Source organism: Aphelocoma coerulescens, chromosome 4, assembly GCF_041296385.1.
Source record: "Aphelocoma coerulescens isolate FSJ_1873_10779 chromosome 4, UR_Acoe_1.0, whole genome shotgun sequence".
NCBI lineage: Eukaryota > Metazoa > Chordata > Aves > Passeriformes > Corvidae > Aphelocoma > Aphelocoma coerulescens.
This window is the reverse complement of record NC_091017.1, coordinates 49182011-49462475: the sequence shown is the minus strand read 5'-3', so window position 1 is coordinate 49462475 and position 280465 is coordinate 49182011. Positions and strand designations below refer to the sequence as shown.

Below are 280465 nucleotides of genomic sequence, written 5' to 3'. Positions count from 1 at the left end.
CTTTCTGCACCTTGATCAGGCTGACTTGCGATCTTATAAGTATCCCAGTGAAATTAAATAAGTAAACTTCACATGGAAATATATGTATACGAGGTCTTTCTTTGTCCAAAACACAGTGAGAATAACTTTAAATATTATTAAAATCTTTTTACAAGATTTTATTTATCAGCCAAAATCAATTATTCAGTCATTTGTAGCTCATACACAATTAATATAAGTATTCCAGGAAATTGGCTGTGTAACATTTTTCCTCTTTACTCATATGTTAGAATCTAAATCACAAGAGAAGCATATACAACTGTTACTCCGGGTAGCTCAACCTAAGCTCAAGTAGCACAGGAGCTGTAAATCTCCAGGAAACAGGCTTGCTTGAATACAGACAGAGAGAAAGCACACTGAATGTAAAAGATTCTGAGCAAATTACTCCCTGGCTGAAGTCAGCCAGCAGCAGCAGCCGCTCTAAACTTAGCCCATTTCTGGGGCTTGGTTCAATGCTCAACGGGAAAGCAAAGGCTAACACAAAATCCTCAGGGGGTTTCCATAAGAACTCTGCATTTTCCTTTCCTTCTGTAAGGACATGTTTGTACCCCAAGTATTTTAACAAGCCTTCTGGGCAAAAGTCAGCAAAACATAACTCCATTTTCTTTATTTTTTTAGGATTTCAGTCAAGGTGGAGTTTTCAAAACAGCAGGTTTTACCAGAAGGAATCAGAAAATGCAGCATATCTTCTTGAGAACAAGAAGAGTTATCTGAGGGCATCACATAGTTGGATTTAAACCTTTATTTTCTCCATCCATATGAACAACATTATTTTTCCTTCCTATGTGATTTATAGCAGTCTCTTCATGGTCTTCATGGATCATTAGAAAGTGCAATAGCATTTGGTGGATGTTTTGTTACAAAAAGTAATATCTCAAACAGTCCAACCATTCTTAGGATACCAAAATAAAAAGTCTTAGGCAGGTGTTAAGTTTTTTAAAGATAATTTTAAAAAATCAGTCAATTTCAGGTGAGCAGTAAGTTAAAATTTTACATTATGTTTACTGCAATGATATACCTTAAAAAATAATCTTAATACTAAAATAGAGTAGAACCATTTACTTTAGAAATTTCAAAAATATCTTCTTTTCATGACAAATTATCCATTCCCAGATTTCCAGTCATTATGCCTTTCCTTAAGCATGTTAAATCATTTGGGCTTTACATTGTAGACCTTCTCTGGTTACATTTAACAGTAAATATGAGCGTTGTATCTACCCTTTGCTTAATTAAAAGGAAAAGAAGAAATAAAATCACAGTGGGTAAGCTCTTCTCAAAGATGGGGGGGTGGAAGAAAAAAGCCATATTTGAGCATTTACAATTACATATCTGATTGTTTTGGAAAGTGTATTGGAAGATACCCACATATACGAGAAATCTGCTGGAGAAAAGAATTCTAAATGAACAGCATCTGAATCTCTTTGTGTTTGTTGACCCACTCTCCAAAATGCAGTCCAAAAAGTTAGCAGCTATTAAAATATAAAGATGTGCATTATTAGTGTACTTACTGATCAATATGTAGAAGGTATATTGATATGACGTATAGTATAAGTGCTATATACCATGATGCAAAATTCTTTTTCTTCCTGAAAAACTAGATCAACCAACAGCAGTGGTCTTATAAGCAAAAGTGTGCATGGATTATGTAGAAAAAAATAGTGATTTGAAGAAAATTAGTTCTTTCATCAAAGCTCAGCCATTCCAGTATAAGAGATGCATCTCCAGCTCATGAATCAATCCTGTGAAAATTTTCAGTCTATGATATTGAATTCTGCACTGGTTCTAAAAAACAACAATTAAAAAAATAAAGTCAATAAGAATAGAGTGGAAATTAATCTTGATTTATCGGTAAACCTTTTAGTGTTCTTAAGGGAGCTCCTTAATGTTATGTAGAGTCTGAAAGTCAGAAAATAGATTTATCTTCCATTTAATTTGTCATCAGAATTCCAGGAAGTTACTTATTAAATTTGTAAAAATATGGAAAATTGAAGGTTGATTAAGAACCCAACAGTCTCTGCATCAGAAGAAACTGCAATTTTTTATGCTTATCACTGTTAACCATAATAGAAGAAATGAAAAATTCAACTATGCTGTGACTATAAATTTTTTAAAAAATAAAATTTGAAGATAACAAACATATGACCCTTACAAATGTAAGAAAACGTACAATAAAATTTTTTCAAAGGTGGCCTACAGAGTGTCACACATTTCAAAGAATTCACATAAGCTTGGGCTGTAAGGATGGGGAGGCAAACCTTGAGGGATACACTAGACACTATGGAAAATACTGCTGAGGAACATACCAATATATCTGAAAACATAAGGCATTAACTGGCTTTGATCTTAAAAGAAAGCAGGGGAAGTAATAAATGCATCCTACAAGGAAATGTGATGGAGTAAATCACTGACAAGTTTTTGCACTTTAAGCTCTTTAAAAAAAAATAACAACATGACAGTCAAGTAATTAATTCAGCCCTTCCAGTGCATCAATTCTTCCTCACTCATGATTCTTTCCAGTCATAGTGATCTAATATGTGTAAACAGGTCTGTGGCATTTGACTTGGTGTTAACCTTCCCTAGGTTTTAGTACTTCAAAGAAACAGAGGGAGTTTTGGAAGGTTCTTGTATTACCTACCAATCAAGGGGCTTGGAAGAGCAAAGATCACCCATGGCACAGCTTTAGCAATAGGGTGTGTGACTGAGCAATGAGACTGAGATAAAGACAATTCTAGAGGAAGCTGGGAAAAGGACTGAAGATCCCCTACAGGGATAACTGGGGTTGAAACTGTTGCTGGAGGAAAAAAAAAAAAACAAACAGAACCAACCAACCAATCAACCAAAAAAACTTAAAAAAAAACAAAAACAGAGTAAAGCAAGGCTGTGTGCCTTCTGGCAGAAGAGATGAAATTAAGAATGTAGGAAAGGCAGGACCAGCTCCAGCTAAAAGCTGGTAAGCAGTCTTGTACTCAGGAAACCTAATGCATGAGAGCAAGGACTTAGACTGAAAGAGAAGAATTTACAAAATCCACTCCTCCTGGAAGGAAACAAATGAAGGGTCCATGCTCCCCACAGTTCATTCCATTCCCAAACTTGGAGAGAATTCCAAATACCTGAACTTCACTATTTCTCTGTGGATATAGTATATTTCTCCACCTATCCAGCATGCATTTTTGTAGCAACTGACAAAACAGTTCTGAGGATCTATCCTAGTGTAATTGTAGTTCAGCAGTAACTCAGTAGATTATACAGAACCAAGACACTAAAGAGACACTTTGCTGCAAAATTGGAATACACCAATGCACCTGAATTTTTTCGTTCTGCCTACACTCATAGGACAGACCACAAGAATTAAGGTGCATCACTTGCACGATTACATATTGTCCTACTTCAGTGAATATGCAAGTGAAATCAGCAGCAAGTTACTGTACTTTGTGCCTGTGGGTTCAACATATTGTTCCATGCATTCCCTGCTCTGAATCACAGTAATTCATTTTTCTTGTCTTTTTTTTTTCAAAATTATCATTATTATTGCACCTGATCTTCTCACAGATCTTAAATATTAAAATACTGATGAGACCTAAATAAGTGAATATATTGCTATTTTACAAATCAGAAACTGAGGCTATCAGAGCCAAAACCATCCACAAAACCATCACCTTTAACACAGAACTAGAGTTCATATTCATCATCCTCTTTGGGGGAAACACCAAACACCACTCAATTATAGAAGGAAGAAAAAATCCCATACAGTGCATTTTTATCAATTTTTAGGCAGAGTAGAACAAAGTTTTTCAGTTTCTCTCAGTCTCTACATTTAAGTGCTTGAATGTGAAGATTATGTCACAGAGGTAATGGTGGAAGATACAGCAAAGAGCAAGGTGCCACATTTGGAATGTCAAGGTACACTCCAAAAACAGGATTTGATTGCTTTATGAGACAGGATTGGGGGGGGGGGAGGGGGAGGAGAGAAGAGAAAGAGAAATAGACAGCAAATATGTTTCAGCAGTTTTTAACCTTGGCAGCAGCAAATATGTTTCGGGTGAAGATTTGTACACAACAGAACAAAATTCCATTACTTCTCTCTCCAGCAGGATTTGGAACTGAACAGGAGTCCATCTCCATAGTTTGTAAAAAGTATGCCAGCTTCCAGGGAATTGAAGATGCACCACAAAAGAAATTTGCTTCAAGTAAAATCAAAACCATAGGAAGCAACCCTGCAAAACTTTAATTCAGTGTAAATCAAATTGAAAAGAAACATTAAAAAAATTGAGACAAACTTCCATTTATTTCAGCAAGCTTTGAATTTAGATCTTTTAAACCTAGACATTTCAAACTGAACAAATTAAGTAAAAATTGAGGAACTAGATTCTCAAGCTAGAAGGCAAACCTGTGACTATTCTAACTTTGACCTTAGGCTGAGCTATTTTTCATGATGTGCGAGATCTTAATTTATCTGAGTATCTACTACATTTTGTCACTGTCTGTACAAAGAGTATAGTCATTGATTACCTTGGCAGAAGAGTCAAGATAATGAAAATTAAAATTCTCATATAACAGACCTATTCAAATTAACCTCCTCGATGAGAAGCAACATCAAGATTGTGGTTTGCAAAAGCCAGAAACTTCCCTTGAAGTGGCTTAGAATAAATAGTTGTACAGTATACCATCTGTGGTCTGAGGTAAAGACAGTAGTAAAAGACAACAGACATCTCTTGAATTCACTAGAGTCAAGAGCAAGCTCTTAAAAAGTAATGCTATATCCTTTGAGGCAAGAGAGGATGGCTCCTATTTTTGTACATAAGGTTAGTGTTTCTCTCCCAGGTTCCAAATAAAGTCAAAAATCTTCAAAGAAAAATTTCTCCTCAGTAATCAACTCAGCATAAAACTGAACTGTCAAAGAAAGATTATGATATTTCGGGCTTAAGAGAACATGTAAAAAGTACCTCACTGTTTTCCTTTCCTATGCATGTATCCCTGAATCCAGCAATGGGATAATGGTCAGGCAGAATCAGAAACATAGACAAAGAAGTTTAATTCACAGAGGAACAGAAGAAATATATGCAAAAAAAAAAAAAAATCAAAAGCAAACAAAAAACCACAAACAAACAACAAAAAAAACCAACTCCACAGTCATGGAGCAAAATTATGTAAAGGACAAAATAAGCCATCATGAGAAAGCAGTGTGAATCCCAAGCAACAGATGTTTTTTCCTGTAGCCAAACAATTGGGGAATTGTGTACCAAGCGTGCACTCTTGTGGGATTCTTTTTTTCCTCTCTTAATGCAGCTACTGGTTCAAGTACCAGATAAATTTCAACCGAAGTATCTCTGTTAAGACTATCAATATTGCATAGAGACTATATTTACATAGCCCATAATTTTGCTTATTAACATGATAGGCCAACTCTTTGAATCAAAGTCACATTTATGCCTCATTGAATAAAGCCTTAAATACTGCCAGATACTAAACTCTATTAACATGTACCTGAGATGTATCTGGTGCATAATTAGATTTATTAAGATGAGCTCACTCAAAATTTTGCATTTATATTTTTATATTTGTTTATCAAGGGCTGAAAAGTAGAAATTAATATATTCCCATATATCTTTTATTATTAATCCAAAAATTATAAACACCCATGTGAATTAGATCAGGTCTGTAGCAGCAGAGACTTTCAGGGCCATTCAACACTTCACTTACAAACTGTACTGATAAAAGAGACAAGAGTCACTTCTTCATCGTAACTCAGTCTGGCAAAACAAAGCCAGGGCAAAATGAAAATGAGATATTGCCGGGAACACAACATAGATGACCACAATGGCAGTAGCCATCAATGTTCACGTATCTTAAAAGCATGGGTCTGAATCTTTTACAGCCACAAGTTTTCTGTACATCCACACTCACCATGTCAGCAAGTAACAAAAAGTTATGAATTACAAAAAGCAACATAAAAGTTATGAATTGTCTTAAAAGCAACAATGCTTCTTCACAATTATCACTTCATTATTGTGCAGGTACTGCTTTATCATCTGCATAGCTATATAAGTAGACATTTGTGGTGACACAATGTTTTTCAGTATCAGTGACTACTCTGGTATGTGATTACACCACCTTAACATGTAACAGTGTAGAATGAAGACAACCTATTCAGGTTTGGAAGCATGTCTGATGCTTGAAATTACAATTAAGGCCTTCCAGCTGCCATGAGTTTAACACTAAAAAGCAAAAAATAAACTTCATTATTTCCTTTCCTCAGTTGAAAAAAATTCAATACTAGTTTGCTCATACCATCTGAGGCACATCTAAATATTTAAGGATATTTGGTGAATAAGAAATGTGAGTCATTCTAAATTTTGCATTAGATGCAAAATCATGTCTAGGAAAGAGTATAAAATTTAGAATGAATAGTTCACATCTGTCACTACTTACAAGACTATTGATACTTGTTGGCAACTTGAACTTATATAAAGTATTATCCAGATCATTTATTCTAAGAGAGAGATTTTAACTGCAATATCTGTTGTCTAAGTGTAAATTCATTTAGTCAGATCTGTAATTAATAAACCTATAAACAAGTACCCATTCAGGCTGACTTAAATATCACAAAAACAGTTGAAAAGGAAGACTAATGAACGGAATGTAGATGTTTATCCAAGCCATGTATGCATCACAGACACTCTGAATTCAAATATATGTATCTATCTAGTATCAGATACAGACACAACTCATTTACAAGTGGGTGTAATGACCCTTTGCATAAAAACATTGTGAATACAAGTCTACACAAGTCAAGAGCAAATATGTCACCAGTCCAGAGGAATTTGTTCCTCTGATGAATAGTACCATACTGCACTACTAGCAGCTCATTTCTAAGCTACTATACACTTCAGCAAAAGCTGCAGAATAGAGGAAGAAAAACTAATCTAGAAAGTAAGGCAGGAAATCAGTAATCTGCCAGGGAACATAGTTTTCCTGATCATTAACCTTTCCATTTATTAGGGCTTCTATTTCAGAAAAGCAGTACATACATGCTTCGAAAAGTATCATCATCAAATTCTGAAAGGCTGTATTGGTTATGTCTCTATACATGAAAACATCTACTGTGTGCATGTGGAGAGTCACACAGGCACACTATTTGAGCTATTTGCTGTAGTACTACGTTTGGGAGTTTTCCCTTTCAATGTTACCAATCTTTTCAATGTACCCGCAGCAACACAGTGAAAGGCCTCCTATTTAAATGCAAGCAGCAGACTAGGTTTCATCCCATATCAGAAGTAAATTGATCTTTTAGAAACTCTGGGGAGGTCTTCTCTGGGTTTTACACTAAGGCAATCAAAAGTAAGCAGTCAAACATCAAAGGATGTGTCAGTTCATTCTCTTCATGAATTTACTCCCAATTCAAATCTACCTTTTTATATGAACTTTGATTTTGAGTCACTGTATTGTCACTGAGGTTATTTTGTTTGACTGCTAAGGAGATGGCCTACACTGAAGTTCAGCTATCTTTAACTCCAGAAACCTCCCCTGGGATTAGCCCTGAACAAGCCCCTATACTTCAAATGTTATTCAGTAGAATTGCTAGCCATCAGTCAAGGCAACATGGAGTATCCTGCCTGGCAGCTGCTTGTTTTCATAATGCCAAAACCAATATGTAGCTTGTCACTGGATCTAAAATAAGGGAAATTTGTTGCTGCTTTCAAGCTTAAACAGTTCTAAAACTATTAAACAAATAGTTAAAATCTCTGGGCAACATTGCCTTTTTTGCAGAGCTAGTGAGTGTTCTTCTCTCCAGAAGACTGACACCAACAGGCAGGGTGGAATTCAGAGTGACAAATCAAACACGTGGATAAAGAAATACCCAGAGTTGCTTCCTGACTGTAGAAAGTCAAAGTACATACATAGAAAGCATTATAGCACAACAGTAAACATAAGGGTAAAGTCCACTTTCTAAAAGGATATTCAGAAACTGGAAAAGAAATTACGGAATGCAGCTGAAACCAAAGTCCGTTGAAGCTACTATTAAAATAAATTCCTCTAGTGCTTCCATAATCACTTCAATAGATGTCTTTTTAAGTCTCCATTAAACACACTGTGAGATAATTTTGATGTTTAATCTTACCATTGGCTAAACATTCCTCATCTCCATTTTAAAAGTAACCAGAGAAGTAGAAAATGGAAAGGGGATTAAATAGTTCAAAGACATTTAGGTCCAGGCTTTTGAACATTTGGGACCTCTAACAGCAGAGAAAAATGCCAAGTGTCCCTGAAATCTGTGGGAGAATAGATTACTGCCTATATTTCAGTTTGCAAGCTCAAGAATTTGTCAAACAGAATGCAAGATGTCAATTTCATACATTTCACCTGAGCTACCCACAGCACCTCTGCATCAGCACATTGTCTCTGTACACCCTCATTTTTTATTAATTAAGTACTGACTTGTGTACCATCCCATTAACCAGATTCAGACTCCACGTCATCACATGGAGACACTGATTCAGTATTGGCACAGAGGGACACATTTCCAACTACCAAATCACCAAAGATCTATTTGCTTTGAAAAGACTAAAGAGTGATGGAGAGAATTGTTAGCAAAAAGAGAAGATATAAGCTGTTAATGTGGTCGATCATTCAGTCTTCTGAAAACGATGTAGGAAATAGAAGAAAAATAAGAAAAAATAAATCAGAGGATAAAAATAAAAAGTCAAATTAAATATTACTAAAAATATAATTTTCTTTGATGGAAATGTAAAAATCTTTTTTTTTCTTCCACTAGAAGTAGTGTCTTGCTACTGTATGCATTTAATATACACATTGTAGCATTGTAGCAGTAACATTACAATGATTTGTACAGAAAGAGATAAGTATTTTGCCACAACTCTCATTTTTGTACTCTAGAAAGTGTCACTCCTTAAATTATATTTTTTCTATACCAGTTTAAAAAATTAATATGGACTCCTCTACATAAGCATTAAGACTCTGAGGTCACATAGCTTATAAAGCAGCCAAGATTTAGCTTATAGCTCTTGAAGCATCATTATGCCACCATTTAGTCATTAAAGTTTGGTTTGGCTTTTCTTTTGATCATAGATGTGTTCACACAATTTCATCACTACCCTATCTCGAATGGTATTGCTGTTTTCTCAGTAGCCTGGATATCTTCCTTGAAGACATAAGTGTCACAAGTCCTCTAACTGAAGCAGTTGTTGGCGCTTTTAGAGTTCACAGTAGCACTGTTTTCTTTACATGTAGCTTCCTGCTTCTGTTTTGAAATAAAAGATGCCTATGTTAAAAAAAAAAAAAAATCTGTGGCTTTTTTCTGTGCAGAGTACTTGGCCTTCACTTTCCCATCACCTTTACTTTCTCCCATCACCTCTGGTAGATACTTCCAGATGTCCAATAAACTCCTGTCTGTCCGCCTATGCCTCCCACCTGCTGCCAGACCCTCTGTCTTCACGTTTCCTTCCTACCTCTGGTCACAACTTCTGCTAAGATCAGCCTCTTCTGGCCCCTTTTTCTATTTTGTTATTAAAAAAATCACACAAACAATGGCAGAAGTCATGCTGAAAGCGAAGATGAAAAAGCATCTGATAGCTGGCAGCAAGGTCACCAGGAACTGCTCTTCTAACGTCCCAACTGGGTCCTCCCTTAGGAGGCAGAAATCTTCAGTCCTTATCAACTCAGCAAACAACAGAATTCTAAGAAAACATTTTTGTGGATTTATCTGGGAGATATTTTAGTTCTATGAATTACATTTCTGGCTTCTCAATCTACACTTTCTATCTCTTACAGTAAAACACCCTGCATTGGAAACTAGCGACAGAGTTAGCTGTCAAGTTTGTTTTTGGATTAAGTCAGTTCTTTTCCACTCTTCCTCAGTTATAATTGTGTTCTCTGCACTACATTTTAAAAGTCCTTCCAAGACAAAAGACACAAGTGTAAGCTCTTGAATAAACTGTAAACTAGTAGATATTCATATATTCCTACAATTTCTTGTAAAGATAAAATCTGATCTAACACAGACACTCTCTGTACCCCCCAAGAATTCAGTGTGAATTTTGAAAGTAATTTCCTGTTGATTTCCATGCACAATTCATTTCACTTCTTTTGAGTACAGTATACAAATATGCTTTTTTTCTATAGTCACATAAGCTATATGTTAGGTTGGTTTGAGTAAAAAAATCACCTTTTTCATTTACATTTTCATATAATTACAAAAAGGATATTCTAGTTGGGAATTTTGCCATGCATCTTTCACATAAAAGGAATATCTATGCTTTCACTTTATCCTCTGGTAAATGGAGTACATAAAATCCACTGCTATCATTAGTTTTTCAATATGTTGTTTTTATTCTACTGTATTAAGCCACCACTATTATGATATCTAAACAAAAACTAGTGCAGTTATTGGAACATGAAAATAAAATAACAACCCAAAACATAGGTATTCTTTTTCAGTTACAGTATGGATGTCACGTGAGCTACACGAACACACAGTTGCTAAAGAGCTATAAAACAGAGAAGCCACTAAAGAATTTACTTCAAACTTTGGCCCATTATCTCAGCCCCATATCCCAGTTTTCCCCATAAGACAGAGTCAGCTAATTAAATCATTGCCTGGTATAATGCTACTGTATTGATATTCTCTGTTTTTCTTTGAGGATAACTTTGAGGATATAAGCATAGGCAGGGTCACTTCCTATTTTGTCTGAAAATACATGCACTCAGGGGGCAGGTGGAACAAAAGACTTTGATTTTTTATGTCATTTTTAGTTTTGGGAACTGATGCTGCCTGAAGGCTATGGGGCCCTGAGTGCTACTGTTGCTGTATTTAGAGAGCTTGACAGAACCACCCATTCTTAAGGCTTGATGTTGCTGATGTGGAATTCTTCTGCTCCATTTGAACATTTGCAACTGTGGTCCTAAAGCATTTTATTAAATTCGGAATTTATCTGAAGATTATTTTATTATGTCACATCACTGAAGCTTTGCAATACCTTTTTTGTCTCTTAGAAATGTTCTGAAGTCTTCATTGGCACCACTGGGTATCTGTCACTTTAGCCTTTCACATTCCAAGAACAGATTTCCTCAGTACCTCCTACAGCTATTTTAGCTCCAGCTGAACTAAAAACGGTAACATTTTGTCCTTGAATGAGCCTGTTATGGATACTGTCGGTAGACGTTCCCAAAGTAGAAATTGCATAGCTTAGGTCAAACCTAAGCCTTCTCTGGTCCTTTCAGCCTCAAGTACAGGGACCACAGCTATGTGGAGACACTGTCTACAACCATTACAAAGAGGTATTGTTGTTACTTTGCTGTTTCCCTGACAGTGCCATAGAAACCACTATACTCAGCATTAATTTGTTCTGACCACCTGTTCTGCCAGTAGAAAAATGATAACTTAATTTCCTTTCACCTGAGAAATAACTACATTCCATTTTTATTCTCATTTGTTTTTTCTCCTTATCTTGTCCCTAACAAAAGAAAAAAAAACAGAAAAAGAAAAAGCAAGGGAGTATCTTTGTATTTCTTCGTATTTGACAAAGATGAAAGACTCTCCCAAAAAAACAGCACTTTCCTTTCAAAGGCATAATTATCTCCTTCTTTTGTTACTCAATCCCACTTGATAAAATCAAACTTTGCTCCCCAAAGACATCTTTACCCCTCAAATATCTTTCAAAATTCAGAAAAAAACCAACACAATGTACACTGCAATGGTTTCCTAGTTCTGTAATGGTTTCCCAGTTCACAAAACAGTGAAAGATCTTTTACTATTTGGAACAAAAGGAAAAAGCTTGAAGTTATACAAAAGTGCTGATTTTGCCACTGTTCTTTTCCATGACTTCAGATTTCTAAAAGGTGAATATCTTTAGTGAAAGCTAAGTTTTACCACCCCTCTTAAGATTCACCACCATCACAGTGATTTAAAATGTACTTTTTTAAAATGATGATTTTTTTTCCAACTAGCTAAGCAAATCAGCCCCATAGGAATGTTGCTTTTCTGTAGAATATTTTGAACTGATCAAGTGATATAGCCAGAGCTGGCTAAATACAAAAGCTGGCAGAAGAAAGAACTTTTATAGTAGTTGCCACTCAACTCTTCACTGTGCTGACTCTTTCGAAAAGTGACACTTGTGCAAGGAGTCTCCTGATCAGTCTTTGAACTGTTTGACTTTTCTGTGCAAGGACTATGCTTTTCATGCAACAGCCAATAATGTACAGAGGAGAACAAAAACAACTCTGTGCTCTAGCACAAATCAGCAGAAGTCAGTCTTCCTCTCACACACACTGAAATGTTAAACTCTAAGCATCAGTGATCTGACCACTACTCTGAACAGAGATTTCAGAAGCAGAGCTACAGAGTTCAGCATATCTTAATGTAAGAAATAACTTGAAGGTGCTTTGGGAGAAATTGAAACCTTCAGAAGCTAGAGCAAGGATTCCCCCTACTGGAGAAAATGTAGACTTTCCACAGATTCCCATTTTGGTTTTAAATCAGGGAATGTTAGTGATATTTTTAAGGTATGAGGAGTAGGTGCAGTCTTACTAGCATTGTTAAGGGCTGCTGAAAATAGCCGTTACTAAACTTGAAGAGAAATGACTGCAGACAAAAAAATCAAATCAGGAACAAAAAGTAGCATGTTTGGTCATAAAGACAGAAAGATTATAAGATATGGTGACTAAATTAAGAACTGGCCATAGCAAAGAATTAAACCTGCTCTCCTGGCCTCATATTACTGATTATTACAGTCAGCAGTGAACTTCTTAAAGACCCACTGGAGATAATTTCGATTTCATAATGCTGCACTAAGGTGAGGCTATCTCATTCCCACAGCATGTTCTGCCACAAAGGTTGGTCCATTTGCTACCATCACTCTGCTATCTGATAAGATGGTTCCAACTAGCAAACTAGAATGCAGAAAAGATCTCCAGATTTTAAATTGCATCTATTACCAAATATGAAACTACTCATTTTTGTTCTTAGGTTTCATACTCTATTTACTTGTGGCTGTTTTTTTTTAAGCTGTCCTCTTAATATTATTATTGAAAATTCAAAGCGGAGCCACTGATTGCTTTGAGTTTAAAAAAAAATTTACACAACTTTGGAAAGCTATTTGCTGAGGTGCTCATATAAAATATTTTGTAGATTTTACATGCAAGTTTTTCACTATGTAGATTTTCTGGGAACCAGCTATTCCTACAGAATAATTACCCTTAGTAATATCAGGTTATCATGTGTCCCTGGGTAAGGTCAAGCCAGACCTCAGAAGAACTGCATCTGTTAGGGTTTTAAAACTATGTCCAGAATGAAAGTTTTCCAGACTTACTTCCATAAATGAAACTGCAAATTTTCAACACTGTTCATCTTGTTCTTTCACCTAAAACAACCACAGTACAAGATAGCAAAAATATTTTTATGAAGAAAAATATATTTCCAGAGACAAAAATAACCTTATTACTTCAGTAAATAAGGCATTCTTTGTTTTTTGGGAAACAGCATTTACTAACCATAGCTACATTTTTTTTGACATTTGTGTCTGTATAGGAAAAAAAAGTATGTCTTCATTAAAAACAGCTACTTGAGGGTTTTTTTTTTCTTCTTATGAATGAGAAACCTGATTCCTTTGAATAAAAGCATAAGGGCAATGGGAAGCTAATTGATATAGTGGCCACATGACACCCTGTCAGATTCATATTTTCTTCCAAAACATGCAAAAGCAACAAAAAAAGCTAAGCTTTAGTGACCTAAACTTAAAATCTATAGCTTTAATATCCAATAACACTGCAAATAACAGGCTTACTCCTGAAACTATGATGACTTGTGGATCTGCCATTTTCTCCCTAGCCATTCTATCTTAAAATATAAAATAAATGTGAGCAAAAATTTCTGAGGTTATCGAATACTTTTCAGGAAAAGGCTTCTGTGTCTTTCCCAGAATACTAAAGACATTTCAAAGGAGTGCATGTAAACCAGGGAAACGCTTCAGTCTGCATAACTATAGAAGGACCTGTTTGGTCAGATATACTAAGTCTTTGGAGGTACAAATTTACTTGCCTTATTCCCCAAGAACTTGTCCTTGATACCAAACCTGGCTGGAAACAGCATCTATTGGACCCCCTAACAGTTCTTTATTAACCGCTTCTGAATAAAATTGTATTTTGAGTCGGCTTCTTCCCAGATCAGTGTAAGCTGCAAAGAAAAACACATCTAGTTGCAGCCACTCAGAAAAATCACAGCTAAAGGGATAGTCTGATGGACTCCACAGGTTTACATTTCACGTGTGAAACCCAAACAATGCCTGCAGGCAGGGATGTGGAAGTGTATAAATACAGGTCCAGGGAAAAGATAAGTTACTATGAGATAGACTGATTTCAAAATCTTTAAGTCAAACACATGTGTAATCTAAAGAATATTTACATTTGGATTCTGATTCACAGCATGAGCCCAGTAATGATCCTACTTTCTTCACAGTTTTGGGGTTTTTTTTGTTAATGGAAGGAACTTCATCCTTTACTCTTTTCTCTCAGGGCAGAAAGTAAGAATTTGCAAAGCTGTATGCTGAGAAATCTACAAGATCATCAGAAAAAAATTCCTGTAGTCCATGAACTTTCTGGAAGTGGAGGAAGGTGGTTTATTTTTCTCTTTCCCAGTTTTTGATTTTTGCACTGATTCAGAGTCAAAGATTTTTCTGAAAAAAAACCTAACTTATCAAAAGCATAAAGGAGAAATTATAGTAAGTATTTATGAAATCAAAAACAGCACTAAAGACATACAGGAAAAATCAAAGGAAAATCAAAGCAATTATTATGCTATGTTGTTTTGCCCTGACATAAAAGAAAAAAATTACTTAATAAATGTAATGGAGATGATCATAGCATTCACATTTGAATTCTCCTTAAACCTTGTTATTTTGCAGATTTTAAAAAAAGGTTGAAAGATTAGAATATTGGAAAGTCAGCTTTCTCTGTAGACATGAATTCATTATCCAGTATGATGCTATGGATTATTATTCAATTGGATTATTTCAAGGCTAAAGTGAATAATGGTTTTCATTATTACATCCTGCATAACTTTTTTATGGGGAACTAATTTGCCTGAAATTTAGTCATTTAATTGGAGGCAAAGCTAAAGAGGTGAGACCCCTCCATTGGCTTTTGAAGTTCACGTTCATGGCACAAGACTGAAGGGACATCCCACCTAGTGTGGTTAGACAGCCAGGAAAATGATGCATGCTTCAACAGCTGCTGATGCTCAAATTCAGTTATCAATGAGGTCTTCAGTGTTGGTCCTCTTCTGCTGATCTCACCTCTCAGTCTTTGAGGTGCTTTTTAATCCTTTCAGATCACCACGATCTGTGGCTTTTTGTACTTTCTCACTCTGTCCAGGCTGACTGTTCATCGTTCCCAGTGAGTCAGTTCCAAAACAGACCCAGGGATGACTGCTCACTTAGCGCTTGCTCTGCAGCTGTCTTAACTGCAGTGTTGTCACATTATTTACCTTATGGCCCCTTATGGCCTGTAAATGTTAAATCAGCAATTTGCTAAATATGCTTATGCTAAATCCATATACCCATAAGGCAGTAATCAAATAGTTGATTTAGCAATTCAGCTAGTCTCCATCTTGCCACTAGAAATGCTAAATAGATCTGTGCAAGACTGGTAATTCATCTCCGCTCAAGAGTCACCTCTCCTTTGCATTGGTCCATGACCTCTTCCTGCTTTCAGATCTGTTTTGCCATACAAATGCAGACCTTTGCAGATATAAAGAATCTGAATAGGCAGTTACCTGCACATGGTGCAAGTTTCAAGTGCCTTCTTACTTTTGAGGGGTTTAACCCAAATCATGCTAGGTAAAAATTCAAATAAAGAAGCCAAAATACTGCTGAAGGCAATCAAGTTTCTGTTGGACTGAAATGTTTATAGCTTTCACACCCATGATATACAAGTTCACATGCTACATGTGAATGCGGTAATTTTAATTCTCCTGAAGACAAACACAAAAGAAACAGGAAGCAGGCAGAAAGAGCAGGAGCATTGATGGAAAGATGTGCAGAAAGAACAGCAGCAACAAAAGCAACAAAGAAGGAGAAGGAAATGGGATGAGAAGGGACTTTGATTTCTCAGAGAAGGGTGAGTGTGCAGATAAGGTTCCTAAGAGGCCACTTAGGAGTGTGTCTGAGGAAAATTGAGGATAGCATGTCCATTCAAGTTTTAACCCACTAATAACCACAGTCATTTTCCATAGTTCATTGTGGGGATGAGGGCAGGACGGAAGGGGAAGAGTCAAATTCAGATTAGTACAGAACTGTTTTGTCTGGAAGTGAGTCAGTGAGAAGACAAGAACTGTTTCAAATTATTTTGGCCATCACCAAATTTCAAAATACTGTTTTCATAATTTAATTAGGATTATTTTATAATACTTCCAGAATCTCATCTGAATCTTAGCTTTCTAATAAGTCTGTATTTCTTTTGCTTGCAGGAAAATGGACTGCGAAGGTACAAATTGTACAAGTTCGAAATAGTCAAAATATGCTTGCTTCCTATAATTAATATAATTATAATTAATATATTTAAAATAACTGAACTGCTATGCAAGGCAATTTCTCAAGATGTTTTCATATATCAGATAGCACTACAAATTACTAGATCTGAGAAGTTATTTCTCTATAAAAGCACAGAAAAATACTGCAGTGGTATGGTTTATTAATAGTACATGAAATCTTATTCCTTCTTTTCCACTCTGAAAATAAAGTGTCTGTATGGGAAATCCTGGGCAAGGAGTCTGCTGGGCATATCTAGCAGTGTTTAGCCAGCAGGATGCTGCTGCCAGGTGCCCTGTATGGGAGGAGGCCATGACAGGACCAGCACTGGTCTCACTTCTCCAGACAGCTCTGAAATAGGTGGAAACCACTCAAGGTTCACCAAAACTTACACCAGTTGGGGAGCACACGGTGCCTTTGCTCAAACATATTAATGAAAGTGATGGCCACAAGGGTCAGGAGACATAAGAGTAGAAAGAGAGGACAAATATAAGAAGATAAATGATGAAAAGGGCTTAGAGAACTGCGAGGCTGAAAACAGAGGCAGAGAAACAAGAGAGACAGCTGGAAGAAGGTATTTTGAAGGATGCACCTGGAGACACGCTCTTGGAAGGAGCTGCTCCATGCAAGAGGACAGAAGTCTGAGAAATTACAGCCCATGGGCCATACATACCAGAGCAGAGACACCCCCCAGGGACTGCTGCACAGAGGCAACCCATGCCAGAGCAGATGAAAATGTTTAAGAAGCAAGAAGCTGTGGAGGAAAACAAGAAGCAAGGAGTAGCAGAAAGAAATTCTTATACACTGACCTCAGGCTGCCTCAGTCTGTCCCCTCACCAAACAAACGGGGACACACTGAGTGTCAAGTGCAGCAAAAACTAGCAAAGTTGAGGCTATGAGGGTAAAGGAGTTTGAAGCTGAATCTGGTAAAGGAGAAGGAAAGGTGATAACTTAAGTGTTTATAAAAACTTTTTTCTTCAATACCCAACTCAATAATTAAATTTTCCATTAATTACTAATAACTAAAAACAGTGAAACTTCCCAACAAACAAGGGTTTACCTGCAACAAGACATCAAAAAATTTTTGTTGGGAACACTTGATCTTCAGAAGAAAGGGACAATGTTAAAAACACTGAGAAATTCTGATCATTTAGCTGGCTCCTGCTTTATGAAGGAGACCGTCCTGCCAGAATAGCTGCATCAGCTGATTTTCTTGAACAATTCCGTCTGTGTTTTTCCATTTGTATGTGTTTCCCTTCCTGTTCCCTTTGGTCTCAGGTTCTACTGGGGCACTTGAACAGCTTCAGAAGGTTTAAGTTTCCAGTACTATCAGTTGCTTAAAGCTCCACCTGCCTTTACATTCTCCCTGAAGTACATAATTGATATATCAATTGCAGCAACTGGCCCACTAGGTTTTATTTAGCTAATGAAAAATGATTTATTATTTATCATCTTTTATGTACTCTTTACATCTTTAGTAAAATTCTCTAAAACTTGTTACGCATTTCAAGAACTGCTTTTTGTACCTCTTGAAAGGCAAAGCACAGAGACAAAAAAAGATTAGAGCCAAATATCATTTTATTATTCATCTTGGTATAAAGGCAGAATTGGTTTGTCATATTTGTTATTCCATGAGTAAACTTACAATTTAAATTCCAACAAAATATATCCATCATCCCCTTCCATGAAACACTAGTTCCGAGAATACCTGCCATAACTTCCAGTGCAGAAAAAAAAGCTAACACATGGAAACAGAATTTAAACATAAAACCAGTAAAGGAGGTTTGGGTGTCTCACTCCAAGGCTCGATTCTCAGTCCCTTTCTGGAAGTGAAAATTTTCCACACCTCCTTGCAGCAGCCTATTTTTTGGTTGCACTTTTTAAGCTGTTGCACCTGTTTTACTCCTCAGTGAAATCACTAGTAATGCTTCTGCCTTCCTAGTAAAATGTCCTTTGCTCTATGAAACTGTAGTCTATTCCTTGCTGAGTGAGTATCAACTGAATTCAGCTGGAGCTAAGTCTAGTATTCACAAGCTAGTCTAGTATTCACAAACACCAAGCAAAAACTGGATGCTTATTGGCAGTCATATTTCTAGATGTTTGATAAAACATGTCCCTACATCACTTGCGTAACAACTTTTCCTTCACTCCCCACATTCCTCAGAGTTTAAATTTATTAATTATAAAAAAACAAAACAAAAAAAACCACACACACAAAAAATCGCAAACCAACAAACCAACCAAAAAAAAAAAAAACCAGCCAAACAAACAGCCAAACAAACAAAAATAAAAGACCACCAACAGACTTTAAATGTGGGAAAAAACTAACCAGACCGGCAAAGCAGTGACATATTTGCTTTATGTTTTGTGCCCCTTTTGGAAACAAGCATTCTGTTTCATCTGATGATGTGTATTTCAGGCAGCAGAGGGAGTCTTTTATTCAGTGGAGCCACATACAGTTCCACTCATTTACTCTTGAGCCTGATGTTTTGGGGGATAATTGATTTAAAGGTCAAGGCCAGCAAACCAAAAAAAGATTATCAAGCAGAATGTTTGCTCTTTCTTCTTATTCAGGAGGGAAGGAGAACTAAGATCTTTTGCCATCTAATTGTCACTAATGTTTTCTTCCAAAAAGAAGAAAAATGTTAATCCATGCTTATCTTTCCTCATCTCAGCATTGGTTTGCAAAGGCCTTGAATGTTTTCAACAAGAGGTAGTAAAGATTTGGCTGCAGAAGACAGGATTTCTTTTTTTTTTTCCAGGACATGAAACAGCAAGTCTTGCAAATAATGGCTATTTACCCCCAGCTCTTTGCACTGCTGCCTCCATCTATGTACTGTTGCCATTAGTATTGAGAGAGCCATTGTTCATTGTAAGAAAATATAAAAGAACATCATTATAAGTTCAGATTTCTACAGTGGCTTTCTGGATGGGTTTTGATCAATGCAAAAGGACTGCCTGAAAAGAGAAACATTCTCCAAGAGAGTGTATTACACAGAAAGAGAATGCCCTGACACTGAAAGGAACCAGGGAACAAAACCATACCTACCAGTAGGCCTAGACAAAGGGCACAGGTCGAGTCCTTTCCTTTGAAAGCACTGATTAATGTGAGGTCTTGTTACCTGCTATAATCATTGTTTTGTTCTGAGTGAAAGCTTTCCTACATTCCTAATTTGTCTTAGGGATGGTAAAAGAGAAAAAAACTGTCTACCTCAGTCCAAGGGTGAGACAGTTTAATTTTGCCTTCAGTTCAAAGTGATGGATACAAAGCATGCAGGTTGTCATACAAATGTTAACCGAGAGATTCCCCTGACAAGCAGCCCCTGTGGCTCACATCACTCAATTATTTACTATTTAGCTTGATAAGAAGGGGCATTTATGTTGTTTCTAAAAAAGACGTTGTTATGGCAAAGTTAGCAAGAATGGTTACATTCTATTAGAGAAAACTCTCCATTTATATGCACATGTATAATTTCATATTAAGGAGAAACTGGATAGATATTTGCACAAATTAAGTCTCTGTACTTGATTTTTCACTGTGAAATACAAAAAATGCTTGCAATCCCTGATTTATTAAAATTAGTAAACTAGGTATGCTGGGGTCCTGATGCTGTTGTCATGAAAGCCCATTTCCACTTGATTAAAATGGAATTTACAGACATTTCGGGCATGAGGGAAGCTCAACACCTTTGCTAGTGATAGAATAGCAAAAGGGAACCCAGAATAGACAGACTTCTAGGACTCAGTCAAGGGCCTAATCTAATACAGAATGAATACATGTTAAGAGCCACAGGATACAGAAAGTAAAGTACAGCAAAAATTCCAGTAGCTGTGCTTGTAGACAGAATAAAGTCAGCACTCAGATTTTGTCTACATCCAGAGCAAAAAGGAACAGTTTAACTATTTTGGATACAAGGAGTCACTGACACTACGGATGTGTCCTACCTAGGGTGGGAAACTTTAGAGCTAGCACCACCAACAATATCATGACTTTCTTCATTATCAGCAGATATTTTGCCCAAAACTTTAATTAGACAATAAAAGTATGAGGTACCATGCCACTCAACCTCCTACTTTCTTCAGACTCGGCCCAAAAATGGGAGCCCTGCCTTTTTTATTCTGTCGGAATATTCTGGCATCCAACTAAATGCTGGAATTTGGAGATGGCACGGAGTAATTTACTTGTGTCAACTTGCTCTGAAGCATGGAAGTTATATTGCTCACAGAGCATGTACAACATCTGCCACCTGATATAATCATACAACAAAATAACTAGTTTTCTAAAAAATATTTTAGTTTAACAGTACAGGAAGAGGCAAGAAGAAGTACTCTCTTGGATATAGCTCACAGGCTGTGAGACCAAAAATCCCTGAAACAGGTATTGCCAGGGCTAAAGAGAAAATGTGAAAGTCCCTTCATGAATACATGGAAGATGAATAACAGAAGTTTTCATCCCTGCTGTTACTTCTCCTAGGAAAAGCCATGAAAATCTTCATAAACTGGAAAGGAATATAACATTTTGACTGTGAACAAGCTGGCAAGGCAGAATTCAAGAGTTAGGGGACTTGAAAAAATAAACAGAATCCAGCATGCTTTGTCATTAGATTCAGCTTCACCTGCACTCCTTGAGCAGGGGTTTTCTAGCCATTCTGTGCTTCTGATGGTAAGCACTACTAATCAAACAATAAACAAGCTCTTTAGTTAATAGTAGTGGTTAAATACCAAAACTCAGCAACCCCAGTACGAAGGACAACGCAATTTGTATTCTGAAGAAAATCCCTGCTCGTCTAACATCTCAAGCTACTGATTAAAGTAAAATTACTGACCATTTATTGATCTGATAAATCAGGTGACGTATTGTTGGTGCTTTATGCAATACTTCAACTTTTATGAATGGCCTTTTTAACCTAATTTATAGAGTGTAGGCAGACATTCTTGAGCAGGAAATAGCTTTTGAACCAAAATGGGATTTAAAAAATATAAAAAGCTGCCTTATACAGCCCAGTGTTTGGCCACCATTTGATGCTTTGGACATTCCCCAATTTATGGCAAACAGTGACATGTAGTAACGTTTAATAACATTTGTCATTTTACATTCCTTCAAACATTTGAGAAAATGCCCCCTGTTCAGGTTATGTACTTTTGAAAAGCTTCACCTTTATCAGTTAAAGCCAACCAATCATGATAACATAACAATGTTTTTCTCTTTCCCCTCTCTCTCCACACACACATACATATATTTAAAATCAATTACATATCTTTCTCATACTTTAAACTCTGTGTTTCTCACACAGATGACATTTTGTTCAGATATTCTATCACCTATGAACTTCATCACAAATATCACAACTTGCATGGAAGCCCCTCTAATGCCATACAAATCTCTCTAGTCATCTCGATGAAAGTTCACCCATGCTTTGCCCACTTAGAAGATCAGAGGAATCATTTGGACCATCCACAACACACACTTGGTAACATTTAGCTGCTACAGGCAGCACCAGAAAGCTATGCAAGAGAGCTAAATAAACCAGCTTATATACAACAAAGTAGCATCAAATCAGATAAGTATCCCAGTCTTGCTGAAATGACTACGAAATAGAGACAAACAAAAAATGAGACCAAGGAAGTGAAACAGATTTCTACTCTGTACTGAACAAGGTAAAAGTCCTGATACAAGTTACCCCACATTCTCAGTAGGAAATGTAGATTTTGGGTTGTTTTATTCTGCATTTCACATTTGTGATCTCATGTCAGAATATTGCAATTCAAACACTCTTTTTAAAATCAATTACATGCTTAGACAGGGCTGCACTGTGTTAGAAAAAGATTGCGTGTACAAACTGACATTACTTACACAACATAGAAAACATGAGACTTTATTCAATGCATCCTGCAAGTTATATAATTTTTTGTTGATTTTAAGTTTGTGCAATTAAACTATTTTCTAATAAGACCACGTGCTACCTTTAGGTAAACTGATTTAATTTACTGATTTGCAATGAGGTATACCATAAAACAGATATAATCCCATGGACATAGTAGGTCTGTTGTGTCCTTGACTAGCCCTGATGCAAGACATTTCCTCATGATGTGTAGACAGGTCCAGACTTTTAAGGGGAAGACACCCTTCAACAAGGCCAGATCGAGTCACAAGAATGTGACTACAGCTATCTGCAAACCTAAATGCCATTTTCTATCCTTTCATTTTCACTGAAGCTTTGAAGTAAATACGAAAAGAGCCAGAACTGAGCAAATTACCTGAGGACTGAAACATTTTTGACATAAGTCTCAAATGCAGTTCAAGCCTTTTATACTTGCTCTTCGTTGTTCTAGTTTTGTTTCATCTCAGAATGTGAGTGATGGCAGTGATGATGGAAAGATTGGACAGCTGGCCTCAATTCCCCATGTTGGATACAGATAGAAACACAGTGAGGTGCCCTCTTTCAGGAGCCTCAGAGCCTGTGCAGCAGAAACATTTAACTATTTCTTTCTGAAGGAATTGTGCAACAGGAAGGATCCATTTCACATCCACTACTTCAGCAGGTTCTGTATGCTAAAAGATTTCCTCTCTAAGTGAAAAGGCTGTAATTTCAAACCCAGCTTCAAGTAATGTGCCAAATTTGCTGTGCCAACATGAAAAATTCTCAAATCCTCTTACTGCCATAAGTCCCAGCAAGGAGTTGCTGAGCAATCTCTACTTTGACCCATTCACAAAACATGGGAAGAAGGTTGTATTTTAAAAATTGTGCACTAAGTCTAGGACAACAAAATTTGCAATGAAATCTGACTTAGAAGTCAAAGCAATCTCTTATTCCAAGTATCATCCTCTAGAAAACAGTTTCTAATGAATTCTGCCCATCTCTACCCCCATGACAGTTGCCCCTATTAGACTACTTTACCAGTCTGTGTTTTGCCTCAATTGCCATCCACCATAAGTCCTACGGCATAAGAATAAGGACTCCATCACAATAAAAGAGGATGGACCAAAGACTGGATTCTCATATTTTCTGCCTCAGCACCTTTAAAATATGTAGAGTAAGGTAACTGGTCTAAGAAACTAATTTATGTCTCCCCATTACCATCAGGTCAGTTCTCAGGGAGGTAACTGTAGGCTTCATCTGCATCACTTACAGGTTGAAGCAAGAAAGAGAGCCTATCCACACTCCTGCTGGCACAGGAAAAATAGGGGAATATACTGAAAATTTATGATAATTTTTTTATAAAGCCTTAACTTGTAGCCAAACCATCACAGTTTAGGGCTTTTAATATCATCTATAACATGTGAGTGAATATGTAACACTTGATGGATGAGGGAGTGTTTTTTCAACACTCCTTCTTGGTAATTATGCATTCTGGAATAAAAAGATACAATTATTAGTTACATTTTTGTATGCCATGCTAGATAGAGCAAGAATGGAGCTGTTCCACGAGATAAGGTCACTGAGGAAAGCAGGACAGTGCCCTCACTATCAGGACACAGTCCCAGGAACTGAGTAGGGCATGGGTTTTAATCATCAAATACAGGCAAGGTGACAAGTCAGGCTAAGATCAGACCAGAAAAACCATTCAGGACCAGCAGGGACACAGGAAAAGACACAGCTCTGCCCATGGCTTTGCTCACGTAATGGCTGAAGCCCAAGCCCATAGCCCATGAGTCCAGGTTGGGGCTGGGCAGTGCAGTTTAGGTCTGTCCCCCTAAAGCATCAATGATATCAATTAGAGCACTGTTTGCACTAATACTTAATCCCCCATCAAAGGCCAAAATATTTCACAGGTGAAAATAAGACAGGTAACAGAGATGTTAAGTATTCTTAAAAAACAAAAATACCAGCAAAATCATCTTCTCCTTTTCTTATTCAAGTAATACTGGATAACAGGAATTCTCAAAAATATGCAGCAACTATTCAGATAGTAATATTAGTAAGTTATTGTGACACCTTTCTCTCCTGCCTCCTATTTTTAATGTGACTTCTGTAACCAAAAAGGCAGGTGCATTATAATCAGCCTCAGTGGGTTAGCAAACAACATCCAGAGCATGAGAACAGATACTACATAAGGCAGCACTGACAAAGACAGAAACTTTAAAGGAAACAGGATAAAAATCATGACTACACACAGAGGCCTCTTGCACAGTTGGCATTTAAGAGCCAGACTCAAACTTTGATAAAGAATGCAGTTCAAATTCTTTCATTTCACTGTGATGCCAACACATGACATGGCAGGCTTTCAGAGATTGTGAACAGGTCTTTTATTCTTGCAGCACGTTAATCTTACTTCAGAAAAGGTGTGAATTTTTGGGTTTTTTGAAAATTTATGTCAACTATTTAATACTTAACATTTTATCAACAAAACATGGTAACTTCCTGTGGGAAAAAATCTGTGTGCATAGTGTTCTTGTTCCTTTTGAATTACCATCACATCTGTGAGTTCTTAGATACCCTATAGGGTGTATAGGAGTAATAATACACAAGAAGACTACATCAATTTAAAAAAAAAAAAGAAAGCTCTTCAGCCCTTCACCAAGGAATTTAGTATCTATATAAATGTAGGGACAGCAGATGGGTAAAGTGCCAGATTAGAGGACTACACTGCCCCAGGAAATGAAGGAACTTTATCACTTGAAGAAGCAGAATAAGGAACTTTATCACTTGAAGAAGCAGAATAAGAGATTTAAAGGCAGAAGAGGTGATTTACTGCTTGCGCCAGATTCCCTGTGATATCCAACTTGAATTTCATTTTACTGGTATAAATCATAATATTAGCTACATTATAATCTCTTCATAGTCTGTTGTTTCTAACTGGGTCTTCCACTGAAAAATACGAAAGCAGGCTGCTCTATTATTAATTTTTTAACATTTGCATTTAAGGCTCCATAATACGTCAGAGAGCTTTACCAAATTAAGTTTAGGTTACCTGTAATATATGAAGCATATACATGTTAAATCATAGAGTCACAGGATGGTTTGGGTTGGAAGGTACCTTTAAAGGTCATTTAGTGCAAACCCCTTGCAATGATCAGTGACATCTTCAACTTGATCAGGTTGTTCAGAACCTAATCCAAGCTGACGTTGAATCTTTCCAAGTATACAGCATCATCTCTGGACAACCTGTTCCACTGCTTCACCACTCTCATTATAGAAATCTTCTTCCTTATGTCTAGTCTTGTCATCCCTCTTTTAGTTTAAAATCATCACCCCTTGTCCTGTTGCAACAGGTCATCATTTCTTATGAGCTCCTGTAAGTGCTAGAAGGCCCAAAGCCTTCTCTTCTCCAGACTGAACAACCCCAGCTCTCTCAGCCTGACTTCATGGGAGATGTGCTCCAGCCCTTTGATCATCTTCATTGCCCTCCTCTGGGCCCACATCAACAGGACTCCAGAGCCAGACATGGTATTCCAGGAATACTGCAGAGTAGAGAGGGAGAATCCCCTCCCAACCTGCTGCCCATGCTTTTCATGCAGCCCAGGGTACCCTTCACTCCCTAGGTTGTGAGTGCACACAACCAGCTCATGTCCAGTTTTTCATCTACCAGCACCCCAAGTGTTTCTCCACAGGATTCCTCCGAATACTAATTTTCTGAGTGCTATACAGTGGAAATTAGAAACCAAATTTCCCAATTTTTGATCTTGGGATCTCAGTTCAAAAGAAGGCAATTCTAAACAGGCAGGATTTGAAAAAAATGAATAGGACAAATAATGCAACATTTGCTTGAAATTTGGACTGAGATCATTGTTCAGCTGACAATATTCAATGCTCTTTTCTCCATTCTACTCATAAAGAACCATGGCTAGATTAACAGAATTTAGTTACTTACATACCAAGAAAAGGTCTTTAGGTTATAATTTATCATATTTCCTATAGCAAATTGTGGCATATCTTCTAGAGAACTGTGGATGTCTTCATTTACCAGACATTGCATCTCCTGTTTATGTTAAAGTTTCAGCATGAGAGAAAAGGCAGCACACTTACATTGGATCCAATTGCCTAGAGCAAAATGGACTTTCAAATACTGCATGGAAAAATAATCACACAAAATCCACTTCTAGAGATGTGGGAGTCTCAGCAACTGGGGGCCACTTTTCAAAAATACGTTACCACTCAAAACCAGGTAAGTAGAATTTATCTTATGAGAAGCCATACTATTAGTGACAGTGAAGCATATGGTAAATCACTCCAAAAAAAAAAAAAAGGAAAGAAAGGAAATAAAAGGATGGAAACTTACTGATACCACGTTGTGGGAAACCGAAATACATTGATGATTTCAGAAAAGCAGGTGGCCATCCGTTCCGATGAAGAGTTGGCTAAGTCTGTTTTTTTAACTCAAGAACATTGCTTTGTCATGTCCAGTCTCTGGCAGGGATTGAGTTAATTTTCTTTCTAGTAGCTGGAAAAGGGCTGTGTTTTAGGTTTAGGATGAGAAAAAAATTGATAACACATTGATGTTTCAGTTGTTGCCAAGTAGTGCTTATACAAGTCAAGGAGTTTTAAGTGTCTCATGCTCTGAAGAGGTGCACAAGAAGCCATGAAGTAGCATAACCAGGACAGCTGATCCAAATTACCCATCAGGGGTATTCCAAAGAGCTGAACAGAATGGATAGGGACTCCCAGATGAGGGATATTTGTCACTGCTCAGGATGAAGAACAAATAAATAACTTAAAAGGGTATAAACACAGAACTTGCTCTTTCCTTCACCTCTTCCAATGGCTCTGTGCCTTCTGTCAAATCTAAACACATCTACCAGAGGCAGAAACCACCAGGAACAAGTGATCCCTCATGTCTTTGCCACACCTCCTCCATGACAATGCCTAGACCCAGAAGAAAGTGACATGGAGAACACAACCCAAGCACAAAGGCAGAAAGAGAACAAAAAAATATCTACATGCTATGGCAGATTAGGGCAGATATCTAAAACTTTCATAACAAACTGAAAGATAAGCTAAACATTGTCATAGCAGCTCCTTTTCATCAATGAAACAAAGCAGTTAATTTATGCCATGAGTTCTAGCTGAATTTTGATTTACTGAATTGGCAGCACAATAGGTCCACTAATTCCTGGCATGCCACTTATTTAATGTACTTAGAGAGCAGGACAAAGAAAAGTACCAGCTTATCATTCAGTTTATAGAAAAACAGAGCAAAACCAGCTCCAAAACATTTCTCCATATTGAATGGTCTTAAATCTTTTATTTTAAAACCGTCAAATTTTAAGTTCAAATGCATTTTTGAAGAGGTCGTGTGGAATATAAAAACTAATGAAGAATACTATAGGTGATCTTATGAATTGTGGATCTACTCTAGACAGCTGTAACTGCTCTTAGTCCAGAGATATTTTGTGTGAAATATTTCACTTAGAGATGACCTCTTCTTAAAAGTTTGTAACAATAGACAGCTCTGTAATATTAAATCCAGATACTTTTCTATCCACTTTTAATGCTACATGAACACTGCAAATAGCTGTTAACAGGCATCTCAGGCTAATTTATGTTCCTCTGATTTTGACATCCACATTTCTTTCAGCTAATATTTTAGCAAAGACTAATCACTGACAACCTTGTACTTCCCCTTTCAGTTCAAACTTTTAAGGCAATAAAATCAACCTCTTCACTTCTTTTTCCTTGCTTCCTTATTGTGCACAAGTCCTCATGCCCTCCAGCATTAAGTTGTCTTAGCTACCTGCTTTTGATAACTTGATTTCACTTTCTAAATTTATTTTTTGCCACACCAGATTATTCCTAACATTCAGTGCTGCTTGTTGTGATACATCTAGTAACAAAATATTTAGCTAAAACAGACTGAGAAATGCTGAGAAATTCCTGACCTTTTAATTTTGCATATTATCAAAATGCTTACTGATGGCTTGCAGCAGAGGAATATAGAAAATGCTATCTATATAGCATATATACATATAGCAATATAGTGATCTTCCTTCACTCGTGAGCAGCACTTAGCATTTCTTATGGAAGTTGTACTACAAAAATCAGATTTGCATTTTATCAGTTAAGGCTCATCTGTTTCATACTTTCCATGCCACATGCTGCCAAGTATTCATCAAGTACTAAAGATGGCCAAAATGGCTAATCATAACTGCTAGCACAGACAAAAAAGAAATTAAGCACATAATTTGTTGTGACCAGAGTGAAGAGTTCAGGTTTTTTTCCAAATTCTCCATGCATTCTCTCTTTTCTGGTCATGCCATAAGACTTTTGTTTGTCTAGTCTGCCAGACTGTAAAAGCTAAAATGCTGAAGTGGATAGCATGATAAAGTTGAATTGCCACCTATAGTCTTTTTCCCAATTACTTGAAAGATGATGTTTATAAAATAGATTTACACTTGGTAAATTATATATTTTATAGCATGTGCCATAAAACAGATGGGTCTGACTGGCACAGTTACAATTAGTAACAGTGAAGCATATGGTAAGTCACTCCAACAGTGGCAACTCAAAACAGTCAGTTCAATTAACCAGGGCCCTGTTAAACCTTTTCAGACTCAAATTAGTATTGCTAGCATTGCCATTAGCATTTGTAGCTAAACACCAGATCTGCTGTTACATTTTCATGCCCTTGAAAATAAAACTACATCTATGGCCAAAGCTCCAAATGTAAATTTAAACATTCAAGGATTTGCTCAATTAGTAGTTCTAAGTGGATAAGTATTTCTCCTTCAAGCTCTCTCCTGAACTTAGAGAGCTCCAGCTGTAAGTTCCCAATAAACTGATTCTACATGTTTAAAACACAGGCTTGGCAATCGCCGTTGTTTTAATGGATATCCTTTGTTTGAAACCTGATGTTTACTGAATAAGAATTTACTTTGAACAGCTCAGTGCATTTATCAAGCAAAGTCATGCAAATACTTCTGCTGTTACTTCTCATTCAGCTTTGGCAGTCTTGTCTCCGTCTGTGACCAAAGGGTACAGAGCGCCTTCTGCAATGGCTGTGGGCACATATCTCTGCTGCTCTCATTGTGACATTACATAAACAACCAGGCAACAAACATGTCAGGTCACCTCGCTGATTCAGATGAAAATTAACCTGTCAAAAACAATAACAGACAAAAAGGTTTCAGACATCTTCTAACTGCAAATAGGTTGATGGGCACGTGCAGCTTAAAGTAGGGAGAAGAGCAGGACGATTCATTTCAATGGCAGACTGAAACGTGCCAGCCAAAGCCACATCTCAATAGGTAGATGTCTATGTAAGATTTTAACACCAGCTCTGATTTAAGTTCTGACCTCTGAAATTCATTTCCATCCTATCATTTTATACCTATGTCCTATTGCTCATAGAAACACACTTAGTAATCATTGTTAAAATTTACTTAGACCATAGCTATCAAAAATTAACAAGTGATTTCCTCAAAAGTGCAATCTGAAATGATAACTTAAAAATAATTTCTAAAAATGTTATGCTTATATTTGAAACATACAGAAATAAATCAAAAATACAAGACATCTGAGGACTCCTAAAGATAAAAATCCAGTTGACTAAATTAGCATGCATCATTCTAATTTTGTCAGGATTTCAGCAACACAGAAAATAAATAAAATATATTTCTTTATACATTATCTTATTTCATTAAACTGACCTCATTCTCCTGTCCTTAATGCACACTGTCATTGCTGCTGGCTTTATATATATTTGAAACAAGTAGATCATCTACTACCACCTCCCTTTTACTTTCACACTTACTAGAAAAGTAAGGTACCAGCTCTCATTCTTCATGCAACACACCAACTCAAAATTTAGACTACTCTAACAATTTGATTCCCCTCTAAAGCAGAGGAATTACTGTTCATTAGTTTTTGCAGGTGGAAAAGCCAAAGTCTCTGATTCCCTGTTGCCCTTGTCTTGCCATGTAGGGTGTAGAAGTTGCTACAATAGCATCTTGGATTACCTGGTCAGTAAAGAGCACAATGTAATAGGCACAAGGATGAAAGGGTTCAAAATCTCAATAGAAGATAACTAGAATATATATTAGTATCAGCATTATTGAGAATTTTTTAATGTTATCTTTCCCTTTGCTTCATTAAAAGTCCAAGACAAGAATCTAGTTCAGAGAACAGCTGCTTCTTGTGCAAACAGAACAAAACCATCCAAAACTCAAGATATGCATACTCTCTAAAGGTATGTAAATATCATCAAAAATATATTAGGAGAGATATAAAAACTGTGCTATCTCTCTTAGAAGAGATGTTTATCACTGTAGGACTCCACAATGTGAAACAAGCACCAGTATAATTGCACCACAGGAGAGTATAATTATGCCACCACACTTGAGGAATTGTGGCTCACACAAGGAATAATACGAATTTAACCATTGACTGAATAAGTATTGTCATCTCAGAAGAATTTCAAATATAACCTGGAAGGTCTGTGGGCTTTTCAGAATTCTAGCTGGACTTCCAAAGAAAAATAAGCAGCAGAAGCTTTGATATTGTATTAAAATGGAGTCATATGATGAAAAGTACTGCTTCATATTACAGGGTGAGCATTATATTGAAAACTGAATTCCTTCTTTATTAAATAAATATAATTTAACTCTAGTTTCAAATAGACAAAAGAAACCATGTACACCGTAAGCTGAAGTTCAGATATTGTTTTTCTGAACAGAAACTAGCAGAAAAAAAGTTCAGGAAATGAGTCAAGCATCAGAAAACCAATCATATGCAGAAAGTTGGAAACTAAGGCCCACAAACCAAAGCTTTTTTAATTCTGCACCTACAAAATTTGCATCAACAAGCAAAAAGAATAATAAACATGAGCCTGGTAAACATAGATGCACGTTCACTGCATATACAAAGAGTATGACAAAAAGAATTTGGAAAGCTGTGAATTGCTTCATTCATCTAATATGATAACTCTGAAACCTATCTGTGGTAATCTAAAGATACCATCTTTAGATGGAACTGATACCTTATACCAAGCTTAGTATCATTAACTCTCCTTCCAAGTTCCCAAACACAAAAATTATTAACTATTATCTTAACAGAAAGATAAGTTTAATTTATTTTAAAATCCTAAATTCTAGTCAGAAATCACCCTTTTATCCCCCCTTTTTCCCCCCAGACTTTCAAAGCCTTAACTTGACTTTTTTTGTCAAATAAAATCTGACAGTTCAGAATGAAACTTATAAGGTAAAATAAACAGACATCAAACTAAGTAATGTAAGGGCTACTCCAAAGATGTTCTATTTCATGTTTCATTTCAAAACCTCTGTTTTCTTCTATTTTTCCTGAAATTGATGTAAAATTTCCAAATTTGTTAAAATATGTATTTACAGTTAAATCTGTGAGCCTAGTTGTGGTACTGAATCCAAACACAGAGAACACACATGCCTTTTACCACCCACCAACACTATCTATACAACACTAACATCAATAGTAATTTCTATTCTTTGACTTACAAGGTATGATAACTCTGTAAAAATAAGAAGGATACTGGCAACTGTGTACTGCTTCATCACAGACAATGAAAAATATTGCAAAAAGGCAAGTTTACCATAAAGCTCTGGCTTTAAATCTTTGAGACAATTACTTTGTCTTTAAGAGCATTGCAACAAATCAGCATTTTGTTCACTTTAAAATTAAATTTACCATTACAGGTAAGCATTAACAGCTAAGAAAGGGTTGAATATAGCTAATAGGTTTGTTAAATTTGAAGCTTGAGGCTTGCTATTTAAAAAAAAAAAAAAAAAAATTGAAAAAGCAACGTCCTGAGAAGGAAACTTTGCCAGTAACTGGTCAAACAACATTACCTGGCATGACAGGAAATCAGCATGTGGCAACAAGCCAACTTCTAAAGCTTTCGTCAGCTGTTTTAATCACCAAAGATTATTATTCCAACTTTAAGAAGCTTATGTGATTTATCTTCATGGTTCTGACAAAAGAAAGTCAGCAGTCATTCCAAGAGAGGCACTACTATTGTGCTCTGTGATATTCTAGACTGTCAGGAAGTAGTACAATGTACATGATACACTCTGTGTAATCCTTACATTCCTGCTTGTATAAGCCTCAAGAGAAAAGCTCTATGTGATGATGATCACATACTTAAGTGGGGAATTGAACATCATGCAGGACCAGTGTTGTTCTTATTTCTTCAGTGAAATAATTACACATTATGGAAATACAGAAGAATCTATGACTGAAGGAAGAAGGTTCATTCTTCCTCTTAGAAAGGTTACCAGAGTCATGTTTTCTTAGTAGACTTTTTATTCCTGTTCTGAAAGGGCTACTGTAAAGAAGTAGTTTTTTAAGAAGCTTGTAACAGAAATAACTGATGGACTTCCAATAAAAACCAAATTAGACTATGCAAAATACATCTATCATGACAAGAATCACAAGAACCAATACTACACAGATTTGAAAATACAGGATGATCACAATTCCCTAAGCAACTGGCTCCAACCCTGCCCTGAGGGGCATTCCTATTTCCATCCCCCAGGGTTCCCAGAGGAATGATTTAGCCTTCTCCTGAGACAACAAGGCTCCTCCTTGCCCCAGTGAAGCGGTACAAACAAAGGTGATAAAGCCACTGACTGACAGGACATGACCATAGCCTTCAATTGCTATCACTCCTATTCTCACGACAAGCCATGATCTATCTACTCTACTAGATATTAAAGTTCCCAAGATATTAGAGCATAGTCCAATGGAGGCTTCAGAGAAGCACTCTGAAGATGAATAGGATCATTTCAAGCTTCAGTATAGCAAAAAAAATTGGGAAATTTATTAAGACAGACTATAACCAGGTTGGAAGGAGCTCTGTGTGACCTGGTCTAGTGAAAGGTGTCCATGTTCACAGCAGAGGGTTGGCACCACTAGGTCTTCAAGGCCCCTTCCAAGCCAGGCCATTCTAGGATTCTCATGGAATGCTAAATATTAGAACAAAGATAATGCTGAGGGATTTGTTAGTTTGGGGTTTGGTTTCTTTTCTTTCTAAGTGTGGAATATTTAATATCATCTGGTATCTGGTTTGACCTAAAATTTGGAATCAAAGGATTAGCATCCAAGGTGACCCAAAATCTTGAAGGAAATGGAAAGTGGATAAAATAAGCACTTTTGTTCAAGATGATAGATGCTTTAGCCTTCTGTATCTACCTCCTTAAGTCAAAAGCTTATTTGCTATTTTACACCATTAGAGACCAAGAATGGTCTTTGCCTTTCTTCCTTAAAAGGTCCATCACCTACAGCATTTAGCACATAGAAAGCTGTCAAGAGGATGCCTTCTCATGCTATTCACTTATTATTAATAGAAGATGGAGCAGGCATTTTTGACACCTTCCAGTAGGTATGATAAGGCTACAAACACAGGTCACAAAAGAAGTACCAGTGAGTTTCTAGTCCTTTTTGTCCCTGCATGTGAAACATTGCTGGTAACCAGTGATAGAAAATTTAAAGCTTTATTAATAATTAGCATAATTAGGAAATGGCTGAAATTACCTTAAAAGGCCTCTCTCTTCAGACTCCTTCTCCCTCTTAATTTCATATAACATTGCATTTTTCTCATAGCTATTTTATGGTGTCATTTTTCATAAAGTTATGAGTTTTGCACGTAAAAGAAAAAGTTACCACAGTCCAGTTCTATGAAGCCTTAAATTTTATGCAAGCACATTATTTCTCTTTCACTAGACCACAACTGTATTTCTTGTCTGGGTCTAAAAATAGAAGACAATGATAATTTTTAGCTCAGAACAAGACTTACAGCTTCTAACAAGATAGTTAAGGATTTAACAAAAAAAGGTTAAAGTCTGAAGAACCACTGTACCACACAGTAATGCTGCTATGAAAACACATCTAGAAGAAAGTCAGTCAGCTTTCACTCCTTCCCCTATTTTCATAGAAACCACAGACACAACTTTCAAGTACCTTGTAAATGCTGTAATTCAGTGACCGTGCAAAACCTCTGGCCATTACTATGAACTTCCTACACTTCTACTAACAGAATACTGACTTTGATAGCAATGTCCTTTAAGGTGTAGGTCTACCAACACCTTCACAACATAGAAAATAGGCAACTCTTGCATCATACCTTGTCAGATCAAATAGCCGACTGAACGACAAAGCAAAGGGACCGCACACAAAGAGCTGCCTGTCGACACCTCTTCCCTTTTAAGCTGACATGTCTGCAGATAAAACTCCTCTGTCACTCATAACTGAGAAAACAGCATAAAGTAAAAACAAAAATCATGTCAGACCACTGAGACTCAGTCTGTTTAATAAAGTAGCAGCATGAACAGGAACAGTTTAACTGAGACTACATGACAGTCAGAGCACTATCTGCATTTTCAACCAAATTATTTGGCCTTTCCCCCTTTAATAGCCTCTTTTCAAATTCATGCCACACTTTTTCATCCTTGTTTGCCCTACTCTGTTTACCTCTATCCCACATTCATTTTATTTCATTATAACTCTTACTCCCCACAAAAAAGCCTCCAGGCTGATGTTTCCTACCATCATACTTTTCCATCTGTTCACCCATTATTATTCTTTCTACATCAGTCTACATCTTTCTTCCATCAGAAATTATAGTACAGTGAGAGGAAGTGAGAGGAACCACCTGAGACGTGGTTGTACTCGGGTGGGGGTTGGTCTCTTTTTCCAGGCAGCACCTTGACAGAGCAAGAGGACACAGTCCCAAGCTGCGCCAAGGGAAATTTAGGTTGGATGTTAGGGAAAAGTTTTTTACTGAAAGAGTGATAAAGTACTGGAATCATCTGCCTGGAGAGGTGGTGGAGTCACCACTGGATGGGGCACTCAGTGCCATGGTTTAGTTGAGGTCGTGTTAGGGCATGGGCTGGACTCAGTGATCTTGAATGTCTCTTCCAACCTGATGATTCTGTGAGGTGGGAACAGCATGTGTTTAGATGTTTTGCATTTGAAAAACACTGCTGCAATTCATATCTATTGTACAGATTTACCTGTCTTTGGGACTGCTGAAAGATTTCTTCTCCTCTGTCCATTCCCTCTTTCACTTGTGGTTTAATCCCCTTTCATAAGGTGTTGGGACACTGCTCATACACAAGAAGCTCAGCTCCATGACAACAGCTGCAAAACTGATAGCTCTCTCATTTTCCACCTGTTTTATACACATGAATACAACTGCCTTTGCAGCAATTGCAGTCTAAAGTGAAAGTGTATATAAAAATGTGCCCACATCAACAGGCAGAAACTGAGAAGGTGACTAAAACAGGTCATCTCAACTTCTTTTGATTTGTTTGGCAGGGATATTGTGAACACTGTAGTCACCTATCACAAAAATCTCTGCATGTACACCTTAGAAAACATGAAAAAGAGGAATGCAAATTTGTGGACCCAATTTCTAAATCTCTTTAGTAAAGAGATTAACAGTAAAGAAAAGAGCTTTTAATGAGAAAGCACAACCTATTCATAGTTAAATCTGTGTAAATCTAACAGAATCGCTACCTTAACATAAATTGTTAAGAATTTACAGAATCTGGCATAATCAGTTGCTGTGCATTTTCCTGAAATTGTTCCAACAGGTTCGAACTTCAGCTTCAAATTACAAAAAGTAAACTACTGGGGGAAAAAAATTATAAGACTGAGCAGGAATAGCCCTCACTATTTTTCTTACCATCGTTACAGTTTTCCCATGTTTGCATGTCTCATGGGCATGGGAAAAGTAAAACAATGGCAAACCTGACTACACCTGTGGTGAATGGCAAATGCAATGTCAGACCCTCAACTTTGAACGCTCCTAGTATTTGCAATTTAGCATCTAGATGGCATTCACCATCCCTTTATGTCACTTTCTTCCACTACAACAGTGAGGGGGCCTGAAACAGAACTACAGCTTAATTACATATTTCTGTTTTAAAAAAAAAAAATTACTGGCTTCTATTTAACATGAGAGTAAATAAGTAATGTTTATCCTAAGTCTTATTTTTAAATTATATAAGGTCTACAACTATGGAATTAAGATGTGCTGGCATATTGTTAATATCCTTTGTTTCATAGAATTTACTTGAGATAATCTGAGTAAGATGTGCTGGCATATTGTTAATATCCTTTGTTTCATAGAATTTACTTGAGATAATCTGAGTTGAAAAAGCACAAATTCACATATAAAAGGAATTATAATTTATATTTTTAAGATAATAGAACTTCAAAATTTCTTATATACACCAATGTATGACACATTGTTTTCTCTGCATTTGTATCAGATTTCTCAGAACCAAAATCATCTAGGATTACCATTAAACATGTACATGTTTTTAAAGGAGGCTAATCTTACTTCAGTTTGAAGTAGATACGGTTAGACATTAAAGTCTGCATGAATAGTCCGTTTCCTATTAGGACTCATGCAAGCTACCTGTCCTCTGAGGCTCCGATTTTGCAGCTGTCACCTTTCTCAGCATTTGGGCAATGAAGGAATCTTTTGTTCTACTGAAAAGTGGTGCATTGTTCCCTGCTCAGGTGCCCAGAATAAAACATATAAGGCAATACAATGAGCTTCTCTCCAGACTGGCTTGAGGTTGGTTTTTTTCTTTCCCTTATGGAAGATTTTTCACTGAATGAAACTTCCCTTTCTCAGGTGAAGAAAAATTGCAGCTTCTCATTTAAGGTCTTGAAATAAACAATAAAGACTTCAAAATATTTTTAAATGGCATTAAGTGTGTAAACATAACAGTAAATTGAATGGTTTTATTTTGCTTTGTGTATTTCAACAAAAATATCCAGGTAATTTCCAAAACACTACTCATCTGCTTTTCTTTTTTCTAGTACCTAATGAGAAATCCCAACCCTGCCCATTTCCTTTGGCTTGGTCTCCCTTAACTGCTGCAGGAAAGGCCTTCACAATTACTCTTGCCTGTTTCAAATACTATTTTGATCTATCCCATTACAAGAAGGGGCTGTCTCATCACCTCTAATTCACATGGGCTGTGGAAGAAATTCCCTGTGAAACACATTCTCTTATTAATTATATAAATATATATTCTCGGATATGTGTTTCACTCTTTACAAGATTTCACAAGGCAGGCAGAACCCTCTAGAAAGAGACAAAAATTTTTCTACTCTGAAGAGCAACTGTCTTCACTCTCAAAGGAAAGAAAACATCAAGCCATATGTATAAAAAGTGAATAAATGAGATCTCAAGGAGATGAGAATCTATAATTCACAGACAGTAAGCCTGCACTGGCATATTTGCATATTGATTTTCATTATTAATGCCCTTTCAATGCAAATCTCCTAATTTTCCTCAGTTAATATGCTTTTATTCACACCAGAGTTGCCTCAGGCCACATAAAATGGATCACTTTGAATTAACTAGGATATGTGCATCTTGCTAATGCCAACATAAACTTGGGTCAGGGAGTTCCAACCACTAATTGGCATAGAGACATGGGGACCAGACTAGGCACAGCCTGAAATAAAACATCCAAAACATGCACAACATAGACTGTGGTTGCTCAGAAACTATTGGTGTTCTTTCCAGAACTCTTTCCTCTTTGCTGCTCAATTTGTACAGACAAAGTGTGAGAGAAGCAGACAATAAACAGGCCTTACTAAATCAAGTGTATTTGCTGGGCAGCAAAAGGTGTTGCACATCATTTGATGGAACTATAAATGTCACACAACTGACTGAAGCAGAAACCCATTACTTTTCAAAAATACAGTTATCAGGAAGAGAGTTAAGGATAAGCCACCTTTGTTTCTGGTCTATCTGGGTGTCCCTTTCTACTGAAAGACTCAGTTATTCTTGTTCTCATGTTAATTAAAACTGGCATTTCTAAAGAAAATTCAGAGGCTTTTAAAACCAGGAACTTACTATAAAGCAAGGATCTGTGTGCACCCATCTCAGTCTTACCTGACCACAGGACTCATCAGACAAGCACTGCCATGGGATTACTGTATCAACCTGAAAATACCCCTCAAAAGTCTAGGGACAGCTCTTACACTGCAGAAAGAAATCAGAAGGAATACAAAGCATACAAATGAGTGGTACACACAGTATAAAGCTCTTTATCTAATTTACACCCTTCTGAGCTCCACCCATACAGGTGTGCATGCTCTGAATAAAAGGGCACAGCATGCAAAGGCACTTGTGATGTAAGTTCTGGTTAAATATAAACTATCAGTTGGGTTCCTAAATACTAAACAGAATTAAATATATCATGCTTAATGCAATATATTCTGAATATAATATTAACATCTTTCTGTGTCAGGAGAACGTGGTGAGGTGTTCTTAAAGGTTATTGCATGCATTTTTTAGCTTCAGGTGAACATAAGTTCCTGCTCATCACTGCTTTGCCTGTTTTGTAGCAGCGGATGGTACAATTCAGGGTGTGTAATGCTATTAGCTCAGAACAGTAGTCTGCTCATCTTGACCTCAGTCACATGAGAAACAGAAGGTAGATACACTTCATTAGATAGTTAAGTCTAGAGCTTGCTGCTAGCAATATTTGGTATTTGATTATGTTCATCCTGACAAGCTAGACAGGCTATAAAATGTGGTTATCATGAATGCACTTTGGAAAGATGCTTTCTGAATTTATGATAATTAGCTTTATTTACCAGAAAATAGAGATACAATTTATAAAACTTTCACAGTTCTGTGAAGCGATAAATAGCTCCTGCATCTGTTATATTAATTAAAGTCCTTAGGATAGCAGTAGTTACTCAAACTCTGCTACAGAGCCCTCTGTGGTACATTTCAATAACAAACAGTCTCAGTGAAGAACCTTCCTGTGTTACCCTACAGTGATCATGTAGGTAGAGGTACAATGGTTTTGCTGGCAGGATATCTATTTCCCATCGTCTTCCAGTTGTTTTCCAAAAAACTGATTACCCATGCAAACTGCAAACTATTTTTCCTGCTTGGCTGGGGTCATTTTGTCCCAGCTTGCAAACTGCTTATTGTTGGATTTACTTACTTCTGATGTCTGGCCTACATGTGCTCAGAAGGTTTTCTGTATCAATTAGTGGATTTATCTTTTAACTCATTTAATACTAACACTGACTAATCCTTCTTGTCACATTGCCACATTGCATATTTCAGATCATGAATTTTGTAAAGTCCATTAAAATACTGGAAATACAAAGCTGGCAAGATCAGCCACAATCATGAATGAGAGTGGTAGGTGGAAGAAAAGTTGTCCTTCAGCTGTACAGAAAGCTAATCATCTGCTAACAGAATTTAGGAGAAAACTTCCAGTAAACACAGGCTTTCAGTAATCCTGCCTGATAGTGTCTCTTTTGTAATCTACCATCTGAATGGATGAAACAGCTCCTAATGGAGCCTCTCCTCTTGGCATTTGACTGTCATTTATCTACAGAGTGAAAAACAGACTAATTAGACTGCTGTCACCTCTGGCATACCCTATTTTCACTCCAAATCTAGTGAATGTAATGTAGAGAAATGAATTTGTCTTCTGCTGATTAGGAGCAGCAAGTCTGTGATGTGAGGTATGAGAGAAGCAATCTTTCTTCTTGCAGTTTTGGCTGTCAGAGAGGGCAAATTCAGACTAGGTGAAGGCCAATCTCATGGCCACCAAAAGGGACATTGCTACTCCTCATTTCTGTCTCCACGTGAGTGCTCCGGCCCATTCCTTTACACCAGTGACTGTGTGGCTTCAGGATGTCTCAGCTCAACTGATAGAAATCAACTGATAAATTTCATAAACTGATAAATCAACAACTGGAACAAACAACTGAGAAAATTGACTTTCTGTCAGCAAGCTAAACTAATTCATCCTCTGAACAGGACTCCAATAAACTGATTTGTATTGATACTGACAGCAAACATCAAAGATGTGCCCTTTTGAAACTGCTGTAAAGACTGAGGTGCAAGCACATTGCTAGCAATAAGAAAAAGGCACCTGTTTGGAGAAATAGCAAATTATTTAACTAATTGGCATTTGAAGACACTTCAGAGTGGTTTTAGTGAAAAGTTACCAGTACCATGAACTTACATTCACAGTTTGCAAGGAAATGCAAATAAAACATTTATTATCTTTCTATGTGTGCTTAGATACAGAATTTCAGATTAAAATTTCAAGATAATATGAAAAAATGTTTTTAAAATTGTTTGTACTTAAACTGGTGATGGCTACAAGTGTTACTCCTGTAATTTCCTAGAGTGCTTCTAACATCTTTGAATTAGTACAGCACTGTTAACTGTAATGGTTGAAAGAAAGCTCTGTGCATCTAACCCATTAATTATTCCAAGAAATTTAGTAAGTGCTAAGTATACACAGAAAAGTAGCTGCTGTAAAGTTCAGGAAATTACCTCAGTTCATTAATACAGAGACTGACGATGTGTATCTCTTTATTTTTCATTAATATTTTGCATCTTGTCTTTCAACATTTGAATTCTCCAAAAGAGATACAACACTTTGCACTTGTAAAACAGACACATTTCCAAACAAATTATCAGCTTGCTTTTTATCTCTTGATATGTTGAAGTTATTTTTCTGCACCGTATATTACTTATTAGTTATTTCTTTATTATTTTGGAGGGAGGATTGGGACATAGTTTTAAATTTAGCTTGTAATCAGAGAATATACTGTTTGCATGAACAGCACCAAAATAGTTTGGCACTTGTTCTGCAAAGGCGTGATTTATCAAGAAGTGACTAACTTTGTCCAAATAAACACAAATATCAGCTCTCAATATAAAATAAACTACAACATGAATGAGAAGTACATAACTTACACCAAATCTGTAGTTGAATTAGTTCTTTTGCAAGCATCTGCCCATATTTGCCACTAAAATATTGATGAAACACAGTCTTCCAAGGACAGTCAGTATTCTTCAAGAGCACTGTTTGACAAAAGGACCAGAACTAGGGTATCTACTAGACTAATTTTCATACTTTTTAATACTTTTTAATCTTACTGATTTCCCACATAAATTTAATTTTTTCTACTAGCTGCTGGAGTCAACCCAGTTCTGGCATTTAGGAGCAATTAAAGGACAGTGATGTCTCTGCAAACATTCAGCTTTTTAGCTTTTTCCCTGCAGTAGCTAAATATGCTGAAAAAGTTACTTCTATGACAAGCTATGCATCTGCATGACTCAGGTTTGTATTTCTTTTAAAAAGCAAATAGCAAGAAATGCAAACAGATTAAATGGATTCTCTCTACAACAGACAATATGCCATGAATCAGGAAGCAAGTCAGCCATAAAATTTGCTCCATTACACGCACCACCTAAGCACATTTCCATTATGTCCTGTGATTATTGTTTCACCCTTCACACTGAAACTCAATTTGATGTGATGGAGATTTTAAGTACTCTGAAAGTCTGTCTATATTACCAGCCATTTCAACACAGGATTTAGACAGACAAAATTTTAATAGTGTTACTGTTACCTCTATTCACCATCACTTTTAACTCACAACTTCTGTGCTTTACAAGCACACCTCCAAGTGACAGTCTTTCATGATTCATCCTTGTCGCCTAACATGGCATTGAACAACATTTGACAAGATGGTCATCGAGTATTCAAAGGTCAAGACAAAGTACTTCAGGATATTAATTTCCACTAGAAAGTATGAATATTTTTAAAATCAAAGTATAGGGTTTTTTCAGCTATTGTTTCTTTCTACTGAGAAAAAATATTTTAAAATACTTTTTTTATTTATTAAAAACCATAAACCCTAATTTCTAGAACATCTGCCCTCATAGGAATATAATCCTATTAATAATTCGCCTGGAAAGACAGTGACAATTTCAGCCTGCAATATTTGTGATTCTTTTCTACGAAATTAAAGCCAAGGAAAACAGGGACATTGGAATGCAGGAATGTCACTTCAGTTAGACTGTTCTTACATCCTTAGAAGCTTTCAGTTATAATAAAATAAGGAAATAGTATTACTTCATTTTACAGAAAAAAAAATGTCACGTTTCAGCCCAAGAAAAAAATAAAAAGGAGAGAAATGTTGGCTTCTGGCTAATTGTATCCTGGCCACATTTTCTAGTTTTATCTCTAAATATGTCATTTGAAAATATTCCTGATTAGACCCATGGGCAAAAGCATATTTCTTTCATCTCTTGCACAGCCACATGAACATCATTCTGTATTTTGCAATCTTCAGGTGATACACTTTGTTCTTCTAGGATAAAAAGCTCAAAAATATCCAGAACTGTGTGCATCAATATCTGTACCTTGACCTATAGGAGAAAGTCTTTGTAGGAAAACCTACATTCATGTGCTCAATGCAAAGAAGAAATAACATATGCTGACTGACCACTTTGTTTCTTTCATTCATTTTACTATCAAACTGGGCTTTTAACTCACATACCATCTTCTGGACTAAACATTCACCTTATTTGCTTCTTCAGCTTGTATGTTCAATCACTTTTCTATGAAAAGTGGCTTACAAGAAAAGAAATACTGCTGGAATGCTAATCATTTGGCTAAGCTCTAACGTTTTACACCCCATTCCTTTAAAGAGAAATATATGTATATCTACTGGAGTGAAAGAGTTTTGAGCTTAATAAGTTTTTTTGCAACCCTCTCAACTTGCAGTTCACCTCCATTTCAAATGTTGGCAGGTAAATTTTGTGCATCTCAACAGTTTTGCACTGCCAGGGCTTTAGCTTAAGCTCCTGTATTTTCTAACAGGTTAACCATCCTTCTTTGATCTCTGTGAGGCCCTGTCAGGTGGAAGTTCTTTTAAATCCCTGAGCATATTTGGGCTCTGTTTGGCTTCACAGCAACTTCACCAGTAAGTGTACATGAGCACCCCGTACTGTTTGGGTTTTTTGCACAGAAATACTTGCAGAGTCAAAGGTAAAAGGTAGAAAGAAAAACATATAGCTTACCTCTCCTATGTAAAGTAACACCTGCCATAAAGAAAATGTTAATCCTTCTTGCAAAAATGTAAAAATTGCCTTCACTCACATACACTCAAGAAGATAACATTACCTTTATTATTGTAGTAATAACATAAAGAAAGAAATCTTGCTTTGTTTATTTTTCTAAGCTCCAGAAAGTCTACCAGAGAAACCAACTATGCTGATTTGGAGACTTTTCAGGTTAGGATCTCGTACTCTTTTTTGTGCGATAATTTTGGAAATGCAAGTCAGCATTAAAGAGTTTATGTATTAATCCTAGGACTACAGTTTACAATCTACTGTATTTCTACTCTATTATTGCCATTGGAAACTAATTTTTCCCTCAGGTTGTAACAGTATTTCTCATTCTCTCTGTATTCTGGAGATACTTTTATATATGCTACTATCACGTGAATAAACACTTTTAGCCAGGATTCAACAGTATATTTCTGCTTATCTGCTTTCACTTTGTAGTGCCAATGTGCTCATATGTTTTCTCACTTTTCCATTATCCTTCTTCAAGTTTTCACAATTCATTGAACAACAATAAGAAGAAACAGATTCATACAGAACAGAAGAGTGTGTAATCTCCAGACAGATTCATACAGGACAGACAGAATGTAATCTCCAATTCATTTGAAGATTCTTTTCCACATTTCTGCCTTTAAAAGATATGGCCACACTAAATCAAACCAGAGGAACTATCTAATCCACTTTCCTCTCTAACACTCACCACTAACAGCGGCTTAACAAGAATGTAAAGGTGTGGATACGTATAGAACAACTTGTGCAGAGAAAATCTCCACAGCATGCTCATGAATATGTATTAAATCCACCTGGAGAAGTTTCTGGATAACAAATTACAGAATACTTCAGATTTACAGTAACAGACAAACCTTTTTCCAGCACCTGAGAGATTTGCCTTCATTTGAAATAATGGTTCTGTCACTAAACTCAAATATAAAATAAAATTACTGTCTGACACATAATTTGTGATCGGTCAAGATACAAGAGTATCTAATTAAGCCAAAATCACCTGTTACTTCAAATTCTACATTTCATTCTCAGCTTCCACTCTACAAATACAAAACCAGCCATGGATTTGAAATAATTCTCCAGAGATATATGAACAATCCAAGTATTTTTCCTCTCTTTCAAAAGGACATGACTATGAGAGGTATTTAGTGGTTGTTTAGCAGCTATCTAATTATGCGAGACAATATTTATGTGGAAAATTGAGCCCTTCTATGGTTGAATTTTTTCATGAGACTTGGCTAGGGAGTGTACTGGGTCTGGCTAGGATGAAGTTAATTTTCTTCATAGTAGGCCATATGGTGCTGTGTTTGTACTGATTATTGCCTACTGCACAGGATACGCTCTGATCATTCTGATTCTATCAGTTTTAGTTTGAAGGCTGAGGTTTATAAAACAGTATTTACAACGAAGACATCATCATGGGAGTAGTTACAAATATACTTCTACACAAGCAGTGTTCATCACTGAGCAGAGTCCAAATAACTTATTCTGACTTCTGATTTAGATGCTACATAAAAGGCAGTGGAGGGTAATGCTGCTGTCCTTGTGAGCCTGAGCTTTTAATACATTGGCAAAGAATATTGGAATATGGTCAAATGTCCTAAAGAGATTGCAAAATTTATGCTGCAATAAAAAGAAAAGCTGTCTTTTCTTTTAGCAGCTAATGGTATTTCTATGGATTTTACATTACAACTTTGTTTTCCTGTCCCAGAGAAATATTCATGAACATAAACATACCAGAAGCTCCTAAGTTAATTGTCTACAATCAGAGATGAAGTCTAAATCTCATTTAAACAAATTTATTCTACATTTTCTCTGTTCCTAAACCTTATGGTCACTTTTACTAATGTTCTCTGCCTAGTTCTGTTCAAAACACTGGTTTCTATGTGTAATATTTAACTTCCCTTTAATTTCCTTTGGCTTGCTAATTTGTACATATAATTTTTAAAAACCATGCCACTCTCTTTCTCTTACTAAAATCCATGGGAGCTTTTGCAGAAAAAGAAAGTGAATTGGTATTATTCCATTTCCTAGGCAGCTCTTTCATTTCACCAGGAAATGACTAGGGCTTATACAGCAAAAGCCAGGTAAGAACTGTTATTCCATTTCAGAAGGAATGTCATTTGTACATCGTGAACCAAGTCAAAAGGTTTAGATTCATTTTCTTTGTTAGTAAAATGATTCATGCTACTCTGTTATTCTACTGGTATTCACATACCATTTTCACACCCTTAAATGACTATCATCTCTCTAGTCACTGCAGATTAGAAAATTAAAACTCATAGCCATTTTCCACCCTTCCAACAAAGAGGCACACTCCGTGCAGCTGTATCACTGATAAGATGTAATAAACAACTAAGTCCCAACAAGAATCCTCGATCTCCTGTGTCTCAATTCAAACTCTGAGTAAAAGAACTTGAGATGTAAAGAAAAAGAAGAAAAAGTGATAAAAACCTACATTGAAGAGTTGTCAGATACATCAGTTTGTTTGATAGTTGCTGAAGGGCAGCAAGTAGCATTAAATCAGGGACATACCATTCAGTTTTAAAAATGGAAAATGTTTCAGCTTAGTAAATACTCTGCGTAACAGTACAATAAAATAGACATATACATAGTTTCTCTTCAATCAAGTATCATTTCTACTGTCTCTGTCTCATAACATGTTTCACCCAGTTTCCTTTCACCAGAGGCTGAGTAGAATCCTCAAAAGTTCTTTTTCTTTTGGAGGAGAGTTTCATGGCTGCAGTTAATATTTTTATTAAATAAATAGGTTAAAATATATATAAATAGTTTAATAATTACGAAGATATCATTAACTCAAGAGAAGCTCTAGAATTTACTGAGAGATTTTTCCACAAGGTGTCAGCTACTTCATTAAAAAGAATTGCAATTTTCGGTATGTCCTCCAGGTGTAGCATTTTCACAGTTCATGAGCAGCATCTAGCTCTCACCACTGATAACTACGCAAAAAACTACTCAGAGTTTTAACTTGCATCCAAACAATCTCAATGACTTCAAAATATTTGAACAGGGTTTGTATCAAGACGGAATGTGGCCCTATATTTATAAACAAACTACTAATTTCCAAGCATTTGACTAGAGATGAGTTTAACCCATTTTGGGTCTCTTTATAACTTCAGAAAAATTATCTGTCAAAGCAACACCATCAAAGTACATTCATGCAATTTATACTTCTCTTGTGAATATATTACTGGTTCTTAATTTTGAAAGTAATACTATATTTCCTTTAGCAATAATTTATTTAATGCCCGTTTGAAAATATATAGCATATTTTATCTGAGATCCTCAAAATTTTTTCCTGATGTTTCCAATTTTCATTATACAATAACTTATGAGACTGAGGAACAAAATACCCCAGTTTTAAAGGGAGAGGAAATGAAACAAGTAGGTTAAGGAAAATACTTATGTTTCAGGAGTCCTCTAATTCCATACGACAGGGTGTTTGGAAACTCAAATGAGACTGCTGCATAATCTTCTGTTCCAGTAATTTGATACACAGGGTACTTTGTTACATCACACCTAATAGTCCTAACATACTCATTTTAATATGCATTGCTTCCACTTTGTGGGAGAGGGGAGCAGGAAGGCAGATGTGTAACACTCTTGCTTTTCCATTGAAACACTAGAAGAAAAATATAAGCTGAGAGATGTAAGGTTATTTTTCCTAATTAACTTCATGAATACTTGTGGTGCAGATGCAGCAGTTTAAAAACTGTAGAGTAACAAAAATTCAAGCAGTATGTGTAGCTTTCTGATGACTAATAACAGCTTTAAGGTCTTTGTCAGTTATTAGTGATGGCAACATTAAGAACAAGGGGGTTGTTACTTGGCTTGCTTGATTTTTGATCAGAGAAGTTAATAAGATGTTTTAAAATTCCCTAATATGCTGGGTGTTCATTGAAAGATACTTAGGAATACCTTAGTCTTAGCCAATGCATACGGTGAACCAGAGAGAGAATACTTCTGTGATGTTTTATGGTGAAATACAGTTTCACAGGTGAGGTGACTTCTTGCCTGTATGCTAGCATTCAGAGTTCTCAGTTTCCCTGTTGAGTTGGATCCTTCATCAACTCAAACCAACATTCGTTGTTTGTAGAGTAAAATGAGTCCTTAATCACATGAAAATGCCTGTCTAATTTTTATATTTGTTCATGAATATAACAAGGTACTCCTAATACTAATATTATCATCATACAGATGGAGAAAAGCAGGATCATAACTGAACTGTTAAAATACCCTTCGTGAAATTCTTTTTAAATGACATTCAGATACATATTAGAGACAAACCAGAGCCTGCCTATGGATTTCCCCATGTGGGTCTACAGAGTGCTATGTGGGCATATCTATTCACCCTTCTACACATCTTTGACTGATCACACCAAAGAAAATCATAATTTTATTCACAAGAAAGATAGATAGGCTTGGATTTCAGATCAGTTTATCTGATTAAGAAAAGAGAGGACACGTTAAGAGTCAGAAGGGCATTCCCCATCCAGGAACAGCAAGTTCCTTAAAAAGATACAGCCAGTTCTGCAGTTTGACCCTAAAATAGCAGGGAACCAGAGGGGTGTTTCAAGGGTCCTGATAGTATTATTGATTTTTGGAGGTTGTTATTTTGTATTTTCTTCGTAGCAGTTTCTGTGATATATAATAAACAACCAGGTAGCTCAAGAGAACTGAAGCTGACAGTTGCAATATAAAATACAGTTCTGATAACTCATCAAAATAGAAAAGCCAAAACACATGATAAGAGGAGCATAGATCTGTCTGGGCTGGGAATGTATTGAGCACTGAGGTAAGCTAAATTTCAGAACAAACACACAGATCCACATTCTTCTTCCAAGCTGAATATTTTCTTACATGCTGGGGCATGCTTTCATTTATCCTGGAGCTATGTTTCTCCAAATGTCCAGGTCAGGCATAGTTTAGGGTATTCTGCAGCTCCTGTTAGGAGCATAATTGTGGTTTCATTCATGAAATTCAGAAGGCAGTGTGGTGTATCCATCTCATCTGATGTTAAGGAGTGAACACACATCACATAAAAAAATAATGCACTGAGTTCTCAAAATTTGCAACATATTATTTCTAGAAGAAGATACTTCACAACTGTAGCTATTATGTATAATAAATAATTTCATTGCCTACTTCTCAGAGTTGAGCATGAAAACAAAACAAAACAAAAAATCCACTATTTTCTCCAGTTTTCAGTTCCCTTTATAGCCCAATATGCAAATAGTTTCACTGAAGGAGGGTGTGCCAAAAATATTAGTTGAATTAATATATTTTAATTTTTTATATAAAAAAATTAAGTGTTTTAGTGTTTAAAGTGTTTTTGAGTTTTAGGAGCATTCACACTAGATTGTACAACATTTATGGAAGTTCTAGGCAACCAATCTTACTTTGATTTTAGTGACCATTTATTTTCATAACACAAATATTTGTGCTTTCAATGAATCAGTTTCATACCTGAAAAGCAACACTGGCTTGATTATAGTATGATAATGTAAATATCAAGTGGAATATGACAGAAATAAAAAGTAACAGTGACCAGGGCAAGAAAGTAGTTAAATGATGGCTCTGAATGGTAATAGTGTCTAAACAGGTTTGTCATACTCTAACTAGAATACCAAAACCAGTTTTACTTAACCTGATACAGCTTCTGTTTAGGGACAGGTTTTAATGTTTTTACTTAATGATTTCAGGCTTAATAAGCTGTCTTTTTCTTAATGACCTTAGGAAAGCCAACCAAGAACCAGCAGTTCCACATTATAACACCTCTGGTTTACTTAAAGCCTAAACACTGTGCAGATAGCTGCAGTAATGGCTATCACAGCTGACCTACCAGTAACCCCTGTTTTGACCTGTAGGAATAACCCTCTCTCTAGAGGGCAAGAAGTTATTTCAATTATGGGGCCTACTGATTCTTCTGTTTCAGTGGAAAAGTTTTAAGTAGAAAGCATTTCCAAGGCTTTCCTGGCTTTTTACATGCTTAGTTTCTCTGAAGTTTTCATTATGACATTCCAAACAAGCTTGATTATCCTTCCCTCAGAAAAAAAATTGGAAAAATAATGCAACAATTCAAGACCTCAAACTTGAAAATTTATTTTTTCAGTTGTCAGAAGTAGAAGGGAAAACAACTGCAATATTTGCCATACTTGGCCCCAGAGCCCTGCTAGGTGACCAGTTCAGGAAATCCTGTATCCTGCCATTTGCACTGCTGTTTGCAGCAGTGATTGTCACTATATATCAAAGACCATGTAAACATCTTCTTACAAAAGGCAGAAGACTCCTTACTGTGTCAAGAACATTCCCATTTGCTGCAGTGTCTTTTTAATTAAAACAAATCAACAGCCAACCAAGATCAACAATGTTATTAAGGTAAGTATAACATATAAATACACCTCAACAGGTAAAGGTATCAAAGGTACCAAAAAGTTATTACATCATTTACTTCTACTGTTTCCAAGGGCAGTTATATTCCTAAGTACATTCATATATCTGACACAGTTCCTTTTCCAGAATGATGGCAACGTTTGCCCAAAAACTGATACATTTACACAATTCCTGATTAATACTCAAGAGATCATTGTGGGGCAAGAATGGAGAGGGAACTTTTTTCAAAGACAAATTTGGATGTGCATCTGACCCCTAAGAATTTGACTTGTATGGCTCAAAGGGGAAATATATTTACTAAACATGTAGTTTAATAGACAGTAGTATTTTTTCAGAGCATACCGTAGAACATCTTACAATAAAATCTTTTTTGGAAAATGTGTTTCACAAGGAAGAAATCATATTCACATACATATAGTATGCTAATCCCTGTTTTGGGGGTATATATGCCTGCTCTTGGAACTATAAAACAAGAAGTAGGTGTCCTTTGAAAAGACACATTTTTAAGAAATAAATTACGGCTCATCTGTAGTTACTAGCATTATGATTTTACCTTGCCAAAACACTATTCCTCTTTCATTTTCCTTTCATGACGTTATACTTTGTACAACAGGAAAGAAGAAGGAGTTGAACACGAGGTATGTCAGCACTTAGTGCAAAAGCTTTGTGTTTAACTGGTAGTTTCTACTTCTCAGTTCCTTAAGCTACAACTTCATTTGAAATTTATTTCATTTTTACTGACTAAAACCATCAGAACCTAGTCCTATTAACAGCTCTAAATTAAGTCTGAAGAAAGAGTTTATATGCAATTTCTATTTTTTTTACTATTGAATGTGTTTAAAGAATGAAATATTAAACAGGGTATATAGGGAATCAAACAAAAAAATATTAATTTTAGATCAGAATTTCTTTCTTCTGGATAAACTCTTTCAGTAAGGTTGCTCTGTGGAGGGATGGGAAGAAGGTGCCAAATACAAATTGGAATTTTTTGCATGGGTATAAGAAAAAGCATCGGAAAAATTATTAGTGCTTATCCACCTCAGAGTAGAGTGCAATTTTTCCTGTTGTTTTCTTTTTTTCCCTAAATATTAAATAACTACATGCAATACAGTGTTTTATAGTCTTTTATGAAATTTCATTTATGCTGTGGAGCGTATCCTGTATATCAAGGTTAAGGCACTTTTACATTTAATCATCAGCATATAATGCTTATACAGCCTATTAACAGCTCTGAGTGTCTTCCTACTCACAGTGAGAGTAATACCAGAGATTATCTCTGATCCCCATGGAATTATTCTGGTATTATAACCGATAAAACCTTAAGCACTCGGCTGTGTGCGCTACTTGTTGCCTGCTCTCTTTAGCATACCTTGAGGAGAGGGCAGGAGGCAGAAATAAGGGTACTGCACAGGAGGGAAGGTGAGGCACAGGCTCTAAACCTACCAGCTTCTTGCAGTAGTTCTGTGCCTGTGCCACAACAGCTGCATTTTAGAGTATCCTTGGACCCTGAGGAGTTTCAGTACCAGGCGCAAGCTGCTCATGCTTCTTTGTTTCAAGGATCTGCAAACTCATCCTTCAAAATAATACTTTATTTACTCTTAAGCACAGTGGTATTTCCTATTCATGTAGCAAACACTTCTAAAATGTGACAAAAACTGCTCGTTTCATTAAACTCCTGCTTCTACTAAAGATTGCTATGGGCCAGACTGTTACCTAACATGTACTTTTGACAGTAATTCCTTTATTTTGGTGATAATTCCTTTCGCACCAAAAACATGCTGGGTGACAAAAAGAAGGACAATTAGTTGGCCTCTTCCTTACCACAGAAACATAGAAGTAGCACAATGCCAAATGAATGGCTTGTCTTTTCTGTAGCAAACTAAGCACATATTCTTCCTTTTATTAATAGAACCTGACATGATAACACTTTTTTCTCTTGATTTCTTCATGATAATTAATTATCCTAATACAGAAAGCATTTTATACATGAATACAATAGGTTTAACTTTTAGTTATAAATCAAGCCTGCGATTCAATTTTTCTCCTTTTCTGGTATTCCGAGGTATTTAGGGGACATTTCTATTGCTTCAAATTGAATAGATCATCACTAAAGTGATCATGACTGATGTCTTTCTTGCCCTTACCTTGACTCATTATTTATGTGATGAAATTCCCCATGCTTCCCACTATGTGGCATCAACTTTTTTAGTGCCTCAAACAATATGTGTAATAAACCTTTTTGAAAGCATTTAATAAAAAACACATTTTGGGAAAATCAAATCTTTAAACCTGTCTTTTCTTCCTCAAATTTCTGGAAAACCTAGTAAGTGGGAGATCAGACGAAATTTCAAATACTCTTTAGGGAGTATCATTCTATGTTCATTTGTTCTCAATTCAGCAATGATAGCATGGTTTTCTTCTGTCTCCAGGGAGTTTTCTCGGAAATTTCATTCCTTTGGTATCTGTGCTTCTGGTCCTGTTTTCAGCTGGGACATGGGCGTAGACCTGAGCTCAGGTTCTGTTTTGTAGGAGGTGGTTGTCTACCACTGCCACATCGCTCTATCAAGCCAACAAGAAATTGGTCCCAGGTTGTTACAGCACTAGCGAGTCCCTGTATCCCACTGCAAATCACATCAATATTCATAAAATTCTTAGGTAGCATTTAATTACTTAATTGAAGAAGAGCACTTTCACCATGCCAACCTGATACATCAACAAAACATGAAATTATTCAGGTGTCTTCTTACCTGTGTAGCCCACAGTAATAGAATTTTGAAAGTAGCTTGCCTAGTAAAACAAATTATTGTTTTGATTAAAAAATAGTTTGTGGCTTAATTTTTTTTAATAGAAAAGTTTTGTGTTCTCTCTTCTAATAGTTCAACTGCCACAGCAGGTTATTTGGCCTTACTTGGATAGGAATTCTTTTGCTAACAGAACATGTCCTACCATTTGTGATTTGAATAGAAAATCAAAGCCAATACACGTGGTATTTCATCCAGTAAACATGACATTCCAGAATGTGAATAGGAGCAATATGGGCAAATTCCTGCTTTGAAGTCAGTGGTAATCTCTGATAGACCTAAGCACAGGCCACATTTCACTTGATGAGTTCTACAATCTGTCTCTAAATATGGCCGTAAAATCTGAAAGTAAATAATTGACAAGCCAGGTTAAGATGGAATGACTTGACAAGTGTGAAAAGAATTAGAAATTCATAGATCTGTCTCAATGTTTGCAGTGAATTTGTGTTTCATGATTGATAGACATTTAAAACGAATTAAAATAAATGTGAGCTCAACCATTATGAGAAAGCAGACAGGCCACATGGAGAGCATATCCCACTTCATGGTCTGAAAAAAGAATATTTGTGCCTTTTTACACAGTAGAGAATCCAGTCCTCAGTCAAAATTACTAGATTTTTTGGTGTCTAGTAAGTTAATTCTCAAGAAAATAAGATGTTCAGAGCCTCTCTTACTTTTTCATTTGCTTCCTACTTTTCTCTCTCCCTCCTCAACTCTGTCCCTCATTTCCACTTCCAATATGACTTTTTTAATATCTAGGAATGTTATAGATTACATTTTCTTTTTCTGTAGGAAGGGAATTTTTATAGCCTCTGTCTTCTGCCTAGTAACCTGCTTTTGTGAAAATTCATAGATCTTTTACACCTCTAACCCAGATTCAAAATAGTTTGAAAGATACTAGGGTCTTTCAGTACACTCAATAGTATTTACTCACAAACGCATACCTATATTAAGTTTGCAATCATTTATGCAGCAATGAAGGCTTCCAAACATATTGGAGGATATTTTATTTTTTTATGTTATCATTTTCCATGGATATGTAAATCTCATTGAAGTGCCAAAAAGAAATAGCAAGGATTTTCAGCATGTATTACAAAATAGCTACCAAGAATAATTTGAAGTGATCAACCATAAAAACCATTAGTTAGAAACAACAGAAAGTTAAATACATTAGGCCTCTACCTTCAGAATTTACATTACAAAACTATAGATGCTTACTCTGTGTGGGCTGAAAAACTAGCAATGAAAACTTAACTGTAATGAGTCCTATGTATCTCACTGATTGATAATCCAAATAACTGTGTTTCCCACTTCTCATAGATTTTTCCTCTATGTTTTCCTTCAGATCTTTGAGTGCTTATAATCTACCAGCAGAGATTCTTCAGAAAATTAAAAGCTTTGAGGGTTACTGTTAAAACTGAAAACTGGAGGCAGAGACCTGTAACACAGAAATAAACAGAAAAATATTGGTTTCATTTGGGTCAAAACTTTACCTACTTTAGAGGAAGTTGCATTTTTAAGGATATAAAGAGTATCTATTGGACTGAAATGCATCAAGTTTAAAAGGTGTGAGAACCAGAAACTTTTATTATTCTGATAAGCACAAATTAAAAAAAAATATTTCAAAGTTATCTGAATTCTGTCATCTTGGCTGTTCTGGAAGTTTATTTAAAAGTTTAGGACAAAGTGAAAAATTCTACAGATCTGGTGTCTATTTAGCTGCTTGCTGGAGACTTATTTTAGGGCAAATACACTCCAGGTGCTTCTGTTCTGCTCTGTGTCTACCCTCTGTTCCCAGAATGTGACTGAAGTGAGTAGCAGCATTTAAAGTCTTTAACCTTTAGACAGTCCTAAAAGCATTCCACATCCTGCTGAACATCTCATAAGCCAATGTGGTGTTATATGCACTGGACCTATAGCCACATCTGATTCCCAACATGCAAACCCTTACTTGGAGGCTTTGATAGACTGTTAGAAATTACAAGGAAAACAATATAAATGCTGCACATAGATTAGCAGATCATTATTAGCCCTTTCCACACTAAAAGCTGAAACCTCCTTGATCCTAGACTATAAAAAGCCTTCTGAAGCATTTTGAGTTTCTCTTTGATTCTTGGCCCAAGCTTTAATTTTCTCACAGTGCTGCAGCTCTGGGTTTCATTAGGGATATCATCTCAAATTCCTTTGTGCCTCTACTTGTTTGGAAGTGTTACTTGCACCCTCATCTTGGCATGCTTCCCCACCTATATAAAAAGTTAACTGATGATATCAAGATGGTTTAAACCATGCCTGCTAATAAGCATTGTTTATTTTTTGCATCAAATTTGGTCTTATCATTAACCTGTAATACAAAAAAAAGCTTATTAGCTATCTCAAAAAATGCATTTTTTTATCATATTATTATAAAATTCTTTAAAAGTATTTATATTTTTGCTGCATTTTCAGATAGTTTATTTCTTTATGGAAGTTTATTTTCAACTAAATGTTATTTTTATTTATTTTGAATGTGAACTGCTTTTGCACAATAAAATCAGGAAGACTTATGCCTTCCAAATGTGTACCAATCACTCCAAAATACAATGCATTATAATTTTAGCCCCTGTAAATCAGTGTGAATAAATACTTGAACAGAAAGTCTCACTTGCAAATTATTATTTACCAGTTTCTTATAGCCACATGGTAAGCATATAATAACACTATTGTATACTGAGGGGTCAAAAGTGGCCAAAAACCAGATATCTCTCCAGGTTCTACAAAGACTCAGACAGGGAGGGAAAGAAAAACTCAAGAACACCAAGTCAATATCAATTGCAAGGAGATGGAAAGGGTCTTTTGATGCCAAACTGGATCTTGAATGTGAAAGCCTGACAGAAGAGAAAAATTTATAATGATCAGTACAAGGGGATGAGAAAAAAAAGTTCATTGTAATGATAATAATAATAATAATGAAATTATTGCTTGTTTGACATAACAGTATTATGGATCCAAGATGTTATGTCAATGAAATGTAGCCTTAGAAACATTTTTTTACTTTATTCTACAAAAGTTTCTTGAATTCTTTGACTGTGAAGTTCCATAACTGCTTAACATATTGGCTGCTATGAGCAGGACTGAGTATATGTAATGGGAAAAAAGATTATTTTTATAGTCTACTAGTCTCATCAAACTGTCATCTGAGGTATTGTTCACTGTTAGGTTGGGATTTGAAGCTACTTTATATCTCTTGTCAGACTTTCATTTGTCTTTCTTAGGATGAACTGTTTGGAGAAGATTTCAGTTGTAACAGCACAGCCTTTTCTGAGAATGATGTTTTGGCACTTAAAAAAATCTTCCACTGAAAATCTCCATGCTTGTATCATCAAGAGCAGAAATCTAAAAGTTGTCTAGGCAGTGTCCACAGTGTGACACGCACTATTTTCTGTCTCTGAAAAATTGCCTTTATTGTGGTTGGATTATAAGCCTTTCAAAGACTGATGTTTACACCTGGTAAGCCAAGCTTTCCATGATTCCACCTGCACTGAGCACATTGTTGCCAAGAGATGCAAGGCTGTAATAGGACTTCTGCATGCTTATTCCAGCTGATAGCTAAATTCTGTGACACAGGACCCTGGAGCTGAAAGCAAAATGTCCATTTCTCCTATCCTCAAGTACCTTTCATCTGGCTCCCACACAATGCAAGAGAAGACGACACTACCTATTTTGAATGCAGAAGAGTGGCAAGCGTGGAGATACAGCATGCAAGTCAGCAGAGAGAGAAAAGAGAGGAAGGAGCTGCAGAGTTAGGGAAATATGGGAACCATAGAAGAGGCTCCAGAAAATACAAATATCTTGAGTTCAGAAAGATGCAAAAGAGCCAGGATTCTGGGAAAGACACATACAGAGAAGGAACACAGGGAAAACCTAATTTCTTTCAGAAATTATAGGAAAGTATGAATTAAAAGAGAAGAGATTTCAGGAAAAGGAAGAGCACTAATTAAGTTGAATCCACTAAGGTTATACATGATGCAATTAGACACCCAATGAAAAATCCCAGTGACACCTGGTATTTGTGATAAGTTGCAAACAAAGTTAGCGAGCACTGCAATTATGTACATATTGTTTTCAAAAACTCAGATATTCTTAAAAGAATGATTCTTCATGTCTCATTTTTGGCAAACAAAAATGGACACAGTAAACTTGGCTTTAATCTCTTTGTGCTTCAATTCCATAGTTGCAAAAATGGGACACTGATAATACATTTTCAAAGGGAAAATAAAGATAGGTTTAGGAGCAGCCATTAAGCAATTAGCTGATGTGATAAGAGAACCGAAGAAATTCCCAGGAAAAGAAATTAATAATTCTGCAGTCAGTCAAGATTTTGGATGATGTAGCATAAATAAGGCCTGAGGCTAAACCACATACTGAACAAGATAAAAAGAAATGTTGGATAACTATTACTCACTCTCTATAAGCCAGAGGTCTCCTGGGAGAAAAACTGTGTGTGACTGTGTAATTAAAGATTATATCATAACGCATATGCACAAGGGGATGAAATAAGGCTGAGAGGGAAATGTTCATTCCTGTCTGTCCTTCTTTCCTGACTTTTAAAATTTTAGATCTACTATTTCAAATGTCATGCTAGAATAAAGCATTTGTGATTTTTTATAAGGAGAGCAATACTTTTTTTTAAGTATTGAAATAAATATTAGCATTGTAAGCAAAAACTGTTTACTTATGCATTTAAAACGACAAAATAATATTATTCCACAAAAAACCTGGTTCAGAACAGTCATGTATAGCTGAAGTTGTCTGCTACTGCTTCATTCATATTGAAATTACATGTTGCATGTGCTTCTTTTCTCCGTGATATGTGACGAAGGGGTTGCAAAAGACATCAGACCATAAGATACTGAGAAACCTGCTGTGCACCAGCATTCTTAGATAGCTGAAACTCTATCAAATCCTCTTTACCCTCTGTTCTCTTACCATTTGCTCTTTGATCTTCTCAGTCCAATGGAATCCAGATAAACTTTCTGAGCATTTTCTTGGCTTTCAAATGCTTTGCTACTATCATCGTTATAATGAATGACAGAATACAGACAGGAAAATCTGCAGAAAACTTTTCAATCCATCTGAACCACTTGTTTACTGGCATTGAAGTAGCTCTTGGACCAAGACAAATACAATACAAACCACATACTGAAAATCCAAGCACAGCTATTTGAACAATGTCAAGACAACACCTCGCTCTCCAAAAACCTAATTATTTCTCTACATTCTTCATAGTTAATCAAAATTGGATTCCCTCTGAATATAAAGTTAAGCTTCATTCATGATTAAAATAAGAAAAAACAGAGTATCTATTCTCTAATGAGAACTAGCTTTCCTGTGTCAATAACATGACTGATGCACTGCTACTTAAAGGGGATAAACTCTTCTTCTTAAAAAATCACAGAATCATAGAATGGCCCGGGTTGGAAGGACCTTGAAGATCATTTATTTCCAACCCCCTGCTGTGGGCAGGGACACCTTCCACTGGACCAGGTTGTTCAGAGCCCCATCCAACCTTGCCTTGAACACTTTCAGGGATAGGAATTCACAACTTCTCTGGGCAATCTCAGTTCCAGTGCCTCACCACTCTCACCATGAAGAATTTTTCCCTAAGCCAGTTATCCTCCTTTTTTCCTGAGGCACCTGTTGATTCAGACAACCCAACAGCTGTTTTAATGTTGGAGTTCAGTGCAAATGTGAGTCCAGGTTTAGGATTCCATCAACTGAATCAGAAATGTTGCTACCCTGTGACACAGACAGTTGAAGCATTTAAGTTCCTTCTGTCAGACTGATTCCTTAGAAAGTGTGAATGGGTGTATTTCTCCTAAGAGACTTTATTATGGACCAGGTGTCACGTGCCTGTGTGCGTCTAACTGTAAGTCCAGTTGGATATTTGTTATGCTGCAGCAAATGTCAAATACCTAAACCCTAATTTATTTGCATGCTCTGGCCAATTAGACAAAATGGAATGATATTTCTACATTTGAACTAAGTAAAACTTGGCTTAAGCAGATGATCTAATAGGTTGCAGATTTGATATCAATTGATGCCTTAGGTTTTAACTTTCATATTTTTCAAAACCCGTACTGCCTAGTGTGTAACTCTGAAGTTTTTTGTAGCCTGTTAATTTCTGCTCTCTCATGCTAGGTAGACATAACAAAGCCTCTCCAGGCCTGCTCTTCAAGGACACTCAGACTGTCCCAGGCCCAAAATGTATAAACCAAAAGCCTCTAAAGGGGGGGCAATCTTGGGGAAATGACATCATTAACTGAAGTTTTAATTGGAGAATTAACCCTGATATGCAAATGAACCAAACTTATAAAAGTGTGAAGAACTCGTGACCTGTTGTCCATCTTGGGGTCCATTCTGGCAGTAGCCTCTGGCTCCCCAGACTGTACCTTTGAAGGCCTTTCAAATAAATACCTACTTTTATTCCCTTATTCTTGTCTAGTCTCTGGTTTTAGGTGTCCACTTCAGGCATCATAATGTCCACAAAAACAGTACTTTCTCAGGAGGGCAGAAAATTCATTCTCATCCTTGGCTTTGGAAAAACCAGGTACATTCTTCCTTTAGCAAGCTGAATCAAAATAATTTGTTTGGGGGAATTTTAAAACAAATCCTATTTGCTGCTTTCTCTTCATTAAACCTTTAGTTACTGTGTAGCTTTCCTCTATGTCTTAATTCTTTCCTTCTTTTAATTAATTAGCTCCTCTTGTATGATTGGTAGCCATATCTCATTTGTAGCGGATTGATGCTGCCTGGATGGCAGGCACCTACCAAAGCCTCTCTATCACTCACTTCCTCAGCTCTACAGAGGATCGAAAACATAACAAAGGGTTCATGAGTTGAGATGAACTCATGAGGAGAACTCATTCACCAAATAACATCATGGGCAAAACAAGTTAGAATTAGAGATATTAGTTGAATTTGTTACTAACAAAATCAGAGCAGGCTAATGAGAAGTAAAGTAAAACCTTCCCAACACCTTACCCCCACCCCTTCCTCCTTCCCAGCTCTATCCCCTCCCCTAGAAGTGCAGGGAGAGAGGGAATGGGGGTTGTGGTCAGTTCCTCACACATTTTCTTACACTCTCAGGGAGAGGAGTCCTTCCCCTGCTCCAGCATGGGGTCCCTCCATGAACTTCTCCAGCATGAGTCCATCCCACGGGCAACAGTCCTCCCAAAACTGCTGCAGCGTGGGTCACTTTTCCATGGGGCGCAGTCCTTCAAGGACAGGCTGCTCCAGTGTGGGGTCCTCTCTCCACAGGTCTCCCACGGCATCACAGCCTCCTCACAGGCACCAGCCTGCTCTGGTCTGGTGTGGGTCTCCTCCACAGGCTGCAGGTGGATCTCTGCATCCCCGTGGACCTCCATGGGCTGCAGGAGGCAGCTGCTTCATCATGGTTTGCACCGTGGGCTTCAGGGGAATCTCAGCTCTGGCACCTCCTCTCCCTCTTTCGCCACTGACCTTAGTGTTTGCAGAGCTGTTCCTCTCACGTTATCACCCCACTTTTGTCTGGCCACAATTACAACTGCACAAAACATTATTTTTTTCTTCTTCTTAAATATGTTATCACAAAGGTGTTGCCACCATTTCCAATTGGCCCAGCCTTGACCAGTGCCCAGGGATCGGCTCTGCTGGACATGGAGGAAGCTGACACCAGCTTCTCGCAGAAGCCACCCCTGCAGCACCCGCACTACCAAAACTGGGCCACGCAAACCCAGTGACTTTCATAGCACCATGGCAGCTGTAAAAAAAGGCATACTGACCATCTTTTGCAAAGTAAAAAAACAGGTTTCCCATTTAATACACACATATAAAGGCAAACACTTTTTACATATGTTCTCACTATTAGATCTGTTAAAAAGAAACTGCTTTCAGTTCAATTTTATTATCTTTCTTCTAGGCAATCTATAACGTGGAAAAACACTTGGCCATGTCAAGTGCCCCTTTATTAGCTTATGTTCAATACAATACTCATCAAAACCAGATTAACCACCTTTGATGGCATATCAAAAAACAGAAGCTAGATTACAATCTACCTGATCACACAACATATTGAAGATGTGAGGATGGACAATATGTATCTGCAAAGAAGAGGAGGGAAGGGTAGAGGGTGAGATGGTCTCATTTGTAGTTACTCACAGCTGGTTTATGCACCATCTTGTGTACTTGTACAAACAGTATTATATTCCCTGTTTTTTGAAAACATATATGTTTTACAGGCATCTTGAGAACAAACTGCAGCAGCCACTTTCTCTTTTAGGCACAGTAACTAAAACTAATCTGCTTTTCTTTAATATTTTTTCTTCAGCACTTGTGATATGAATTGATATGAATTTTGAATAAAGTTGTTTTAGAGGAAATGACTGATTTTAGGATATTGCTGGGAGAAGTGGAAAGGAAGAAAATAGATTCTGAGAATTAGGGTATGACAACCATACATTTGAATACCTCTGACAGTCTTTGTAAGTGAAATGTTTCCATTCTTTGAGATTTGCTTTTTGAAGAAATGTTTTAAAATTATTATTGTTGTACCTTAATATTTTTCTTCCTACGTGGATAAGCAAGGATTGAATTAGCAACCCTCAGACCACTTTAGAAACTACACAAGTTTTACTTTCTGCTATTCTTCAATCCTGAATTTCCTTTTATTTTCAAATACTGAATTTTCTCCAGTCTTTAAATCCACAATCTCTTTCTTCTTAGCTGTTTCTCAACTTCAGCAATTCAGAAAGTATTCCTAAATGTTCAAGATCAAAAGTAGTCAAGATATTTTTAGAATTTTTTTTAGCAAATTAACAGTCTAATAAAATAGAAATATTTATGTCTGTCAATGCAAAAACCAGTTCTATTCTAACAATAAAGAGTACACCCCTTTTGGCACCTGAACTCAGTCTTAAATTTTTTTCTAATGCACTTCACTGAAAGTTAATGAAGTCATTCTGTGTCAGTCATGTTCAGACATGAAAGTGATTCAAAACACAGCATTTGCAACTTTCAGTTTAGTTTTCACAGGGCAATAAATGACTTTGCTAATATAGAACAATTGTTCAACTTGCCTGATTACCTGAGGAGAGGGATGATTCCCAAATGGACTCCTATGTCAGACATTAAACTGACGGCTGGTTACCATTACCAAAATGAATAATGAAGTAGCACTGACATCTGGATGGGTTCTAGGCAGGCGCTGATGTATCAAGATAATTTCTTTGTTTTAAAGAGTGATCCTTTCAGTGTCACTGATATGATAAAATGCATCTTAATTTAAGCTGTGAAGTGTGTTATGGAAACACAGAATTACAGTAACTGCTAAAAAGACTTAAGGGAACTGAATCATAAATAAAATTTCCTCTCTCCATGTCCAAGCAAAGTATTGGCATGATGAGATAATGCAGTAAACATCCCAATAAAATGACAGAAAGTCAAGTTTAACCCCTCTAAGTGCTTTGACATTATGACACAGTTGATAAAATCTTCCACATATGAAGTAACTTTTGGTGTGATGATTTGTCAAGACTATATAATTAATTTTCAAGGTGCAAATGCACTGCTTTATAGATTTCCTGTAAGATGTATGACATAATTTTCAATTTGGTTCAGTGACACAGAGAGGAAATTATAGAATGTGACTTCACATAAGAATATTTTTTTTGTGTTTTGCAGTAATAGCTTAGAAACACACTGGCACCATGAATTTCTTGTCTATTATTGTGAAAAGGATCCGTACATTATCTTTGCATACATTAGAAACAGCATTTGATGGGTTAAAAAGAAGTCAAAACCAGTTGTGTGAACTAGCTCCCAAAACCTTGTTCTGTATTACTACAAGCATTATTTGAGGTTTAAGAAGGGGAATGTATCTGGGTGTTTACAAATAGAATTAATGGCAGCAAAATATCACTCTTTTCTTCCTCCTGCTAAAATACAGATGTGTGTATGTAATACAATTTTTTATATATACATATATACACTGTGTATATATAGGTGTAAATACTGCTTAACACTTTGAAAGGTTTTGATGTATGTCTAAGTTCAAAATTCATCAGCTATCTGGAAATCACTCAGAAAAAGAGGAATCCTTGATTTTCATGGAGGCAGATTGACATCTTTACTCCTAGTGTCTGAGAAAAAGTGAACCAGTTCCTCTCTTTTCATACTGCTATGTCATCCAGGAATGCAAGAATGCTGTCCTGAAAACCATTTCCACAGCAAGCCAATAATTGCAACACAAATTGGAAAATTTTTGTAGAACTCTGGGAACAAGTGGAAGGTTGTAGTTTCTTTTTAACAATTTTAATTATCAGACTAGTTTAAGCAATTTCCAGGAAAGTAAACACGTCTTAAACTTACTCTAAGTTTCTATTCTGAATGATCTCCATGCAAAACAAAGTCAGTCATGAACAACAACCGCATGAGAAATCAGCTATTCAAAATTAGTTTCACACTCTTAAGAGGAAGGGACTAAGCCAGTTGCTGATTAAGTATAAGTATTCAGTTACAAGTTTTATAATTATACTTTGTTCACCACTTTACAGAAGCTAGAACAGTGGTAGGTTTTGTATGACTTAAGAGTTACTTGGATGGGAAAAAGAAATTACTGTGCAGATTCTATTGACATTGGAGGCACTTAGATCTGCATATGAAGACACATAAAAAGTCTTTTGCACATGTAACAGATTTTAAAGTTACATGAGCTTTTTACATCTTTCATTATTTATTCTTTAACATCACACACATAATTCAATTAGAAGTGAATTTTTATCATAAAGCCAAAATGTTCTTCATTTTTCCAGCACATCTGTCAGATTTATAAGCTAATACATGATGTAGACATTAAATGAATGCATTTTTTGACACATTTTTTCTGCTTACTTATCAGTAATTGCAGATTTCATTAATTGTCAGCTTGCTGTTCTTTACCTCTTAGTGGCTGTTGTATAGGGAGTGATCTACAATAACATAAACTATCAAGTTAAAAAAACCCTCCACTTCTTAGATTGACAGACATAGCTGTGCTAGTCTTTTTAAACTTAAGACCAGTGAGAAATAAATTCTGTTTTATCCTATTCAGACAAAACAACAAAGCAATGGGGGGTTTTCCTACAGATTTAATGTAAAAGTCCCCAGATGACAAACACAAAAGCCTAGATATCAAACAGGTTGAAAATGCTGATGTTCAACACCTGCACTGTGTGAGGGCCAAGAAGTAAGCTAAAGCTTTTGCTAACCAACACACCTGCTTGATAGTTTTTAACCCTTTCCTTTTCATTTGCAAATTACTTGCTTAAAATAGGAGAGGATTGTAATAGAATGATGCAATCAGAGATGTTAAAGCACAGTTTTAAAATAGAAACCACATTCTGCCTTCCTGTCAAAATATATCAAATTACTATTTTATTTGTATTGAAGACCCGTCTAGCCTGACAGATTAATAATACTGAAAAGGATTATTTATGGCTACAAACTTATGGAAAAAAAATTACACAGGCTTTGTGGAACTGTTTTCTGTGTCTAGCAAATGTTTGTATAATCACATGGTTATATCTGACCAGGTATATGCTGCAAAAAAAACATGAGCGGTCTAATCATTCTCCCCGCTTTTCAGAGGCTGCAGATATGGTTAAAGACCATCCAGCCAAAGCTGAGCCCAGGTATCTACTGGGTCTTCTTTGGCTGTCCATAAGCTCTGATTGTACAAGCTGAAGTGCAGAGGGCTTATGCTTAATGTCGCAAAGGAATGAACAAGGGCCCATGTTGCAGCAGTTCTTACATTCCAGTATTCTCTAGTCCTTCAAAAAGAAGAATATTTGACAGTTTTTCTCCTATTGTAATTAATACTAAAATTGAGGTTCATAATATTAGGTCCTCGGCCACCTTTAAGATAATCCACACAGGCTAATTGCCATTGTCAATAGAAGCTGTTTGCTCATCTGTGAAAACTTGTGCAGCAAGTGCAGCTAATATATCGTTTTAAGTTGATGTCACTTTCTGCTTCCTTCACTATTCCATGTAGAAAACACTTTCTAGTGTCTTCCTTTACTGCTTGGAAAGTCCCAAATTAATTCAAAACCTATCACTGTACTGGAATAACATGGGATATTGCATATGGGAGATAGCTCTACTTCTTACAGCAGTAAGCAAGGTTGAGGCAGAAAGGGCGGACTCAACTAAGTACAACTGCAGCTGTGCAAACTGTGCCTTTCCCCACACCTAAATTATACTAAAGAATGATCACACCAATGAAGCAGCAGCAGGAGCTGTGATTTTGTTGGAAGCATTGGTAGAAATTCTTCGTGTTTAAAAATAGGAGATCCCATCTAATACCAGGAACTCTACTTGGCTTGAATGTGAAGGTTATTTGTATTTTTTTCATCTTTCCCTCCATGTGAAAAAAAATTATCTACAAAACTATTCAGTGAGAGCTCTTCAACTCTTACTAATTCATATGACACTTCAATTAGATGAAGTGCTGGCTATCATTTAAGGTAACACAATTCTCAAATCCAAACCCCAGAAGGGAATAAATTAAGAAATTAATACCCTAATGATGAATTTTCCTCACTTCATATGGGTCAGGAAGCAATTCACAGAAAGCCCTAAATACAGAGGGTTTCTCAATAGCAATTTGAGAAAGGCTGACTGTTCCATAAAAGAAGCCATTTGAACGAAGAGCAGAGGAGGACAGTCTCTAAACAGGACTTTAAGAGTGTTCAAAAGTGATGAGGAATCTAAGGCTGAACACCCATGTAGTTGTTATTATGTGATCTAGATTTGTATATTCTTGTGCTAGATACAGCAAAACAGCCAACTTCAGCTTCGTGTCTTTTCTCCGTAAAATCACAGTCTGCACAACATTGGGCAGATGGAAAACGGTCCTTACTTAAAGGAGCTACAATACAAGATCTTACTCCTTTGAAAGGGTAGCAGAGCAAAACCATCTGCTTATAAGACCTGTCACTGTGATCAAGGAACTTCAAGTTCAGAGTTAAAACCCACAGAAAGGTAACTCCAGAGCATGGAGTCTGACACTTTCAGACACAAAGCAGGAATCCTAGTTAGAGTCCCCGTCAAACGAGACGAGTTTACCAGGGCACTAGAATCCATTATCAAGCAAAACATGGGCAAATATGGAGTTTAGGAAATCTGAGAGACTGCTATTAAGATGGTGAGTTGACCTCTCCTTTCTTCCTGAGTGTATTTGGTATTTATTCGATAGAAAATCCTGAAATGTTTTCAACAGCAATATAGCAACAGTTGTTTCATGCTCCAACATCTCAGAGGCAAGGAAGTGCAGCATTTTACTATTTATTACCTCACCAAAGATATTTTGGTGTGCTTCACGAGAACATTCATTTCTCCCTTGCTAAACAAAATTATATCAAAAAATTTGACAATACCTGTGTGGAAACAAAGAAAAGGCAACCCAAAATTTCTTTTGACTTGGCACCTCCTTTAGCCCATCCTTTTAACCTCCATTTGAACTTTGGCAGTAGTTAAATTGTAGACTGATGCTTTAAATAGAGCTTAAAAGTGCTGACAGTGTTGGAATAAAGGTTTGAACACACTAATAGGTTTTAGTGTCTGAAAGTTTTGATAATCTGGCCCTGAGTGTCATGGGTCTCTCTGAGTGGATTCCATCTGTCCCATAAACTTATGTATTGAAACGTAATGCAGCCCTTTGATCTTCCTTGTGTGAAGATCCTCATGTTCCATAAAATCAACAAGATGGTCTCATTCACTGAAAAGCCAGATCTCAGACTTGGTGATTGGTGAGACTATACTACCTGCTAGTGTATGTGCCCCTTCCCCTTTTGTTTATGTCAAGTTTCAGCTGCAGGATGACCTCACAAACACTATTGAAGTATCAACTGTCTTTATTATTATGACATAGTCACGTTACCATAAAATATTACGCCATATGACCATATTATGACCTGGCTATGTTAGCATATTATCAACTGAGACTGTAAAATCAATACTAATGGTGGTACTCTGCAGTAAAACACACCATGGTGAATTAATAGACACATCAGCAATGTTGTTTATCTGTCTGTAGTGTTTTGATATCTCTAGGTGTTCTTCTGCGGAGTTTGTTAAACAAACATGACAATTAACAAGCTTGTTTCCAATTAGCATTGCCACTGCTGGAAGTGGAGCAAGAAAAGCATTCTTTTTAACCGAGTTCATAACTAGAAATTAAACTGAGACTGAAAGCCCTCTTGCCATAAGTCCACAGCACAGTGCAGAGAGGATTCACGTGTGGTCTTTTCCATGCTAAGACACTCAGCCCTACACCCAGAGCTGACACCAAGCTACTTAGAAGATTTCTAAGATCCCCAGAATTGCCACTACAGGGGAAATCCAAACAGGGCTGGACCCCAGCTGGCCTCCAACAGTCCCAGAAAATGAAGCACTGTGAACCCTCAGGGGATCCCCTTATCCTGCTTCAGCATCCACAAAGCAGTGCTGCTGTGTTTGAGTCATTTTATGCAGAGAGATGTAAGGCAGGATTTTCCCTTAGTGACTTTTCAAGTTCATTCCAGAACTACACTGCATATCTGCAAACACAGCTCAGGTGACTCTACTCCCTGTATCTTCATCCCCAAAATTCATTTAGGAACTTATGTGAATTAGTTGCTAAAAACAACCCGTGGCACTGTAAATACCATGTTTAGGATTACATATCACCCAGAAAATAAATCTATTCTGACATGTGAAGTTAAGTTTCACTTAATTTGGGGTTTTTACTTCCTATCTTCAGAGCAATCTTTATTCATTGTATTTATTTATTTCACAGTTTTATTTAAATATCATCTGTATGATGAGAGGTTTTTTCCAGCTCCTTGCCATATAATCAGTTAATTCTAATTTTAAAATATTATGAAATTTATTGATATTAATTATTAATATTAATAACCATTATTGGTTTTGTTTTATTAATATATAACTCATTTATAAAGGTACTATTCTCTTATTATTATAGATGCTATTAATAATGAAGTTGTATCCTGTATTATACCTCCAAAAACAGGTGACAAAACCATGAAATCCTTTCATGTAATTTACAGTTATTTCATTAGATGGCAGTGTTACATTCAAAACAAGTGTTTTATTCTTTTATACATATGTTTTTTATATTCACCAAGAAAAGCAGTTGATCTTATGTTACATGATAAACTGTACATGTATGTATACATATTGGAATGTGCAAATCTTACATCTGGAAGTGTATCCTAAAATTAAATGCTAAGTGTTGGTAACTGAATCAAGACATTATTCTTCTTGCCAAAAAGTTATACGTTTAATAAACAAAAATATTATTTACTGTCATCTTTAAATCCTGGGATCTTTTCAAGAAATCTGTGTTTCAAAAATCAGTGTAATCAGAGGAATTATGATTTTAAACAACCTTTATATTTTCTTGATCGTTAGGACAGCTAAGAATCAAGTCAGCTCAAAACAAAAGTTTGAAACTGCTTTGATAAGTTGCTGTAAAGAGCCTTTACAATGCCAAGAATGATGAGTTATTCCTCTTGTATCACAGATATCTATGCTGCCCCTTTACTACATTAAAATCTGAATCCATAGAGCAAAGGCTTGCTATCTTACTTTTCAGAAAATCTTATTTTTCTAGAACAGAAAGCATATCGGAGAATTTATTTTCTTTCCTAATTTCTTTATACTCCCTTCCTCCCTTGATATGTCTATCAAGGAGGAAGAAGGAGTATTAAAAGAGAAAATAAAATTTCTGTGTTAAGAGACGCTAAATCTAAGAAAGGTAACAACAAAATATTTGGTATGAACAATAGTGCAGTAGAGCAAGAAGTTGGAGGATGAAAGAGTTGTACTGGGAAAATGTCATTATATGCTTGTCCTGGTCCCATCTTCTGTCCTGCACATCTAGCATTGGACTATGTAGGATATCGAGATTGATGGACAGACCCTCTCATGCAACCTGGTAGCATTGTTCATAGGGAAAACCAGGAACAAAAAATTTTCATGCTATGTGTATGCTTCTCTTCAGGTTATAATTGTTATAATTGTTCTCAAGTGCCCCATGCTGCAAATGCTGCCTTTTCTTTTTTTTTCTTTTTTTTTTTTTTTTTTTGGTCTGGGAATAAATTCTACTACCAAAACACACAAATTCAATTTCCACCTACAAAGTCTGTTCAGCATTTTAGTCACTCCATCCATGCCGATCTATACTTTTTTACTTTCTGCCCATACAGTTTCAGTCTTGCTGGAGGAAAATGGAAGTAAAGAACTACCCTAGCTCTTCTTCAGAATTTCTTTATCAGCAGTTGTGCTGATAGCAGCAGCACTTTTACTGGAAAAAATAAATTCCATTTAAAAAATGGTGTTTATTGCTCTCTTGCTCTCTTTGCAGTATACATGATACCAACATGGTTACTGATGTACTGTTCCTTTTGATTGTACTTTTCAAGGTTACAGGACTAATACTGCAGCTGCCTGATAAGAGAAAACACCCTCCTTACTGTTGTACTGTCCTTCCATGTACAGAAGTCCCAGGCAGTGCGCTAAAGTGGACTGCTTTTGTCTCACAATATTCCTTGAGGGACTTCTATTTTTCAAATAATGTCTGATGTGACAAGCATTTTAAGAATCTCTGGTTATTTAGAATTCCATCTATTCCTCTGGAAAGGCATGCTATCAAAATGCCATGTCCTTTACTGGCATTTACCCTGAAGGCTGGGAAAGCATTTCTGTGAAAGGTGGAGTTCTGAGCAGTACAGAATTACAGCAGATGTGTTACAAAGCCCTGCCTCAGGCTACTTGTTATTTTTGCACCCTGTCTGAGCTGATTGGTTTTTCCCATCTGTGTGAAATCAGCATGTTTTCCTTTTTTTTTAATTACTAGTGTTGTCCATCAGTATAAGCATATCACAGATTTCCCCACAAGTTTGTGTCTCTGACAGAAATATCTCTTTTGTGCCCTCTCTTGGTCTTTTGCTGTATTTAAAACGGCATGACTTTTTGCCCATCACTTTTCTTTTCAGACTTCATCAAAAATATAGGATCCTCTTAATTTAATTTTCTGCTTCACTTTATTTGCAAGGTACTCAATTCCAGGAAATTAGAAAGCAGCCAGTTGACATTATTATTGGCCCTTTGGGAGCAGTAAGACTGCGAATAATGTGATGAGATGATGCAAGTGCACCAAACATAGAAAGAAAGCACACAGGTAAAGAAAGAAAATAATTATCTTAGTAATTATAGTATATGAAAAAAAATTGTTTTTTCTAATCTTTTCCTGTTTATTCTGATCTATGTGGCTAGGAACTCTACTTTTTCTACCATGTCAGCTTTAATCCAGCAAGCAGAAATTTAACTTTTAAACTGAGGTCTTCAAAAAGATGAAAGCTAGGATGACGATGATGACGATGACGATGATGATTAAAGGAAAAAGACATTGCAGATCATGTTTTTTGAGTTTGCTATGAGGCATCATAGGTGGCTAAAGTTCCCAGTGAAGCTGAAGCTCTTGCTAATGGCTCTGCAGTGTGTGTCTTTTCATGCCTTCCTGGTGAAATACCTTCCAACAAAGTTTGTCTTCTCATTGGACACAATCAGATAACAACTCAGAGATGAAACACAATATTCTCACATTCGTGTTTACTAATATATTCATGCTTCAAACTAAAATAATAATTTATGGAAACTTTTTTTTTAATATTAGAAAAACTTTAATGCACTACAGAGACATCAAAGGGATTTAGGAAATTTTAAGTGTAAATTGTGGACATGAAAAACTACAGAGATTAATAACGCTGATAGTTTGTTTTATCTATGAGTGAATATAGCAGACCAGAACTGAATGTACAGTCCAGAGTCTTAATGTTTCTGTATAATCAGACATTGATGACAAAAGAACTCCATTAGTATAAAATTATAGTTTGATCAACATTCCCTATCAAATAGACTTGTGTTCCCATATAGTTTGTAGAGTATGAGAAAAACACCACTATGTTTGCCAGTAATCACCTTTTTCACTATTTAGTTGGCAAATAAAATACAGGACTATGAAAACCTGTACCACAAGAGGCCTTGGGTGCTGTAGCTCAGAGAATATGGAAAGTGAACATTCTACTGAACGCTCTTCAAAGAAAAAAAATTCATCTGCCTTTTAAGGATAGACAGCCAATGAGATCTGTGTCGGACCAGACAGTTTCTGATCCTGCTTCCCAGCTATATAACCCAGGGCTAAATGCTAGGGAAGCAGTTTTATCTCCAGCTGCCTTTGCCTCCTCTCCCTGCATGCACAGCTCTGCTGCCCTCACCTCCTCAGCACACGCCTTGTGCTCAGGCACTCTGCGTGTCCCTGCCTCGCTCCTTCACCTGCCTCAGCTGCATCTCCTCGCACAGGAACAGCGTTAGCGCTGCAGGCAAAGGTAGCCACACTGGGTGAGGGATTTGGCATGCCTTGAGAGGCAAGGCAATACCTTCCTTTGGAGTAGGAAGAGGTAAAAGCAGGGGGGACAGTGGTTCAAAATCCAGAGCTGGCTCTGACAGTAAACACTAAACAATACAAGCAACAGGAGCATAACCTTCATCAGAAAAGTCCAGGCCTCTCCAACGAAACAGGAGATGCTGGTTGAACAAGGAATTAAGGCTAAATTTTCTAAAAAGATGTAAAAAATGGGTAATTAGGAAGACCTGATTTGCTCATGAAGGTGAATGTGCTTATGAAAGGAAACAGGAGGTTATGTATACAGAATAAAAATTGATGATTGACAGATTAACCTTTGGAGGGATTCAACTGCTTGGAGAGCATAGTTTCTGCAAATAGTAGGGACATGGGACTGGGAATAGTTCACAATATGTTAACCCCATCCTGTCATTCTTAGTACTTTAAAACACTGTCTATTTCTGTCTTAGGAAAAGAGAAGCAAAAATGTTAGCCAGCTATGATCTGATTAGATGAGTATTCCCATATATTTCCAACAAACTTAAAAGAGATTAATTTCCTGCAAAACTCTATTTACTTTCTAATAGCATGAAAAAATAAATCTTATACCTCATAAGTCAGTAGCAAAATAAATTCATTTTAATATCATTTAACAGTTATGAATTTTGTATAGAAAAGCAGAACACAAGCCAATTTCCTTCACCTTTTTCCAGCCATGTGAAGGAAAACCTTAACAAAAAAAAAAAAGTTCAAATAAGCCCAAAGACCAAAAATACATTTCTTTTGATTATTTTTACCTTACTATCAGATTTCTTCTGCTGATTTGAATAAGTTACCTAGGAGAAACAATATATAAAAGTCTGTCTTCAGATCTCTGATAGGAAATCCCCACTACAGCAATAAATAATGTATCTATGGCAGGCAATTGGCAAGCTACCTTAATCATGATAGTCCCTGGCTGACAATCACACAAAAGTGAGACCAGAAAGTATATCTTAAATGTTTCAGCACTTGGATTTTCCTAACTACTCCTTTCAAGTTCTTTATGAACAACTTGTATATAGATCAAAACATGCTAATTTCATCATCACTGGCCAGCATCATAAAAGAATCATACAAAAACATATGGGCACACTCACCAACTTTTTAAGCAATCAAATCTTTCATAGAGCTATTGAAGTTTCTTCATGAGATAAAAGTGTTTTGCTGTTTTGAAACAATAGTACTTTCTTTTTAGTATGAAAACATATGAGAGTGCTGTGTGTCATTCATCATCCACCACCTTTTCATTTGAAACACTGTCAAGGGGCTGCCTAAATATGCAAAGGTAGCAAGGGCTACTACACTGCACAGCCAAGAAGGGTTTTGGGTTTGATACTGAATGCACCAATAGCCCAAGGCAGCAAGAAAAAATATCAAAAATACATACACAGTACCTGGATATGAGATGCACCTTACTTTTGCTCACTTGAGACAGTCTTTGAAAAAGCATTGCTGAGCTGCAAGAGATCTGTTCTCAGAGATGCTCAGGGATAGGGAATTCATCCTAAAGAGTGACCTAAAGAAGGTGAGAGCAAATAGAACAGGTTAAGGCAAACACTGCTAATAACCTAGAATTAAATAACTTGAGCTTTTTAAGGTGTATATGCCATGAAGAAAAACTACATCAAGTTCTACATATTCCTTACTGTAGCTGTTGGCCCAGCCCCATGACAGAATGGAGAGCCCTTTACATAGTTAAGATTAGCAGACATATTCCTAGATAAAAGAATTTAATTCCTCATTACAGTCAACTTGAGAAGTTAACTAAGGTTATAAGCCACAAAACCACAACCACCATGCGAATGTGGATATCTTGAGCACAATTCTTCATAATAAATCAAATATAATGTGGTGCTTGCAATGGTACTTGAATACAGCCATGAAAAATGTCTATCAGATGAGAACTTCATACCATATGAGACAACTTCATACTGCACATTACAGTGTTTAGCATTCACAAGCACAAAACTCACCTCAGGAGACATTATGATTTTGGAAAAGATACCCATGGCACCATGAACTAAAAGAAAAATTGTGAGGAACTAGGTACTATGCCACACAGAGTTCAGTGTTTGCAGTTTCTACGTTATACATAAAGATAATAGCATAAAATTAAGAGCATTTACCAACCATTTGGTGACTGTTAAGTACTGGATTCTAGATCGCTGAGGAAAGTTTAGGCAATGCAAACTTCTCATGGCAAAAATCTACTCCTTCTTTGTACGAAGAGGTATAAGTTTATATAGCAAGAGTAGGGATTCCTTTTGGATTAATTGTAAAGAGACCAATAAGAAAAAATCCAGATATCCAGATCACTACACTGAATTACAGAGGGTAAGAATTTGAGACCCATGTTCATGTCTATTGCACTTTATAGGAATTTATAGGAATTAGAGATGGATGGAAGATCTTACAGGAATAATAAAGAAACAAACATGTCCCCCACTCTGTCAGTCACTGAGAACAACGGAAACACTTGTAACTAATTTGAAAAGCATAGTTCATAAATATATGATAGAGTAGATATATATATTTAAAAGTTTATATTTGGGAGTCAAATGTGACTTATCTAATGTGATTTAAATGGGTTCTATTTGTAAATCAGGTAACAATCCTGACTTGAAGATACCCATGAAAGTAATAAATAGTTTGTGATATTTTAAGTGAGAATAAAATATGATTCAATTTTTCTGTAATTAGACAAAATATATAAACCAGGACCTTACCACAGGAAGAGTTTTACTGAACTCACTGTCAAAAGACTGCCTTTCTAACACTTTTACTCCTTTGCCCATAAATTGCATGTACGAGAGACTTGGCATAATAAGAGAACAACAGCAATAGCATTTTTGGATGTGTTCAAAATACAGATAGCTATTGTCACCACTGCTTTAATTCAGTATTTTCTCCTTTTCCTGCACTTCCAGAATGGTTCTAGTGTCTGATCATGTTGCAGATTAAACAGCTATTTTGGCAAGCTGCCAACCAATTTCTGTTTGAAACTTAATCTCTCTCCAACCGGCAACAGAAGTAACTGTTTGACCTCTTCCCTGTTTGGGTACTTTTTTTCTTCCTGTTTGTGCACAACTTTTGATAAAGATGTCATGGTTAAGTATGCCCCACCTGAGGAGCTTTTACAACTTTCTGGTTTTCTGCCCATTAATTTCTGAATGTTAAGAAATCAAAAAGGATTGTCAAAACTTATGCAAAGCTTTGTATCAAAAACTGACTTAAAATTAATGCTATAAACCAAATTTCCCAGATTAGCATTGTCTCAGTACATGGCAATAAATTCTGGAGTTGTTATATGCCATTACACTAACAGCAACAATTCCACTACAGTTGCTGAACATACTACTGCAAAGGAAATTGTTTTAAGAGAAATGTCTGATAAAGTGTATGTTTATGCAGATGTCCAGGAAGTGAAGAATTCCACCATCATATTTTTCAACATTTTGAAATGTTTATTCCTCTTTTCTTCCTCATAAAAGGAAATAGCCCAAAGGAGAATTGATAGAGGAGAATCCCTAGAATGTATATCTATCTTATTCTCCTCACAGAGAAGTGGTCTCTCCCAATGTGGTAGCGTCTTATCTCATGCAGCTGTTGTTATGTTCATATAACTTGAGTCTTCAAATGGATCCACTATTAAAAAACCTACCAATTAATTGCAGAGATTGGAATAGTGGTGAATTCAGTAGTTTTTCTCACATTAAAAGTGAAAGGAGAAAATGCAGTAAAGATCTCCAAAAGGTCGCCTTACTAATAGCATCTCCATGCAGTATGGAGCAATATGAGCAAAACTTAAGCATCCTGCCACCGTGTTCTCAGTATCTGACTCAGGCTTGGCCCAGTACATTAAGGCAATAGCAAAGATGCATTTATGGTTTATAAAATTGCCTTATCTCTGTTTACTTCTTTGCTGTATGGAAAAAGTAGTAAGACAAACCTAATGATTTGCGATATAACTAGAGCTGTGGCACAGTGGTACTACTAAGATCACATAAGCAGAGAATAACTAAATTACACCCATTGCTCTTAGAGCTGCTGGTAAAGGCCTAATTAAACTTCACAGGGTTACTGAAGCTAGAACAGATGCCTATGAAAAAAAGAGCAAAAAAAGCACATCAAGAAATGAAGGTAGCTGGAAATGAAAGCTATGATGAAAGTGTGTACTTGTTAAATGACTCTCCCGTGTCATTGTCAGAAAGTAAAATCTGCCCAACCCTGAAGTGCTACCAGAGAGCGTGGCCATACCAGAGATTTCAATTTTCAGACAGAAGCAGTAGAGCTGTCTGTCAGACCTGAGTATGAAAGATAACATCAATAAGCTAATGATAGAAAACTTGGAGATATGGACAGGACCAAACTGCTTCATGCAAACACAAATGGCTCAGACCAATGAAAGGACTGTGTACCTTATAGACTAGCTGTCCACTTTTTCTGACTACATCAGCTTGTTTATTAAAATATACCCATTTCCAGAGGAATTTGTGTTCTCCTATATCTGGTATTATGGCTGAAAAGCTTCCACAGAAGACTGTTAAGAATTCTACTTCCTGTATTCTGATCAAGTGCACAAAGATTAATGAAAGTAACAATTTCACTTCAAATATGCTCAGAAGTCAGGGTTCCTCCTGGATTTCAGAAAATCTTTTTTATGGCCAGTATGCTATTTCCAGCACAACTTGGAAAACAGCAGCAAAAACCAAAATATGTGAAGGAATACAGAACTGGGATGGAGCACTCAGTTTCCAGCCAGCTCTGAGATCAACAGGCCAAATTTTACAGCTACTGGGAGAATCCATGGGAAGCAGAAAGTGGAGCTGCAACTGCTACACAAACTGAATTAACTGTCTTGAATGGTTCTTCCCTGGGAAAAAAAATAAATGAGGAAAGGCAGAAATATGGCAGTCAATCACACAGGAATTTATTTCAAGATGTGGTATTTTCTCTGCCTTCAGAGATTTCCTCTGAACTTTGAACATTGTCACTTCCTTCAGATTACTCCCTTCACAGTATTAGAGCAGCCCACACCTTTCAGATTTATACAGTTATGAAAATATAATGAGCTAAACTACATCATCTATTCTACTTGTTAAACAGAACAAACCTCTCTTTCTATCCTGTTGGGCTTTTTGAAGCGGGAGTGCAAACCACACACAAAAAACCCCCCAACTTCTGACAACTAAAGCTATTAGTTTAAGAACATATAAAAATTGCTCTTTTGAGGGGCTGCTTTTGTATCCACTATTCTCAAACTAGGAGAAGATAAACTGCACCTGAAAATCATGATGGACAGGATGTAACAGAGAGCAAATAAATGCTGCAATCAAAACAAAATAAGGAACCTAGATATCTTTCTTCAACGTATTGCAAAATGGCAATACACCAGAAATAAAAAGGAGTCTGTGACAGTTTTTCAGGGCTCTGGAGGTTTTGTACAGTCATTCAGCACCACTGTACCTGTTCCATTACATTTTGTTCAAGGTTTATTTGCATATATCTAAAATGGAAATGGGGCAAGCACATATCACTCTTCTTCTTCTTCACTTAGATGTCGGGTATGTGTTTGGATCCAGAAGTTTCAGATGATTATTCACCATTTAGGGATACCCTCAGTTACTGTTACTGACTGCATCACACCTATGAAAAAAAAATGCACAATGATAATAGCAGGATTGATTACAGCCCTTGACATCTTTAACGGACTTTTGAAGATGAACAGTAAACTGGTAATCCAAAGAGAGAGAATTCTTCCTGCTGTGGTTTAAACACTGAGTGTGTTTGCCAGAAATGCATGGGAATTATATCCTAAGCAGCAGGTACTTCTTTTTACACAATTTGTATGGAATAAACAACTTTTTAAGATGTAGAGGAAGAATTTTTCTATTTAAAGCATATACTTTTGTCTTCAGCTATTGATCTATCAGTAATGGGACTCAGTGTCACCCATAAAATCATTATTTTATGGTAAACTGGAGTGCATTACAATGTTATTTTACTAAGATGTTTTCAGTGCACTGTAGATCTTCCACTCCTCATTTTTCAGCAAATTTAAATGAAACCTTTTATCTCAGTAAGTTACATATTGGTAGCCACAAAGTGCTGAAACATGCTTTTGTGTATCTGTATTTCATTTCTATTTGGCAGAAAGTAAAATGATTTTGTCAACAGTCCATCAGTAACCTATGCTCATCCACTTCACTATAGCTTGCAAGAAGTTCTGATGCAGCGAAGCCTCTAGCACGCGTGCTATATACTGGGAAACGCTCTTCATTGATACCTTGATTTTATATAAATGATGCCTGTGCAGTACTTGAACCATATACAATTGCATAAAACTGAATGCAAATGAGTTATCTTGAGCTGGAGCCTACTGGGAGCATTGGCATCTGAAACATGAGAACACCTCTGGTACACCTCTGGGTGCCCTCTCCTGAACTGCCTTCCCCTGCAGTTTTCCTAGGGCAGCATTGTCCATGCAGGTGGCAATCATGTGACAGCAAGCTTCAGCAGGTTTAGGTCTAAATTATAAATCTGTCATTAACACTTCTTATTCTTGCAGAGCAGACTGCCCCATCAGTTAATATTCAGATGAGTTTGTGCTTCATAACTGACAGTTCTGAATTAAATTAGCATGATCTACCTGTTTTGTGGCTGTAACTAGCACAGAGACAGCTCATCTTTGTTCTGACAGTTTTCAAAGAACATCTTATGCTGAAAATACTGCCTAAATGAGGAACTAAGGTAAGAAAGGCATCATCTTGGGCTTCTCTGTACCCAGTGGAGAAACAACCCTTGCTCACAGAAGCTTTTCATTCAGCAGTATCTGAAACCTTGTACTCTGAACTTGTTTCCCCTTAACCATATTGATAGGGAATATAATTAAAACATCTTACATAGTGATGAGACTACTACATGAAAATTTTACAGAGAATAGATATTTGTGTGTTAGTAAAGACAGTAGGAATCCTTTGGCCAAAAACCATCAAGCATGTTGTGATTTGAATCAAGATTGATATTACTTTCTCTTTCAAGGTAACTGCAATACATTCTTCACAATTGTTGCAGGTTTGAAATGTTGCACATAGTGTGCTAAGAGACTCTCAGTTTAAAAATAACAGTAAACCAAAGAAAGTGAAGTTATTTTTAATTCCCTTTTTAAATGTGCATTTAAATTTAATACAATCTGCAAGGCACTCTCATAAGTAAAAAAAAAATTAAACATTCTTTTCCAAATAAGGACAGTTACAAGGCAATGGTATGCACACAAAATATAAAATCTGTAACTGATAAACAATGAAACATGAATGTTCAGGTTTTGGATGCATTGCAAGGTAATGTCATTTTTGTATCATGACACTACTCAGGGTAAATATTGGCACTGTAAATGATTTCTCATTGGGGTTAGGAACTTGTATTCTCTTCATATTCCAGTAAAAAATAAACTCTTTAATAAATAAATATATAAAATAAATATATGCTATCTGGAGATGTATAAATAGGTCCATCCTGAAGAAAAGTTCCAGCTTTGACTACGATGTATCAACATCTAACGTCCATCACTAAAGTGGAGCCAGTAAAACTTCACATACAGTTCTCAGGATTTATTACTATTTTACAGTCCATTTCTTTCAATTTCTTCCAGCCATTGTCTCATCCATATGATGTAGATGGTTCCTTGCTAATCTACAGGCCACAGGTAATCCAGACAGAATTGCCAGGAGTTCATTATGCTTTAAGAAGTCCCACTTCCCCCTGGTGATTGGCTACCAAACCATTCAGCAAGTCTTGAGGAGGCTGGTCCATGCTCAGCTTTAAGGCTTTGTCTCCTAAATCCAGCGGTTAGAAAACAGAGGCTTGCCTGTCACCAAGTAGGTTCTTCACATCCAGCATCCTGACCTCTGCGGGTTCCTCATGCTGGCATCGCCATGAAAGCATGGCCAACAGCTCCAGTTTGCTTTTTTACCAAAGCTGCCTCTTTCCTCAGCTGTATCCTAACACATCTTTGTACAGTTCTGGAACTCTTTCAGGATCCACAGGCCGGGGCAAGAAATGTGTGAATTTCTGGTGTCTTTTGGATCTTGCCCCATCTCTGGGAGTACCGTCTTTGTTAAGTGCTACAAAGTACCTCCGCCCTGAATCTCCATGTTTGTACACATTGGATGAGTAAGTGTTGTACCAGTTTTCCTCAAATTGTTCCCTGAAGATGCACTCAGAAGTTAGTTTCTCCTACAGAAGGAAAGAGAAAAGAAAAATGAGTTGTCACTAGATATTTGAAGACATATGATATGATATGAATAAACAAAATACTTTAGGCTTTATGTAGCCTTACTGTTCATTTAAATGTCAACAAACCAAACCCAAGAAGAGTATGTAGACCTGACATACAGGAGTATATTCTGTAATTCTGACTTACAGGAATTATATTATGTAGAGTTCTGTCTTGGGGTATCTACTGTTCTAGAAATGAGAGTTGGTAGAGGGACTCTACCAACATCAGATGCAACATAACAGAGCAGGAAGGTATTTCCATATCTCACATTTTAAACTGGAATGACCACAACTGTATTCACATGACCACAACAACAACGTGGAGAAACAGAATATTTTATCTCAAGATGTTTCAAAGCTTGAAAGAAGAGTAGGGCTGGTATTACCCTAACAGCATTGTAAAAATCAATTCTATTTTGTTGAAGTATCTAAGGCTGTACTGTGTACTTAAAAAATATATCACATATTTCAACAGGAAAAGATGTTAGTGTTTTGAAAGCTGAGATGAACTTCTTGAAGGTTTTGCATAGTGTTAGGAAGCAAATCAAAACCCAAAGATGTACGAGCTGATATGAAAGTGGTACTTACAGAGCCATAGAGTTCTCCTTTCTCATTCATTCCAAGGTAAAGGCCACTGTCCACACCTCTAATACTGACCAGTCCCACTGCCACACTGATGAATTCAAGGATACCTGAAAAAAACAAATATTGCTTTAATTAATTTTGTAACCATACAACACATAGCATCCAAAAACTCAGTTGAAAACAAGTAGAAAATGTACATATTATAGTAAATGTGGCCTAGTTTCTCTGAAATGTCAAATACTATGTGAAAATGTACACAATGTTCACAGGAAAGCAGTCTGAGAAGCCTCGTAGGAACATGAATCCTGCATCATTTAACAGACTTTTTTTTTAAATGTTGAACGTGAAAGGATTTTATTCAGCACTGAGGCTAAAGCCACCACTACTCTGCTGTTGCAGTCTTTAATGATTGTACACTATTTGCTAAACTGCCTACTCAAATATTGGAAGATATGTTTGAATTACCTGAAAATATACTTTACTACTTCTACAGAGTTATCTTAAAAAAGCACATCCATTATTAGGTCATTTGAATGGAAATCAAAGTACAGATGGGAATTTTATATAACAGAATCTACCCACAGAAAAAGAAAAGTATTTGCCAGACATCTTATCTAGCCCACACCTCTTGACACAACTTGCTGTCTTTACTGCAGGCTTTTAAAGTGCATGAAATACGCTGCTTTTTTTTGCTACTGTTTGGATTATAACATTATTTATATTACATTTGCCCAAAAATGTAATATATATTAATAAAGTATTTGAGAGATGAGGTACCATTTGAAGAGTGAATTTGGCAAAGCTAAGCCAACGTACTTAACCAATTGATATGCACAGATTACAGCACACACAAAACATGAAAGAAAGGGAACGTGTGAACTGGCTTTTTGGAAGTTGTTAACAATGTAAACAAAGCCTCAAAAAGAAGTGCCAGAATCATATCTAAGATATTGCTGTTCAGCAGCAAAACCACAAAACATTAAAAAAACCCCTGAATCTAAGGTAAGTAGTTTTAAATAGTGCAGCTGATTATGACTTTTTGTCTGCTTACTATTTATGATTTCAGGACAATTTTCACTCTCAGACAGATGGACTGTATGGACTATACAATAATTTAGAACGTTTTCAATTTTAATTGAGATTTGGCAGGTTTCTTAGTTGTCGTAACAAACAGCAAAGAAAATAAATCCTTTACAAAGAGTAAGCATTAAAAACTGTATTACACATAAATCATCCTAGTTTTCCAGTTCATAAAGCACAGAGTCCCATAAAAGAGTTGGAGGTATTTTGTCTTTCTGATATCATTTTCAAAGCCACCCTTTTCCAAAAGCATAATAAGCAGGTGATACAACCCACGAAGAAACCACATCAGACAAACCTGCCAAGAGCTGGGGTAGAGTAAAGGTAGAACAATTCTAAAAAGCCCAGTAAATGTTAGATCTACAGTTAACTTGATTTTCCTCTTAAAGCAAGGATTTATTTCATGTTTACATGCTGTAGGAAATCTTCCTTCTGAGAAGAACTGTCTGACTACTGCTCTTCTACTTCTTAAAACATCCATATGTTATAAAAGCAATTAAGAGCCATTCCAGCAGAATGTTTTGACTATGGGGAGGATGATAGGAAGCTCTTTAACCACCTTTTTACAACTGCTAAATCAATACACACCAAAACTCACATGTAGTTGACAACAGCAGGTTTGTTCGGATCTCCAGCTTCTAAACTACTATCTAAGATTTACTCTCATATCACAGGAAACATTTACATTTTGGGGCTGTCTGCACCTCCTTTGGGTTTATTGACAGAGAAAGCTGGCTGTGAAGCATTTTAAGCATTTGATCATTGATGATAAAAGAGGCATTTTAGGCTCCTCTGGTCCAGCTTTATATCCTGTGAAGCAAAGCAGTCTAACGCAGCCTAAGGATCAGCATGCCCAAGTTTCTGACCCTTAGTGTTTCACAGAGACTCAAGAAGCTCCGATACCAATAGTGAATACAAAAAGAATCAGTCTGACTCTCGACCATTCCCACTAAACCTATCAGTGTATGCATGTGCTTATAGACCCCCAGGACAGGCTGAGCAACGCCTATCTCCTGACTCACCTGGGATGCACAGCCCTCCCTCACTACCCTGCCCTGATGCAGACCCCAAGGTCTAACGCCGGAGGGTGAAGCCTTTCGGTTCTGAGGGCTCATTCACCCCCCTCAGAATCACCAGCATCCCACCTCCCTCCCAAAGAGCACGACTGCTCCCGCCCAGGTACACAGAGAAGCGCTTACACACACAAACCCCCACACCCGCACACGCGTTTGGGAGCGCGCACACACGGGGGCCGTGCCGCAGCCGCCTACCGAAGAGGCTGTGGTCCTGGCGGGTGCCGCGCACGCTGCCGTCGGGCAGGATCTGCAGGTGGAAGCCGGTGCGGCAGTACAGCTGCCGCCGCCGCAGGATGCCCTGCAAGTGCGCCAGGTCCGCCGCTGCCGCCGCCGCCGGGGCGCGGCGGTCCCCCCGCTCCGCCGGGGCGCGGCGGTCCCCGAGCAGCGCCGGGCGCTCCCCGGCGGGCGGCAGCAAGAAGTGGGTACCCACGGGCTGCCCCAGGCCGTCCAGGCCGCCCAGGAAGCCGCCCACCTCGGCCAGCGGAGCCATGCGGGCGCGGGGCGAGCGGGCTAGGGCGCGGCGGCGGCGGCGGAGAGCGGCTGCCGGCCTCTCCCGGTGGGCATGTGGGGGTGCGCGGCGGAGCCCCAAGCATAGGGAGCCGGCAGGGCCGAGCGGAGCGGAACCGAGCCGAGCCGTGCTGTGCTGATCCGAGCCGGTGTGAGCCAGGCGGCGAGGTGCTGTTCATCAGCCCCGCGTGTGTGTATATATATACGGCGGTCCCCTGACATATGCTAATGAAGCCGCTGCGGGGAGGCCGCGTTTGAAATTGTAAACCGGCTCCCCCCTCTGCTCGCACCTTCCTCTGATCTGCGGTGACGGCGGGGAGGGGGCTCCGGGCGCGCCCCCCGCGCGCAGCCGGGCACAGCCGGGCGCGCACACGCGCGGCGGGGGCGGGGGCGCGGGCGCGGCCCCTGCGCGGAGGGGAGCGGAGCGGAGCGGGCAGCGGGGGACGGGCGGGAGCTGCCGGAGCATTACATGGACAGGTGCAAGGAGAGGCAGGAGGGAAGAAGGAGAAAGGGCGTTACCTGAGGGTTAGACCTGCCCAGACACACATGAAAGAAAGAACCCAAAGATCTGACAGTTTTACTCCCTGTTTCTAAAACGCTAATAAAATGTACATGCATTACGCTTCGCTTTTATCGCTTCAACTACAAGGAGGGGAATTTCTAAAGAAATTGGCATAGTCAGGGAGGTGCTTTCCCCTCTGCAAATTCTCCCTCGCATTTAATTTATCATTAATGTGACACGAAACTGATCTATAGTATTTGAGTATTGACAGGAGGTCTTATAAACATAATTGGGCAGCCCCATCATTTGAGGTAAATATTTTCAAAACTTGCAAAGAAGAAAGAAAGATTGAGAGTTGGCTCATCTAATCCATCTTCTTTGGGGTTTTTCATTGGGCTCGTAGCCAAGGTCTGTAAGCATCATAAATTAGCAATATCATCTACTGAAAGATCCCTGCTATATTTCTACAGTGTTTTGAATCAGTTTGGGACTTTGTTGTCCTGTTCCAGATGAGCATATGCACTTTCTTCATTCCCAGAGTAGAATGGTTCACACATGAAAATATATTTTGGTAGAACATATATTCAGTCATTATCACAAATGGTAAAACAACTCTACGTTAAATCTAAGAGCTTGACTTTTGCCATCTTTCCTGCATTTTCTGTAAAGTCTAATGAATTTTAGGGCTTAGATGGCATGACCTATCTTAGCATCTAAGATATGCAATTCTTTGCCAATGTTAAAACATGGTATTAGAGTATAATATGTAAAGATCTTTCATAGTTAATTCTTTCAAAAGTTCAAGAGAATCAGTTGGTGGTTTAAGATTTCATTTAAACAAAAAAGGTGCAGAGAATCATGAGAGATTAGTTCTCCTGTCTTGCTTCATGGTCTTTTCAGTCACAGGCTAAATCTGAGAGATCAAATGGATTTGACTGCTTACCTTTATTTGCTATGGAGAGTATAGGGCTAATTAATTGGCAGGTGCTTTAAAGCAGGTAATGTGACACCTTTTCATCATTGCAGTCCTAAGTACTGCCCCTGTGTGCACCTGAATTATAAAAAGGCTGCTTTAAAGCAAGTGATTTACTGTGGAGGGATTTAAAACTGAAAAAATTAATGCTAAATACAATGATCAGATAAATCACCTCAGAGGCGAGCACAAGCAGACCTGTTCTGAAGGTAGTTACAGATAGATGTTATATTATTTTACCTTTCAGATAACAGGAGCCTGTCATGTGGTGGGACCCAAAAATCCACCATAATCGAGATTTCAAAGCACATCTGTGTAAACATTATCACATCAGTGTAAAACATCAACCAATGAGCTTTCTCTTTGAAGCAAATCTACTTAATTGTAGTGCTAAATCAAAGAAATAGATCAAAGTTAAATAATCTATATGGCACCTATTTCTCAAATAGCCTGTTCACTGATTACTCAAATACACCAAAAACGTTTGAAACAAACATCAAGTATTTTTATTGACATGACTGGCAGGTCAAGATCAAACTGTTCATCACAGCTGTTAAGTTGCAGGACATGCACCAGGATGGTACAGTTAAATGGAGGAGGTATATTTTTCTAAGCCTAAAGGTGCTCCCATACAGATACTGTTCCTGGGTTCAAGCAGTACCCTCGAGTCCTAGCAATGGTAGAGGGGTCTTCGGTTCAGATAACATCACTGTCTCCTGTGGAGAAGGGTTGGGGTTATTTTGAAGAAAAAAAAATCTTCAGCCATCACACACTGAAAGACCCTTATGGCTAAATCTTTCCTGTTATATACTGGAAACATTTAAAGTAGAGTGGACTATATAACACCGATCTTTTCCGAGTGGAGTCTTTAATGTCTGGGAACTAAACCGGTTATGCTGTTTTATAAAGTACCAGAAAAGAAGCAAAAAGATAAGATTTTTTGTGTATGTTTGCACTAGTCATGTGACAGGAAAAGATAACACTAAAGATTTTTTTGCACCTTCTGAAACTATACCATGGGAAGTTAAATAATTTTGAAGAGTGTTTTTACAAGAGTACATAATTCAACTTAAAGCATACAGTACAATCTAATCAATTCTACATATACTTCCTAGAGACAGCACTTTCAGTGTCATTGAACAAATATATATGTGGTCAAGTTTTTATTTCCATAGCAAGTAGTTAGGACTTCTGTACACAATATAATTACTGTATATTTCCTAAGAATAGCATGTTGTCATAAGCAAAACATAGTGGCTACCAAGGGAGTAGAGAATGTAATGGACCGCAATCTTTCATAAGTAGTCTGTATATATATGGAGAGACAGATCATTCTATATATCTATAAAACTCCTGTTAGCTATAAAACTTTAGGCCCTGCAATTTATTGCACCTTTGTTAACTTTAGAACTCCCTTACAACAGTTCTGTGCCAGCCATAAAATTTTAATTATATAATAAAATATTGGGAAGGATGGTTCATGAATACATGAGAAAGCAAACATTTAGTGGAACAAAAACCACTGACTAGCACCTGAAGGGTTATGTCCACCTGGAGATACCTGTGTGTCCTGGCCAGTTCCAGATTCTTCCTAGATTTGGACACAAAAATATGGTTTGTTGCTTTTAGGAAGACAAGAGGAACATGCACAAGTTACGAGTGCCTTTTTGAGCGCTGCAAGTCTGAGTGAAAAATGGTGTATTCTTGTGCAGAATTTACTAGAAAGAAAAGTATGTACAAATAGCCATGTACAAATTAGGCTATAATCTGATGATGTAAAGCCTTTACAATGCATTACATGCAGATTTTAAAAACATTGACAGCTTTCCTCTTCTGAACAGATACAGTAGCAGGCATGTATGCATGTATACATGTATACATACATGTATATTTATATTTAACTATTTAAGAATACTCAGATGAGGGAAGAGCAGTGATGAATTTTTTTTCTGTGGGAAGGAGGTTCTACATTTCTTATACCTTCATGCTTTGTTTTATTTCTTTAATTGAAGACAGAAATTCACAGGGCTTTTTAAGATTCATGATTTTATTGTCCATGTTTTTGTGGACACGCATGAATAAACCCCTATATTTGGAGAATGGGACAGAGAAGCTATTGCAGTGAGCACACATTTACATGGCCACATCCAGTGAGAATAGACCATTTCCATATATCAATATTCAAATACATCATTTGGCAGCTTTTTTATCAGTCCTGTAAGTGAATCATTGCATTAAAACAACCTTTATTTATTTAAATTACATGCTTTCTGAATCTGTGCATACAAGATGTTCAGACAGCTAATGGTTTTTGACTTGCTGCACAAATAAATTTTGCTCTTGGTCCTAAGCAAACACCTCACCAGGGGAGTTCTGCCTAAAATTAGCTGGGTGTAAGTAGTTGCAGAGGAGAATTGGATTTTTGAAGTGAAAGAAATTTTAGCCTAAAAGTGTTATTGAAAAGTCAGTAAAACGTGGCTAACTAATTTCAGGAAAACAGTGTGAACAGGGAGATAACTCATGGCTCATGACTACAGTTCAGGTGACTGATGAGCTCTTAACATGTTTATTTTGGGACACCACCCTGACCAAAAGTAGTTTTTCTTCCAGTCAAACCGAAAAGGTAGACTATTTGAAAAAGGTAATTGTATTGGTGAATGATGTCTCCTAATGAAGCAGCTAGAACTGATAAGATCCAAGAGCCACATTCTACAAAATTTTCCAGACTGGATGCTTAGTCATGTACTTGCAAGTACTCGTGTTTCAGTCATGCTAAGCATCAGAAACTATTATTGCCTTGACTCCTAAATACTGGTCTCCATATTGGCCTTTAGTCACTCAGTACAGAGATGTAACTCAGATTTGCAGACAAGGATTTTGCCTGGGAGTCATACATGTAATGTATTTATAAAATAAAGCAGTAGATATAAAAAAATAACAAAAATAGTTTTTGACAGATGGGAGTAATGAAGTCAAGGGGATTACCTGAGAAATGAATTGGCTTACAGTATTCTAAAATATTGAAAGAAATGCAGGAAATCTATCATTCAGCCCAGATACCTGCCTTTCCGCAATAGCTCTGAGGCAGCTCAACCTTGGCCACGTTTGCAGTTGCATGATCTGACAGACTGTCAATTGACAAACATAGCCACACTTCTTTCTTGACACATATCATAACCACTGAAATGTTTCTTAGGAACTGAAAATGCATGAGAATGTCTTAAAAGGCATTAAAACAAGTTATCATTTGTGTATTTTCTGAAATCTTGTTCATTGTAATATAAAAAGTCATTAGAGATTTGGGGGGGTGTGGGGACGGCAGTGATAACTGGCTGAAACTTAGGGAAAATGTATTCATGTAAAGAAGACTGAGACTGTACCACTGCACAAAATGCCCTAAGGTGTGCTGTGTCCGGAAATGTTTATATGCAGTTTATGTAAAGTTTCAAGGTAATGTAGATGGTGATTCAGGTTATACCATGCAAGAATGCCCTAACATGAAATGCCTGACACGATGTATTGCCCATCAGCACCAAGCAGGGACAAAAGACCATGCTCATCTTTCACAACTGGTCTTTTAACTAGTTCTTGGCTATGCTAAGGAGGCTACCTGTCGCCAAGAATATTTATCAGAGGAGAGGCTGCTGACACGGCAAGGACATCACAGCATCGTGCGGCACACACCCCCGGGAGCAAGGTCCTGGACTGACAGGGTGAGGCTCTGGAGCACGATGCTGAACACACGCGGCACCCTCCGTGCGCGCAGAACTGCAGCGAGGCCCACGCACAGCTCTGCTCCGCTCACGGCAGTTCTCACGCATCACCCTGCCAGGCACTTTGGCTTAAACTGCGCGGACCCAGGTCCGTGCCGGTTCCTCGTGTTTGGTCTGGCCACCTCGTATCTCCGCTACGTTGGCCGCGCCCCGCCGCTGGCACAGCACGGCCCGCTGCCTGCCGCTGCCTGTCCCGAGAGCCGGGAGCGGTGCCCGCGGGCGGGCCGGCGGCGGCGCGGGGCGGGGCGGCGACTGCAGGGCCCGCTCGGTTCCCCACCCCTTCCCCGCTTCTCGCGAGGCTTCTGCCGGCACCGGGGGCTCGGTGCGCCGGGCGCTGGGGCGGAGCGGGGCCATGGCCGCCCTGCGCTCCCTCCTGCGGTGGCGCCGCCGCCTGGGGCCCGCGCCCGGCGCTCCGCCGGCCCGGCGGCTGTGGGGCGGCGGCGGCGGCGGGGCCGGGGCGGCGGGGCCGCGGCGGTGGCGGCGGGAGCTGGGCTGGGCGGCGGCGGGGGCGGCTCTCGCCGGGTTCGCGGGGTACCGGCTGTCCGAGCGGCGGCGGGAGCCCTCCCGGGAGCCGGCAGCCGCCGAGCCGGGCGGGGCCAGGGCGCTGCTCCCCATCCCCGTGGCGGCCGCTGCCAAGGAGACGGTGACGGTAGGTGTGTGCGCGCCCCTTCGCAGGGAACCGGCTCTGCCAGGGGCGGCTCTCCGGGAGGGCGCAGAGGTGACCCTGCGTGGAGCCAGCTCCGGGCCGGGAGGCGAGGCAGGGCCGCAGCGGGAGCTGTCACCCGTCGGGAGAGACGGGCTGTCCCCGGAGCGCGGCCGCGGGCACGGGCGCGCCTTGGCTGCGCCTCGCAGTGTGAACTCTGCGTTTCGCCTGTGGTGCTGTCCTAGTCGAATCTTTCTTTAATAGAAGACGGTGGTTTGCAAATGGAACAGCTCCGGGCAGCGCAAACCCTGAGTTTCGGTTTATACTCAGGACAGTTATCTTTCTTATATGAAATTTCATGTAGAGTGAAAGGTTTACACTGAACTTCGTAAGAAGTGACAGTATTGAGACAAATAACGGTTCAGTTGGACTAATTCAGCGAAAACACCGGTTGAGCAACCAGGGGTAGCAAGAAACAGTTGACGTTAACCTGGAAAATGAAGTTTGCTGTGATAGGGATGAACTCCTGCACCACAGCATATGTAACATATGGTAATGATAGCACTGGGGTTTTTTTCATTTAAAAATGTCGAGAGCTGTGATTAGGCAGTTTGTCAGAGTGGCATCTGCTAAGACTGGAAATCAGTGGTGCAAATGGCCTGCTTTGTCTATACCGAGTTTATTTTATACTGTCTTTGAGAACAGGGTCAACATTTTTGTAGTGGAGGCCTAGTGCTTAAGTATGAATGTTGTTAGCCCTTTTGCCCTGCATCATTAGCTGAAGGGCAGATTCTGTTGGCAGCATCCTTTGTGAAGGCAAATTGAATCTAGTATTTTTGATTATTCATGGTCTTGTGTCTGGAATGTGTTACTGTGGCACAGAGGACTGAAGACAAACTATTTCAGTTTTTCAGTGTTTTGATTTGACAAAAATTTACACTGTTTTACTTATCCAGTCTTAATTGTCAGTTTTCTTGAAAGGGAAGTATTGCTGCTGCACCTTTGAAAAGTCAATGAATTTACTTGGATGTACGATTATGAATTTTCACACGCATCACTATAAAAGCATTGAGGTTGAAAATTAAGGCCTAAGTTTAAATTAATGTAAAACTAAAAACAATTATAAAATGTAATACCTGTCTATAACTATTTTTTGAAGACAAACACTGTCTTGAAGCCAAACAACTTTCTTCTGTGTGGAAAAGGGCTCTAATTTGGTTTTCTATTTGCATAGCAGAAAATTTGAAAGATTAACTTGAAATAAATATGTCTGTTCAGATTGTGTGGACCAAATCCAGACTGACATCTGAGAATATTAGTTTTATGTTCCAGGTTTTTATTTTTGAATGATTGATGTAACTGATTTGAAATTGCATGTGTGTATGCTCAGGATTCCTGAGAAAATATCCTTTCAGTTGAAGCCCCCTAAAAATGAGGATCAAATAGCTGTGGAATTTTTGGTCTGAGGTAGAGGGTTCATGTGCTTTTTCTATTATTGACTCTTGTCCTGCCCAATGGCTTGTGGGGAAAGATCGTAGTTCGAAACCAGAGCTAGATGGGGAACCAGCAAGAATAGTTTGACCATGAGCTCTATCTGTGATCCATTTGTAATTGCTCTCTAGACCTGTGATGAGCACCAACTCTTTCACTACAGATTTCTAAAACATTTCCAGAGATGGAAAAAAAGGTGCAAATATTATGTTCAAATTGCATTGAATGGTATTCATGGTATTCTGCAATGGTATTGTATTGTAACATCCTTTGTTAGAAGGCTGAATTAGTGTTGCCTGAGTGGCAGTAACTTTTTTAATTCCTAATTTTGAGTGCTGAGTTTTCAACTCTAATAGATTTTAACAGTTTAAAATGTCTGATTACTTTGAAAGTAGAAAATTCTGTCACGAAAAGTCATAAAGATGCCAGTCTTACTAGGATCAAGGTTGGAGCTCTTGGATCTACTGCAGAGTGTGTTTAGAGTAATCATTGGAGAATCATAACCTGCAGCTTCTGTATAGATGAGTTTGATGGAACTGTGATGCATGTTTTTCTAGGATATTTTTACAGTTTTATCAGGTACTGACCAGCAAAGAATGATGAGGCTCAAGTATCTTGGGATCCTCTCCAGCTACTTTTGGTTGTTTCTTTATTCCTGATGCACAAAGTCTGGCACTGTTTTCTGGGGTTTTCTAGGTTTACCCTTACCCCACTTTCCTATTTCCCTAATTCCTCATTTCATTTCCAGTGACAGGCTGCTTTTCATTCCACCAAAGCAAATAATGCATTTTCTTTTTCCTCCCTCCATCCAAGCCACAGTCTTTTACTTCATCTGAATATTTTAATTTGTGTGCTTCTTCCTTAGCCTTTCCTCCAGCAGCATGTTTTCCCAAATGCTATTTACTGAGATCATTGGAAGCAGGAAATGGTGTCTCTGCTGTCAGTATCTTGGTAAAGAGATCTACAGCAGCTGGTAGGAGCAATTACACTGAATGTTTCTTGCATCATCCCTGGGGGACAGAATAACCACTAAAAAAGACCCCAGTACTGACAGTAAAGGCACCAGCCCTTGCAAAACCTGAAATCCTTTCCTTTAAAATGTAGACAGCTGTAATGTATGGACTTGTATAAACATAGACTTGACAGAGAGTCTTAAATTTTTTGTAGATGTTGTGGGGGGGAAATCTATTTCCTCCCATAGTTTTTGTGTTAATTAAAAAAAAAAATCCATTCTGAAACATTGATGATGGATAATTTCATTTTTAAAGGTTAAGACATAGTGTGTTTATAACTGAAAACAGTATCAGAGTGTAAAGTATTCAGATATTCAGAGATTTCAGGAGTATTCAGGGTAGTTATGGCTGTCTCACCTGTAGCATTGTGGTTAACCTTGGCCAGCAGGCACCACACTTGTACCATACAGCCACTCCCTCATCTTCCGGCAGTGGGATGGCAAAGAGACTTGGAAGTGCAAAAAAACTTGTGGGTTGAAATAGAGACAGTTTAACAAGCAGAGCAAACGCCACACAAGCAAAGGAAAATAAGTCATGCAAATAAAGCAAAACAAGGAATTGATTAACTGCTTCCTGTGGGCAGGCAGGTGTTCAGCCATTCCCAAAGCTCCATTACATGTAACGGTGACTTGGGAAGGCAAGTACACTGAATGTGTGTGTCCATTTCCTCTTTCTTCCCCAAAGCTTTTATTACCAAGCACAATTATTGTGTGGTATGGAATCTTCCTTTGGTAAGTTGGGGTCAGCTGTCCCAGCTGCGTTCCCTCCCAGCTTCTTGTGCACCTCCAGATGACTCACTGATGGGACAATGTGAGAAGCAGGATGAGCCATGACGCTGTGCCAGCACTGCTCAGCAATAGCTGAAACATCTCTGTGTTATCAACACTTTTGGTCACAAATCCAAAGCATAGCACCATACCAGCTGCTGTGAAGAAAGTTAACTATGCTAGCCAAAATCAGTACAATACCTAGTACTAGCCATACGTCCTTCTTACTTCTTTAGAGGAATTTTTGTAAATGTGTAATAAGTGAAGTGGCCTTGTTTCATCCAGGCAGCTCCAGTGGACCGTAGAAGAGTTTTCTGATACCCCCAAGCACTGAAAAAGAGGGGTTAACCTAGTTTACCTTTTGACTATCAAAGAACAGGGTTTTTTTCTGGCAGGTCACCTGCTTCCAGATAATGTTCATATGGCCTATGAGAGTATTTTGAGGATTGTGCTAGTCCCAGTTAATATCCCTACAGCTGATTTCAGATTCTGTCACTGAGTTGAAATAATGCTTGGCAGTAGTGAGAGTATATTTAAGTATATAAAGTTCTCATATATATCTTGATAGTTGGTTGCTTTGTCCTGATTTGTCCTACTACTTTGTCTTCTAGGTTTTATGAGCCAAGAAATTTTAAGTGGGCTTTTAGATTCCAGGACTAATAGTGATGATGACACAGGTGTTGATGGGACACCTTTTTGACCGGTTCAGAAATGAGGCACATCATTTGAGAGTAACTGGGAAAAAAAAGTATTTGAGACTTGTAGAGAAACAGTGTGTCAAAATGGTCTGCCTGTCTGTCTCCATGTTCTATGAAATCGTTACAGTATGAAACCTGATGAGGAACAGATTTGTGAGTTTATGTACAGATGAGTAAGAAAATGCTCTTTGGTAAAAGTCAAGTAAGCTCTGAAATGTGTCACCAGCATGGGGTGTGTGGTGTGGCAGACTATCTGATCAAAGATCATGTGATCAGTGCAAAAGTACACTTGCTTAACCAAGCATAACATTTGAGGTGTTCTGATGGAGAGTAAGATTTTTTGCAGAAGCAGCATGAAGATAAGCTCCTTACAGGATTACCTTTTCCCAGATGCTTTCTGAGAATAGCTCTAGACCCGAGGGCTTTATAATGATTACTTGGAGTGAAATCTTGGACACTATAATAAACCAGCAGTTTTAATTCCAGGGGTGCTGCCACAGAACATATCAGAACCAAAGTAAAATTCTGCACTCAGAGCTTCTAGTTTTGTGTCTGAAGATTTTGGTGAAGACTGGGGCAGCTCCACTAGCAGACAGCTCCTTTAAACTCTAGGAGATGGTTGTGCAGAGAAGGAATCTCTTTGAAAGAACTGTTATTTTGACAGAGTGACAGAGTTCCTCAGAGGAGATAATACTTGTCTTCGAGTTCCTTACTTCCAGAAGTTCAGTGTCATTAGTAAAACTTACTAAAATGGTCTTGGAAATACCAATGATGCCTCTTTGTACTCCTAAGAGATCTTTTATGTAATGATGTTGTCATTATGTAAAGGTAGTGAACTCCAGACCACTATTTAATTTTTTGGGATAGTCTCTGAGAATCACTTCCTTCAGAGATGATTTAGGAATTTAAAGAGGGGCAGGGAGAGACAGACACAGAATGTGTACTTTATCACATTTCTTGAAGGCACATTTCATTTCCAGGAGGAGGAAGCTACATACCTCAGATGTTTCCAAAGGGTCTTTTCCTAGTACCTCAGCAGTACTGTCAAACTCCCACTTTGTGAAAATACTCAATGGTTCAAGTGTTTTTGTTGCAGCACATTTCTAAGTGCATTATGTCATGTATTTCCATCTCTGTGAAATGAAGAACATGACTTTACCTCCAAAAAGTAAGGGAAGCTCCCCTCGGGAGGAGACTCTCCTGCCTGCTCAAAGAGGATGCTGCTCCAAAAGATGCATAAGCATCACTTTTCCAAAAGCCACTTGCAGCAAATGCTATTTCATAAGTATTGTGCATTTCATGTCGTAGGTCAGTTGCCAAATGTAGGAAGATGGTTTGCTCTTTGGCTGGTCATATGTGAAGTTCCTTACCAGTGTAATCCTGGGAAGGATACTGCTTGCCAGCCAGGTGTAGTGAGAGCCATGCTGAAGGAAAAGGAAGGTTTATCTTTCGTCATTAATTCTGTGTTCTTCATAATGTTAAAAAAGGATGGCACATGTTTGGGACGGACAGATCAGCTACTAGTGTGTTTTAGGGTTGCATGCAGTGAAGCATATGAACATCTGGAGCTGGATATACATCCTGACTAAAGCTTCTTGAAGAACTGCTATAGGCGAAGTGGCTCTTGTGTGAAACTAATGCAAGGACTGATACATTAGTTACCCCAAGGATTTCCTGTAACAGAGTTATACCTGAATGTGGCCCTCTTTACAGCATTTTAAACACATTCCAGCTTCCTATGCTTGTAAATACTTTAATATAATAATGTCCTTATCTCAGTGAAGTGGGATCAACTAACAGAATTGTTAGCTGTGCTACATCTAAGTAGTCTGCTAGAAATATAACTTCAGTAAGCATCAAAACAATTTTGTCTACTTTGGGATTTTCCCACACTGGGAACCTGACGGTTAACCTTTTGGCCACCCAGCATGAAAATAGAATTGTGCTACTTTTATCTACATGGGAGCGTATTAAATAAGCCTGAAGTCAAATATAAACGAAGGAAGTTAGGAACAGCATTGCTTTGAAAACCTTTGTATTTTAATAATTTGCACAGATTCTCATTGATGGAAGACAGATTACTTTGCAAGCAAAAATTCAAAGAAAGTTACTCACTTGAAATAAATTAAAGATTAAACTACTGTAGCAAACATATTTTTGACTGCAAGCAAAATGTACCTTTAGTAGTAAACGTTGGCTTCTTTAACTAAAATAGACTCCTTTATCTCAGTTGGGAAAAGCAAGAGCACACTGATTTGACTTGGAACACAGCAAAGCTGTGAGATTTTATGTGATAGTGCTGGAGCTTTTTGCCTCACATGGACACACAGAATGTATATTTTAAACTATTTGTTCTGTAAAACATTTTCCATTTTTTGTGGATATTCTCAGAATCTGGGAGTTGGAGTATTATTCTGGGTTTTGATAATGGATTCTTCTAGATTACTTCTGCAGAGCTTTATGAGCTTGTAGGCATCACATTTTTAATTTCCAAAAATCCTGTATCTGGCATTTAAGCTTATCTCTGTGGGAAAACTAGATATTTTGTCACAGAATAAAACTTACTAATTACTGACCTAATGTTACACAAGACTCACACTTGACAAAGAACATTTCTTTTGTGTTTTTTAATAAAAAGGCTTGACAAAGAACATTTCTTTTGTGTTTTTTAATAAAAAGAGTAATGAGGTACTGTTTTATCTTCTGCACTTTACTCCCAGTGAATTTGAGCCATATCTTTGCCATTTTTTGATATTTGCAGATAGTTCAGGGTCATAACTACGGCAAAATTTTAGCTATTTTGATGTCACTGTGAGCTTGTGCCCTGTGTTAGGCTGTGCATTGTGTTATGACAATGTAAAGTTATTGCATTGGTTTCACTGGAAGGACATACAGGTTAATTTATGTTATACCAAATTTTGAAAGGAAATATTTCTGAGGTAAGACAGCCAGTAAGATGAACATGGAACATGAGACCAGAAATGGAGATTAGCCTGTACTTCAAGGAACTTCAAGGAGTACATGGAGACCTTTGATGAGAATGATACCTAGGAAATCCTAAGGCATCCAGAAAAACAGATTTTCAGGACATTTTGACTTCTCTCTATTGATAGACACGGTACATGAAAGATGAACCCAAAATGGGAATGGGTTTTTAACTCTGAATTTGCTTGATAAAAAGCCTAGATTTTCTTCACTCAAGTTTTTGCTGTGAATAGAGAGAGAAAATACTGAGCGGTGTCACTCTGAAGAGGTTCTGCAAGGAATGCTTTCAAAGTTGATTGACTTAAAAATGTCGATTGTCTGTAACAAAAACCTTCATCTGAAGGAGTACTGTTTTGTGGCACATGTGGTGGTATTATTACAAGTAGGGCTTTAGGTGGCCCTCTTTAAATACAATACTTGCAGAAAAGAGTTTTTAGTAATTATATTAAGTCATTGAAACATGTTAGTGAGAAAGCGTTATCATCATATTTTCATTTGGGTAATAAATTCGAAGCTTCTGAGGCCTTTCCCAGATATTTTAGGCTATTGTAATGTGTTTGTAGCATAGATTGACAACGACAGCACAGATGATTGAAGAATGGTACTCTCCCTTCAGTGAAGTACCCTGCCAAATTACTATTTGGTCTTCAATTTAATTTTTACTTACCTTGTTTCAATAAAAAATGTTTCCATCTGTTTCCTTTGCCTGATTGTGGTATGTGTATAAGTGTTTAATCTATTTAATCCATTTTAGAAAGAGCTTTGAAATGTCCTCCATGGGAGAATTAGGTATGTGTGTATGCAGTTCTGCGTTAGGGAACAGCAGGAAAATAGGCCAAGATAATTTTTTCTCTTCAGCTGATTTAAACACCTGGAAAAGGTGCTGTGTGCTCTCTGCAGTCCTTCTGCAAGAGTATGGTGCAGGAGGATGTGGTGAAATATGGAGCAATAAGGTACCTACCAGAGTTTGAGGGAGGAAGGGCAGAAGCATGATAACCATAAGTTGTTTGATTATAACTGTTAACACTTAAAATTTTTTGAGAATAGGGAAAAGATAATACATTGTTTGTGAATTCTTGCAAGCTTCAGTCTTGCATCTTTTTATTTACTTCTTGAGTTGTGAAGTTGGAAGGATGGAAAGTTTATCTACCAGCTAGATTCTTGGTTTCAGCTTTGGACTTTTTTCCCCTGTATTTCTACTAATAAAGCAGGTCAGTGTGTGTGTGCAGGTAAACCAGAGATAAGCAGCTATGCCTAAAATTAAGGTATTACTGTTCTTGGGAGATTTTTGACTTTCTGTGTGAAGGAAATGGCCGTGTCTGTTTTTTAAAAGACAGAGAATTCTAATGTGATGCAAGATCACACTAATTAGTAGGCATGATTGCTAAGAGGATTAGTAAACATGTAGCATAAAAAAATCTACCTTCATTTGTTTGTCAGAAAGATGTACTTTCATGAAAGTTTTTGAAAATTGTCAGTAATCACAGAGAGATTTAGTCTGGATAAGCTCTTGAAACTTCAAATTGAAATTGGAAACCTAGTGAATCCTGTTCACTTCTTCACCAACAGTACCTTCCCTGAGGTACTAAACATCTATTTTCTGTCTCTTGTTCAAAGAATCATAGAATGGTTTGGTTTGGAAGGGACCTTGAAGATCATCTAGTTCCCAACCCCCCTGCCATGAACAGGGACACCTTCCACTAGACCAGGTTGCTCAAAGCCCCATCCAACCTGGCCTGGAACACTTCCAGGGCATCCACAGCTTCTCTGGGAAACGTGTGCCAGGGTCTGACCACCATTCTTTTCTTTATAGTAAAGAATTTCTTCCTAGCATCTAGTCTTACTCTACCCTCTTTCAGTTTAAAGCCATTCCCCTTGTCCCATCTCTACATGCCCATGTAAAAAGTTCCTCTCCAGCTCTCTTGAAGGCCCCTTGTAGGTCCTGGAAGGATGCTCTAAGGTCTCCCTGGAGTCTTCTCCAGGCTGAACAATTCCAACTCTCTCAGCCTTTTGTCACTGGAGATGTGCCCATTGATACAGTAAGATTGCCCAAGATGGGCATAAATATGAAATAATCAAGAGCAATTGGTGTTATCTCTTAAGATTTTCACACCTGCCTCACTGCATTATCATTTGCAAATGTTGGGGAAAACAGAAGGTGTTTCATTGTTATGTGTTGAGGTGAATTTCTTAAATGAATGCCTGAGGTGCAAATGGAGGTAATATTTTAGAATGTCCTGGTTTTAGATTAGAATATTTGTTAGTTCCCAGTAATTGCAGTTTTTATACAAGAGAAGATGTCCATATGTTGCATAAATTATTAGGCATAATAGAAGCAGTAAAACTCTGACAAGAAATTTGGACAAAAAAATAATGTTATTTCCAAAGATGGTTTTATTTGTCAGTTTGCTGATTGTGTGCCTGGAGTCTTCTGCAGCCAAACTTTGCTTTTACTTGGACGTTTAGTAGTAGTGATCAAATACATGTTAAGCCTTGGTTACATGTATTTAAATTCATATTGGATCAATAGCAGAAATAAGTTGTTTTAATCATTTCAGATAAAACCACCAAGTTCAAAACAAAGTGATGTTTTACTCCTTGGAATAAAATTATGCTTAAGCTCACAGTTTTCCCTCACTTGAAGTAGGTGGAGCTTACTGCTGGAGCAGGTGGTATTTTCTTCTCCATAATCTGTAAGTTCCTGTGGCCTAGATTTTGAAACAAATAACTGGTTTTTTTGAGTGTAGATCCAGGCATCTATCTGACTTAAAAATAACCCAACCAAAAGAAAAGTTCTCAGTCAGACTGGTTCCCCTATCCAGTTTGATTCTTGGAAAAGTGAACATAAAGCACCAGAGCAAGGGCATGCAGGTATTGGGCCTTTAGGGAGGTACTCCTCTTTATGGGGGCAGGCTGTGTTCCTGTCAGGTTACAATGATTTTGAGCCACAGCATGAAATACTGACATTGCTATATAGTCAGAGGAAAACTAGATTGAAAAATTAGGCAGAAATTAAGGCTTTGCAGACCTGAGTACTGACATGCATCAATTTTAAGCATGTCTTTAAAATTCCATGTTTGCAGTATGTTATTTTATACTTGTAGTAGCATAGAGTCCTTAAGGTGTTGAAATATGTGTCTGAGAATTTAGCAAATGCTTTTCTGAGTGTCTCAAGCAAAATATTAAGCAGTAGTACCTGAGACAGTGAGAATTCCTTGAGAGAGCAAAGAATCTCAACATGCTCTCTAAATACTGACAGTGATCAAAATTAAAATGATATTTGAGAGATACATTATCTAGAGATTTCCATGATTGTGTATGATTGATTTTGACTGATTACAATTGATTATACATACGGTGTGTGTAATATGGCCTTGAAGCTGTTTCTTTTTTGAAAATTGACTTTGCAGAAATATTGCTTTATTACTTGTGTTTACCACCTGAATGTATTCACGAGCATGTTTGTAGTAGTGATAAAATAACATATGTATCAAAAAAAAGATAGATTATAAAACTTCAAATACAGGGATAATCAGTTGTGTCACTACAAGCTCTGTCAAAACAACTGAGTTGTGTACTTCCCACATGAAGGCATAGCTTGAATGCCACTGGACTGCAGAAGGATCAGTAAGACCAAAATATTCAAACAGTGAGATAGGATGGAAATATTTTGGCTTGCATGTGAGTATGTTAGAAAAGAATTCAGCTTCTGTCATTTTAAGATGACTTTGCAGGTCTGGCTGTTGGACTTTATTTTTTTCTCCCCATATTTAATTTGGTAATCATTTGAAGATTATAAAAAACATGAAGCCATGGTTTAGAGCTGCTTCTCAGGCAGAAGTGCAGAATATTTGTAGAGCAGTCTACTGAAAACTAAATTATTGTATAAGCCTTTCTCTTAATCTTTCTATGAGGTTCATCTGTTGAAACATTTTCACACATATACACATGGAGCAATGATTTTGAAAGTACTAGAGACGGTCCAGAAAGAGAAATACACAGTCAATAGTGTTTTGTCCTTATAGAAGGCTGGCTAAAATGTCCTAGATAAGGTATTAAGTAGTAAGACTCCCCTGTAAAACATCATCATTTTTTTTCCACATAGAAAGTGTTTTACCTCTTCTAGGCACATTCATTTTTGATGTTTCTATAAGACAAATCTAATTTAATCTCCTAGTTACAACTGAGGCCATAAAAATTTTCTTTGCCTGCATCAGTCTCACCAATGTTTTTTTTAAGGATGTTTGAAAAGCTGAAGAAAAGTGAGCCCAGATCTTTGACTGCTCAATATAAATTTGCTTCTAATTGCTGAAATTTGTAATCTATTCTTAGAAGGGTTTTGGAAAACCAGTTTCTGTTTGTATTTAAGGACAGTTGTCTCAGTGGACAGCCACTGCAGACATCTTACAACTTATGTTTGGGTTTAGATGCCTCTGAAAAAGTGCATTTGTCTTGTTTTCTTAGTTATTAAAAGAAAACATAGTATTAGCTGACTTATGTGTTCCTTAGATAGATGAAGAATTTTAGGAATACTGTATGAAATGACAGGAATACTGAGCAAGTTGGGATATTTCATTGATAAGATGCTGCATTCCTATTTTAACGTAATGGGAGAAGTTACCTATATGATTGCTCTTCCTTCTGGGAAACAGTTGGGGTTTGGTTTTTTTGTCTCTGAAAAAATGTTGAAGTTTTCTTCAAGATAATGATTCCACAGAGGAGCTTGCCTCATTATGGGCTAAAAAGAGTTTTCAGATAGCAGTAGCATATTTTCTGTTAAAGGTTTGGCGGTGTAACAGAAAGATGTGAGAATTTAGAACATTTACAGTTTTGTATTACCAAGTTTATGTGTAAATCAGCTGGATGGGAAACATACCAGGAACTCCTGACATAAACTCTCATGGTATGTGAACTTAATGCCATATTATACTTTTGTAACTCTGGGGAATTACAGTTATGCTCTTCTCTTCTTTATTTCCCTCAAATATGGTAGCTTTATACTGGAGTATATTATGAAGGTCTCTTGCCTATTACTATCAACAGCTGCACTCTGTATTAAGAAGCAATATAGAAAAAGTATTACTCTGTTTTCTTCTGGAAATATCAGAACAATGAAATAGTTTTCGCAGAGTTGTTTGAAGTCTGCCTGCTGAAGTTATGAAGACTTCCTTGAGTTAAAGTTGCCCCTTCTATGATTCAGGAGCTGAAGTTCTCTTAATTTTTTTTTTCCTGAGGTTGGGTAGTACTACCAAGTTCAATGCACAAAGATTTGTTGCTAAAGTTGTAGAAGACTGAAAATGGTAGAAGTGAAATCCCAATTGTAGTTTCAGCTCTTACCACACAAAAATATTAGGATGTGTTTGACTTATGAATTAGCACTTTTATAGCTAGTTCCTTTATGGCAATAGTAAATCAGAACCTTTTTCATAGATTAAAACATGTCCTTTTGTCTTTGTAGGTTACAGAAAACAGATCAGACCTTGAAGATTTACACCTTTACGCAACTCCGCGGGAGCAGCGGTTTCGTAGGTTTGCCAGTCTAGAATATGAAGGACAGCTATACATGACTCCGTATGACTTCATTCAGGCTGTTACAAGTGATGAACCCAAACGTAAGCAGGAATTTTATAATGCTAAAACTGCTAGGGAAAACGTCTGTGGTGCATGTTATTTTCCCATTTGCTTTTGATTCCTACTTCTGTTTCTGATTGTAGTAAAAAGCATCTTCCAGAATTTTATTTTAAATTGTGTTCAAATGCATACCATCAGTATCCTGATTGTTCCTAGATGGTAAACATCTGTATGCTAGTTCAACATTCTTGTCTTAAAGATGCAAACAGCTCAACAGTCATGAAAGATGACAAGTTAATTTATGCCATTGCATTGACACAGTTTCTTTCTGAGCAGGCCTGTATTGCTGTAAAACTCTTGCTTCCTCTTCTGTATAGTTTCTCTGTAAGCAGGCAACATATGCATTCTCTAAAAGACTTAAGATAACATATATAACTGTATCATGGCTTTCTAAAAACATGCTTTGAGTAAGAGTTTCAGTCCCCCAAGGGATCAGCTTTCTACACTTAAACATTGCCAGTATTAGTACTATGTGTTAATTAATAAAAAAAAAATAACTATCAACTTTTATTAGGTCATTTATTGTAAAATCTTTGCTTTAAGCGTCAAAGAGTGACTAAACAGCAAGGTGATCCCTTTCTGCTCTAGTTTGATTTCCTGGCCCTCATGTTTGCAGTTCATTGGTACACGACTTCTGGGGAATAGGAGTATCTTTGCTCTGGTGTTACATGTATAATCACTCACCTTAGGTTTTCCTTTCTTAAGTCTACATCACAAAGTTACTATAGAGAGCAGTCAAAAGCAGTGCTAAAGCAGGCAGAAGAAGCTTAAAGTTCAGTGCAGATGTTGGATTTTTTCCCCTTTGTTCTCGTAACAGTAATGAAACAAGAGGAAAGAATTCAGCCATGGCACATCAGTGATCAAAACTGTAACATTTGAATAAAGATATAATCTCACTGTAACAGTGAAGATAGAAGATAGAGCTTAGATGGTGAAAACTTGCAAAACTTTCAGAAAGCAAATCTCTTTTTTTTTTTTTTTGCTTTGCAGTTAAAAGAGAGGAAGCAGATTGCTCATCACACAAGTTAATACAAATACATATCAGTGCTTTATATCTGCTCAGACCTTCAATTCTTCCCTTTTTTGTATCTTTGGAGTTGGGTTTCACTGTGTATGGTCGTGAAGCATTTGTGCTATATATACTGGACATCATTAAAACATTTTGGTTTAACTCCATTTTATGACAGTTTGATTGGCTAGACCACACTATATGTGTGGTTTGCTGTTAAAATTTTTCCGTGCGAATGAAATTTCTGCTTCCTCCTCTCACAAAGCAAGTATTCAGATTTTAAAAACAAGCTCATAAGTACATTTTGTTTATCTCATGGCAAAGGAGATCTGGAGTTGAACAGTCAAGCACCCTTCTGAGTTCAGTGTAGCAAACCTTGTTTCTATCAAAATCTTTTCTGTTCATCCAGTTCGCCTCTGAGACCAAAAGCGAAACTAACCTGGATGTCTTTTAGGTTTTTAGACTGGTATCAGAGATTACATGGGTGACATAATTATTTTAAAGGATTATAATTAAGTGGATGACTTCATTCTAGTGCAGGTCTTACTGACTGGGACATTGGGACAGAAGGCTGATAAATAGGAAGTAATAGCTGAAATAGTAACAGCACAGATTACAACTTCCAGCTTCCCATCTCTGACTATGGTTATTTTAAACTTTGTACTGCATCATTGCAAGTACCGCTTTGTCTCCTTGGGCAAGTCAATTTTCTGTCTTGCTCTGTTGAAGGTAGTATATTTAAGGAAGAAATTTTTCTATTAATACATTTTAAACATTTAATTTTTTATTTTTGAGGTCATTTTATAAATAACTTGCAAGTTGTATATAATCAGGTCCATTCAGGCTGACATATTAGACCACCTATATTTTGCATAATAAAAAAAGAACATATACCTGGGGTTTTTATGAATGAAGACTAGAAAGGTCTTGAGTTTGTCAAAAAGCAAAAATATCTTTTGAAGCATAATAATAGAAGCTCTTTATGTCTGCTTTATAGAAAAGCTAATAATACTAGACCTGAATGAGATTTGTGATGGAATGAATGCGTCTATTGTGATTGATTTACTTTGGAAATCATGTAAACCCTACAAAAGTCAAGAGGGTGTTCACTTCCTTTTTTGATTAAACACTAACTAATATGGTAAGGGTATGTTTTCTTTTATAAAATATAACTTTTTACTCCAGGCAGTTATTACCAAAAAATATAAAATAAATGCTATAATTAACTTGCTTCTGCCTTTATGGTGCAGGCTTTCATTTGAGAACATATATTATTTTTAAGAGTCATTCTTGATACATTTTATAATCTGAGTATGTGTTTATATGTTTAGAAAGCAAAGTAAGAGAAGAGGAAATATGTTTTGTTCCCCTCAGTGCTAACTATAGTTAATTTAGCCTAATACTGAGCTGTAAGAAGTGTATATATATGCGCATCAATCTTCACTGACTTGTCTAGAAAGAAAATACATATATAATATATGAGACTGGGAAATTATCTGATTGGAAAATTAGATATATTTGTTCTCCAAGTTCTTTATGGTAGGCCTAAATATATATCAATTTATGTGGCAAATGAGGTTGTTTTAGAGGACTTTATTTAAAAAATTAAACTGAAAAGCTTATGAAAATCCATTAGCTTATGTTATGACATTGATATAACTCCACCATAATTAGAGTGGGATCTGTCAACTGTCTTGGTGCGAAATTTACCAAGATGTAGAATGAAAATTTCAGTCGTTTTCTAACCATGAATTAATAAAAGACCATAGTGAGTAGCTTCAGTATTGTTTTAATTATTTAAGGGAGCATGGAGTTCATTATGAGAAAAGGATTTCTGATTACACAGTGTGTTTTGCTCTATAAGAAGAAGCCTTTACCCACAAAAAGTTATGGATTTGACCACATAAAATGCTACTGTCTGGACCTTTGTGAATTCTGATATTCACAGTGCCTTATCTTAATATTGAATCTATACAAATATTTGTCTTGAGAGGGTGGTCACAAACCTCAAGTTTTGAATTCTTGAATGATTATGAACTCTTGTTCAGTTATAACTAACAAAGAATTGAGCCTGACAGAGGCTGGAAAAGGAAGCACGAATCTGAGTTAGTAGGAAGGGATGAAGGGTGTCTTAGCACTTGGTGTAGTTTCAAGAGCTTTTTTTCTGTATTTGCTTTAAAAAGTATGAGTAGTCAGTGAAGCAAGGGTCATAATCCAGGTCTCCTTACAATCTCCATTTTAATACTACTGCTACTAAATAATAAATTCAGAATATTGATACCATGGGTTAGCATGAATGCCCTCTATTTCCTGTTAAATGTTCTAAGGATGTATTTTGGAGGTTGAAAGTCTTTTCCTGCATTGAAGCAGAGTTAGATTAAAAACTATACATCTGAATTGGTTCTTTAAAGTTAGGACTTCAGGTATGTATTAAGTTAATTTTTTTTTTAATAATATAAAGACAATTACAATCATGAACTGAGGCAAATAATTCTTTGTCTAGAAAACACAGTATAGCTGCAGTCCAATTTTTATGACACCACATTGGCATAACTAAATTCTGTGCATTCATAACTTCTTCTTTTGTTGCAGATGCTAAAAAGTGGCGATCCCTTTCAAAGCAGGTGGGCGGTAATTCCTGTGTGGTCTTATAACCATACATTTTGTTAATTGATTTCATTTGTGATTCAAATGTAGAGGTGCAGGAGAGTTTAGTTCCTTTATTTTTGTCACTTCAGACTCAGCTGAATCCAGAATCTTAGATACTTTAGCAGCTGTGCCTGTTTTGTTGGATTTACTGACTTTCTCAAGCATCTGTCAGTTTCTCCCTCAGTCCATATCTGACTGCATTTCTTAGTGTCAAGGTGTTTCAAAAACTGCCTGAAGTACTTATGCCACTCTCTCCCTTTTGTGGTGTTTAAGTGCCTCTTACTTTTTTTTTTTTTACATTTGTATAACTGCAAAAGAACTCTGTTTTTTTCCCTGTATTTTAAGTACATTCATATTCATGGATGAAGTTTGCTTTAGTTCAGGTCAAGTGTTTTAAAAGAGCAGTTGCTTGAATTTTGTATGAAAACCTTACTGAAATCCAGGGGGACTGATCCTTGGCTTCAGTCAATATGAGCACCAGTGATTTATTTCAGCCACAAATACATTGCTGTCTCTCTCCAGCTCAGCAACCACTTAGTATTCATTCAGATGAGTAATTCTTGCAATAATCATGTGTGCAAAAATTTATGGAGTGCTCGAGTACTTCCAAAATCATTGTGGTAACTGAAGTTAAATTAACTGGTAGATTTGCATGCGGTTCCTTGTCTTTTATATTGATACCTTAGAATTTAATCATAATCTGTTAACTACTTCATTAAATACTGAAATATATGCTTTTACATTTTTTAAACCTTATTTTTTAGGAACTGAATCAGATCCTTATGGAGACACCACCAGTTTGGAAAGGATCATCCAAACTTTTCCGTAATCTTAATGAGAAAGGTGATTGAGGAGAATTTATTTTCCTGAATCAAATTATCACTCTATTAACATTTTTGTGATGATGTACTTTAATCTGAGTCACATTTTCAAAAATAAAAAAAGGGCTTGCTGTTGCTTTCTGCATTTTACAGCATGGAAAAGTTCCATGTAGTGTCTACAGTGTTTTAATTATGCCATCTTACAACTAGCCTCTGTAAGTGACTGGGGATTCTTGAGTTTGTTAAGCTGATGTTTGAATATTTCAGGTTCAGTTTGTTGCCATGAATGATCTCTGGACTATAAACAGAATATTCCAGTAAAGAAACAATATCTCTTTACTTCTTTCCAATAGGTTTAATAATGTGATTATTTCTAAATACAGTAGTGGTATCTTTGATCACTGAATAAGCATTTTGTACACAACACAAGGAGAGTTTCAGAAATGTTATATATATTCCTTGAAACTCTGCAGATGAGGGCTTTGAAAGCATTTAAAACTCACACTGTTGGTAAGTGGAGAATCACTCCTGGTCTCGTCTGTTGTATTTTTTTCTTTCTTAATAAGCTCTATTGCTTCAAAACAAAAAAATATAGGGAAATAAAACAAGGATGGCTTTACAGACATTTAAAAGCTACTTATAATAAATAATCTGCATATTTTTTTGCTTATATTCAAAATGGCAAAGGTCCGGTGGTGGCACATTTGAAGTATTTTTAAAAGCAGGCACAAGTACTTGTGATAAAAGAAAGATGCTTTATGGATGTTTAAAATAAGCATGCAGGCAACAGAATTCCAATCAAATGTGTGCATGTAATTGATTAATATAATTCAAATGCAGCTCAAATTTTTTAAAGGAGTAAGTAGTATGGACCTACTCTCAAAGGAGGCTCTCTAGTGCATGGAGGCACTCTCTATTTTTTTCCGAGTCTGCAGCCAGAACTCCAGAGAGGCAGAAATTGCCACATCTTTGCATTGTATTTCAATGTACTTATTTTCTCTAGGCTAGTTTCTATATAGGCAGAAGAGTTGACTTTTGAAATATTAACTGCATAAAAATTCAGCTTCAGAATCTGTTAAATCCATACATTATCAGATTAAAAAAATGTATCTAGGTGTTGCTTATTAAGTCTGTAATAAAATGTCTGCAAAATGCGCAGTCTTGATTCAACAGTATCTTACTCCAGTTTTCTGCCAGTGAGTTCTACAGAAGTTGATGGAATTGGTAGGACCTAAACTGTCCTAAAATAAGATGGTAAAATTAGTAATTGACTTTAGCACTTGGATGTCTTTTCAGCATGTTTTATGAAAAAGTGAGTTCTGTTGTCCAGTTTTATAGATAATACAAGTAAATATGATGGGTCTTATGACTGATTACTTAAACTGGTGAAAGAAATGGAAATAGAATTCAGGTCTCCTTAGTTATAATTTAGTCTTTATTTTTTTGTTTCTTACTCATTTTTTTAAAACATGCACATATGAAGCAAGTAGAAAAAGCCTATGTCCATTTATTTTGCCATGGATTTATGTAATTCAGCTGAGGCAGTCAGATTTATCCCGTTGACCTTAAGTTTTTATTATGTTTTACCCTTGAGTGCCCTCCTGCTCTTCTTTCTGATTTTAGTGTAAGTTTTTCTTTCCCTTCAATCATCGTTTCAGAGCCTCTCTCCCATAACACTCAGAGCAATCAACCAGAACTATCTGTCTGCAACTACAATATGCCAGTACAAACAAAAGGAGAGCAGGCTTTCAAGGCCGTTTATATTGCGTTCTTCATACCTGTGATGGACTACTTGACAACTGCACTTTCTTCCTGTTTTACAACAAAGAAGGTGCCATCAAGAAACCAAAAATATATATTTACCTTTATTGACTGGCTATTAAAGAATGTTTTCCATCACTGAATGAGAACCTTTGAGGTATCTGATTTCTTGATAGATGCTTGTCCAAACAGATTCAAGCAGGCCTTTGAAAACTTAATTTCTGCAAGCTGCTGTATAAAATCAAGAAGATAAAGCATAGAGCATGTGTTACTTAAATGCCTGTATTTAATCATTGCTAATCTTCAGTAATGTGTAAATTGAGGAAAAGAGTAGGTGGTATTGAAAAATTCTTAGTAACTTTCCTAAGTAGATCTACTAGCAGTAATAAAATCCTGGTTCTGAAGATTTAAATTTGCTCTTGGATCAAAAGATGGGCTATGGAAGTAAAATCCACATGAATGATACAATGTTTTGAGTTTTAATTGTACAGGTTTCTCAGTGCAAAAAAAATCAGATGACTGTTTACATAGTTTGTCACATATTCAGTTAAGTGAGATTTTAAAAGATATTTAAACATCCAAAGATGTGGCTGTTTTTGGAAAAACTTTTGCACCTGACTTGGACTGAAATCAAGGAGACAGCCAGCAACTTTTGAAAATCCCAGCTGATAGACATCTTTACTCTCAGGCATCTAAATACTTTTTTTTTTTCACGCTTTTGAAATAATCTAATATTGTGGACTGACTTAACACTCCTTGTTTTGGAGGACAGACAAAACAAATTTGTTAGAAATCAGGAACAAGTTTTCCTAGTTGAGCCTCAAAGATTGTTGGAGCTAAATGCTTTTGGGAGAGCTGCAAGCCATTGTTTTCAGTTTTTACTGAACTGTGAGACACTTCTCTTCATTGCTGCTCTGGACATTCTGCAAGGTTGTCTCTTTACCCCTTGCTCCAGAGCTAGAAAGGCACAAGTACAACTTATGGTACCAGACATACTATTTGGGTACTGACTTCAGCTCCAATTTAAATTTTGCCTTAATAATTTCTGAAGAGAAAAGGCAGTCCCGTTCCACACTGTGGTTCTCTTTTGTAATCTTGCAAAAAACATGAGGTAAAGTTTTAAGGTAATAAAACACATGCATTTACAAAGCACATATTAAAGTCAAGAACTGTGTTCAAATGGTGTGTATCAGGAGGAAGCCTTATTAATGTTCTCATAGTAAATGTTTTCATACTGTTAAAGAGTATTATCATGAATTACTGGTGGGGTTTTTGGAAAGAAAATTGAATAAATCATTTATATTAGCTTTTAAGAGTCTAGCCAGTTTTTGTTTAATGAGCCATGCTCCACTGACTGTTGTTTTATTTGCCATGTTTAATGTACTCCTTCCCTGAAATACTAAAATAAAAACCACCCAAAAAAGCCCCAAACCATAGATTAATATTGTAGACAAATAACTTATTGACCAGGTTGAATAGTTACATGCATACAAGTATTAATATGTGTATGCACATGTACAAAAATTCTCCTTATATATAGATTTAATGTTTTCAAGTTTAGGATGTGAAGACAGGGTGAAACTAACATGGCATAACTTTTTTTTTTTTTTGTCTTCAGGTGTGATATCTTACACAGAATATTTATTTCTCTTATGTATTTTAACAAGTAAGTATTTTTGGAGAAAATGTCTAAAAGATTCTTTAGAGTTTCAAAGCTCTGAATGTGTTGTGTGTTAAATTACACTTCACCTCCCTGCATATAGAAAACTACACCATCCATCTAAACCACTTTTGCCCTTCTGGAATCTTGTGTAAATAAATGCTTTAATAAATGCTTTAAATAAAGGCTTTATTTAAATTCATTATTATCTAGAATACCTTTTAGTGACTGTTGAGGAAGCTGTGCCATACGGTCCAGGTAAACCCCAGTCAAGAGCTTAAATTTATTTTCTTGTTTGAAATTCCTACAAAATTTTTAGCTAAATTTGCTGAAGTTCATAAGGGACAATGGATATAGGGAGAAGAGAAATATACACATTGTTACTGGTTTGTTTCACCAATTAGTGGATAATGGGTAACATCAAAGAGTCAATGGTAAAATATAAAGTATTTATGTCAGAAAACACTAACAAAATTGAATAATTATTCTTCTATCACCCATAAAACTGAAGTAGAATAACTCAAGAGTAAAATAAGCCTGATGCAGACTTTTCTTTTATATTTTAAGAGGAGCTTTCTGGGAAGAAGCAAAGGATTTTACTTGTCTTTCACTTGTATGTAATGAAACAATTTCTATTGGTTTCATTAATGGGGGTTTTTTTTGGACATGAACTGGATTCCTTTTATGAATTAGAGCTGGAACTTGACTCTGAACACTTAGTACCTTCCGCTGTGGGATCAGTGGATATTTCTCCATTATTTCTTTGTTATCTGAATGAACTTTTGGCCATAATTCATTCATACTGCAAACCACTGGGTATCCCCAAAATGTTGCCTAAAGGCTTTTCTTAAAGTTACCTTCAAAGTTGCCATGTTTCAGAAATAATTTAAAATTTTAATCTGATCTCAAATTTCAATGGCTCTGAGGATGTAAACAAGAAAATGCTGGGTGTCTTTCAGCATAACATTTATTTTGACCAGAAGTTGCATTCTCTGCCTTTTTTCAAAATCTTTTAAAGTATCTTTTAGAACACTGCGTTTTCTTAGAAAATTTCTTTTCTACATATCTGTGTTTGTAACATAAAATGGACTCTACTATTAACTAACACTCTTTTATGAGATATTATTATTGGATATTTCATGTTCTATTTCTACTTTTGTGAGCATGCCTTCTGTTTGAATAACATGGGTTATACTGTTTTACAGATGTTATGATTTGCATTTACTGTGTACACAAATACCCTGACTTAAATTAGTTGGGGGGTTGGCTTTTATGCAGGGACACCAAATAATTTCTTAGAGTATTGCACTTGCTTTCTTTCCAAGGAAATAAATAATTGAATGTTTGGCGTTTTTTTGGCAGAGCCGCATGCAGGTTTTAGAATTGCTTTCAACATGTTTGATACTGATGGCAATGAAATGGTGGACAAAAAGGAATTCTTAGTGGTATGTATATTTGCAGTTTTTGATGTAATCTTGAAATTAATGTGATGATATCAGTAGTCATGAGAATACTATCTACATTGCTAGCTATTCTTCATTGAATGTAGTTGTTTATTTGCCTTATTTCATATAAATAGTTATTATAATATAAACTGAAAACAGAAGCTCCTTCTTAGAGTACACAGGAGTGCTGTATGTAATTATTTTTGAAGCTTTATTCTAATTTTTATTCCAGATCTTTTTAATTGCTACTGTAGTCACAGACAGTTAGGCTGTTAAAGTAATAGAAATGTTTTAATGGTTAGGAGAGTTATTTAATTACTCTAATGATGAAAGGACTTGTAAAAGAATCTTTTGCTGGGATACCACCTCACTTTGCCATTCATTCTGCTGATAATCACAAGTGACCTGAAAATAATTGACTGACATAATGTGACACTATCATCTGTTTTGGACAAGATTTGTAATGAAATAAAACATACCATGCATGTATCTAGTTCAGCCCATAAATCCATATGCTGAAGCAATTTGCTAAGCTGGGGTTCAGTGAGTTCTTTTTAAGGAGAATATTCCTAAAAGCGAACTTGACTTTGACCTGAATGATTTCCACATGCTTTGGAGCAGTTGGCAGGATATCTAGAAGTAGATATCTTGGCAGTAGTTTGGTTGCATCCAAGGTTTTGTTACACTACTAATTTGAATGACAGTATTTTTCAAATTAGAACTTTACTCTGTTGATGGCTTAGAAACAGCAGTTCTGTAAATTCATCTTATTAATTATTTAAGAGGAGTTTATTTTTTGGGGGTTAGAAATTTAAACAGTTAAAAGCCCAGACTTTGAAAGAAAAATTCACGTTGTTGAGATTTGAAAATGAAGACTAATTTGGCACTTGAGGGAAAATCTTCGAAAATCTTAAATCATCCACTATATATTCCTTTTTATCATGATAAATCTGATAATTGCATCTTAAAATTTGAATACTTCATAAGTTTTCAGGTAGTAGGATCCACCAAGTTCAGGAAAATGATCTTTGCACTAAGAGGGCTATTTGCGATTTATGTTTATTTAATTTAGTTTCTGATTTCAAAAGAAATGGGAAGAATAATTAATGCCATTCTAAGTGATGTCAGTGTTTGATCATTTAAAAAAAAAAAAGGAAAAGGCAGAAAATTGACCAAAGTTAGGGCTTCTGAGTGTACAGTGACTGTGTGGCTTTATCTTAAAAAAAGTGCACCATAAACCAGAGATCTCGAAATTGTTAGTGTCAATAGGCAGCAGCTGTCTGGGATTACACTGAAGCACTCAGTTACAGTTGTGAACATAGGTTTTGACATTTCTTTAGAAATTAACATTTAACATGTTGTGGTTAGTGGCGTAGACAAGCTTTCTGAAGACTATGCAAGGCCCTCATTTTCTACTGAACAGACAATATATTAAAACAGTTACAAGAATTGAATCAGATGTTGAAAAAAAGATATTTGTGTAAAAGACATACATTTTATCTTTATATGTTTTTGTGTAGTTGAGCTTATAAATAAATACAGTAAGTACACATGAGAAAAAGCCCAGTGCCTTACTGAAAAAGATGGAACAAAATACAAAGAATGAAACGCACATGGAATGTATTTAATTAAGTGTAAGAGCCCAATTTATTTAAAATAAAGACTGCCTTATTTCCTGTGTGTGGTTTCTTAATTAATTCAAATAAACTCTGCTAACCTTAAGAAAATAGGTGTGTGGAAGAAACTCTCCTCTATATACTGAACTTCCCTCAATTCTCCTTTTCAGAGAAGTGAGATCTGAGGTCTAGGGCCTTTTTCTGGTGACATGGCTTAAGCAGAACAGGTGTATGCTTAAATTCCAAATTTATTTTGGAAAGTGACACCACTTGCAAATTGTGGCATGCTGGTCATTTTTCTGTATTCTGTTATTGAATGTACACATCCTTGTATGTGCTAATTCTTAATAAGCATCTCCTCCAGTTGGAGGAGCAAACACTGGATTAATTAGCAAAAGGAAAATAGGGGAAGAAGAAGGAAAAAAAGCAAGTACCTTTCATGATTCAATTAAACAGAATGTGGTGGAATAGACTGACAATTTTGTTCTTAAAAGAAAAAAGGGCTTCCATTACTACAGCTAAATGGGAGGAAATTGAAGCAAGAGGCTTTGTCTTTCAGAAACTGATGCTAAAAATGAAATAAAATAAGCATGTAAAATGGGAAGCAAGGACAATATTTAACTATGGATATTGCATCTTTCTTCCTAAACATGCTTTTATAGTCTTCTTCATGTCCCGCTATGTATTTGTTCTCTGTCATGATCTCTGGCTAAAGTTTCTCCTTCTTCTTCTGTTAGCAGACTTGGTGGATAAAAGAAAATAAAATTTTCAAACATTAGATATACTGTCCTCCACCTGTGATTGTATTTAACAAATTTGTATAGATTAAACTTGAGTGCAGCTCTGCTTTATTAGGTATCAGTGATCCTTCAAAAATTAGATCAGAATCCTTACATCAGAATGTTAGATCTGAAGTGAAAAGAACTAAAATAGATAGGAAGATAGAATTTGTGTAATAAAAGTAAATATGAAAATAGAAGTTGATTCAGTGATACTGCAGCTGTGATAGAACTGGCCCCAGAACATACATTTGGCATCTTTACTCACCTTGCCTGAATATGATGTATCATATCCTGTGTGCCTGGAAGCAGGAAACTGTTCAGAAGTTGCCATTTGAACTACCCCAACATCTGCAAAGTATTTATCCATTAATTACAGGCAGCTATCACAAAATTGGTATTAAGTACTATTCAGTTTTGCAAATAAAGAGACTTTGAAGAGCTTTGTTTAGGGATCACGTGTTATGTGATTCTTGAGGAAAACATATGTGTAGTGAAGAGTTGAGAAATACTTAATTTTTCTAATAACAGCTGTATTGTTTTTGTAAACGAATTCCACAGTGTTTGTGCTTTCCTCTTTGCTTATGTCACAGGGGTGAGGTCAGGGAACAGAAGGATTGTGTTGCCTTGTTACTGGAGATCTTGTTTTTGCTGCCTTCAGCAGTCAAACTCATTATCCTGTTTCAAACAATGTTCCTATGAAAGTACTCCTAGATCCTTTTTGCATTCACTTTTTTACTCACTGGTATCCTATAGCACTCTTTCTGAACAAAAGATCCATTTCCAGAAGTTTAGCAAGTGCTTTCATAATGCATGCAACAGAATCCTACTCCTTTTGCCTCTGTGGCAAGGGAAATAAATCCAAGGATGCCTTGCTTTTTACTGCTCTTTTTTGGTTTTTCAATTACTGCCACTCTTCTCTCCTGCTTGATGGCTTGTCACTTCACTTTTCACAAGGGATTTTGTTTCTATTTCTCTCTGTTCATGTAACTTTTTTTTTGCATTGTTCTGGTTTGCAAACTGTGTAGTGCTGTATCCTATCATGACTCTTTCCATGTCGGATAAGTTACAGTAACTTGTGCCTGTAGGTTTGCAAAAAAATTAGAAAAAATATACCAAGGTCTGTAAATTGATCCCATACTCAAAAATAGGTATTGTGACTCACAAAATATTCTGGTATGTATTTGCCTTACAGGAAATTCCAGAACTCGGTAGTCAATTTTGGAAATTCATAAAATGTTTTTTATAAATGTCTTTGCTGCTTTATCACTAACCACTGAATTCTTTCATTTCAGGGTTGCCATACCCCTGCATTAAAGCTTACTGATCCCTTTGTCTTAGTCATCTGCCTTCACTGAAATAAAGATATCCTGAAATTTAGTTTGGAAAATTTCCTTCCAAAATTTATCATACACACTTATTGTTTCACATTCCAGTCCTTGTGGAGCTCTGTGTACATGCCATTACAGTATCAGGTTTTACCAGACTTCTGGTAGGTAAAATTGGGCCTTTGAAAGGACTGCCACAATTGTGTCTCTATGCCAAGGTGTTTGCTTCTGAAAATACCATATTCTAGATAGGGCAAATTTCTCAGATCAGGGTTTATTCCTTTTCCAGCCCACTTAGAGGATAATAAATGCTACACGTGACAGTACAATATTTTCACATTCAGTTTTTAAAAGCTGAAGTTCTGGTAGAGATCTAGATGGTATCATAGTTAATACTGCTCTCTCTTACTAAACACCGTGATACCTTTTTCTAATGGTTTGGAAACATTAATTGATATTACTATAAATAAAAATATCTAAATAAAACAGGAACTTGCAAAGAAAGATAAGTACAATCCAGTTCTTACTCTGAAGACATTACAAAAATAAATATGATTAAGAATCTGTATGTTTGAAAGCTTGTATTTGAGGTTTTCTCAGAAGTCATGTTTAAAGCTCTTTATGTTGAGATAGTTGTGAGAGGGGTATTTTACAAGACCTGAAGGTATTCTTTGAACAGACTTGAAAAGAAAGGGTACTTGATAAATTACTCTTGAGTAGTAGTTTGTTGCTGCTGAAGGGGAATGTTTCACCCCCACCAGGTGTTTCTACCCCTCCCTTGTGCCAGCAGGAGTAAGAACTGATCAGGTTGGAAACTAATATGAAGAAAAGATTGATCCTGCTGACTACATAACCACACAGATACTAATTAGAACCTGACAAGAAAGGATGTGCCTTGAGGTGGTGAAAAAGGGTGGAACTTCCCCTTTTTATATTGGCCAGATTGGGTAAATAGGATGTTCTTAATATTGTGCGCCCAAGTAGAACTGTTACCCTTACTTTGTGGAAAAAAACATTTCCTTTTTCCCTTTCTGTGTCATGGTTTAAGTCACAGAAGGAACATGAAGGCATGAGTATGAGCAATAAAGCATCATTGAAACTCTGATATTTCAGTAAAGAACTGCATTTTAATACTGTTTTTAATGTTCCTTATGATGAAGGATATTGTTATGCATGTGAAAACAGGCTGAACAGTAAATATGAACAAAATGGTTTGGTTTTTTAGCTCCAAGAGATCTTCAGGAAAAAAAATGAGAAGAGAGAAAAAAGAGGAGATGAAAAAAAACGTGCAATGCTGGTAAGTAAAATCAGAAAAGTTGCATCTGGTAGTTTGTTTGCTTTTTTTGATGTAGGACAAAATTATGTGTGTATATATTTCACTGATCACTTTTTTTAAACACTAAATTCATATTGTTAAAAGAATATGCATAACTTTATATGCAGAACAAAGCAATATTTAGCCTAAACTGCAGTTACTGGGAAAAAAAAAAGAGTAAGTGGTTTATATAAAGGAAAAAATAGTGTTTAAATAATGTAGTACATGTTATGATAGTAGCATTGATTCCTCTTGGAGTTTAGAAATCTAGGGAAAAGTGAGTAGTAATGACCCAGTGTTACTGTCTATAACAGTGAGAGGTCTCAGTGGGAAGACCTAGCTATACACTTGCTTTCAGAACTAACTGAAGCTGTTTATGTAGACCTAGTGATCCTGCTGCTTGTTATCAACATAGTAGTTTTAAAATAGAGTATGAGATGTTGCAACTGAACTTAGATTTTATATTCAAATTTCTTACTCAGTTATGCTTATGACCAATGAAAAATATAATAATCTGAAGAGATTTTCACAGAATATTGGGTACTCACGTAATGACAAATTTGCATTTCGTGTGAGCATAAGAAAGGTAAGTCAGAAATAAATGAGTCTCTGGTAGTTTTTCTGAAGGATGGCAGCAGTAGCAGATACATATTTTACTGTTGGAAAAGTAAGCATCAAGGACAAATCTCTGTCAAGCCCACAGCAGAAAAAACCCCATGTTCATTTGCAATTTGCATATTTATGGTAAAAACTCCTTATTATAAGAAACATTTTGACATATAAGCAGAACTTGTCATGATGTCCATTATACTTTTGCCAACATCAGTGCTTGGTCTCAGTTCTTTGTCCCTGAAACCACAGGAAGAATGATTTTTAAGAACTAATACTTTTTAAACCTTCCCTGAGAAAAAAAAAAGGGATTTTTTTTCTTCCCTCCCACCCAGAGAGACCTATCCTGCTCAGCTTTTCCAACTGTAGATCAGTGGTTGAATCTCTCATAGACAGTTTATTTTGAACAAAGGAAACTTAATCTAAAGGAAGGGCTTTCGGAAATTTAAAGATTGCAAAATGGCACGTAAATCCTAAGGGTAATCTCTAAAAATCTGTACTTCTCTTTTGAAAATTTCAAGAGTAAGATTGAAAAGAAACCATTTTTTTTTGTTCACTGCCATTTTGAAAACAAATAAACAAAAAGACTAATAATATATAAAGTAAAGTTTGCTTGTCTTAACCAATTCTGTTGTCTTTTTTTCCCCCTTCTCTTGTCTTCATTCTGACATGTGATACTTGGCTTGGCCCATGCAGCGTCTTCAACTTTATGGATATCATACTTCTACTAACAGTGTATGTACTCTGATTATTTTCAATTGATGCAGTCTTCACCAGCAAGATGAAATAATACACTGAGAAAATTTATTGTATTTATCTTTTTAATCAAGTAAATTATTTCTGCTAATGAGTAAAATTGTGAGGAATCTTGATTTGCATAAAAGATTGTTGCATGCCTTCTGAACATGCAAGCCTATCAGGAGGAAAGATTGCTCACTATTTATGTAAAATGGAGGAAACGGTATTTTTAAGGGAAAGTACAAAATACATTTCAATAAATTATAGACACATTTTTAATTAATGTGTGTAAATTAAGTCATCCTGCATGAGTCATTTGATCCATCTCTTTGTTTCCGTGTGTATAGTGTGAATAATTAGTCAAGTGCATCCTTCACCTCTTCATTCCCCCCAGAAAAGAAATTTGAAGAGAGGTTTCCTATTTTTATGCTTCACTTACAGAACAAATACATAAGAACTTTCAGTGCTGAACTAGGAAAGGATTTTACAGAAAATAGACCTTGTATTACTTAGGTGACAGTAAACTTCTTTTCAGTCATTTTCAAGGGGTGGGAAAGAGAAGCAGCAAGAGATGTTCTGAGGTTTTTAATGTCTTCATCATGACCTGATTAATCTCTGGATCATGGCAGAAGTAAAACAGTTTTTAAAAAACAGACTGATTTGATGTTTAAATAGAAAAATTAATCTAGTTGTGGCATTATTGTGATACTCAAAGTGAGGGGATGGAATCCAGGAGAATTAGATGACTAGTAAAATTCCAATTTTAAAATTTGTTTTTTTATATAATTATTCACAGAAATGCACAGATTTATTTCTTGTGAAGTTGGCACCTATAATTTGAGCAATATGCAGGAAGGAAGTCTGTTGAATTAAAATGTTCAATTGACACGATTTGCATACTGCAATGTTGTGAGAAAAATGTAGTAGAATATGCAAGGCCTTATGATTCAATAGATTTCAGATCAGGCTTTACTGCAGCAAAACTTGCTGGACAGTGATTGCCATATTCATATGCTGCCTCCTATTTTAAACTGAAACCAAACTAGTTAGGTATTCTACTCATGTAATTTTCAGCTTTAGTGAAAAAATCTGCTGGACTCCAGCCATGTTCAAGCACTTTATCAAGATAATGCCCAGGTGCGTGCCATATTTTTTGCCCTCGTACTATCTGAATGGAGATCTCCATGCAAAGGAGACTCAGGTGTATAGGAATCCAAAAAATCCCTCTTTCCCGAAATACGATACTTTGGAGTTCTATTTCTCCTACTGAAATAAGAAGTGTAACAGCCTTTTGTTTCCCTTGATGTCCTAAGGAGTTGAAGATACCCAGCTTCCAAGGAGATGCAACCCTAAAATATCTGGGATAGTCCAACATGCTGTTTTATGCATGAGGCCCTTCTCATTTCATCTTACAAATCAGTTCTAATTTTTTTAGAAGTGTTGAGGTCCACAGGGTGTAGAAAGCATATGGTGATGTTTTTAAATGTGTTAAATATTTTAGGTATTTTCACTTGCATAGGTTAATCCTTTCAAGTCATGTTCTGGTGCATACTGCATTTGTGTCTAAGACTGCTTTGGCATGGACTGCATGAGTGCTTTCACTGGCCAAATGCCAATCAGAACGTGGTAACTATGATGTGATGCATGTAATGAAAATAAAATGTGCGTGCCCAGAAGTACTAATTCAATTGACTAAAGTAACTCCAGTAAGAAAACAAATTCAGTGAATACTTAAAAATAGAAAATCACAGAATTGTATGCATGAAAGAATCAAGTGTTCATTCACATGACAAGGTAAGTTTGATCATCAGACGTGCATATTGTTTTCCTGATAAATATGTTACAGTTGGACTTCCTAGACTTGTTTTTTGCCTTTTTTTTGGTGCAATGATGTCATCATAAATATTAGATGAAATTAAATTTATATAACTAATTGTATGGTGATATTTATGCTTTGACAAATGAAAAAATTAATTGCGTAAGTATATAAATTAATTTTTTTTTTTTGGCAAAACAGAATTGATAGAAATAACAGTGGCAAAATGCTGAGTTTAAATGGTTATTTTGATATGTACTTTTAGTAAATATTTTCACTTTACACTTCCGCAAATTGATTTTGTTTGGGAAGGTGGAGTGTGGTGATACTTTTGGTGCAGCCAAGAGCATTAAGCAAATACCTGTAATAGACCAGCGTTCCTTTCATTGACAAAGTGTCATGTAACTGGTTAAAATTTCACTGTTTAGAAGCAAGAGAACCAAGCCCTGCTTTTGAAGATCAGTTAGAAAAGATTTTAAAGTCTATAAATGGTTGTTCTGTTGTTCTTTGTTTTTCAAACAATTGTGCTTCTTGAAACTGCAGGTTCTTAAAACAGAAGGAGAGGACCTTGTCCCCAGAAGCTATTGGGATACTTTGAGACGTAGCACAAGCCAAGCACTCTTTTCAGACCTTGCAGAGGTATAAAATAACCTCTCTGGTCCATAAACAGACTGGTATTTTATTTATTCTGTTCTGATTGTTTTCCTGTTTTATGAACCTTGTTTCTTCTTTTCCTTTTAATTACTCTTTTGTTTTAAACCTGAAAGTTCTCAGATCAGATGCATTTGGTTCTGTGCAGTGCGATAATTGAAGGTTGAATTGAAGGTCAATTTCAAGAAAAACCAAAGTTACCTTCTGAAAGAGGTGGGAGATGTAGTCCTCTTCAGTCCTCACTGTAGGAAGCATTTTCTAACACTAATAGTGATGGCATTTCACAGAGAAGTAATTCAGGAAACCTTTGTTATTTAGGCTTCGTCCAGTGATATGACAACTTGAATGAGAGTTGTAGCCCTTTAATCTTTTAATCTTTATATTCCTGATGTGCTTTTTATGTATATTATCAGAGCCTATCTTCACAAAAAGTATAATGCAAAGATTGTTTCAATTATTGGAGAAAAACAGGAATGTTTTAAGATAACCAAAACATTGGTCAGTCTTTTTTAATATTACACAACCATTATGGAAGTCTAGAAATACCACTGAGCTGTCAAATTAATTTCCATAGTTCTTTAAGTTCTAATAATTAATGTTTCATGATCTGCTTCTGGATAATTGAGTCATATATTTCTTTGTATTGATCATTTCAGAGGGTCAGAAAACTAGATCATTTAGGCTTTTCTGTGCTCCATACACTGAGAGTGATTGCTCTGCTGGTTGTGGCATTAAAGGACATACAGCAACTGCCCACTCTGGTCTCAGAGTTCCATGTTTCGTAAGCAGGATCATAGTGAGAAAAGAACAAGGAACCAAAACTGGCCTCCAGAGTAAAACAGTCTTTTTCCTTGGTTTGTAATCAATGTGTGTTTCATATTAAAATTAATTAGTGTTTTGTCCCTGCTGTTCCTCTGCAGAAGCTATTGAATAACCTGAGGACTTTGATGGACTTATTTCTAATTTACAGGCTAAATTTACTCCTAGTCTCTTTATACCAGTCTGTTGTTCCTTAATTTTCATAGGGCTTTTTCTTCTTTAGTATTAATCTTCTTACTCATGGTTGTGTTTATAAATGGAGTCATAGCCTTCAGTTTTAGGTTTTTTTAATTTTAATTAAATTTTTTAAAAATGTTAATTAAAAATTAAAAAAACAAATTAAGATTTTTCTCTTAAGGTAGAACCTACATTTCCCAGGTATTAAATAGACCTTTTCTGTATTTCTCTGAGCTTGTGTTCATTTGCCCTTGAACAAAACAAAATGTAGTGTTACAGAACTGAGTTTTATAACAATATTTACAGCAAATCCATAGTAATAACATATACATAGTAATCTTGCAATAAAGCAGTACACCCAGCCTATCTTCCCTTGCTTCTACATTGATGAGGTTCTGAATTGTTAATCCAGTTATTAATCCTAATTTATTCCATTGAATTTTAAAACCCAGAATATCAGTGCTCTTGTCCGGTCAGGTAAGGAGACATAGAGGGGAGAGAAGGCTTCTCGTTTCATTGATTATTTAAGAAGCTTGGGGCATTTGAGTTTTCTGAATGAAATATCATCTTAGTGTACTGTTAGCTGGCATGAATCCAGTCCCAAATATAGATGGACTTAAGTTTGGTAATCTCTCTACACGTGTTTAATTTGAAGAGAGAGAGGTTTTTTAATATCCGATGCCTCCAACTAATATCTGTAACTACAATGTAATGGAAGCTTAATAGCAGCTATACTCAGTAGCGATTTAAATTCTCTGTAAAGTGTATAAAAAGCCTGTCTGCTCACTTTTAAATCATTTCATGAAGAAGAGTCATGTTCTGTATTTTCTCCTCTCAGTTTCCCACTTCTCACCATAATTATTTTTATCTTGCTTGGTTTGGGCCAGCTGGCTTTCATCCCTGTTCTTATCTCTCCCAGGTACTCTTGCATCTGAATAATACTATAGCTATTTGTAGTAAGAAAGTGGCATAAAGCAAGGTGACACTGGGGTCTGTGCTGTTTTATAGGCTTTTGAGAAGGCTGTATGTAAGTTGAAAAGGAGAGTAAATAAGGTTTGTTGCTATGGGAATCAAAAGGTCTCTTTGGAGAGAAAAGTTACTTATCACTACTAGTTTCTTTCTCGGGCAGTGTATAATACTGCTTCTGTTCTTACTAATTTAGCCATTACACTGTCCTGTTGGAATATGGCAGTTATCACTAAATTCAGTTTTTGGGTTTATTCTTAAATTACTAAGTGAAACTGGAAATCAGTAGGTTAGTTAGCACTGTTGGAAAAATCAAGAATTAGCAGTAAGAAAGCTCTTATTAAATCAAATCAAAATTGGAACATGTTTCCATAAAAGTGGAATCAATGCTCATAAGTATTACCTACTTTTAGTCAACCCTTGTTAATCAAGAACTTGAAATTAATTTTGCACAATACAAAATAAATAGACTTTGTGCACTTCAGGTTAGAAAATTGAAAAGAAAAGCTGTTGCCATTATGCAGCAAGGCAATAAGGTGATTGAAACACTTGTCTTCAGTTTGTCTCTTCACTTGCATTTGTATTCCAGTTAGTGTAAAGGTAAAGAGAAATGAGCAGGATTTTATTCTCATTTGAATATATTAGATCAAAATTGAGGCTTATATTTGTATACATGGAAATAGGTGAGGTCATTTAATTTTCACTGATCTAAAATAAACAATAAATAAAATTAATTTTGTTATGAAAAATAAATTATAGCATTAAATGATTAAGGCTTCTGGTTTTATCCTTTACCGCATGAGAGAGAGAATTTATTTAATGCTATCAGTGCAGAAGGAGCACGGGAATAGTTTTCAGTTGCCTGCAGTTCTGCAGAGAAGCATATTGTGTTGAGTTTCTGCAGTAAGGTTTTTGTTTAGGGTTTTTTCATTTAGTGAGGCCAACCAAGTGGGAATTGTGAAAAGACTTACAGATTGTATTTTTTTTTTAAACGGTTCTTTAGATATGGGTGAATGCAACCTAAGTCTAAGGTTTTGAAATGTTTTTGCAAGATGAAAGGCTGTAATTTAACATTTGATATCTTTTCAGTGTACTTGAGGGAAATTGTATGAATGTGCTTAGGGGTTTAATTGCTTAAAAGACATAAGAAATCAGGGTATCTGTGTTTCAGTATATTGTGTCCTGTAGAGGAGGATAACAATATTAAAAGACAAATAGTGATTACTTTTCTGAATTAGTTTGCTCACTTGAAGAGCAGAGCTGTCTTAATTGAAGGGCATGAAATATCTCTACCTCTGTATACACTATGTCATCTTACTTCTCCCTGGAGAAGAATATGAGAATAAAGAGGAAGCTAGAGTACATGAAATACAATCTTGAGAGTCCTAAACTGATTATACTAAAGAACAGAAAAGTCTCTCTCGTTTCTTTAGATTTGATGTTGAAAGAAAGGCATTTGTGTTGTTACTGCCTTGTGTTTTCCCTTGTTGTTGATACACAAATACTCTTGATGAATATTGCATTTTACATTTTTCACAAATCAGTATGTTAATTTGAAAATAATATAATATGTTTTAGGGAATGTAGATATAAAATGCTTTTACATGGTACGCAGTTTATCATAATGTTGAACTATTGCATATTGTTCAAAATTTTTTCCTGGTTTCTTCACTTAGAGTTTCTCTATCTGTTACAAATTTATAGCCTCTTCAGTGAAGAAGCAGTCAGACTTAAAGGACTCTGAGTGCGGGTTTATACATGTAGATATTTACAGAGCTGTATAAACAGTTTTCTATACTTATGGTAGATCCCACAGGTTTATAATCTATCATTATGTTGATAAATTAGTACTATTACATCTCCCAAATATTTGCTGGGTTTCTGTACTGTGCCTTGTTTTGTACTGCAATACTAGAGTCAGCAGGCAGACATCCTAATGGGTGGTAGCTTCCCTAGGAAGAGCAGAGACTGCTCTTCTACTCTTTGCTTTTCATAAGGTCTTGTCTTTTTTTAAGAAAAATGAGAGCTCAGACAGGGGGTAATCCCTAAGCAGGTACAGTAAGAAGACTAAATATATTACTTTTTAAATTTCAATGTTAGCAGAAGCATGTTAATGCCAGGAGGACAGTGTCATGTTGGACTGCTGTGGCTTATTCAAGAGCCTTATATTACTGAATTATTCTTCTAATTCTTCAGTGTATCAAGAGCTTCTTTTTAAAAGAAGTGAAATCAATGCATATACAGAATAGTTAGGGGCAATGAATATGTAGTAAAAAGAGTGGAATGTTATGCAGTCACTATACACAGATGATAGTTACTTCTGTTGGGACTCCTGTTTGCAACTTTTGCTATTACAAATGGTCAAAATTAGTCGGCTTTCTCTTCTAACTCTGGCCTTCAAAGTCTTTTGTTATTTTTTAAGGAAAAAGTATTAATGCATATTCAGAGATTCCAGTCCTGTGCAGAGACCGCAACCCAGTAGATGAGGAACATTCTTGAGAGGAGTAATCCAAATATTGCTTCATTATTTCAAAATCTTTCACAATTCTGGTGTTTTAAATGTGTTTGGGCAATAACATTTAAACTGTAGTTATCTGCCAGTTACAGAAAAGAATCATGTAAAGTACACTTAACTAATGTGGTTTTGGAACACAAACCCATACTTACTTTTTGAAATATAAACTAAGATTATATGAACTAATGTCCTTTAATTTCTTTGTAGTTTCATAGTAGAAGGGAAAGGATATTGTGTACAAAGGGAGTTATGTTTATGGTTTACCTTAACTGACAAGGATTTTTTTTTTTCTCACAAGTTTCTGTTTTATTTTTTATGCCTTTTCCCCCTTCATTGCAGCTTCCATTACATCATTTTGTTGATTTAACTATTTTCTACTAAATGCAATTAACAGCTAGTGATACTTTTGTGTGAAAAATGCGTGCTAAAATTAATTTAATGGATTTTAACACTAAAATCTTTTTTACAACTATGAACATAAAACACAAACTTTTAATAGAAAAGTCTATTATGATGATAGGCATTCTCAGATTATACTTCTGTATCTGATCCAATTGTGGCCTTTAACTTTTTTTATTCTAATATTTAAGCGTGCTGATGATATTTCAAGTTCACTGTCTGATACTACACTGCTTGTACACTTTTTTGGCAAGAAAGGAAAAGCTGAACTGAACTTCGAAGATTTTTATAGGTCAGTCTCAACTTTATTAATTCCTTTTAAAAAGTATTTGTATAGCTGTTCTAATGAATATGTATTATATTACGATACACATAGCTTGTGCAGGTATGTTTATATAGTTTATGTTCCCTTTGTGTGCGTTATATACACAAAGACCAAAATAAAACAATAAGTGGCCAAACAGTAAAAAGTCCTCTTCCAATGCTGCTGCTTTTGCAAATTTTGTTAGCACTTGTGTGTTTAGTTAGTTTGGGGTGGAAAGGTTATACCCTAGCCCTGTCCTCATTGGTAGGTAGGAACTTCTTTCTTGATTTTGAATTATCTATATCTTTTATGACTGTTTGTCAGTGCTTTAAAAAACATTTGGCTATTAGCTTAGTCATTGTGCCAATAAATACAGAATTTTAAAATACAGGGAGAGTGCCATAAAAAAAGAACCATAAAACTGTATGCTTCTGTATAATTGAAAGAGATACAATGTTTAGTTCTTGCTTCCTCAGTAAATACTCCAAGTACCTATCATCTTTATCATTATCACTTAGCTGTGTATTCCAATCAATCAGAAGTTTGCAAAATAGTTTGCCTTAAATGAAGAGTCCTGAAAAGTATTCAGTATTTTACATAATATAAATAACTGTATCATTAAGTGAAATCATGATGTAAGTTCAAAGTAGGAAGCAGCAAAGAAGGTAGTTTTTCAAACAGCATCTAGTTAGAATGCTACGGGTTGTAGTTGACAATCAGCTGAACTTGAGCTACCAGTGCACTACTGTGACCAAGGAGCTAATTTCACCCTTGGTTGTAGGACTAGGACATCACACAGAATCAGGGAAGTTACATTTCCTTTTTATAGGTAGCTGTTTTTATATTTGGTGTCCAGAATATACTAAATGGGTTGTCAAGTTGGGAAGAGTTTATAGAAATATCATAAGAACGGTGAAATATTTTTAAAAAAGGGTTAGATTGAAAGACTGCAAGCACTCATCATACTTGGCTTCTTACAAAGGTGAGGTTAAATTGCAGACTCTAACTACATGGGGAATAAATTCTGGGAATAAATGTAGTACCATGATGGAATTTTGAGTTTAGCATATACAAATAAAGATCTGTGGCCCACTGAAGAAGAAAACTGGGCAAACACAAACTAGAATTAAATTAGAAATGTTACTATCAAATAATTTTAAACCATACTGACACATTTCGTTATTGTGTTAAGATTGTTATATTGACTAGAAAATATGTCAATATAGATAAGGGATTTACCAAATTTACCATCACTGCAGCAAAAGGAGAACTAATTTGTGTAACATTTTTTGGCTCATATTCTATGAGTCTTTTAAGGACATGAATAGTAGAAATATAAAGTATGACAATTTCTTCATGTTTATGTTTGTGCTTTAGATTTATGGATAACCTGCAAACTGAGGTTCTAGAGATAGAATTCCTTTCCTACTCTAATGGGATGAACACCATCAGTGAGGAAGACTTTGCCCATATTCTCTTGAGGTATACAAATGTGGAAAATACATCAAGTTACCTGGAGAACATGCGCTGCAGTATTCCTGAAGAAAAGGTAATTGTTTAGCAGTTGACCACAGCATGCAGTCCCAGTGTCATTAAGATGAAAACATAGCTTTCTTGGACTGAATTACTTAGCACCAGGATTTTATTCTGATCATAAACGGTGTCCCTGGTTTTTCAGATTACTCGCTGAATAAAAAGTAGAAGAATAAATAGCATAGAATTATGTTCCATAGGATTTAGCTAGTAATATTGTTGAAGTTCAGATAGAGGATAAAAATACAGGTTAAATTGCAAAAACCATAAGATGTTAAAAAGAACAATATTCTAGCATTGAATTATTAAAAAAACCCTTTCTCCTCTCCTCTCCTCTCCTCTCCTCTCCTCTCCTCTCCTCTCCTCTCCTCTCCTCTCCTCTCCTCTCCTCTCCTCTCCTCTCCTCTCCTCTCCTCTCCTCTCCTCTCCTCTCCTCTCCTCTCCTCTCCTCTCCTCTCCTCTCCTCTCCTCTCCTCTCCTCTCCTCTCCTCTCCTCTCCTCTCCTCTCCTCTCCTCTCCTCTCCTCTCCTCTCCTCTCCTCTCCTCTCCTCTCCTCTCCTCTCCTCTCCTCTCCTCTCCTCTCCTCTCCCGGCACCTCCCCGCACCTCCCCGCACCTCCCCGCACCTCCCCTCCCCGCACCTTCCCTGTCCTTCCTTCTTTGCACTGCCACTGGAGTAGCATCTCTTCAGAAATAACATCACATTTTTTCTCATTGTTACATAGTCTTAATAGTAGATTGATTGTAATTATTGTTGGATGTATGGGTTTTTTAATGACTGAAGAGACAGATATACTATAAACAGTAAAGGTCATGAGGTAGATAGTTCTTGATTTATTTAACAACAAATATGTTGTCAGAAGTGTATCTGAGAGAAATGTAGTAGCAACTGTGCATCAGTGATAATCTAGAGGATAACATTAAAAGTAGCCCTTCAAACAAAGGATGGTTTGGATATACTTCTTCTGTTTGTGTTTACAGAAGGAAATCAGATTAATCTGGCCTAGAAATCTAACTCTTTCAATAGCTATATCCTTTAATAACATTGACAGCAGAGCTTGCAAACAAAAGTAATAAATCAGTTTGAACAGTTTGTTTGGGGTTTTTTTATTTGAGAAGTGATATTGTCATTTCAGTCTTCACAGTAAGTAAGATCAGTCAACTGACCTGATTGAAGCACACTCCAAAAAATCAACAATTTTGTGTTCAGATAGTTGGATTGTCTGGTTCTTCCTGTGGTTTTACAGCAGTTAGGGCCACTGAGAGTTAAATATAGCTGGGAAAGCAGGGGTATCTCTTTGACCAGATTAGGTGTAAGATGAAGAAGTAAGATTGGGATCAGAGTTCCTGCTCAGTCACCCTTTCCAAGTTCCTGGTCTAGCTGCTGAGGTGCTCAGATCAAACTGCCATAAAAGGTCTGTGCAGCTTTCAATATTCAGAGCCAAGACAGTGCAACAGAACTGCTATAACTGCATGGTTCCAGATGGAAATCTAAAAAAACAAAGCCACTCACTTCGGGTCTTGCATAGAAACAACGATGTAAGTGTAGCTGTTGTACCGAGGACGGCAAGAATGACACAGGATTCAAGTTCAGGAGAAAGTGGGGCAGTTAATTATAAATCCGGTTATATACCTTGGGTCGCAAGAGTGGCATGACATTGGTCCCTTGATCAACCACCCCCAGAATGATTGGCTGAGACTCCACAACACCCATTTTAAAACAATCTTCCAATGTACCATAACAAAAACTGGAAAACAAGTTAGCAGGTTTTAGATACAGTCTTGGTTTACAAAAACCTCAAACTGTTTTCAGCTAGCTTGCGTGAGGAAGGAAAACTTCCCAGGATGCTTCAGAAAGCTGGAAAATTCCTCTGCATCTAGCTTTTTAGTATCCACATGTAAGTATCACCTGAGAAACTGAAAAATAATGACAGTTGTAGGTATAGAGAAATACTTTGAATGTCAAAGGTGAAGTTAATATAAGTACAGACATTTTTTTTGAACACAAAGTATTCTTTGAAGTTCATCTCTAGGTCTTCCAAAGTCATAGCAAGTATTCCGCTGTAATTTCCTCTTCTTGGTCTCTGGTGGGACCATCAGTTAAGGAAAACTTACATGCAGAAAGCTTTGTCACTTGTTTACAAATAGACTTTTATGCTGTGTTCTGGGAATGTCCTGGCACTGGACCGGTGCCATGTATCTGTATGCCATATGCTATACCTCCATTAAGTGAAAGAAGACATTGCTGTTTTTCATAACTTTGTATCATTGGCTTGGTAAATGTCCTGTCAGTACAGTGGAAAAAGTAAATCCCTGTGACATCTCTTAATGCTGGCCACAGGCTTTCGAGAATGAGACTTTGCCTCTTACTGCCATGGAGGTGTTGTTCATATGTTGTTCAAATGTTGTCACGTTTTTTACACTTGTCATAACACTATAATTTGAAAATTATAAAATGTGCTCTCTACTTCATGACAGTGGTATGCTGCAATACTAATACTAACCAGAGGATTCCATTTAGAAGAAAAATTAGTCGAGTCTGTAAAGTTATAAGCCCCTACTCTCACAGCTGGCGATGTTAATCTTTCACGGCACTGTACGAAGAAGCCCCTAAAGCAACATGATGATCTTTTGTAATATTTTAGTTACATTAAAACGTTCAGCTGGCATGCTGCCTGCTCACAGGATGTCTTCCTCCTTTTACTAACTAGATGCCAAGCAGTGATTCATTTAAGCTGGCATCGTGAATTGCTATGGATATCAGCTCTGAAGAAAGTCTGCATTTTTAGCAGCATTGGTACATTAATCTGAATTTTCTTTGATGTAGTAAAATCTAATCTGTCCACATAAATTAAAAAGTTAGCTTCTTTTTTTTGTCATGGTTTAACCCCAGCCATTGACCAAGCCCCACAAAGCCATTCACTCACTCCCCCACCAGCAGGATCAGAGAGAGAATTGGAAGGATAAAAGCCAGAAACTTGAGGGATGAGAAAGAGACAGTTTATTAGGAAAAGCAAAAGTCATGCACACAGACACGATTTTTGCAGTAGCCTGACCTCTTACACTTATTTTGTGCATTCAGAATTTTTATGGACAAATAGGTGCACATGAAGGATTTGTGAACCTGAAAATGTCAGCTCAAGACTTCGGTGCATGTTTTCTACGATGGCTATTTTGCCATGAAGTTTCACTGATCTAGGAATTTCACAAATGCATGACAGAATTATTCCAGTCCAATAGAGTTTTCAGTCTAAACACAGGGCGAGAACTAGAACTTGGGCACATAAACTATTAGTGTCAAATGCAATGAAACAAAAATACTAAGTTTTTAGGATAAAAATTTAAATAAGGAGGTTGTTCTTCTTGTGTGTATGAAAGTTTCCTCCCAATTGTGAAGGATCTGCTTGTTGAGAAAAGCAGTTCATGATGGAGATGGGCCAAGCTCTCCAAAGAGTTTATAAATCTTAGCTAGCACTTAGGTAGGATCGTTTAAGCAGGGGTTTGCATCTCAAGTGTGTGGAGACCTATTAAATTCTTTTATTACAACAGTATTACACTGCTATCCACAATTTCCACAGTCCTTGCTGTTTCATGTTGGTTTGCATCCAACCTCTGCCATCTTCTCCTCTGGCACAAAGTTACATTTGTATGTTTTCTGTGTTCCAACATACCATAAAGACTATGTATATGTTTGAGAACAGACATAGATCAATGTTTGAGTTTGAACAGAAAGGCTCACAGGTCTTACTATTGCCTTCAAGTATATTTTCAGAGACAAGTACTTAAACAGGATAAAAGGATAAAAACAAACAGAAAAATAGACAGGAATTATAGTTAAATGAGTCTAGGGAGATCAAGGTTTGACAAAAAATGCCATTCCATGTTCAGAATGGCTGAGACCAATGGGAATTTGATATAAGCAATGGTCCTGGCTTAATTCAAAGTCTCATTTTCAGGTCTCTTTCAAAATTGATTTAGAGATAGTTTATCAGGTCTTTGGATCTCTAATTAAGATGAGAGAAGAGCAGAAAAAATATCACAAGGAATGAAGATAAAGTAAGCTCTTCTAACAAGAAACTTTCAGTGAAACTTTCACAGAAGATACTCTAAAGTCTGGTCAAAATGCAATAGATTTTTTTAAAAGCTGAACAAACCTTCCAGTACTTGATACTTGGAGTATCAGCTGAAGAGACTTGGGTGTCTAAAGCTGGATATGTAAAAATTGCACCTTAAAATACAGGCTTAAGGTAGATCATAACATACATTTATGGATTCATTCAATGTGTTTATATGAGCAGACACACTCACATATATATAATAGTGGTTTGCAGGTTTTCAGTAGTAAACACACTCCAGTGTTCTTCCAAACCTACATTTTTTATTCTCAGTATTGACTACCATATTGTAATAATCATGGAATTCTTAAAAATTGCCCTCAGCAATGGAACAGTATTTTTGATTTGCTCTGATGAGAATTGCAGTCTTGTTGCAGTCGCACAGAGGAAGGACATACTGCATTCCTCAAGAAACTCCAGTTCTCTGCTTTACTGACTTTTACTACAATTCCCCCCCTTTTTTTTTAATGGGTGTGGTATCTGTTCTTAAATGAAGTAGACATGTATAATTGCAAGGTTTGTTTATTCAGTTGTTGTTACTACTGATAATTCTTACAGTGCATATTGTTCTCCTGCTTTTTAGGGTATCACATTTGAAGAATTTAGATCATTTTTTCAATTCTTGAACAATCTAGAAGACTTTACAATTGCAATGCAAATGTATAATTTTGCAAGTCGTTCCATAGGTCAAGGTAAATATCTGTATTTTTACAAAAATACATTGATATCCATATAGAACTGTTGACAAAAATGCAAATATGTTTTGTATTTCCTAGTTTTAATATTTCCAGTAAAAGGCTAAAAATGCTAGGACTCCAGCTTTCAGAGGAGAAGGCTTGGTCATATCATGAGAGATATTGTGCAAAGTCGTGTAAGTGGGGGACAAGCTGAACGCAGAATAATTGTCCATCAAATCCTACAATACAGGAGTTAAGAGGCACTTGATGACACCAGTGAGAGATCAGATTTAAGCAAACAAAAGCATTTCTTTACACAGTGAGCATCTGAAACTTGGCCTTCTACAAAGTCTGTAGAAGAAAACAGTGTCACAAGGTGCAAAGACAGATCAGACAGATTTTTAACAAATCCGTAAGTGGGTACTGAAAGAACTAGGCATGTATGACCTACTAAAACCCTTAATAAAACAGTTGTGATGCTTGGGGAGTGCAAGGTGAGCAATATGCAAAGTGGTCAGACTTGCATGCTCTCCTCAAGTAGCCTCCTCATGAGTCCGACCCAGTAACACCAGGATGGTCCTACCTCATGTGCCCTTACCAAGGGATTGTGTCATTTTCTCCTGCTCTGTTTCTTGGGTTCAGTGTTGTGTCAAATAAGTAAATGCCATATATGTGACATAGGTTTAATTATAATATGTTTTTCTAATTTTGTTATTGCACATAGTATAATATATGGACTGTTATCTTCTGTGTAAAACAATTGGCACCAATTAAGCAGTGTCATTTTATATCAGTTAAGAACTACTTGGTTTAGAACTGTGAAATTCAGCCCTAATTTTCACTTCTTGTTTTTTTGAGTATTTAAATGTGAAAACTCAGGTTAAAAGTTTACTTGTATTTCATAATATGCTGTTCACAAAGTACTATTAAATTCACTTTTTACATTTTTTTTCTGGTGCTCTCCTTATGCAGATGAATTTAAGCGTGCTGTGTATGTAGCCACAGGTGTGAAGCTTTCAGCACATTTGGTGAACACAGTGTTCAAGATTTTTGATGTCGACAGAGATGACCAGTTGAGTTACAAAGAATTTATTGGCATTATGAAAGACAGACTCAATCGAGGGTTTAGGGTAAGGATTCTAATTTTTGTACTTATCTTAGTTGACTTTGCTACTTACCACTACTTTAGCATCTATAGATTTCAAACCAGCAGTGCATATGTTTAAAGACATACATTTTATAGAAATACTGAAGCAACCTGTAACATAAAATCCTTCGTAAATTCTTGATTTTTTTTTTTTGTTAGAAAGCAATACTTAGAGGACATGATGTACCTTTATAGTGGGCAAACCAAATAGGAGATGAGAAATCCCTGTACACTGTCATTTCTTCTGTATTCTGTGATTCATAGATTAGCATTAAGAATTTTAACAAGGGCCACAATTATCTCTGTATCGCTTGCAGAGAAAAGAGAATTTGTCTCTCTCAAGCTCAGGAAGTTTAGTTAAAGGTCAACTCTAAAGGCTCTTCTAAAACATTATATAAAATACCAAGTGCTCATAATGACAGTTAGAAAGAGTTGCAGCAGAAGGTAGTTTTAATTTTCAAATAAAGAATTAGTGAAGTGGTGTTGAACAATGCTATGTTCTAGTCCAGAGGTGATTTTAATAATTAAACCCTGTACCTAATATATTCAAGTATAATAAGCTAGAGGGCAAACAATTACTTGCAGTCATTTTTTTTCTTCATATGACAGGTGATAACATTTTTAACTGAATGTAAAATGGTGTTCTAACTAACAACCTTATTGCTTTACTGCTTAGACATAAATCTTAAACTGTATTATGGTTCCTAAAGTCGCATTTCAATATGTTATTTCTGTAATTTTAGTTAATTTTAGTTAGCTTCCCAAATGTAATTTTAGAACTTTCTGTGAAGTGGTGTTGAGTCTAATAGTTTACTTGTTATTTCTGTAATATTATGATCAAACATAAAACGTGGATAACAACCACTCCATTTGTAAAAAACTTATTTCCTCGTTGGTCCTCAATTCCTTTTATTATGGTGTGGTAATGATGATTGTTTCACAATTGTTTCAAGCTGTTCAGCTATATGTTTTAATTGTTTACTAATTGTAAATGTGCAGTGTATGTGAATCTAACCAGAAATCAGTCTGCTTACTAAGTAATTCTTGTAATTGTATTACATGTTTCTATTTCACAAAATGCATGACAGAAATCACATATAATTCTTAAAAATCTATATCATCCAGCACTATTCAGTCTTCTGTGTGTATCTTGCTTTTGCCTGGACCACTATAAAATATTGCAGTGGCCTGCAAAATAACTATAAAGAATAGCCAATATTCAGAAGAATAATAGTCTTTCATAAATTATAATTCTGATTTAAGTTAAATACTAGAAATCTCCTGTATTACATAGGAGATAATTGTGATTTGGTCCTGTAATTCAGTTAAATGCATTCTCTTTGCTAATAAGTAGTATTCCAAGACAATTACAGTATTAAACTGAGGAATTACAATTTCCAGTAAGTTTTCCTAAGTGTCACACCAAGTTTTTCCACGAGTGGATAATAGTAAAAATCCTGCAAAAATTTGCTTTCATTAAAAAAAAAAAATCTGTAAAAATTTTGCCTTAATAAACATCTCCCACCCACTGCAGTCTTGGTTTAGAATGAAAAGTAGAAAATGCCTAAGAACCTTTTTTCCAGATGGTGGAAACTGTCATTAATTGTTTCCTATTGTTTGTACATTAAAAGTTACAGAGTATTTTGATGTGTCCAAAACAAGTAAAACTTTGCCCTCTTGCTCTTACAATGTGGAGGGCCCAAACGTCGTCTTGCACTAAATCAAAACTAACAAATCACTAACCTTTTCTTTATCAAGAACTTATCAATAACATTTTCTTTATCAATAACTATATTTTGAATCCATATTCAAAGATTCAGTCAGTTCCATTATACAGATAAAAGATCGTAACAGCTTTGGCTTATTCAGTATTTTGTAGCAACATAGAAATCTTGGTCATGAGAAATCTGAACCCGTTTATGAAGTACAAATGCCTGATTTTAATGTTAAGTGTCCCACAATTAATGTCTGACAATTAATTTAGTGTCTGATTATCTTTCCAAAAACATCCCAAAATAAAAATTTCAATTAGGCCTATGATTTGAAGTACGATTTTACAATTAACATCTTGGACTGAGCAATTCAACCTTTTTAAAAGTTGTTTCACTAAAATGTTTGCCCAGAATCTTGAGGGCATTAGAACTTGGTACTGGGACCCTGTATTTTAGAAAAGGGTGTTTTGTGGTTATATAGCCAGACTAAAGTAAACCTATTTAAGAGCAAAGAGTTACACAAGTGCAATGAAAATGCAGTTCTGAAACATTAGTCAGTATGTACCAGGTTTGTCCTATTTAAAAGCTTAGCTTTGAACTTACAAACTTCAGGAGGGTCAGGTACTACCTCTTACAAGAACACAATAAATGTTCATTTCAATACAGATTTTAGATACGTTTTTGGAAAAGACTTTACCAAATGAAATTTCTCTTTTTCTGCAATTTAGTAGCTTAACTTGAAACCTTGTTTTTGTCTTAGTGGTTTGAAATAATCTCATATGTTAAGATGCCATCAAGTGGTCAGTCAGAATATTGCCATAAATTTATTAAAAATATTCAGACATGAAAAGCTTTAGTTTTGCTTACTGTTTAGTTAAAATAATTATTTCCCTTTTTTTCCCCCAAATTTAAAAATATATAAGAAGATTCCGTTTCCTTTACAAATTCTATTTTTAAACTGAAAGACTTGGAACTTAATGACTAAATGATAAACATTTTGCATAACACATACTGTACTGTATCTCCTAGCTATTTGTCAATTAAAGCCATTTTTTTGTATTTTCATGATACCGTTGTCTTACGCTTACCCCTGGCTGCCTCCACATGTTGTCTGCATCTGCGCACTTCTGCTCCACAGGGCTACAAACCTATACAGAGGTATACTACTTTCAAATCCTGCGTGAGGAAGGAGCTCTATAGCAGATAAATGACGGTATGTGTTAGCCACCAGTCTGAGTGTGCTGGCATGCCTGCAGGAATGGCTGAGTGTTGAGCTGTCACTGCTTTGTTTCCTGTTCCAAAACTCAGGAATAGGTTATATGACTGCAAGCAATGTAGTAGCTCAAGGCATCACATTGTGTGATTGACTGAAGCCGTAGGATTTTATCCTGGAGCTGGTAATGACTGACTCACACTGTCGCTATTTTGTAAGCCAGCTGCAATTTTCTACTGTGTTTGGAATTAGGAAAAGTATTCTTTCATAGTTTCTGTTGCTGTTTTCTGTCTGTCCTGTTACCTCTTCTTAAGTAATTTCTCAGGTACTTATAGCTAGTAAATAGTTACCAAGGAAGATTGTAGAGGCAGATTCTTCTGACTTTTAGTGACTGGATTCTATTGTGATTTATACTATTACATTCTTGAAAGCAATAATGTATTATTGGTTAAATTAATGCTGTACCAGCAGTTTTGAAAAATCAGCACTGTGTCCACACATGATCACCATGGCTATTTTCACATATTCACTATATGAATGTCCATTTGTACAATTCAGTTGTACTGTGGGTTTTGGTGTAAATACTGAGGTGCACGTATTCTGTAGCCATATTGTGAAACTGTCACACAGTGGACACAGCACACACTGTGTTAGTAGACGTTTCTCCTCTTACATGAAGCAAGAGTTTGTTCCTTTGCAATTCAAGGGTTTTTCCTGTTTCCATGTAAAGACTTTGCAGGAGTTGCTGTGAAGGCTGTTGGCTCCCAGATGTATTTTTTACAGAGGGGAGGAGCAAAGAGATGTACGCCATGATAAGCAAGGCCCCATGGCAAGTGGTCTGCTCTGAGTGACCCTGTGAGGCATACAGCACATCTCATGCTCCTGAGCCAGGAGGGTTTGACTGTCATTCCCCTGCTGTTTTTAATTCTGAGGCACAATATTAAGCTGGGATTTTTTTTGTTCAATAACCATCTTCAGATGGCTCCGTACATTGTCATATTGGCCTTCTGAGTCCTCCTCGGTTCTGTCATATGCCTCTCCGAGCACTTGTATCTGATTAACCCTTCCTTCCTAACTCTGAAATAGCATGTCAGGAAAGCAAAGCGAAGCACCTTGGAACCTCTTCATCTGGGGGAATGTCTGGCTTCCATCAGCAGTGTAAAATCTGAGTCTGTAAGGATGAGAGATGGGATCTCTTTACCCAGACTGGTAGCCCATCAGCTCTCCAGTCCCACTAGCGTTTTCTTTTGTAGACCCCTGCACAAGATAGGCAAGGGAGAGGGACTATATCTGAAGTATTGACATGTTCCTGTGTCACAGCATGTCATGTAGCACAAACCATGTTCTTTGGAACTTCTCAGACCCTTTTTTTTTTTTACTGAAATGTCACATCTTTTGAGCAGGCTGGTCCTTTGAAATTCAGCAGTAGAGATGGTTTGGGGCATGTCTGGGGGTACACAGCTGGTTTGTCCTACTAGAAGGAGGAGTTCTGTTTGATCTGCATATGCTCTTCCTCCTGTATGTGTAACATTTAGCACCCATTGGATTATGTCTTTATTATTTTGATTAACTATTAACACTTTTAAAATTATGCTTCCTTTTTAGTATTATAAACCTAATACTGAAGCATTGTACTAATATGTGAGGGACAGAACAGGAAATTTGATCTTAACAAAGCGTCTGGTTTCTCCACCTTACTAATGGGAAGTGTAAATGACTAATAAAGTAGTTTAAACAACATTTTAGTAATCCAAGTCACTAGTCACATGAGAGGAAGGTCATGGCTTTAGCTTAATCTTCTGACTTTCAAAGCTTCCTTTCTTCTTTTCTCATGTAATTTTAGAAACAATTATTAGGAGTACTTTGTCTTTTTGTCAGAACCCACATTGTAGTTGCATTCTTTAAACTGTAAACTTTCCAAGAAGTGGAACAGCTCTTGCAGGAAACTGGCAAAATGCTACACAGTCATGATGCTTCCCTAATCATTTCAGTGAAGGGTATGTGACCAAGTACAAGAAAATGCAGTGACACAAAGGAATCCAGTACCTAATCAATAGAATTATCTTGGTGACACAAAGAGAGACTGTGGTAAAAGCATCAAGTGTATATACATCACCACCTTGTCAGATCTAAATTCAGGCACTAAATTAATTAATTCATATACTGAGATGATGTAAACTGGGAAAAAATGTACCATGGAGATTTATAAAGGGTGATGTTTCATTCTGTATAAAGTCATTTCCAAAAAAAATTGAATTATAATATGTCTACACTACCCACTTGGAGACAAAGAAACCAGGTTAGATGTCAGGGCATGGACTTGGCTACAGGCAGCCTCACTGAGTTAATGTAGAGGCTGCTGGTTATTTACCCTGTTGTGCTTCCCAGCTGGAGTTCCTGGATGCTAGTAACAAAAATTACTCTTGTAAGCAAGCTTGCTTGAGTAGGTGTGTATCAAATACCTGTTGCTTGTGCACTGAAGAATACAATGTAAGCCTTGTATGTATAAAATTCCCTCTTCCCTGCTGACACATTAGTTCGCTACTGCTCTTCACTTGAGCAAGTGTTTCTTGTCTCTTACCACGAGTCAGGATCACAGAATTGTTAAGGTCAGGAAAGACCTCTGAGATCAAGGCCAGGCATTACAGTGACAGAACCAGTTGTTAAGAGTTCCATTTTGTGCAAAACATTGCATAACTCATAATATTTCTTCAGATTTGTTGTAAGCTTCTACCAAGGTTTGTTGCAAGTGCCAGTTAATAGAAACAGAAACTTTAGCCAAGGCATGTGAAGTGATTTGGTGAAAATAGTGTGGAGCAGAACAGAGATAGTTCTGTCTTTGCCATACATCGTGGAGTGAAAGTGGATTTATATAATTCTAAAAATCATTATTTTCCATTTAGTGTGTAAATTGAAAAGATAATAAAAATGGAATAATTTGATTTGAAATTGAACAATTTCAATGGGTAATTAAATTTCAGTCTGATGTCCAAGGAAGCACATAAATGTACATGAAATACAAAAATCAGCTGCAACTACATCCCAAAGTTAGGTGCAGTGCAACTACTACTAATTTTTCCAAATATAAATGTACAGTTCATTGTGCTTTGAAACATTGTGCTTTTCTATGGTAAATGTAGAACTCTGGTGAAGGAGATTAAGATACTTGGCACGCTTACCACAGATTATATCCTGCTTTGAATCTGCACTCCGAAAGGCGGTAAACAGCACATTGTGCACTAATGCCATTACTCCACAGTGTAAAGAATGTTGTACCTGTATAATAAATAATGAATATTTCTCCTTGGGGAATAACTGTACAAGCTGTGTGTGGCCCCTGCAGGGCACACAGCCTGACTCGAATTGGCAGGTACTCCTTTGCACACATTGCAGGGAGAACTGAAAAACATGTTCGTAGAGAACTCCCTAACAGAGCATAGAGCAAAGCTCTGCTTTCAATGTCGTGTGGAAGGATTATCTAGGAAGTTTCTAACAAAGCCCTTTCAGAGTTAATTTCCAAAAAGGGATGCTAGAGACCAACTTACAAAGGGATTAAAGTCCATCTAAAGTACTGTTCGCTAAACTATTTGTGTGCTCAGTAACTGTAATAGATACTTAGGCCATAACTGTGATTTTATTGACTACTGAAGTATTGAAAGTAACTATTACTTCACAAATGTAAATCTAGAAATTAATTTCTATGTACTAGTAATTTTCTGAGAATCTTAAGATTTTTTGTATTAAAATAACTGATTTCTAGATGTTCTGAATATTGTGAAGTTTCAAAATTTTTCATTAAAAGCTTTTAGGAGGTAATGGCTAATAGCTGAAAAGAGTACCTTGAGACTGACTGAGGAAGGAAATTTCTTTTGAAAAAGACATGAAAAACTGAAGCATGGATTCAGAACCTCATTTCCACCCATTTCAACTATAAATTGCTGTCTTTTGTAAACACTTCATCCTGTCAAGTGAGATTAAATTTGTCATGTAGCTAATCTTTTTAAAGCTTTTAATTTATATACTTTCCTAGTACACAGCAATTGAATACATCTATTGTAAAAGATAGCTTTAAAAAAAACAAAAGAGGCTGTTGCTTACTGTTGGAAGAGACTTTTGCTTACCTCTTCTCTAAAGCAGAGAGGTGAGAAGTGTGTGATTAGGCACACCTTCCTGACTCATCTTACAAAAGTAACTGGAAATTGCAGAACTTGCACTTTGGATCCTAAACCTGACAAGAAGCTTAAAAACATACCTGGATACAGTGGGAGGAGATTGTTCCAGTGAAAGGCAAAAGCACTGCAGAATGAGTGGACAGACTGTTCCTTCTGTGGATTTGGTGCACTTAGAGTAGGTACAACAGTGCATACATTAGAAATAAGTAGATGAACAGTCAGTGTATTTCAGCATTTCTTTTAATGACTTTCATGAACATTTCTCTGAACTTGTTTCATAAAATAATAAATGCATATCTTAAAGCACAGGTTCATAAACAATATGCTTTTGTTAAATAATGCAGTGCAATTTGCAAGTAATGCATTTTTTCATGAGATTGACTATAAATCTCAAGTAAATTATGCATTCATCTAATATTTCTAATATTTCATTTAACATCTGTATCATATACTACTGTGGATTAGATTGTTTTCTGCATAATTACAACTTCTCTGTAAAATTCTATGCTTTTTAATTAAACAAGATGAGGGATAAGAATAAATAGATGTAGGCTTCACTGTCTAATGGTGTGTTTTAATGTACTGCAGTGTGGCAATCTCTTTAACACCTTCACTCAGTTCAACCAAAACAAGATATTGGACAGTGTCTCACCATGTGTCCTGGTTTTAGTTAAGAGCAAGTTAATTTTCTCCCTAGTACCTGCTACAGTGCTGTGTTTTAAATATAGGATGAGAATACTGTTGATGACACACTGATGTACTGGTTGCTATGGGCAGGGCTTACACAGAGTCAAGGACTTTTCAGCTTTTCATCCCACCCCACCTGTGAGGAGGCTGGGGTGTGCACAAGGAGTTGCGAGGGGACACAGCCAGGACCCCAACTGGCCCAAGGGATGTTCCAGACCATGTGACATATGCTCAGCATATAAACTAGGAGCAAAGTGGCTTCTTTCCCCAGTTGTTCTTAGTATCTCTCCATCTTTCTACACTTACTATGAAAATAGACTTGTTGAGTTAGGAACAGAGGAAGAATTAATGAGATCCAGTGATAACTACAGATAGTATGGAGCATAGAGCAGTGAATCTCCCAGGCCAGCCCTTGGCCAGTTTTCATCTCCGTTCAATTGACAATTATTCATGTTGCTGAACTACAATGCACTTTAGGATTAAGGTAATCTAGTATAAAGAAGCTTTCTTGTAATCTCCCTATATGGTATTTGGCTTTTGCTGGTACCTCAGTTTAATGAACATCAATAATTTTCTATGCTTTTTATTTGGTGTCATAGGTGAACTTTTTAGTACAGTGTCAATACAAAGAAACAAGGAGCAAAACTAGAGAGGGAGCTGGACATACCTGAATAAAGAAGAAATACTTTCTTGCATCTTTTAATATAAATAGGCTATTTGTTGAATGCTAACTGTGTGCTGTGAGGTGAGGATGCCTTTTGAATACTTAACCTTTGTATGGATTTATGACCCTCATTTTACTGAAGTAAATTTGATCTCTCATTATTTTAATATTCAGACATCTATCTAGTGTGTATGAGTCTGAAAAAAATTTAAGGTAGAATTAAGGAATTTAGTGAATGATATCTTTTTTCCAATTATATGTTTTTCACAGGAGACTCCAAAGTATGGTTGGAAGGAATATTACTCTTGCGTGATGACTGTAACCAGTGAACATCTCAGAGATCTATGGAAGCAATTTCGGAGACGAGATATGCTGAGATAAAGGAAGAAATCAGGATTATCTGCACTGGCTAGAATTATTTATTCCCATGAATTCTTAATGAAGAACAAATTAACCCAGGTGAATTGTGAATCTTCCAGCTGCAGTACAAAACACAGAACTTCTTTTCCATTTAGTGTAGTGATCGTCAACTCTTAAAACTGCTTTTCAGTATATATTTTATTTAATTAATGAACTAACTATGCCACATGAGTGGCAGAAGCCTTTTTTTGTAAGAACACCTTTTGAATATTATTTTTTATTATTTTGAGAAAAATTTGTCATTTAAAAGAAAACAAAAATAAGTCTTACACCTGGGCAGGAAGATGTTTGGCAGCGAAGAGAAACTGCCTGCATCAGCTTAGACTGTGAATTTGCTTTCAGAAGAGCACTATTAAAAGTTTGTGCTAAACTGAAAATGAGACTACTTTAAGCATCATAACATTATATATGAGTTGAATGGACAAATTAAACTCTTAGAAGCTGTTCTTTTACAAAGAGAGTAAAGCTGTTACAATGATAATGTGAATGATAGGTATTTACCTAAGAAAAGTACTGTATGGACTATAATGTTCAAATTCTCCAAGTCTTATTATTATGTTTATGAATTTATCCTTTAAAAAATAGTACAGATTTTAAGATGTCTTACAAGCAGTATGTCAAAGAAAAGTCAAAATGTTCAAATTCATGTAACAAACACTTTGTAATATTTATTATAAATTTTATTGCCATACACTGATATGTTTCTGGTAGAGTACAAATTCATGTGTTTCTTGTGAATAGTGCACTTTCATATGAAGTGGCACTGAGTAGAAATTATAGTTGTCTAATTTGCTACTCCGGAATGCAGTATCTGAAAACTAGATAAATAGCTTGTGTTTGTGTCAAACAAAAACCCAACAAAACGTGAATGCATGCAGCAGTACAGAACAACACTAAGTGATACTACTTGAATATTACTTGTTTGCTATTCAGCAACAACATTTTTCCTTACTCCCTATTAAGATTATTGTTAGGTAGTAGGAATTAAATCCACACAAACAATAACACATATTTACACCCTTCTTGAAAAGGTTCACTGGACATTGAATAAATCTGTATCTGTTTAGGAACAGACTGTGCCTTGAAATACTTTTAGCTGAATACACACACACTTAAACTAATGTCAAAAAATTGTCATCAGAAACACAAATATTTAGTAGTCAGACAATCAAAACAGAACTAAAATAATGCTTTTAAATATCTTACTACTCCAAATACATGAAAGAAAACTTTTTAAAAATTTATTCAGTGCACATGTTGCTCAGTTACCATCTTATATGTAATGTGAATAGATGTATGGTATCTGTGTAACAGTGCATCTAAGTTTAGAAATGCTTAATTTATATTAGGATTTATCTCTCACAGAAAAATCAAAACAAAATGAGAAGGAAGCTTTTTTTAAGAAATTCCACACTGGGAATTGTAGAAAAAATAATGTGCTAAGTGTGGCTTTTATCTGAAAAAAAAACCCAAAACCCAAGCTAGTTCAGAAAACTATCAAAGGATGATAGTTCAGTTAATATTTCATGATAAATAAATTCAAAATTTCCACCTTGGTGTCCTTAAACTACTGACAACAAGAAAAAAATGAAATTAATTAAGATAAAGGTTCTTGAATTGACACAGCAGAACACAGATAAGCTGCAATCCCTGTGTAATCATTTAGGGAATCAACTGTATTCAATGTATCGTCTCGGTACGCAGAACTGTCTCACTGCTTCTTGTCAGCATATGCAAAACTCAGTTTACTACTTCAGTGATGAAGGACAAAAAAAAGGGAAGAAAACGTTGGGAGTCACTGAAGGGGTTCCTGTCCTTCCTTTTCATTCATGACTGCCCACTCACAGTGATCCTCCCCTTGGAGGAAGCAGCAGTACCATCATCATTTTGCTCCTCCACTGCCCTAGGCAATAGTGCACTTTGCTTTTATGGCTGGCTTGAGGCAATTTTAGCATTTTTCTATATATTTCCTATCTATAGTTACTTAATATAAAATAGAATGGGAAAGTGTCACATTAGTTTTTAAGACTATTTTTTCTTCATGTTTAATAATGTTATTTAATATAAATATGAATATATAAATATAATATTCTTGTTTATTTCAAAATAAATGCACTTGAAACTAATTTTCTTTGCAGTGTATATAATTAAGATTCTTTTGTCATAATAATTTTTTTTTTTGGTAACATGAATGTATAAGCGCTTTGAATTAGAGCATCTCACCATCACAAAAAATAGCCTCGTTTCCTTCTTTTAGTCATCTCTTTAGATAGCTTTGCTTTTCAGCCACAGAATTCCGCATAAAAGACCTGAAAATGCAAGGACAGGTGAAAACAAGGCAGGGTAATGGCACATGCCATCTGCTGTAGAGGCACCCCTCGGATAAGCAACAGTCACTGGGCTCAATAAAACCTTATTCAAAATCTGCAAAATTCCCAGCAGCACAGAAAATGTGTATGCTGCAACTACATTATGTAAAAAGTTGCATAAATTAAGGCTTTGCTTAAAACCAGCTCTTGTTCACCTCTTTAAGTTGGGAAAACTGTAATGATATAAGTAAATATTCAGAGGATGCTTAGGAACTGCCCACATATGCCTAGACCAGCTGGGATAAAATGAGAACTAGCAAACCTTCAGCTTTGGGTAGCCTTGTGATACTAACCAACTTTTGTCTGAGCTGTGATGAGCTCCTAGTACCTGGTAGAATGTCCTGTAGAGCAGGCTGCTCCCTGATAATCTGCTGATGTTTAAGATCACAGTGGCAGTTTCCCTCCTTGCACATTTTTGCAGTAAGTGGATACAAACTCCTTCCACTGTAGATTCTTGCTTTGTATGACATAGAACGTTATCAACCTGAAGGAAAAAAAAACCTACTGAACAGCGACTTTCAGCATTTTGTTAGTCACACTGCCTGGTTTCTGTAGTTATTTGATCTCTTCTTCTCCACCTAAATATCAGGATACAAATGCATTGAAATAAAGGGGAAAAAAATTATACAGAAATTTTTCATTTTGATTCGACAGTGTGATACAATGATCATTACCTAATGATGTGTCTTGCTCTCTTGTCCCACTGAGGATATTTTCAAGACAGTTGCTAGTAAAAGAACTGTAGACTAATACTTGCAGAAGGAAAAGAATCAGACCAAAAACTCACTGTTCAAAAATGAATCTGGAACTAATTTGTAGCAATACCAAGTTTGAAATCCCCTTAAAATCAAGCCAAAATTTATATGAATATTTTCTAATTTGTGTGAGGTCTGAATGTACAATATTTTTCCCTATATCTGAGAATCCATGAAGGCATTTGGCACTCTGAACCTGTCAGCAGATAGTGCCCTTGGATATATTGCATTTTTTTTCTTACACATGCAATTTAATACATGAGGATGTGCTTTAATCTTGAATGGGTAATGTTAATTTTCACCACTAGTTTGACTTACAAATTCCTCCCACAGATGAGTATTATAATTAGGTAGTAGCATTACATAAAAATACTAGTACCCACCTGAAATTTTTTTATTAAAATACATAATTTTGTACATATAAATATTCAAAAAAAAAGCAATATATTACACCTGGGTTTTTTTAACTCTAACCATATTCAGAAGCTACAACCTAGATTCAAAAGAGTATGACCCTGTAAAAATAAACTTTCACGTATTCAAATCTCTGCAATAAAATGTTAGTCTGAAGTTAGTTACCTAGGCTTTACAAAAAATGCCCTTGCACTTGGAAACTATGTGACAAAACCCAGTACAAGGAGCAGAGACTGGAATCCAGAAGTCTGTGTGTTACCACAGTCCTAGGCCCTATCACCATGTCCGGCAGCCGTAGGGAGGAGGAGAGAAGATCCAGCAGACAGGAATTGTGCAGCAAGATTGATTTACTTAATTATTTTACAAACTCTTTTATAGACTTTTTTCTTCATAGTCTAATTGGACAAGGATCAGCCACCCCTTGGGGTGATTGGCTAAAATCCTAAAACATCCATTGTCAAAATATTTTTCTACTATACCATAAACAAGACTTTTAAAGGCTGCAGGTGTTTCATTGTTTACATAACTCTGCTACCTCTTCTGTGAGAGAGAAAAGTCTCTCACAGACTTAGAAAATAGCAAGAAAATCCTTGTTAGCAGCATTTTTGTATCCACATCTGTGCTGTTTTGGGCAGACACCCTAAGAGCCTGCTGAAGCATTTACTTTCTGTGGTGCTGTGAACCCTGCGGCCTTTTTGTATAATTTCATGAAGACAGTGGACAAATTACCAAAACTGGCTTACAGAGTGGCAGTTAAAACATTTCCATGGGAAGTGGAAAGAAAGAAAATGTGGCTGTTGCTACATTTTGTGCAGACATACTATGAGGATCCCCAGCAACAAAAAGCACTAACATAGGCAGGTATTTCATCCCTGGACAACTGCCAAACCTAGATGTATAACCAAGGCATGGAGTGGCTCAAGTCTGTCAAGGCATTCCAGGGCATTAGCTGTAAAAGTAAGTTTTCCCATCTGGGAAAAAAAAAAAAAAGTTATCAGATTGATCATTTTAAATTTAGATGTCTGCTTTTGGAATCAATCATTAAATCATGTAACTTCTACTCCAAAGGGCAGAAAGCACTGGAACAGTGCACACAGCATGGGATAAGGTTTCTCACATACAGCTCTTGAAGGGTTTTCTACTGCAGGGGTTTTGATTTTTGCCTAAGCAGAGACTTGCCTTAGGGCACTGTACAGATCTCCATTGCACGAGAACTAGTAGTGATTGGAACTGGTTTAGCTTTTTCCCATGTTTCCCACCTTATGTGACAAAGGGAAAAGCAGCAAGGGAATGAAAATTCCCAGATGAATGCATCTGGGAAAAAAACAATGCAAGGAAAAAATTACTGCTGAAAGGGACAGAAGAGTGGGTGGATAATAAGCCCAAATAAGGTTTGAAAAAACTTCCTTGAAGGCAGACTCTGACAAATACAGTATTGTATCAATACAGAGGTAGGAATCAAGAAATTTGAGGAAGGAATTGGAGAAGAGTTAAATGTGCCTCTCCTGTGGAGAACCAGGCAAATTGCCACAAAAATTAAAGAAAAAAAAATCAAATGACAACAGTTAGGTTTGGGTATCCAAACAGTTGCAAATAATTAAGTACCAAGCCAGGATGAGAGGGAGAGCAAGAAGCTGAATACATCTGGGCCAGCCCTTCAATTAAAATACATTTAACAGCTATGAGACCAGGAAGGCTACTTAACTACTTGTTTTCATGTAGCTGGGAGCCACGAATTATACACAGATGGTCCCTAACTCCAGCTGGGATGCAACATACATTTTCTAGGTGATATCTAATGCCAGAGATGTTGCAAAGAGATTTTTTTTCCTGTGTGTGGTAAGTGTGGTCCAACACCCAAACATTCTGGAGAGAAGCAAGCAGCACAGTCACTGTCAGGAAGGCCCAAGAGCATCCCTGCAGAGCTGGCTAGTTCACCTCATGAGTGCTGTGTGCCTGTCAGTCTGTCTATGTGTATTCCTGCTTCTAGCTGCTGCTCTGTGTATTGCACTTGTGTGGGAGCAAATATGTGTTTTCCTGTCCTACCCTCCCTCCTCCTCTTGCCGCTCCACTGGATACATGGGACATAGTGGGGGAGGAAGTATTCCACTGTATCAGATTGTTTACAGAGAAGAGCAGACCCCCCAGACTTGCAAAGGAGTAGTTTTTAATTAGGACTGCATGCTAAGGGTGTCAAGATGCCTTCCTTCAGAAAGAGGCACAGTTTCCACTCCCTATTCTGTATCTGAACGCAGCTGGAATCTACCTGTCAGAGCATATGGAAGGAAACAGCGCCTGCTTTGTTAATGTAATCTGATGAAGGACCAAGTGGGATGACAAAGGGAGGAAGCCAGACATACAGATGTACAATGTACCCAAACAACACTCACAGAGACAACAGCAGGGACAGCCCCAGTCAGCCAGAGTGCTTGGCAAGGATATGTGGAGAGGGAGGATGCTTGTTTCAGAAGACCAGCTGCACAAGAACCTTGTCAAAATGCAATGAGCACCAAGCTGGACAGCTGGTGATTTGGGGACCATGGAGCAGGTTAAAAGGTCTGGGATCTGGGCAGGGGTATCAGACAACCAGGGAAGCCACACCTGTACTTGGGGATCTGCAACAATGCATGTGCTCGTGAGGGTAGAGGGGAGAGAGGTGCGTGTGTTTTCACTAGTGACCCTCAGCCCTGTCAGCCAAAGAGGAGAAAGGGACTTGGCTGTTGGTACTTGTGTGAGCCCTGTGCAGAGGTGCTGCTGAAGTTGCTGCTTGGTTGAGCAGGAAAGCAGCAGCCACTTTCACCAGCCTGGGACAGAGACACCAGGTCCCCATGCTGGGCTCCAGCAGGGAGGAGGAAGCCCAACCCCAGAGCTATGGGTGGCAACCCCTCCCTTTAACATCCCTTTGCACAACTGGGTACAGAGAATAGTCAGAAGTGGTCATGTTAGAAATACCCAAATGTATGCCGGGACAGACACATTTTTAAAAATCTACCAGCAGTAACTTGCATATACCTTGCCTGAGGGGAAAGCCTGAGTGGTACCACTTATGACAAGAACGTTTCGTTTCGATTTGCCAAACACTCAAGCTGCCTCCTCAAACCCCACCTTCCTTCAGCCCAGCTCCTGGCGAGAAAATTACCTTCATTTCCTCTTTTTCTTATGAACATTTCATACAAATAGCAATAAACTGAGACCCAAGTAATCTCTCTCACTGTCGAGAGACAGCCCAAGTACACTGATTTGGGAAACCTGTCCATTAATACCTAATGGTTTAGGTTATCCCAAGATTTACTTCTGCCATAACACAATGCTCCTTTGAATATGCTTGCTCTTGAGTTTTTCTGCTGTTACCTAAAATTTCTGCAGGTCATACCACAGAAGGAAGAAGAGGAGGAAAGGCACAGAAGAAAGGGTCTCTTGTGACCCAGCTGGAGAGTGATGAGAGTCATGGAAGGAATAGAAAATAACTATGGACATGAAGGAGGGCTAGAGAGCCCATGTCCATGGGGAGAAGACACAAGGACAGGAGAGAGGGATTCTTTACAGTTCTCTGACCAAAGGATGCTCCAAGGTAATTTAGAGTATTAGTCAGGGCAAGCTTTTTTGTTCCATCTAAATTAAAGTGAAGTTTGCCTGTTTATTTCACTGATTTTGAACGAGAATGACCATGATTTTGGAGCTACAGTAAAGCATACATTATAGTAATTATTCATGTAATTACTAGCTTATGAAATAAGAGAATTCTGATTACTGTGAAAGCTGAGCAGTGAGCAGAGGGTGGTAGTGACCATGGAAAAGGTAGAAAGCCCATTTTCATGAAGGGATAATGAAAAGCTTCTGAACAGAAATTGTAGGATAAAATTTAAGGTCTTCGTAATACATCATCTTTTTATTCCCACACCTCTGGCAAACTGCCACCTCTCTATATGCATATATTTTATAATAACTATGATTCCAAAGAATAAATTATTATATTACAAAGTTTTCTCTAATGTTTACTGTGTTTCCCTGGCATGTGTTGTTAATAAGCCCCATCTCACATAGAGCATTTTAAAATGGTTTACAGGAGAAATCTTTTCATAGACCCTAAGATGATGCAAAATTTACTTCATCCATCCATACACAGCATGCAGTTGCAAATTTCTCATGGTACAAACATGTCTCCCTGGAAACACAGAACACAATAGATGCACTATCCTTGGTACCTGAGAAGAGGTCACTGTCACATATTTCCAAATAAGTGTGAAAAGCCATCAAATGAATTAAATTGCCTTCATTTCTTTTAACTTTTGCCTGTAGAGCAGTTTATACTCAGGTTTGCCTTCAGGCAGCGGTAATTTTATTCCTTATGCTTTTAAAATCTGTGTTGAATAATCACAGATGTTTTCATTAAAACATAGTAAAGTCAAATCCTTTAAATGTTCCATTAAAATGCTGGCCTCAGCAATGACTTCCACAATTAATTAAGGTAAAATAAAATGCTTTTATTGTCTACATCATGTTGGTTTTGGTCCCTTTACTCTTGTTTTGAGAAATACAGTACACAGGAATATCAAATCTAGTTTTTCACCACCATTCACTGTATCTTTACCTTTTAAAGTATAATACATAATTCCCCATTATGCAGAATCTTTTCTGAAATTACTATGTTCCAATCCTTTGGGGGCATATTTCATTCATTTCTCTACTGTAATAACCATACATTGAGGAGATAGTTTTGCTGAGCCCTTCAAAATGGCATATGAGTCTTTTTCCTGAATAGGCAAAGATGATTTACTGCCATGGGATATATCTTATTCCTCTTGATACATCATCCTGTGTTGATCATTCACTCGGTTCACTGTGGCTAACTGAAATTACTCAGCTTGATCTTAAAAAAAAAGGGGTGCATGATTTTGCATCACATAAAAACACTGCAGCCATATGGTCAACTTCTTTTTTTGTGTCTCTTCAACAAACGTACTATAACTACTCCATTTCCTACTCTGGAACCTGCCAGCACACCTACTATTGGTTCTGTCTTTTCTCCAATATTATTTTCCTCTCTTGCAGCCTTTTTCTCAATCAATGCCAGTTGTATGCCTTCCAGGAAGTGATTACTTATCTTCATGCCTACTCTCCTGCGTGAGATATTAGACAAGGTTTATTTCAAAGTCCAAACCCATTTTAATCAACCAGCTCCTTCCCACATACTGCACCACCGATGCTCTGAGAGATTCTAGCAGATTGCAGAAATACTACAGGCCGTGCTCGACATTTCCGATTTCGCAATGATAATTCAGCAACGATTTGGGTGCACATACTGTAACGCAGGCTGGGTTTACTGTGATCTTCACAGGCGTTTCATTATGATGAGTATGATGTAAAGCCTTTCGGGGAAGGGTGAGTCAGCATAACCCTCTGCCACCTTCCCCTGCACGAACGGCCACCAAAAGCCACAAGCCAGCCACGCCTGGCCCCCGTGGCCTCCCACCGCCTCTTGCCCGCCAAGGCACCGCCGCCCGCAACACTTGTTGTTCATGGTACTCCGAACCTTATTTGCAAACGAGGCAGCGCTTTTTGTCACCGGGTGTTTTAAAGCACTTGCAGGGCGGTGTTAAGCGTCGCTACCCCCGTTTCAGAGGCGGGTGAGCCGGGGATGCAGCGTCGAGCACCGGGCGCTCCCCGCCCCAGCGCCCCGGCACGTGGCGGCCGCCCGAGGCCGGAGCCGCGACTTGCGCCAGAGGGGCCGCTCCGCCGCTCGGCCCCGAACTTCGCGGCCGTGCCCCGCGCCCGGCAGAGCCAGCCGGACCCCGAGAGGACGCTAGGGGCTCTCGGACGCCTCTTCCCCCACCGCCCTGCCCTGCCCAGTCCGGGGGGAGCGGCGGGCGGGCGGTGGGAGGAGCGGCCGTGCCGGGAGGGTGGGGCCGAGGCGGGCTCCGGCGGGGAGCGCGGCCGGGGCCCGGGCCCCCGGAGCGGGCGGCCGGGATGCGGTGCGGGAAGATGGCGGCACCGCCGGCGGCAGCCGGGGCGCCGGGCGCTTGGGGTGGCGTGCGGCGGCGCTGCCAGCGGCTGCTCTACTGGGTGCCGGTGCTCTTCATCTCCAGCATCCTCTGCTGGTCCTACTACGCCTATGTCACCCAGCTCTGCCTGCGTGAGTGCTGCCGCGGCGGCGGGGGGCGCGGGTGGGCGCCGCCGCTCCTGCCGGGGGAGCGCAGCCGGGCGGGACGGGCACAGGCGGCTCTGTTGTTTGTTGGCGCCGGGGCCGCCCCCGGCTCTGCTGCTGCTACCGTCGCCACGCCCGGACCGGGGCCGGGGCTGGGCTGGGCTGGGCTGGACCGGACCGGGCCCCTTCGCGCCCCGGCCCCCTGGGCGGGAGAGGGACATCCGCGGTGCCGGATTTCCCCCGCGAAACGGGGACGCCCGGTTTCCACTTCCACGCGAGGAGGGAGCCGGGCGCACGGGGTTTTTCAGAGGCGTGAGTTTCCCTCCGTGAAGTGCGCAGAGTGTGGCCGGTCCCAGCCCCGGACACTGGAAGCGGGACCGAGCGTGCAGGTGGCTGAGCGCACACACACACGTTCAGAGCCTTTTGGGGGCCGACGTGGAAGCAGGAATAGGTAGCAGGAAATCCGCGAGTCTCGCTGTGCCTCTCTTCAGTCGTCTAGAAAATGCCCGGCTGTCACAACTTCTTGATCTCTTCTGTGTCATCGGCAGCCTGCATTACATTGGAATCATCCTGACCACACACCTTGGCACCTGATCCTTAGCGTCAGGCGGATCGTTCATTACATACCGGAGACTGGGTGTGATATGAGTAGTTGTGTGAATTAGAGTAGCCGAGCCAGAAGGATTTATTAAATGACCAGCTCGTCAGCCTGCCTTGATTTGGAGAGTTTTTTCCTGATTTTGGTTTCTGTTATGGTGTATTTTGTATAAAACCATTGCATCTGAATTTTAGAGGCTAATGTGTGGCATACTGATGTTTCTGTAACAGTGTCATAATAATGACACAGAGGAATATAAGTTAGCTGTACTTAGTCTTCAGCTGTTCATGGTGAAAATCTCAGCAGTCTAGTACCTTATTTTTGATTTTTTTAAAATTGCATACAGAAAATGATAGGATTTTTGTCCTACAGGTGCTTGGCTGAGCAGTTGAGAGATTAAGCAAAAAGTGACTGCCAGCCTCCTCTGTTTTTTGAGGGCCGTGTCAAGACTTGGTGTAGTTCCTGTATTGGAGGTTAGGCTTTTTGCATTTTTCTTTTCCTCACTAACAGCATTCAGATCTGTTAGTTTTAAACATCACTCTTCAATAGGTGGCTGTGCCCTCATGTGAGGAGGAATGAAGTGTCTACCTCCAGCACAAGGAAGTAAATTATCTGCAGGGTTCTGGGAGTTGACTGAGCAAGCCTGGAAAGGAGAGCTGTAAGCTGACACGAGGAGGGCAAGGATGTTCCAGGGAAAAGCCACTCTGTAGTTAATGTCATAATGTGTGCAGCCTTGTGGTAGGTACAGTAGGCTTGTTTTGAGCACTACTGTTTCAGTGATCGACTCTATTTTTTATGCTGCATAACTGTATAACAGAGGAAGATGGGATTATAGTTTACCTGAAAGCAGGTATCTCTTAAGGAAATGTCATGCTTGAAACTTGCTTCAAACTATAAACTGGGGTTCACTGTTCCTTAAGAACCCCTCAAAGCAAAAGGCCTGCAATGGGTGGCGGAGGAAGTGGAATCCTAGGGCTCAGCTAAAGCATCTTTTACTGAATTCCTTTCTATGGAATTTCAAGGGTGATGTTTTTATTTGTTTGTTTTGTTTCCCACCCACCCCCACACCTTCCAGTGGGAGCTGGCTCACCAGTTTTTAAATTCAGCATAATAGTCATCCACGACCTCCACTAATTCCATCTTTTATCTATATCTGGATGTTTTCCCTCATTTTTGGCATATTAAAATACAATAAGCTTATGTCTTGTCTTACTAATGAATATTTAGTGTAAACAACAGAAGGAATAACTAACAACTCTGGGAATGAAAGCCAACGGCAGGAATAGACTGTAAGCATTTCATTGCTTTGAAGCCAGCCTGTCTATTCAGTGCATCTTTTATTCCTGCAGCACTGAATGCTAAAGAGGATGTATATAGCTGGGGTTTCTTCTGCAGCTTTCTGTCATTGAGGCTGACAACATACAGGGAACAGTGTTAACCATTGTGCAATAGGACTTAGCAAGGACTTTGCACTGTTGTAATGTTAGTGGTCTATTTGAGCTTCTAGTAATGAAAAAGTGTTTCACATAGTATTTTGAATGGGTTTGTGGGGGTTTTTTGTTGGGGTTTATTTGCTGGGGGTTTTTTTTTGTGATTTCGTCTGAGCATTATAAGAGAGACAATTTTTTTTTCTTAAAGAAATCTGCTAAGCTGATTCCTTATATACCGAAAGCTGAGTAGTTACAGTATTGAGTAGCATTTTAGAAACAAAAAAGGGTTTTAGAAACAGAAAAATGAATGCACTGTTTTTAATGCTAGTATTGCCATGTCTAGAGTTCTGTCTCTTTTATTAGGGGATTCAGGTAAGTGCTCATGCAGCTTTAGCCTTTAACAAGGGGAAAGGTGTTGAACGCTAGCAAACAGTTCTTTCTGCTGGATATAGAATGAATACTGGAATTAAATGTGTATTTGAGTTGGTCTTAAAACACCCAGCTAAAAATTGCTTACCCCTAGTCCAGTGCCATTCTCTTGATTTTGCCAGTATCGTCATCTCACAATCCCTGTCTAGCAGTAGTACTTCTTTTTTCTGAATAGCTTCCTTCTTGTTTAAAATTATTGGGCCTTTAAGTATTCCCTCCCTTAAAAACATGAGTGTGTTCGTGAGAACCTGAGGGATACAGATTTGTTGCCCTTTCTCTAAAAGAGATGGGGAAATCCAGTGAACTTTGATAGCTCAGGCTACTGAAATTTCAACCTAAGACACACAGAACAACAGTAGCATGAAATACAAATGAAATACTTTACCCCAGCACCTGTATCCATGTGTCTATACTTAGAAAATACACATTGGATTCAGTGTTTATGAAAACCTGAAAACAAACATTCAGTGTTTATTAAAATCTTTGCATACTTTATATGCAAAGAAATAAAATTATTCTTACATTTCCCTTGTTAGTTACCTCTCTAATTCAGGTTAGCAGAACCATAAGGAGCTTGGAGGAGTTATCCACTCCATGATTTAGGTAAAGCAGAACCAGTAGTTACTTGCAGTTTCTGACAGCTGTTTGTCAGAAATGTTCTTGACAAATGTGGATACTGAAATCCTTTTGTTTTGTTTTGTTTTCCTACCAGTTCATGATTTGGAGGTGCATATCAGAAAGAAAATGTAAAAATTTGACAGTGTTGTGACAGATGTTTTAGTAAAAATAGCAGCTTAGCTGATGAAAGGGTTATCCTCTAGATATCCTGTATCCAATAGAAAATGGATGTTTATGTTGAGTTTTGATCCATTTTTATATGTCACTAATTTTAATTCAAAGGATAGTGCTCTTGCTGAGGGAATCCTGTCAAAAAATGCAGCTTGAATTTGTAATTTTGAAGAAGGAAAATAGATTTACTGTGGAACAAATGAGCAGTAAGCATTTTGTGACTACTCCAGTGAAGGGAAGGGGAGGAAATATTGCCACCTGGTGAGTGATTTGCCTGATTTGGAAAAGAATAAATTACTTCAGCATAGCTGAAGAGGGGGTACAGGATGACATTCAGAGTACTGTCAGGAATGCTCATAAGTCACATCTTTGGTATTTTTTGTAGAATATGTGACTGGTATCTCTCCACAGCTACATTCAGAATAGAACAGAAAGCATGGAATGACATCCAGTTGCTAAAGATGTTAATGATAATGAAAGATTTTTGCTGGAGGATCAGATTGATTAGTGCTGAATTGAGGTTTTTGACCCTGTGAACCATCAGTGGACTGGAATTATAACAGAATATAAAGCTGCTTAATTCATCACAGTTTAGAGGCAGAATTAATACATGCCCTGTAGGCTTGGCATAGTGTCATCTGGGCATCAGAAGTGGCAGAAAGTACGGCGATAGAAGCTGATGGGGGGGGCGGGGTGGGGAAACTAGAAATGAGGAGTTCTACCCAGGATTTGGTCATCAGGATTTGAGCTCTTTGCTCAGTATGTTCTCCAGATGGATTACAGGATTTATGGTACTTGCAGCTTATGTCTTGTAACCATCTAGAGCTTAGGTTTGGCTATAGAAATACAAGTACATTGTAACATTGCAGTTGGCTGTTGTCAAATACTGGTTAAATACCCTGTCTGCACATCAGCTGCTAAGGTACAAAAGTACTTTGGTCAAAGAAAGTTTGCATTTTTATTTCATATTTTGGAAATACTGCCTTTTTTTTTCCCCCCCTCTTCTGAGCTCTATGGTTACTTTTAGAAAAGTTTCAAAACTGGTGACTGAAGTAGAATTGGCTTCTGAATTATAGCCAGCAGTGCTCCTGTGCATTTCCCAAATTTCGTTCAAATGCTTTCTCAGACTTCCAGAGGCAGCTGACATTCTACAATTCTGAAACAGAGTTGAAGTCTATGTTAAGCATGGCTGGTTATCTCTCCATGTAGTGCCCAGTGTATACGTGTAGGATTTGTGCCTTGAAATTAAACCATGACTTGAAGTTGAAAACGTAAGGTCTGTGGTGAAGATACTAGACAAGATTATGTTTTCAGGTAAAGGTTTAACACTGCTTGATACACAACTTTAGGAGATGTTCTTGTCAGGGTGTACTCTCTTTGTTTGCTGAAAAGTGTCTGGCTCTACAACTTTGGTAGAAGGAGTTTTCTTTCTTCAGTCTGTCTATGTGACTTGGAAGGTAAATGGGAAGTTTGTAAAGAAGAAAGTTTAAGTAAATTCTTGGTCATACCCTATACAAAAGCAGTGGTTTTGTGACCTTACCTACAAAGGTACCAAATAGCAGCTTCCTGCTGGGCAGGTGGACAGTGATGCACTTTGATGGGCACAGGGTTAAAATGAATCTTCTGAAACATTTGCAAATACCATCAAATGCAAATGTATGGGTTATTGACGACTACCTGTGCTAATGTTAAATATCCCAGAAATATTTCCATTACTTTTGTTCTGAAGCAAAGCACTGGTGGCACCTTGTCACTCTGAATCAATGCAAATCACTGCTCTGTCTAGCAGAGAGGTAGGATTTTATTGCAAGCACTGATACTTTTACTAAAGGACTATTGCAGGCAATGACAGAACACTTGTCACAACTATAAAACACTTTTATGTGTGCACAGAGCTGAGTTAAACTGCATCTATAGATCCATGTTTTACAGCTTCAAATATACTATGAAGATAAAATATGTACTTAGTTTTGTGAATCAGATCCAAGATGTTAAACTTCATCAAACTTTGAGAGAACCAGCTATTTATAGATGTGGCTGCAGTGTCTCTGAATCAGATGTATCTTGCTTTCCCATTCCAAAGATTTAAATATTTTAAAAATATACATAAAATATGAAAGCAAAAGTTTGTATATCCACTTTCATCACAGCTTTAAAAACTTGTTTTCTTCCATTTTCTTTTTTTTTTCCTTTTTTGTAAATCTAGCCATTACGTTTACAGTTCAGAAACCTTGGGTTTAAAAGTCAAGCAAAATGTAACCTTACAAAACCAATGCACATTTTGATATGAATTTTATCTTTCAAAATCTTTTAGGGTTTGTGATAGCAATGTGTCTTACCATGTGTCTTAACTATGTTGAGATGGATGTCTACCTAGTTTTTACATGGGTGAGAATAAGGATTTCTAGAGAAAATGAGTGGAAGTTGAAGAAGTGGGAAATCCACTTGGTCTGACCCAGTGTGCAAGGTGCCTAGTGATGCAACTTCTCTTCCTAGCAAACTAATTTGGTGATGGAAACCATCCTGGACTTTTTACGATCTTTTGAAACATAGCATTCTGTCATCATTGCAGTTGTTCTCTGCATAGCAGGCTGCTTAGTGGCATTGACTATTGAATGTGCTGTTCCTGTTTCTGGCTGCTTGTGGCTTGGGGCAAGCAGGGAGCAATGTTTCTGGCTCAGGAAATTGGCATCTACATTGGCTGAAACCCTGCGTCTGTCCCAGCCTGGTCCCTAATTCTGATGAGCACCATCTGCAAGCTGTGTAATGAGCCAGAGAGGCTCTAATGATGTGACAGTCTGCTAGTACTGAACTGTAAATGGCATCCTGATGCTTTAGCAGTGGAAGGGTGATTCTTAATGAAATTGGCCCCTGCAGTATCTCAGGCAAACAAAGATGTAACTTTTTAATGATTTCCTGAAGACTGGTCATGTTTTTATAATTATTTCCATCTCTGAATGTACGGGAATATCATTCCATTTTGGTCCCAAAGGGATTTACCATTTGCCCCCAGAAATTGCTTAGCAGTTGGGATTGCCATGTCCTTTGTGTTTATTTTAGTCATCATAGACATAAATGCTTTTTGCCCTTATTATTTCTGTGCTATTTGACTATCAGTAAGTGCATTTGCAGCATTTCAGATGATATTTATTAATGACAGAGCACACAGTCTGACCTAGTTTTCACCACAGTGAGTGTAACCCCTTGAAAGAGAAATGAGAAAACTGCCAGAAATACTGATAAAAATTATTCAGAAAAGACTATAGTCTTTTAATTCATCACAGTTTAAAGGCAGAATTAATACATGCCCTGTAGGCTTGGCACAGATTAAGTACTACTGAATAATATAGTGAAGTTGTATCACTGAATCTACTGAAAAATTAAAAAATTGGTTTAAATAAACATATCATGTGCTATTCAGAAGGCAGGGAAAATAGCAAACATTTCCTTGCTCAAATAAATTAGCGGGTTTTTTTCATATTAGAAAATTATTTTCCATTCTCTTAAATAATATGATTTTAGTGTGATCTTAGGGTAAACGTCTTGTAGTTACCTTAAGAAGTCTTTGTATTGTGGCCATTCAACAAATAGAGAAAGTTTAAATCTTTAGGAGAAATCTAAGAATGAGTTTGATTTGTAAGAGCCATTTTTTTTCCTGTTGGTCAGTTCTGCCACGTTGTTGCAAAACAAACAGTTCCCCCACCCCCACACCCCCCTCCCCCTTCCCCCCCCAAAAAAAAGCAGCAACCAAACCAAAAAAAAAAATCCCAACCAACCAAAAAAGCCCCCCACACCTTCATTTCCTCTCTGGTGCTATTGTATTGTAGATGCTTATCCATTACTTTCCCACACACTGTACCTCCTCCAGGGAGCCTTTGTCAGAGGTGATTTAAAAAGGCATAAGCAGAAGGACTGGTACTTCACTTCATGAGGTTTATTGGATATCTTGCATGTTCCTTTGTGTCACTGTGTGCGGGAGTGCTTGCTGGGCAGCGCAGCCAGGCTCCTTGTAAACACCAGTTGCAATATGTGTGAAGAAAAATGATGGTAAAATTGAAAGTACTGGCATCTCTTTTCAGCCTTGCCCACCTCCTTCTGCTTTCATCTCTTACAGTGGTTGCAACTCAGAAGTGTATGAAATAACTTTTGGTCTATATTCCTTGGTAAAAGAAATTAAAATGACAAGATATATATAAAACCCCAAAAACATGTTCTCACCCTTCTGGGATTAACTGGACATCTCTGGGCACTTGTGCTTTAGCCTTCGTGGTCCTGACTGCCAGGAACATTTGACTCCCAAGCTAGATACTGGAAAAGCTGAGAAGACAGTCCTCTGAGCCGGTGTAGGCTCTGAGGAGTGCATTTCTTTCTGAAGGTGGACAGAAATTTTGAAAAGCTTTAGGTTTGCTCTCTGGTAGAAATTACTACATTTGGATTTGTCTGTCCTTTAGTTATAGGCATTGTGGAAAATTTAGAAGTCTCAGACACGTTAGTAAATGCATTTTATCCAAAGATAAGAGGTGAAAAAAAAATTACAATTGCTTTCACAGCAATGTTCTATGCCATTCCCTTGTAAGGAGAGAAAAGTACCACAAATCGTTGTGAAAGCTGGTGAAGTAGATTGTGTTTTGAAACTGGTGATTCTGCAATATATGCTTGGCTGTGACTTTTTAATTAGCAGAAAGTAGTTATTTCAAGAAGACTGGCAAAATTTCTGCACACTTTGCTGACCATTCCAAGTGGAGAAAGAAAATCAGAATATGAATAGTAGTTAATTTGTCTTAATCTGAGAACTCCGTCACTTTTAAATTACACATCAGGTCTGAAGATGTCTTTTGTTTTGTAAACAATCACCTGGTGGATGACTATTTTCTTACAATTTTACAGTTCTTGTACATGGTTGTAGGGGAGCATGTCTGCTCCTCAGAGTCAAATGTGTATACATGTTCCCTCCGCTTCTCTCTAGCAGTTGGATATTCTAGATGGATATTCAGCTCATCACATTCTAAAGATTTCAGTAAACTGAGGGCATAATATAGTTTACTTTATAGTGGCTTATGCAACTTCTGTGGTGTCTTTCTGATTTTTTTTGAGGAGCTTTATAAACATGGTTGCTTACTGTTTTCCCTCAGGTAAGGTAGGTGCTTGTTTTGGTAGAGCTGTAGTCAAACCTCCATTTTAATAGACATATTTTATAATTACAGAATTGTGGAATAATTCATGTTTGAGAGGACCTCAGCTCATCTAGCCCAACCTCCTAATCAAAGCAGGGCAAGGTGTGAGGTCACACCAGGCTTGAGTCTTGAAAAACTTCAGTGGTGGAGGCTGTGCAACATGTCTGGACAGCTTCCTCCACTGGTGGATGATTCTCATGGTGGAAGTGTTTTTCCTTGTACCAATTCTGATCCTTTCATTTCAACTTACACCTACTGGCTCTTATCATCCCACCCTGCACCAGTATGAAGAGCCCAGTTCCTCAGTGCCTCCCCAGAGGTCCTGTGAGGCCCTCCCAAAACTATGTCTTCTCAAGGCTGACAAGCCCTGGCTGTGCAGCCTCTCTTTAGAGGATGAGTCCCTGCCAGCTTCATCACTCCCTGCTGGACTTGTCTCTTTGTTGTACTGGGGGGCTCAAAGCTCTGCAGTGTTCTGGATGTGGTCTGATGAATGCTGCTGAGAGGGGGATAAACCCTTCCCTTGACTGACCAGCAATGCCCCTGCTGATGGAGCCCATATGGCTGGTGGCCCTGCTTGCTGCCCACCAGCAACTCCATGGCTTCTTCCAGAGAGCTGCTCCAGGCCAGCAGTCCCCAGGCTGTGTCACTGCAGGGGGTGGCTTTTTTACAGATGCAGGACTTTGACCTCACTGAATTTCATAAGGGCCCCATTGGTTCATTCCCCCAGCCTGTCATCATCCCTGTGGATGGAAGTCCTGTACATAACAGCTGCTGTCCCCAGGGTGGTGTCACCTGCAAACCTGGTAAGTGTTCACTCTTCCAGAGGATTAGTTAAGGTGTTGAGCAGCACTGGTCCTGTGGTACACCCTTGCAATGTGGAAGATGTTTAAATACTGACTTTAACTCAATCACCAAGCCTAAGTTTAATCCATCAGTCAGATGGCATGGCTGTTGGGCTTTTCCATAGGAGTCACCTTGTGCCTGCTGCTTGAAGACCAGCCTTATGCAATCATTTTTATTAGGAAAACAAGAGTGGATGAGAGTTCTATGTATCTACTCGCCTGTTGTAGGCACCAGTGTATCACAGCTTGTAGAATGCTTAACTGGGATGGATAAATCTGTGGTGGAGTGCTTTGGGTGAAAAGAGATTTTGATCACTTGGGAGTTTCTGATCTCTCTGAGATACCTGTTGTGGGATGGCTACTTTTAAATAATGTGACCAAGAGTGGAAAATGCAGTCAGGGATCTGTGTGCTCCCCTCCATGCCTGACATACTTGCCCTTTCTCACTCTCTTATTATCCCCAAATCTTGTAATCAACAGGCAATTTCTTAAAGGAAATGCAACTTTAGTCTACTTTCAGATTTTATGCTTTGGAAATCTAAGGTATCACCAAGTATTGCTGGCAAAACCAGTTCTGGAGTCTGATACCTCCTCTTCAAGAACAGAACATAAAGAGTGAAACCTGTACAACCACAGTTAAAAGAAATAACTGCTCTTTAGAGATGGCTTTTCTTGGATTAAACTTTGGCAGCTTCAGATAGATGGAGATCCTAGTTCTCAGGAAATGAGCCTGGGAAGAGGAGCCAAAAAACCTTATAAGCAATTGATATTGTGTACCTATTCTTGTGATAAATGTAGGCAGCATAAAAGCTTGATAGTGTGTGACCTTAAACGTGTATTGTTTGATGATTACTCTTCCATCTTTGGTTGAAAAAAAAAAATACTGAGTTACATTATTTTCTATTTAAACACTAATTTTTATTATTCTCTTTTTTCTTTTTTTCAGTGACAATGACAAATATTGGAGAAAAAGGTAAGATTTTTATTAGATGTTTATAGATGTAATTCATATATCAGAGTAGAACAGTAGTTTACCAGTAGAATTGAGAAACACTCTAACTTAAAGCTGTTGGATTTGTATTTTTTCTGTTCCTCAGCTCCTTTTATTATCCTGGTGTTCCTAAATTCTGCTTTAGCCATTACAGATAGAGATGAGAAAAATTAGAATTTCTTTACTCTTCTCACTGGCTTTCTGATGTGTCAACTAAAACAATCTTTATATTGTGATTTTTAAAAGATTTATTCATAATACAGAAAGCTGTTGTAAATTCAGGACTTCTAGAGATGAGCCGTGTACTTGTGCAGATGCAACATACTTAAATGGGAGGTGATTTTATCCTGCATTTTTTTTTAATGTATTTAAATAAACAGAATCCTTCAGATATGTAGCCTCGTCAGAATATAATAAAACTGCCTAGTTAGCAGTCGCTACAGTTCCTTCCCTGAGGCTGTAGCATGTTTAGATTGTCCAGATGCAATTTTAATACTGCAGCACAACATGGAAGTGTAAAGTGTGGGGCTGCAAAGCTTCTGGAGGAAGAGCTTTCTATGTTTGTGTAATTCCAGCAGATTTTATTAAACCATTGGCAACTCCCTCACTTAGAAAACGTGTTTGTCAATTAAGAAACATCTGCTTGAAAAACTTCTTTTCAGTTCAGTGATCTCATCCCCCATATGAGTGTATAAGTGTTATCTGCAGACTTTGATTTTGTTTCTTGCTGCTCCATAGTCTGTGAGAGGGAAAAAAAGTGGGTTGATAGGCATTGCTCACAAACCACTTTAAAATTATCAGCAGAATGTACTGGGGAACATTAAATTTCCTTATTTTCACTCAAAGCCTTGGTGGGCTTCAGCCAGTCATAAGAAACTTACCCTGGCTGTACTTCTGCCCTAAGATTTTTCAGGAGTGAAAACTGGATGAATGGGGCTCAGCTGTACTACAGGTTGCCTCAGATTTCCAGGCAACTGTAGCTGTGCCAGCAGCTGTAAATGGGTTGCCTTCAAGCAAGTGATACACCATTTGGGTTGGGATTTGTTTTCTTTGGTTGAGTTGCGGTTTTTTTAGTTGGTTAGTTTTGGGCTTTTTTTCAGAAAACGTGCAAAATAGAAGGATTTCTGCCAGGGAGCAGCAGACAGCTCTTCTTTAACTGTCTCAAGGGAAGCAAAGTTCTTAGGTTGGACTTTCAACCCCACAGGCCCAGTGGAGCAGCTGGGTAGCCCGGGGTCTCCATCACAGTGCAGGGAAACTGGTGGGTAGATAACCTGGGAGGAGTGACCAGTCAGGACCTGGGCCAGGCTGTAGAACTGAGGTTCAAGATCAAACAAGATGAGCTCAAGTCTTGTTCAGACTTCAAAGGGAAAATTTTGGATAATGTCTTTAGGCATTAGTTTTTGGGGTTTTTTTTAATACAGGAACAATTTTGTTGTCAATCAGTTACTGGGGTTTTTTTGCAACAATAAAATACTTAATGTAGATCAGTAAGTGCATCGTATACAGAACTGAGGTGACTTTTCCTACTTTGCTCTCACTATATGCCATGAATACACTGTTGTTTGAAAAAATACTGATTTTGTTTGAGTAAATCAAGGTTTTTTAGAGTTAATAGAAATGTCCTGATAAAAGTGTGGAGTGTTCCTGTCCAGATGCTTGTGCAATAACAAGGTGGTGATTTAGAGTATTGTGCTTTGTGTGGAGTCCAGTTCTATCACTTATTTATGCTGATGAGATTTTTCTTTCAATTTATAGACATGGCATATGACTCTTTGCCCCTGTCATTCCAAAAGCTTTGTACAGAGTCGCTCCTCAGATTGTTAGCTTTTGTTTGTTTTTAACTGCTTCATGAGTAAGAGTAAATATTTGCAATGTTGCTGCTTTTTGAATGAACAAACCTCAACACCGAAAATATTTATTCAGTATTACTTTTGAGGCAAAATTGCAAAAAATAAGAACATATTGGACAACTGTTCCTGCATTTATATGCACTGTCATGCGTGTGTTATAAAGAATTCTCTAGCACTGAATAATATTACATATAAAAAGACCCCAGGAGCTAACCATACAAGGGCAATATTTTGGACAGTGTAATGATAGTACATAGGTTTCCCATTATGACATTTTTTAATGATCTTATGAATTTGTAAAAGAATACTCTTTTCTTGTCATTAGAGTAAGTTAATCAGGGGATATGAGTTTATGATATTTACTGTAGTGAATTGTTGACAAGAGTGAGAGCTTTTAAATGGAAATACCTATCAACCTACGACAGACTCTTTGGAAAAGTTACTGTTGCCTTCTGTACTCTAGTAAAACAACTGAGCATGGCAAATGTTGATTCTCATATATTAAAAAAAAAAAAGAATAAATGTTGACTGGCTGTGACGAATATAAAGTAGTGAATGGACATCTGAATTTAAAGGACTGCAGGTTTTAAAAATGACCCAACTGTCCTCCCTCCTAAAGTCTAGGAAAACAAATTAACTGGATATGGTTACTGCTCAGGTATCATGTGCATGTTCACCCCAAGGCTCCCCTCACCCTTGTCATTGTTTAGATGCCTTTACTTCCTTTGGGGGTAGGGGCTTTTGCTGGGGGGAGGCAAAGTGGGGGGTTGCATGGCTAGCAGTCTCCCTGCCTGGTTTTTAAAGCTAAAAGGCAGAGATGCATCAGTTAATTAGGATTTATCAAATGTGTAAGGGAGACTGTTCGCTAAATAATTATGGGGCTTTAATAGGCTATTAATCTTTTTCCTCAAACTTTTGTAGTCTATGTAGACTGTATCATGACTTTCCCCACACAGTTCGTATTTGTCTTATGTAAAGTTGCAGTGCAGTATTTTTGTTGCAGAGCTTTTCCAGAGCCTCTGTATTTACATCTGTTAGAGAACTATCTGTGATGCTTAAAGGCACTGTTTGTAAGTACTCCAGTATCACTGCTCTGTTTGTATTAATTCTGTTCCCTTCTGATTTTAGTTGTGTGCCTGGTTGCTTACCACATATTTTTCATGCTGTTCGTCTGGTCATATTGGAAAACAATCTTTACGCTACCAATGAATCCTTCAAAAGAAGTAAGATAAACTTAACTTTTGTTTATGAAATAGCTTAGCCAAATGCCTGATTCTGTAATATTTGAATAACTTAGTCTCTGATCTCATGTAGTTTTACACTGTGTAGAAGAACACATGGCAATTACAGCTTCTTAACAGGAATCAGATTGCAATCAGTGGAGTGACCAAGATAAAAAAAATAACACTTTCTCTAAGTTTTAAAGGGTTTTTTTAATAGATATTTTAAAATGAGATATTTATGGTAGAAGAAAAAATCCTGTCCACTTGAAAAACATGAGTTATTTGAACTAGCAGCCTAAATCTTTGCCATGGGAATATCAGACTTCTGTGTGGGCAAAAATTTATTTCCCTGTGTTTAAGACTTACATTTCCTGTCAGCATCTGTCTGTTGTCCTCTGAATTAAAGCTTCTTCCCCATCTGTTTTGGTATGAAGGGACTTGTGGATTGTGGTGGGAGTGCACATTAGGTAAGTTGATGGTGGGAAGCCACGGCTGGCTAAGCATGAAGGAGCTAGTGAAGAACAGCCGCATGAAAAAAGAGGTCTGCAGAGGTTTTCCATCAATGGCCCTGCTGGAAATTCTGCCCATGCAGCTGTTTACAGCTAGCACAACTTTTTGGCCTCTTCCATTCTGTCTTCATACAGAAACCCCTGAGTCCTCAGTAGGTGCAGTGTCACACAACCTCTGAGGTCGGAAGGAGTCATGCTGTGGCTGCTCTGTAGTTGGAAATACCCACAAAGTAAACACTTACTTTGGTATGGACTCAACTCTAGCTGCTCTGAGTACCATGTCAACCTAAAATGAATAGCTTGTGATTTCTGCTGTCTGTTGTGCAGAGGTTCTTTCCGAATAGTTTTCATTCACCATTAAGATACATAATTGTGAAAGCAAGTAGATGATTCAAACTCTAATTGCCATCTTGACTGGAGTTCACACTGCAGTCTTTACTACAGCCTGCAAAATAAATTAAAAACCTATTTCATTTGGTAATTACATAGCAAAATGTATGTATGTATATGGTGACTGTAGTGATAATTAGAAGGTCTTTCAAATCATTGGGCTGATGCCAATAGAAGCATTTTGAAAAATCCTGCTGATTATAGTACAGTTCCAAAGCCATCATAATGCTACTGGAGAACTTCAAATGGGGTAGGAAAAGTATTGAAGTTGAGTAATAGAAAGCAATGTCTGGTGTTCCTGTGTTCTTTGAATTTACACAGTGTTGCTGGCAGTGAGTGACATCTTCGTTGTTCCATGTCTTTTTCCTATTTTCCTAGAGCAGTATTTTAAAAATTTAAGTAAGGTATTTTGTAATGTTAAATTACTGCTTGGCTTCCATTTTATAGGATGAAGTCTGTAAATAGAATAGAACTCTGTTCAAGTGAACTCAACTAGCAAATACTCATTTGAAGACTGAAAAACAGATAAAACTTTTGCATTTTGTTTTCATGGATACTGCAGCTGGTGCAAACCACACAGCTTTCTTTTGAAGCTTATTTCAAACTTTTACACGTGAAGTAGATTTTGAGGGACTTTACTGTAGAGTGTGCCATTCTGTACTTGTGCATACCAGCTTTATATAAGCACTGCATGAAGATGGGAGTGAAAATGGTTTCCCAGGCATGAAGGTTTTAGATGTAGGACTACTCTGAGGAACAGTAAAAAAAGATGGAACAGTAGCTCTGTTTACATCAAACAAGCGTTTAAAATAAAAGTAATCTGAACTAAGAGTGAGAACTAACTGCAGTGAGAAATCATATGTATCCCAGTATAAATTAACTCAGATGTTGGTAAGAGTGTGTTCTTGCAAGAGAAAAAAAATGGTGACCTGAGAAACTCAGGCTAAATAGTGAATATCCAGCTTCAGCTGGAAGACTCTGAGCTTTGTCAGGAAGGGTGGAGTGGTGCCTTCTCTGTGGAAGTGAGAATAGGCTCCTAACTGCATGTTTCTGTCTGCTTTTTTATTTTTACATGCATCAATTTCTTTTAGAAAAAAAATCAATATTATTGTAATGACTAGCCTTCCTGTAAAATGTAAATGCTGTGCAGAGGGCTTCTGTTTCTGGCACAGGTTAGAGACAGCTCTTCCTTCCAAATGTGGACTTCTTTTCAAAGGTGATTTTGTATTGTCTTTCTCTGATGTAGATACCAAAGACTTCTGCATGTTTCTAGAAGCTACAGTGACAAAACTGGGTATGTTGCTGTGTTGCAGAGGACTTTAGAGTTTTAACAAATTTGTACTTCTTCATGTATACTAAGCATCTCTTTCAGTAATTTTTACCTTTTCAGCACTTACTAGAACCATGTTTGTTACTGTTTTGGGCAGTGACAGAAGCTGGCATTTTACTCAGGAAGATAATCAAGATATGGTTATTTTGCCATACAGGACACCCATCTCTTCCTTCTCTTGGCCAGTTTCTAAAGTAAAAATACATCCTAACACCTATATGAAGAGAACAGCGGTGACAAAGGATAAAAGGGAAAATGCCAGACACCAGAACAGAAATAAAGCTGTCTTTTTTGCTGTTACTAGTAGTGTATTTTCTTTCAGTTAAACACTGACACCCCTAGGTTATATTCACTAGTCAATATCCGGCATTACAGAAGAAAATTAACTGGCCTTTCAGGGGAATGATAAGCTCTTGATCCTTCTCTTGAAGAATGTTGCTTAATACTTCTGGAAGCAGTCAGCATTGCATCAGTACCAAATCAGAAGTATTTGTAATTCTGCCTTCGGTTGCCATAAAATAAATCAGTTGTTGTGGGAGCACTGAGTTATTTGCTGTAATACCCTGTACATGTTGCTAATCCATCTTTATATAATGAATACTTATTCCTCTTTATGCATCTACAGTTATGTATTTAACTTGGAGTTTGCCAATATTTCTTTGATTTTAAAAATCATTCCAGTTTCATCTATCATATTCGGACAAGGAGTCCCTAGAGAGGGAGCCTAGAGGTGAATCCCAGCAAGAAGTCTTAAGACGGGCAGCCAAGGATCTTCCTATCTATACACGGACAATGTCTGGAGGTAAGTAGGTGTTCAGGAGACTAAAAAAGGCAGGTGTCTTGATGTACTACCTAAACAAATTTTAAAAAGTTTTCAAGGGTTTGGATTGAAGGGAAGTGTTTTTCATACTTCATAAAGTAGCAAAGTGACTCAAGAACTTATCTTTAATTTAGCTTTGTGCAGCTACATTTATTCAGTGTATAAAGATTGTTGGGAAGTAAATTGCAGCATGAATTCAGGATTTTAAAGTGGATTGACAATGCCTTGCTGGTTGTTTTCAAATTGATACCAACAAAGAGCTTGTAATACTAACAAGCTGCAGAAGAGGCTGTAGCAGTCATGAACTGCATAGATTTCTTTTACCATAAGTTAAAAAAAAATAATAAAACTAGAATTTCTATCTGCATATCATGTATAGCTAGATAGATCACAGTAAGAAATTGTTACTGTTTTACTTGTTGGTTGTTCAGTTGCAAGAGCAAAAGATCTTCTAAACGAAGAGTTAATCTAACCCTAGTCATATTGTCAGTTTTTGAATGCTGGCTACCTAAGCAAATCCAAGAGATAATCTCACATAATAAGTTAAAGCTGTTAGAATAATAGCTTAAAATAGCTACATTGTTGAACAGTCTTTAAAGTTTTTCCAGTCTAGTGAGGGTTTTGTGGGTTTTTTTGGTTGATTGGTTGTTTTGCAGAGCTGAAGGGCTTGGGAAAAAAACAACCTGATTAGTATGATTAGCAGAGATTGCAAAAACTGAGCTTTTTGGGTTCACTCTGATAGATTCAGCATTGCAAGTAGTTGAAGAATGCTTTGGTATTTGCAACTGCTTCTGATCATGCTGAAATGTTTTCCTGGGGGTTCTGCTGGGCTGAGCTGATACTTACTTTTGCACAGGCTTCAGAAATCAAAATGTGTAACTGTACATTGAAATCTAATCTTGGAACTTTTTCTTTAGCAATCAGATACTGTGACAGATGCCATCTTGTAAAACCAGATCGTTGCCATCACTGTTCAGTATGCGACAAGTAAGAATATTTTTAAAATAAGTGGTTTTCTGGCTTAATCAATTTTCCTTTCTTAGCACAGAAGCTTTTATTTTTTTATGAGTCTATAACTTAGTCTAATTCATTTGATGACTTCCTTGATGACAGCATGGATTACATGTTCTTATATGTTCTTTACATAATGGTTAAAAATTATAAATATTAATGAAGAATTTTCCTTAAGAATGTAACCAAAAATACTTGATAAACAAAAATTTGCTACTTTTGTTAGAATCTGAATAAACATCACTACCCATCTCAATGTAATCATGATGTCAGTTACATCTTACCTGAGGTAATAAACTTAATATCCTATTTTTTACTGGATAGCTTGCGGGTTACTTTTGTTTAGAGAAAGAAACAGCCAAGCATTCTCCGATTTCTAACTGAAGCCATAAAACTTAAGTTTTTGTTTGTCTGACTCAAAAGGAAGTTCATATCCATACTCTCCAGAAGTCTGATTGCTTTCTAATTTAATCTTTCTTTTGGCTGTTCTCTCTGGCCTTTCTCCAATTAGCTTGGATGTGTTTCTTCACTCTGGCCCCCAGTGCTTTAAATTTCTAACTTTGAGAGAAGATACTTCTTCAGAGGGTCATTTATTCTTAGCTTTAAGGCTGTTCCAAATACTCTTCAGCTGACCAAACCTTCCAACACAATTGTGAGGTGGAGAAGACATTCTGTTTTGTCCAGCAAAGCAGCAGAGGCACTGAAAGAGAAACAGATTTGAGGCAGGAAGAGCGTCTTGGTTGTGTTGTATGGAATGGTGGTTTCAGTGCCGGATAGGAACATAGTCATGTGTGTTTCTAGTGAAGAAAAAGGGTGACTTGTTATCCTACAAAATGTGAGTGAAATTTGCAGAATGCAATTAGTTAACATATTTTGTAGAATACATTTATTTTCTCCTTACCTTACCAAAATTTGCATGTTTCAATCATATCTGATTTTCTTGTGAATATTTTATTAATGGAGGGTGATTAGTTGCAAAAGTGTTTGGGGTTTTTCACACAAGGTAAGCTCTTAAATCCTTGTCTATATGCATAGAAAGGTGTATATATTTCTATAAAAACAGACCATGTTCTTGGAAATATATTTAGTTGTATGACCAAGTACATAGTAATTAAATTAGCCCAGTTTCTAAGGCTCTGCCAGAAAATAAACAGTAGCTGAAAAACCTATTCAGATTGAGGACCAAATGCTAAAGTTGACCAAGTCCTATAAATTGCATTTTCTTAAATCACTAAATTCTTGGCATATCAAGTGCTTTGAGTTTGGCTTATCTGCAGTTTCTCCAGTTCCCTTGTAGGTAAGCTGTATTATGTCAATTTAAATAGATGTATTTATTAAATACATTATATAACACACAGTAAATATGGGTCATTTTTTAATCTGTATGTAAATAATTTAAATCTGGCATGTAATTGTGCTTCTGACTATTATCCTTTCTTTTGTCTTTTGCGATGCTTGGAATTCTGCTGGGGCTTTTTAAAGATGCATTTTGAAAATGGATCATCACTGCCCTTGGTGAGTGTACTGTTGGTTTTCTTTTCTTACATTCTGATTTGGTAAAATACACTTTTGTGGGGCCCGCCATGAAGATGATGCTTCCGTTTTCTTAGAGTTAGATGTGTATGGGAGGTTACTGGTCTTGCAGAACTGTTGGAGTTATTTACTGTACTTCCTCTTTTCCTAGTTGTGACATATGGAAAGAAATTCAAGTATCATTTTCCTTGGACCTTTGAGTTAGATACCTCTTTATGTTTTTACAAGTATGGATGAAGTACACTTCTGATCAGTGAGAACTTCTTTTAAGAATTGCATCTTTTCTTCATAGCATTTGAGTATTACTGTGTCTTAGTTGCATTGAAGGATGAAATGCTACTGGGGGTTTAAAATGAAAGGGCAAGGCTGTGCATAGTTCCTTTTACTGAAGCTCCCGGGACAGCTGGAGTGGGCTTGCTGGAAACACCAAGTTAGCACTTTTAGTTTTATACCCATAAAACCCACTCTTTGTTTTCTTTCGTTCTTTCTCCCCTCTCTCTTCCACCCTCCCTCCTTTTGCTGCTGTGTCAGCCCTCACAGGTGGTTTTGTTCTCCTCTCTTTTCTTAGCAGCTCTTGGAACCCGTGGATAGACAGGATATATAATTATTTTATGTCAGTTTGGCAGGTGTATCTCACAGAAATAATTAAAGATAATTGCTTAGTAAGGTCCAAGTTTAGAGGATTGAGTGGTACATGACAGTTCTTCACCATATAAAATGATCAGAAAAGAAGAATCTTCTGTGTTGGACAAACTGAATGGTAGATAGTTCTAAGCAGTTGTTTTGACACTTTCTTATATCAAATTCTAGGACAGAGGAGGCTCTGTCCTGGGGCAGGAAGGGGTGCTGGGCTCCCCGTGTTTCTCTTTGTCCTAATGACGGTATCTGCCATAATGCAATTTGATTTTAGAAATCCTGTCTTATTTTGCATCTACATGGTAGATACAATTGAAAGAAATAGTTACCTGTGTAGGATAGAGCTTTTTTGCTGTAGGGATAATCAACATGTGAAAATTGATGATGTTCACTGTTAGTAGTGTGCTTCTTAAAAAAAACCCACAAACAACAACAAACTAACCCACAACAAAGCAAACAGGTAAAACCATTGAATGTGAAACAAATTTCTTACAACAAAAAAGGTGGTTTTTTCAGCTTCCTAATAGCTGCCTTGTCGAAAGCTCTAAGAAAAACAGCTGCCAGGCTATTCTTGGCAAAATATCAGTGAAAAGTCTCAACATGACTATTTATATTCAGTATTATAAACACTCCTTATAAGCTTTATGGTCTCTTTGGGATTTTTTGGGGTTTTTCTGTCTTAAGACATTTACATGAAAATGTTCTTCGTGTAAGCTTCAATTTCAGAAAAAATCCATTATATCAAATAAGAAATCACAAGCAGCACTTAGGTTTTGTGTAAAAGGACAGTGAAGTGTTATTTCACTAGGGCTGAAACTCCTAGAAAAACAAACTGTTTCCCTCTCAGTAGCATTTGCTACTATACATGTTTATACTCAATCTGATAAACATACCCAGTTTGAGAGAGTATTTACACTGCTCATTGCTTTTCATCTAATGAATAAGCAGTGGGTGCAAAAAACAAAAATACAAATGGAGAAGGTAATCGAAAAATTTGTAATGCTTCTTGATTGATAGATGTTCCTTTTGTACTCCAAGTAACAGAAATGCACTAGAAAAAGAGGTATTGTGTGTTTTTTCCTAGTTTGAGCAGATGCTCACAGTTCCTTGCTCACCCTAAAAAAAAGAACTATGTGGAAGAGATGAAAGAGTCTTGAAATACTGCAGAGGTGCTAAACAAGCTTTATAGTTTTCTGTAAAGACCCATATTCAGAGGGTCTTAGGGAAATATATGGCTGTCTTTCCAGCAAAAGTAAGGGTGCAATTCAGTATAATGGATGGGTTTTAGCCCCTCTGAACATCATTAGGTTCTGCTTTGCTTTTCATGTTGGGATTTTTTGGTGGGAACAATTTGGGGGGGAAGGAAGGGGAAAAGAACTCACATGATGCTTAGGGAGAGCAGGAAAACAGCAATGAGAGTTATCTATAATTTAATGTTCTGCTAGGAGAAGGATTTCTGGATAAAGGATGGGTAAAAATAACCTATGGAAAGTAAGATGAAGCACTTGGAAGGCAGAAGTAATAAGATGTTCTCATGTCCTAGCCCCAAGTCAGCTGTCTTCTGCTCTCTGGGAGGCTTTATTTTGGCTGTCACTCCTGCGCTAATGGAAGTGCTGTGATAAACGGAAATATTTAATGCTAACTGCCCACTAACTACTCCAAAAGGTTTAAGTGATGCATTAGTGATTTCTAGTGCTACTCACTGTATACAGATGGAGCTGCAGGTGGGAATCCAGTGGCTTGAGGCATCACCAAAAATACCATTTGTATAAAACGCTCTTAGTACTAGCAAGGTGCATTTAGGAGCACCTTAGGAATAATTTGAAACATCTCTCCTTTATCTTTTGAGTAATCCAAATACCTAGCATCTCCTGGATTCTGTGATGCTTTTTGTTAACTGAGTTGCATCACCTTCAGTGCCTTGTAAATTATTTCTTTGCCTGGCATTTTCAGTAGACTAACCCTTCAGACAGGAATGATATATATTATTTTTGTGCTTGAAAATGAAGCGTTTAAAATGTTAGCTGTAATCCAAATTGTTATTCTGGACTGTTCCGATTGTATGAATGTTTCACTGCAATAGCATACCATTATTTAGTCAGTTGTTGGTATATTTATCAGTTTTACTCTTTCTCAGAAACGTTGCACTTCAAATCTAACCACCATTCTTGGGGCTTAAGATTTGGTGCTACATGCTCAAACAGTACAATTACAAAACCTTGGTGTTTACTTTCTCTTCAATCTTCTGCTGAACTATTCTTTTCCAGTAAGACCTCTGCAGTGTGGGGCCTTGTCAAAATTGAAGGGAGCATAATAATTTATGCAAGTTCATTTTGACATGTGTACCACATGCCATAGTGCAAAAGAACAGTTAGAAATAAATCTTTGATTCAAGAAACTTCATCTTCGGGGAATAACATTTCACTTGGTATTTCTTTTCTCCCATCAAACAATGGCTTAAGTAAGAACAGTCCAAAAATAAATATCATGAAAGGAAAGTAGGATTATCATAGAAAACTTGAACCTGAATTGCTTGCAGTCTATCATGGAATTGCTTACTTCAACATATTTAATGAAAAAACCCACTTCACTGTGGAGAATTTTATATTTACTTTTCAATGAGAATAATGATGACCTTACAAATACATCTTCTTTTTCTTTAGTTAGAGCAATCTGTTGTGAGCTGTTAACTGTAGTTAAACAAGTGCTTAGCTATTGCTCCATGTTTAAATGACAATGCTAAGTTTAATGTTCAGCCAAGGTGTTAGGTTTTGTCTAAACAAAACTTAAAGTGACCCAACTCAATACACACCCTGAGAATGGGTAACAGTAATGTACAGTGAAAATTTCTTTGCTATTTTAAGATTTTACCCTTATCTGATTAGCATGTCTCCTGCCATTAGCATCACCATCTCCCTAAAGAAGAGAATAGTTGCGGTAGCTTGTCCTGCGCTTCTGGAAGCTAAAGTTGAGCCTCACCACACATTCTTTTTTTTCTTGTTTTCCTTTTTTTTCTGAGAATTATTTATCAATATACAAGTATCTTTATGGATGTAGTCTTCTGTTAATTGGCTGATCTTTCTGACAGCACTATCAGGTTTTTTTAAACTCATATGAAGAGTTCTGTCAAAGTTAGCGCGAAGATAACTTTGGTTAGCTTCTCAAATGCGACCAAATAAAGAGGAAGCAGTTTACCAATCAACTGCCCATGGGGAGCACTCCAATATTTTTTCATTTGGTGGGTGTAATATAGTTATATGTTTAATAGAGCTCTAAAATTTGTAATACTTAATATGTTGTCTCTAATGTGAAGCTTGTGGTAGTAAATGCACCCTCATCATCATAGTGTATACTAGTTGCTCGTTATCATGTGTAAAATCTGTACAAATGGGAGACAGGTGATCCTAAAGCCCATAAGTGAAAATGATGAGATTTATTTTAACATTTAGATGTGTATCTAACGTCTTATTTCCTGTCATTTTGTCACTGATATGGAATGTTTTCTGTTCAAGAGTAGCATTTCTCTCATTATTTTATGTAAATATGGATATTTTTAGGAATCTCCTATGAATGCTCTTATGTTTGAGAATCTTACTAAGAAGTTTTGTAGTATGAGAAGTTTTAAGTATATAGTATGATTAAAGGAGGATCTGGATTAAATGAGATGGCTTTTATTCTCGCAAAATTCAGTCAAGTTTCAGTTCTTGGCTTGTTACTGTCCCAGCTGACATGCAATATGCCCTAATGGTATGATATGGATACTTACCTGCAAACTAAAAATACAGCTAACTGCAATCACATTCACATCAGATGTGCAGAGAACAAATTTCGTACCATGTGTGAAAATTTCATTTCAGTAAGCTGTTGAAAGTGGTGTTACCTGGTAAAGTTCTTTGGGCTTTTTTGTGGTGGTGTTTTGGTTTGGGTTACTGCACTAATTTGAGAATTGAAGCTAAATCCATTCCAGTAGCTTGAGGCAGCAGAGATGGGAAGCAAAACTTGATTTGCATGCTGGTATAAACATTTTTAGAGTAAATAAGTTTAATTTAAAATGGATGAAAGCAAAGAAAAAATACATGACATTTCATTATTATGAGGGTTTTCTTGTTGTTTTTATCAGGGTGAACAACTGTGTAGGATTCTCCAATTACAAATTTTTTCTTCTCTTCTTGGCTTACTCGCTACTGTATTGCCTTTTCATTGCTGCAACAGATTTGCAGTACTTTATCAAGTTTTGGACAGTAAGTACCCCAAACTACATACTGTCTTTGAGCGTGTGAAGTTACTGCTGTGCAAGAAGTCTAAGGGGGCCTACAAAAAAGCTAGAGATGGACATTTTTAGATAGTACAAGGGGAAATGGCTTTAAGCTGAAAGAGGGTAGGTAATGATTAGGTATTAGGAAGAAATTCTTTGCTGGTGAGGCATTGGAAGGGGTTGCTCAGAGAAGTTACCAATTCCCCATTCCTGTAAGTGTTCCGGACCAGGTTGGACAGGACTTTGAGACCCCTGGTCTAGTGGAAGGTGTCCCTGCCCGTGGTGGGGGGGTTGGGAACTAGATGATCTTTAAGGTCCCTTTCAAGCCAAGGCATTCTGTGATTCCAAGGCATTACATTGTAAACTAGTATCTCCTATTATCATGTACAAAAGTACAAAAGATATAATAAATCATAGCCTTCATTTTTTTCTCTTTACCATATTTTAATGAAATTTCACTTACTGCTTCATTATTTTGAAAAGGCTAATTAAATGACACAATTTTTGTAAAGACAAATTATTCCTCTCTTAAAGACACTTCAAAGTTCAGATCTAAATTTCAGGTTCTTGCTTTTGGTATTTATAGTTTCCCAAGAAAGGACCTGTTTCTTTAACCTAGATGCTGTCATGAACCTAATTGCATGGCTCTCTGTACATAGAAGGTGTATAATCCATTTATTTATATTCTTGTTGTGTGGTGTATTTGTCTGTGTGCTGAATTTGATTTGTCTGAATAGAGGATTATTAATAATCAAACAGCTATTTCCCCAATTCTAATGGCATATTTTTTTTAATTTTTAGAATGGCCTTCCTGATACTCAGGCCAAGTTCCACATCATGTTTTTATTCTTTGCTGCAGCTATGTTTTCTGTCAGTTTGTCTTCTCTCTTTGGGTATCACTGTTGGCTTGTCAGCAAGAATAAATCTACATTAGGTAAGTAGATTTAATGCTTCTGTGTTTGACAGCAAAAAATAAATAATAAATGTGTCTTAGATGCATGGGGGTAATGGAAGAAGTGGGCAATTCTTTACAGGTTCCTTGGACCTTGGTTAGAAGACTCTAGAGTTCTGCTGCTCCCTGGAAATTCTGACTCTTTCTCTCTTGCCCCAAAGGGCCAAGTTATTAGTGAACGTACGTTCTTCCTCTCACTGCTTTCCACCCACAGTTCGTTAACAGAAACCGGATAAACTAAAAAAATGAAAATAAAATCGAGATAAATTTCTAATAAATGTTAGATGGACTACTGCATGCTCACACACGTGATTCTTATTTGGCATTCCCAGCCCCAGGTCAGAGTCTGCCTGTATGGTGTCTCAGTCAGGGCAGTGGCTCCAGCTCTTTGTTCCCACCCTTGCCCCCTGCAGAACCAAAGTTCTGTCAGAGCTGACTTGTGACAGAGGAACAGGCAGTGCTTCTGTATTTAGTAGTAAGTGAACAATGGAGATCCCAAAGGCAGTTTCACAGTTGTGAGAACTGTCTCCCACGGATGTATAGAAAGGCCTCTGTGTTATGAATTAATTTTAAAAACCTCAGAGAAGGTGTGCTGTGCCTCTGCTATGTGGCAGTGCACATAGAAGTGCATCGAAGAGCAGTGCTAGAGCACGGTTTCCCTCCACTTGAGTGCACACGTGTCTGATGACAAATCTTAATAAATAAAAGAAAGTGTAGAAGATTGAAGTGCCTCTACTGTATGCTGGACTGTAAAAATGCCAATTTGAAATCTAGTCATTAAAATTTCTAAATCTCTAAATGCTTTCCTGTTGGCGTAAGCTGAATTAAAGTAGGCCAGTGAATTGACCTGTATTTTCCAGTTCTCTTTGGATTTGCTAATGGTGATTAGTGATGATTTTGGTGATTAATGGAAAACTTTGAGAATAGATATCTGTATCAATGGAGGAAAGTTTGTTTACTTCAACATTTCTTCTAGGATTTTTGAGTTTCTTCAGTATGCTAACAAATCATTGACTTTGAACAATTTTTACTGGTATTAATTTCTATCTAGGTGTAAGTAAAGAAAAGTTTTATTAAAGATGCTTATTTGAATGGAAATAAATTAGTGTTCTGTTTATAAACTCATAATTTTAGTGCAAAAAAATTTGTTCAGAGGGAACCATAATCCATTACACTTCTAATTCAACATCTCATGTTTTCAAAACAAATGGAATCCCATACTGGAATATAACGTGTTTCCTGCCTACTTAAGTTACTCAGGAAGATCTGGGTGTCACTTCCCATTTTACTTTGGGAAATTGCTCAATGCGTGAAGCCTTAAAAATCCAATTTTGGTAATGAAGCCATGATAGCTTTAAGTGTGACTGTGCTTAAATCATCCTTGGAGTTCTTTTCCTAGCCTAACATGGGCATCTAAAAGGGTGCCCCCGTTTTCCCTTCCCCCTTCTTTAAAACCCATTGTAAGTAATGCATACTGCATGTGGAAGATCATTTCCAGCAGTTCATAGCTAAGGTTTGACTGCAGAAGGACAGTCTCAGCATGGTTCTGACATGGTTTGTGGGAGCTGTGCTGTCAGGACATCAGGACACAGCTTGCCTGCTAGGTATAGCCAGTTAGGGCAATTAAATGGCTTTCAGTCACTTGGTGTAAAGTGAATGAATATTGTGCTTCAGGCACTTTGCAACACTTGAAGCTATATTTAGCTCTCTTCTCCAGAAATTTAGGTTGGATGTCCAGGGGGAATAATCTGGGTCTATGAGCAAAGACATTTCTTTGTGCAGTGGTAAAAACACATAGTATTTTCATACCCAGGGTGTTAAAAGCTAGTCTTACTACTAAAGTGGGTTAACTTTTTCTTCTTTTCCATTACTTTTTCTGGAATAAACCCTTTGTTTAGGCTTTTCTTTATTGAACACACTCTGTGGTATAGTCACATGCTGAAATCTTCATGTAAACGTACCATGCCTTCTTGAAAAGTGAGTTTCTCACTCTTCTTGCCTTGATGAGGGAGGAGAGTAAAGGAGACTTGCACCCTTCCTCAGCCACTGGACTTGCTCCATATGCACAGTGCCTGTGTAGCACTGACTTTGGCTTCTCTCTCAGTCGTTTGGGTGGTACAGCCTTTCCTCTTGAATGACGGTACCTGCAGGGCAATTGCCTAAATACTGGTGGGAGACTGAAACATGCAAACTTGAAAAGAGGTCTAAATAATCTTTTTCTTTTCAGAGGTGTTCAGAGCTCCCATATTTCGTCACAGAACAGATAAGAATGGCTTTAGCTTGGGCTTCAGCAAAAACCTAAGGCAGGTGTTTGGTGATGAGAAGAAATACTGGTTGCTGCCTGTGTTTTCGAGGTATACTGTTCCTAATGCTTCGTTTGTTTAAACTGTTGAATAATCAGGATCCAGAGAGTTTTGGGGGATGGTTAGTTTTTTGAAATAAGATATAGTAATACTTTAATAAAAAAAGTTCTTCAAAGTTGAGAGTTTTTTGTATGTATGACACTAATTCTGAATTTTTCAGTTTAGGGGATGGTTGCTCCTTTCCAACTTGCCTTGTTAATCAGGATCCTGAGCAAGCTTCCACACCTGGTGGACTTAATTCATCATCCAAAAAGTAATCTGCTTTTTGTTACTCATTTCAAATAGTTGATTTTATTTTTCCTGTGCACACATAAACAAAATGATGTATAATATACTTAAAAGTGGTAGGGAAATGAAGAGTATCCTTTTAATAAATCCAAGTCAGATTTTAAACAGTTAAGCTGTAAATCAGGCAATCCTCAGATTTATATATAAATTTATGGAAATGAGATGGGATGGGTTTTTCTCCCGATGTGCTTTGTCTCAGTTCAGTGGCATCCCAGGAACTGAATTTTCCACACCTGCCTAACAATCAGTATCAGCAGCATTGTGTTCTGCATACATCGGGGGTGGTTAGTCAGACTGCCTGCGATACAAATGCATTACCTTGCATGGCTTTTGGGGGACCCCTGCCTCTTCTTGTCTGGTGAAAGCTGCTTCATATAAGGGAATCCCTAATGGCACCTGTGCCAGAGCACAGGAAGCTGAATATTCAGTGTTCTTTCTGCTGATAATAGAACATATTTTACTAGTTCTTATCCTTAATGGACATGACATCTTTAAAGTGTGAAAAGTATGCATATGGTTATTTAAATAAAGTCATACTGCATCTTTGCTCCTTTAAATAAAGTCATACTGCATCTTTTTCAAAACATTTATGTAATGAAAACTGTGATAAGTATAGTAGACTTGAATGTGTGGCTAAGAAATGATAATGGAATCATGTTGACGATCTTTTGTTCATAAAAGACATATTTCAGCCAGCTGCTTACTGATGTTTTATCTTACCCCAGCATTCCATAGCTTACATTAGGAAAGAGATTCTGGAGATGTTCTCTCCACTGTGTATCATGTCAAGAGTGCATTTGGAGCTGAAGTACATCTATTAATACACAATAGCTGTCAAATTAAAAATCCCTATGCTAGGGAGTTGCTTTTTAGATTGTGCTTGCATTTGTGACAACTACAGTGTAATGTATGGAATGATAAAAAAGTAGTGATTCATCAGACAAGAGGCAAGGTGAGGTAAGGAAATTATTGCGTATGACAAACTGTGTTTGTAATGTGTGGTAAGATGATGAAAAATTACTGCAGTTCACTAATGTTCTTTTTATTGGCACTACAGTGAGAACCATCTGTTTCCTGCAAAGCCGTTGCGTGATTCCCAGAGCCACCTACTTACAGATACACCATCTTGGTCAGAAACTACTGCAAAGGCTGAAAAGGGCAAAGTTGGTAAGGAGTTGACTTATGCTGCAATGATTTATGTTGTATAAATTAGTTTTGGAGGATATAGTGTAACAATGACCACGGTCACGTGGTTTGTATTCATGAACCAAAATTCATGAAGCTTATTTTAAATACATGCTTGTAGGAAGTTCCATGTATCAAGCTGCTGTGCCTTTCCCAAACCTGACCAAGGGATACTGAGAACACTGAAACCAGTAGGTGCTAATTATTTTTTTAAGCTAGGCTTGATAGCACTTTTGACAACAAATTGCTTATAAAAGAAGTAACACCTATTTGCAGCTAGTGAAAAGCTGTGTAATAGACACAGGACAGGAATAGACTTGGCAATAGTGTAATGACATAAAAATGATTGTTAATTCAAGGTTGGATTATTTGCTGAAATTGACATGAGACCTTTTCCTGTTGAATACTATTTTTTGTCTTTTAAGGTATGAGCAATCCTGCATTAACCATGGAAAATGAAACCTAATTTCCCTTAAAAGAAACATCTGAATATGTAAGGAAAGGTATGGTAATATTCTCGGTACTTAATATTTTATTCACTGATTCCTTACCGTTGAAGAATGCACAAAAGAAAACTACTAAAACACTTCCTGTTTTTGTTTCTTCAGTTAATTTTTTTACCACATGTTGTAGCACATGAATTCATAATTTTAAACTAAACCTCCTATTTCTTGATGTGTCATGTTTGTAAATTAGTTTGATCTTTATAATCATTTAGGTAATAGTCCAATATATTATTATTATTATTATTATTGTTGTTGTTGTTGTTGTTGTTTTATTATTCCCTTTATTTCGAAAGATACTGAGATTGTGAGTATTCAAGCTGTTCAGCCGATATTTGTAGTGCTAAGTTTGGAAATTAGGCTGGTTCTTAATACTGAATGCAAAGGTCGTAGCTTTGTCTCCTAAAACAGATAAAAGTCTATCAAATGATGAAGCAGAAAGGATTTAGTCTAATATATAAGTTATCAGTGTCTTGCTCTGAGTTGGGTAGTGAACTGCATCCTATTTATTACTAAAAACGTGCTGCCTACTGAAGACAAAAGGTGCCCATATGACTTCCTGAGCATTTAATCACCTGTTGTCAAAAACAGCTGAGATTTTCTTGATCTCTTGCATTAATATCTTGCAATACAGATTTCTCAAAAAGTGTGTTTGAGAAGCAGCTAGTAAATTCTGTTAGGTACTTAACAGGAGTTGAGCTTTACTCTGGGTTGTGGAGAATGAACACAATCATCCTATTTACTCTAGTACTTGAATATTGCTAACTCCACCAAAGCTTACAGAATTAAACTATTTCATATTTAAAACTGTATAAAAATTTTGACTCCAACCCTAAGAATTTCTGCATACCAAGTAATTGGTATGGAGAAGTTGTTCCAGCAAGGTCATTTTTTCTCTGCTGTGTTGGAAGCACCTTTTCAGTCATCCCGAAAAAGCCTCTCAAGTGGATGTCCTTCATTTATGTGTGATACAACTCTTGGACATGCTGTCGTAGCTGTGAGGTTGCTCATGGTCCCTCATGGAGGAAGTGAAAGGCATGGAAAGTCATCAGGGAACTGCAGTGATTGTTACTAGACCCATTAGGAATGGTACTGCACTGTCAAGGCAGATTGTAAAACTAGCAGGTGTGCAGATACCAACAGATGGGCCCATATCTTGTACCAAAAAGTTCCCAAAAGTTCAGTTTGGTTCACAAAAGAAATTTAAAAACGTCTTGGCCCTTATATTCTGGTTTTGTGTTCAGTGATGAAGACACAGTTCCAGATATAGGTGCATCTGCAAACTTGATGGTGTGAAGTGTTAGAGGTGTTGAAATTGTGGGTGTCAGATGAACAGAGTTAAAGAAATGAGCGAAGGCAACTCAGACGGTGTCTTCAATTCTCACTGCTCTGTGTATGTTATTTTAATAGAATATAAACCCCTCATTTCTAACCCTTTGTTCAAAATGTAAAATGCTGCATTTCTGCCTTGTTTAATCCATCAGTTCTTTCAACAAAACAGCTTCTGGAAAAGACTAAATTACTTACCTTCAGTTAGTTTAATATCTTACATGTCATCACTAATCAAGCATAAAACACTGGAGACAGACTTTAAAGCAACAGATTTTTGGATTGTTACAGAAATACCATTAATTGCAACTTACTAACACTTTATTTACTTAAGCAATAGTTTTTAAATTTTAATCTTTCTTTGAAGAGTGTGTACATTTTATTGGAACTCTGTCATTCAGACTGCTCTGATTACCAGACATGGTCTGTGACTGTTTTAAAGATGTTAAAAGTGGGTGGGTTTTCCCAGCTGTTTAGCTTGATAAACATCTTGTGCTCTTTTTAAGTGATTTTTTTCTTTTAGTCCAGTCTGAGAAAGATTTGTGTTTGCAGTGTGATTACTTCACTCCCTGGGGGTTGGGGGCTTTGTTTGGTGTTGCTTTTTCTTTTTGTTTAGCCTCCATTTTGAAACGTGGCTTTTTAAAGAGAGATTACTTTCAGAGGCAGTTATGTTCCAAAAAGTAAGAGCCACAGGAAGGGGCTCCTCGAAGTTGGTTTTGCCTCAGATGGACTCATGCACTTTCAGAAGGGTAGTAAGGACTGGTAATTCTTTGGCATGAGCATAAGCACCAGATTGGTTGTACCCTTAGCTCTGAGATATTTCTATGTGGCAGTTAAAACTTTCTGAAGAATTAACAAAAAAGATAGATTACTGTCTACATATATGTGACATACTGGAATGGGGGCTGGAATAAGAGCCCTTATACAAAAACTTCTTTTAGCTACTTTGCATTTAACTTCATTTCTTTATTGACAATATTTGAGTTATATTTATTCCTAGGGATTGAATAAAATACTTTAAATAAAGCTGCTGAAGTTGCCACAACAAAACCATATAATTTCATTTTAGATATGAAAAATACAGCCTGCAGCCCCTGCCAATGTGTTAGAATTAGAATTTCTGTCCCAATGAAAGATCTGTTCAATATCCTGTATCCTATAATCCTTCATATTTCAGCAGAAGACAAATTACAAAAGTGCCAGATGTGGTTTACACTAATGAAATAGAGAATTATTTTTTAATTATGTTGGTACCTGGAAGTACTTTAAAAATAGCTCATGTCATTTTATAAACTGGTGGCCTGCTTGCTGTGTAGTCAGTACTTATCACTGTCATCCTGAAGTAGATTAATAACATAATTGTGAACAGTCTTACTGGGTTCCTCTTCAGGGTGGAAGTTTTATTCTGCTGTTGGTCACCTTCCCCTTCAAGTTGATGAGATGTGTTACAATAACATAATTTTTAAGTATTCTTTGACTCTAATACTGTATTTTGTGATTAATGTTCTGTTCCAGTTTAAGGACAAGCTGTTGTTGGAAGGAAGATGCATTCTTCTGAATATCAGCCCTGTTGGCCAGCTGCTCCTGTCTGCTCCTCTATGGATGTGCTCAGAAAACAAACTGACAGATGATTAGCTGTCTCCATGTCACTGCTTGAAACACGAAACTAAACATACTACTTCTGAACCATATAAAGGATGTTTCAACTTAAAATTACTGGGTTTGAATGGTGAAGGATGACTGAGTACTAGAAAGTAGAAAAAAAGAAGAGTCTGCGTTTACAATTGTAAAAATTCAATGGCTGGTTTTACTTTGATATTCAGCACAAGAAAAATGTGACCTCCTTACTATAAGTGCATCTTCTTGTCTTGATTTTGAAAATTCACCTTTTAATTGAAGTTATTGCAAGTAGTTGACTTTAAAATCAAATTTTTGCACTACTGGCTTTATGGATTGGGAGAACAGCCAGTGTTGATTAGGAATAGTTTAGTGGCTTGGTGGACTGTATTTTCTTTTGAGCCCTTGATAAGCAATTTTTGAAGATAAGAAGACCTAAGTGTCTGACTGGTTTTGGACCATTTTTTGGAAAACATTATTGTAAGAGCTCTGTTTTCCCTCAGATACGTACTACCAATAGTTTGAAAAGTTGCTGAGAGGGAAAAAAATCCTTTGGTTAATTGAATGCTACAGTGGGTCACTGCTCAGTGATGTGATTAAAAAGCCTGTGTTCAGATGGGTAATACGTAAACTAAACATGTGGGGATTTTGATGGGAGCTACACAGAATAGTCCTATGAAATGGGAATTTTATTGTCCCATTTGGAGCTCTTAACCCCTTTGGGAAGCAAATGTTGGCCCTTAACTTTGATCTAAAAGGCTTTTTACCAACCTGTGTTAGTTACTGAGGGCCACTTACTAATTTCTTATTAATTGATATTTGTCTCAGATTTCTTTTTTCACTTTTTCTTCAAGACACTGCCTTTCTTATTGCATAACTTAATGAATACCATATACAGTCAAGGAGACTTACTGTTATAGTTTGTGATATTTGCATTTACAGGACAATGGACTTTTGATTGCAATACCAAAAAGCCAAGCTGCTGTACATAGGAAATCCCATTCAATTAAGTTAGGACCTGGCAGCTTTCTTAGGATCAGAGTTTACTTATCAGAATAAAAGAGGCATTTTTGGCTCTTAAAGTCAAAAAAGTTCCAGCAACACAAATCTAATTGTCTTGTGCCTTTTGTATACACTACATTTATGGTATCAGTGTTTACATTTAAATGCAAATTTCTATTCTGAAAACAACTTTAGGAGGAACTTAGTTATGCTTTCTAGGGGGCTAGATAAAAAGAGTAGTCAAAAAAAAAGTGAAAACCTCTCAGACTATGCTGAATTCAGTTGAAAAAGTGCTTCTGTTGTCAAACCTGAGTTATTTAGTAGTTTGGTTTACAGTGTAAAGATGCCAGTCATTTGTTCAGGAAACTGGCAGCAGGACTAAATGGTATAATTCTGAAAGCAGAAGATGCTATAATTAACTTTTCTGCCAGCAGGTAACTTGAAAATTTGTCTTTCTTGGGTTTGCAACTTTAGTTCTTGCTGGTGTAGCAAAATGTGGCTTTGTTTTTTCCTCTAGTAAGGGAAAATGTATTTATTTTATTTTTTTTAAATCTCAAAATTTTACCAGCCTGGAAGCATCTGTTTATTGCCAGAAGTGCCAGAGTGTGGATCCCTTGATGTAGGACACCTTTTTTAAACTAGCATGAAGGTAGCATACAGTTTACATGATGCCTGCAGAGATCTAGTTACCAAAAGATTTTTTGCAGCTCTTTATTCCGTGTTGTTCTGTCAGCTTACCTCGTATTCGTGTTTGTTTAAAGGCGAACTTGTCAAGGGATAAGGGGGAGAGGGAAAATATATTTTTTAACACTTCAGGTTCTCTATCTGTAGAGTCTTGTTTTTTATGCAGTTAGTCACAGGGTGGTTTGTCATGGAGCATGCATTTAAAAATACTGAGTAGAAAGTTGAAATTCAGCTTCAGTGTATCTTGCTCCATATTTTTATGTAAAGACAAAAGATTTCTTCCCCAGCAAAACACATCATGGAAATGGATCTCTCTAATACAGATGTCAGCCTCTCTGTGTCCAGGGCTCTGAGATCTCTCAGTAAGGCTGGGGATCAGTGTAGAGAAAGGACAGAGATAAGGGATCAAGAAATGCCTGGCTTCTCCATGTCTCAGAAGTCACACTTGGAAAGCACAATAGCCCTAAATAATCTGCAGCTTTGCTGCAGCCAGAGGCTGTCCCCCTCACAGAAAACTGATGGAGGCATGGGAAACAGACACTGATGAAGAGAGGAGAAAGGGAAAGAAAGGATGGTAGCTCAGAGGTAAACATTGAGCAGGTCTGAGCCAGAGGGCTGTAGCTACATCTGCTCTCTGGATGGGCGTGAGCTGTGTCTCCATGAAGAGCACTGTCAAGCAGGCTTTGAGGGTTCCTGGCAGTTCTCACTGTGTAGAGTATGGACAAAAGTGGGCTAATCATGCTCCAGAGTATACTTTCTTATGGTATGACTATATTCTTGGCTTTAAACTCTCTAATACTTTCGATAATAAAGTGAAAATTCTTTTTGACATACTGACCATTGTCAGTGTTACAATGCATGCAGGAGAATTTGTGAAGAAGTCAGGGTAGCAAGGATGCAATGTTGTTTGTCTGCTTACACTGATTCTCCTGTCCTTTATATTCTTGCTAGGCACTTTACTACAGCCTTTTGTGTAATTTCTGTATTTTTTTTAACGAGTGCTTTTTACCTACTGTACAGTTACTAATCTACTTTTTTGCTAAAAAGAAAATACTATCCCTGATATTTGTCTAGAGGTATGACTGCTTTTCAAGCTTGAGTGGAAACTGGATGAGTTCTGCAGACTCCTCAAAAGGGCCTGAGTCCCAAATGACAACAGAGTTAAATTTATTTTGTATATATGTAAACATTCATATGAACCATAGCTCCCTACATGTGCAACAGGTTTCTTTTATTTGTAGGTTAGAACAAACCCAAAACATGACCAGAAATAGTACACACATACTCTATGTCAGTTGATGTACCAGTGATGGAGTGCTCAGTCTTCACAGAAAACTATTTTTGTTAAGAAAATGGAACACAATCTTGGTGAGCAGTTAAGAAGTTAAGACACAGCTGCTGTTAGGCACTTTAATTCTTTAACTGGAGAGAAAAAACCACTGTCCAGTTCAGGTTACAGACTGAAAGTTCTTTAGTAGACTATGACTGAGCAGGTAATGAATGAAACACAGAATCACAGAGTGGCTAAGTTTGGAAGGGACTACCACTGGGGTTATCTGGTCCCTGCTCAAACAGGGTCATCCTAGAGCACATTGCACAGTATTAAGTGGTTATTGAGTATCTCTTGTGAGGGCTACTCCAGAAAGGAAACAAGTTTGTTTTAATGCATGGAATGCTGTAGCTGGTTTTCATCATTATTTGGACTAAGAGTTCTTCCCCTGATTCAGTTGACTGGTGTGTGGAGGGGTGGGGGGAAATATATTTCTACATAAACTTAGTGTATAACTTTGCCAGTAGTTAATGTATTGCTCACATAAATAAATGCTTCATGTTCAGCATGTCATGTACGTGGTAGTCATTGATACACTACCATCAGTTTTACTGGTGGTGGACCTGAAGAGCAGAACATCTCTACGAGGGCTTAATTAACAACATAGTTGCTGTAAATGTCCCCCCCTCACCCCTTCAGCAGTCTTGGACTTTTATAGGTGTATTTCCCTTCTCCACGGTGCACCTCACAACACACTGACAGTGAAAGAGGTTGAGAAGGAACCAATTCTTTTATCATCATTCAGGGGCAAAACATTCCATGCTTTTATGCTGGCAGAGCAGACAGAGCTGCACTCCTTTGAGTACTGTTGATGGTCAAAAAGGTGGAATTTTGTCCCCCAAAAAAGGGGTGGGTGGGCAGTGTGTCTTAAACACCCTATGCTTTATAGAAGTGAGAAGGTGCAAGAAAGGTAGTTCCTAACCAGTATTGTCACCCACAGCAGCTTTGCTTCATGAGGGCTCTCCACTCCCTGCCGTGCCAGATTCTTCAGAGCTGCCTGACTTTCCCCTTCCTAAGAGTCTTCTTTAGGAAAGTGCTGGATCCACCTCCAGTGCAGAGAGGAGCGAGACTGCTCAGGGACCTCAAAAACTGCCGAAGTTACATAAAGATGAAAGCAGCTTTTACCTGTTCCAGTTCAGACATAACCTGCACTATATGGTCCAAGGTCATCCTGTTTTTAAAACCCTTCCATAAATATTGGTATTGAACCATACACAAACATCCTCATCCAAAACAAGATTAAAAAAAGAATGTGCTGCTAGGCAGTGGGGGTGGTGGGATGTCTCTGTTGCTACTTCACTTGCATCTAGCAGCTGCTTATCAGTGACCCTGTAGTAGGATGGGAAAAGCAGCAGCCTTCTGGGATGAAACTCTGAGCAAGTGACAGCTGACATAACCTATGGAAAGCCTTCCCTATTCCCTCAGCAGTTTTTTAATTGTTCCTTCTTTAAATTTTTCATCATCTTTCTTTCTTTCTTCTCCTTCCCTTCCATAGAAGTCCAGATTAAAAGTGTTTAATGTGAAACGTACAATCAGCACTTACGTTCTCTTTATTTTTCTCCCTCCCAAAGTTGATTCTAGATAGGTAATTCCTTCATTTCTCCAAGTTGTCACTCATCACTGAAATACAGTAACTCAGTCATCCTAAAATCCAGTATTTGAGGCATTGATCACACCCTTCATCCTAGATCAGTGTAATCTCAAGCAGATGGTCCCAATAGTTTGAGTGCAGCAGTTGAAAGAGTGTGCCATGAGCCATCTCCCCTTTCTCCCCCTCTGCATGATCACAGTTTAACTGATTGGCATAACTGGAACACACCCAACACTTCCTGACAGTCATCACTTTATGAAGTCACTTTCCTTTTTTTTTTTTTTCTGAAAATAGAAGAATTCTTAGTTCACTTAAGAGCTCCTGTTATAAAGGCAAAAATAGACAACACACACAAACTGTTACAGCCTGAACAACAGGAACTTGTTCCCAGTTATTTTCTCCATCACATCAAGAGAGTTAACTGGATGGTATTTCAAACAGATACAACAGTAAAAATCAGTAGCTTCGTATGAAACGCTATCATAGCTACTACAGCTACTCTCCAGAGCATGCAGAGGGACAGGAATGAAGGAAACAAGGTGCTTGCCAAGCTCAGCTACTATATAATGAAAAGTAAAGAAAGGGCATTGCCAGTGCAACCCCAGCTCTGCTTTGCTGCCCTACAAAAGATAAAGCACATTTTCTGTAATGCAGCTCAAAAAAGTTCATCTGTTGCAAACTTCTACCCGATACACAGAGATGGGAAAAGGCTTCCCTTCCCCTTTCTCCAGCTCTCCCTCAAGTTATCCAACACAGTTAACTGAGGCAAGTGTCTCATGAGCACAGGATAGAGCACACTTGGGCAAGACAATTCTCCTACTTCAACAGAGGCAGAAAATATCTCATCTGTGCTGGCAGAAGAAGGACACCACCAGCCTCTGCAGAAATCAGATCATCACAGTTGGCATCAATGGGCAGATTTATTCCCAACCCAAGACTGCTAAAATAACGCAGGAGAATCATCCTCATTTCACTACCTGTGCGAGGGTGGTGCAAGAGGGAAACAAACACCAAATAAGCACCCTCATTCAAGAGGGAAATAAAATAATCTCCCATGAACCAACCAAGGTGTACTAAACATCAGATGTACCAGAAAAATAACTTCATGGTATGAATAGAAAAGTACACAGAGATAACTGATTTTACTATATGTAAAAATTGGGATTTATTCTTTGTGAGATTTTGTTCAAACTCAACAATTTAGTTAGACAAATATCCATCATTCTACAGGAGGCTTTTGGCTTTCTTTGCCATCAATGACAGGGTGGTGTTAAATAAAAATCTTGAGAAGTCTGTTTTATTTAAAATTTCAGTTAATTATTTTACAGGTTAATAAACTGCAATGAACTCACACCACCCTAAATCCATTGACATGTGAATATTAAAATTCCAGGGAAGTTCTAAAAACTGCTTCAGTACAGAAGTGTTTTCTTTCAGTGCATGTTAAAGTGAGTTATTACTTAATTCAAGGTTGAAAAACCAATTGGGAGTTTAAAACAGAACTTCTTTATATCCAGTTTGTTTTTACATTCCTAATCTGATCTTCCTCCACCAAGGGTAACTCTTCCTTATTCCAGACTTTGCTAGGCATGTCAGGGACCTGGGATTACTAAAAGCAGGTCCCAAGAGTAAAAACCAAAGCAAAGAAGGCATTGAGTACACCTTGGCCTTTTCCATGTCCTATTAAGTCTCCTGCCCCCATTTAGCAGTAGTGTCACATTGCTCCTGATGTCCCTGTACAAGCTTTTCTTGTCCCTCACTGAAATCAACTTCAGATGGACCTTGCTTTTTTTAAACCAACCCCTGCATAGACTTCGCTTCAGACAATTTCACATGTCCTGCTTCCACCTTTCTGTGTTTTGAGTTTAATCAGAAGCACCTTGTTCATGACTGCAGGCTTCCTGCTACTCTCCTTGGATTTTCTGAATAAGGGAATGAACCGTTCTTGAGTGTGGAGTAACCAGTCAGATAAGGTAAGAGAAATTTCTTGGATGTCAGAGGTTACAGGTCATCAACAAATTCATACGGGAAAAAGCCTTAAGTACTCTGAATGTGTTCCAGACCTATTTTCCTCCACCTCAAGGATGCTTCTTGCCTATTTTCAATGAGGAAAGGAACTAAATGCTTAAAATAAAAATTATATACATTAAAAAAAAATAGTGACAGAGAACATAAGGTTCCTGGAACACTCATCTGACTCCAGAAGCCAAAAATACAAGTGGATTAAAAATAGAAAGATCAAATATAACAGGTTTTGATACTGCATTTCTTCTGACAAACTACTCAACAACAGTGTATTTTAAATGGATTGGGAAAAGCAGAGGCTAGAAAGAGAATTCTTGTCTCTGAACAAAAAGGTGCATGCCTAGACAGCTGGAACTGTGCCTGCAGATTAATTTTTGCAAAAGCAATTAAAGCTGGCCACTTTGGAAACAGATTTCAGGCTCTGAAGTTTACACATAATGGCCCTACACATAAGAAATAACTTCTTTCATAATCTCTACAATTCACAATTTAAATCACTCCTTAATGGAAACAAAACCTAATTTTGCCAAGGAATGAATGATGCACAAATGTCTCCCAAGCTGCAATCAACTCTCAACAGATCACAGGGATCAGACCAAGAGTTCTCTCACAGAATAAAGCATAATCTGTTTCATGCTGACCAGTGGCTTTTGAGAAAAGCTTTTGTTACTGGAAGAAAACTCAAGAGTAGAATTCCCTGAAGTCAAATACTGGTCTAGAGGAACAAACTGGTCTAGTGGGATGGTGTCCCTTCCATGGCAGGGGGGTTGGAGCTAGATGATCTTTAAGGTTCCTTCCAACCCAAACCATTCTGTGATTCTATGACAGGAAGCAAAGAAAGAAAAGAAAAACACAGCACAGCATATGGGATGTTCAGCAGTCACTTCAAAAGCACATCCCCATCGGCACTGGAACTTTTACTGCAGGCACACATTCAGAAGGCTCTAAAAACTTCCTTTGATCCTTGATTAAAATGTTACTTCAAAACGAAAACCCATTAAAGTCCTTCGAAGAGTCATTCTGCTCAAGTTAACGAGATTGCTGTATCCACATGCTTTAGGCAAAGCTACTACTTTAAAGCAAATGCATCAAACTTCAGGGGTTCTTCATTACATGTGTATGCAGACTTTCCCTGAAGGCCACAGTAAGAATTCATCCTGCTTTCACTATCATTATCTTAAAGCTAAAGACAACTGAAGTTAAAACAAGTCACCATCATCTACTGCATGATATAAAATTACTAATGGTATTAGGATGCCTCAGAAGTAAATTGCAATCACCACTCTTGCAATTCAGGACAGTAAGAATTAAATGACTGGAAACACATGAACACAATTCTGCTCTGAATGTGGAATCAGTCAGGGAGCAGCAAGTTAGATCCCTTTATAAGCATGTAGAAGAGAACTATCATGCCTAACAAAACAGCTGAACTGACTAAATAATCACATTCCAGGAAAAATTTTGCAACAAAACCACCAGTCTGTTGTTATGTAAGAAAACATTTCTTAGGCCTTTATTTACAAAAGCTTTAAAAACAAATACCCTCTGTTATGTAAATTACTTGCTTAAAAAGGACCACCCAGTTACATCATCATAATTCAATGAGAAAAAGGTGTTTGATTTTTTTGCTTTTAAGTACAAGATAAAACAGAGTAATTGGTGAACATTTGGAGATTTTCCTGCCATTGATTTCCGTGTCAAACATACGTACGCGCGCACACGCACAGACACACAATGTCACGCATTCCATCACTTCAGGCTAGTATTTAGCTATTCAATACCAAAAATCCTTCCTGCACAACTGCTCTGTATATATGCTATGCAGAGTTAAGAACATACTTTAGGGTCCTTTAAAACAATATATCTAAAATATATTGTAAGGTATACTCAAAAATAAACTAGCATTACACTCCTCAGGTAACTTTATTAGCTGTAAGTTATTTATATTTTCTTGTCTTACAACAAGTATCTGTAACATCTGTCTTTGTAACAACTACAAAAAAGCATGATTTAATTGTCCTTCAAATTCAATAATTCAATTAAATACTATTTTTTCAGATCTTTGGGGTTTATCTTCAACTAAACTGACAAAAATCATGAAATCAAGTACATAATAAATATGACTTCCATAAAAAATATCTGAGGTGTACATTACTAGAATAAAAGCCATGAGGTTAATCAAGGGAAGTCTGCCATTACAAGACTCCCACTTTTCCAATATCCTTCAACTCTCAGCTTAATGGCAAAAAGGCTAAACTCATAGCTGTTCTTTTCCTGAAGGGTGTAAAGCTGTTTTTTCAAGCCTCTTTCCCCCATCACAGAGCGGTTTTAAAGCAGCAGGCCAACCAGCAGTTGACATGTGCAGGATGTGTTGGAAGATGACTGAGCACTAGTAAAGTAAGAGCAATTACTATGATTTCAGTAGTTTGTTTTGCTTGAACAAACGGAGATTATGCAGCAAATAAGTCCCGTTGTGTGGATTGAGATACCAAGGAAATACAGCTTGAAGCTGCTGAACTTGGCAGGTGATTGTTTTCTAGCTGAGGGCAAAAGAAAAAACCAAAACAAACTTCAAATAAAACAGAGGATCTGAGTCAGAGTCGCTCTCTAAAGTGCAAATTTGATGGTCCACAATCTTGAATAGCTAAAACGCCTGCATACTGGAAGGAACAGACATGAAGGGGGAAGTTAGTTATAATCAGAGCCAATTAATTTAGAGAAGGGACGGGAAAGACAACTGGAATAACAATGTAGGTAGGTTTACCAGAATACTCATTATGATTCAACTTTCCCCTTCTCTCTGCCACACTGATCCTATACATGCTTCTTTACACACAGGCTTATTAAGAGGCCAAAATGTAACCCAGAAAATTTTACGTATCAATATTAAGATCAAAATCTGTGATAGGAACAGTCAAGTTTAGTACATAGAAAGGCAGAAAAGAAAGTGTGCTGAGAAAGGGGGGGGGGGAAGCCTTAATTGTCCAAGGGGTTCAACCAGAGATAAAACCTATATACAAGCATGTGGAGGTCAAAAAGACGGCCTTTCATTTCATGTCATGACTGTTTGTTGGCTTCTTCTTCATAAGCGTTTCCTGTGCCATTTTGTACATAAGATGACCCCGAACCAAGACCGTATAAGTGGCCACAGTATTTGGCATCGTCAATGTGATCTTCAAAGAACATCTAAAAAGTTAAAAGAGAGACATGAATTATTGCAAAAGAAAAGGTTTGGTTTCAATAGAACTTTAGAAAGGCTTTAAAATTACTTTCTTTTAAAATAAGCTATCAAATCCCAAGGTGCAAAAAATGCTGTAATTAGTATAATAACACACAATCTCCACACATTATCCCAATGTGCTATTTGACACAATTATTTAAATCTGTCAAGAAATACAATTAGTCTTCCTGTGCACCTCTCCCAATTAAATGGCCAAATTCAATGCTTTCACAATTTTGTATTATTAATCATCACTCATATATCTGCAAGTGCAACAAATGTATTTCTCCACCTGATTTCTGTGGTGCTTCTTACAACAGGCATATGCTTAGCATCCATCATCAGTGCCCGTTCCCTTACCTCTCCTCAGTGTGAAGTTTTCACCATACTCTGTCTTGAAATAGAGATATGTCCTGATTTATATTATATAGGTTTGGGGGTGGGGAAGATGACCATAAAACCCATTATAGAGTTTAGAGAAATGCAGAAAGATGCATTTTCAGCTCCTCACAGAGCAGGACATCATTTAATGAGGAACAGCAAAATTTTGTACCAAGACTGCATTTACACATTACAAGTCTACATTGCAAATGGAACCTTTCAGTGGAAGACAAAATAAGCGCCATGATATTCTTAGTCAGCCTTTCAGACTTAGGTTTTCAAGCACAAAATGACAAATTGTCTTCCAAAAATAAGAAGACACACACACGAACGTTGTTTACCCTAAAACCTTCACAGCAATCCTGGACACCCCAGTGGTCCACATTCTGAGTCATCACCGATATCAGAAATCTAAGACAAGCAGAAGTATGCAGGAACAGAACGGGTGCAATACACCATCTAAACATGGAAGCCTGTATATACCACACAGCTCAAAACTCCCTTCAAGCTTTGCTTTTAGCAGCACAGTCAGGATGGAAAGTTCTGTACTCTAGGAATCAGAGACTTTAATTAAAGTTTTACTGTCCTCAGCAATTCTTAATGAAATAAAACAGGTAGGAAAAGCCCAAAATAACAACTCTGCTTCTGTAGTATTGTTATTTAAGTATTCCTGATGGAAAGAAGAGGATCAGTAACTTTTTTGGCTGGCACTCCAAGACCCAGCAACCAAGTTCCATCTCCTTCAAGCAATTAGTAACAAGATGCTGTGCCTCTAAAAGCACCATAAAGTCTTTTTATTCAGAAATATATTTTTAAACATTGAATTCTGCTGAAAAGGCTTTAAAAATCTACATTAAATGTATTTCTCTCTGCTTACTACTGTGTTCTTATTTAGAAGTGCTGTATTTGCAAAGAGTATTTGTAAGTACTGAGGGAAAAAAAATCATTATCAGTCCATGTCTGTTGACTTAATTACGCAAGTGTGTCGCACTAAAAAACCCTCAGTGATTTCTACTTCTGGTAAAAGCTTTTATTAAATAAATTCAACCAGTTTTCCACTTAACACAAACTGCATCTCATTAAAGAAACCATCATAGGTTTGACTGAACCTTTACTCTAGAAAACTAGCTCAAAAGGCTGTATCTTAAGCACGATTATCATGTGATTCCCTTTCTTTGCTTTGGATTTTGCTTCGAATTCAAGAGTGAAAGTTTAACAATACAGGGCAGACAGCAGGTAGCTGCACTGGGTTTGGGTCATACCAGAATCGTAATCCTTTCTATTGCATCTGTAGCCCATGACCTGCTTGACAACTGTAACAGTCCCAGCAGAGGCAGAACAGAGTGTTAGGATGAGCAAACCAGCTTAAATCATCACTCTTTATTTACCTGCTTTGTCACTAGTATGTGTCACAATCTTGTGGTCATTTGCTCCTTCATACAAAAGGCTGGATTCCAGAAGGTGGACTTCAGCATATAGTACTTACCATGATTAAAATATAAAGTTTGATATTGTCATCTATTTTGACATGGTAAATGACACTGAATTGCTGGAAGAATGCCATGTTCTGATGCACTAGCATTTGTTCAGTGCAACTGCTTCCCAGAAAAGGCCTGTTTGACATTTGATTGTTCTGCTAATGCAAAATATCCTAATTATTTTCTTGTTGTGTGCAGACAAGTAGCAAGGAAATGTGTAACTTGTAAGACCTGACTGTCCTTGCTGTAAACTTTGAATTAACTGACCAATATATATAATCTTTTAGAACCTTAGTTAAACAGTGCTTCACCCAATGGTGAGGAAAAAGAAATGCATGGAAAATCTCCAAAACAGCCTGTAAGTCATTATTTCATATACCTCTAGCCTGAAAGTTTAGCTAGAAGTGGTTAGTCAACACTCCTTCCCCACCTCCCAGCCCACCACAAGCAGCAGTACATATCAGCTAGATATTACACTGAGCAAAAGCTCAAAAAAACCCAAAAAAACCCATTGGCTTGAGTACAGTCACCCAGAAAAGAGTCTGGCTTCAGCAATTCTTAACTCACTGCAGCAGCCACCTAAAAAAAGGCACTCTGCAAAACAGGTGAAGAAAAAAACACCCCAAAACTTCACAAAAAAATCCAAAAGTCAGGTCTAGGCTGGAATTGGGAAGAAATACTCATTCAAGCAGCAAAGCAGGGAATCAGTAAGGCTGGTTCACTCTTACTTGGGGGAAAATACAGATGGTCTCATTTTTGTGAAGAAAAGATTGACCCCTGAGGCCCTTCAGAGACCTCCTTAAAATACCACAGACTTAGCAGAATCAGCAATTCCATGTGACTATCACAGCAGATTACTATCATGGAAATAAAAACAGTATATTCACTTACTTCTCTCATTTTGAAAAAGGCCATTCCTGTGAGTAAAGAATCGGATCCTGCCTGATGCTGTGGTCCTATCCTTTCCAGTTCTAACTGCTCAGCCACTTCTTGTAATCCACCCTGAAAAAGAAAACATTTTTGTTTAATGCTGAAAAAATTTAAATTAGAAAACTAAACAGCTATATTTGGGAAAATCTTTTACACAGGCTATACAGGCATATTTTAGTATCTGCACAGTAGTTGAAACAGTCATTATACTAGATAAATGCATACCAGGAGAATCAAACCTTCGGTAGCCAACAGTATCAATATTCTGTGTCAGTATTGACTAAATAAAGCAGTATCTGCAACCAACAAAACTAGTACTCCTTATGTTCCAGCTTTTCCAGTAACCAGATGTCATTACTTAACAATTCCTTCAAGATGACTGTTGACACAATGCTTTAAAAGGACAGACTATGAACCAGTAGAGAACACACCAAAGCTGGAAATCCATTTCTCTAAAAGGTAAAATTTCTCCAGTTTTGAAAGAAATTTTCTTCTCAATAAGCTTATGTGAAAAACTAACCCCTTAACTGCAAAGTGACTAAATAAACATCACTTTACTGTCCTCTCCAAAATAGTAATTGCTTCTACATGTGAGAACAAAGCTGTCAGAATTTGGTTTGGTTTTACATAGGTAACACTGATCAGGAGAAGGACAGACATGTAATACTGTAACCACAATCTTTTAATGCTGTGAGCACATGATAGTAAAAAAACGCCTTTTTTAATTCATTAAGCTATAAAGCTACTAGCAAGACTAAAGCACATGCACATTCTTAAAGATCTAGAAAGATTAAAAAGAAAAAAAAAAAAGATAGAATCCTTAGTGCAGCCATAAGCTTTGCAAGGCAAATGCTTTTAAATAAAGTATGCCTAGAGTTCACCTTCCCTTGCACTCTTAACCTGTTTCAAGTACAGGAAGGGAAGCAGTAAGAGGCAAAAGCATAACAGTCAAAATTAAAACTCATAGAGCTATAAAGGAGTCCAAACTGAAAATCAGATGATACATGATGAAAATTCCTGTGAATCTTACAGCAACAGATTTGGGTCCAGGTTTTTGTTTAAAAAGATGGAAGCTTCAATAAAAACATTCCCAAATAACACCTACAAACTAACATGAAAACCTAGTACTGCTATAGCTAGTTTTAGTCTGTCTTGAGCAGCAGAAAAACACCCAACAATACCTGATCACTCCCTCCACCTCACTACCCTGACCTGGAAGCCAGCCCTTCCCCCATACCCAGAAAATGATGTGAGGTGTCACAGAAGCATCTCCAGGTCCTAGCCATGCCCCATCCTGGCTACTGCAAAAATTCACCCTGTCCTGGCTTGAACCAGGACATTATCCATCCCTTGTTCTATACTATCTATGTCATGTTCAAATCTTTTAACTTCCAGCTATATACACATATACGTGCACACAAGGACAGGTATAATTTCCATCATCAATGGCCTTCCCTCTGAGACGCCTGTTAATTTAGTCCATTATTGTGGGTTTTATCTATCCTAGATGCCTTCTAGGGTAGGAGGGCTGGTGTGCTGTCAGCTCATTGCAAGCTGCATCAGAAGCTCAGAAGCAGTGTATCTGGACCACTCCATACTCACTGGCCACGGCACTTATGGCATACAGTGGCAGTGGCATTCAGCAACCAATATTATACAATGCAACACTACAAACTGTTCTTACCCAAAAATCAAATCCCCTTGAGATACTTACCACATTTTCCCATCCCTCTGTTTCTACTCAAGGACCTGGGTGCACATTCCCCACAATCTCATGGATGGGTTTGCCTTTGCTTGGGGCAGGACTAATCCAAACTGTTCTCCCTAACATGTTGCTCATATGCACAATGGGGATTTATCCCCTTCTGTGTATGTGGAGGTTTTGATTGGGCAAGGCCAGCTCAACTGGTGGAACCTTGGGTGTTAACTAACCAGGTGGCCTCTGCTTAATGTAGAGTCCACTGTTAGAAGGTTCCACTACCCATTGCTTTCAGTGTTTTCAACAGTCCACTCTACCATTTAATTTTCCCAGAGGCTGGTGCATGATAGGGAATATGATACACCTACTCCATACCACGCTCTCTGGCCCAGGTGTCTGTGAGGCTATTTTTGAAATCAGCACAATCCACTTACTGCACGTGATGATGCGTGGAAGGGACTTTCCCTTTGAACATCCAGACCAGCACTGGTAGTTGGGGTGCCAAAAGGAGCTGCGCTTTGGTGCCAATCACTTCTGTGGCAGCTCAAATGCCTCCATAAGATGCCAGGATTTCTTTTTCAATTGAGGTGTAGAAGGCCTCCAATCCTTGGTATCCCCAACCCCAGAACCCAGAGGTCAGCCTCAAGTTTCTCCAGGTCCCTTCTGCCAGAGGCTCCAGGGAGGACCATTCTCCCCAGCTGTGGTGTAAAGCACGTATTTCATACCTTGTCTGGTGTGAAACACCGGACTGGCCTAAGGGCTACTGGATGAACAATCTCCCATTTAGTTTGTTCAAAAGCTTGTTGTTGTTCATGACCCAACTTGAAATCATTCTTCTCCTGGGTCACTTGATACAGAGGATTTATAATCTGACGGTAATCTGAAATATGCATTCACCAAAAACCCACAGCACCTAGGAAAGCCTGTGTTTCTTTCTTGCTGGTTGGTGGGGATCTACCTGCTATGTTGTTGACCATATCCACTGGAATCTACTGACATCCATCTTGCCATTTTCCTCCTAAAAACTGAATTTCCTGGGCAGATCCCTTGACCTGACTTTGCTTTATGGCAAAATCAGCCTTCACACGATCTGGATTATTTTCTCCCCTTTCTCAAAAACCTCCTCTACCATGTTTCCCCATACAACGATGTCATCGATGTACTGCAGGTGTTCTGGAGCCTTGCCCTTTTCCAGTGCAGTCTGGATCGGTCCATGACAAATGGTGGGGCTTTGTTTCCACTCCTGGGCCAGTCAGTCCCAGGTGTACTGGATGCTTCTCCAGGTGAAGGCAAACTGTGGCCTACACTCTGCTGCCAAAGGAATGGGAAAAAATGCATTAGCAATATCGATGGTGGTATCACTTTTCTGCCTTCGACTCCAGTTCATACTGAAGTTTCAGCATATCCGGCACAGTGGCACTTAGTGGTGATGTGACTTTATTCAGGCCATGATAGTCCACTCTCAATAGGCCATATAGGATTATTAAAGGGTGAGCAAGTCTTGCTGACCACTCCTTGGCTCTCCAGTTCACGAATTATCTCATGGATGGAGGTCACGGAGTCCCGGTCAGTGCAGAATTGTTGACGGTGCACTGCTGTGCATCACTGTGTGATTGGTACCTGTTGTTCTTTGACCCTCAGCAGTCCCAAAGCAGAAGGGTCCTCTGAGAAACTAGGCAAGGTATTCAGCTGTCTAATTTCCTCTGTCTCCACAGCTGCTATCCCAAAAGCCCAACAATGCCCTTCTGGGTCCTGAGGTAATCTATGCCAAGGATGCACAGAGCATCTGGGCCAGTCACAGTGGCGCATTTTTGTCACCACCACTCCCAGTCAGGCTCACTTCAGCTTCCAGTGCAGTCAGCTGTTGGGATCCACCTGTTACCCCAGAAACAGAAACGGATTCTGCCCTTACTATCTTGATGGAACCAGGGTATATTTGGTGCTGGCATCAACTAAAGCCTGATATAATCTCCTGAGTCTGATGTGCCAGGCTATCAGATCCACACAGTCCAATATATCCAGTTGTCTCCTTCCTCCACCTCACTGGTTGTGGTCATAGTACATGTGGGTTATTTGTCAATATGAACTGGACGTCTCTTTGAGAGGATCAGAACTAACATCAGCCCTTCTATTCTGAGGACTTGCCCACTGGAAACTGGAACAGCATCTATCCTTGAAGAATTTCCTGTGGTGGCTGTTCTTCCTCTCTCATGTACCCATGCTGCGAGGTGGGTTTTTCATCCCACTTCCTCATGTCCTCTCCATGGTCATGCAGGTAAAACCATAGGTTACCTTGTGATGTGTACCTCTCTCTCTCGAGGAGGGCACTTGCTCCCCATAGCAGAGACTCTGGTCCATACTGGCGGGGCATGGGACATCTCTCCAGTTTGCTCAAGCCTTTTGAATCTGTCTTTCCATAGCCGAGGAGCAGGTTGGTAAGGGGGAAAGAGATGATCTTCATATTACTGGCGGCAGATAGTCACCTGAAGCACTGTTTTTTCTCCTTCTTTCATTGACATCAATGCCAATGAGTTGGCGAATGGCAGTGGAGTGCTCCGTACAAACTTCTGCCACATGGATTGTGTACAATGGACCTTATCTGGATCTACAAGGGACTTCTTATTTGAATCCCTACAGATCACCTCCAGCACAACTAATTCTCTCAGGTACTAGATATCTTTCTCCATGCCATTGCACCTGCTTGGGCACACCACTAGATCATCCATGAGAGAATACCTTTCTCTCACACTTGACAGAAGTCTCCTCCAGATGCTGAGAGCTTCTGTCCTCTTCCCAAATCCCCACCAGGATAGGGAGACCAGTTGCTTGGCTTCACTACCATCTAGTTTCATATCATGGGCCATGATATTCCAGTGTCAGAGCAGCCAGGTCACCAGGAGCCTTCATGACTGGCGGCTGAAATCTTTTCACTTAGCTCACCCAGGGATAGGAATTGAGTGATTATCTCTGGCCCTGCCTCTTCCTCCTGTTGTGAGAGCTTGAATTCCTATTTATCCCTCACTATGCAAACTGATATGGTCCTGAATTTCTTTTTCTGTGTAGGTGTGACTGTTACCAGCACAACTTGTTCTTCTAATTCAGCTGAAGTTTGAGTGGTCACAGTGCCTGTTGATCTGCTTTCCTCCTCCTCCTCCCCTATGGGTTCTGTCTAGCACTGACCTGTGTCCAGTAAACAGTAGCCAGGGGCCAGCACACTTCAACAAGTTGATTCTTTATGGAGTTGCCACGGCATTCTTCTTGCAAATATTCTGTCACTTTATCGGGGTCCTGTAGTGATACTCTCAAACCACTGGAGGAGAGAATTTTCCCAAAAAATAGCCCATTTTATTCCACGTTCCATGCTACTCATGACTATCCTCCCTCAGGACAGATCTCTGATTGACCTTCCTAGAAATCTCTGTCCTAAATAGACATGGTGTCCTAAATGGATGTGGTGTCCTAAATGGACATGGTCAGTACATGGTTTAGACCACACTGAAGAGACATAGCTTACATAGCAACAAGAGCATGTTTTCCTTAACATCCAAAGGAAATTCAAAATTCTCAAAAGTTATTCTAACAGGCCTGAAGGAGAAAAGATAGCGAAAAGCTGCGGAAAGCTATCCTCTCCTGTCCTCCTCTTAGACTAGATAAAATTAGTAATGGACTCCCAGAGGTAGCACCCAAGGTAAGGGTAGGAGAATAGCACTGAATACACATCCCAACATAACATCATTGCCCTTGATGTTATCACGTCATAAACTAATAACCCACAATACATCAACAAAGCAATCTTGATCTGAAAAAGAGCACCCTGATGGGCACATAGTACATATATAGAAACATATACAGGGTTAGGTAGCACACTCACACAAACAGACCAAGCAACATTGTGACCATTGGTTCTGAATCCAATAGATCTAATGCTTAGATGAAATTTGTTTCCAACCTTCTCTGGTCAGATCTCAACCCTTCATGCCCCACACTGGGTGCCAAGTAAGGCTGTCATGGTTTAGGAATGGTATTCTCCAATTTAGTGTCCCAACTGAAACCACTTCAAACTACATTGTGCCGCTCACTTACTCCCCCCTTCTCCCTGCCCCTCTCCTGTGGCAGACTGGAGAGAAGAACTGGAGGCACAAAAAGGGAAGATCATGGGTTGAGATATGAACAATTTACTGGAAAACAGCAGTGAGATAAGAAAACAAACAGAAATAGTAACAATACTAATGATAGAGTGTGCAAGAAAATAAACATTATTGCTCACCCACAGAAACCCCTGACAATACCTGATCACTCCCTCTACCACACTACCCTAACCCAGAAGCCAGCGCTACCCCTATACCCAGAAAATGATGTGAGATGTCACAGAAGAACCTCCATGTCCTAGCCATGCCCCATCCTGGCTACTGCAAAAACTCACCCTGTCCTGGCTGGACAGAAAAGAAAAAAAATAGGTTACTGAGATTCTCTTTCAGGTAAGACTTTTGCACTCCAGATAGGTATGCTTGTCTCTTGGAGAAGGATGAATTCTTTCCAAATTTTCAGAGTATCAACCTTCCAAGAAAAAGGCCACAGAATAATTTACAGAATCACACAGCCACAGTCAACAGCAAATCTACTTCCAACTCTCACTTCACGGCACAGTCCCAGAGCTTATTGTTCTGTACAAATTAAAATTAAAGTCAAGTTTCCAACAAGGTCTACCAATCTACATTACTTAGGATTGCCACTACTACCAAAAGGTTTAGAATTGTCTACATAAAAAGATTTTTAGACAATAAGCAAGAGTTTAACCTATAGTACATTAATATCTCAATTAACTCTCAATCTGCATACCAGTAAAGTCATAATAACATACTGCACATTCACAGAGTACTTAATTCCACAAAAAAAGCATCAAACAGATTTCCAATTCTGAAGCCTATTTCTCTTTCCAATGCCAAGAATCTTTTTTGAATGTGTAGGGGCAGAGAGACCTACAGCAGATCAGTGACTGTCATACAAAAAATAACTTAGACAAGTCAATAAAAGACACCTGCACAGCTGTTCAGTTCACTGCAATTTAATAAAGATTGAAAGTGACACACATTAGGAGACAGCATATGCATTTTTAGAGTTACAACACTGAATGTTTAGTAATTTGTTTCAGGCAGCTTCTCTCAGTACAGTTCAAGTCCACCATCATTTCATCACTGGTAAGTATGGAGGGGTAAGAGAGTCCATTTCCCTTCCCCTGTTGTCACTATCAGTCTGCAGGTTAGGTGAGTGGATCAAAATTTACTGCAGGAAAGCTGACCTACATATTCAGCTCTGAAAAAAAAAAATCGCCTTTGTTCTTATGGTTTGCCAAAATAAGACCTGTAAAGGTTCTTCTTGTCTTCCAAAAAAATCTTAGTGTCTCTAAACAATGCAGGTTACACACAGCTATGCCTTAATTATGTCAGAAACTACAATATCCTCTTTCCCAAGCCCACTGGGAATGTCACCTCTGAATGGTGACATGGAACATCAATTTGTCACCTTTTCTATGTCACTCAATTTGGAACATACGTTCTGTTCTTGCATTGTGGCACCAGATAGGCACCAGATGCTCTATTTCGCTTCACTGGGAGGGAGAAAGGGAGGACATTTTGAGAAGGGCTCTCCCATCCCTAATTTAAGCCTTCTGAAGTTTAGGAGCATTTAATTTTTGCTCCTGGCCTCTGTGGAGAAGTGTTTTTAAGATGTCCTCTAATACACAGCCAATTGTCCAGATGATTAGACCAATAACAACTGTGTATGAACACAAATAAGTACACTTTTCTTACTAATTGGAAGGGTCATCTACATTTTCAACATTAATTTAATTAACAAAGGATTCACACGATTTACTTCCCACAAAAGTAGGCTACTACTCAAAGTGACACACTCTGCTAGTTCATCTCAGAAAAAAACAGAGGACTAATAACAGCACACAGATCAGTAGTTCAGCACGATGAAGTGGAAAGCCATTCCTTAGTTAGGATTTGGTTTTACTAAGGTGAGTGTTCTCTTCTTCCTGCAGGTTTTCATTAAGAAAGCCTAGAGTTAAATTACTTTCCACAAAACCAACAAATCATCAATTGCCTCAGATGAGTGATGCACCTCACTCCAGCAGCAGTCCACACTATCAACAGCTCTCTGGCAAGTAAAGCTGTTAACACTGCCTTTAGTACATTTCTTTCGATTGCTGTCTCCCCCTTCATACACTTAGCTCCAGTTCCCACTCATTCTCCAGTCCAATAAGGTATCCAAATTTTATGCGTAAAAGAGTAAGCCAATTAGCAGCCCCACTGGCCTGACATGAGACATTGTTTCTATTTCTTTTTTTTTCCTAGAAGTCACATGTTGTCCCTGAACATATGCTGTTGTTTATCTTTGCTTATGGGGCCATCTGAAACATTCTTCACTTCATTTCTTTTCCCAAGACACTTCCACATCATCTTCTTGCAAATACCTTTGCCTAGACATCTGAAGTCCTTTAGTGGACTGCACAATGAGGAAATAAGAGTATATGAGACCCATCAATTCTCAGGGCTAAGGAAATGAAGAATTAATTCTAAACATGGATTTATCATCTATCAATAAAGTAATGTAAATACAGTTCCAACATGATATTTTTAACTGGTAAGGAATTGTAAAAATTGGTTTGTTGTCCTGCCTGCTTCTAACAATGCCTTTAATATTAAATATGTAAAGCTTGAGACAGCAATGCTTAATATGCACCATCAAAGCAAAACCAGACAATAAAAATAGAAAAAGTATTTTTAAGCATGAGGTACTCTGTCTCCAAATTTGTTCCAAACCATTAACAGATTACTTACCTTCAGATTTTTGCAACTCTTCATGAGATATTTTACATCATAGATGACAGGGAAAAACAACCGCAGTATCTCAAAGAAGTCCAGCTCTTCCTCAGGTAAATTGGAGTTTGTCAGGATTTTGATTAGATAGCCAAAGTCATATCCGCTGCAAATTAGTAACAAAAACAATATAAGCAAGTAATTTACAAGCATCCTTCTCATTTCCAATATCAAAACTTCACTGCACATTGACAGGATATTCTGCTTGAATTCAGTACCATTAAGACCAGCTTTTATGAAAAAAAACTAAACTTCAATGGAAACGGCCCCATTGCAGACTCCAGAGAAAACATTTTAATTTAGTCTGAATGAGGCCAAGTGAAGACGCAAAAAGATCTGCCTACAGGAGTTTCTCTAAATCTTGAAATAAGGCAGGGCTGCCGAGTCTTCATCTGATAACAAGAACTTCCACCAGAAAGACTCCTAAGCTGGTTTCTTTCACATAGACTGGAGTTTCTCACTACAAACTGAGAAAGAGAGAGACTTCTACAGTTCTTGAAATCCAAAAGATTAATGAGTTTCTAGAGCCAATGCATGTTTATGCCTGGAGGAAAGTTTAACCCTCAGCAACAAAGAAGAGGATGTGTCTTTCAACTTTTCCAATTAAATCAGGACACAGACAACTAAAAACTTTAATAGCTTGTAGACTATTACTCTTTCTGGAGGCCATGAGAGAGTAAGCTGGAAAAATTTTTGTGTGTTCATGTAAGTCTGCAGGAGGCAGCAAGATAACTGAGCAGTACTTATTTGTTAGAAGAAACTGAGGTATTATAGTGGGTACATGTTAGAGAGAAGAGTTTGGGAAGGCTTCCTCCTCCACAGCTCAATTGAATAAAGAGGAAATAAGAATGAGGCATAGCAGTAACAGGGAAACAGAGTACTTTTACAAAGAGTTACAAGAGGAAACAAGAAGGTTAAGTACAGGAAAGACAAATGTCAGGTATTAAAGCAGGACTGAACACCAAAACAAAAAGCAGTGATGACTAGTTATGCTTTTCCCTAGGATGGCAGTGATTACAAACCAGATTATTCATGACTTGACCATGAATCTCATCTGTTCTGATCCCTTGTACTTGCAGCACTGCTCATGCACATATGCACTAAATAGAGGAGTGATACTTTCCCTTCCATGTTATTAAGTTTTCATTGAATCAAATCAGTTCCTAGATTTTACTGACATACAATTTAAAAAATGCCTGTACTAACAAAGAAGATGAAAACACCCAGCAAGGCTGCCTCTACTGAAGGCTCCATCAGTTCTTCTATTTAAGGAACCTTAGCACAGAGCTGAGAGATGATTCAAGTGAGCAGGTGGCCACTACACACTCCAAATTTCCAGTTTAAGACTTTGTGTTCATTCTCAATTACACAAGGATCAGGCTCAAAACCAAGAATTTTGCAATTTGGTAAATACTGACCAGGATCTTTAATTGTTAGATAAGCAATAGAAAAGACAAATCAGTTAAAAGCACTATACCACTGTTCCTGCAGATATTTAGGATCCATGAAGAGCAGTGACTTCTGATGTAGGCTCAAGGCTTCAACTTGCACACTCAATGTAAATAAGTTTACTTTTTGAACCTTTTGTATACAATAAGGTTATCTCTGCCATCTTTATACTATTAATTTCTAGACAGAGGGTAGAAAAACCTTGAACATACTGGGAGTAAATGGACTGTTTGCTACAAGTCCATTAATACAAGATATACAATAGCTATAGACTATTACAGATCTCCCATGGGGGTTTCCAGTGCTCTAAGCAGAAATTTCATGTTGAACAAATGCTGCACTGCATCTGGTGCTTTGAAGCTGTGCTGGCCACCCTCCAATCTCCACAGCAACAGCCACTGGCCAGGGAGCAAAGGAGCCAAATATAAAGAAAGATTTCAAGTTGACTCTTACAATGTAAAAACTGTAGTAAACTTGGCAAAACAGTAGCTTGGAAGTCTAATTTTATTAGATCATTTGAAGGGGGAGGGAAGTGGTGAGAAAGTCTGTATCAGCATAAAGCCCTCTATAGAAGAAGAAAAGAAAAAGCCACATTAGCAAAAAAGGCTGTTCAAAAAGACGCAAAAAACCACTGTTCAGGATTAAGGAGAGTTAATCCTCTAGAGTTTATTAACTCACTGAATTCCCAACACTGATCATCCTGAAGGCTCAAATGTAACAGATATTTCAAAACTTTTAAAGTGAAAAAAAATATATTTGTACTACTCGTCTTCAAAAAAAAGGTTTTTTGACTTGTCTTCAAAAAAAATTTTTCTTTAAAGAAGAAACTAATTTCTTTAAAGAAGGAAGTACTTCAAGAAAAGAAAAGCCAACATTCTTTTACTATTCATATTGAGAGGGAGCAGGTGATTACAAATAGCAATTTTAATTGAGAATTACATACTTTTTTCACTTGGACATTGTAGCAGATCCAAGGTTACAGACATAAAACCTGTCACTCCAAGACTAAGATAGTAAAACAAATTTTGAGTGGCCACTGCTGAGTGCTAAGAGAAGGCTAAGAAAGTCCACGGTGAGCAATTATGTAATTACCTGCTAATTAAAGAAGTTTTATTCTAATCCTCTAACAGTGGTTAGTGGTTGGTTTATACCCTGAAGCACATAGGCTTCCTTGCCTTAAAAAACTTGCACCATTTCTAATATAATCATCTGAAATTGCTCACCAAAGTGAGACACAATCTGTGGAACTATACAACACAAGCACTCTTACAGACATTTGTTTTGTTTTTTCACTGAATATGGACAGCTCTAGGCAACAAGACAAGAGTAAAGATGAAACATGCCTCTATTCCTTTCCCTTACTATCAAGAAACAATTCAGATAGCCAATTAACAATGAATTCTACACAAGCACCAAGCCCCTGAAATAAATGAAAACTTGCAAGAGCTGAGAAAGCTTTAGTTCATTTTATAACGCTAACAGAAAAGAGCCAACAGATTAAATCTTACTAAAATCAGTTAGACACAAATGATTATTGAAACACATTAGCTTGGAATTTTCCAGCATCCCAGAAACATCTAGGTTTTTGTTTTCAAAAAAGCATGTTTTCACAGACCCTCCATAGGTAGACAAAGAAGGCTGCACACAAGTGGACACTCAAAGCTTCAGCAGAGCAGTCAGTTGAACATCCACAAAATCAGCATTTGAGCTGTTCCTTCCTACCCTGCTAGAATGACAAGCACTCACAGCTCTTTTAACTGTGATACAAATCATAAATTCAGGGCTTCCCCCTCCTCTCTCATTGACTCAAATGCATTTTAACATGCACACACGCAAGATCTGATGAAGTTGTCTATGAAGTTGCAATACACGAGAACTGGTGACAGTGCAAATATTTCTTCACTCTTATCTGACAGAACTGCAGGTCCACACAGATTTGCCAACATGTCAGGATGCCAAGGCAGCTACATCAAATGTGGAGATAAAAGGCACACAAAGAGAACTATTTGAGAAGTGAAGAGCTTAGAAATAAACTGCATAAAAGTTCAAGGAAATCAAAGACTGGAAAATGAAAACCAAACCGTAACATCACACTCTGAGAAAGGAGTAATTCCTTCTGCCCACTTACTATGGGACTCAAATTGTAAGAGTTAGTAGTAATTTAAGCATTTTAAGGAAACAAAGGCAATAGCAGAGTCAGCAACTACCAAGCCCAACTTCATCAGTAGTCAAAGAACTACTGCGTGGAGAGCCTAAATGGAACAAATTTTCAACTGACTGTCCTGCTGCTTAAGTTCCCACTCACAGAACATAATCACAATCAAAGATGTATTTAGAAACAGCTGCTCACTATTCTTTGTGGCACATTTTATATGACCCATACTCTTCTATAGCTTTGCGCAATTTTGGTTTCCTCAGAACTTAACCCACTTACTCCAGGGTTTTGTGCTCAGTATAATATCAACAAGGTCTGGAAAAGCACAAAAGCTTTTAAACACTCTCATAATTGTGTCTGATGAACATTTGCTGAACAGCTGTCCTAAGAGGATTTCTAAAGACACTTTCAGTGAAATCCACAGCAGAAACTCACTTTAGCACAGATGAAACTGGACTTCTATCAATAAAGCCATTTCAAAAACCCTTCATAAGTTGCACCAGTGAAAAATGGCATTACTGCACATGGCTTGCACTATACTTCGACCAGCCTATTAGTCTGGAATCCCACACACTAAATATAATTACGCTCTAGAAAGAAATCCTCGTGTAGAAATTGCTCAGGTATACCTTATACCGGGCGCTTAGTCATCAGGCAATATTGGAAAAACACCAGTTTGAGGCTGAAGCTGTTTCTACATGGCATTCTCTGCTGAGGCACCAGTTACACACATAACCTGCCTCCCCTTCTCTTGAACCATCCAAGTTATATTACTGTAGTCAAGTGTAAATCACAAATATACACATAAGAGCCCTAATACTGTGTTTAAGAAGCTGAAAAAACCTTATTTTACTAATTTGGCTTTTGTAGTTATTTTGACCCAGTTTATGGCATTCTTGTTACAGTATTCTTCCCCAAGGTGTTACTGTAGAAGCAAGATAGCAAGAACAGGATTAGAGTCATATTGTGAGTTGAAACAGCTGTACGTGGAAGATGGAAGTGACAACTGTGCTCAGAGGATCCTTCTTTGTTTACTGCCTTTTCTTTTAAACCTCTCTCCTTTGGAAACTCAGCCTAACACTTCCTTCTACAAAGCAAATCAAAACCATGATTTCTGCAACAACTTTATATGCACCCTTCTACTTACTGTTACACACTCCTTGCCAAAACAATTCTTATTTTTCTGATCATTTATTGCATAAATACTTCTTTAATTCCATGTGACTTTGTCTTCTCCAACTATTAATACTTACAGATGAAGAATTTTTTTTATAATTTCATTATTTACATACCACCCGCCAACACAACATAAAAGATAAGCGTGTTCTAGCTGACACTAGTTTGCTTACAGCCTTGTTTATTCGCTTTACCTTGCTGACTTCCTTAGAAGCCAGCATTTAAGACATCAAGTCGAGGGCATTACATAGCAATAAGCCTTTAAAGCCACTGTTGCTTACAAAAATTCTGGCATATAGTTGGCTACACACTGACTACTGCATATGTTTTAAAGTGTTAAATCATATTAACACTCAAAAATCTTTCATATCATGGCAGATTCATAGAGATTTAGCACTCACATTTCTTATTTCTACTTGAGAGATTGATTCCATTGATGGAATAAGCAGTAAAATATATGCATAAGGCTTATCAGGGATCTTCTTCCAAGCTGAGTAATTTTCATCTGCCCAGATTAGCAGGAGATTTACAACAAATTTAAAAGTGCATAAAAAAACTCTTCACTGATAATTCTCTTCCATGAAACAAACAATATTTCCTCAAGGATTGCTTAGGAATAGTTTGCTTTTAGCATTGTTTCTGTTATTACTTGCACGTGTACAGTGCCACCTGCTGGCTTAGCAGTTTCGTGTTTTTCAGCTTCAGTTTTCTGGTCACTGGGTAAACACCAAAGCTAAAAACACCAGTAAAAACCCCTGTCCCTTCTATTCTTCCAATAAAAAATGGTGTTAGAGGTATTACAACAGAAATACTTTTTAAGTCTTACCGACCAAGATACAGGCTACATACACAGCACTTAAACTCAGGACAAGTGAAATCCAAGCTCTAGAATTCAATCACCAATTCGAGGTTGAAACCTCAAATACTTAACATGCAGAATTTACCTATGAAAGGAAAGCCACTTGACTCCTTCACACAATACAACTCCTGATGTCATGAGCAGTTCTGCAAAGTATTGTGTCTCAATTCCTTCTTCTTCATGCTTTTTAAACTGGATACCAGATGTCGTCAATAGTTCAATAGAGTCCTGAGCATACATATCTTCTCTAAAAACAGAGAGGAGAAGTAAGATCTACAAGCCTCAGAGGTAACATTTCTTCCACAGACTTCATTAGCACAGAGCAGGAGCAATTTGACTTTGTTCCAGGTTAATTACAAAAGCAACCATTTTTCAAAGGTTTTTTTAAAAACTTTCATTATCATTTCACCATTCCAAACATCTCCCTTCTTACCACCTTCATTAAAAAATTAGTTCCTGCTCCTCCTTCCAGTTACCTAAAACCACCCTTTTGCAAACCTACAGACTAAAGTGGATCTATGGAACTTATTGGGTAAAATATCTGTATTAATTAAATGAATTGTGACAAATTAAATGTAACAGCTGAAGCACTAACACATTACATTACAGAACTATGAACAATACACTCCAGATTCCAGTACTGAATTAGTCCTGTGGATAACATTTCCCAAAAGCTTTTTGTGATTTCAGCTTACATAAATGTTTAGACATATGTTCATCAAAATTTCTTCCTCAAAATTAGAAATGGAGTACTTCCTCCATCTAGTCAATCCTTAGAATTCAGGTAACCTAACTTTTTCTTTCTAAACAACCTGTTTCAACTTTAAAAACCTATTTTGGACCTCAAATTTAACAGGATGAAATAAAAATTTCTCTATGATTTGTTTGATGCCCTCCTTCCTCTGTGTTTATTCCCTTTACACCAACTTTTTTTTTTGTGATGTCTTAAGGATTTCCTGCTGAAATTCATGTTTTGGAGTTTATTATCCCCCTAAAGTTTCATCTGTATCATCATTACAAAAACACAGAATGGTTTAAATAAATAAATAAATAAAAATATTTTAAATAAATAAAGAAAAATAAAATAATTCAAGCATAAATCTACTTAGAAAATGGCATTCATTTTGCTATCCACAACATGCGACTCCACAAAGTCTCTTCAGTGTACAGTTTTAAATTTTAATAAAAATAATCAAAACAAAAAACAAACATAACATAAAAAACCCAGACAAGACAACCAATATATCAAACTTGACTATTACATTCATAGACCTATATTCCCTATTCCTAATAGCAAGTCATCATTCTTTAGAACACAGAGATACATCCTCAAGATGTGTTATATCTTTTTCCCTCCCTCCCCACACAGCTGCTCATTACTTCTCCAGCTCTGAGGCATCAGCTTCTCAACACCTGTCTATCTCCATAAAGAACCCATCCAAAACTAACACACCATTTAACAAAAAGGGGGTTTCATTCTAGTTGCTGCTCTGCACTAATCAGGTGCACAGTGTGATTAGAGAAATATTTATGCTCTTTAAAAGCACACTAAAAACAAGACCTGGCTGGAACCACACACACAAAAATTTACCTTCTAGGAACAACCAACAGCTGTTTTGCTTTAGGAGGAGAACCCTTGGCATAGTGCCACTTCCCAAAAGGATGTTTAGAAACAGACAAAAATAAGTAAACTGTCCATCCATGTAAAAAGAAAAATATATATATTCATTTTTCACACAATACTTACCAAGCTTATATTTCTCTATAATCACCCCCGCCCCATCCATCAACTAGTAACAAGGTAATTTGGTCATTACCTGTATCTTGCCTTACTAAGCTGCCTTATCTCTGCAGCATCTGGCACAAATGGATGGAAAACTACTTTTGGTTTAAGTTGTTCGGTATTAAGCAGACCTTTGAAGCTCAGAAAATAAATAAAGTGTAGCACAGGCTCTTCTTCATAGATCACAGTTTGGAAGTTATTAATTCACTCCTCTTTCTCCCATAATTAGTAGGATTAATATATTCTTCTATTTAAGAAAATGGGTAACTTCCACTCAGCATTCATATGGCCAGGTAAGATCAGAGATACCAAAACATTAAATCTGCACTTACTTTTCTTTCAAAGGACACACAAGACTAGACAGAGCATGTCATTGCTCAGAACAATCTGATTTGTGACAATCCACAGCACTGCTTGTTTAAAAGAGCACAGAGAGGCAGCAGCAGTTTTCCTCTTAACAACCCCAACTACTCTGAAAACGAGTCATTTTATCTGCAGAAAAAACAAAGGTCTGTTCTCTAAACATCCTTTGCAGGCTGCGGTTTCAACTCATGTATATAAAGTTGCCCAGTTATCAACTTGTAACACAACTGCCAAAAACCCCAGGGCCTGAACACACTTCTGTGTGTGAGAAGTGTTTGCACTGATATTCAATACTCAACATATGGAAATCTATCAGTCCAATTATGGTTACTTCAGGGGAAAAAAATTAAAATCAAGATACTAGTAACTTTGTCGACCAGCAGCTAAAGATATAATTAGAGACCAGGTAAGTGTTTAATCCCCCTAAAAAAGTGAGGTTTATGGTTAAAAAGTTTTATCACTGATAAAAATCACATTATGAAATAAAGTTCATGGTATTATTCCAATATAGTCAAAATCAGCTTGCTTTTTAACCAACACTTGAGACAAAATAATCCAGAATTATAACATTTGACATACTTTTTTAATCACTTCAGTAACTTTACTTTTTTTTTTTCTTCAAGTGTTGATATTTTCCATTTAAAATATGCAAAGAAACAATATGTAATTTCTATAACAACTAGGAAGAGTTAAACTAAGTTAAGGCTCAAGCACACTGAAACCCCAAACATGAAAACACAGAGCTGACTCTTGCACTAAGCATAAATGCCTTTCACAAGTTTTTTTAAAAACTGCTTAGCATTTTTGACCAAATTACCAACAGCAAGACAGACTACACAGCAATGAGGAAAGAAAGCATATTTGGCCAATACAAGTTTTCCTTATGTGAGTATTTATGGTATTCCAATATTCCCATCAGATAGATAACAAAGTTGCTATTGTGTTTAAACATTTTCAGTAGATCAGAAACATACGTTTAGCAGCACAGAAATTGAACACTTACGTCAAGTTAAATTTAAAATTAAATTGCCAAGTTGAAGTTCCTGGAGGGTATTCGCCTTGCTCATTCATAAATGTCAGTCCTAGCTGAATTATTTTTAGCAAGTCGACATTGCAGCGTAAGAGTTGGTACTGATAGTCTGCGTTGCTTCTGAATTCTCCAATAGGCCTTGCAACTACTCCTGGAAATTCTGTGTCCTGCAAGAGCAGAATTATAACTTGAACACATGACAACCATTTAGATTTACACTACTCATCTGCAATAAAACATATTATCTAACCATTTCACAGCTGAAGAGTACTGTGTGTAAACTCAACTTTTAAAAAGGTAAAAAAGATTAGGATCCAGATGTTCATACAGCGTTAATTCATCATTAAGACTTCCTTATGCCTTTAATCTAAAAGGACGAACAAGTTTACTGCCTTCAGCTGAAGTCACGATTTTTGCAGTAATTTGCTAGACAGACATCAAGCATCCATTTACCATAGCTACATAGTTATACTTCCGTATAACTTGACGAATTTTCTTCATCTCTTCATCCAAGTTACAAGCCCAAACTTCACAGATTCTTTGGCTATGGTCTACGGTAGCTGCTGGCATAGTGGGGGGCTTCAGAGACCATACATCAAAAGTTATACTTGACTAAGGATCGGTTTCATAAAGAGGACTTCAGCTGTTTATTTTTTTAGCCTAAGAGAGAAAGAAAGAAAAGCATGAAAGTTTAAGTTTTTACTCTTCGATTATCTGAAAAAAAGGCTTAAGCACCACAACCACGTTTTATCCTTGTAGATTTCATAAAAGCAGGGCAACATAGCCACGAGAACCACAAGAATTCCGGCTCCATGAGCTCAGATTACCATCAGAAACTAAAACCCTACAGTTTCGTTAGCGACTGTTTCTCGCACAAGGGCGGCACGCCGGCGAGGCGCACGAGTGACACAGATACCGGAGACACCCGGGTCCCCAGGCGCTCCTGCCCCGCGGCTCGGAAGGGCGCGTTCCTGCGGATCCCTGGGCTGCGAGCAGCAGGGAACGAAGCGGCAAACCAGCGTTACGCCGAACCCAGGGGCACGGCCGCCGGCCTCTCGAGGCGGGAGCAGCTCCTCCAGCTCCCAAGTGCCGCGCTAAACCAGCGAGCGGCGCGCGGAGACCGACACACGGTCGGCCGGGTCCCCGCGCGCGTAAAAGGCCCCGGGAGCGCCCGGAGGAGCGGCAGAGCCCGGGGGTCCCGCAGGGCTCCGTGCCGGTGCCCCCGCCCGCTCCCCGCGGTGCCGCGGCCCCGCCCCCGCTCACCCCTCGCGCTCCGGCCGGGCCGCGGCGGGTCTGAGAGGCCCCGCGCGGCCCCCGCGAGCCGCAGGAAGCACTGCTGCCCCCGGCGCCGCCGCCGCGCGCACAAAGCCATTACATCATCGCCGCGCGACGCGGCCTTTCCCCTCTCCCGCCTGGCCAATCGCCGGCCGCGCCGCCGCTCCCGCCGCCCCGCCCCTCCGCCCCTCGGGTCGCGGGCGCGCGGCGCTGACGCGGCCCCGCCGGCGGCGGCTCCGGGGCGGGGCAGGGGCGGTGGCGGGGCCGCCGTGGCGCGCAGGCGCGCGCGGGCGCTCGGTTAGGTGCGCGCGGTGCCGCGGGTGCCCTCGCGCCCCTCCGGTGCCGCCGCGCGCGCGATGAACTGGCTGTTCCCGCTTGCCAAGGGCGGCGCCGCCCCCGCCGCGCCGCCCGCGCGCACCGGCCTCCAGCAGCAGCGGCAGCGCCAGGTCGAGTCCCTGCGCGCCGCGCACGCCTCGTGAGTGGCCGCGGCGGGCGCGGGGGCGGGGGCGGGAGGGCCGCGCTGTGTCGCCCGTCCCGGGGCCGCGGTGGGGCCGCGCTGTGTCGGGGGGGGGGGGGGGGTGTCGTGTGTCCCTGTGCGCACACACGGGGACCCGGCTGCGCCCCGTCCCCTCCTCCTGAGGCCTGGCTGGGTCCTCGCGGCCGTGTGGGTAAACAGGGCACCCGAGCCGGCGGCGCTGCAGCCCGGGCCGGCCCAACCCCGCGCTGTCCCGGGGCCGAAGGGTCCCGCAGGGCGGGAGTGCGGTGCCGCCCGGTCCTCGCCGGAGGACAGTGGGATGTGGGCCCCCGTCTGGGAAGAAGAATTTGGAAACTGAAAGTTAAATAGGCTGTCGGGGAGGCGTCCCCGCTGGCTTTGGTGTCGCCTGGCCGGATGATCGGGCGCAGGTCGCCGTGCCTGATTTCACCTGAAAGCCTGCTAATGGGTTGTAATGCCTTCAAAGAGATGCGACTACGTGTTGGGATAAAACCTCTCTGGAAGCTGCTTGTAATAGTGTAGTTCATTAAAAGTTGAGACTAAAACAGAGCACCAAGGAGCTGTGTCTCACAGTGGCCTGCCAGTAGTGGCACAGCAATCCTGCTGACTTTGCGAACTATTTTTTCTGGTCTTGAGTGCTACTTGCTAAAAATTGGCTGCCCCTTAAGAACTGGTTTTGTTTAGATGGTCAGAAGAGGCCAGTTGTTTTTAATCCTGTTCAACATCCACAATTTTTAAAGCAAAATGCTTTACTTTGTCCTGAGGTTCTCTGTCTTGGCAGTATGCTGCCCTGTTTTGCCTAGTCTTTTAAAACTCTTCACATTTTAAAAGGAGGTCTGCATTTCATACATTTGAAGTTATATTTACAGTGAAGTAAGCATTCTACAGACATACATCTTCCTAGGATTTCTGTAGAACTGGAATGGTAGATGCCTCCAAAATTATTCAGGAAGAGGACAGAGAGTGTTTCCTGTCACATCAGACTGTCTCTAGGAGTGCAAAAGATACTTACTGCATTTCCAAGTTCAGTAAGTGTAGATCAGTTTTTGAATTACCACACAGGAAGCATAAATATGACAGTATTCTAAGTATTCTTGCTTGCATAAACTTAAGTCTGTTCAGAGCCAATTTCACAAATATTTTTGAGACAGTTCACTTTTCTAAGGAACTGCCCCTGTGGGCATGCAGGAGCTTAGTTAACTTACAAGTTTTTGTTGGGCTGGCCTTACTTGGCTTTTTGTTTAATACTGCTTTTTTTTAATCTGGCAGTGAGATGAGCTCATCCTGAATTAAGTTCCCCAAAAAGGTGATCAGTTTTTGTCAGTCTGCTTGCTGAACTGGTTTGCTACTCTTTGTGCAGGCACCAGCTCAAGTACAGGCAGAGAGGGAATGGATGCTGTAGCCAGGAATTGAGGTGGGGGGTAGGGACATGGTAGCTGCCTGAACATCATTAATTTATGAGTATCCTTGTTGCTCCTCATCAAAATGCTCAAAGTTATTGGTATGGTGTAGTTAACTAAGTTAGTCAAGTTTGGTTTGTGTTGTCTTAGGTCATAAAAACTCAGGTATGTTTGATCTTAATTTCAGTAAACCAGCTAGCTTTCCTTAACACAGTCACTCGCAGGTTTGGAGCTTGAAATAAAACCTTTGTATTTGAAAAAGAGTTTTCTTATATTTGCTGTTGTTCTAGACAAAGTTAAGAATGCATCATTTTTCCAGTGTACTCATCCCACTTGGGGAAGGGGCAGCTAAGGTTATTAGTTGAAGGTTTTTCCTAGGCAGGGTTGTAACAATTTGAACAGTTCAGTGAGGTTCTGGCTTTCTTGGTCCTCGCTCCCTATCATCATCTTCCTCCCCGGTTTCCATAGGTTGTGCACATGAGTGGAGCATAATTATATACCCTTCTCAAAAGGATTTTGCAGGAGGCTAATGAAAAGTCTGACAGATGATTACAGGGCAGGAATGTCCGTGAGAGATTCCAGGGAGAATCCTTCAGTTAAGAATGAGAAGGTGCAGATATTGGTGTGTTGTGTAACACGGTAGAACCCTTGATTTAAATTCTGTGCTGAAGATACTTGATATTTTCTTCAAACAGCATGTGCTTTCACAGGGAAAGAGCACATACTGAGTTCTCTTTGAGAGGAATAAGATCAGGCTGCAGAAAGCAAGGTTCATAGCCAAGTTAGTGTCTTACTCCCTTTTGTTCTCCAAGCTCTTAAAGATGTAGTCTTAAATTCTATGCCCCAGTAGTGCTTTGAAAGAACACAGAACACTCCTAGCACTACTCTTAACACACCTGTGCAGGTAATGTGTTTTGGGTTTTTTGAGAAAGGACTTGTATGGAGTGTATGGAGTACACTCTGGCAGTGGATGGAGGAGCATTTCTGAAGCTGGATCAAAAGATGCTTTCTGGGAACACCATCTGCCATAATTTGCCACTGGAGCTGTGTTCCCTTCCCTGTATTAAGTGAGCCTTAGGTGACAGAGAAGAATATTATTAACCAGGTGCAAGCAGGAAAAATACATGGAAGAGCAATTAGTCTGCTTTTACAGTTTGTTTTGATTCAGGCATTATAAGATGAAGCTAATTTTCTGCCCTTCTATCTCTCGTACTCTCAGCTTAGATTTGTTCGTCCTGTCTACAAATTCTGCTTCTGAGCTAAGTCTTCATCTCCACCTCCTCCACATTCTCTGGGAGGCTGTCTTTCAAAACAGTCTTCCTGTGCATAGAAATTTTAGAATGCTTTGAGTATTGAAATCAACTCTCTATTAATGCAGCTAATTTCAAGGTTTTTCGCAGTAATTTAACCTGTTGCAGAAAAAACAAATTTGGATTCAGCCTTACCAGATCTTGTAAGGCACATTGGTACTTTCAGGGGGTCTGGGTCTTGAGTGTCATTGGAGCTTTACATTGTTGCAAGTAGCTCTCCTCCAGATAATTCTTGAGAGTACTTGTGCAAGTGCATTGAGCTTGGTGCGCATAGCGAAAACTACTGTTAAATACTAGGCTAAAGCATTAAGGAAGAATGCCTAGTCTAATAAATGTTCTACATATTGGTCTGAAGGCAGTGTTGCAGAGCAATACTTGGTTGTGAACCTCATATAATGCCTTGGCAAAGTAAATGTTTAATCAGATAAAATTAAAAATATTAAAAGACACTGATGTGTCAAATTAAGCCAGTAAGGGGAGAAAGATAAAAGATGGAGATTGTTTTCAGAAGAGTGAGTAGTGTGATTTCTCCTACTATAGTTCCTTTGCTTGTGACCATGTATGAGGTTTAAAAGTTAAATCTACTATTTTTTTGTTTTAATCTTAATATTCAATATAGAATGCTGAAGACTATTAACTTATTCCAGCATTTTCAATTTTTCTTACAGGGCTTTTCAAAACTTAACTGTGTACAAATGTCTGAGGTCATGCTTGTTTCTATTAGACTTTTAGCTGTTATGTTGACCATGAAATGGATGCTAACAATTTCTTCTTTGACAGCATTGCAGAAATCCAGAAAGATGTGGAATATCGACTGCCGTTCACTGTAAACAACTTGACAATTAATATTAACATGTAAGTAGAGTGAGCTGTGTCTATGCACATCTTGAAAATTGAAATTGTTCTAAAAGAAAAAAAGCAGCAATAGACTATAAATGGCTCCTAGCACATAATTAATTTCAGGAACCATAACCTGGATTTGTATTAGTGGTTATAGTGATCTGAGTGAAACCGGTTCTGTACAAGATACAGATGTTCACCTGAGAGCAAAATCATATTTTGCTGTGCTCAGTTCCTAAGATAGCTGTGTGATTTCAGTTGAAGTTAACTAGGGGAAAATGCTTGAGGGTTTCTGATAACTTTGATTCCCTACCACTGAAAATAAACTGGACTGGTAATTTACTGGTCTGCTGTAACTCCAAACTCTTACCCTGGTGAAGCTTCTGGATCATAACTTAAGTGATTTATTGGAATATTTCCTGAGAATTTCCTTTGGGGGGATGCTTTTGGTCTGGCAAATATTGGTAGTATTCTGTTCACAAGTCTTTTATTACTTTGGCCTGCTGAGTTGGCCTGATATTCTTACAGGTTATGCTGCATTGTATTTGTAGTAATAACATTTGTAGTCAAAAATGTTCTTTTTATGCTACAGCTTCTTTGTTGTACCTCAGTCGGTCAGAGCATGGTGCTCTTAAGTGCATGGTGCCTGTATGGGCCATGCACTTAAAAGCTGGACTCAGTGATCCTTGTGGGTCCCTTTCAACTCAGAATATTCTGTGAAAATTGCTCCTTTGTTATACTACAATTTTGCCCAGTAAATGCTCTCATCAGTTTTGTGGAAGTCTGGGATTCCAGTCTGTTGGACTTCTAATTTTGTAACTGAATAATGCTTTTGTGTGCTTCATTCATTGTGGACTTCTCCATAACTGTTCTCATAGGAAAGTTATATAATTAATAGTACTTCTTCTTTGCGTAAGAAGCCTTCTTATGCAAACTTTATCATGGGGATGTCATGGTAGTAATAATTATTCTTGTATTTGCAGTTTGCTTCCACCTCAATTTCCTCAGGAAAAACCAGTCATCAGTGTTTTCCCACCTGTGAGACATCATTTAATGGACAAGCAGGGAGTATATGTGACCGGTCCATTAATAAGTAATGTATGTATAATTTGTAGCTTCACACAGATCTACTGTTAATAGCAATTTTAATAAATGTCACACGAGATTATTGTTAACCCTTCTTGTAAAAAAGATTAGTATAGATCCTAATCTCTTTCAAACTGTATTTAGGGGGCCTGAAAACAAATTCAGAAGTGTTACTAGTTACTCTTTTACTGATATCATTACTGACTTGAGTATTCCATATATCTAAAACTGTTTCAAGTTATGAAGGCTTAGAAAGTTACTAACACATTTTTTTTGTTGTTATTATTAATTGCACAGTTCCTCCAACTGCTTTCCAGTGTATTCCAAATAAAGGAGAGGGATGCTTTAAGATGGTTTTGTAACATAGTTCTTTCTGGCCTAATCCTATTAGAATGGCATCAAGGTTTTAGCTCAAATATTCAGGATTTTAATATGCTGTTCTTTTTGTCAACAAGAATGTGCTAGTTTTTTGGAGTGAATGGAGGTTCTGACTCTGTCAGAATGCAGTTAATGCCTTTGTCTTCAGATATTTTTATTTTTTTTCCTCTTCTGTTATTTTCACAAATGTAACTTGGTAACTAAAGTGGGGTTTTTTGGTTGTTCAATAGAAATGTGGTACTTCATTGATTCTCCACTGATAATGGAACATACAAAAGACTTTTAGTTTCTGTTCAATTCTGGGTGGCTTTATCACTTTATTTGGAGCCTATATATACACAGTTTGCATTAACTGGTATGTCTGAAATAGCTTTCCAGCACTGTCACATGGGTATAATAAACAATCAAGTTCAGCATATTTTGGAACTCTTGGATTCCAGACATAATTTTTCTTCTTCATTGGGTTTTGTTTTATGTTTTTACCAGTTTACAATGCATTCAGATCTTGGAAAAATTATTCAAAGTTTACTGGATGAGTTTTGGAAGAATCCTCCAGTTCTAGCTCCTAGCTCAACATCATTTCCATAGTAAGTTATCTATAAACATAATAAACGGAACTATGTCTATTAATTTTTTTAGAAGAGACTAAACCAATTATAAGGAACGCAGGGACAGGAGTAATGTAATGGATAAATTGGAAGAATTAGATTCCCTGTCCTTGCAAATTTCATGTGCATGCTTGATGACCTGATTGTTTTGAGAAGGGACACTAGATTTCATTGGACTTAGTGTATCAACATGCCTGATGTAACTTTATATCTGTTTTCTTGAAAAAGAAACTTTCACATTTTCATATGAAATCTGGAATTTGCCATACCTCATGATCTGAGCAGTTGTGGTTTTTCATATGGTGTTCATAATCTCTCAGGCTTAGGACAGTTTCTGTTGCACCATATGCAGCAGAGATTGTGTGATTTAAAGAATTGTATTAAATACACAAAAGTGAACTGAGGTGAACTGAGGTTTTCAAACTGTATCAGTACAACGGTAGTTCTCATGGTTTACAGTGATACACAGTTTAGATGCAGCTGTGGTTGTGAATTTAAAAATAATCATTCATGTTATTTAGAAATAATTACATGTGTGTTGCCCAAGCTATTAAATGCTATACCATAAATACAAACTAATGTATGACATAGATGCTTTTCTCACAACTTTAGGATGGAAACAATTTAAAATTATGCTCTCATAAATTTTTGAGAAGTAGTTTTCTCATAGTTAAGTGTGTAAGTGTGTATTTGGCTGCTCTACAAGAATGTGGATTAATGGAGTTCTGTACTATATTGCAGTATAAGACAAAAAGACTTACTGTGTTGGAAGTAAATGAGAACAGAAAATACAAAGTTAGTTTATGGTCATTTGAAGATTCATTCTTAGTCTTATATGGGGTCTGGTAATTACAACTCAAATGATAAGAAACGTGCTTTAAGCAGTTGGTTGCTCATGGTTGTGGTTTTGTTTATTTTCAGCCTTTTCAACAAACCAGCTGGAATGCCTCCTTTTGCTCCTCAGGGGTTTCCATTTCTGCCTCCATATCCACCTCAAGAAACAAACAGAACAATGGCAGCCATGCCCGTTTCTGAATCAGTTTCTTCAAGCTACACTACAGACAAGCCTGCTGCTCCCTCCTATGGCTTGATTGCTGATCTGCCACTGCCTGTTCCGACAGCAGAAGCAGTGCTTCAGGTCTGTGTGCTGAGTTTTGCTGCTTAAGCTGTCAGACACTGGGTATAAGTTCCCTTGAGGACACAGGGCATTGCTGTAAAACTCAAGGAAGCACCTGAGTCACTGCACTTCATGGTTTTGCTGGTGCTAGGAAAACAAAATTGTCATTTTGGCTTTGATGAAAAGTTTTTTAGAACTTGAAGTCAAGAGCAACAAGTTTGTCTGAGTTTCAATGAAACTAGTGTTATGCTAAAGATCTTTGATTCTTAGGGGGTTTTGTCTTGGAGCTGCACTCCCTCGTAGTGCAGCTGTAGCTGTATCTCCAACCACAGAAAATGGTTTTTTCTCTCTTTCCTGCTCAGAACCTATTAGGTGAGGGCAATGTGCAATCTCAAGCCTTTATATGTAGAGTTTTATCTTGCATGTTTATACTCAAGCTCCCTATTGCTGATGAACGCTGGAAGGAATTTTATTTTTAATAAAACTTTGTATCTAAATGTTTAGTCTTTAATCAAATCATGTTTATAGAAACAAGTTTTCTTAGGCTTGGAAGGCACTTTTCTGGCTTTGTAGAGTTTAAGTTTTCTACATTCTACGGAGACAACTGTTTTTTCCTTGTCTAAAACATTTCTTTTTTGAGGGATTATAGCTTTAAAAACCACATGAAAGAGATCAAAATGTCAATCTCCTTCTGTGTTCTCACTTCCCTGAGTTTTACTATTCCTGTGTATTTCCTCAGTCATCCAGCTGTTTTCAAATGAAGGACATGGCAAAACAATTATTTTCCTCCAAAACTGACTCGTCTTTTACGACATGCCACCCCAAACATCTTCAAGCATTTTGTTGCATTGGTTGAGTTGTCTTCTGTTCAGAGACAAGTGCTACTGCTTCTTACTGCTTTTCCTGCTTTTCTTGTTGCTGGCAAATATTCATCTTCAGTTTTTGATTAATCGGGTTAAATATAAAGAAATTGCTCTTCAAAAGCTTACTAAGCATTTCTAAACTTTGATTCAGGTTGGCCAGAACGGATTTACATACAAGATGCCTGATGTCCCTGATACCTTTCCAGAGCTCTCAGAACTAAGGTAAATTCTCAGAAGGTAGCTGAACTTTACATAGTTATTAAAAGGCAGTTACTGCTGGTCTGTATCTGATTTTTGTCAGTCTGTACACATCACTGAAAGGGTTTTGTAGAAATGATGAATAGGAGAACTACCATATACCAAAATATTGGAGTCAGAAAATAACCCAGTCTTGTATACAAATGTGCTGCTTTAGGATTTTGTTGGCGGGAACAGTACTTGATTCAACACCAGGAAAAAGAGTATTTGTTTTTGTGTTTTCTAGCTATCAGTGTTTTGCTGTTTTCTGAGGCCTTGCCAGGGGCTTAGTTTCTAGTAATTCAATGAGCTTAACTTTTGAAGGAGGAAATAGGACAGCTTGAGGCTGGTTCACAAAGTACATTCTCTTAAACTCCAAAGGACTGTAGTGCAAGGTAAACGGTGAACTGTTTTGTGGGCAGCTCAGCATGTTCAGGGGGGCCTGGGTGAGACAAATCCAGGTGGTAAGTATGCTAGCTGTCCCAGTGCAAATCACTGCTACATCTAAATACTTTATACACATACTACACAAGTACTTTCATCACCTTGTCATTATTCAAACAAACTGTATTAGTTATTATTCCCAGCAGCTTGCTCGGATCTAATGAGACAGCTTTCTAGGTCAGTTACGTGGGATAGAATAGATTACAATTCACTATTAACTCCTTCAGATCTCACATCTTTCTGGTGGTGTCATAGTTAAGCAATTGAAAACTGTCCTCTCAAGTGGGGTGGTTTTTTCTTTTCTTTCGACACCTTCCAAAGAGCCTGTTTAGTTTAGCTGGACTCAGCTGTAAGTTCTAGCAGCATCCTTATTACATAACAGCAAGTTAAGATTTTTGCAGGGAAGTGTAATTTGTTTAAACAAAACATTTTAATCAGGCCTGGTCCTTTCATGAAGACTGGATTGAAATGCCATAATTCTTCTGTTGGTAGCTGAGTTGAATGACAATGATATTGAAGCTGTTCTGAATAGTTCTGTTCGTATACATGGCAAGGTTTTGGTAGCTGGGGGGCTTTTTGAATGGCCTTTGTGAGAAAGGGTTGGGAGCTGCCCCTGTGCCAGGCACAGCTGGTTTGGCAGCAAACACACTGCAGGATAGCTGTCTGTTAGTGAAGCAGGTACTGCCTCTGAAAACATTTTAGAAATAGCAGAGGCAGTGAGGATTGAGGGGAGGAATGGAAAAGTGTGATAATCTGCAAATACCAAGGTCAGAGAAGAAGGGGGAGAAGGAGGTGCTCCAAGTGCCAGAGCAGTTACTTTTCTGCAGCCCACAGAAGTTTTGGAAAAGACCACAGTAGAACAGGTATTTTAAAAATGTACCCTGTAGCCGTGAGAAGATGTTGCTGGAGCAGTTATCCACACTGCAGTCCAGGAAAGACCCCATACTGGAGCAGGCAGATACATCCTGAAGGAAACTGCAGCCAGGTATTACCCAGACTGGAGTAGTGTCTCCTCTCCAGAACGGATTGCAATCTGTGGAGCAGGGGTAAAGTGTGAGAAGGAAGGAGAAGCAGAGATGAACTGTTAGGGACTGACTGCTAGACCTGCAATTCCCCCTTGCCCCAAGGAGGAGGCAGGGGGAGGTAGTGTTGGGAATGAAGGAATGAAGTTGAGCCTGAGGAAAAACGGAGCAAAGGGTTGTAGTTTTTTCCTCTCTTGCTCACCATCCAACTCTTACTGTAATTAACAATAAATTCAGTTAAATTTTTCCAAGTGTGTTTTGTGTGTGATTGTAATTGGTAAGTGACCTCATTGTTTTTATCTCAGCCCCTGAAATTTTCCTCCATAGCCTGTTGAGGAGGGGGACTGGGAGAGCAGCTGGGTGGGCATCTGGCAGCTGGACACAGTCAACCCACTGTAGTAGCATTATGGGAAGTAAGGCTTGAAATGGGAGATACTTTTTAACATGCTGCTTTTTAAATTCACTGCTGCACATAGTAGAGCCCACAGTCCAGGAGAAATGGGAGAAATAAGTTGTGGTCAAGTGTCGTATTTGTAAAGTCAGAAAAAAACCCTTAAACTTTGGTAGAAATTAATTATTTTACATGTGGTGTTTTCTGTTAGATTTATATCTACTTTCTTTCTGTTTGAATACAGTATATCACAGCTGACCAGTATGAATGAACAAGAGGAGGTGTTACTGGAACAGTTTGTGACTCTTCCACAACTGAAGCAAGTCATTACTGATAGAGATGAGTTAGTGAAAAGCATTGAAGAGTTGGCAAGTAAGCTGTCAAAATGTTAACATGTGTGACTGTGTTCTGTGAACTAAATCCTTTAAAAAAAAGTAGTAATGGTGATTTTATTTTCCAGAAAAAAACTTGTTGCTGGAGCCTAGTCTTGAGGCAAAAAGACAGACAGTGTTGGATAAAGTAAGTGAACAATAAAGTCATCTTCAGATATATTAGTGGTGATATCTAGGGTTTTTTCAAAGTGACAGTGTTCTTTTTCTTCTTCCTTCCAGTATGAGGAACTCACGCAAATGAAAGCAGCCTTTGAAAAAAAGATGCAAAGACAGCATGAACTTAGTGAGGTATAATTCCTATATGTCAACCTTTAAGAATATTTCGGTAAATCTGAACTTTTGATTTGCCTCTTTAACCGTTAAGAATATTCTTTTGGTTAAACTGATTTAATATGAAGTAGATTAAGTATTTCATGCAGTATGAAAAAAATGGGATGATGTACCAAAAAGTTGAAAGCAAAACAATGGATTTTTTGGCTGGGTTGTTTTTTTTTTTACTGCTACAATAGAAGCAAAGTTGGAAGAAAAGAGTGATGTTCATCTAGAGCTGTTTAGTACAATCCTGGTCCAAACCAGTTTTAAGAATAGAATAATTTTAAAAGAAGACTTGTTCAATTAATGCTACTCATTTAACATAATGAGCTTGTAAAACTGTATCAGATGAAAGTGTTCAATAACTTCAGAAACATAAATTCTGCACTTCACTGGGCATGCTTACTTCGGGCAGTATGTTTTATGTGCTGTCAAACCTTGCACATTCTTCAGCACAAATAGGATAAAGCTATTACTTCAGAAAGTATTGGAGGAGAATAATTTCTTGGTATGTTTACCAGGGTATTTATTAGAAGATGTAACTTCTAATAAACCACTTTCTGCACTAAAATCTTCATAATTTGCAAGACTCATCACCTGAGAATGCAACAGTCCATTAAATTAGCATGCATAGTACCTGAATTTCAGAATGCCCCCAAAATAATAAAATACAAAATAACAAAAAAAACCCCAAAAAAGTTGCATGACAGCAAACCAAATGACTTCATAGATGATCTACATGTATTAGAGGTTTCCTCACTTGAAGATCAGAACAGTCTGACTCCTAATGCCTCCTTTGACTTTAAAGTGGGCAGAGGTAGTTCACATTGATAAACCTTCTATTTTTGGAAGAAACCACTTAAGAACAGGACATAATATCCCACTGCTGTATTCTTTTTTCTAAGTTAGATTTGCTGATTCAATTTAATGATGGATAGGAGGCTGAGAGTTGAGGAGTAGAGGCTGAATTTTTCTGCTTTTTTTCCCCATATATACTATAGCTTCATGTATTGATGTTTGCTGTGCGCTATGTGGTATCTCTTGCCATCTTTCCTTCAAATTTCCAGACCAGTATTTTTACTTGCACTGTGAGTGAATTTTAGTCATCTTTTATTAGAGCAAACTCTCCATATTTTGGACAAGATTAATTTAACAGGAAATTTTTGATTACATTTTGATTACATTTTATAGTACATAAGTAAAATATTTTTCATAGGGTAGATGAAGGTTAGGCCAAGCATCTAAAATCTATAAATACCTTAATTTTGCAGTTCTGGCTCTGTACAGACTCCTACTGGATGTGAATCATGTCCTGATTAACTGCCCAGACATATTAGAGAAAAAATAATAACATTGTATGCAATAAACAAAAGGAATGTTTGAGGTTTATAAGAACAGAAAAATTAGTATACTGGTTTAGGTTAGCAGCCCATCTACTTCTTCAGTAGGTGCTTTTTGCTTTCCTGTCTTCTTCTCCACAATCATTTCAAGGGTATTTAAAAGCTGAACAGTAAGTGCTTTTTTACCTTTTTATACTTTTCAGGTTCACAACTGATTTTCAAAAGTAGATCCTATTTATTGAAGACACTTGAAATGTTAGTTCTACTCAGAAATCATGCACTTGAGAACTTGTCAGATTTCCAGGCTGGATGCTTTTCTACAGTGTAGGGTAAAAGTTGAAAAACTTTATTCATTTGTGTGAATGACTGTGTATCAAGACCTAAACTAGCAACATTTTTCTTACATTGAATCCTTTCTAGTTTAACAAGCTATGCTGTTTCTTGGAGATGGAGCTTCATCTGGTTACTTAGGCTTTTATGTAGTAAATAGTGCTCTATACACACGTTCCATATTTATATAGTCATTTATCTTATTGGAAATGTAAGTTTTAATGGACAGATTAATATTACGTTGGACTTTTTATTTTTTTAGAGTTGCAGTCCAAGTGCTCTGCAGGCCAGACTTAAAGTAGCTGCTCATGAAGCTGAAGAGGAGTCTGACACTATTGCAGAAGACTTCTTGGAAGGCAAAACAGAGATAGATGACTTTCTTAGTAGTTTCATGGAAAAGAGAACGGTATGTAATATACAAATAGTTCTAATCCAAGACATGTACAACACACAGGGAATAAGTTTAGGCCTTTTTTTTTAAGAGTTTGAGCAGTCCTGTAATTCAGAACAGTGCTTTAGTGAGCTTTGACAGAAGGAAAAAAATATCCTTAAATGGCTTCAGTCTATTTAGACTATAATCTGCATGCTAAAGGCACATATTTTTAGGACAGGAGTGCAAAGGTGTCCTGTGTTAGACCTTATTCATGTGTTGTTGCAGATATTTTTGTGCCAGTTTCTTCTATATCTTGTATAGATACAGGGGAAGATAGCCACATGCTAAATTTCAAATTTGGAATGTTGACATAAACTGACATGTTGCATTAAACAACCTTCCTACATTAAAACAATGTTTTATTTATGAAACTTCTTAAATTCTGTTGATGGCTATCATCAAGTAAGTAACTGAGGTTCAAAACCCACGGTTCTTGCTCATGCTGTGACAAAAGTAACTTGCCGAGTAGTCTGCCTTTCTTTAAAGATGCCCAATAAATGCATTTTATGACATTGGAAACGATCCTCTTGTAAGCACTTTTGGATGGAATAATGTTACCAATATAGACTGTTTTTCAGCCCGAAGCTTGGAAGGGAGGTAGGTCAGGCGGGTTTTCTTTTTTTAAAGGGCCCGTAAAGTAGCTAAATCATTAAGGAGAAACTGCTGTATGCATTGTAAAAAATTGCATTTAGAATTCAGTCTTGTGTGTCTTGTTTCATAGCTCTGCCACTGCAGACGAGCCAAAGAGGAAAAACTTCAACAGGCAATAGCAATGCACAGCCAATTTCATGCTCCGCTATAGGTACACTTCGTTTTTTAAACAATTTACCTTATTGTTACACACTTGGTAACTGCAAATGGATTTGTTACAGTGCTTAGTGTTCTAATAACACTTCTGTGGAAATCAAGTATGTCCTGCATCTGTTGTTACTTGTATTTAAAACGTAACATCTGGAGAAATTAAGATATCTAACTATGGAAATTTGTCTTTACAGACTTCCTGCAAACTACACCTGCCAAGAGAACGAATGAAAAACCCAATAAAGCACACTTTTTAATAACTATTATTTGCAAATAAGCATTTCATCTTACCTGGTTGTATTTATAGAAGAGATTGTATACAGAGTTGGGATGGTTTTTGTACAAATTAGAATGTCTCTTTATATTCTCATTGTATTCAAGAATCCTTCTATTGCAATCTTTGCATTAATTTCTTGTATTTATTGTTCATAGTTACAATATTTAAGTTCCTTGCTGCTATACTCCATTATTCAGAGATTAAATATCTAAACATGTAATTTTGACTAGCTTTTTACATTTTTATAAAAACATAATTCATATATTTTGTATTTTGAACTTTAACCATAGATTTGGCTTAATCTGTGGAAAACTTTAAGTGTTGATAGGACTTTGGAAACTAAAAAAAGTTCTTAATGGAGATTGTCAGTGGATTCACAACCTGTCTTTTCTTGAAGCCAAAATATTAAAGAACAAGTTTTTTTTACTTCTAAGTAATAACAGAAAACTAAGTGTAGCTTGTATTGTGTTTTGGATAAGTAGATTGGGGATTAAGCAAAGGATGTGTTGGAAAAAATTATATTGGAATCAGAATAAATGATCTGTGTGTAGATTTGGTATGTTGCTTAGTAGCACTGATGCACTGATTTGCAAGAGTGGCTTGGTACCTACCACTAATTAAACACAATTTTCATCTAACAATTTCTTTTTTTTTTTGTTCATAAAGGAATAATAATCAGGTCACTTTCCTGTTTCTGTTCTATGCAATATAAATATGTTCATCATGCAAGGAACTCAGAAGTACTTTACAAAAACTAGTTCAGAAGTTCTTTGGAAAATAGCAATTTTTTTTCCCTAATTTTAAGAAACAAAGAAGCTAATTTGGTTGGAGTTGCATAGTGCCATATGGTAAGGCAAGCGATCAAATTTGAAAGTGAAACTTAATTCTGCACTGTAATCAATGAATCTTTCCTCTGGTAAGATGACAGTCTTAGGATGGGGGTATATCTGGTGAGAATGGATAGGACCAAATGCAATATTCTGTAGGAGAAAAATACAGCCCCTAAATGCATGCATGTATTTTCTCTCTTGCTATTGCAAGAAGACACATTCTTTTTCTTAACCTTCTCAATGCATTAGGTTTTCATGGAGACAGTCAAGAACAAAGGAGGAGGAGTAGAAGGAATTGTAGTTGGGAGAGTTAAATAGGATTAGGTGCTGATTAAGTAATGTATCAGAAATCCTGCTTCTTTCTTGTCAGGAAGCAGTCTGGAGATAAACCTCTTAGCCGAGACTCTACCTCTATGTTACCTAGATAGGATCACAGAACATGGCAGGTTCAAGTCTCAAACTACAGCACAAGCACAGTCCAAACATGTATTTTTCCATGTCACTGATCTTCAGTCCTAAACTTGATATTCTTCCAGCAAAATGTGGTATTTCTTCTGAATGGAGAAAAGTGAGTAAGGAAAATGACGTAAGTGCAAGAAGTCTGTTCCACAGGCTAGTGGGTCTTCAGTCTCAGCCCTGCCATTCGTTACAGTTGTGTGTTTGTCCTAAGATGTTGCTTTTCAGGGTGAGTAAACTATTCACTGGTATTTTATAGGACTTATTTTAAAGCTGATCCAAATTCTGAGATTAGATGTCCCAAGAAAATAGATCTGTGGTCCAAATCAAAGATACTTAGGTGTCTGAAAAAAAACCAACACTTTATAAGTGGAATGGTTAAGCAATAATTTTAGAGGATCTTATTCCAAAAAATGTGCTGTTTGTATTTTGACATAGCACTCCTGCTGATGTGCTAACTAAAGCCTTAGATTATGTAGGCATCCAAGTGATTCTGAACTTGGGTTTATGAGTAGTGTGACTTCTGCAGCTGTGGAGAAGAGTTAGATGTAAGTTATCACTGTTATCTTCTTGGCAAAATCCCATCTATTTTTGTGCTGAGTTGTTGTTTCTGATCTCTTTCTGAGGATCTAGTTAAGACTCAGGGCTAAAAACAATTCTGTATGGAGCTGTTGTTGTTTCTTCCTTGTGAACAGAGAAAGGAATGGATGACCAGACATCTGGTGTTCTAGCTGTATTGGGCTAGTGTCTTCTTTAGACATTTTATAACAGCATGGAAGGACAGGCTTCTGTTCTCATCTGCCAGGTATTACGGTGCTCTACTGTCACTGAACTCTTTAGCCAGGTCACCTTCAGGGGATTTACTAGTACAAGTTCTGGACACTTCAGCTTTTCCTCTTATGTCAGCTTTCCTCTTACTTTTATGAGCAAATTTCAAAATTGGGAACTTCTCCATGGAGTCCTTCTGATGGTAATGGAGTAGAATCTACAAGAAAATGTCAGTGTGCAATGTAAGTTCAGTGTTTGTTGTTCAGGGATTTGAAAGTTAAGTTCTCTTCTCTCCCTTTCTGTTCTCTTTGTTCCTATTCTTTGGATTTTTTCCCTTATTTTTAGCCACTGCAGTCACAAACCCATCCTCTAGAAAAGAAGCACAGAAGTCTCTGTATTCAATGATGATGTATACTGCATTAGCTGCAGGAATCCTGTCACATCCAAGAATGTCCAGCCTGTTTCTGGTCTTTTAAGGATCAACCTGCTGCTGGTTGGGGTAGTTTTTGAGGGGTTTTTTTGTTGTTTTGTTTCTCTTTTCTTTTAGTCCTACACTGGTTGTGCCTTTCATGGTCACCAGAAGCCTAGGTAGAACACTGGTAACACTGTCAGGGTTTTTTGCTTCTAGCATGCTGGTAGCTCACTGTTAAGCATATTCTTTACCTTATTTTGCCAAAATACGGAGTGTAGGTGTAAATCCAGCTTTAAGCAATTCCCCCCATAAAGTGTAAGAGAATGGCAGCTGCTGTTAGATGCATATTTTAAAGGTTTTTGAAATATGTCATGTGAACTTTTAAGCAATCTGGAATAACAGGCTATGTACAATGACTTGTTTCTTGGGAGCCTTGCACAATGTCATGCACAGGTGTTCTCCCAATGGGAAAGTCAACTCAGTGAACAAGAAATAGAAGAGTAAGGAGATGGCTCATCTCTGATATTGCAGTAGTTTGAGGGAGAGTGTACTTTCTGTGTTGTAACTGCTAATTGAGTCTGGGGTTTGCCTAATTTCAATACCTGATCTTACTGCTAGATCACAGAATCTAGCCATGTTGGAAGGGTCTACACTAGGTCATTCAGTCCAACCTCCCTGCTCAAGCAGGGTCATCTTAGAGCACAGGGCACAGGATTTGTGTCCAGATGGTTCTTGAATATCTCTAGTGAGGGAGACTCCACAACCTCTCTGGGCAGTCTGTTCCAGTGCTCAGTCACCCACGCAGTAAAGAACTTCCTCATATTCAGGTGGAACTTCCTGGGTATCAGTTTCTGCCATTTGCCTCTTGTGGTATTGTTCAGCACCACCAAGAAAAGCCTGGCTCCATCCTCTTGATACCCTTTCTTGAGATACTTATAGACATTGATGGGGTCCCCTCTCAGTCTTTGCAAGTCTAAACAGGCCCAGCTCCCTCAGCCTATTCTAGTAAGTGAGGTGTTCCACTCATCTTTGTTGCCCTCTGCTGGAGGGCAACCTACTCCAGGAGTTCCATGTCTTCCTTGTACTGATGAACCCAGAACTATTCTTCCCCAGGTGCAGGACCCTGCATTTGCCTTTGTTGAATTTCAGAATGTTCTCTGCCCATCCCTCCAGTCTGCTGAGATCCTTCTGAAGGGCTGCACGGCACTCTGGGATGTTGGCTGCTCCTTCCAGCTTTGTGTCATCAGTGAACTTGCTGAGGAGGCACTATGCCAGCTACCACCGCCGCCAAGAGACTATGATAAAGTCAGTTCTAAGCAGTATGTTCTATAATTCTGTTGTTTGCTCTTGACATATTCTGGCAGCTTTGCCACTTAGGACCTGGACCAAATGTGGAAGTTAGAAATCTTACAGTTTTATACTTGTCCAAGTTCTAACTACTTCCTTCAAAGACTAGGATAAATCTTTATAAAATAGAGATTTAAGAGACCTTAAGGTAAAACTCAGTTAAAACTCTGTCAACAAAGTCAGCTATCACAGCCTTAATTATTCTGAACAGTAAATACTGTAATGTGTTAAACTTACAAATAAAGGGTTTAGGATTTTAATATATCTTGTAGTTGTCTAACTTATAGTTGGGTACTGCAGGACTTTTTGAGTGGATACAGAATTGTGTTGGAAGTGGATGCAGTACAATACTCAAGGACAAACTTTTTATCTTCATGTGCAGTGGTTTGAGCCTTTCCTGTTTAACCATTTCAACGGCAGTAATTCTTGGATCTACCTTCACTAGAATGGGCTTTAAAAACCTGTATTGCATCTCTGGCTTACGTAAATGCCTTGTTTTAGTCAGATACCTTGTAGACATGACACTTCTATGCAGTAATAAGCTATGAAGAGAGCCTATATTTAAATAATAAGGGAATACCTCAACATAAAGAACTGTGTTCTTTAGTCTTCAGAAAGGGAATAAATTCATCTGAATAACCTTAGCGACAGACTTAGTCCTTGCCTGAATTCAGTCATGATTCTGGTGGACCTATAAGGTTTTGTTAGCTTCTTTATAGAATGATTTATGTTTAAAAATTAGTACATTTTATTTTAAGACTTAACATGATTTGATTTGCTGGTTTCAGGTGCTTTACTGGCGATTTGAATAATATAAGTAAATTTAAATGTTTATTTTATCTTCCTATCACTGCAGTCTGGCACCTCTCTGAATTCAGGGTCTGCAGTACACTTGGCTTTAGATCTTCGGCATATTTTTCATATGTCTTAGTACTGCCAAAAGTTGACCTTATGACCATAAACTCACCCAGCACACGTTCCTCCCTTCCCAAATGAATTGTCAGTGACTTACCTGTCCTTGGAGGATTTTTCAGTCACTGTGATGATGACTTGTCCCTGCACTACAGAGTGTAAGGGTGACCAGCCAACTTAAAAGCTGCACTCAGCCTTCAGCCTGCACCCAGAAGCAGCCCCTGGCCTTGGCTATGTTTGTGATCTACTTTAGAGCTCTTGCGTGCAGATCAGGGCAGTGTCCACATAAAAGCATCAGGTTAGCTGGTCAGCAGTGATGACACTCTTATCTTCAGTGCAAAGGCTATCCCCACTTTGTTGCTGGGGTTTAATTGTTACTAGTTTGTGTCATTAAACATCTTTCATGCTGTGAACCTGTGCCCTGGCTTGCCTCTGTCTTCAAAGAATGTGGTTCCCTACCTTACTTGCTGATTTTACAAAGAGCTTTCCTTCCCTGCCTTCTTCCTTTTACTTTTTGTTTCTCTCTTTCTATTTTTTAATGATACCGTGTTGTTGTGCCCTCCAACTACTTAATTTTATTTCTCAGCTTTTTAGAATCCATTACCAGTTTATCACATTTGTGTCTTGTCTAGAGTTACCAATAAAATCAGCTGGCAAATAGTTTGCCTTCTCTGCTTCACATGGTGATCTTCTATAAAGAAGACTTCAGCTGTTTGATCCCATTGCCTTCAGTGTCCCTTAGGCACACATTTTCATACTAAAGAGCAGCCTTTCCAGCAATTTAGTTACATTCATCTGTGTCCTGTTTCAAATTACAGTGGGCTTATTGCAGTGGGCCAAATTTGCAAAGATTTGCAGCAAGGCTACAAGAAACCAATGTAGTTAATAGTGAAGTCTTTTCATCTTTTTTTTTGCATTGCCTAAAAAAAAAGAAATACAGGGGTATAACATGGTCCCATATAATTAACACAACTGACAAGACTCTCCATTTTCTTAGTTGTAGATTATTCCACAACTGAAACTACTGGATTCAAGTGTCATGGAAGATACAAGAATCCCTTAATGTCAGTGACAAAGTGCATCTAGAGGAAATGAAGAACTCTATTACAAAAATTGGAAAAGCAAACCTTTGTTTCATTCTCTGGCGTGAAATAACATAACACCTGAGTGTTTATTTGAAGGTGTTTCTCATTAGCCTGATAATGCCACAAATACATGCAGTACAATGAAAGCAGTAGTAGTTAATGCAAAATTCCAAGGACTGAAAGACACATCACAGAGGGCTGCTAAGTGAAGGCTGCTTAAAGAAACTGTTAACATGTTAATATTTTAGTGTAAAGCTAGTTACAAGGAGTTGCATAAGCAACACAAAGACAGTGCTTTGAATTTGTATATCTTGCTCTTCTGAATTTATTTCTAGACATGTCTAGTAGAACACAGTATCATCATATACAATTTTACATTTTAAACATGTACAATAACATTGCTCATTTTCAAACTGATTTTTAGGCAGAATATTTGTGTGGGTTTTTTTCATTGCTGACTTTGCAGCATATTTCTTTAGTTTGAGAAAATCCATTCAAAGTTTCCTTTAATGCCATGAAGTTTACAGGCTATGTTTAAAATACAAAACATTTTTAAAAGTGCAGTTAAAATCAGGGCTTTCATTTATTAAAAATTCATAAAGATTAAAAACCAGAAGGATAGATTCTCAACTATATAATTTGTAGTTGTATTTATTTGAATTGAGCAATAGTGATTTATCAAATTGAGGATATGGCCTTTCCAATATAATGTTAAGAGAAACCTTGCTGTTAAGAATTATTTGTTCAAAGACAGCAGCTCCCTTTAGAAGATAGTAATAATACTGAAGTTTACCTATTCACTTTTAATAACATGTTCACAGAACAGTATGAAAAGCCATTTCAGAAAAGCACACTGAATAATAAAATCTAAGGATTCTAAATTGAGGTATATTTATATAATACAGTTCTGCCTGTAAGTCTGTACTTGAAGGAGTAGTGTGAAATGCAACCAAAGTAAACTTATATTACTACTGCTTTGCTCTACTAGAGTTCAATGCTGCATTGCCTCCAAGCAGGTAAAAGCAGCCATATGATTATATTTTTAACTGCTGGCTTTAACTAAAATTAAAAAACAAACAAACAAAAACAACAACAACAACAACAAAAAAACCCAAACTTGAGTGAGTTGTAGCCTAATATGGCCACCTTTTTAGTGAGTTTCAAGACATTCCACATTCTGAACATTTTTCAGTTGTTTACTTCTGAACTGCTGATTATGAAAACTATTACTCCTATTTTTAAAAATACGAGAGTTCTTAAATGAGATTAAACTTTCTGATGAATGGTTCTTCAGTCCTTTTCTTAAATTAGTATTGCCATGCTCTGTTCAGGTTGGCAAATACTAAAAGGGAAATTTTGTGTGAGGATAAAAAACATCAGTTGGTTATGGTTAGTTTATTCTGAACAACAAAATTTGGAAGAAATATTCTTTATAACAGTTCCTTTATGGGCACAGCTTTCCTTTACTTACAAATTCAGAGTGATGTTTTCATGAGTGATTTCTGTAAGTGATTTTATATTCCCTAGTCTCTCCACTGTATCTGTACCACACTCCCACTCAAACATTTTCAAGTAGGAATCAAAATAGGCTGAAGAATTTGGGATTTTATCACCTTTAAAATTTTACCTTTATATCTTAGGTAGGTCATTTGGAACAAGGGTAAGACAGAAACAAACTTGGCAACAAAACATAAAGAGTCAAGAGTACACAGCCTCATGTACCTTTTGCTTCAAAGGGGTGTTTTAGCAAAAAGGCTGTGTGAGTATTGTTATATTCTTTCAAGTTTTGGTCACATAAACTACTGAACTTTCAACATTGGTTGAGAATTGAGTACAAATGGGATGCATTCAGATGCAGCAGCAACTGCTTAGTAATGGATTTTTTTCAGGATCAAAGCTTCATTTGTCCCCTGAGCCAGTGTGTCCGTTTGTTAGTTTTTACTTTGCTGTAAAGGATTTTAGTAGGAGAATATGCAAAATAATTATTCAAACCTCTTGTGAAGAAAAAAGCGAAGAATATACATAATATGTCTGAAGGCAAAGGAGCTCTACAAAAATAAATTTTGACTGCTTCACCAGTAAGGCTAACACTAGTGTATCTTCCGCCTTGTGTAAGAGGGTACTTTGGAATTTCACATCTTATGAAAAGAACTATTATCTTGTCCAATAAATAATTATGGAAATGTACAAAGTAAGGAATAATTATGTACAGCATTGATAAAACAATCACATTGGCTTAATGAAATATAACAACAGATATTACCTTTTTTTAGCATTATGCCTTAAAATTAATAATAGCTCGTTCTGCTTAGATCTTTACTTACACAATTGCACAGTTCCCTTTCTTTGGATTATTTCTTTAGGCTACAGGCCACTTCCATTCTTAATCTGATGACAAGATGTCATTCCAGACTGTGTAAGACTCAACTTCATCTGGATCCTTGCTGCTGTGAAGGTATTTCAGCCCGCCAGAAATACGGCTTCATCAGAGTCCTTGCCACTGTCTTCACTAGGCAAGCAGCCACCCCCACTTGGGGACCTACAGCTTAAGTCCTCCACACCAGACTCCTGATCACTGTTGGCTGAGAGGTCAGGATCAGAGCTTTTCAGGTTGTCCTGTGTCAAAATCAGGGCAGAATCTTCTTCATCCCCTTGTGAAGGGCTCCGGGATGGGAATGATTTCAGATCATTGCTATACTCCTGGGGAGTGTTAGCTAAGCTATTGTTGGAAGTATACAGTCCAGTTTGTTTACTTCGGTCTTGTTGCTTACTCTTGATTTTATTATCACCTGACTGTGATTTCTGAAGATTGGCCAATCTCTAAAATAAAGGAAACAGTATATATGACATGGACACATTTAGGGCCCAGAAATCCTCTTACATGTCCTTGCATTTTTTTTCTTTTTAATTAAGTTTTCAGAGCTCAACCCACCCTTGAAAACTGCCTATTTGCATTTATGGAGTATGAGAAGTGCACAATTTATCACAAACCAATACTGAACTACAGCATTCGTCTGAACTCTAATTCCCTCTGAGTTACAGAAGGATTAAATTTAATTTCAGTAGTACTTGTGTACCAACACAGGTAAAATTTTATCCTTAAAGAAGGGAGTCCACTTTTGTGTCTTAAATGCGAAACATTCACAGTGATTTATCTGAGAACAAAGATGATGGCTGAACATCCTCATTCCAGAACAGGATGTAGCGTGTAGGGGACTCCACAGCATATGGAATTGGGTTTCATTTATCATCAGTTACCAAGTCTGGGGTATCAAGCTCAACTGTTTATTACCTCTTGTAAGACTTTCAGCTCTTCTTCCAGCTGCTGAGTTTCTTCCTTCACTGCCATCAGATAATCAGTAACTGACTGTCGAGGATGCAGCCCCTTTTCAAAGCGGTTGTACATACCACTCCAGAACCTGAAATTTATGGGCAGGTCAGGAATTTTCCCATTTGGTGAAGTAGCCTCACAAGACTTAAATGCACACTCTTTTTTTCTCTTTTTTTTTTTTTTTTTCCCCCCAGACACATATTGTCCTAAATGATCTATCCATGCTTATTCATCATTAGAGTGCATACACATAAGTTCACAGACTATTTAGCAAGATTAATGGTTCATTTGCATTTGCTCTGTCCTGAAGGTGTAACTCTGTGGACATAGGCAGCTCAAACTGATTCTGATTCACAGTAGAAAGAAAGGTGAATGTAGCTTAGATCACATGACTGAGAAAGGTTCACTGAATGCAAAATTTTGCAGGGTTTTTTTGGTATTATTTTCTTGTTCTACACTATGGGCTTTAGAGCAATGGTACCTATAAAATAGCCCAGGATAGAGATATTTTTTCATATTCCTAGTTCTCAATTGTTGTTAAACTTCCCATGAAATCAACTTTGAAATTCTGTATTATTCTAGTGCTCCTCCTGCCTTGTTGGCAATACGGCCACAGGCAGGCCCTGAGTGTGTAACCAGTTCACCAGACAGGTTCAGCAGCCGAGCCCTGCTGTGAGCTGCAGCTGTCTGGCCAAGTAGCTAACAGATATTTTTGGAGCACATGCGTGCTGCTTACTGCCTTATTACTCCTATCCCAATAGTATCTATTTAAATCACATTCCCCCTTACGTTTATCATCTGATAACTCATGCTTGGAAATCTTTACGCATCCAAGTAATTCGATTAAAATCAACAGGATTACTTCTCCATTGGAGGATCTGCTGTAGCAGTACTTCTTTTATAAATCCCACTGTCCCAAAGAATACAATTAATGACTATTTTTTTTTGTTTTAAAGTAGATGTGACCTGGTATAGTGGACATGAAAGAGTTCAATTTCTGTAATTTAGGATTTTTATTGACTTTTTAACAGGTGCTATTGCTTGCAACTGGAAAACAAACTGATCAGCTTTACTTAAATCACGGTTTTCATTAATTTCTATTCAAGTTCTCCTGAAGTTTGTTAAGACTAATGGCACAATTAAGTAAGTCAGAATGTCAGTGTAGTAACATTTCTAAAGTGATGACATTTTGTTACATTTTGAAAAAATACCAGGTAAAACTTAACTTTGTTTTACCTGATACAACAACATGGGGAAAATATGCTATTTTTTTACTAAACACTTGTTTTAGCAATGAAATCATATAATTTCTTGAAAAGATCCTTATTTTTGACACCAATTTTGATTCAAATTAACATCACAAAATCTTGGAGTGGAAGAAGTTAAAGCAACTATAAATTTAGAAACAACGGATGAAAACAGAACTGAAAGAGGCAGTTCTCAGTGGAAGAAGTGAGTAACCATGAAATTAGGACACACAACTATCAATATACCTTTAATCTTAAGCTTCTTTTCAGACTAATACTCTTGTGGAATGGTGCAGAGGTGTTGGCTGACTATGAGCACACAAGGAACAAACACACTGCATCTGAGACTGAATTTCCTCAATATAAACTGCCTCATAGAACAAGAAATTCTTATATACAAAGGCATTCTGTTCTGTACTAACACATCCTACAACTCCCAATAGCAAGTGACACTACCTACTTGTACAAGAAGTTGCATGGAGTGATCTGTGGGTGCAGGGTCCCTTGGGTTTGACTGTGGTCTGACCTGTATAAAGGATTCAAGTAATCGGCACGATTTTTCCACAAGTGAGCCCACAATGAATACGTTCTTTCTTTGATTCTGAAAAACAATGCATTAAATAAAAATATATTAAAGCCTCTGTCACAGTTCAGGGATAGCTGAAGCTTAGATGCAGCATTCTAGTCCTCTGTACTCCCAGTTTACAATTGGTTTCCTTAACAGAATTAGACTTAAGTTACAAGCATAGAGAAACAGAGACCCATATTCCCTTGTTGGTCACTAAAAGCAAAATCCAATCCATTTCCCATAAAGTGAAAGCAGCTGGAGCAAGTAGGTGGAGAGACTGGTTCTTTTGTGAGGTGGAGAGGATCACTTCCATAAAGTGAGCTTTCAGACTGATCTCTGCACAAAAGGATCCCCACATTTAAAAGCACTCAGCTCCCGCTGAGCTGCAATTTCTTACACAGTTAGATCTTGGGATGTGGTGATCTGTGAAGGTTTTGATTTTAAATGGACTGTGGCACGGTGGCTGCTCTGCATTTAAGCAGTGAAAAGGACCAAATGGCAGCAGCCAGCAGTAACCAGCACCTTCCTCTCATTGCTACTGCTGACATGATCAGGGTGCTTGAGAAAAGCAATGGATATCACCATGTATCAAGGACCCAGGGCCCCGGGAAGCAGGTATGATCATGAGCACTGCCAGGAATGATGATGCTGTCTTTGTTTGGGCCTCAGGGCAGGTAGATTAATTCATAATTGCTTTGGGGCCAGACAGCAGAAGGACAGTTTGCTGACTCAGTCCTAGGGAGGGCTACCAGACAAAAAGACAATAAGGAAGTACTACCTAATAGAGCAGGACTAAAATGTCCTGACATGAGATCCAAAGACAGGTTAAAACACAGAGGAGCAGTAACTCTTAAACTGAGAACTTAACTAGAGTTACTGTCATTTTATACTAGTTACAGAGCCAGCTTGCCTTGTATTTTTTCAGGGCTGCAGTAAAGGTAGGCCCACATGGCTGAAGGCATAATGCTTGTCAATTTTCACTAATCCCTGTCATGCTGTCATAGGTTAGCAAGGATAGTCCCAAAAGGGATGTCCTTGCTAAGGGGTACTTACAGCTTCCTCTGGGACATGACAGAACCTATCAGCTGGCCAGTTTGAATATGGACAATTCTTTAAGCCACTTAAAGTTGTGACTGCCTCTGTGATCCACACTTAAGAATAGACAAACTCCCCCCCCAAGCTCTCTCTCGTTTCCGGCGCTGGGACAGGTGGCTGCAGGCCCCGTGCGGGGGGCAGCGGGCCCGGCCAGGCCCTGCTTGGGCCAGGCCAGGCTGGGCCACGGCCGGCCTGGAGCCATGGACCTGTTCCAGCCATGGAACCCCCCCACTGCCTTGCCGTGGGCAGCCAGAGAGGCTCGGAACCCCCCCCTCCACTGTGATAAGAAACATTCAACATTCCAGCTGGAAGGCCGAGGTGAGATTAACCCTTTTATTGCTGTGAAGAGCTGAAAACCTGAGGGAAGAGAGAGGAGATGCTTAAAGCTGAAATTCTGTTGTGAAGCTATGATATATCAGAGTATCCCGTTGTAATTTCATTAAGATATGGGGGGTGGAGTGTTCAGCTCGTAAGCAAAAGCACCTGCACTGAGATAGGCAGATGCTGACGCAGCTGTAATTTCATGAGAAGTTTGGACAGGGAGAGATGGACCAGATGAGGACTTTTGCTCCAGATGGGAAAGGAGAAAACCTCAGTTCCTAGAGATGCTCCCAGAGATAGTCTTAAAGATGAAGATGAGGAAGACCCTTTGCTCCCAGGGAAGGAGAAGGGCCTCTGTTTTTGTTTCTGAACGGCTCAACCTTAAAATTGTACCCCAAAAAACTTCAAGAGTGGATCCTCGAAAGCAGTTGCAGGAAAAGCTGCAAGTCGGGGGAAGGGACTCACATGTGAGCAGAGAACCAACCCGGGCGGCTGGCTCGTGATACTGTTTTCATAGCATGAGCAAGAAGAGACTTCTCTTTCTAAATGGACTGAACAAGGTTATTATGGAAGTGGTAAACAGACTGAACATCATAAGGGTTGTCTTTTTACATTGTCAGTGGGAGAAGGGAGGAAGGTGGGGGGAGGAGGAGAGTTCTGAAGGTGGTATAATTTTTTTTTTCCCCTTCTTTTAGGTCTGTTAATAAACTTCTTTATATTCTTTCAAGTTTGGTGCCTGCTTTGCGTTTCTCCTAATTCTTATCTCACAGAAGATAAACAGTAATGAGTATTTTAGACCAAACCACTACACACACACACCATGGATTATGCTCCCAGCAGAGCTACACTGCAGAGGATCTTTTTTTTTTTGTATTAATCTGTGTTGCCAGAAGACAACAGGCACCCTGTGCCTTATGAAACCCATACATACAGACTGGAGAATGTCTGACTCCTCAATACACCACCAGCCACAGACCCCATGCATAAATATGCTACTAAAGAAAACATTTTCATACTTCAGCTCTCGTCTCTCCTTCTGGCTGTTACACAGGAAATTCCCAAACTGGCAAGAATAGATATGATGCTGTATGTGGATGAGGAATCTCTCATTGAATTCAAAAGCACAAGGAAACTGTTCCATTAACTGCCAAATACATTCAATGAACTGGTCAATAACAGGCGATATCTCCTTTGGATCTCCATCTAAATTGCCATACCTGAAAAGACAAGATACATTAAAAAAAAAAAACTGAATTCCTGTAGGAAAACTGAATTAACTCTAAGGAAAACAAACCCCTCACTTCGAGTATGCAAGTTACATCATAGACATTCATTTCTAAAATCTCAACTACTACTATATTTTTACTTAAAAAAATGATGCAAGAATCATGAATTAGAAAGGAGGCAGAATTGCAAACAAACAAAAAAACCCTTGTATTGGGTGTCTTGTTACATTACAGCTACAAAAGGCTGGCTGCTGCATAGCCATGTTTTAATGCTATCAATATAAATTGTACCACAGTAATACAGGTTAGCAAAAGAATGCCTGCAATGACTTCATGACAAAAGTGGGCCTGAAGACTGTCTCTTAATAGCAGTTTATTCCCCAAACCAGAAAAGTGAGCAGGAGAGCTACATTATAACCTCAGCAGAAAACAGGTTAAAGCTGCCCTCTCTTGGTGAAATTTCTGGGAAGTGGGAAGTGTTTACATGTTACTGTGACTGTCAAGTAAACACTTTCTGTGTATAAAAATGCCTCTTGGAACCACTTGCAATGAAGAAAATGAGCTTGAAAATATAAAACACATAGAAGTAAAAAATATTTTTTAAGTCTACATAATAGGAAGAAGCATATTCAATGAATTATTCTGCTGGGGGTGGCGTACACATGCCAACAGAGTGGAATTTCATAAAAATTTCATAAATATCTAAAACTGAAACTTCTAAATCTGATACTATTATCAAAGAAAATGTAGCAGTATTGCACAGCAAACCAAAGCTATCAGTGGTTATTGCATTTCATAACACCTTTTACCACTGATAAGCATAAATAACTGACAGTATCATATTAAATGTAGTATTTCCTGCTAAAATTTCACGGGTGGTATGGAAGTGCACAGACTTTCTGTAAGTTTTGTTGTTTTTTTAAACTATAACAAATTTATATTCAAATCAAGCAATATAATGTAATTAAAGACAGCATAAAAATTGCATTTTTCATTTTTACAGAAACTAAAATAAAGAAAGAAAGAAAATGTGAAAACATGTATGTTTAAATATGTTAAGTCTTCAAACATTTTCATTACATTATAGCACTTACATGGGATCAATGTTCAAAATAACCTGTCCAAGTAAATGACTTTCCATTTTGCCTGACATTTCTGAGCAGATCTTGCTGGTTTTTTTAGAACAGAGTGTAACAGGAAGAGTATATTTTATGTAATAGACAACTCACAGACATGCCTAAGATTAAATACTGTCTTGGAAAATGGAGAAGTCCCTTTGATGAACGGGGCCTTATGTGGGGAGCCTAGGCACTACTAGAAGATCTGCTAGAGTCCAAAGGGATTTTCCAAGCCAAATACATACTACTCACATGGACCTCTCAATGCTTATAGCAACTGCAAGACCAGCATGCAGGATTTTTAGTAGTTTTGGAGTGCTCATATAGAACTAGTTCACTCTGACTTTTCCAGGAAGCTAAATTATGTAGTTGGGGAAAAGGGTATGGCTGTTTCCTGGGGCATTCTGTTGCTATGTTTTGTAAGGCAGCAGAGAAGTAAAACTGGAATGGCAGCAGATACTGACTACACAAACATAGACAACAGAGAGACGAAAACCTTAGCACCGCCTTACCTGTGGTTAAATTTGTGACCAAAGGAAATCCAGTCTTTTTCAATTAACACCTAAAATGAGAATATTGCATTCAATGTTGTGGAGTAGAGCTGACATGTTGAAGCAGGCAGAAGAGTGGTATAAACAAGGAGTGTTGGAATCCCAGTTAATTCTTAGAATAAGCAGAAAAGTGGCAAGCAAGAAGGATGTAAGCAAGCAGTACTAGAATCCTAAATAATTTTCACAATTATCAGAAAAATAATAAGTGATGAGCACTGCTGCCCACTCAGGGAAACAGCACTCTTCATGGATGCAGAGAGGGTGCCAGTATTTCAGCACAACTTCAAATATCTTGTTTCATTGCTTTCTAAAATAGAACTTATAAATGTCTCAAACATCTTTTTAACATGTGACCAGTAACTTGATAACCACTTCTAGATGTTTTACTACTGCTGATTGACTTGGGAAAGGAACAGATTTTTCAATATAGCTGCTCATTGCAATCTAATGTCTAGAAAGACCCACTTCTGACACTCAAAATTAAAATGTTCATTGCCAATGAATACAAATTGTTGCTTGTACAAAAGCTCTTTGGGCTGTGAGAAAGTTTCTTGGTCAAGGTTAGGAAAAAAAAAACAAACATGGGTGCCCAACTGATCCCCACCTTGAATAACATTTCATAGACAAATTGGGAGACTTTAACATGAACATATGGAAGCCTTCTTTCCTGCTTAAAACCCAAAACAAAATGAGGGTATATTACGGGACAGTTTATTTCCTATTAAAAACAAAGTTATTCATCTTAAGTGATGCCATACTGCTTCATTTAGTCTGTGAAAGAACCTGCTTACCATGAATCCCTTCATAGTTCTGTAATATGGATCCAATAGAAGGCTTGCTACAGAGCAAACCTGGGCTGTCCTATCCCAGCCATCAGAGCAGTGAACAAGCACACTCACACCTTCCTCAGCCACAGCCTAAGGATACAGAAAAAGTCAGAAATTTCACAAGCAGGGAGGAAGACAATGGTAAGAGAGGAACAGTGAGACAGCAGCATACAGAGAGTATTAACTTGGTAACTGGGAAAGCTCTTTCATTTTTAGTCTACCACAGAGTTCTTAAGTTGAGTGTTGTGTCATTTGAAAATCAGTGTTATTCCTCTCATTTGAAAAGTTTTCATTCACCCCTGCTCGTGCAATATAGTGGTTGAGAATTACCTGTTTATGCTCCACTACAGGAAGATGTGGGATTCATTTCAATTTAAATACATCAATCTGTCAAAGCAGACAACTACCTACAGCAGATTCAGATGCTCTAATACATCTTGTGCCACTCACATGCCACTTAAAGAATAGCCATGCTTGCAATATGGCTCTTAATTTTTCATCTTTTCATCATTCTCTGACCCAATAGCTTGGAATTTCCCCCCGAACAAATTCAGAACCCAAACTATGCTAAACCATGACAATGGTAATGTCAATAAGGGCAATGTCTGCTTCTGATGGCAGCACTAGCCTGGACATCATTGCAGCACACTGAATTGCTCTGATGACATGCTGTAAAGGTTTTTGGGGAAGCCTGTGGTAGTGGGAAACATCCATGTTTAATAAGCAAGATTTTATCAGTATGTTTAATGTAATAACTGGGGAGAGAGGAATCCATTTTATACATAAACACATAAAGAAGAAATTGTACTGAGTTCTCCAGAGTCTGGTGTTGTATTATTTTTAGAACTTGAGGGTTGGAGGTTGTTTTTTTTAATTCTAAGGGTTTTGGCCTTTGTCATTTCTAAAGAGAATTAAATTTAGGAAGTAGAATATAAAACAGGTTAGGAAAGATATAGTTATGAAAAAAAACACATTTAGGTTACGTTTGGGCTTAATAGAGAATGAAGAATAATAATAAATTATCTATGTTTATCTCAAGAGACAAGTAAATTCTACCAAAATAGAACCCCTGTGGGCAGGAGACCAAGAACTGAGAACTGGGAACCGTACAAATAAGAACGGGTCAAAAGGCACTGGGCTAGCAAGCATATGGACAAAGGATAATAAGACCAGCCATTGGGGAAAAACTGGCAAAGCTAATGTAAATGACCTTATTTCTAGGAGCTAATGAAAGGTAGTAGGGCTGGGAATAGTAATACATGTATGTATCCCACAGCTGCTGTTTGGGTAAGAAACTACAGTTGCCTTCTGAGAAGGAAGAAGCAATGCAAGAGAAACAAGCAGTTAGTGAGGGGGGAAATCCATGAAGTTTTATCTGTATAGTTTTGTGCAGCAGGTTATGTGAATAAAATGGCTGATAAGAAATTGTAATAGCAATCTCAGAAATAAGAACTGAAGCAGTAAAAAGCCAGAGCACAAGGTGGGGGGTAATAAAATTAAAGCTACTGCTGGTAGATGACAGATGTCTATATTATTTGTGGGGGATTAGGGGAAATAATTTCTTATTAAAGCCAAAACTGTTTTCTGTAGAAGTTCTCAGATATATAAAGTAGAAGCTGCTAGAGAGTTTGGCTATGGTAATACACAGGAGTTGGTTCAGGAGGTGAATTTAGCTGGTTGCCTGATAACTCAGAGGTGATAACACAGTAGCTATATATTATGTATAATATAATGTATTATACATAATATTTAGCTATATGTATATATTACAACTACCACTTCTACAAAGAAAATGTCCAGAAACAGTGGAGGAGGCAGGGCAAATAGGGAAAGAAACAGTAACAATTCCTGCTGGGGAGTAAAGGACATTCAAATGTCTGGCATAACAAGACACAGGCTAGTAGAGGCTCTAGTACAAAAGAACACAAGCTTTTGTTTACTATTTTAGAAAAATGTCAACACAACAGCACCTAAGAATCATCTCTCCTCATACACAAAGCATTGCAAGATGGGCTTTTTCCAGGTATAACATCACTGAAGAGATAACAGAAGTTACCCATAAGCAGAGAATTTGATCCTCATTTCCTGTATCTGGTTACTCCAAGTTTTGTTCTCATTTTATACACTTTACCTTTGCAATAAAAATGCCAGCATCCATAATGGCTTTGATGTGCTTCAGCCAGCCAGAATTCTCTAGGCCCCACAGAAAGTCACTCATTGAAGGTGATTTCAGCTCACAAACTGCAAAATAAGACACATATTAAATTTATAGTAATTAGAGTCCCTTAAGCTTCACTGACTGTTTAGCCTCAGAGTTCTCTCTTCCTCAGATATTTCCTATGTAAAACATGCATCTTTTGAAAAGAAGGACTACTTCACAGTCAAAGTTAACCTTTGAGAAACATATATATTTAAGAAATGGGGTGGGTCAAATTTCACCCAATATACTGATTTAATTTAAAAAGATAAGCTGTCATAAAGCCTATTGCAAACAAATCCAAATCCATCCTTCTATGAAGCATGCATTTTCCAAAATTGTGTTGGGAGTGAAGTTTTCAAACCCCTGGGAGGAATTAGTATATTTAATGATGAGGACTTGGAAACAGAAAGCATTTGATTTTTGCTGTTGGACAGGCAGACAGACACCTAAATTGTGCCACTGCCTCCTGCTCCCAGCTCACCACACATGATGGTGGTTGAGTTAAAGTGGTTCATTCTACAGCTCTCCATCCCTGAGTTAAACCTTACTAAAGCTTCACTTGAAGTCAAAAAGTATTCTGATAGTGAGGACAAGACATAATCCATCAAAGAAAATATTTTCCTGAAAATCTTCCAAACTCTATGCCACATTTGAAGAAAAAAATAACAATCTCTTGGTTTCTACTCTAAGTTCCTATTCTGCTGTATCCAAGCATCCATTTTGTAATATTCAAGAGTTTGTGGCATCAGAACAAAAAAAGCAATCAGAATCTAAATCAGGTACCTCAATCCAGCAGAACAAATACTCAATGAAATTTGGTGCAATCTATTTTCAACAGTGAGATACTAAATTCACCCCACAAATAGACTACATCTTTATTTTGATCCATGTAGAGTTATACTGTCTTTTAAGGAAAAATATATTAGCCACTGAAATTAATTTTCAGAGTACCGTGAAAAACATCATGACTTTTACTAACTTAATGTATGATCTGTCAATTACTTATGTCTTAGTAAGTCTCTTGTGGTCTGGAAATCTTAAAAGACTCGGTTATTTACAGCCATTTTGGCCCCTGGCATAGCTTCAGTTTCCTTCAGGGTAATTGAAATTTAATTTTACAAGCCAGAGTTTATACCATATCTGACCTATCTGACTGTCCTAACTCCATTTAGTTCAGAAGCAAAATGGCCTAATGTGTCCATACACAGTCTTGCAATGTTTACATGCAAGGCCCCTTCCAGATGGTTATTTTAAAAGTAATTTTTGGAGGATATTTATAAAGATGCAGAGATAGCAGCACTGAAAGCAAACAGCTTTCCATATGATTAATGCTTCTGTGCAGATGGGAGCATGACCAATTAGTGGCTGAATTCTGGCTGAAGCTGCTGTCTCTGTTTACAAAAGCCCAAGGTAAGGCTGAAACAGTGCTTTGCTCATTCCCACTCCCAAATTGCAGTCAATATTTACTGACCACTTCACTGAGCAAAGTTCATACTGTCCTAAATGCCTACCCTGTATATTTCGCATGACTTTGGCAACTGATCTGGACCTTAACACTGAGTTCAATTATGAATTCAATTATGAGGCTTATCCTTAGGGGAAAAGGCAGAAAAGGTACCAAAATCTTTGAGAAATATGGCCTGCTTCATCCACACTGTATGCACAGGAAAACAAAGAGCTGCTGGGCAGAGCTCTGAGAATTCCAGCAGTGTGCCCATATCCCTGGATATGAGGCACCCATACCTCCTGGATGGGAGGAAGAAACAGGACACATGTTGGAAACTGCCTCTTCCACCAGCAAAAGTACCAGAGGAGTGTGCTGAACTACTCCCCCCATTTCTGGCAGGACAGACATAAGTAGAGGAAGGAGTACTTGCTGTGGGCCAATCCCACAGGTTTTCCTACTGGCTGATCTGTCACAGAAGTCCAAGGATCAGAGGGCTGCTCCTACATCAGCAAGTGCTGCTCCTGGTATGAGGGGAGGAGAAGCTCGTATTTGCTGTTTAAATACAAACAGGGAGCATGTGGGGCCATCACCTCAGTGCACAACACACAGGGGTCAGGTCCCAGCTGGCCCTGGGTGTGCTGCACAACCCACCCCATCCCAAATGCCAAACAGCAGCCTCAGGCAGCCCTTGGATCTTTATCGAGAAAAGTCCCTGTGTAATGTCCTTCTAATGTTAAAAATTATTTCAAGGAGGTTGTGGACAGGATCAAAATTATCTCAAGGTTCTTCACATAGACCTATCTATAAATGAAGAAAAATAAAAAGCCGTAAAGGCAGCAGAGACAAATTTTTTTTTTCTCTGAAAGGAAATTCCATCATGTTGAAATGCATTTTACTTCCCTAGTACAGTCAAATCTCAACATTTTTTGCATATTCTGAAAAAAATCTTATTCTAAAAATTAATAATTTTATAATGCTGGTATAGTTTGCCAAAAATTAACATTAAACCAGGGTAAATATATGCTGAAGTAAGATAAATTGGCTTGAATTAAATTCAGTAAAATCATAAAGCTGAAACCAATTTTTTTATCTACTCAATTAAATATTTACATTTTCATAAGTATAAATTTAATTTTCTCAGCTTTTTCCCAAAAAAACATAATTGAAATTAATACATTCCTAATATAAGTGCATTTTCTAATGGAAAACTGAGTAATAAATTTTTTTCAGATTTTCTCAGCATTGGAAGTTATTTAAAACTCTATATCGAAAATAACCTGCAATCTGGCATGTGAAGATCCTTTGCTCTACACTTCTGCTTAGTACCAGTAAATTCAACGAAACTGGCCTTGCATTTCAGCAATGCATCTGGCCAATTATATCTTGATGTCCTTTTTTCATGCTGTACATTTCCAAGCAACAATACAGCTCACAATAAACTAAAATCAGTTTTCATCAGCCTCATTTGCCTTTTCAAAGGTTTTTATGCACCTTATAAAATCTTACAACACATCATGAGCAGCAGACCCATTCTGTAAAGTTTATAGTGTAGTGTGATGTTTTACTTAAGATTCACATAGGTACAGTGATATTGCTATCTTATTTATGTATTCTTTTAATTATTTATATATTTTTGATATTGATAATACAACAGTAATTGATAATTATTGATATATTATCTAGGTATTCCTTGATAAAAATTTAAAGCCATATTAAATGTGTGTTATCATCATCCTTGACAGCCTTTTTGGGTCTAGGTCTCTTTGTATGCTCAAGTCAGGTAAAAGATCACCAGAAAAAGAGATTAAGGGACACATACAAATGGAAAAAGATAAAAACTACACAGCATCTTACATAAGGAAAGCCCTGACACACTGAAAGTCATAAGATTTTTCTTTTAAAAAGTACTTAACTTCTCTGATTTCTAATATCAGTCAGGTTGATACATGTGAGATTTCAATACAGCAAATACAAAACCAGGAAAAAAGCAGATGTTTTAACCATATGGCTCATTTGAAAATAGATGCTAAGAATTTGTGTCCCCCAAGCAGCCTGAAGTGTTAAATACATTAGGAATTACCTTGTTACATGCAAGTTTGGGCCATGGGCCGGTCTCGAACTTTTGGCTCAAAAATTATACACAGCAATTCCCATGCAGCCAGGCTGGTTGTTTACTATTTTAACTTTGATAGTCTTGAGCTGAACAAATAAAGGGACCTGTTTACTCACCCAGCCTCCCTCCTATCCAAACAAGACTTCATACTGAACAAAAAATCCTTCTGTTTTCCTACCTGAGACCCTTAGGCCAAGAAAACTCTGATGAAGAGAGGGAGTGTTTTACCTGCATCACAATTTAATGCTGCTTTCCGTAAAATGCTCTTATTTGAAAACAGAGCATGGCTTCCCTAGCATGGAAAATTTAAGCCCTTCTTAGATTTCAAATTTACAATTGCGTGCACTCAATGGGAGACAGACGAAGAGTAAAAGAGCATGGGCAGAGCATGAAATCAAGAATAAGACAGATGAAGCTGATCCAGGAGATGATGGAAGTTGTTATTTATGTACATGAAGTAAATACTGAGACACAGTGGAGTGAGCACTATTTACTATTTGCTTGTTAAAAATCAGCAAGCCAATGAGGGTCAAGGATGGCTTATTTATCCTTGCTCTTTTCCCATATGACCTCTAAACAGTTATGCACTGCAAATATGAAATGGCAGAACAGATTTGCTGGTTTATATACTGCTAAGTATTTATAAGGCAATTGTTATTAATTTCCATGGGATATTGAAGGTGATGAATAGTTACACCCACTGACTGTGAATTAATTTCATTAATAGACCTGATATGATATGTTCTATACAGGGCATGAATGAGTTTCTGTTAAAATTCACAGTCCAAAATGCATGACTACCTTATATGAAAATCAAACCACAGTTTTTCTGAGCTTTAAAAAAAAATCAATCTCTATTTTCAACTAGCCTTAAAGTCAGCCCTAAGTGATTTTTTGATTTTATTATCAAAATGTGAATTTCAAAAAAAGACATAGTAGCAGTAATGTGCACTGAATTAAAATTAATTTTATCGTTAAACTAAATGATATCAGGATTTCAGTCAGGAAACAAGGTGTTTTCACAATTAAGAAATCAGCAATCAATATTTGCCATGATGCTCCCTTGCACAAGTCCCATTAGCCAGCAGGCAGCTGCATGCAGCTGCAACAGGCAAAGATTACTTTTCATACTCCTTTTCCCTGCTGCTGATTTCAGAGCAGTTATTCTGATTTGTTTGACAGAAGGATCAATTCTTTCCTCTAGGTTCCAGTGAAGGGGAGTATTACCTTCAAGCATTTTCTGCAGACTATTTCTCATGACATGGATGTTCTCAATGCCTATGAACTGAAACTTGATGTTGGAGTAGTTGTCTTCATTTTCATATCCCTTCCCTGCTGCTCTGTTTGCCATTGCGTTGAGCTGAAAAACATAGGGAAAATTGGATGAAAACCAGTAGCAGAATCCTTTCAAAACAAACCTTGTGGCCTACAGCAATAAATCAGAGGGGTTTAAGTCAGGCACAAATACGAAGCATTTGTCACAGTCTCAACACAAGGGGCTATGAATCGGGGATCTGTTTACAGCCTATTGCAGGGCACTGGGCTGCTGAGTCTCTGATATCCCTGTTCCACACACTTGGAGTGAAATGTCATTAGTGAGGTTAAACACAAAAACCCCACAGCCTAGATAGGGTTCGTCTGCAAGAGCATAAAGGTTTTAATTTGGTTTTAAAAAGCTGTTCTGCTTTTAGATTGGATCAACATCATGTTTACTAGCAGAATGTACCCAGGAGGTGGCAGTGTCCCATCTTTCATGCCACTGTTTCATAGCATGTGTACACTTGGGCAGTAATGTTGCCCGTTACTGCATTTTACTGCTCAAATCATCCAAAAGCTGATAAAGCTTACTTCTGTGAAGCTTGCAATAATGAAGAGGGAGTTGGAGTAGTTTTCCCTAATTTTATAGTATCTTGGCTCTTATGTAAAACTACAAAATATTTGAATTGACAACATCACCACAAATATTTTCATCTGCAATGCAGTGCTATCAAGAGTCCCTGTGCTTCAGTAAAAATACTTTCAGTTGGAAGTTAAAGTTTTGTCTTCGAATCTGTTACTTGCTTCCTGGCATGGCAAAGCTACTAAATATTTCTTTAGCTCAGTTTTCCCAAGCATAAAATTAAGGATGGGGTTAATGCTTATTCTCCCCCCTTTTGGAATCCTTGGTTGGGAAGCAAAACTATCTGCCAAGCTCCTTATGCCAAATTTTGACCTTTGGGCTGAAAACTAGAGCTTATAGAAAATAATTAAGTACTTTTACTTTTTCTTTGATAGGTTTTTCTTAATAATTTTTTTTAATAAGTACCTACTTACTTTTAAAAAAAATTTCCTGTAGCAAAATCTCACTGTGCAATAGAAAGAAATTGTCTTTTTGCATAAAGTCCCTGCTTTTCTGTGAAATTCATGCTGTAAGGCTGTGGGACCTTTGAACTTCCCAAGAAATATGAAGGCTCTGAGAGTGACAAAGCAGCTCAAGTGGCAGAACCTCCACGCCTCAAAGCACAACTAACAGCTTCTGCTCAGGAAAGATTTAAGAAATAAATAATAAAGGATATCGACTTTATGAGGCATCAACTGGACAAAAAGTGACTCGTCTTCATTTCAGTGAGAGCCAATGCTCATGAAAAAGTAAAAAAAGTCTCTCTTAGGCATTGCCTAGGGGCCAAGAGGCTATGCAGATAACTCTGTCTCCAGTTTATTTCCCAATAGTGCAGGCAGTACTATTGATTCACTGCTTCTGTGGTCACAGCTGAAACTCACAGTAATATATTTTAGTGCTTAGCTAACGGCATCATGGGATATACAAGAGTGTCTCCTTTTCTGACCTCTTCCACCCCAAACACACATACTCCCAATATTCAACTTTAATTTGGAGCCAATACACACAATTGGGGACTGATTGTCTGATGCCATCTTCCCTCCAACCAAGACAACAACCCTAGCTTTTTTACCTTATACGTCAAAAGAGGTTTCCAAGGACCAAATCTGGTATCTTAACTTTCAAAGGAAAGAGCTAAAAAGTTAAATTTGTTACAAAGTTACAATGAACACCATTAGGAATTGAAACATTGCATGAATTTCACAATACAGCAGAGAAGGAACCACACTCTGGATAAAAACCTGGGCAAAATACCAGCATTTTTTATTTATTCCAATCTTGGGGAAAATTTCTTTTAACTTACAGTATGCAGTTCAGGAAAGAGCACAAGCCAAAAGCCCCATTCTTGTCTATCAATCAGCAGTCTGCTAATGTTTTTACTATCAATGGACAATAAAAAAAAAAGATACAGCCTCTGAACAGCATGTCAATTAAGGACAAAGTCCTCAGTGTGACTTGCTACAAAGATAGAAATTATCTGCTGAATCCTAATCTTTCTCTTTTGAAGTTGACATCAGTGCTCTTGTACAAACAAAATGAGGCAGTCTCTCTCTGCAGTAGTCTATAGCTTCAGTAAGAAAGATCTGTACACGAGTCTCAGCCACCACAAACCCCTGAAACCCTAAACGGAAAATATCTATCCTCTAACTAACCTAGTACTCAGCACATAAATACCATTAACTGTTTCTGCAGCAGAGCAATTTTATCACAAATATCCTTTCTTAAAGGACAATCTGAAATAGCACTCTTTAAAAGTAAATAAATATAAGGTTAAATTGCAAGGCTTTCTGACACTCATTTATTTTAAATACTGTCAGTTGCCAAACTTTGCAGCTGCCACAATATTTACTAACAAGTTTTCCACATCATCTACCAAAATTCCATCTGTTGCTCTTAAAGTAGTGGTTGTGAAGCTCTCTAAATTGTGCATGTACTTGATTAATCTCAGTGCATATGAGGATACAGCCTCTAAAAGGTAAAAGACCTCACTTGCAAGATTTCCTGCCATTTTCTTTAATCTGAGGGATAACCAAGCTGTGTCTTGTTATAAAGATTATACAACTAATGTGTTTTACTCATAAACAGTAAGTTTATATTAGCTTATTCTGTGATCACATAGAGGAATGACGGTGGCTTAAGTAAAGTTGCATTTGGTCATCCTGCTATATCCAAATGAAGTGGAAACAAAGCTTTCTTCCACTGGCAAATATTTTGTTTTGAAAATTATCAAGAGCAATGAGGGAAAAGCACTTGGGAATGTTGAATTGAAGGATCCATCAACATTCATGATCTTTGCAAGGAACTGGTTCTTCTGAGATATGAGGCAAACAGTTTTGTAGCCACCTATGGGAATGGGAAGCCTTCCACCAGCCTTGATATCTTATCTTTACATTTGCTAAAGGTTTCCTGAGGAATGCCAGGAACTGCTTCCACCGATCTCTATCCCTTGCTAAATGTTCTAGATTTATAAATGCATTTTCATGTACAAAATTGTAACAAGGCATCTGGGATCACAGGAGCTTTGTAGATCTGTCCATTTTTGCTGCGCAGAGAGAAATAGGAATCTGGTATACAAACTTCTTTACATCAAAACTTTTTTTTTACAGAGAAGTTCAGTGAAAACAAACAGTCTTCATCTCCTAAGTGGCTCCTGAAGAAGCCAGCATTGCTGGAAATATGCTGGCATTCATGGCTAAGTGATCCACTTTCAGTCTCTCCACACCCTCCACAAAGTATGGGCTTTTTTCACTGCACACAGAGGATGTCTCAAAGTAATTTACCAAGTATTAACAGGTAGGACCCATCCTTTAATTTTATTAAAAATTAAAGGACAGCTCCTTCCTGTTAATACATGGTAAAACATTATTAATAGCCAGTAAGTCATCAGCAATAAATCCCATCAGTCAAAGACAGCCTTAAATAGGGAAGAGTACCAATACCATCAGAGAGGAAACAAGCTATAACTATTATTACATACAGAAAACTGTTAAACAAGCATTATTTAGGCAGCTAGGTCTGTACTTCACAGCTAACACCCATTCTGAGCACAATGGTACTGATCCTTTCCTAGTGCTCATCACAATTCACTTGCTTCAGGACCATAGTAAGCTGGTAGCATCCTCATCTTCCCAATAAAAAAGAGGGAACTGAAGGTCAAAGCAGTTACCAGATTGCACAGTCCTTGGTGACACTTGCGTAAATGAGACATGCCAAGGCCCTCATTTTCTGGCTACTGCCTCCCATTGGAACCGTGAGCACTCACAGCACCTCCCCACCAACACCCATGTCTTCAGTCACCGGCCATGCAGGTTCCTGACGCATCTGCCCCAGCTCTGCCAGGTTTGCCCTTCCTCACTCCATTTCTCATGTTTCTCAGCTTTACCCACCTTGACCTTTCAGGCTCTGTCTTCTGATCTCAGGATACTGAAACAGCTTCCTTGTTCCTTTTCCTCAAACATTTATTCTCATTTTTCCTTTTCCCATGCTATAGCTAATCCTACACCTACAAGGGATTTTGTGGAGATTTGCCTCTTTAGTTTCTTTTCTTCAGAGGCTTTGGTAACTAAAAGGGGAAAGTTGCTGATAGTGCAATAAAGAACATATCCCTACTACCTCCTCCAGATTCTGAAGTCTATCTAGTCTTTATCACCTTGAGCTGTTTGCTAGCATCACAATTTGGATACAATGTTTTTTTAGCTTCCAACCTCTTCTAGGTCATTATTGAGTTTCTATATTTCTCTATATTTTTTTCTAAAGCTTTTATCTTGGCCAGAGGCTTTTAATCAGTTACAGATATGGCATCTGATGTCACTACTTATCACATTTCAGATTCTCTCTCAAAACCACCAAAGTGCTGGAGATATTTAAAGGTCTCTTCCATTCTTGTCATCTCAGTAACTTGTCTTTCCTTAGCCTTGTGCAGAGGTCATTGGAATTTTCTCACTTCCAGGAGAAATCGTGCATGGAAAATTATAGTATAAGCAGGCAGAGTTTTGCAACATTACAAACAACTGCAAATACATTTTATAATGGGAATTATTTTTTGCAGTCTCATCAGAAATATACTTACTTGATAGCTCCTTTGCATGTGTAAACAGTTACAATTACACATTATTTACTTTTCTGTATCTTGACATTTTGCTAAGAACAAGAAAAGGGAAAGGTTCAGTGTAAAGGAGAAAATTATCTCCTTCAGTGTAAAGGAGAAAAGGAGGTAATAATGTGGTCAAGGTTTCTAGTCAGGATTCCCCTGATAAATCCTCATGTACCTGTGAAGTTACACAGGTACATCTAAGATCAGAAGTGACTTGGTCAGTCATTTAGATTGTGTATCTTCCCTAACCTACTCAGCCCAGAGTCAGTCTTGCTATGTGCAAGAAATTTAATGTACTTACTTTGGGCCGAGTGTCAACAACATATATGAAATCACTTCCTGGATTGGCTTTTCTAATGGCCTGGAGCATCTGTTCATCCTCGAGGCATCGAGCACTAAAGCCAGATAAAGGCTGGCTGCTTCTACATATGGAGGCCTGCAGAAAAGCAGACAAACAAACAAAAAACCAAACATAATTAAAAAGTAGAAATTGTTTAGCATCCAGAAGCATTTACAAAACCAGATCATTAGATGTTTCCATAGATGTACAGTTACATGAGAAAGGCAGAATGGTAAAATTAATTACATATTAATAAATACATTATTCTTAAAAAGGCAAGGAGATATTAAAACAATACAACCCCATTGGCCCAAGCCTAGTTTTGAATGCAAATTTTAGAGCTATTTTAAGTATCATATTTCCCTAATGTGGAATAACTCCTGAAAGGTGATATCTCAAGGATGACTACAGTCTTGAAATCATGAGAACATTGATATAACATAATGAATAGGTCCTTTTGCACTGTCACTCACACTTACCAGGTATGAGACAGATTACACCCAACCTATACTAGTGCCCACTTTACTGAACAGCCTGACACCATGAGACCAGGAAACAAAAATGTGTAACATGCAGCCAGATCACCAATTGTGTATTTTTAGCACTGCCTCTGGAAAAAGACCATACTGCACAAGAAGTGGGTCAGGCAGCCTGACTCCTGAAGTACTTGCATTAAGCAGGGCTATTGAAGGAGGCAAGAGAGTTTCTCCACAGACTCATCAGGATCAGACCTCCAGATGAAATCAGGAAAGAAGAAACAAAATGTGAAATGGGTGTGCAGGGAGATTTTTATTTTTGCTAGGCAGAGGACAGCTAGATTTGTAGAAGGCAAGGGGATAATATATGCACTTTCTAAGCACTGAGCACAAGCATGAAGAGAATCTGCCTGCTCAAGGTCACAACCTGGGCAGGCTGTCCTACAAATTATTTATTACTGTGAGAAAGGACATGCTTTTTCAGTCACATTTTTGAATTATCAGTAGTTAGTAAAGTATGGATCTTTAAGAGAGAAACCCAGAATTGTGTGAGACACTGTTCATACTTCATTAATGGTTTTGCAGACAGGTTATTTCTATTGAGAGTCTAATCTTCTGATCATCACATATTCCAGTGATTTATTATGTGCTATTGCATAAGCTGAACAGATAGTTCCAGACTTTGATCTTATCATAATTACACAGACCATGTAGGACGCAGAGGTGTCACATCACCACTGAATTTGTCAGGACAAAGGAGCTATGTGAAAGTTCTGGATATGAAAAACTGAATGAGTGGTACCTGTCTCCTCTGCATGCAGCAGGCTCTTCCCAAACCGCTGTGAGCATTTTAAATCTTACCCCTCTCCTGCCCATTACTCTATTTGCTGGCAACTCATGGCAACCTCCAAACTCACAAGGAGTTATTTCCTTCAACATTGCTTTTCCTAGCTCTTTAAACTATGATGGATCCAGGAGTAAACACAATACTTCAGATCCTGGTATTTTGAACCTTAACCTGAACTCCAACCACAACAGGGAAAACATTCAGGCTGAAACATGAAACTCATCCAAGCTGAATTACTATATATTGGAATCTACTTGACCCTGAGACCTTTTCTTTCACTGAGATTTAGAAATGTCCAAGTGTTTTGAACCCTAGGTGTCTATATTTGGACATAATTGATATGCAAAGTGATTAACTCTGAGAAGTTTGACCTTAACAAAATGTTAAAAATAATATGTAATTTATGCTGAGATTGTATTTACTATTTAAATCTTCCTATTCTCCACTTGCATGGTAAAATTCATAGATCTTTATGGAAGCAATGCTCTGATGCAGGGTAAATGAGTGAAAAAAATGCAGGGTAAAGGAGTGAAAACAACGTCTTATTCCTGTCTTCTGAAGCTCAAATCTATGATAGGGGCTGCTGTAAAGGCAAGATTTCCATGGAGATTGTAGCTTATCATTCCTGCTTGTGACATTCTGCAGAAATATGTCCCATCCTGTGTGGCAAGCACTACAGATGCCCTCTAATCCCAGACTAGCTCTGTCTCTTGGAATGTCCTGACCATCCCTGAGCACTAGGGAAGACCTCTCAGTGCCACTCTGGACTGAAGCAGGAGTCACACAGATCCTTTGAGAGTACAAAGGGGACACCATTCTCCTAACTGGTAATGACAGCTGAGCTAAGCCTGTCCCTAAGGGGCTGGAGCACAAAAGTAAAAACACCCACTTTGTGGGATCCTTCAGTCTCCTTCCTCACCTCAGCTGCCAGAAACAGAAATGCAAATAGTCTAGGTGCAGAGTTTTCTTCCAAATGGTTACAGACAAGTGAAGCAGATCCTTGCTCAGTCCTGAGAATATTTTCTATGGAGAGGGGAAGGTGGAACTCCTCACTCTTGCAGACAAGGAGAGTCTCTTCAGCAAACCCACAACATACTGCTCAGCCAACATCTAGTAGCTCTTATATCCATCCTTTCTGTGTCTCTTCACAGATCTTTTCTTGAAAAGCTACTCCTGATTCTCCAACTGATGCAAGTATACGTTTTCAACTCCCCAACTTGCTCTCAAGCTACCAGATCCAAAACTGCTCTGTTCTCCTCCCAATCACCTACTAGGCTGCCTGCTACTGGCCCCCACTCCTCTGCCACCCATGTCTCAATGCCTCTTGTACTACTCCACTTCATTGTGATACAGAGATCACATATTTTTTGTGCTAGCTGGATGATGAAACTGGGTTCATATGTCTGCATTAAATGACTATTAATGCCTATTAATGAACTAAGCACGCTAACCAGACTACACTAATAATTTTTTTTAATTAAATAAACACTGATTTCTTCTTGCAAAACCTTACTAGAAGAATTATGAGACCAAAGCCAAAATAAGCAAACACTTCAAGGCTACAAATTCCCACTTACATTGTTACCCTTGCAGTAGTAGGAAAGAGCTGGGAAACGCCTTCGGCTCCGAAATTTAGAACTCCCCACTATGATGTGTGCAGTTGCAGACTTTGGTACATAGACTTCTGTAGGATAGGAGTCACAGACCTGTGAAAGCAAACTCTGTTTGATCTACAAAGTACAAGTATCATTAGCCGTTTCCACAGCAAAAATAAAATATCAAGGAACTCAAACCTCAGGCATATTCTATCATTATTGTATACATATCACTGACATTGCTCAAAACGTTCTTTCCAAGCTGGAAAGTATTAATCCTAACTTACACATGGTAAAACTGAAGCAAAAGGGCTAAAGGTCTGTATTTCCAAATGTTAATTCATGCCTTGTTGAGGCCAGGTGTAACGCACATTCATACCAGAAAAGGTTTATCATTACGTATAGCAAGGTTGCATTTACAACTGCAGTGCCCTCTGTAGCAGAATTTGGGAGTAAGGATGGGAGTGGGCGAAGTTCTCAAACATTCTGCTGGGAAGGGACAATAATGGGAGGGGACAATAGAGCCAAGTTTTTTGGAAAAATTGATAATAAAAAAAAGGGACAAAAATAGGGACATGGAGACAAGAAATTAGGCCACATGAAATGAAGCTACCAAAAGGCAAGCAGCCCTGACAATGCCTACCACTTTGGAGAGGAACCTGATGAGCCTGCAAAAAAAGCCCCAAATTCCCTCTGGAGAAAAGTGAGACCACAGATGAAATCCTGGTTTTACCCCCTTTTCCTGATATTGTCTGAAGCATTCTGACTGGGGTCAAAAGGATATTCAGTATCTCCCTTTGACTTTCTGAGACGACTAAAGCACTAAGGATGCCCAGGATGAAATTACTTCCTGAGTCAAGACATATGTAATAAAGGAGAAAGGAAAGGAAGAGCTTGTGGAAGTTAAGGCTGTGGTGAACGGGATTTTATTCATGATGACATTTTTCCTACACTTTATCTTAAAAGAGGTCAAACATTTTTTCCACCCATTTTCACAAAAAGAAAACAAACCCTGACAGCACATTCAGTCTTCTCTGAGAACTTCACAGTCCTTCCTTAACATGGATATGTTCCAGCAACAGAACCAATGGAGTGCATGGACAAACTTTCTTCAACAATATCTTGGTTATTATTTCTCACAATTAATTAAAATTCTAAGGCCTTCAATTGTACAAGACTGAACAAGGCAGGACAGCAGGCAGCTAGGAAGATATATGACCTATAAGATGACTGTGAAAAACACTGACAGTCAATCACAGATGCTTCAAAAGGAGTGTGGGAATAGCCAGTAAGGAAAAAATATTGCCAAGCTCACTATTTTGAGTAATTTTTTTCTTAAAATGACCACATAGTAATTTTACATAGCCCTGCATGTCAGGGAAATTCTTATTCACACACATAACATTAAGTATGACTTAAACTTCTTCCCAGGCAGCCAAACCCTAACATTTAAAACACTCTGGCCATATGCTCTGTGCTTCCTTTCAACATCTGTTAAATGAAGACACATCCTTTCTCTCACTTTCTGTGTGCCATTTTATGTGAAATAGCAGAGGAACTGCACCTTACTATGTGTGTGTAGAGCGCTGAGCACAAAGAGATGCTGCCACAAAGCACTATGGTAGTCCTCAGTCAGGCTGCTGATTTATTGTACAGACAGCCTCTGTAACAGAAAAATCACAACAACTCACTCCATAGTCTCTGTTTACATCACTAATCTGCCAATAGTTGTTGGGAACACCCATCCGATTATACTCTTCATTGAGGTCCACAAGCTTCCAGCCTTGTTCTCGTTCTTCTTTATCTAATTTTGGATTGAAGGAGAAGCAATACAGCTCTTTGTATTTCACTGGGAAAAAAATAAGCAAAGAAACAGGAACAGTAAACAACTTCAGATTTCTCGTCCTGAAACCACACTTCAAAACCAGAACTTGGTGTTGACCTTGATGTAGTTTCCTTTAAAAGAGTACATTTTGCTTTACAAAAGCAAAATATCCTGGTTTATATCCACTGTCAAGAAAACTTTGAAAGTACATGCTCTTTTGATATCTGTATATATTGCAATGTATGTGCATTAATAGAAGTACTACTTAAAATATCCTGTTCTGCTAGTCTTCAGTAGATTTGTAAAAACCTTCCCCAGCACAAAGACACAATGTCAGAGACATGCTTTCATCCAAAGAAAACTGAAGTCAGTGCCAGAGTAAGCACTTGTTCTTCAGAAGAATTTGCTATCTAGAGGTAGTTTAGAAGTCCCTTTATTAATGTAACATCTGTCCTCTGGCAAAGACAAAAGATATGAACAATGGACTATGCAGCGCATTCTTCCAAAAGTGAATAGAACTCAGTAGTCTTGGTCCTAATTAGGAAGGTTTCTAATAGATCCAATGAAATCTTAGTTTTGTTGACTGCAAAATACTGTCCTTGAATTAATAGCAAAAGCATTCGAGATACACATGATGTAATAGCATAAAAGAAGCATATGCTACATCAATCATTTTATCATGACCAGGAAGGTGTTTAAGTAGCTGTGCCACCTGTCCCCCTCAACCACATACTGTATATGAAAGTTTGGTGGTGCTGGAGTTTTGAACATTTTTTTAGGAGTGTATCTGTATTTAACGAGTGTCTTAATCCTGGTGACCAGTGGCAGCCAGACACCACTGCCATTGAATCCCAGCTGTTACTGACATGAGTAACTATCCAGCACACAACTTGAAATTAATGTTCTCATTGATACTTTAGATATTGCTATGTCACAAGGGCATATTTCATTCTGTTGCTCAAAGTTCATTAAAACTTTCTGATCAACAGATCTTTAACTTTAGAACTGAAGTAAATCACAAGCTAAGTCCTCTCTGATTTCATACTTCTCCACTGACACACTTGCTCTACAATCAGTAAATTTAAATACTACATTTTCTTTTCTAATAGCATATACCTAACAAGCAGAATCTTAGTACACTACTGTGTTCTGTACTGTACAGAACTTAGAGCTATAAAAACAATAAAGACACACACACCCCTCCTAATAATAGTAACAATGCTCCCATCCTTTTCTATAGAAACTCTTTTATTTTGATTATGGCTTCTAAAGGTCTACTGTAAGTTAAGTTTTGCCTTTTAAAATGTCATTAAATTGACTGTATACATACACACACAAAAGTATGAACAGAAAGAAAGAAAACTTCATGTTAATTCTGTCAGGAACATACTGACAATCAACAAAGTCTTGAGCAGGGAGAAAAAGGAGAACAATTTGCACACTTTCCAGCAATTTAAACTCCTTCTGTATTCTCTAATTTCAAACTTCTGGCATGGCATAGATTAGGAAGACAGTCTGGTTTATTTCTCATCTGTTAACATAAAGTTTTACCACAATTCATAAATCCAAGCTGAGCTTTTGGTAGCAATCCGAGCTCCTGTTTCTACTGCTTGGTTGTCAGAAGCATCTGGATTTTCTTTCCAAAGGACCTGCTGTTCACAGGCACAAGGAAAGCCTTTAAAAATCCACCTATGTATCCAGGTTATTTATGACTGAAGTCTGCCTCAACATTACAAGTATTATTACATGATGGTATCTATAGGTGGTAACAAAAATGTTCAAGTATTAGTAATCAGTGCCTCAAAGGTCAGTTGCCACATCTTTCCCAGTACTGATAGGACCTTTACCAATCTTTCACAGTTATTTTGCCATAAACATCTGCAATCCTGCAATTAAACATGTCGTATCTTTTGGTTAGCTTGTTTCCCCATACGGCTTCCTTAAGCAAAAAGGCCAAACTCAGCTGACAGTCTGACTTTATTAAAATTCTAGCAAAAATAAAATCAAGCATAACCTTCACCTTTAATGTACCTAGGACATCAGATAGCATAGAATATGTTAAGCCAGTACACAACATGAGCTTCACTCAGGAATGAATGAAAAGAACAGGCAGAGAACGGAAAGTAGAGCCTGAATAAGTCAAATTATCTGCTCATGGAGTAAAGCATGCCTTCTAATGCTGAGTAACTGTATTACCTAAAGAAAGTACAGCTTCATGCCCTGACAAAATGACACAGCAGACAACTGTCAGGGTACGTATGACTCGGCTTGAATCAGAGCCTTCTAATTCTGAGTGGGTAGGGAAGGTTTTATCCTGTCTCACATCACAATCAGATAGTTTGCTGGAGAAGGAAAACTACTGTGCAGCTAAACTATGCAAAGAGATAATTCCACAGTGCTGTTACTGCATCTTCTTAACCCAAACCTTCTTGTCCATTGCAGTCAGTCACTAAACTTGTATTCAGGGTCCTCACCTACTCTTCCTTTCATCATTCTGGTGCATAGCAGACACACCTCCTCCTGCCTCCAAGAAAAGGATTACAGAATCACATGCCTTCCAGCATACATGAACATGTACTTGCAGCTGAGGTGCATGGAATGAATCCAGATTTACATCAGCAGAAACACTGACTGAATTTTTCTCATTTTTTTTAAATTTCTCTGATTACTTTCATCCTGCATCACCTAGCTTACCAAGTTACTTCTGCTACAGTTATATAGTACTACTGCTACTACTAGTACTTTATAATGTTCAGTAGCTGTGCTGGTGGACTCCGCAATTTTTTTCCCCTCTACACAGTAGATAAAATTGGTGCTCTCCTAACAAGAAAAAAATTTAAAGCCAGTGCTACCAGCTTTATAAAGACTACAACAGACAATTTCTTTGCATACTGTTAAAATAATAGTAAAGAACAAAAGCTGATGTTATATTTCTAGAGTTTTAGTTTAAAATAATCCAAAAGCTTTGTCAGCTGGTACTTAGGAGAGCATAGCGCAGAGAGGAGCTATAATGTAGGCAATCAAATGTTGGGCTTTGATGCAACATTTGGTTTTTCATTGAAAAGGGGAAAGGTTTCAAAAGGATCTTGAATTGAGTTCAGAAACACATAGGGCGTATTCAAAACGTAGATGATAATAATAGGCCAAAACACAGACAGCCCAGTGAAATCAAACAACTACTTGCTGCAAAACCTTTCACTGATTTTAAGGAATTTCTGCACAGCACAGAAAGCGAAAATGAAAATCTTGACTGGACTACTAAATATATTGTAAAGTTTTTGTTACAACAGGGACATAAAAGTTCCCTGAATTTAGAGTATTCTCCTAAATTTACATTTACACAAGTCATCCAGCAAATGAGTTGCACATAAAATAGCATTATAACATATTTTATGGCCCATGATGCCCTAGAGTATTATTTTAAATAGAAGTTCATGTCATACTTTATGGAATGAACTACTTGTTATAATGAGCTTTCTTCATTGCTCCACAAATGATTATATCAGTATTTCTCTCATAATTTATCTCTAATGAACCTTTTTTTCTTAACCTGCAAAGGACAAAGACGCACAGATACATTTCTTCCATTAAATTCTCCCTCTTCAGGATGAGGATTGATTTTTGTGATGTTTTCTTCCCATACCTGGTCGAGCCAGACGTATCAGAGATATGTAAACATCATGGCAGTCTCGTTCCTGAGGGATGACCAGCTGGATGACCTGGAAGTTCTTGCACCGGATCAGTAATGGGCAACCAGTGGCAGTGGTGGCCTGCTTCTCAATAGAGGAAATTTGGCTGTGGAGAACCTGCAGGCAATTTAAAACAGTAATGCTAGTCAAATCTTTAGGAAGAAAAATAATTATTTATAATGATGTGCCAGGGCAGGCACAGTAGCTTCCACTACTGTTTCAGAAAATCCCCACTCTCCTCCTCTTGTAGTTAGGTTCCTATCTCCAACTTCAGGCTCAAGCAGCTTGATACATCACCTGCAGACAAAGAGGCATTTCTGGAGTGTTACAGCTGCTCAAACATTAGCCTGCTCATGTCACCCAAAGCTTTTTGTTTGCTTGCTTTAGTGTAAGCTAGTGTTTGTCAAAGCTATTTTCATCTATTTCCACAGTGAAAAGGTGAACCAGCATCAGTTTCATAAGGCTAAAATATTGTGCCTCCTCATGGGTAGAATGGTAATGTTGATACAATTTTAAATACTGCATCAAACGACATGAAACATTACAATAAAAACCTGGTCAGGAATAGTGGAGGAAGATGGAGTTAATTAGTGCAAAAATGGACAAGGGGTGCATAATTAAGCTGCATAAAAGACTCTCAAATGTATGACACCAAGCAATAGCTGTACCTATATGTGTACACGTGTGCTGGTTTTGGCTGGGTAGAGTTAATTTCCTTCACAGTGGCTGGTATGGGGCTGTGTTTTGGATTTGCACTGAACACAGTTGATAACGGAGAGATGGCTTTGTTATTGCTTACACAGAGCCAAGGCCTACTGCAATGCTGGCAAGGAGACTGAGAGTGTATGGGGGGCTGGGAAGAGACACAGTCAGGACAGCTGACCCCAACTGACCAAAGGGATATTCCAGACCATGTGGCATCATGCTCAGTATGTAAAGTGGGAGGAAGGAGGAAGCAGGGCACACGGAGTGATGGTTTTTGTCTTCCCAAGTCACTGTTGCATGTGATGGGGGCCTGTTCTTCTGGAGATGGCTGAACACCTGCATGTCTGTGGGAAGCAGTGAATTCATTCCTTGTTTTGCTTTGCCTGTGTGTGTGGCTTTTGCTTTCCCTATTAAACTGTCTTTATCTTAACCCATGAGTTTTCTACCTTCTACCCTTTAGATTCTGTCCCTGATTCTGCTGGTTGGGGGAGTGAGAGAATGACTGCATGGGGCTTGGTCAATGCGTGGGGTTAAACCACAACAAAATGCAATGTAGGTTGTCAATCAATCAAAACAGGTAATTCAAAATACTAATTTATAAAAAAAATTAAAGTATTAAACCAACAAAATCACTGATACAACACTAGCAGAAAGAGAGAAGACCAAGAAAGCCAAGGAAGTAGTTCGCATTCAAGACATTTCTCCTCCACTCTTCCTGGATGATAGGAGCAACAGTGCAGTTTACAGCAGCTGTTCCTCAGTCAATCACATCTGGTATTCATACAGTGAAAGCCCTTCTACTCCTCTTACTCTATCACAGTATCTGGAATCCACTGAAAATTTTTGAAAATTACTAGGCTGGAACTTCACATGGCATCATAAAAGCATCCATATAAACTAATTTACTATGTTTAAAGTAGTTTGGAAGTAATTTTCAAATTAGCATCAGTAAAGTGCCACACACTTACAGCTAAGTGAAATAACAAAAGTTCATACCCAGGTTTCTTTGCGAGTTTCAGAACCATTCTCCACAAATATGACATGGGTAGCTGTTAAATATAAGGTTCCCACCACAGCTCTTCTTGAAGATAAACGATCAAGTAACCTAACATTTTCCACCTACACAAAAAAGTGACAGAGAAAAAAAACCAAATAATTAGGCTATGACAGAGAGCTCAATAGTGAGAGCTGAATGCTCACATTTTGTCTATTACAATGTTATTTTCGGCACATTAAATATCAAAGAAGTATAACTATATGAGAAAATGTGATTATATTATGTGATCTACTTCCAGATCTTCCTTAATGTTCCTTTTTTTCCCCTCTCTTGTGGTACTCTGTATTCAAAATCCTGTTTAGTAACACTTCCAAAGACAGTTTCTCCCTTGAGCTCTTCCTTGTGCTCTCATCTTACCAAAACACCGTGACAGCAAGGCAGGCCCTGTCTTTCAGCTAAACTCTAGCTCCATGTTTTCCATTCAAGCCATTCCAGCTAAATTAAAATAATAATAATAAGCAGGAGATAATAGTGGTAGAGTGTCTTTCTTCAATGGGTCTCAGGCAAATTTTCTCCCATGCAAATCTCTGTTAAGATTTAAAACAACATTAAAAGAGTTAAAAGAGTTTAAAAGAAGCATTTTGATGTTTGTCCCTACATTCCTGTTAATGCTCACAGCAGCGGTCACACTGGAAGATTTTGCCTTCAGTCACTTTTCAATGGGACTCAAGAACTCCACTTCCACTGCTCTCCCACCCTGAGCACAAAATGGGCATTCTCTCTTTGCTGCACTCCTGACAACAGGACATTATTAACTATATATCCATAGCATGTTATTAACTCTCAGATCACCAGCTTGTGACTTGTACATCATTAATGTTTTGTATATGGCATGTACTATAGGCACCTACTAGGGGTAGGAACTAGATGATCTTTAAGGTCCCTTTGAACACAAATCATTCTAGGCTTCTATGATTTCTGACTAAGAAACTAAAATAATAAAAAAATAAACAAGTTGGATATTCAGTGGGATGAAACCTGCCCAAAACAGTTACCAATTTGCTGCCATGGATTTGACGGATCTTCTATTACAACAATTTTAAAACTAAAATTAGTCGGTTTTCCTGAAAAACAGAATGCCAGCATCTGAGGATTACATGTTTGCAATGTGTATTCCAGATATATTGGACTATTTTAAAAATAGCAATAAAGAAAACCTTAACATGAAAATAAGGCAGTTTGGTAGCAAAATGCTTAAAATCAAACAATTATTAAAGCAGAGTCTTCTCCCTCAAGGCCAGTTATAATTTGTTTTAAACGAAAATAAAACTATTTATTTAAAAAAACCCGAAACTCCTAGAAAGCATGGATGAAGTCTTTTCCCAGGGCCATCTACTTCAGAGGTCATGTATTGGCTGGAGGAGGAATGGAAGAAATACAGTATTAACCCAGCAGTATGCAAAAGAGGAGGAATGACACAAAAGAAGAATGTAGGCAGTGCCCTTCTTAAAAGAACCCATAAAACCAATAAAAATCAGCATTGTCTGGATGAAAAAAAGTCCCTACACTGCCGTCCAGCCAACAAGGACTCTGCTGCACAGGCACTGATCTTGCACAAGGCACTCATCACCCCAGCCTACAAAGTGAGCTGCCATGGGCCATGACACCCAAGCAAAGCAGGCATCCACACAGCGGGGCAGGGCAGAGGGACGAATTTCCAGACCTCCTGGGTCACATCCTTCCCTCCTCATCAATCACAGCCCCATGACTGAAAAATGCTAACCAACCAAGCTCCTCTTTGGTTGTGGTTTCATTTTTTTTTAATACAGAGCTACAAATAAATTAAAGGTTGGATGTGAATGAACAGGAACAGTTGCAGTAAGAGCTGTGTGGTAAGTCTGATTTCCTCAAAGCAAATGCAGTGGCTGCACTGGGGGAGATCAGAATTCACCTCTCTCTGCAGTTTGTCTCTCAAGAACAGACATTGGCAGCAGCTGAAGGAAGAGTGTGAGAGGCAGGCATGTACTCATGCTCCCCCAGGATCTCAGCTCAGCTCTGGGGCCTTCCTAAGCTGAGGTCATACATTTTAACAGACATAACTGTGTTTACATTCCATTAATTTTATTAAATAACATTTTGAATCTCTGTAACCCATTGGCATCCATAACAACCAGTGAGAGTGAACTGCACATTTCAGCTATACGTTGTAAAATAAAATCCCTTCCTCCTGCTCTTTTTTAATCTGCCAGCATGTAACGTGCCACACATGCTGTTACAGATCCTCCCCTCCATCCTCATGTTCCAAGAGTGAAGAGCCCAACTTTAAATAGTTGTGACCTTTATGGAAGCCATTCCAGACAAGCTCTTCCACACTTCGATTATTCTGCATGAGGTCTACTTCCTGAGAAGAGGTCAAAAGTGCAAACAGAATTCAAAAGTTGGATGTATGACAGGTTTTTGTAGTTTGTGTAGTGGAATAGTAATGTTCCTGTTTTGCTTTCTATTTAGTTTTTAAAAGTTCTCAAACGTTGCTTACGTTTTTGTCCTCTGCTGAACACAGTGGAGTTTGTGTTAATTGTTTTTTGGGGTGTGTTTTTTGGTTTTTGGGTTTTTTTAGAACTAGCAATTGTAACTCTTAGTCATGCCTGCATACATAAGATCTACCCACCATGTGTATTATCTTGTATTTATTAATGATAAATTTAGTCCATCAGTATAATGAGGCATTGCTCAATCTTCAATTTCATTCTGCTGATCAAAGGATTCAGAGAATGAGCCTTCTTTCTTCTTCTGCACTCTCCCAGTCAGGAAAAGAAAGCCAAGACCAGCAGTGTCATTAAACCTAGAGAGTCTGGGAATAGAGGAGATGAGAATATGTTCATTTCCACAAGGGGGGAACACACGTTGCAATAGTGCTTTGGAAGAAGAGGAGTTTTTGTATCTAAAAAGTCACAACATGCTGAGAAATCAGCATCAATAGCCAAAATTTAAATTTAATATCATAAAGAGATAATCTTTTTTTTTTCCCTAAAAAACAGTGCTCTGTTTTTTCACCAAAATGACTGTAGACTTTATTGGAAAATGTAGGAAATTATGCATGTACATGTCAGGAAAAAGCATAGAGACCATGCGTCTTGGTTTGAAAGAGAGGTGTCTGTTAAGGAAGGCAGGAGCCTCCCTTGGAATGGAAAATGTAAACCTCTTCCCTCCAAATTATTGTAATTTTGGAATTAAGGGGCTTTCAGGCAAATATATGGGAACAGGAAGAACGGGTCCTTATTAGTATATATAAGAAGGCAATAACACAGAAACACTGGCTTAACCTGACAGAGTCAGGGTACAACCTGACACCCTGCTGAGCAGGCTGGTGGCAGCAGTCCTGTTTGAAAGGATAGATATGGTTCTGTTGTTGAAGTGGTGATCATGTAGAAAGGCCTGGTCTTCCTCTGAAGGTCCAGTGGTGGTTATGTAGCTCTTGTCCTCTGGGAACCCAGTAGGTAGGGCTTGTGGTGTTCCAAACCTCAGATTATATGGAGGTAGGAAAGCTAGGTCCCTCCCCCCGGGCAGAGCATCTCACAATGGGACGATGTAACGTTATGAGTCAGGCAGTGAGGTTAGATGTTGCAGCGGGGATACTGCAACACGCATATATCAAACCAGGAGTCCCGTGAAAAAGAAACAAATATATACGGACGGATTCTTGCTAGATGTTTCAGAGATGTTTATTTCCCCAGCCGCATGGCCGGGCTCTGCTGAGGGACTCTCACAGTCGGGGCCCGAGCTGCTTTGCCCGCGCAGGGGAACACAAACCAACCAATGGGGAACGAGGCTGAGCAGGGGCAGGGAAACCCCGTGCCTCCCTCAGGGCTCCCGGGGCGGGGGGAGGAGACCCCAACATCTCACCCGTTTTATTTTAATAAAAGGAGAATGAAGACAACTGGATAAACATAACAAGAACAGTTTCAAAACAAAACAAGCCACCCTCCTGAGTCTTTAAATGTCCAAACAAATTCTGTGGAACATCTCAGGGCTGACAGAAGGGAGACAGAACTCTCTGGACATGCCTGTGGGGAAACTGAGGCAGGAGAGGGTTTAATTTCTTTCCTCCCCCTTTTCATCCCCCCATCGGCATCGGAAAGGGATTTTTGGGGAAACAATTGGCAAAGGCAGGGGTTTGTAAGGGAAACCATGGATGAAAAAACGGATTGGGAATAAACTGGGGATAGGGTAAACTTAGGAAAGGGTTCATATTGGGTATAGGGTAAAAGGGGAAATTAGGCTGTGGGTAGGGAAATTGCTGGAATGGATATTGTTTATAATTTTGTGCATAACGGCTGCCTTTGACGGGAATACCTCCAGGCCCAGTAACATTCGCTGCTTGTAAACCCTTCTTTCCTTGCACTATATCAAATTGAACAACTTCCCCATCTCCTACACTTTGCAGGTAATTTTTAGGGTTATTCCTTTTAATGGCAGTTCTATGGATGAATAAATCTTCCCCTGTATCATCTCGTGTTATAAATCCATAGTTGTTTTTCACATTGTACCATTTCACAGTTCCTGTGACTTTCGTTGCTAGAACGTCTCCCATCACGTGCTTGCGTGTCTGTCGTGGCTGCTGGTCCCGCGTGGCCGCCGCCTCGCCGACTCCGACGTCTCGGTCAGGCCCCCGCGCCGCGGCCGCTCTGTGCTCTCTGCACGACCCCGCTCCAGCGCCTGTCTGGGCTCTGCACGGCTCCGCTCCGCAAACTCCACGCTGCTTTGAGAGCGGCCCCGTTTCGGCTCGGCGCTGCACTGCACAGCTTCTCGTGTCGCTGTGGAAACCGCCGCTTCTCCCTGCATAGGGCTCTCCGAGCCGTATGCACAGAGCGGGCTTCCACGCTGACCTCCGCTTCCTGGCTGCTCGTGGCCCACGGCACCCATGGCGCCTGCGGCATCGCTCCCTCACTCGCGGCCGCGTAGCCGGGGACCCCGAGACAGGGATGGGGTCCGCGGTAAGGCGCGCGCTCCCGAGGGGGCCGGGCCCATCCAGCGCAGGCACCTCCGCTGGCACAGCTGCAGTCATACACTCCTGGGGTGGCCGCCACGCGGTCTCGGCCACGGGAGAAGTATGATCTTCTGCTTTAGGGGTAATGGGATCATACAGATGCTCCTGAAGAGCGTCACTGATTATAAAGGATCCACGGAGAGCTTCTATTGCTAGTCCATCCCTTAGCTTATCACAGATCTCGTTCCAGAAACACTCCTGAGAATATCCAGGAGGTTTGATATCAAAAAGTAAGTCTCGAGAAATATAGGGGAACTCTTTGAAAAGCCAGATAAAAAAGTGTTCAAGATCTCCCGGTTCCAATACTTTTTTGTTTTGTTGTTCAAGGATCCCTTTTACTTCTAGATACATTTTTTTCTGTGGCTCAGAGAGCCCCATTTCCCACGATTCTTCCATAGTCCAGATATGCAATAGCAAAACAAAACCAAGAAGAGGAATCCAAAGTTTCCAGGGTTTACTCACACAAATCAGTCACGGGGATCGTTCTGCTCGCAATCTTCCACCATATGTTGCAGCGGGGATACTGCAACACGCATATATCAAACCAGGAGTCCCGTGAAAAAGAAACAAATATATACGGACGGATTCTTGCTAGATGTTTCAGAGATGTTTATTTCCCCAGCCGCATGGCCGGGCTCTGCTGAGGGACTCTCACAGTCGGGGCCCGAGCTGCTTTGCCCGCGCAGGGGAACACAAACCAACCAATGGGGAACGAGGCTGAGCAGGGGCAGGGAAACCCCGTGCCTCCCTCAGGGCTACATGGCAGGGGAGGGACCCCAACAGTTAGATGGCCCATTAACAGAAGGTCTACCCTGGAGGGAGTTACCAGGGATGTGTCATGGAAGAGATAAAGAACCCTGCCCCACCTGGTTTCAACAGATGGTGATAGAATACATACTTTTGGTTACATCTTACAGTGTAACCAAAGCCACCATGCACATGTGCTTTGCCTAAAATGAACAGCTGGTGGGAGAGACCAGATCAGAAAATATAGATCTGTAAAGCTGAGAGCTGGAAGACCTCAAGGAGGTAAAAGCAAAGCCTTAACCAAGGCAGTCTAGAGAGTGGCATCTAAGTAAAACTTTGATAATTTAAATAATTAATTTGAAGCTCTTACCCATGTCTTTTTTTTTTTTTTTTTTTTTTTTCTGATGACTGTGGTTGTCTAGGCTTAAAGAAAAGGCCACCAGGAGATTTATTTCAATGACTACAACCGCTTACATGGAGATAAATAAAGTTGCCCAGAAACTCTATTTTCAATGCAACACAGATGACAGAAAAAAGGAGGCAAAAATAGAAGTTAAAGGGAACACAGATTAAGAACAGATGGAAGGCATTTTTTAGTCAGAGAATAAGCATGACAAATGACTTAAACAAGGTTTCCAGGAGGTCATTCAAGAAAATAATGTCATATTAGGGAAAATCATGGGCCAGTTTTCTTCAGGTTCAACTCCCACCAGTTTCAATGGGTCTCCCACCTAAGGAAGAGTAAATGTATATGCATATGTATATGTATATGTATATGTATATGTATATGTGTATGTGTATGTGTATGTATATGTATATGACCCTGAAAGCATTTGGAAAAGTTTGGATGCCAAAATGTTATTCCTAAAAATATTCATGTACCCTAATTTGTTTTCATTTTTAGTTTAGATAACTTTTTAAATAAGCTTTGACTGCATGGCCTATATTTGAATGCTTTTTGAATATGCTACCTTTGTCCTTATGTCTTAAAGCTGTTTCTCCAAACACATCAGCATGGCAAAACAGTGCAGAAGTTACTGCTACTATTTCAGGCTGTTCACAGTTCCACATGGGAAAGCTCTTTCATATAAATGCAGGATCAGTTCTGACACTGGGCTCAGACTGAGCAGGGAAAGGGGAGAAAAACAAAACTGGCAGATTGGCCAGAACTGGAGCTTTCTGTCAGAGCAAAGCTCATGTGCAGCATGCAGATGCTATCTGACAAAAAATGGTCTCTACTGTAGGATTTTCAAATGAAATGAAATTTTGAATTATGAAAAACCATCTCAAAGAGTTTTGTTCTCACTACATAGGTTTTAAGTCTATGTGTTTGCTTCCTATGCATTAGCTAACCTGAAGTAGAAAACACTTGAGCAGCCAGTTCGGCCATGGTCATCACTGACCTGCCCATTATCACTGAGCATCTTGAAGAAGCTGAAAAGCCTATTTGTCAGCCAAGAACAAAAGAGATCAGCTCCTGTTTCAGCAAATGTTCCCCGTTCCTTTAGGAGGAACCCTGACTAATTTGTCTCCTCCAATTCCTTATCACAAGGAGAAAGGCCAAAAACCCTCCCAGCCAGGAGAAAGCTGCCATTAAAGGTAAGCAGGGAATGTCCTCACTCAGGCCACATCCTCAGGAGCTTCTCTACTGTTCACAGTTAAAATTCATTGCTTTGCAACAACCTGTGAAAGCAAGTTTCATATAAAAGCTGATAAAGTACCTTGAAATTTGACTGTACAAATGAGTTTCAGTGATTCTTCAAGGGTAAAGAAAGGCCACTTTCACTAAGATCTCTGCTGCTAAAAAGGTTGACCCAAAGCCAAGGAACAGGGCTGGGCCCCAGGGGCACACACCCCTACAAATGCTTCTTGTCCATCCCCTTGGGCTCCTAGACTGACATGGGACTTCTGCTGCCTTCCCTATTCTCCTTATGATGTCACACACATGAGTAAAAGCAGGAAGAAACCGCATCCTGGGAATTCATGACAGGACTCTCACTGGCCTCAGCACTGCAGGCAGACAAAAGCTAAGGGAAGAGCTTGTGAAAGCCAAAAGCCTGAGCCTAATGAGAAAAAAGGAGCACAGCTGGTGTGGTTTGAGGCCAAGTGGAATATTTGAGCTTTCTTCACCCTGGTTGACCCCAGCTATCCATGTGTTTAGCATAATTCCTTAGAGTGAAAAAAGACAACATAGAAAAGATCAAATGCTATTACTTTTTTTTTTCAACACAAAGATAGCAGTGTTGTACTTGCTAAACAAAATATACAATAAGTGATCTTTTTTGCATGATCTTGGAACAAGAATAAAAGAAAATTGAATTGCCAATTGATGCTGCCTTTTAATGTGGTTTCTATTCTATTTCATAAGAATCATAAAAACTGTACTTGATCCATGTTACTTTTTTATATTTCCATCTCTGAAAAGATCTGCCAAGTGAAATAATACACAATCAGTCTATGAAGTTAGATGGTTGCATATGTCAAAAGACTCAAACAAAGCCAAAAGTAAATCACTAAATTTAAGCAAACACACCTTAAGCATTGTAAAAAGTTTCCTCAGGGCAAATCTGGCAGGATGGGGGAAAATATTCAAGAAAAATCTAAACAAGTTTAATTTATTAAAGGACTCAAGTGAAATAAAAATACTGGGAAAGAGCTGGAAAAGGAATGATTCATAATAGCAAGACAGAGAACAAACTACCTAATAATTTGGCTTTAAAAAAAAGAAACTATTGTCTGCTAAGATCTATGAAAAGAGTGAGGTCAGCACCACATTATCAGATATACCTGAGTAGCAGCTGTATAATGGGAGCAGCAAACAGGAACCTATTACAAGAGTATACAGCATTGCAATATGGTGTCAACATTGTAATACAAGGCTCATACATCAAGTTTTTTCTTTCAGTCTGTATTATCTAGAAAAGAAGAAGAGAGCAACTAAGGGTATTCTATTAAAAATCCTATCTAAGAGCTTCAATCTAGGAAAAATAGGGCTTCCTCAAGGCAGTAAATCTTAATACACTTGCCAAATTGGTTTAGATTTGGTTCTGAAAAGATATATAGGGAGAAAGAATTCCCCATGCAGCCAAGGGATACTGAAAAGAAATATATCCTTAAACTCCTGTATTTAACACAGGCTTTTCTGTTCCATGTTTAAAACCATGCCCTGTTCAGCAGCCTATTTTAGAGCAGCAGTACAAAGCCATTTCAGCTGTGCAGGCCACGAGAGATTTGCATTAAAAATGGATTTGTAGGACTCCCTTTTCTGGTGGTAGGGACCTGTCCTTCTCAGCAGAGTACACCTGCACAGCAGGAAATGTCAGTGTGCATTTTCTACTGCAAATAGATCATTCCTTTAGTTTACAGACATCAATAGCTCAAATCCCACCCACTTGGGTCCATTAACAGCAGGCCTAGAGATTCCAGCCTTGACCACCCCAAAGCCAAACTTCCCAAATCCTTCATTCCAACCTCAGTCTCCTACTGTGCATAAAAAAAATCAAAGAGGACCCTACAGACATGCTGTCTTAATGATTTTCAGTACTATTTTTCAAGTGCAATAAGGTTTAGAGTTACTGGTTTAGACACAAGTACCAAGACAACATTACTGGACCCAGAACAGGCTAAACAATTTTTAACCATGATGTAAAGTGAGAAGACAGTTACGGAATCAGAAAACACCAGCTGAATTGTAAGATACACTCTCTAAGTTGTAGGCTTAGAGGAAAGTACAGAAACCTCCTTCACACAATACTCAAAAAGCAGAAAATCAACTTGGCACTTAAAAGACATTGCAGTAATGTGTCTGCTGTAACCTAATGACCCAAAATACCAATAAAAGGCAAAGGCCATGCCAGCCTCACCTCTTCTAGCTTTTCTAAGTAGCAAACTAAATAAAAGTTTAGCCAAACTCTAGTACTATAGTGAAGTGCCTGTGGCACTCCATTCCCCAGCTTGTGGGGGAAACTTCCAGTCCCCATCCCCAGGTGTTTCATGATAATCACCTCAGGACTGCTGCCACCTTTCTACATAACTGAAATAAATCAAACTTTTCCAAAAGGAATTGTAGCTTAGATACAGAGAACATAACTATAATATCACATCTTATCTCAGCAGAAGGCACACAGAGAGCAGTGGTAGAATATGCTAACTTACCTTAAAAAAAAAAGGTGGAGATCCAGCAAACCAGAACATGTAGTTGGAGAGTAAAGACTGGGCATGCTGGGTTCAATTTTGCTATTGACCTGGACAAGCACCTGGACAAATACTTTGCCATTTACATTGTCATATATAAAGTGGATATAAATTATATGGGTCTCCTGATGGAGACTTTGTGAAAAAAGAACATGTCATAGAACTATAAAAAAGCAAGAATTATGGAAAGTAGATTGAAAACAAAAGCAAACACACAACTCATTTACACATGCTGGAAATTTGTTCTGTGAAGTATCTGGTAGAAAGATTTGTCATTAACATGGGAGCATATCTTCAACTCTGCCTGAGAGAGGCATCATCGAAAGGAAATACCTCACCATAACATAACAAAAATGAAAGCACTCGAGCAACTCAAGTCATCCCAAGTATTCTGTTAACACTGAGCCAAAAGAATTTCTGGGCTGTCCACTGAAGACAGCTAGTACACCAGGGATAAATCTGATGTGTTCTTCATTATAATGCCATTCTGTAGGCCTGCTGCCAATATAAAAAGACAAATGATATGCAGAGTCACAAACAAAATAAAGTAACTGATTAACTACAGTGCATGAAGTTGCCCTATGAACATATCTACAGAGCTCTGCTAGCTATCATCCTGTCCATGATCAGACATATCTCTACACATGCTCATAAAACGTGCTTCTAATCTGTTCAAAAGCATTGCTGATTTCTTTTTTTCTGACTGTTATGAGCCGTTTGTCATATTTTGGGTCTGGAGAGTTATCCTAAACTATCTTGCTGTTCAATCCAAATTCATGTCAGTCACTGGTTTGACTAATTTTTAATTTTTAAAAGGGTATGGGAGCTATATATAATTCCATTTAGCAATGAGGGACTGTTTCCAACTCTTAAATGTACTTAAAATTACAGCCTTCATACATAGGATGGCATTTACCTTGTGAAAATGTAGTGCCTACATCTGTTCATACAGGCATACATCACATATGCACCCTATTTCTACCAAGAGTATAATGATAGAACAATAGTGGTCAGTACATCAAATAGTGTGTTAGCAGGTGGATACACCTGGGAAAGCACCAGAATGGCTTTTGCAGTGGGAAATCCTACTCCAGAAGAGTCTTGCAAAACAGTGTGTGGGCAAAAAGATGCATAGGAGCTTCAACACAGACAAACAAAAGTAGAATACCTACAGGAAAAGCAACCCAAAACATATCTACAGAACAATGTACTCGACACAGGGAAGAGGTCTTGGTGTCATTGATGACATTTCTCTCAAATTATCAGAATCTGGCAGGTTGTGATCAAGATTTACTGTGAAGGCGTGAATAAGGTGAACATGGAATTTTTATTGAACAAATTCTTGAAGCTAGAAGGAAGGAATACTGAAGGAAGCTACTCAGGACGTTTTAACAGAAGAAGGTAATTTTTGTAAAGCCACAACCTTCTGTAACTGGCTTCCATGCAGGCTGTGGAGCCAGAGAGTGTCAGCCTGTCTATAAGGAGCACTGGCTAACTCACACAGAGAGGTCCATCAATGGACACTAATGTAACTAGGAAGAGTTGGATCTAACACAACTGTAGATGCTGAGAAGCTGCAGAATGTGGCCAGGTCTAAATGCTCTTTCTCCTCTGTCACACCGACACAGAGTAGTGATCTTAATGAACTACTGATCCAATTGGTATGGAATTACCATCTGCTTTTTTAATGTCTGTTATGTTCTATCAGATTAATTTTAATATTTATGAACCATAGATCACTACAGTCATATTTCACTTAAAATTAAAACAATTGCTGAGACCTAATGGGCACCATGGAATATAGAGCTCCCTTTGAAGGAAAAGCTTTTACTTGGGCCAAGAATATTTTTTTCAGATATGATCAACTTTATTAATTTGCTAAGTATGGGATTTATCTTGATTTTCCATTTGGCTGGGTTTGTGAATCAAGGAAAGTGTCATTATTCTGAGATTAATACCTTTGCAGAGCCAGGCAGTCACTTCTCAAATTTCTCTCAGGACAAGATTGTATGGAATCAGGAAACATGACACCAGAGATTAACACATGATACTGTGAGCTTTCCCTTACCTATTTTTATATTACTGACACTGGAAATAATTTCATGTTCAATTCCAAATTATCAAAACCAAATTCAATAAAAACAAAAGAAAAAAAAAACAAACACTGTTCCAGTGATGGATTTTAAGCTGAGGGTTTAAAAAAAAAATCAAATGTATCAATTCTGTTAGGTAGCTGTAGATACACTGATTTTTCAGTGTATTTAGGAGTAACTGAAGAGATGAAGTATTTCAGTAGTGACTCATGTTGATTTTCTACATTTATGTTGGAAATTTTAAAGGATTTTTGTACCCCTTATACCTTCAAATCATGCCTTCTAATCTGCTCTATTATATCAGATACCTTTTAGCATAGCTATAATGTAAGAGACTGCCAGGATCCAGGACTGCAGAATCACCTCACACTGAGTTAAGATTTTCAGTGACCTGAGGCATTGGTAAAGTGCCTTCTCATAGTACGAGATACAGAAATGGGTTTTACATACGCAGAATAATATTTTCAGGACCTGGTTGTAGAAAAGAAAACAGATAAGCTTCCATTGCCTGCAACAGGGACTTGCCTGGGTCTTCCATTCACAGCAAATACAACCATTTATTTTTAGGATATTTTCCTACCCTTCTTAATTTGTTTTCAGCATTTTTTCTCATTCACGCTTTCAGCATTCTTCAGCAAGTAGTCAGAAGCATGTGTTCAGACAACTTTCACTGACTGTATCCTACCTGCAGTAGGATACAATCATACTATTCTGAAATTCTTCCTTCCCAAAAAGGCAGATAACAGATCATGAAATGAGATGAGAGGAAAGGCAGTTGTTATAAAGGCCTATCTTCTTAGTAGATTTACAGCTTAACACCTAAAGGCCAGAAAAGACAGACAAAATACAAGGCCCTAATCTCAAATTCATGTCATCATATTAAATATTGACAATAAATAAATACAAATAAATTCCTTATTTCAGGGGATTGGGTTAATAAATAACTAAATAATTATGAAAATATTTCAAATTAACATATTGCTCTGGTTCACTTTTTTATTATTAATTTTAATCTAAACCTTTTATGTGTTAAAACTGTATTTTTTTTTTTAGAGCAAGGTGGCAATTTCGTTAACAAATACAGGCTTCGTGCTTAGAAAGCTATAGAAAAAGACTGATTACGTAGGCTGAAGATCAAACATGTACGAAAAAACACTAAATCAATTCATCACCGAGTCTGAAATCTTGGGGCAAACTAAGGGCGTCTGAAAAGCAGGTAACACATTTCGTAAAGCAGGTAAAAGCAGGCTCCCATTTCGGATACCTACAGCTCAGGGACAGTGCCTGCGTTAACAGAGGAACTGAATGAGAAGCCCGACAAATCGCCGGCCCACACCGCAGAGCAACGCGCCCACCTCTCGGCGTTTTGGGCAGGTATCATGGCAAGCTGGCCGAAAACCAGCCCTCAGCATCAGCTGGAAGGCCGTAGAGGCCCGCAAGGCTGCGGGTGCAAGGCTCCTTGGGGCTGGAGCCGACGCCGCAGGAGGGGCCGCGGGGATGCTACCGCGGGGATGCTGCCGCGGGGATGCTGCCGCGGGGATGCTGCCGCGGCCGGGGCCGCCCGGCGGAACCCACCTTGGGCATCCGGATGTGCTCCATGGCGGCAGCGCCCGGCCCAGCTCCTCATGCACTGCCTGCCGCCGGCGGAGGCAGCCCTGCGCACCTGGCCTCTCCCGGCTTCCTCCGGCCCTGCTGTTAAAAAGAAATTATTATTTTTTTTAAATAATATCTTTTCATTTTCTGTTTTCCTCGCGTTTTCCGGCGCAGATGGGAAGTAAGAAAGGAGGATTTATTGCCGGCAGAAGACGTGCCCGTGCTGCGATGCCGGCAGGTCAGCGGCTGGCTCCACCTCCCGGCAGCTGCCATGCGGCCCCGGCGGCGGGGATGCTCCGCGCCCGGCCCGGCTCGGCCCGGCTCAGCCCGGCCCCGCCGCCCCGGGCACCGCCACCGCGCCCGCAGCCTCCGCCCCGCGGGCACCGAGGGCGCAACCCGCATGGTCTGCTGGCTTATCCAGAATTACATCGCTCTGCCCTTTCTTTCAGGGAGGATAAGATCGGAAGCATAAAGCTAGCTCTGTCTGAGATCGCCTCCCCCCATTTTATTTGTTCCCTGGCCCAGCG

At 38.0% G+C, this 280465-nt stretch overlaps 6 protein-coding genes across 19 annotated transcripts; 3 read left to right on the top strand and 3 right to left on the bottom strand.

Moving 5' to 3' along the window:
- Positions 1–78299: 78299 nt before the first annotated feature.
- FGF20 (fibroblast growth factor 20) lies at positions 78300–82876 on the bottom strand. Its single transcript, XM_069012164.1, is given in 4 exon segments — positions 78300–79364; positions 79995–80098; positions 82343–82790; positions 82793–82876. Coding segments are annotated over 4 exon segments (882 nt in total). The 3' UTR covers positions 78300–79118.
- A 5350-nt stretch (positions 82877–88226) lies between these two features.
- On the top strand, positions 88227–142953 carry MICU3 (mitochondrial calcium uptake family member 3). Of its 7 annotated transcripts, XM_069014000.1 has the most exons (15): positions 88227–88551; positions 100958–101111; positions 104732–104763; positions 105553–105631; positions 108989–109036; positions 110393–110475; positions 115424–115495; positions 116819–116857; positions 119220–119315; positions 124395–124495; positions 125885–126056; positions 130738–130846; positions 131804–131961; positions 134829–134903; positions 140697–140785. In XM_069014000.1, the coding sequence occupies exons 1-14, from the start codon at positions 88255–88257 to the stop codon at positions 134895–134897; spliced, it is 1509 nt and encodes a 502-aa protein (XP_068870101.1). In that variant the 5' UTR covers positions 88227–88254; the 3' UTR covers positions 134898–134903; positions 140697–140785. The 7 variants fall into 7 exon arrangements, with proteins under 7 accessions (XP_068870101.1, XP_068870099.1, XP_068870102.1 ...); XM_069013998.1 differs by lacking the exon at positions 134829–134903 and having other exon boundaries at positions 140697–142953; XM_069014001.1 differs by lacking the exon at positions 116819–116857.
- A 7347-nt stretch (positions 142954–150300) lies between these two features.
- Positions 150301–179630, top strand: ZDHHC2 (zinc finger DHHC-type palmitoyltransferase 2). 3 transcript variants are annotated; one of them, XM_069012163.1, is made up of 14 exons: positions 150420–150517; positions 159677–159752; positions 160738–160764; positions 163761–163855; positions 166766–166886; positions 167822–167891; positions 169398–169430; positions 174205–174325; positions 175141–175273; positions 177519–177645; positions 177815–177907; positions 179000–179109; positions 179249–179318; positions 179553–179625. In XM_069012163.1, the coding sequence occupies exons 1-13, from the start codon at positions 150497–150499 to the stop codon at positions 179302–179304; spliced, it is 1083 nt and encodes a 360-aa protein (XP_068868264.1). In that variant the 5' UTR covers positions 150420–150496; the 3' UTR covers positions 179305–179318; positions 179553–179625. The 3 variants fall into 3 exon arrangements, with proteins under 3 accessions (XP_068868262.1, XP_068868263.1, XP_068868264.1); XM_069012161.1 differs by lacking the exon at positions 159677–159752 and having other exon boundaries at positions 150301–150517; XM_069012162.1 differs by lacking the exons at positions 159677–159752; positions 179249–179318 and having other exon boundaries at positions 150301–150517; positions 179553–179630.
- An 11061-nt stretch (positions 179631–190691) lies between these two features.
- Positions 190692–213999, bottom strand: CNOT7 (CCR4-NOT transcription complex subunit 7). The gene is made up of 7 exons (XM_069013997.1): positions 213879–213999; positions 213069–213275; positions 212589–212782; positions 209525–209686; positions 203762–203906; positions 195179–195289; positions 190692–192394 (listed from the first exon to the last, which is right to left on the bottom strand). Exons 2-7 carry the CDS (start codon positions 213183–213185, stop codon positions 192266–192268), a joined length of 858 nt encoding a protein of 285 aa, XP_068870098.1. The 5' UTR covers positions 213186–213275; positions 213879–213999; the 3' UTR covers positions 190692–192265.
- A 156-nt stretch (positions 214000–214155) lies between these two features.
- On the top strand, positions 214156–227947 carry VPS37A (VPS37A subunit of ESCRT-I). 2 transcript variants are annotated; one of them, XM_069013995.1, is made up of 12 exons: positions 214156–214365; positions 217874–217948; positions 218917–219031; positions 219884–219984; positions 220927–221143; positions 222137–222207; positions 224324–224451; positions 224540–224598; positions 224691–224759; positions 226716–226859; positions 227608–227688; positions 227882–227947. In XM_069013995.1, exons 1-11 carry the CDS (start codon positions 214247–214249, stop codon positions 227686–227688), a joined length of 1179 nt encoding a protein of 392 aa, XP_068870096.1. In that variant the 5' UTR covers positions 214156–214246; the 3' UTR covers positions 227882–227947. The 2 variants fall into 2 exon arrangements, with proteins under 2 accessions (XP_068870096.1, XP_068870097.1); XM_069013996.1 differs by having other exon boundaries at positions 214266–214336.
- A 126-nt stretch (positions 227948–228073) lies between these two features.
- Positions 228074–280231, bottom strand: MTMR7 (myotubularin related protein 7). Of its 5 annotated transcripts, XR_011150717.1 has the most exons (15): positions 279921–280231; positions 266264–266386; positions 264517–264679; positions 260740–260897; positions 259031–259159; positions 256092–256226; positions 251046–251178; positions 246190–246299; positions 244023–244148; positions 243193–243242; positions 241353–241553; positions 238813–238953; positions 237067–237193; positions 232790–236594; positions 228074–230235 (listed from the first exon to the last, which is right to left on the bottom strand). XR_011150717.1 is itself a non-coding variant. In XM_069013990.1 (14 exons), the coding sequence occupies exons 1-14, from the start codon at positions 279942–279944 to the stop codon at positions 236235–236237; spliced, it is 1980 nt and encodes a 659-aa protein (XP_068870091.1). In that variant the 5' UTR covers positions 279945–280231; the 3' UTR covers positions 228074–236234. The 5 variants fall into 5 exon arrangements, 4 of the variants coding, with proteins under 4 accessions (XP_068870091.1, XP_068870093.1, XP_068870092.1 ...); XM_069013990.1 differs by having other exon boundaries at positions 228074–236594; XM_069013992.1 differs by lacking the exon at positions 241353–241553 and having other exon boundaries at positions 228074–236594.
- Between the last annotated feature and the right edge of the window lie 234 nt (positions 280232–280465).

Excerpts from the sequence above, each read along its gene's own strand:
- MICU3 (XM_069013998.1), top strand. The coding sequence starts at position 88,255 with ATGGCCGCCCTGCGCTCCCTCCTGCGGTGGCGCCGCCGCCTGGGGCCC. Across the intron at positions 101,112-104,731 it reads TACAAGTGATGAACCCAAAC|ATGCTAAAAAGTGGCGATCC; the intron begins GTAAGCAGGAAT and ends CTTTTGTTGCAG. Across the intron at positions 115,496-116,818 it reads AAAAAAAACGTGCAATGCTG|CGTCTTCAACTTTATGGATA; the intron begins GTAAGTAAAATC and ends TGGCCCATGCAG.
- ZDHHC2 (XM_069012161.1), top strand. The coding sequence starts at position 150,352 with ATGCGGTGCGGGAAGATGGCGGCACCGCCGGCGGCAGCCGGGGCGCCG. Across the intron at positions 175,274-177,518 it reads CAAGAATAAATCTACATTAG|AGGTGTTCAGAGCTCCCATA; the intron begins GTAAGTAGATTT and ends TTTTCTTTTCAG. Across the intron at positions 177,908-178,999 it reads CTTAATTCATCATCCAAAAA|TGAGAACCATCTGTTTCCTG; the intron begins GTAATCTGCTTT and ends TTGGCACTACAG.
- CNOT7 (XM_069013997.1), bottom strand. The coding sequence starts at position 213,185 with ATGCCAGCAGCTACCGTAGACCATAGCCAAAGAATCTGTGAAGTTTGG. Across the intron at positions 195,290-203,761 it reads AGAGTTGCAAAAATCTGAAG|GGTGGATTACAAGAAGTGGC; the intron begins GTAAGTAATCTG and ends TTTCTTTTTCAG. Across the intron at positions 192,395-195,178 it reads CCTTTTTCAAAATGAGAGAA|ATGTTCTTTGAAGATCACAT; the intron begins GTAAGTGAATAT and ends TTAACTTTTTAG.
- VPS37A (XM_069013995.1), top strand. The coding sequence starts at position 214,247 with ATGAACTGGCTGTTCCCGCTTGCCAAGGGCGGCGCCGCCCCCGCCGCG. Across the intron at positions 214,366-217,873 it reads CTGCGCGCCGCGCACGCCTC|CATTGCAGAAATCCAGAAAG; the intron begins GTGAGTGGCCGC and ends CTTCTTTGACAG. Across the intron at positions 217,949-218,916 it reads TTGACAATTAATATTAACAT|TTTGCTTCCACCTCAATTTC; the intron begins GTAAGTAGAGTG and ends TTGTATTTGCAG.
- MTMR7 (XM_069013990.1), bottom strand. The coding sequence starts at position 279,944 with ATGGAGCACATCCGGATGCCCAAG. Across the intron at positions 264,680-266,263 it reads AAACTCGCAAAGAAACCTGG|GTTCTCCACAGCCAAATTTC; the intron begins GTATGAACTTTT and ends AATTGCCTGCAG. Across the intron at positions 246,300-251,045 it reads TCTGCAGAAAATGCTTGAAG|TTTGTGAGCTGAAATCACCT; the intron begins GTAATACTCCCC and ends CTTATTTTGCAG.